The following is a 274,941-nucleotide window of genomic DNA, read 5'->3' on the forward strand; positions in this document are numbered from 1 at the left end:
GGTAAGAAAAACAGTAATCGTTAAATGTTAAGAAAACAAAAAGTATTCAAGCTCGAAAAAACCCATTTTTTTTTTATTTAAAAGTGTATTTTTGCTGCAATAATAATGATTATTAATCCCAAGAGAAATATGACTTATATTTATTTTGCTCTGTACAAAACATCAAAAAGGTATATATCATATTGTATTGTTATATCACTGTTTCACACATTCACACATTGTGCATTTAATGAGTTAATCAGTATGCACAACTGATCATTTGATTTCAATACGCTTTCCATCTTACTCAGTTAAATGGAGAATTGCTTTTAGATTCTTTAAGAAAACCAAGATTTTACCAAAATTTTACCAAAATCAACAGCTTAAAAACTTACGACTTTTCAACTTTATACACAACCATTCCCCACGATAAATTAAAGTCCAGGCTTTATAATATCATTTATAATATCATTGACAGCTGCTTTTTCAATAAAAATGGAACTCGTAAATTTACGCGGGTATGTTAAGGAAGCGTACAAATTATTTCTCGGGAAATTTAGACTTTTTAAGGAAAATTAAGTTTGATAATTTATCAAAGTCGCCGATAAAACGCCAAGAAGTGCACCACCACGACGACATCAGGTTTATAGCAAAATATTCCTTAATAAAAAGTTAAAAGAACAACACTACCCCGGGGTTTCATAAGTTCTTTGAGTAAGTAATAGAGTTTGGAAAACATCTCTTATGCATAAAAAGTACTGCTAGAATCCCACTGTCCTGTCGGGAAAATAATTATTCTATATATTCGTACGAAACTTTACCCGATGTTTTGCATTATATACATATAACCCGAGATATTTCTTCAAACTATGTTTACCTCAGGATTCTAGCAGCACTTTCCAAGAATTATAGAACGCAAGTTTTCGATATGTACAAATCTTATGTTTTGAAGTATCCATCTTAGTGTTGTTCTTTTGCATTATTGTTGTCACGAATGACGGTGCAAAGGCCGAACGGGATACGTAAATAGCTGACTGTATTCAATAGAAGATATATTCGATGAAAATAAATTAGCATATCTGTTTAACAATCTTTAACTTCACAGGAATCACACACGATATTCATGCTATTTGCTTCTAAACCCCCCATTTACTCTTTACATCCAGTCTTGGCCAAATTCTCGTTACACAACATTATCAATTCTCAAGTTACTTGTTGAAATGTTATGACGTCATCGGTGGGGAGAGTTTACTTCAAGTGACAGATACAGCATAATAAAATAAAAAAATATATTTTTGTTAATATTTGCAACTTTCTATTCATTTTTAGGAGTTAAATTATATCTCTAAATAACAATATTAAGAAAACTTGTGTTCTATAATTGACGTCATCTCGCCTACTACATGTATGACGTCATATTGTATCACTGATTTAGTCAAGATTATCTTAGTACTTCCTTAAGGAGGGATTCTTGTCTGGTTTCTGACTAGATGAAATATTCAAAGTATATTTGCTTATATGTTTTATATATTTAGATGTAAGAGAATTAAAAGATCATACTTTTCTTTCCTCATCACAATTGTACAACTGTAAATAGGAATGGTAGACTGAGTTTGAAATCTAGCAGGGACTATATTTTTGGCGGAATGGCGGTGTATGAAAATATCTTCTTTTCTGCCCCTCAAAATAATTATAGAACAATGAATTTTGTTATAATTTTTACACGATCAAAGACTTGGAGAAAATTCTTAAATGTAAGTTGAATTAATGATAAGGGACTAAAGTTTTAAAATATATAAAATAAATATGATTTTCCAAACAAACTACAATTATGTTAGCTTTTAAAAGCTTCTAATCTAAGTTCACATTTAAGCCAAAAATTCGTAAAAAGTGTTTTTTTCTCTCTTAGTAAACGGTCAAAACTTTTTGTTTTTATATCATTTTGTATCTTTATGTGACAACTTTACCATATGTGAAAATAAGAAAAATTTAAATATAGGAAGCATATAAAAGTGACTAAAATATCTTAAAATTCTAAGAAAAGTAGAGAAAATTCGGATTAGCCAATATCCATTTTAGTTTTATTATTTATGTCAATTTGGTAATATCATCTTATAGAACCATAATGGTAATATCACTTTATGCAAGAAGAAAAACATTTTATTTATTGAATTAGAAGTAGGCATCGCATGATTGGCAACAGTATTTTTTATTCTTAATGTCCAGTGAAAAGGTACTGACCTTGACCTGACCTTGCCTCTAATATAAAATGGACAAATTTAATCCCACTGATACCATCACTTAGTGATATTGTTTTCTTGATTCTATAAAAAAATCATTGATTTTTAAATATAAGAAATAAGTGTTCTTATGAGAAGAATCCCTCCTTAACACAACTGCGTACCTACCTTGTCATTGGTCATTTGAAAAATAATTTTGTTAAAAAATATTCTGATTGTACACACAAGTAATCTAAGATTGACATTGAAAAGATACTTGAGATTCTGATTGACAATATCTATGTGGTTTTTGGAGACCAGGTCTTCCAATAATCTATTGGAATTCCCATGGGTACCAATATCGCCCCGTTATTAGCAGACCTTTTTTAGTATTCATTAGAAGCAGAATTTGTCCAAACTCTTACACGTGAAAAGAAGAAAACACTTGCTGTGGCCTTCAACTCGACATTTAGATATATCGACGACGTATTGTCAATTAACAATGATTATTTCCATTCTTATGCCGATACGATATATCCAAGTGAGTTTGAGATAAAAGATACTACAGAGTCTGACACATCTGTTATATATTTGGATATTTTACTTGAAAAAGACGTTAATGGTAATCTAACAACCAAGCTTTTTGATAAACGTGATGACTTTAACTTTTCAATCGTTAACTTCCCTTACTTATGCAGCAATTAACCTTTATCACCTAGACACGGGGTTTATATCTCTCAGTTGATCCGATACGCAAGAGCATGCTCTGTGTATGTACAATTTCTAAAACGAGGTAAATTATTGACAAACAAGTTGTTGAAACAGGAATATCAGCAGTATCGTTTAAAATCATCATTTCGTAAGTTCTATGGTCGATACAATGACCTTGTCAGCAAAAACAATTTATCAATTGAGTCAAATCCTGACTGACGTTTTTCATACTTATTGTTAGGCCATTATTTACACACTGAATTGTGGACGGATTTTTCCGTTATTCCTGATCATCACAAGACGCACACGGCGGATGTTACTGGTCGGCAGGGAATGCTAACTCCTCCATGGCACCTGATCCCACCTCTGATGTTTTGGAGGTCCGTGTTTGCCCTGCACCTATTTTGTAATGTTTAATGGACTTTTGCGCTTGAATACTGTTCGTTATCTCCACATATTTCACAACAACCATCGTAACATCATTCTGCGTCGGAATACCACTAGACCGCACACTGCACGCTATTGTTACTATCTACAGCAGCAAATCTTTAATGTGCTACACGGACATGCAAAATCACCAGATTTATCTCCTACAGACCATGTTTGGAATGAAATGGAATGGCGTCTTTGTAAACAGCAAATATCCTACGTTAGAGACATTATATCGTTCTTGTGCATATGGCGGAACATTACCCAGGAAGTTCTGCATAAGCTGATTTGTTCAATGCATCGTAGGTTTGAAGACTGCATCAGTGCAAAGGGCGATCTTACACGCTATTAAACTTGTTAAACTTTTTTGCAGCCCCTTAATTGCAGTTGTTATTCGTATCAAACGTAATGGACATAATCCGTAATTTGATGATTGAATTGTAAGACAATGTATTATAAGATAAGATATTCTTTATCCCCCCCCCCCCCGTATTAATGGAGAGTTTGTACAATCAAATAATTATCTCGTGTGATAGCACAATACAAAAGAGGAAACAAATTTATAAGTATCCATTTTTCTAGTAGAACATTATAGGTTTTGACAATATATGGCAAAGAGGCCTTCGTTTTTATATATTGTTGATGCAACTATTATCATAATACGCTTCCATTTTGTAAAAGATTTTTTTTTCTAAACATGTTTTTGGGAGGCTAGTCAACGATTCCATTCAGGTAGATTATATCCCCCTCCTCATAATGCACCTCGGCTCCCTTTTAAAAGAAAATTAATCTTACATACGTGCCTGACATTAACTTTGTTACTTCACACTTGAATAGGATTTATAAATTCAAATTAATACAAATGTTTATTGTGATTGAACCGCTTTTCTCTCATTATGTTTGGCTAGGACATCAGCAAATGTAAACAAATAAGACGGCAGGGATTGCTTACTGAGTTTCTATTATTTAATTTTTGAATCATATAATAAGATATTTAATGATGGTTTTAATATGGACATTACGATGATTTTACCTCCTTTGAATTATAATAATTACACCCGGCGCAGCGGATACTGTACTCCTCAGATGTCTAAATAAAAACAACAATAATTGTACGAAGTAATGTAGATACTTAAGATTGCAAATACGAATAGAAGATGTCTTTGTTTTCTGCAATGAAATTTGAGAAAATGTAGTAGATAAGATCTTGAGAACATTCATTATTTTTATTTTTAAAAATAGGATAAAAGTTTCAAATATAAACAACAATAAAATTAAGATCAGTACAATCTTTCAAAAACTTAACAATTCAATCAATAACACAAATGATACTATCACGTGATGCCTCATCAATCATAATGAACAGACCTTAGCAATATGTATATATGATACAGGAGTGTAGAAAACTCAAACAGTTCATTATTCTGGTAGCACTCGTCGACAATGAAATCTGACCACTAAATCGTTGCAGAAAACTGTTGAAATGGAATTAGCGGCGAGTCCTAAGGTGATCAGTGTGTACCTCATTGGACAAACCCTAACTCTTTTACAGACATGCTACTCTCAGTGCTTCGACCCAAAGACTTTAATCATTAGCAATTATGAAAACCCCTCAGTACCTGGTTTTAACCTTTTGAACAATGCTGGAATAAGAATGTGCATGATGGTTTGTAACAAATTTGAGTTGTGTCGCTCAGTGGATTGGATACGCGAAAAAAAGATATGCCGGATAAACACAAGATTTGCCACAAAAAATGTCAGTGGATTAATGACCGAAGGTCGCACCATTCATGTTGACCGAGAAAATTTTCCGAAGGTAAGCAATGTATGGGACATTAAGAAACAAATATTGAAGTAGTCAGATTAGAAGCATTTCGATCAAATAAACAAGTTTTCACTCTAAGCTGAATGACTTTCAGCACCTGGCTGCCGATTGTCCCAAGCATGCCTGTACCGAGGATGCCATTTGTCTTCGGGGCAACTGTATGCCTGTTTTAAAAGGTAACACATAAGATTCTTAACACATTTCTATAGGAGATGATTATAAAACTGCACTTTGGGTAGGATCCAAATCAAAGTTTATTGGAATTCAATTAGCGTAAACGGCTCCACGTCAAACCTAAGACGTTTAACATAGGTAGTGCTATTCCTTCGCCAAGCACCCATCACCAGAAGTGAAAGTCAGGGGTCCTTGGAATAAACCTTAAAATCCAAGGTTCCCTGTCACATAAGGCGTTGGTACGATAGAGTTCCTTCACTGCTTCGGCATTAATCACCATACATAGGTCAAAATTTGTGGCACTTCACCTAAAGCGGGTGCCATCTCTATATGAGTGAAACGTTCTCGAAAGGGACGTTGAACAAATTCAATCAATTAATTTTACGATGTTTTGTTTAATACAAATCTCTTGTGCTAATAAGGGTAACTGGACATTAGTATCTTCCCGATTAGATTTTTTTTGGCATTTAGAAAGAATAGGGGATGTTGTCAAACTATGTAGTAAAAACTTTTTGATTTGAGAGTATCAAAATCGTCTAATAATCATATTTTTGAATGCAGTGACTGATTATTTTACCTGCATGTTTCTATAAGCATGCTTATAACTTAAAGAATTAAGACATTCAAATTTAAAATCAATAAAAATGGAAAATAAAATAATTTGGAAAGAATTTATCCTGTTTCCTTCTTATACGAAACATCTTATATAGGAATAGTTCTTGTGTTGATGAAACACACAAACACAGGCACCTGATGTTAGTTATTTTAACTGTATCTCTACCTAAAATTTACAAAAAATAAAATTCAAAATATGCGTTCTTCAAGAATTTGTAAAATCGAACAGAAATGATTGAAATATATTTACATTCTTCAAAGTAATTGAGATAAATTAATTACATTTGTAAAAATCAATTGTACAGTCATGTAATTTTAATTGCAAATAATTAACAAAATTAATAATATATTTCAAAGTATTTAATTACATATTATTAACCACATACAAAGTAATTGATCCCAACCTTCCCTAACAAAAAATACTATACTTAACTATAGTTTACTATAGGTAACTACAGTATCAAAGTAAAAACTTTGGAACTTTGATTTACACATTGAATTGTCGACGGATTTTTCCGTTATTTCCCGATCATGACACGGCTGGTGTGACCGGTCGGCAGGGGATGCTCACTCCTCCATGGCACCTGATCCCACCTCTGATGTTTGGAGGTCCGTGTTTGCTCTGCTCCTATTTTGTATTGATTAATGGACTTTTGAGCTTGAATACTGTTCGTTATCTCCATATATTTCATTACTATGGTTTAAACTTTGGAAATTTTTATTTACTATAGTGAAAACTTTGGAACTTTGATTTACTATAGTAAAATCTTTGGAACTTTGATTTACTATAGTAAAAACTTTGGAACTTTGATTTACTATACTGAAAACTTTGGAACTTTGATTTACTATAGTAAAAACTTTGGAACTTAGATTTACCATAGTTTAACCCGTAGAATTATGTTTTTGATTCCCATTCTTGACATTCTTTGATATTCTATGGTAAAAATTCATAAAAGCTTCAGAGAACTTTTTTATAAACCCGACCCCTCCACTAACAAATTTAATGTACAAGAAATGAATTTTAATGTAAGGTTGTCTCATTTATTTCAATGTATTTAATTTAATACAGATGTAGTTTTTTTTTATGGAGAAAGGAAAATAATATACTATGAAATAAAATTTGCGTCATTTATAACCAAAATACTGAAAATACATTTGAATTAACTAACTTGTAAATTTAAACTACCATGTACAACAACCCCAAGCCCCTATCCAATCCCACCTCCAACCCCTGACAAAAAATTCAAAATATGCAAAAAATTATTTAAAAAATTTAATGAGTTGATAAACTATTGTAAAAACTTAGAAACTATCAACTATAGTAAAAACTTTGGAACTTTGATTTACTAGAGTAAAAACTTTGGAACTTTGATTTACTACAGTGAAAACTTTGGAACTTTGTTTAAGTATAGTAAAAACTTTGGAACTTTAATTTACTATTGTAAAAACTTTAGAACTTTGATTTAATATAGTGTAAGCTTTGGAACTTTGATTTACAATAGTTAAAACTTTGGAACTTTGATTTACAATAGTGAGAACTTTGGAACTTTGATTTACTATAGTGAAAACTTTGGAACTTTGATTAACTATAGTTTTCAATAGTATTTTTGTTAGGGTTCTTACTAACTGTTATTATTTTTCTGCTACTAGTTTCCTTGTTAAATACTAGTCTTAATGCGATAAAAGTGTCTTTAACGAAACATAACTCTTAAGCCGGTCTGTAAAGAAATATATGGAGATAACAAACAGTATTCAGGCTCAAAATCCCATTAAACAATATAAAATAGGAGCAGAGCAAACATGGACCTCCAAAACATCAGTGGGATCAGATGCCATGGAGGAGAGAGCATTCCCTGCCGACCAATCGCATCCGCCGTGTGCTTCTTGTCATGGTCGGGAAATAACGGGAAAATACGCGACAATTCAGTGTGTAAATAATTGACAATTAGTATGAAAAACGTCAGTCTGCATTTGACTCAATGATAAATTGTATTTGCTGACAAGGTCATTGTATTGATCATAAAACGTACGAAATGATGACTTTAAACTAAACTGCTGATATTCTTGTTTCATCAACTTGTTTGTCAATAATTTACCTCGTTTTAGAAATTGTACTTACGTAGAGCATGCTCTTGCGTATCGAATCAACTGAGAGACTTATACGCCGTATGCAGGTGATGAAGGTATATTGCTGCATAAGTAAGGGAAGTTGACGATTGAAAAGTTAAAGTCATCACGTTTATCATAAAGCTTGGTTGTTAGATTACCATTAACGTCTTTTTCAAGTAAAATATCCAGATATGAAACAGATGTGTCAGCGTTAGGTATCAAAGTTGATTTTCCTTCGTAGGAAAATCTTAGAAAAAAGATTTAGAGATAAGATGATAATTTGCTTGTTTGTTTTAAGGAATGCAAGCTTTTGTTTACATAATACATGTTTTCACATTTACCATTTCACATCATATGTAATCTATCAAATTAATCAAGATAAGTCAGTAAAGAAGATATTAAAAATTTACTTCGTCAGGTATACAGTGAAAATGCATTAAGCTCTAACATTTAAACAAATACTATGAAATACTTTGTTTATACAGGAATTTTGGTTAAACAATGCAGAAATATACATATTGTATTTTTCTGCAATCATTACCGAATGCAATCTTTTTCCTGTACAAACAAAAAAAGGGTTAACATTTTCTGGTTAATATTTATATCGGTATTAATTATTTATATAAATAGATGAAAGTGCCTAACAATGGATATCAGTGTGTCTATCACCTTGATACAAGAACATTGAAAAAAAATTACTAAAGCGTTGAAAAAAAAACTTCCTTCAACAGTTGCTTTGAAATATATTATGCATAAATCATATACTTTAAAATCCGAATATTATTTCTAAACAACAATTGGTTTTCAAAAGATATAAAGGAGCTGAAAAATTAATACCTGAAATTAAACATTCGCTCCATTTTCTCTATAACCCTTAACATGACCAACCACTGCATTCCGTTTAATCCAATCGGTATTATTCCATACACATTTTAACACTGGTTGATGTATATGTATTTGTACCACGTAAAGACTCACCAAGACTTTCCAAAATAATTGATATCTTCATAGATTTTGTCAATGTCAATGAATTTATAACCTAAAATTCTCCAGATAATGTTAATTTTCTTTTTAACCAAAATTGTTAATCATGATAGACTTCCAAGTAATTCTTATTTAACATTTTAATTTACTATGACTGATGGCTAGATATTTTACTCTCCAGACTGCAACTTCTTAACCTTCGGTTTCTGAAAAAGTATTTTAAAGGGTCTAAAAAGAAAATATTTCGGTTAAAAGGGCTTTCGTTTATAAATAAACAAACACTAAATAAAACCTATCAATCTCCATTGAATTATATGTTTGAAAACATGTGAAACGAATAGCAAGTTTAATGAAAATAATTATTCATTTATTTTTTTTTTTTACATTTTTTACATTGAATAGAAAAAATATATAAAGATTGTTCAGATATTGTGAAAAGAAACCCAAGCAAGAAAGGACAAAATGGAGTGTATGTTATTTACCCTGACATTCTGAGAGAAGTCTTCTGTGACATGACGACTGATGGAGGAGGGTGGACGGTGAGTAGTGTTTAAGTTTTTGAAAGATTAACGAATACGCAAAAAAAATCCTTTTATTATCTATTTAAACTTTAACTGTAGAAAATCTAAGACAGGTACAGATGATATAGCTTATCATGAAAACAAGTTTAACAAAACTTTATCATGATGACATTATGGCTGCGTAACGTGAAGCTGTCCCGCATTATAAGAACCTGAAAAAGGGATGACAATCGAAACAATGCCATAAATCTTGACCATAACATTTACCAAACATCAAGGCACGAACACTAACATAACATAACAAAGAACAGAAGAATTTAAATGTGGAATTAACTGTACTCACAAGCAGAGTCAAAACAAAGAAACTACCCACACAACTTTGAATTGGATTTGGTTTCTAAACCCTTTTACACATTGACAATTATAGATTTTCAAATAATTCTATATTATTCAGTTTTGTTTCATACCGCTGCTATATCACCAAATAGTAACACTGATATATATTCTAGCTTGAAACTTTACATAAAATTGAGAAGAATGTAAAATAGTGGTCGGTGTTTATTTTTACATGAAACAATATAATAAAATATCTAGCGTTGTTTACAGGTTATTCAGAAACGACAGGATGGTGACGTCGATTTTTACAGGACATGGATAGAGTATAAAAACGGATTTGGGAATGCCACTAAAAATTATTGGATAGGTATGGTTTTATATATATATATATATATATATATATATATATATATATATATATATATATATATATATATATATATATATATATATATATATATATATATATATATATATATATATATATATAGGGAATGAAGCAATCTACGCCTTAACAAAGGATAAAAACCAAGAACTCCGTGTTGATCTCCACAGACATAATGGAGAACAGGCCTATGCTTTATATACCACATTTTACCTCGGAGACGAAAACAATAAATATACCCTTACAGTATCTGGATATAACGGAACAGCGGGTGAGTAGTGTAATCCCCCAATTTATTGAGCCTTATTTTCCTCCTGCATAATGAACGACAAAATGTACAGTCAAGCACCAGCACATATTGTCGTCAGCGACAATATGTGCAGTCAAGGTCGACACATATTGTCGTCGATATATTGTTTTGACGAATATTTACTTGAGAAAGGAGAGATTGACAAACACACACACACGCACGGAGAGAGACAGTCAGCATTATTCGGAATACTATAGGGAGAAAACATTTTGGTCAGAAAACTGTGTCCAGGATTAATTTAGATCACTGTGATATGTCAAGATACCGTACTTCTTGAGATATCTGATAAATCAGCCTATTCTTTTTTCTTGAAATACATACTTGGAGATTGAATACATGTACTAGTTTTTTGTTCAGTAGTAATGATTTTTTGGAAATTATTTTTGGTTTTATTCCTATATACAATCATGTGCCGATATATTTGGCGTTGGGGTTGACATTTTTAGATCACCTGAACTGGAAGTTCAAGTGAGCTTTTCTGATCACATTTTGTCTGACCGTCCTTCTGTCTGTAAACTTTTCACAATTTCATGTTCTTCTCAAGAACTACTCGGTCAATTTCAACTAAACTTGCCACAAAGAATCAGTGGATAAAGAGGATTCAAGTTTGTTAAAATGAAAGGCCATGCCCTCTTTCAAGGAAGTAGTTAGGAATTAGTGAGAATTAAGTGACATCTTTTAAAAATCTTCTCAAGCACCACTGTGTCAGAAAAGACGAAACTTACATGAAAGCTTCATTATGAAGTGTAGATTCAGTTTTATTCAGATCATGTCCCTCCGGGGAAGGGAGTGGCTTCAATCGGTGATCAAAGATTTTCATTGAATATTTACAAAAAATCTTTCATTTTTTTTCAAAAAGTGCTGAGTTACAAGAGAGGATACATATGTGAAAGCTTCGTTACATAGCGTACGATCAACTTTGGTGTGCTGGCACGAAAAAGACCCCTCACTGCTCAATGACCCTGAGTGCCAAGTATAGGTATAAATTTGAGGCCCTCCAGCGGCAAGTGGAGACGTCTACATACGAACGAACAATTATCGAAATGGACATTATAACAACAAACAAACAAAAACAAAATCAATTTTGTTCATATCATGATCACAGGGATAGGGTGTGGCTACAATGAGCGATCAAAGTTTTACATAGGAAGATATATAGAAAATCCTTAAAAATATTCTTAAAAGCCAGATAGATGTAGCACCGGCGCAGATTTCAAGTATCTTCAAATCAAACCGGGTCTAGGGTTGGGCGATCAAAGTTATACATAGGAATATATGCGAAATTTCTGTAAAAAAAAAATCTTCTAAAAACAGCAGAGCAATTATAGTCATATTTATATGGATTGATTGTAGGTACACATTGTCGCCGGCGACAATATGAACAGGACGATAAGTTGTACCGTCACAATCACTTTGCATGAAATAGCATACGAGACACGTTAGTATGATTCACACACCAATTGCATTCACAAAACTACTAAAAAAAGCAACAACAAAAGAAATCTTTAAGCAGCAATTTCTGTGGGACGACAATATTTGCATGTGTTACTTTTCAGCTGGTGTAAAGACAAATAATGACCCCCATAGAATTATGACCTGGGGTCATTTTTCAACGACAATGATGACCCCCCCCCCTCCAGCCGTAGAAAAAATTATATTTTTGTAGAAAAAGAGCCCTAGGGGTGATATTTTCATATGTGCCTCTTATAAAAAATTGACCCCCGCTGAAAAATGACCCCTTTTCCAATAGAATGATACAAATTTATAGAAGGTGATTGATGCCAAGGTTTGAACCTCAATGTTCAATTCTTCTTTATGCCCTTTTTGACCAACACGGGACGAGCGCGCAATTAAAATGCAATAAAACAGCATTACATTTACATGCATAGTTCTATCTTTCAAGCCTATTTTCTTCTCAGCACAAATTGCAAATCGCAAAATGGCTATTATTGGTTATAACTCTTAACGTAATCTTCCGATATGACGGTCTTCCATTTGTTTCATATCTGGATATCTGACCGGTCATAGACATTCATAGCTAAATAACAGACAAGGGGGTGTTCTGGCTTTTTAATGGTAAACATCCCAAAGTATTTAGCATGCTTTGAGTACGGTCAACTTTTTTTTTTAAAAAGTTAAGAGAAAGATGAATGAGTTTTCGGAAATAAATATGGAAAGTTATGCAATGTAATATATATTTTTTGAATGACATAAGAAGTCGTATAAATGAGGTAGATTGTATTGCAAATGACAATATCTCGTGCGAATGACATACTGTGGATATATTTCCTAATAGAAAAAAAAGGTAAAGATCACGAACAATGATTATTTTGAAGTATCCACAATCAGTACAGATCTGTTAACAGGGCATAAAAAAGGACCCCCCGAAAATTGCAGAAGTGGGTTCAGGTACCTAGAAAGAGTAAGCATCCCCTGTTGACCCGTCACACCGTCGTGAGCCCTATGAAGAAATCAGGTAAACGGGACATTCCGTTGTCGAATTTAGTATAAAAACAAAGGCAAAACAGTTGACTAAATTATAGGTTTGCTTATATTTGTTGACAGGGTCATTGATACGACCATTGAATTTACGAAATGCTGACTTTAAACGAGGTTTTGAAACCCCTGTTACATCAACTTACATGTATCTGCCAGTAGCCTGCCTCGATTCAAAAATTAATCGTTCTCTTGGGTATCGAATAAGTTGGTAGACATAAACTTCATATGCAAATGATAGCGGAATATTACTAAATAAACAAGCATTCTGAGAGTATTGCATAAGCAATACTAGTCCCCTAACGGCAAGTGTAATCTGGTTCCCGTTAAAAATTGAAAACATCATAATTCAGTCAAAAATCAATGAAGTGGAACAATATGGAAACTTGATCTATAACTCATCAAGGTAAAGTTACATGCCAAAAATCAGCTCAATATCTGCAAGCGTTTAGGAAAAAATTGCAGAAAACCCTGAAAAATTGAAAAGGCCGTAATTCCGTCAAAAATTATTGAAGCGGAACGAAATGCAAACTTGATCTGTAGCTCATCAAGATACACCCACATATCAAAAACCAGCTCAATATCTGCAAGCGTTTAGAAAAAAAAGTGCGGAAAACTAAGTGGGACAGACTGACAGACAGACAGAAGGACTAATAAGGAAAGCTGACAATGGAAATAGCTAAAATCATCCCGATTGTCGGACAATTTAGTTGCTAGTTGGTCTTTATCGTCTATAGTCAGTAGAACGTCCAAATATGAAGCAGACGTGGCAAACATAAGAAGAACATAAAATTTCTGCATGTCTGAAATATATACAATAATATAATGTGCATTCAATTTTATTTATAAATAGAGGTCTGTAGGAATTTCAAATATATAGAAGTAATAAAGAAGAATCCCAGTATAATGTACATTAAAGTCTGTTAACATGGTCGTCTGAGAATGGGATACATGCATGTAAGAGGAATATATATTTTTTTAAATCCACTTTAAAACAGTGATACATTTGTCAAATCAATATGGAAACATTTCAATACAGTGTATATTGAAGTAGATTGATGTTTTTAATTCATCATTAATTTACCTTCGAGGTGAAGATAAGTATTCTTTTTTCTACATTGAACTAAAAATAGATTGAAAACAATTCTGAAAAGTTACTTCACCTGCATCCGAATTCAACTCAAGTGAACATAATATTCAGGCACATAGATTAGGAGAAGGGGAGAAATTGTCCCCCTTCCCAATTTTTTCTGAGTGTAAATTTTAGCAATTTCTAGTTTGAAAATGTTCATTGAAAGTCCTGTAACACCCCCTCTTTTTTATACTGTATATAGTTAAAAAATTCTCCTACTTGAGTGGACAAGGTGAACATAACATTCAGGCGCATAGAATCAGGGCTAGGATAGGGAGTCCTCTCCCTTCCATTTTCATGAACGTAAATTTTTATTTTCCTCTTGAAAATGTTCATTGCAAGTCTAGTTGACCTACCCCCCCCCCCCCAACTTTTTGATAAAATAGAATAAAAGGAAATCCCTCTTACATCAATAAACTTTTTGAGGGGTTCATCAAAGATATTTTTAAGGTAACGTCATTTTTGCCTTTTATAATGCCCCATTTCTCCTTCCGATGCTATGCCTGACATTTATTTTTTCTACATTGCACCAAAAATAGATTTCAAATGCAAAATTAATACTGGTTATGCTTATGTTAACTCCGATTCTCTCACTGTGTTTGTCTAGGACTTGAGCAAATGTAAGCAAGAAACTTGACATGTCTGCTTAATCATTCTGTATCAATTTAATCGTTGAATCCTATAATAAATCAATTATATATTGCTGTTTTTCTTTTTTCTGTCAGTACGATGATTTTCCACCAACAATGTTCACTTCGCCCTTTCAGCTCGATAAATCATTCTGAATCATTGCATTGACCTTAAAAACAGCAATAATTGTATAATGTTGCAAAAAACAGAGCAGAGGAATCTCATGGATGGAGAAAATAAATTATATTGAGGGAAGTTGAAGACGATGGTATAATTGTATAATGTAATGAGTTCAACATATCATCAATTTATTCCCACTTTAGCTCAGGTGCGCATTATGGCCAACAGGTCTCTTGATTTTTTTTTTTTTTTTTTTTTTTGGCATCTTAAAATTTCAACTTCAATCCACAAGGGGTCATTATTCTACGGCGGTCATTTTTCTTCACGTGGAGTATGCTGATTTTTTCTACGGGCAAAACGGTCATTTTTCGACGTCGAATAATGACCGGGGGTCAATTTTCGCCGTTGAATAATGACCGGGGGTCTTTATTCGATGGCGAAAAATGACCCCCGGTCATCATTCTATGGGGGTCATTGTTCGTCTTGACACCGGCGACAATATGTACCGATTGACGACAATATGTGCAGTTAGGGAAGTTACATATTGTCGCCGACGACAATATGTAGAAAGCGACAATACAAGTATGTACCGTCACAAGCCTTCTGTTTGCTTGCCAAATGTCCCTGGCTACTGAACCATGAGCTCAAATCTTTTATTTTCAATAACTTTAAGATTCCAATGGACATATGGTACTACGATATGTTTAATCAAAATTTGATTTTAAAAAATCTTCAAATATTGTCTAAAAATCTTGATAAACACCCTGACGTTTTAAAAGCTCGAATTTAAAAGTACGAGCTTGCAATAGTTAACACTTGATTTCATATGTATTTTTCATATAAAATACTCACTGTTAAAATTTAGTTATCGTTCTTTACAACATATTCAATGTCCAATTCTAGTTCACTCTTATATTAGAAAGATTGAAACGTAAAGCAGAGTTACGTATGTGTATTTTCAAAATTTCTCATAGTAACATCTTCTCATCGTTCATAACAAATACCTCGATCCGGCAATCATTGCAAGTTTCCTTTTTCTCATTGATGCCGATCTGAAGACGTTACTAGCCGTGAAGATTGGCGAAATTACGAATAGGTAGTTTACAGAGAATTGTGGAACCAAGTTTCAGATTAACATATTCACGGTACACACATCAATCATATTTTAGCTTTTTTTTTCTTTTCTTGATGCTAAAAATATCATTTATATATTGTCAATATCCTAAAACAGGTCATAGAGTGACTCGTTGCATGGTATAACATTAACTACTTAAGACTTGGACAATGATATGGTGTAAATGTATTACGATAAATCATTTATTAATAATTTGTAGACGTTGATGTTATCTATACTCTGTTACAGGAGACAGTTTGGATTATCACAATGGTATGAAATTCAGCACAAAGGACCAAGACAACGATAACGGGAGTGGTTTTAGTTGTGCTACAGACCGACACGGAGCCTGGTGGTACAACAGCTGTGACCACTCAAACCTTAACGGACAGTACGCCACATCAGCTGTGTCTGGTGACAAATACCCGGTATGGGATCACTGGAAAGGATGGGAAGCATTAAAGCAGACTGTGATGATGATAAGACACAAAAACTAGAGTTAATCTTTCATTAATCTTGAAATATTTATAACGAAATTATGATGAATATTGACTGTTCCTACGTTCTAGCTCGCTGGAGGGCGTAGTTTCATCATTCAGAGGGTATAACCGTGTTATGTAATTAATGTTTCTCGACGAATCAAATTAAAGTTATTTAGATGAAAGTAAGATATCGTTGGTTAGGTGCAGATACCAGATTGGCGTGGTCATAATGACAAGAGCGGGCATAGCTCATAGTTTATTTATGACCAAGGCCATCGGGTATCTGCACAATATCAACAATATTATATGGGGTACGTAACCTTTATCAGTTTAGTTAAATTGATCACAACTAAGTCTTTTGCATGTTGAATTATTTGTTTTATTGAAAATGTGCTAGTTTTCAATGAGGCGTGTTGATTTGCTTTGATTTTTTTCGTACATGTAAAATGTCAAAGTCAAATAATTCAAAATATTATTTGAACTTAACGATTTTTTTTATTAATCTGTTACCTATGCTCCTGTGGCATAGTGCATGGTGACACACAGGGCCTTGTTTTTTTGTTTTTGTTTTTTGTTTTGTTTTTTTTTTTTACAATTATTTAAAGCATTTAATAGTGAAGGAATTTGTACATTTAGAATAGATTAGATGCAATCTAAAATTCAATTATTTAAGAACTTTATTTTTTATTTAATGCATCAAGTTTTCTTAGTTGGTTATAAATAGACCGATATTGAAATCATTTAAGAGATACCAACGATAATACCAATACTAAGGTAATGTCTCATTGGTCTCAAAGAGCGATTTCTAAACTTATTTATCATTTTTTAACGAAAGTCAAAGTCTAAAATGCAAGTTCTCAACTGATATTTTTTTATTATGATTTTTTGGATCAATATGGATATATCTAGTCCGGATGGTTGTTCGAAAAAAAATTAAAACGGGGCTTGGCTTTTTTTTTTCTTTTTTTTTATGAAATGCTCTTTTGTCCAGACTCGATGGGCGGAAAAGAGTAGGTTATATACAGATAACCCATACTTCACAAAGAAATCACGCCTAACTATTATACAAATAGAAGACATTATTCATGTTTATCGTTTATAGGATGATATCTTGGATACCTCTAATTAATGTTTTAAAAAAATCTCAGATTTATAAAGAATATACATTCCTGTTTTGTTAAATGAAAATAGTTAAGATATGTAAAATGTGAAAGATTGTATTCAAAACTAAAAGTAGGGTTGGTTACTTCTCCGTGTATTAAAAAAAGTGGATAGGATTTTAAGAACAGACACAATCTGTGTATATTTAAACTTCCTTCAACTATTTCCTGGAATTTTAAAATACGATCCGAGAACTACTGTTACATGGATATGAAAAGTTGCAAGGCCTGAGAGGTATATCTTTGATTTTCAAACTAGTGCTATAACAAATTATACTTTGTAATGCGTCGACGATAAAACTGAATGGCAATTTCAACAAATGAAAGATCAATTACCTTATATTCATGCTAATTTCCCAGGCTAACATTGTGTCTGACATTAGTAGGCGGGGAATATGGAAATTAACATGGAATTTGTATTTTCAATTCATTTTTGTGTCGCCTGCAGAACAGAGCGACAATTGGATCGCTTTTGTTTAAATTATGGTTTAGATATTTGGCTCATGTATTGCTTGAAAGAATGGCTTTTCTAAAATACCAGGTGGCCTTTGAACTTTACCTTTGACGTTCTTTTCAAAATACATACATTCACAAAATATCATGACTTATATGTTGTTAGAGCATTTCACACCGAAATATATTAAAAACTTGCTTAGAAACTTCTTTTATCTGAAAATTGTTAAAACTACGAATTTTGGATCGCGTTTGATTGACACATATCTTTGCACTTTCACAAAGTAAACTTTATTCATAATACTTCAAAAAGTAAAAAATTGTTGTGTATTTATAAAATATATGAAAACTATCACCCAGAAAGTTAAGAGTAGAAATCCAAGAAAGCAAAACCTACTTATCAGTATTATCAGTCCTTGCCGAGTGATGTGTGCAGAAAAAAACAAATTGAACACACCCGGTAAAACATAAACACTAACAATAACAGAGCTCGTGCCCCGTTAACAAACACAGGTGTCTGACGTTATGTTAGGAAGAATGTCGTTGTCATTGAATTCCTAGAATATTTATGTAAGTTCAAACCATTAAACTGAAGTTTATTTTTTTTTTTTACAAAATGGACATTTAAAATTGTAAACAATGAAAATGTGTCCAGGCTCCTTTAACCAAAAAAAAAAAAAAAAAGGATGATTACCTTTTCATTAATGTAATTTCATTATTCATTTTAACTTGAATTTATATTGATTTTATCTTTTAGGTAATTCTTTTTTAATTGTTGTCTTGCTATCCGTGGATTTTGTTTTCTTTTCAGTATTTAAAATGCTAATCTAATATTAACAAAATATTTTTTTGTTTAATGGCGCTAAAGCAGGCGGCACATGGATACCTTGGAACACTCTAGTTCATCTATTTTTTGCATAATTATTTCACATATAAATGTAAATGTCAAAACAATCAATATTACTATGCCCTTTTTTCTAGACAAAAAATAAATGGCAAAATTTTTATTTTGCAAGGAAATTAATGAAATATTTGGTAAAAATCTGGAGCTTCTGGGCCCTCACCAGCAGGCACGTTCTGTAGGAGAGCCTGGAGGGTAGCCTGCCACCCCCCCCCCCCCACTTATTTCCAAACCTTACCTTTTACTATTGAACATGTTCATTGAAAGGGTGATTGTCACCTCCAACCCCCACAAACTTTTTGTTGTAGCATAGTTAAATCATAATAGTTTGGTAATGTATTAATAAAATTTTGATTTGTGAAAGTTCAAACCTAACCACCATCCCCACCCCCACCATTCCTTGTGTACACTAAGTCCATTCTCACTACGCGTATGAATATCACATTAATGTAGTACAAATAGGAGTTTGTAATCAGTCATTGTTACAAAACCACATTAATGTAGTACAAATGAGAGTTTGTAATCAGTCATTGTTACAATACCACATTAATGTAGTACATATAAGACTTTGTAATCAGTCATTGTTACAATACCACATTAATGTAATACAAATAAGAGTTTGTAATCAGTCACTGTTACAATACCACGTTAATGTAGTACAAATAAGAGTTTGTAATTAGTCATTGTTACAATACCACGTTAATGTAGTACAAATAAGAGTTTGTAATCCGTCATTGTTACAATACCACATTAATGTAGTACAAATAAGAGTTTGTAATCAGTCACTGTTACAATACCACATTAATGTAGTACAAATAAGAGTTTGTAATCAGTCATTGTTACAATACCACATTAATGTAGTACAAATAAGAGTTTGTAATCAGTCATTGTTACAATACCACATTAATGTAGTACAAATAAGAGTTTGTAATCAGTCATTGTTACAATACCACATTAATGTAGTACAAATAAGAGTTTGTAATCAGTCGATCCTACAATACCACATCAATGTAGTACAAAAATACTTTTTAAAGTGTCAGTTCCTAAAACAAAAGTGTTTATATTGTACTGTGTAATTTTTCTCCGATAAAATAATGTAACACAGACTGCAATGTGACAGTTATAAAACACAATGTAGTGCAATTTAGTCTCTGTAATGTGTAAAAGGTCTGTGTGCATTTGGATTAAAAGATCCGAAAATTTTTATTGATATTGGTATTTTTGCAGTAAATGTTAAACAAGAAGATAACGAACAGTGATTATCCTAATAAATACCGTAAACAAAACAAATCATGAACAACACGGACCCCTGGAAACCAAGAGGCGGGATCAGTAAAAAGTAAGCATAAACTTTCTAAGGTCCACTTGTAATAAATTTTAAATGAAGGAAAACCTGTCATTGAAGAACACAGGCAAATTCTACTAATACACAGTAGTGAAACACGTACTGACCGCAGTGTTTTACATCAGGTAAATTTTTTGAAAAGAATTTGACGTTTTAAAACAAATTAGAACGGTTCACTTTAAACAACTGCCATTTTGACGGAACAGAAAACAGACGCACAGAGTAACCATGTTCAAATATCTTTTACACTGTTACGGATCACTGTTTTGAATTGTGAATTTCAGCCTAAAATATCACATGAAATTTTTCCCTTGTCCACTAATGGTTATTTTTTTTCTTTCCTTATTCAAGCAAATTCTTACTCTTTAGGTCTGTGTTTCTGCTCCGACAAAGTGAAACATTGTACATAAAGCATTCTTATATTTCTGTACTAGCCCACGTTACGTATTGGGAGGTAAAAAATGGTATTTGTTTTTTAATTGCAAATTATAGTGTAAAGTTCTTAATTGTTGTGCTTTTTTTTATAATAAAATCATAAATGTTTTTGTTGTCTTTTCTTTGATTTTACCTTGTCACTGACATGTGAGGAAATGATTATTTATTTGTTAATGATCAGTACAAGCTAATTATATTTATATTCATATACATGTTATACCATTTCTGTCACATTAAATTAACGGGGAAAATCAGCTAAGTTATAGGAGGAGTCGACATCTATACATCTCTGTAAATCATGGGATTAGGTGGCACTTAGTTCAGGTTAAATCAGTGGATTAGTGCCACCTTGATTATGATACATCACAGGATTAGTGACATAAATATACTTATTCTTTAGGAATAGTGGACGTCTAAATCTACTAATACCTTAGGATTATAGTGGACACTTAAATCTAGTTATACCTCAGGACTAGTGGAAACCTTAATCTAGTTATACCTAAAGACTAGTGGATATCTAGTTATACCTTAGGATAAGTGGCATCTTAAATCTAGTTTCACCTTAGGACGAGTGGACGCCTAAATCTAGTTATACCTTAGGACTAATGGAAGCCTTAATCTAGTTATTCCATATGACTAGTGGATACTTATGTCTAGTTAAACCTTAGGACAAGTGGACACTTAAATTTACTTATACCTTAGGACTAGTAAACGCATAAACCTAGTTATACCTTAGGCTTAGTGGACGCCTAAATCTTGTTATTCTTTAGGACTAGTGAACGCTTAAAATTAGTTATACCTTAGGACTAGTGCACGCCTTAATTTAGTCATACCTTAGGACTAATAAACGCCTAAATCTAGGTATACCTTATAATTAGGACTAGTGGACACTTAAATTAGTTATACCTGAGGACAAGTGGAAACTTAAATGTACTGCTATATACTTTGGGTTCAGTGGACACCTAAACCTAGTTATATCAGCGTACACTAGTGGGCATCTTGATATGTTTTAGAAAAAGTTAAATATATTATAGTAGAGAAGACCTAGATCTATAAGTGTCCACTAGATCATAGGACTTGACGAGCGGACGCATTCATCCCTTCTAAACCCATAAGATTAATGGATCAAGTTATTAAAATGTGAAGATATTGAACAATGATCAACGTCATAAATCTTCAAACAATCTGAAACGTGAACAAGGCAAACAAGAGACACTTGGAAACATCAGAGAAGAAATCAGGTGTCTAATTGGAGAAAGCATTCCCATCTGGCCGGTCAAGCCAGTCGTGAGCCCTCTGTATTGATCGACTGGTCACTATTGGTCTGAAAATCGGAGAAGTCAGTAATCGATATTGGTATAAAAACAATGGATTAAAACTGTTTGCCAACGTAAAAGTTGGGCATTTGTTCCCGCAGCTTAATTTATCAAAATTGTAAATATCTTCTTCCATTCAGATACAGACTGTCACCGAGCAATGGACAGAAATGACTATTCAAGAGATAAATTTTCTAATCAAACAAAAAGATAGCAAACTCCAACACCACACAAAGCAGCATTTTACAAATCCTATCAATGAACACATTAACTCACCCCCCCCACCCCCCCCCCACCCCCACCCGCCAAAAAGAAAACCAACAAAAATCCCACATGCAGAATGAATGAGTTAATTGTGTTTAGGGCAACTAAATCAGAGCAACAGAAACTTACAGCACTCTACAAAAGTTCTCACACAGATCTGAAGGAAACTTGCTATAGTACTGTACAAGAGTTTTCACAAGGATCTGATACTAAAACATCACATTTATTATGTCAGCATCGGTCATTTTTTGTTTGACAGGAATAAAGTCAGAATGTTTGCATGAAATGTACAGACAGAATTTAAGGCAGAATTTAAATGTGATAATTTTGTCTTCCCCTCATTTGTCTGTAACTACTTATGTTACAATTTGTTTGCTTACTCAAGAAATCATGGACAAAATACGTCACCAAAACAACAGCATGTAATGTACAGACAGAAGCTAAAACGGAATTTAAAAGTAAAACTCACCAACATATCTCCTAATATGGATATTTACAGAAAGTACATCCCACTAAATATTTTTTACAACATTGAACAAAATTTGTATATATTAATATTATTTAAAGGTTTTTTTGGCACCATTATACTAAAACTTAACATTAATAGTTCCATTTATACCAACATAACAAAGGAAATACATTGCAACAAAAATTATATATCAAAGAATTTGTTTAGAATTCATACATTACAAGAGTTTATAACAAAAATAAATGACAATCTTTCACTTGTTACAGCATACTATTTGTTTTGAATACATTGTTGCTAACAATCTTCAAATCCTACATGCTGGCTTCATCTAATTCAGATAGTCAATTCAGAAAAGAACAACTTATATGTGCAGTAGAAAAGTATGAGGTCATGATATAAAAATAGCCATGATAACAGTTACAATGCCAACAGAATACAAGTACAACCATTGTCTCTTTCTCTCAATCCTGACTAATACTTCCACTGTGTCTGATACTAACTTCTGGACTACACATAAATTATATACACTTGATATTTACTTTCTGACACGACTATCACACGGTGACGTGATTTGGGTGTACCACCAGCTCTCACTATACCACTTTCAGACATAGGGGATGAGATTTACAAAACAGTTACTATGGCCTCCTCACAATTGCAGAACGGAATGACTAGCTGGCCTCTGGTTCTGTGAGTTTCCATGTATTATTTAGTTATTGTATTACTGGTGGGTCAGAGTTTATGCTACATGTGTCCTTAACCTTTCATATACTGATTCTGGATAAAGCCATATTTGAGAGCCATTTTCTTTATGTGCATAAATGAGATATGGATTTGAGTAGGAATGTAGAAGTTTATGGTTGACATGGCGATGATGTACACACTTGTTCCCTGCCCTTATCTGGTTCACAAACACTCACACGACTATGTCTATTCCTGAAAAAAAATACCACTATGGTTTTTCACAAGTTAATACTAAATTAATCTTCCTAAAACATAACCCCATTAAACACTTCATTGATAAAATATGAAGACTTAGATGTAATCAGAATGTGATAAGTGATGATAACTGGAAGTTCACAAGACTAAAAAAAAACATCATGTAACAAGATCTAAATCACATTCAACCTTTCCTGTAAGGAAATAAGAGATGATTATCAAATTTTTAATCCACAAAGGAACAGAGTAGAAATAGTACAATTTTTTTAGATCAAGATCAGCTCAAAATTGGAAACATTTCATTGTGTCTCACACTATGATCCTCGAGAAAATAAATTACTTATTAAGCTTGTTACTGACTGTATATAGAAATATATCGGGTTGATCTATCTTATAGACGGCTCGGCTCCACCTCCGTCGTCTATGAAATTGATCAACCCGATATATTTCTGGGGACAGTTAGTAACATACCTAATTAGTAATATTATCCTTCTTAATACCTGAATGATGGAGACAAGATGACGATTCGCATTTATAATGCTCCAAAGGGATCCTGATTGGTTTGTGAAAGTGGGCTGGGCTCTGGCATCATGGGTCCTATCCCAGGTTGCATTCCGTACATCATAGGTTGCTGCATTCCCATGGGTTGTTGCATCTCCATGCCAGGTTGTATTCCCATCCCGAGTTGCATACCCATTGGTCCAATGGTTATCATTCCTGATTGCTGGAAGTTGGCACAAGGGAAAAAATAACAGGTGAAGTGGTTTGTAAACAATTCAAAATAAATGATAGATTGATAAAAAATTAATGTAAAAAGATAAAATAATAGCAGTATCTAAAAAATGGAATACACTAACAGGTCTTCATCTGATTAAGTTCATACCTGCATCACTGGTTGTACACCGTATCCTATGACTGGAGCCATCATCTACAAGAATTAAACCATAACAGCCTTACAGCTATTTGTCGTTATGTCAATGGAGGATCTATAACCTTTATCTCTTAGCAAATCAAACCAATTTTTGAGCATTATTTTAGTTAATCATATCAAAGAATCTTTCTTATAAGCACAGCAGGTCCATTCTGAAATATCACTTATCTGTGTTAAAATGCTTACTACAATAATTCTCTAGTAGTATACAACCATAACATATCATCTACCAAATAAATACAATCAAAAATAAAAATCTACAACAACTTAAGCAGCAAATCAACGGAAGTTTTGAAAGCAAGGCCTTGGGTGGAGAGTAAATCGCAATAAAATCTTACCTAAAACGAAACAGTTGTGACCAGTGGACAATAAAAAGCCTATATGTGGAGTAAATCTGGTATATTCCTACCTGGTGTAAATCTTGTGTAATCTTATCTGGTGTAAGTCTTGTGTATACCTATTTGGTGGAAGTCTGGTGTATTCCTATCAGTTGTAAGTCTGGTGTATTCCTTTCTGGTGTAAGTCTGGTGTACACTAGACAAAATGGTTAACGGATCACCTAAATAAATTAACATTTTTCTTTTCAAAACTTGTTTATGATGTTTTTGATATATAATTATGTTACTTTGATAAAAAATGAGACATTTAAATGCTTTAACTGATAAATAACAACAATGTTTACTGAAGCGTAACCACTTCATAGAAAAAAAAAAATCATATCCATACTTTTTTGGTGGAATAATTTTCTAATTTTTTTCTTTTTGGTTGTGTTCTTTATGTTTATACTAATTAAAAACTCAGATAAAAAGATAACACCGTATGCAGCGTTTGACTCTAGAAGAGCGTGCTAAGGCAGCCAGTATGGTGTCTGCAGGGTGTTCCTTTGAAGAAATTTGTGAAAAATTTAAAAAAAAAAAAATTAGATGATTATGAATCTCTCTGGTGAAAAACTGTTGAATATGAATTAACGATAATAAAAATGTTTACAAAAGATATTGACGGCATTAAGTGAGCACCACACAATAATTTCAAGATTGTTCCACAAAACTGGGGCAACCGGAAGTTGGGTGGATTTGGTAGGGACACCAAGGCACTGGATGACTACTAAGCGATATGGTAGTCAATCAGGGTATATCATTTGATTTTTAAGTGGGATTCTGCTCCAGTCGCAACGTCACGGACCACCATCGGTAATCACCAACTTCATATCTTGGCAAAAAAGGTGCGCGGTGCGCGTCGGGAAATTGGTTTTCGGACAAGAAGGTCCTTTAAGGGTCTTGACATGACACCAAGACATTTGTCAATCCAACTGTTTTGGAAAAGATTGCATATTTTATATACTACTACCAATCAGGAAAATGATCAATTCACAAATAAGAATAATAAGTGGTGCGTTAGCAATTTTGTCTAGTGTATTCCTATCTGGTGATAGTCTGGTGTATTCCTGCCTGATGTAAGTCTGGTGTATTCCTATCTGGTGTAAGTCTGATGTTTTCCTAGCTGGTGTAAGTCTGATGTATTCCTATCTGGTGTAAGTCTGGTGTATTTCTATCTGGTGAAAGTTTGGTGTATTTCTATCTGGTGAAAGTCTGGTGTATTTCTATTTGGTGTAAGTCTGGTGTATATTTATATGGTGTATGGTATAGTATTCCTATCTGGTGTATGTATGGTGTATTCCTATCTGGTGTACGTCTGGTGTATTCCTATCTGTTGTAAGTTTGATGTATTCTTATCTGGCGTAAGTCTGGTGTATTCCCATCTGGTGTAAGTCTGGTGTATTCCTATCTGGTGTTAGTCTGGTGTATTCCTATCTGGTGTAAGTCTGGTGTATTCCTATCTGGTGTAAGTCTGGTGTATTCCTATCTGATGTTAGAATTGTGTATTCCTATCTGGTGTATGTCTGGTGTATTCCTATCTGGTGTTAGTCTGGTGTATTTCTATCTTGTGTAAGTCTGTCGTATTCTTATCTGGTGTATTCCTATCTGGTATAAGTCCTATCTGGAGAAATAAGTCATTTCTCTGAATTGTAAATATGAAGTAATAATGTGTAAATCAATAAGAATTTCAGTGTAATATCATTGTAATATAGGTTGTAAGCTAACTGAGTAATTTGTGATAAAATATATACCTATGTTAACGTTATGAACTATTTATTATGTTTACATGTTTTGTAGGGTTGATATATTTATTTATCTGTCCATATTGTCCATATTGTCCGAATTAAAAGAACTCTTCAAACTACGTTTTCTTCATTGCAGGAAAACCTGGTTAAAAAATTTTGCGCCCAACATGAATTTCTGACAATGGACATTTGAAATTCCCGCCAGTCATGACGTCACCATCACATACCGGTTATTAGGACAACTTTGCACTCGACTAATAGTGTTGTAATATTTTTTTTATTCATTGGACTATAATGGTTTCCATGGACTAACATTGAAAGACTTCCCTGCCACTGTTGTAAGAAAGCAGAGACAAACTTACAAACATTGCAATTGTATATATGTGACATATTTATTGCAGTTTAAGTGTTATATAAACCATGTGGTATTTCAAAACAGCTGGTTTTCAGGAACAGCTGATTGTAGTAGATTGTTTATTTTTTCTTCAATTATTCCAGTCCTGTCTGTGTTTATTCAATCCTTCATTTCTTTCAATGATTGATTTACAATCATATACTGTAGAACAGTATTGAACATTGATGAAAGTGAAAGTAGAGTGTTTTGATAGTTTGGAAGCAAGGGTAGCAGATTTTAAAATTTTGAATTGATATATGTTGAATTCAGTCATTTTGATTCTCACTTCTTGCGGGCTGATTGTTCTACGGAGGTCAGGGAGTGTGTGTGTGTGGGGGGGGGGGTCGGAGGGGGGGGGGCACCCACTGTTTTTAGAATAGTGTTTGTTGTAGAGTATGATAAATCATTCAAACGCCATAACCCCCTCTTCATTCCACACACACACACACATACACGCACACTTTTTGTTGTAGTGGGGTAGAGGTATGCAATGTTTTTGCACTAAACAATCCCAACAATTTCGAGGAAGATTCTAACGCCTCCCAAGTTTAATCAGTTATTATTTCATTTTTATTTTTTCTTTTGGCTTGTCCTTCTTTACGGCTTCCAACTCCCCTTTCATGAAACTGCTATGGGCCTTTCTTGTGTTTATGTCACTCACACTATGATCCTCGAGAGAATATATTACTTATTAGGCTCCGCCTCGACGTCTATAAGATTGATGATCAACCCCATATATTTCTGTAGACAGCCAGTAACAAACCTGATCAGTAATATTATATTGCGCATTGTATATTTCTTGATATGCAATCTTTGTGGACTTGTTTATGTTGGTGAAACTAAGGGATCACTCAATAAAAGAACATCAGGTCATAGATTTCAGATAAATAGCGGGGTCAGCAACTTTTATACAAACATTTAAATTTACCTGATCATTCTATTTTGTCAATGAATTAGAATTCTAGAAAAGATTTACCACCACACAAACAGTCCATCACTGAGTACACCTTTCCGTAGACAACGAGAAGAATTTTGGATTAGAAAGCTAGGGACAGCCTTTCCCAATGGATGTAATGACAATGTCGATAGTGTTGGAAATCTTTCCAGTCCACAGTGTAGCAATGTAAATGTGATGGGACTTTTTAACCATACACAGAGACGTAAGCGTAGTCATGGGCATCGGTTTTACAATAAATCTTTAATACACGATGTCTCTTTTGATTCATTACTACCTTACGTAAATCAACAGTTAGGTCTACATCATATTCGCACCAAACTTTACTCTGTCCCTTTGAAACTTTTAAATAGTCTTCTTGAAAAGGTCAAGGAAAGTCCATTTTTTGATTCCTCGACACCAGAATATAGGCTCGGATCTGTGATAATGGATATTGCAAATCATAGGCTTTTTAAACCCCCGCGTTTTACTGAAGAAAATGCAGCTAAAACAATCCGTTTTTTCCTTAAACTTCAATATGCCAACAAAGGAATTGACGCGGTTAATATAAGTAACATTCTTAGTCACAAATGGGTCCAGTCTTGTATTCCACCATATTTCAAGTTAAAGACTACACCTTGTATTTCCTACAAATATACATCGACTATTGCTTCCAAACTTTCTAATTACAAGAAAACTTTACAGGGCCTGGATATCGAATACCTGAAACATAATCCTCCATCGTGTTCATGTTCTTCTTCGCCCTGTATTACTGGTGACGTTAATATAGTTAATAATGAGGACCTTAGATCACTTATTTTAAAAGTTCCTAAATTTAGGGAACCCCGATCCTTCAACTGGCGTCGGAATTTCATAAATATTATGGATTCTGTAGAGGAATACGCCAGGCGATGGGCCAGACATGAAAAAGATGACCTTGACACTTTGTCAGAATGGATTAAATGTATCAGATGTATGTTAAAATCACGCATTAAAAGATTGAGGGGCAATATGAGAACCATCTATCCTTCTGTATTAATAATCCAGAAGTAAAAAAAGAATTAGATAGATTACATGATCAGTACGTACTGGTCCCTGCTGACAAAGCAGGTAACAACATTGTCTTTGTTTGTAAGGCTCATTATATTAAATGTATTTTAGAGGAACTTGGATTTAATTCTGCAAGTGGTAATCCAACTTATACTCGTAGTTCCCTTTCTAAGGAAGAAATTCTTCCAAATCATATGTCGGTTTTGAATATTTTTAATATTCCAAACAACCAAAATGAATTTGAACTACCATATTTATACTGGATTCCGAAACTTCATAAAAATCCTTACAAACAAAGATATATAGCGGGTTCCAGTAAATGTTCAACCAAGCCTCTTTCTTTACTCCTCACTAAGATATTAACAGTGGTGAAGGAGAAACTTCAAGAGTACTGTGCAACAATATATTCGAGAAGTGGTGTAAATCAGATGTGGATACTTAAAAATTCCAAGGAACTTTTGGAAAATTTGAAATCGCAAGATTTTACCAAAATCAACAGCTTAAAAACTTATGACTTTTCTACTTTATACACAACCATTCCCCACGATAAATTAAAGTCCAGGCTTTTTGATATAATTGACAGCTGCTTTTTCAATAAAAATGGAACTCGTGAATATACTTACCTTGTCATTGGTCATTTGCAAAATTATTTTGTTAAAAAACATTCTGATTGTACACACAAGTACTCTGAAGTTGACATTAAAAAGATGCTTGAGTTTCTGATTGACAATATCTATGTGGTTTTTGGAGACCAGGTCTTCCAACAATCTATTGGAATTCCCATGGGTACCAATTGCGCCCCGTTATTAGCAGACCTTTTTTTGTATTCATATGAAGCAGAATTTGTCCAAAATCTTGTACGTGAAAAGAAGAAAACACTTGCTGTGGCCTTCAACTCGACATTTAGATATATCGACGATGTATTGTCAATTAACAATGGCTATTTTCGTTCTTATTATGTCGATACGATATATCCTGGTGAGCTTGAGATAAAAGATACCACAGAGTCTGACACATCTGTTTCATATTTGGATATTTTACTTGAAAAAGACGTTAATGGTAATCTAACAACCAAGCTTTATGATAAACGTGATGACTTTAACTTTTCAATCGTCAACTTCCCTTACTTATGCAGCAATATACCTTCATCACCTGCATACGGGGTATACATCTCTCAGTTGATTCGATACACAAGAGCATGCTCTACGTATGAACAATTTCTTAAAGGAGGTAAATTATTGACAAACAAGCTGATGAAACAAGAATATCAGCTGTCTCGTTTAAAGTCATCATTTCGTAAGTTCTATGGTCGATACAATGACCTTGTCAGCAAATACAATTTATCACTTAGTCAAATGCTGATGTTTTTCATACTAATTGTTAGGCCATTATTTACACACTGAATTGTCGACGGATTTTTCCGTTATTTCCCGATCATGACAATGAGCACAAGGCGGGTGTGACCGGTCGGCAGGGGATGCTCACTCCTCCATGGCACCTGATCCCACCTCTGATGTTTAGAGGTCCGTGTTTGCTCTGCTCCTATTTTGTATTGTTTAATGGACTTTTGGGCTTGAATACTGTTCGTTATCTCCATATATTTCATTGTAATTATGAATGATAAGAACGGATTGTCAGTTTAATAAAGAGTGGCGAACGAATTATTTCTCATTTGTTGAATTTATACAGGTTGAGTAACAGGGCACTCCCTATAACCTGTAATGCGCTATAAACAGGAAGGTCATGAACCACTGGAGGTATACCTTTGTATATGAAGTGTCCTTTTGAGAAAATAAAAGTGGAAAATTGATAAAATATCCTAAGAATATTAACTAACTTGGGCCGCTCTGATCAAGTACACAAGATTGTAATAAGATTTGTCCTCCTTGGTTTATATCCTTTCACTATCAGAAGCGTACAAAGATCTCGGAACTAAGAAGTGTTCGGAATCAGATTTATGGAGAATCAAGCGGTTCCGAGGCCTGAAACACCAATAGAACGTGTGAAGCCTGTGGATGAAGTGGTGCCGTTTTTTTTCTCTAGATACATTTATGCAACAAGATTGGGATGACATTTAAATGAATATATGGAGATAATGAACGTTATTCAAGCTCAAAAGTCCATTAAACATTACAAAATAGGTGCAGAGCAAACACGGACCTCCAAAAGATCAGAGGTGGGATCAGGTGCCATGGAGGAGTGAGCATCCCCTGCCGACCGGTCACACTCGTCGTGTGCTCCTTGTCATGATCGGGAAATAACGGAAAAATCCATCGACAATTCATTGTGTAAATAATGACCTAACAATTAACATGAAAAACGCCGGTCAGCATTTGACTCAATGATAAACTGTATTTGCTGACTAGGTCATTGTATCGACCATAGAACTTACGAAATGATAACTTTAAACGAGACTACTGATATTCTTTTTCATCAAGGCGCGCCTGATTAGAACCAGGGAGACAACGATTTACATCGCCAAAACAATTCTGGGAAATAATTTCGATACAACAAATATAGTTTTGGTAAGAACTGATTCGGTAGCCGAAAAAAATATTCATTATCAGTAACAATGAATGGGCTAAAAAATGATATAAGAACTGAATTCAAAATCTGACCAATAGATGTGTGTGTGGTCATGCAAAAGAATATGTATGGGTTCGGATCCAAAGGGGTGTATAGCTATGTCACTACATACCCATGTTAGTAAAGAATGAACAGAATGAAACTTTAATAAAACAAAAATTATCATTTATGCATTTATAACATGTTTAATAGTTTATTTAGTTTATTTAACTTTTATAATATTTAATAGAAGTACCTCTACTACATTTGCATACAATTTATCAGAACTGGACAAGTGTAATTTTTTTCATCATTCAATTAGGATGATAAACCAAGCAAATCACAACCATATCGCACATCTACAAAGGCTAAGAAAGAAATTGAAAAACAAATAAATGAAATGTTAAAGCAAAACTTTATTGAAGAGAATACCTCTTCATACATGTCCCTAGTTATATTTTTAGTTAAAAAAAAAAATAATGAATACAGATTTGCAATTGATTATATTATGCAATTGAACAAAAAAAAGCAAAATATTTTGAACTGTTTGGCTTCAGGCTATTAGCAAGTCGCAATAGATGAAAACACAAAACCGCATTCATTACTCAAGATAACTTATGTCTATTTGAAAGAATGCCTTTTCGTCTTGTCAATGCCTCAGCAACTTTTTAAATGCTCATGAATATGGATTTAAAAAGTCTAACTTGGAAACATTATTTGGTTTATATTCATGACATCCCTGTATTGTCAGTTACTTTTTGAAAATCATTTGACACATCTTAATTTTGTTTTACGACAAGCACACATAAAAAAGTTCATTTGCGAAACAAGTGGTCACATATTTGGGTCATATAATATCTACAGAAGGAATAAAGGTCGACCGTTCAAAATTGACGCAGTGAAATCATCCCCGTTACCACAAAATCAGCATGATATTCCCAGCTTTCTGGAATTGGCAAATTTATTATTATAAGAAATTTGTAAAAAGGGTATTCCAAAAATGCTTTACCTTTAAATAGGTTATTAACTAAAGATACTCCTTTTAGATGGACTAAAGATTGTAAATTTGCTTTCGAAACTCTGAAATAAGCTATAAAAACGACACCGGTTTAAGCCTTTGCAGATTTTCAAAACAAAAAAAAATATTTTATCATGTGACGCGTCGGGAATGGCTATCGAATATCTGTTGTCTCAAATGTGAGATGATAATAAAGAACATGTAATTGTATACAGAGGAAGTGTCTGAAATAGATTTGAAAAGCAGTTTTCTTGACCGAACCGAGATGCTCCCCTTGGTGTCAGCAATTTTTGGGTATACTTGTTAAACAATAAATTTCCTGTCTATTCTGATGACAAAGCATTAACATGGTTAAAAATAATAACACACACACACACACACACACACACACACACACACACACACAGAAAAATGTAAATAAGAGAAAAACGAGATGATAAAAATTCGAAAGTACCAAAATTCAAAATACGAGATGAAGTGTTGTTAAAAGTTATGAAACAAACTCCAGAAAGACATCAGAATTTACAGCCTATATGGGAAGGACCTTACTATATAATAAAAGTAAATCCGAAACATTCATTTAGGTTGAGAAGATCAAATGATCATGTGAACTTAAAGCGTTGCGCATGTAAATAGTTTAAAATTGTAGAAAGACCCAAGGGATTTTCGTCAGTCGCCGCAAGTGCAAAATCCCCAAAGACAAAATAATGAAAATAATAATGCTAATAAATAACGATGCCCCCCCCTCCCCCCCCCCAAAAAAAAAAAAAAAAAAAAAAAACTAAAGATGAATAGCACATGGTAAAAACCTTGTTGAAATCAAAATGGATAAATAATAAACGATATTACTTAGTTTAATGTGTAGATTGGTCATAACCTACTTGGGAAACTCGGAATAATATTTCTCCTCTGTTAAAACAACTGTATCATTCGTCAACAAAGCGAAAAAAGAGGCGAATGTAAATTGGATATTTATTAAACAAAGTAATCGTCTGAAGATTTAAAGTAAATGAAAAACAGAGAATACAAAAAGGAAGGAAAAGGTATCGTAAAGGAAGGGTAAGATTTTGACTTGAACTTCTACACAAATCATTCAATTATTTCTTCAATCTGGATCAGACTCTTCTAGATCTCTTTGCTCCTACTTCATTGTAATTACGTAAGCTTCAAGTAAATTCTTCAACTTCCGTTTTGCGAGTGTTATCTTTTTTGCGAGTCTTTAACCCTTTCAAGATAACACAGACTTCACATGGGAGAATTTTTCAAAGAAAATAAAAGCATATAGATTTTGGGTCAAAAGTATGGGTTTATATTAAAGAAGTCTCAGAATGGTCGTGGTCAAATCAAAAATATTGTCAAATGTTTGATTTTTGTATACATTGGTTCCACAAATAAAGTAACCATTAAAGTCCATTTGCCTTTTGTGCAGGGAAAACTTACTTTTACAATAGCAACAACTATAAAGATGTAAAGTCTTAGCACAACTTATAATGAAATATATGGAGATAACGAATAGTATTCAAGCTCCATTTAAACAAAACAAATCAGGAGCAGAGCAAACACGGACCTCTAAACATAAGAGTTGGGATCAGGTGCCATGGAAGAGTGAGCATCCCCTGCCGACCGGTCACACCCGCCGTGTGCTCCTTGTCATGATCGGGAAATTACGGAAAAATCCGTCGACAATTCAGTGTGTAAATAATGGCCTAACAATTAGTATGAAAAACGTTAGTCAGCATTTGAATTAATGAGAGATCGTAGTTGCTGACAAGGTCATTGTATCGACCATAGTAATAAGATAATGTATATTGCACACAAAATTTCAAAGGCACTGCAAAGATAATCAAATGATTTTTCTGTTTTTAATACATATGTCGATATTAGACTGGATAAAAAATGGGAAGAAAAAGAGAAATGGGATATTTTTGGTTGCAATATTTACATGTATTTTTATTTGTTTTTGCATGTGTTTGTTATCAAAAATGTAACACCTAAAAATAACTCTGAAACGCTAGCTTTGGTAATCACTGATTCCAAATAGTGCTGTTATTAGGCCCTTAAATCTCCCGATGTGTTTATCTCACTGGAATGTAATTGAAATGGATAGATGTCCTAAACCGACAGCTAATTGGCAAAACTCGGTGTTTACAAGCAAATTAAAAGTTCATTGTACCTTCAAATAAGTTTCAGGACTACTATTAGCAATGAAAAATTTAATAACTCAAATTTAGGAGTTTTGTGTTCGTACATTAATATATTACCCACTGAACAATGACAACCAAGTTAACATGACAACATCTACACACAGTTACACGTGTATACTTTCTTTTTAAAAAAAACCTCACCACATATTTTGTCCTCTGTAATCATTTCTTCAGTATTTTACTTTACTTTATCAGCTTGTAAATTATAAGCATTTTAAAAGAAATTTTCTCTGCTGACAGAGTAGTTCTTTAAAATTTTCGAATTTTTCTTTTATAAAATTTCTAGCAAAATTCTTTTCTGTTTTCAAAATAAAATATGCTCTTACTATTTTTGATTATTTGAAGTTATATTACGTTTACTGATTATTTGAGATAAAATCAGATTATATTTCTTTGTTTTACTATCATACCTATATATTGATTTATTCGAGCGTCGTACTGAGTTTTTTCTTTATACATGCTATTATTGATTGTTATTTTTTTATTTATTTTTTTCATTTTCTTTTTTTTTTCTAATTTTTTTCTTTATTTATTATTATTATTTTTTTTTATGTTGACAATAATTCTTTTATTTTTGTTTTTCTTAAACATGCTGAGTTTTGAGCTTTTAAAAACAAAAAAAAACTAATGAAGTTTTTTTTTTCGATTTTTCTAATATATTTTTGTAAACCTAATCATCCAGAGTTTCTTTCATTTTCGACATTGTATTCTCGATGTTGTTTGAATATCGACTTTACATGTATATGTACAATTACAGTGGTTTTATATTTTGTAGAAAAAGATCTGTATTTTTTTATTAAGTGTTGCGTTGAATAAAGAGTGAGAACCTTGTGGGACAGTGAAAAGTATTTTAGGTAATAGACAATGAAATTAATTTGTGGTAACTTTTGATTGAGAGTCAAGCGAATAGTTTATTTATCTGTAGTTCAAGTGTTTTTAATTGCAATAGTTTTTTTAAGTGCAATCACTAACTGCGATACGGAACCTCGGTTTATACGGTCTCATCCGAAGGACCCTACGTCCTGCAGTGAGATTCAAACCCGCGACGTAAGGATCAACTCCTTACTGCTCTATTCTGGAGCGTTTGCTCTATTTGTCGTCATTTGAAGCAAAACATATATTGTCTATGATATTCAATACTTAACTATGATCGATGCATGGCTCAAAAATGTGTAAAAGGGATAGAAATAGATTGTTCCTACATTAAAAAGATATTAAGCTAAGGTTCAGTTTGAGGGAAGATTTTTCCGAGACATAGTCACATAGTTAGATAATTTTGTCTATATACATGTATAGGATAAAAGTGAATCCCTTAAATTTGCAGTTGCGACAAAGACTGCAATATGAAGTAAATTTACAAGTGTTATTTATTGTCATAGACTGATCGTGATGTTTATAAGATAAATGGCTTTTCTTGAAGCTGACATGAACTCTTCAATATGCATTATTTTCATCCTTGTAGGACATTTCATTCCTGGCCCTCCTTTTTGGCCGTGTTTCTTTTATTCATCGAATTTCTTTTAGATACCTGTCTTATTTTACCCGCTATATAAACCATTATGCATTTGTTACACTCGAGAGATTTTCTGGCTTGGCTGTCAACATATACACATCTCCGATTGCAAAGCTTTAAGGAACACCATGAACTGACCGAAACCTTGTTTTAAACATAAAAATCCAAGTAAAACCAGGACTAGTCAGAAGAAAAGAAATTGTGAATTCTTTAGATGCAATGTAGACAAATCAAAAGTGGCATGTGCATGGTTTAATGCACATAAATATCAGAACAACAAACAAGAAAAGGCTACCCGAAGTATCTTTTCCAATTACACTGTATGCACTATTAAAGCTTTACGCATGATATACAGTATATGCACATATCATGCAATCATGTACAACAAATTGAGTTGTTTAGATATCCGAGCTGTAAAAACATTACCTGAAATACTGCTATCGTTACAGGGATATGCAGATGTCGAGAGAATTACATTCTATTTTACTTTTATTGAAATATGCATTAAAAAAAGGTAAAATTCAATTTACAACTCAACTGTAAATACATTGTCACTGTATAGCACTTGGACACACGTGGTTTCTGCCGATCTTCACTTTTTGGCTAGGGAAAATTTCAGTGGGGGAAATTTCAGTGGTATTTTGCATGATTGGAGAAAATAAACAAATAAAAAGTTTTACAAAGTGAAATCAGTGCTCTCGGTTCGTGTAATAAATCATATATATATAAGGCTGAATAGTATCAAGTTTACAACATAAATATGCATTATTGTTCCGAATCTTTCATCTTTCAAAGCAAATGTTCTAGCGGTGGCAAACGGAATATGTATAACACTTTCCTTAAATACTTTAAACAAATTTTGAAAAAAGATCAAATATATTCAAATACGCATAATGTTCTGGCTATAACTGGTTAAGATATAAAACTAATAGAACTTGAATGCAAGTAATTCATAAACGATAAAGGATTTTGATATTGTGGTAAATGAATGATTAAAATGTAATTGCACTAGATGAGGTCCCGGGGAAAAAGCAGGGGGACTTGAATTTTACCACTGCTTGCTGAACAATTCCAATAATATATTTTATAGTTTCTACTGACAATTAATTACTGGCTTATAGTAAGAAGAAATACTTTGTTCAAAATCCTGCAGTTTAGTAGCAGGAGTAAATATACGCCCCTCCCATTTTTCTTATTTTTAACTTATCAAATATCATTTTCATTAATTGACGTTTTTTCTTTACATGTTAGAAACTTTTTTATATCTGTTATACTATGTTATTCACATTGTACTACGGGTTCTTATATATTGACTTTTTCTCTTCACATGTTATCAACTTTATTTGGATACCTGTTGTATTATGTTATTACATATCATACTTCGGGTGCTCTGTTTCCATTTCCATCAAGGATAAAACAGCAAAAGGAGCATTCATTAAGGTAGTCAGTACATTTTTGGTAAAAATTAGCTTTTCATCAATTGTGTATATAGGCCTAGTATTAGAAAAGATTGTATGTAGAAAAAAACCCATTGAAATGTATCGATTAAAACACACATTCTTAACAGCTTTAGTAGAATGTGAAAACTTAAAATGCACAACTTTTACTTCATACATTTGAAAAAAAAAAAAAGAACATTGACATTTTCTCTTTAGCAAGTTTATTACTATATACAAATTGTACTTCGGGTTCGTTGCCATGACCCTCTCAGTCGCAAATATGACCATTCATTAAGTAAATTTATTAGCAAAACTTACCAAGAGTCTTCCAATATATAAACATATTCATAGCACATCGTGTTATAGTGGAGGAGCGAGAATCCCCTGCCGACAGGTAACACCCGTCCTGTGCTAATTGTCATGATCAGGAAAAGCGGAAAAAATCCTATACAATTCAGTGTGTAAATAATGGCCTAACAATTAGTATGAAAAACGTAAGTCAGAATTTGAATTAATGATAGTTAAAATTTGCTGACAAGGTCATTGTATCGACCATAGAACTTGCGAAATGACTTTAAACGAGACTGTTGATATCTTTGTTTCATCAACATGTTTGTCAATATCTTGCCACGATTAAAAAACTGTTCTTACATAGAGCATGTTCGTTCACATCGAACCAACTGAGAGACATGAACCCCATATGCAGGTAATAAGGGTATATTGCAATACATACATTTGTAAGTAAGGGAATTTGACGATTAATGTCGTTTATGATAGAAGTATTTGCAATTTTATTTCTGAAATTCATTTACTCTCCAAATGAATTGCAATGCTACACGTTTCATAACTTCTTAGATTTGCAAATGCATCTTTGTTTTACAAATTATCCTTGAGAGAAAGAATGAGTGTAATATAAAAATGCAGAATATTTTGCTTTTACGAATATTCTTTCTTTATTACATTTTCAACAGTAAAATACTGTAATTTTTTATTGAATAAAAGTTATATTCTGTCACAGTATGATATCAAAATGATATCCTTTCACAGTGTGACAAATATCAGAAGTGCGGTAAAACTCTCAATTTTCCTTCCCATAACGAAGAATGTTATAAAAAATACCCATTGGCCTGTCATAAGATGGACGGAGCAAATAAACCAATCTGACAGAGACTAAATTTACTATATTTCCTCCAAATATGTTCTTGGAATCCATGTTTAAAATGTTTTCAATCTCACACCACTTAGTTTTGATGTCTCAACTGCTCAACTAAGACGTAATGTAGCCTAAACATAAACTGTATGACACTGTGTTACAAAAAAGACAGGCAAAACGAAATCAAAACACTGTATTACAAAAAGACAGAGACAAAGCAAAATCAAAGAAAATGTAATAAACAGAAAATTCAATGTTTTGTCGTTGAATATGGAATTTATTTTCACGAGTGGGACAGGATTTTTTGATATTTTCACTCGTGCTTCGTACTGGAAAAAAATATCCTGTCCTACTCGTGAAAAATTTCCATATTCAACTACAAAACATTAAATATCCTCTATTCATGTAACCAGAAACAATCTGTGCTGTAGAAAACAGAAAATTTAGCTTAAATACAGAGCGCTTTTTACTCAGGATGCACAAGTCTTACGAACAGGATATACGCCTGTATCATCAGTATATTGCATTCTAAAATTGTTTGAAATTGGAACTTGGTCATCGATGTATACAGGGACCTATATCAGAGAAGTGTTTTAAAGTCCATTTAAATATTTAAAATCTTTTCATTTTTGTTAAACTGCTGCTTTTATTTTCTAAGGTTTATAACAAGTGAAATGTTTCTAATTGGAATAATTTTCTACAAAACACTCAATACTTTTTCTTTTAATTATTCATGTTTTAAAATCACCCTCTTTGTTAAGTAAGACATTAAAGAAACAAAGGTTCAATAGCGTACTTTGGATTTTATTTTTCAATATTTTCAAGATTCCTTTTAAAAAACCAAGAACTATTCAAATGATTATTACAAACAGTAATCGTGAAAAGAGTTATTACCTAAAAAGTACAGTCATTATTAACATCTTTATAATTAACGACTTTGGAAAAAAAAGAGGGAAAATTTTTTTTTCTAAAAAAAATGGTCCTTATATTAAAGATTAAATAATGCAGGAGTTTTGTCATACATGTAAAATCTCTTTTTTCTGACTGAATAAATCTAATTTTTTTGGAAAAAATCATTTAGTGTATTAATAAAATGATCTTTCTGAAATGTTTAAGCAAAATTATAAACGTAAAGATGTAGAGTTTCGGTTAATTGTAAGAGTAATTACATCTGATTGTGTCATGAAGATAGCAAAAAGTTGACTTTTCAAAATAAAAGATAGATTGTGATATGTGATTTGATTAAGAAAATAACATTAAGAGAATTCAATTTTTTTTAGATCAGCTTTCATTTATTGCCAGCCACCAGAAGCGGTCGGTTATCTGAAATGAAAGAATTTGCCTGTTTTGTTTGTTTCATTTAACGTCCCTTTCGAGAATTATTGAGACGCTACCACTTGCTGGTGGAGCGCAGAAAATGCTAGACATATACTCGGCACTCAGGGCAAATAAGCAGTGAGGGATCTTTTTTGTGCTAGCACCGATTATTTTTTGTCAACATATGTAAAAAGAATTACATTAGGTATCTATGTATGTACGAAGAATGTGCTGCTTTTTTTTTTTTTTTTTTTTTTTTTTTTTGTGATCACATGTATTTAATTCCCCCAAAGTGATGTTCAATCTCTTGTTTTGACGCCTTAAAAACAAAAGGACACTTACATGTTTTTTTTTTAAATGGAAATAAGTATGTTTTTCATAGGCTTAATAATGTCTACAACAAAGTTGTAAAGAGCTAGGATCACTAACACCATAAAATGGCTTTTTTCCTATACGTATTAACTGACGGAGTCCCAATGTTCCATTTTAAATATCAGTATAAAGTAGATATTTATTGCTTTCATTTCCAATAAAAAAAAGTTTCCTTTGAGAGTTCAGGTATTGCAAAATAGGCTTTGTGAAATTGCAATATTCTTGAATTTTGACGAAAATAGATGAATTTGAGCATCTTAAGCTAATAATTATATTATGAGCCGACCCCCGATCCAAAGAAAAAATCATCGTTAAAAATCTTCTGAAACAGTTCTTTCATTATATTTTTAAACATTTTAAATCCGAGGTTAGGGTTTATGCTAAATATTGAAAAACACTTAAATTTTTGGCCATTTTTAAAGAATTTTTCAAGATTTGAGGAAAAAGACTCAATTCATGACGTCACAATACGTGGAATAGAGAGAACATAACGTCATTTTTAATTGACATGAGGTCATCAAGGGTCCAAGTAAAATTTAACATATTTTCAACTCAAACTGAGCAGTTTTGATTTTTCAGAAATTCACAGGGCCAGAAAAGGCCCTAAGTGAACTTTGTTCTTCCTTAACTAAACATTAAAAAAATCATTTATAGTTACAAAAGAAAAAAAATGTCTTTATTTTTTTTATAAACAGTCTTTCCAGATGTCTCTTATATTCCTGATGAAGTTTACTCTCCAGTTCCAGAATCAACTACTTCAAAGAAAGAAACACAAACATAGATAAATCAATCATGTTTAGAAATGAACTGAAACAAGCTAATTCAGAGAATTTGTGTCCTCCGCTTAGGGAAAAAAAGAAGAGCATGCGCAGTTCGGGGGGGGGGGGGGTCGAACCCCCCCACCCCCCCCACCCCCGGATTTGTAGAATTATTAAATGTATACATGTATATTGAAGCAAATAGAAAATGCCAATATGGACAATAAAGATTTGATTGCATATTCTTTAATATGTGTATAGAAGATTCTTTTTATATAGAATATTTATCACACTGTAATAATGATTTTATGAGTTTTTTACAAGCCAGACGTCATAATTTTTTTCATTTCACATGCTGAATACTATCATTTAGTAACCCCCACCCCACCCCAAAAAAAAAATCAAATTGAAAAAAAGAATCGTCCAGGATTTGAACCCGGGACCTCTCACATTGCTAGGAGAGAGTCATACCTCTAGACCACGGAGGTAGTTGATTATACAGCAATTAAAATGCAAACATAAGGTCACATATAATGTTTATATTCACCTTCGATATTGTGAAAAATTTTACACAATACATGGTGTCTAATTTAGCCTTTACTAAACAGTTCTAAAAGATGTTATAAGAATATAAAGTCCGCCGACAACCTGTATTATACATAATATCTCTCTATATGCCCCTGTGCTAAAATAGTGTCAAGCGACTTTTTATACAATAAACAATAATAATAATAAACAAAAAACGGGGTGGGACACTTTGAGAGGGGCGAGAGAGGCCCTAGGGAGTTATGTTATAAAATTTCATTGCAAAAACTAAAAAGCTTCTTGAGATATCGCCCGGAAACAAAAGTGTTACATACAGACGGGATGTATGAATTTACGACCTTGAACTTTGACCTTTTGACCTCAAAATCAATAGGGGTCTTCCATAGGCCACATAGTTATGTAAATGTCATTGCAAAAGCTCAAAGGATTCTCCAGATATCGCGCGGAAACGAAAGTGTTTCAGACAGACAGAAATACAGACGGACGGAGGACAAAAAGCGCGAAAAAAGGAAGTTGTATATCTACAACAAAGTAAAATTCATCATTTCAGTTTGTACTTAAATTTAACTTACTCGTCTGTCCTATTCTCTGGGGTTTTCAGCAAAATTCTGAAAAAAAGATACTTAAAATGATAAAAAAAAAATTACTAATTCAATATGCATGTGGGAGATATTCCTTAATTTTCAAATACATTTCTAAATTTTACCAGAGCAATTAAATATTTATCCGTATTTTCAAGCTAGTATCGAAGTACTTAGCTCCTGGGCTGTAGATACCCCAGGGGACTAACAGTTCACAAGCAGAGGCCTCGACCCTATGAAATTAATCAAGATAAGTTAATTAAGGTAGTCCGATCCTCAGGTTCTAAAAATCAGCTTTTAAGTAATTGAAAATGCTCACAAATTCGTCTCTGATATCACATAATAATGTGAATTTACCATTTCTTCAAAGTTTATCATTATAGTTAATCATATTATATAGGGAAAATAATCAAATCTCAAATATATTTTCAGGAAATGCAAATAAAAACACCAGCTATGCATTTTCTAATTGAAAATTGTTCAACAAATATAATTTAGGATAGAAAATTATAGGTATCCAGGCATTTGGAGAAAATTGCTTCTTTTATTTGCTTGTACAGTATTTTTAGTTCTTCTTTTAACTTCACTTGTCAAAAAATACATAGTGTAAAAAGCTTGTTCTATCATTGCTAGACATCACATATGACATCTAATTTCATATCATGCTAAAAAAGCAGTGGTATCTAATGCTAGAATAAAGAAAATTCGATTTTTTCTCTGAAAATGAATTCATTTTTTTCTTTTATGGGGTGCAAATGTCAACTATTTACAAGACAGTTTCTAAGACTTCACAGAACCTTGAATCATATTAAGATGCATAAAATGAAAATTGTTGCACGAAAAGATCTCAATTTCAAGCTTCATTTTGGGACTTTTTGAATAAAATAATAAATTTAGGAGTTATCCTTCCTGGATGAGGATCGTATATCCTTAAGAAGACGATAAAAATATATTTAGGTGGTTATACAGTTAAAACAAATTAAACTCTCAAACTAAAACAAGGAAATACTTTTTTATACGGGAATTTCGGTTAAGACAATGCACACGGGGGACACAAATTCTCTGAATAGCTTGTTGTATTTATGTAGCCTTCAACTCGACATTTAGATATATCGACGACGTATTGTCAATTAACAATTGTTGTTTCCATTCTTATGTCGATACGATAAATTCCGATGGCTTGAAATAAAAGATACCACAGAGTCTGACACATCTGTTTTATATTTGGATATTTTACTAGACAAAGACGTTAATGGTAATATAACAACCAAGCTTTATGATAAACGTGATGACTAACTTTTCAATCGTCAACTTCCCTTACTTATGCAGTAATATACACTTATCACCTGCATACGGGGTTTACATCTCTCAATTGATTCGATACGCAAAAGCATGCTTTGCGCATGAACAATTTCTAAAACGAGGTAAATTATTGACAAATAAGTTGATGAAACAAGAATATTAGCTGTCTCGTTAAAAGTCATCATTTCGGAAATTCTATAGTCGATACAATGACCTTGTCAGCAAATACAATCAATCATTAAGTCAAAGGCTGTCTTACGTTTTTCATACTAATTGTTAGGCCATTATTTACACACTGAATTGTCAACGGATTTTCCCGTTATTTCCCGATCATGACAAGGAGCACACGGCGGGTGTGACCGGTCGGCAGTGGATGCTCACTCCTCCATGGCACCTGATCCCACCACTGATGTTTTAGAACTTATGAAATTATGACTTTAAACGAGACTGCTTAAAACTGAAATACTATAAAAGAAAATACATCTTTTTTCTTGCTTCCTTTATAGAACATAAAAAAGAAAATATATTTACATATATGTTTCGATTATCTATGATTACTTTTAAACTAGATTTTTTTTTAATTCACTCAATTCATTAAACAAATTTAAATCAATAATATTGTTTTAACCATTGAACAGATCTACCAGAAAACGATCATGTGAGACCTCATTAATCATGAATAGGCAGATCTTAAGGACTGCTATATATAACAGAAGGGAAGACAATAGAAGCATATGATTGTCCTGGTAGAACCCACCGTTTAATTTGACAAATATATCGTTTAAAAAAAAACTGTTTGTAAGTCTTACAATGATCAGTCTCTACCTTTTTGGACAAATTCTAGGTCTATTACAGACTTGCATCTCTCAGTGCTTCGATCCATTCGATCCAAAAACTTTGCTCATTAGCAATTATGAAAATTCCTCATTCCCTGGTTTTAAGCTTTTGACCAGTGCTGACATCGCAACGTGCATAATGATTTGTTTCAAGTTTAAGTTGTGTCGCTCAGTGGATTGGATACAAAAAGAAAATACATGCCGGTTTAACACAAAATTTGGCATCAAGAGTGAAGGTAGTCTAGTGACTAAAGACCAAATCTTTCATGTCGAACGGGAAAATTTCTCATCGGTAAGAAGGAAATCTTGAAACATTTAAATAAGAATGTATTGAATCACATAATTAAGGAATCGTAACTATGAGTTTATTTAATTTCAGCACTTGGCAGGCAAATGTCTGAATCATTCCTGTACTGAGAATGACATCTGTATTGCTGGGAAATGTGTTCCTGTTTTAGAAGGTAAGCTATAACTTCAGTTAGATTTACTGTAGGAAATGTCTTTTAAAAGTAAGCTTACATACCACTTTTATAATGCTTTATAAAGATTATAATCATCCTGGTTATGTCGTTTGTTTGTATGAGATTGAAAAGATGAGTATTTTATTGTCAAAGTTTTGTATGTCGTATAATAAGACTGTACAACTGAACAAGCTTGTTTATTACATTAGATGAAACAATAAACTTGAGGGGAAAACATTGAAAGATACTTTAATCATAAAGCAACAGTAAATCGAAATGGGATTATCGTGTTTTACGAATTGAGCTTATTAATGTACTTCTATAAATGCTTTCCTATAGAAAAACAAATTCTCTTGCAAATTTTAGAAAAACCTCAAGATACACGAATACCAAATTATATTCTTGAAAAAATAGTTTGACTCTGTTGTTCAGGGTGAAGTTTGAATAAGGCTGGCATCTGCGATTATGAATATTGCAAATTAAAAGCTTTTTAAACCGCCACGTTTTACTGAAGAATATGCTGCTAAAACTGTATCAATATCAGAGACATTGGAGTATTTATTCAATGAAATATATGGAGATAAAGAACAGTATTCAAGCTCAAAAGTCCATTCAAACAATACAAATCAGGAGCAGAGCAAACACGGACCTCTAAAACATCAAAGGTGTGATCAGTTGCCATGGAGGAGTGAGTATCCCTTGCCGACCGGTCACATCCGCAGTGTGCTCTTTGTCATGATCGGGAAGTAACGGAAAAATGCATCGATAATTCTGTGTAAAAATAATGGCTTAACAATTAGTATGAAAAACGTCAGTCAGTATTTGATTAGAGACTGCTAACATTCTGTTTTCATAAACTTCTTTGTCAATAACCTACTTCGTTTTAGAAATTGTTCATACGCAGAACATGCTCTTGCGTATCGAATCAACTGAGAGATATAAATCCAGTGTGCAGGTCATAAGGGTATTTTGCTGCATAAGTAAGGGAAGTTGACGATTGAAAAGCTAAAGTCATCACGTTTATCAGATACATAGTGGGTTCCAGTAAATGTTCTACCAAGCCTCTGTCTTTACTCTTCACTAAAATATGAACGGTAGTGAAGGAGACACGTCAGGAGAACTGTGCATCAATATATTGGAGAAGTGGTGTAAATCAGCTGTGCATATCTAAAAATTCCAACTTTCAAATTTTCAACAGCCATTCCCCACGATGAATTAAAGTCCAGGCTTTTTGATATCATTGACGGCTACTTTTTCAATAAAAATGGGACTAGTAAATTTATTTATCTTGTCAGAGGTCATTTACATAATTATTTGGTTAAAAAACCGTATGATTGTATACACAAGTACTTCGAAATTAACATTAAAAAGATTCTTGAGTTTCTCATTCACAATATCTATGTGGTTTTTGGAGACCAGGTCTTCCAACATTCTGTTGGAATTCCTGTGGGTACCAATTGCGCCACGTTATTAGCAGACTTATTTTTGTATTCATATGAAGCAGAACTGGTTCAAAATATCATACAAGAGAAAAGAAACACTTGCTATGGCATTCAATTCGACATTTAGATGTATCGACGACATATTATCAAATAACAATAGCTATTTCCACACGATATAACCTAGTGTGCTTGAGCTTAAAGATACCACAGCGTCCGACACATCCGTTTCATATTTAGATATTTTCCTAGAAAAAGACGTTAATGGTTACCTACCAACAATACTTGATGATAACATGATGACTTCAACTTTTCTGTCTTCCACTTCCCTTATTTATGTAGAAATTTACCCTTATCACCTGCATATTGATTCAAGGTGTCCCAGTTGAGTCGCTACGCAAGAGCATGCTCTACGTACGAACAATTTCTTAAACGAGGCAAGCAATTGACAAACAAGTTGATGAAACAAGGATATCAAGAGTCTTGTTTGAAGTCATCAGTTCGCAAGTTTTTTGGTCGATACAATGACCTTGTCAGCAAATACAACCTATCATCCAATACTGCCACTCTTGACATGACCAACAAACCAATGCGTTTTGTTTATTCAATAATTTTTATTCCATCTAAAGTTAAAGACTAGTTGAAATACATGTACATTTATAATAAAATTCTCATCGAGACGTTTCAAATGGTAATCTTTTTACGCTTTGTTAATATTAAGACATTTATACTGATTATTGATTTTTTTATACTGAATAGAAAAAATTTATAAAGACTGTTCAGATATTGTGAAAAGAGACCCCGGCAAGAAAGGACAAAATGGGGTGTACGTTATTTACCCTGACACCCGGAGAGATGTTTTCTGTGACATGACGACAGATGGAGGAGGGTGGACGGTGAGAAGTGATTTCATTTTTTAATGATTACCGAATATTCAATAAAACGTCCTTTTATTAGGTATTTTAACTTTAACTGTAGGAAATTTAAGACAGTTGCAGGTCCTAAAGGTTATCATGAAAACAAATTTAACAAAACGTTATAATGATGACATTACGAGGGTTGTTCGGAAAGTTCGTGGACTACCGTCATAACTTTTTTACTTAACGTCACATTATATCCAAATTGGGAAGAAATATTTCAAATATAAATTCAAATGATGTGTACTAAACATTTTTAAAATATCGTGGTTTATTTCAAACTTATTTAGACTTAAAAAATGCGAAAATCGGATCACGGAGCAAGTCAAAATTTTGTAATTTACAACCAAGACACTAAATAATGTCTGAAGTCATATCTTCTGTAAAATGACACAAAAACGGAAAAATTCTATAAGTTCAAATTAAGAATTGTTTCATCGTTTTTGGTTCCATATTATGACTTGATACTTTGCTTCGTTGAAAATAAATCAGTTTCAGAAGATAGGTAGTCCTCATGGAAAAAGGCAAACAAGATGACGTCGTAGAACGTCACGGAGCAGAAGTTAACCATACAATTTTGTGTTGTACTCTGGAAAATTCCAGAAAAAAACTCTGAAAATGCCGGAGGAAGCAGGAAATATGTCGAAAGCGAGTCATGCATGTGTGTGTACATGGTACAAGCGGTATTTGAGTGATAGACTACTCTGCTTAGACGATGGTGATCTGTGAGAAAACGGATTATCTGTAAAAATCTTATCAAAAACATTGAAAGGGTAGTAACGTCATGCTACGAGTTTGGCGCTTCACAGATGCTGATCTTGTGAAAGCAAACTTATGCAGTGAAAAAAATATAACATTGACAAACAAAATGATGCTACTGGGACAATTGCTAGCAAAATAGATTTCAAGTGATAGAGAAACTTTTTTAATGAGTGCACTGGTATTGGGCAATACTGTGTGAAATATATAGGGAAAGTATTTTTTGAGAACCTCAGGTCGGTATGTTTTTGATGTTACAGTGTTGTTGAGTTTGCTCCGTGGTTACAAAACGTGTTGATTTTAAAATTAAATAACATGAATTCTATTAAATCACATGGAATGAAAATTCACACTTAAACAAAATAAATATTTTTTACACATGATAATGTGCTCATTTCAAATTTCTTGAAGATCGTATAACGAAGATTGGCATAGTCCACGAACTTTCCGAACAACCCTCATATATCTCTTGCTAACTGTGATGTGTTAACTGTGTGTTAGCACATAACTAAGGAATCGCAATCGAAAGACCACCACTTTTCTTGATAAAAGCATTTGCTAAACATTAAGGAATAAACCCTTACATAACAAAAGGCAGTTGAATTTTAGTCTGTAATTCGGAGGTGTTACTGTACTCGAGGGCAGAGAAAAAAAAACAAAGTAACAACCCACAAGTTTTTGATTCGGAATTGGTTTATAAAGTCTTTAACATGTGTACATAATGCCAATGATAAATGCTTAAACAATTCTATAGTACTCAATTTTGTCCCATAACACCTCTACATCACAAAATAGTATACACTGGCATATATACTCGCTCGAAAATTTACAGATAATTAAGGAAAGTATAACAATGATTCGTGTTTCCTTACTTTAACAAGAAGCAATATAATAAAAATCTAGCATTGTTTACAGGTCATTCAGAAACGACAAGATGGTGACGTTGATTTTTACAGGACATGGATAGACTATAAACATGGATTTGGGGACGCCTCTAAGAACTACTGGATAGGTATGATCTTATGTTTTTATTTTATATAACTTGATTAATTTGAATTTTCGTAATAAAAGGAGACTATACATGTATTCATGTCCAGTTAACCTGACAAGTTCAATATTGTCGACTAAGTTATATACGAATAGTTGAAACGATATCGTATTTACATCTTATTCTCTTTCGACATTATCGCCATGAAAATATATGGACCGTAGATTTGAAATTCTTATTTTCATCTCTGTCAAGATCGCTGACATTGCAATTTTAACAAGCATATCAAACTTTAAAACTGGCCAAGAATTAAAATATAATTAATACTGATTTTTTAAAAAAATTAATTTCATAAGTTTTAAGATTTTTCCCCATATGATGGTTTTTTATAAGTAGCACAACAAATTTTGTGTTTTCCTGGAATATATTATTAAGCCCAGAAAATGACCACTAAAAATTAATTTTATCAGTCAACATATTTTTCAAAGAAATTAATAAAAGCTATTAAAAAAAAATAGATATAACTCATATACTCCAAAATACATGGGGAAAAATTAGGGAAGACTCCTGATAGTATAGAAGAAACGAAAACGAATTAAATTACAACAAAAAATTGAATTAAAATCAAATTTATTGATTTAGAAAAAAATATTTTCAAAATATGTGGCATCAAAGTTTCTTTTTAGAGTTATCTTTCCTGTTACCTAGGACTCAAAAACTTTGGTAAGTTTCCGCATACGTCATCATACTCCAGTTACTCAGTCATTATTGGCAACTGAACTGGAAAGATATAAATGAGCAAAACTAGAAATGTACACTTTTTATCAATATTTATAAACACCGAATGAGATAGGTATAAATGAAGCGCACAAATCAGTGTGCAAAAATATCAACTTTTCACAATACTCTGTTACAGAGCTTGTAAGACTCCCTTACAGGCGGTGCCAGTTAAATCGTCAGTGCACAAACTATATAAAACCGGAAGTAAAAGTATTTTTCTGATAAACGTCACAAGTCACGGGGTGTGAAGACAACACCCCGTGTCAGACAACACGTTCCTCAAAAATATATAATTTTACCCAAGAATTTGCAATTGAAGTATTGCTGATTAAACATGTTTCCTCACAAAACATTGAGGTGCCTTACCAGACATTTGGGCAAGATACCAGAGAGTAATATTTCTGATATTATCCTTATGGGTAATCTTTTGAATCGCCAATGTCACAATATTTGGTGTACCTATTTTTAAAAACATATTGAAAACAATTTAAAAATCACAAAAGAATGACAGGTATGAATAATTTGTGATATAATACCAAGAAAAACAAAACATATTTTGAGGAACGTGTCGTCACACCTCAATATAATGTTATTTCCAAATCTTGGCAAGAAACGCATGTGTCGAATTATATAGCATCATTAAAGAAATAGATAAATAAAAAGGCAGTCATCTGCTTTTTTTCAAATATTATAAAAATATTATAGTTAAAGAAAAAAACGCGAATAGTAAGATGGTAAGCAAAAAATGAATATTTATCATAAGAGTTATTATCAATATAATTTCAAGTTAAAATGAATAATACAATTGACTTTTATGAAAATAATTATCCATTCAAACGAGTTTATTTCAACAATCCCCAAGATTCACAAGCCCAATGTTAAAATTAAAAAAAAAAGAGATGCTACCTATTTATTAAAGTATTGGATAGGCATAATTGATTCTTCCTTGAATTGTGTGCCAACAAATTGATTGCGCGTTCTGAAAATTTGTTTGCACACACCGTTGCAGTTATGAGACTAAATTTTTCAAAAGATAATAATTCAGTGCTTATATTTACATTTTTGAAATCACTATCTTTTACGTAAATGTGATTTATATTTCAAAACCCCTGTATTATTCTAGGCCTTCGGGTAAGTTACAAGTAATGGAAGAGCTATTGCAACAGCTACTACATCAAATTCTTCAATGTTAGCGGGGATTTTGATTTTCCCTTTGAATTTGGATTGGTGAGGTCAAAAGAAAATTCTTCAATTTTGATCTCTCCATCCTTGTTACGGTGTATTGAATGCCGAAGTTGTCCACACATCAGAAAAAAAATACATGTGGAATCCACATATTCGTGTTTCTAAACATGGCGACAAGCTCTTTTATTGTTCATGTTTTTATTTTACCAGGTGTGTTCGTTTTGCTAACTGCACACATCACTGAACACGAGCTGACAACATTGATATGTTGGTTTTCTTTTCTTACATTTCTACTCTGAATTTTCTGGATCAGAGTTTTAATTTTTTTTTATTTATACACAACAAATGTTCCACTTTTTTTTAGAAACATTAAAGAAAACCTTAACTTTTTGAAAGTGCAGGATATGTGGCAATCAAACGCGTCCCGAAATTCGTATTTTTAATAATCTTAAGGTAACTGAGGTTTCTAAACATGCTCTTATTATATATCTTTCTGATATGATCAAGAAACATAAAATTCATGATATTATACAGAAGTTTTTGGGAAATATTAACTTCAAATCTGTCTCCAGGCCCCTTTAAAACATAGTTCTGTGAATATGCTTTGCCAAAAAATCCATGTATTGTCAACATAAAATTAATTTTGTTTTTAGCCTGAAATTGGCATAACTTGACCCATATCTCCAAATTCACATCACTGGATCCAACTTATTATTTCTTTTTTTTTTAATCTACAAGGATACTTCCTACCTTGCTTGGTGTAAAAAAAAAAAAATAAATTATTATTATTATTATTAAATATGATTACTTTTTTGATATCCAAAATATGAAAGAAAAGGTCAAATAAGAAATAACACCATTTATTAATGTACAAACTGTATTCAATAATATATAATTGAACTATTTTCGATAAATAATATATGGAGATAACGAACAGTAATGAAGTTCAAAAGTCAAATAAATCAATTTAAATCGGAAGGAGAGCAAACACATACCTCTAGAAACATCAAAGGTGGGATCAGGTGCCATGGAGGAGTAAGCATCCCTGCCGACCGGTAATATATATATATATATATATATATATATATATATATATATATATATATATATATATATATATATATATATATATATATATATATATATATATATATATATATATATATATATATATTCATGGTAATATTATACAACGCACTCATAAAACGCGTAATATATGAGAACTAGTCTACAATATGAACACTTGCGTGTGGTAGATATTTATGAACTGAAACTTCACTTATCGTTAAAAATTGGACGGCTAAGCAAAATAATATTTACCAGCGTACAGAATTTTCTGGTAACCGTTAAAACTGTAATGGATAATATATTGACGGTGTGATGTATTCCTCAGTAAACAATCGCATTTTGTTACACAGTTACATTCAATGATGTGGAGGATTGTTTTCGAGATATCAAGTTTGTTCACGGTAAATATGTTGGGAATATACGGAAGCGTAAAGGTCTCTACTCTTGTTTTGTTGTAACTTGTACATTGTTTTTATTACATTTTCCACAGTGAAATACTGTGATTTATTTATTGAATAAAAAGGATATTCTCTCACAGTGTGAAAGGATACCAAAATGATATTCTCTCACAGTGTGAAAGGATATCAAAGTAAGTAAAAAATAATTTCTGTCCTGTCATTAGATAGAGATAGTAACTAACCATCTTGATAAAGCTAAATCTGTATATTTCTTCGGAAATCCCAAATATGTTGCTTAAATCTATGCTATGTAATGTTTTCAATCTCACAACTGGTAAGCTATGACGTCTCAACTGCTCAACTATGACGTCAAGCCTATGACACTGTGTTAGGAAAAGACAGAGGCAAAGGGAAAATAAAAAAAAATGTAATAAACAGAAAATTCAATGTTTTGTAGATGAATATGGAATTTATTTCACTCGTGAAAATATCAAAAAATCCTGTCCCACTCGTGAAATAAATTCCATATTCATCTACAAATATTGAATATCCTCTATGTATTTTATTGTCTTATCAACATATAAAGTGTTACAAATCTTTATTTATACACATATTCTGCATTGTATTCAGATGTTTTTACACAATTTTATGTACCTTTTCTTACTTAATTAATTTATTGTTGTAAGTATTATCGACCTAAAAATATTAATTTTAAGATATTGATATTAAAAACAAGATATTTGATGATATCAATATAGTAATATCGATTTGTAAAAATAAATATATGGCTATATCGATATAAATATATGAATATTTCCGAGAAAAAAAAGTAAGAAAAGAAGTTAGAAAATGTTGTTATTGAATTAACTTCGCGGGGGCGGGAATTGTAGGAATCTTCACATCTCTCGGGATTCAGTGAAAGGTCCTGTACCATGTATTTACTATCGTATTTGATTTTAGGCTGATACAGATTCAAATGTGTTTTGAAAAATGGGGATAGAGAGACATCAGCAGTATCGTTATAGGGGGCTGCTGTCCCGGTCACTACTTTTTGAAGATGGGGAGAGGCAAAAGTGTCTTTGTGCTCCTTCTCAGGTTTTTTAAGCCTGAGTAAATAGTATAGATCCGCTAATATATCCCAAAAATAAAGAAGAATCCTTGCAATTGGATAATTAAATCTCTGGGGTTTTTTTTCTTGCTATATATTTTATTTGGCTGACCCCCACCCTTTCCCCTTTTTTACTTTGTGAATAAGCTTATGCAAATTGGCAGCAATGAAGCACAAATTATTTTACACTATTCTAAGTAATAAGAAGTTTGACCTGATGTGCTGATAGTTAAATTTTATCTGATATATTTATTTTCTTTAACAGCTTATATTTCGGAGTTTAGAGGGTGGGGGTTCAAGACTGTGAAGGTTCGCATCTATGTCGTAGATCCTATATTTACCACAGAGTAATAAAATATCAAATATCTAATTACAGAGTACAAAGCTAGTTTTATAATATTGTTACTTTCGATGTACATTATTCATCCACGAATAGCACTAGTACTAAATATATTTATGATTGGAAGATTGCAACGGGGGGGGGGGGGGGGGGGGTTAGCTGTCACTAATTGTTTTAGTCACAGCAATATTTATTCTTATTTCAAAGAAAGATTGATGAATTTTATTACTAAGAAAAATTATAAAACTACTTCAGTCATTTCTTAATAGTTAGAATGATGAAAATTGATATTTGCTTCAATGAGGACAATCTAACTGATCATGCCCCTCTCGGCCAATTTTTCAATACGTTTTTCCCTTTAATCATACAACAAATATTTGGCACTTTATAATAATAAATAATAATAATATCTTTTATTTATGCAGGATAGCACAATTAGTTTAGAAAACTAGTTTACATTGTGGTCCTGAAAACATTCATACAGACAGCAAAATTATGTACAGAAACAAATAAATATTACACATTTAGTCTAATAAAAATAATGTTTACACGTGCAATATAAAACTTGCATGTAATTGAACATAATCAATGAGATGTACATTTTTGTCAGTTTGTAGACTGGAAATAATTTCTGATATATGCTGATTTAAAACTTTGTAATGATGGATAACTCTTTAAAAATTCTGGCAATTCATTCCATATTTGCGAGCCGTATATTTTAAAAGATCTTCTATAATATTCTTTTTTTGCCCTCGGGATATACAATACATCGCTCTGACTTAATCTTGTAGGCCTATTGTTTATTTCATGTACATATTTAAAAACATCTAAATAATCTGGAGTTAATCCATGCAGGACTTTAAAAACAAGGATGATAGTTCTATAAATAAAATAGTCATTTATTGGCATCCATCTGAGCTGTAGAAACATTTCTGAGGTGTATAAAAGGTTTTATTTAAAATCACTCTAGCGGCTCGCTTTACACATGGCACATTGTGTATGTGCCGTAAGGTAATCTGAGAGATGTGAAGTTTCCTTAGAATTCCCGCGCCAGCAAAGTTAGTTGGAGAACAATATTTTCAAACATTTCCTTAGAAATACTAGCATATTTATATCAATTTAACTATTATGCATATATTTGTATTGTTGTATGTCGAGCTTACTATATCGATATCTTTAATTCTCAACCTGAAATCAATATATTTTTTTTAAATCAATATTTTTTAAGTCGCTATAACCTTTAGCAATAAAATCCATCATACAGAAAAGACGCTTTAAATTATGTGAAAATACCCAGAAACAATGCAACATATAATACTTATTTCTTCCAAACTTCTCATCTTACTTTTAAAGATTTTTTGTACCAAAAATTTTTTTATGAGGAAAACAACAAAAGCACATATTCTCTTTTGTTCCCTTGAAACCTGTTTTGCGTGTGTGGAAATGCTGTTTCTTATTGGGAAGAAAAATATTCATGTCTATATGAAGTATTGCAACATTCAGTCCTTCACTGCCACATATGAAAATGGGCAAGACCTTTCGAATGTGAACTTTATCTTGGATATTTACTTTTCACTATATAAATATAGATAGATAGATAGATAGATAGATAGATAGATAGATAGATAGATAGATAGATAGATAGATAGATAGATAGATCTATCTATCTATCTATCTATCTATATATATATATATATATATATATATATATAAAGGGAATGACGTAATCCACGCCTTCACAATGGATAAAAACCAAAAACTCCGTGTAGATATCCAGAGTTGTGACGGAGAACATGCCTATGCTGTGTACACTACATTTTATATCGGAGATGAAAACAATAAATATACACTTACAGTATCTGGATACAACGGAACAGCGGGTGAGTAGTGGGATCCTTCAATGTAGTGAGATGAAGGTATTATATATTGACAGTATATGAAGGATAAATGCTTACAGTGCAGAGAATGCATACGCATTGAAATACATAGACACGGAGAATATTGAAACTTTTCATTTTTACGAATTTAAATTTATTTCCCTCGACACAAATTGGATTCTTTAAAGCTAACTTAAATTCTTCCCAAGTCATAGGGCTCTTCTGAGAATCATTGACTTCTCTTAGATGAGATACCATCACTAGCAGACTTCCAATAGAACGCTTTACCCATTTTTAGGTGATTTGAAACATATCATATGCATAGACACAACAGCAATCCTCTGATTGTTTGCCAAACGCCCCTGGCCACCGAACCATGAGCTCAGATCTATTTCATCATTATGTTTATTTTCAATAAATTTAATATACCAATGGACACAAGGTAATATGATATGTTTGTTCACAATTGAATTTTAAAACATCATCAAATATTATTTTTTTTTAAATCTGAAATAACACCATGACGTTTTAAAATCTCGAATTTACGTAAAATTACGTGTTTGTAATGATTAACACTAGAATTCAAATGTAGTTTTACGCAAAAAATTCACTGTTGCAATCTAGTTATCATTCTTTACGATATATTCAATATCCACTTCCAGTTCGCTATTAGTAATATTGAAACATAAAGCAGATTTCACTAAGTGCAATTTCAAAATTTCTCAGGGATAGTAACATTTTCCTCTCACCATTCATAACAAGTAACTCGATCCGGTAACCATCTGAGGTATCCTTTTCCTCATTGATCCAGATACGAAGACGTTTCTAGTCACTATGAGTTTAGATAATACAAATAAGTGCTTTACCAGATTGTGGGAAAGCAATTCAACTTAACATATACACGGTACACAGATCAATCATATTTTAGATATTTTTTTTTCCTTACTGTGCATGATGCTAAAAATATCATTTATATATCAACAAATCATAAAAGAGATCAGTTGGTGAGGTGACTCATTATATGGTATAAGGTCTACCTCTTAAAGACCTGAATTATGATAATTAAAGTGGCGGTTACCATGGTTACTGTGTATCGATAAATATCTTATAAATAATTAGTGGACATTAATGTTATCTATACTCTGTTACAGGTGACAGTTTAAAGTATCACAATGGTATGAATTTCACCACTCAGGATCAGGACAACGACAAGAGGATTGATGGTAATTGTGCTATAGTACGACAGGGAGCCTGGTGGTACAGGAACTGTGACTACTCAAACCTTAACGGGCAGTACGCCCAGTCTGCCCTGGCTGGTCAATACTACTCAAAATGGTGGCACTTGAAACGTAAAAATGAAGCATTAAAGCAGACTCAGATGATGATCAGGCACCAAGACTACAGTTAATGTATCATCAATCCTGAAATACTTACAAGGAAATTAATAGTCAAGTTTTGTTACAGATAAGAGTTTTAGCATTTCTATATGATTTCGTTCTTACTCAGTATCAATAATTATTCTATGTTTTAATTAAGGTACTTTAAACTCTACACCTATATTATAGAGTAAAATCAATCTTGTTCATTATTTTTATGATTAAAGACTAAAATCAAGCTGAGTAAACATTCTTTTTTGATGTATTTTTCAGGTAATATCCATGCATTGCAAGTATTAAGATTCCTGCTCTGTTTCTTATGACATGCTCACTCCTCCATGGCACCTAATCCAAACTATGATGTTTTGGAGGTCCGTGTTTGCTCTGCTCCTATTTTGTAATGTTTAATGGACTTTTGAGCTTGAATACTGTTCGTTGTCTCCATATATTTCATTCATATACTAAAATTTCGTCTTCTCACTATATGATACCTGCATCATTTCAAAACGTCTGCTGGAAATACGAATGTCATAACCAGAACGGACTGCACAGAAATTTTGTGGTAATTGGTAATTAATATCAGCATTAATGAATATACAGTGGTTGCTGTGTCATAATAAATACTCCCTCAGGTATAATTGAAAAAAGATGAGGTTTTTGTCACTGGTTATAAAACTTATATATATACATAAAATAAAATTAAGAGAACGGCACTGTTCAGATCAAAGGTTCAGACTTTCAAAGGCAAACTAGTTTTCTTTTTTTGTATTTTTTAAAAATAGGTATACATAATACTTTTAAATTCTTATTATCTCAGATGTTATTAGAAATAGCTCTTTTGAAGTTGATAATATTTATTTAAAGTTTGGCGTATCTGGTCACGGTGACATAATTTTACGACAAATTTGGGATTAGCCACCGGGTTGTCTGCCTAACAATAAATAGCATAGGTGGCGACCCCAAGTGGGCTAAAATGTGCAGTGGGTAAAGTTCAGGAATGCACAACGCCACGCAATATGGATACAATGGGCCAATATCCCATTAACAATGATATCAATGTCAAATGAATGGGCCAATAACCCATCAACAATGTTATCATATAGCAAATCAATATAATATGGTTCAATGGGTCAATATGGTAATTTAGTTTACCTACTATACTCTGAAGGGACTTTTATTGGGAAGCTCTAAGATTTGCGAGATTTCTAGACCTTTTATAGCTGGGATTCGAATTTTAATTTTTATTGAGTCTATTTCTAAACCCAGGAACATTAAGCATGTGGTGGGCCCCCGGGATAATATGGAATATCTAAATAGCACGTCCCCTGGGTATACTAATATTAGCCTATATACACTTTTAATGTCTGCTTTAGTCAAGAGGGGCCCCTTTTGTAACTTGCTTATGGTATCCACAACTGTGTCGAAAGGTGTGTAGAACTGTTGTGTCCCTAGGGTCTATGTATGCGTTATTATTTCATACGTGTGGAGGATATAACCCATGAGACAAACCTATGCTTTATCCACGGGTGGATGCTTTATCAATAGCATTTTCGGTTTTGACACAATTCCTTGCTTCAAGATGTAAATTGATCAAAACTTTGATTTGTGAAAATTCTTGCCATATTAAATGAATGTTAATGAGCAAAAATGTTGTTAAAAGGAAGAAAAAGGCTCGTATACTTCGATGAAGTGTCAATTGAAGAGTCAAATTTACTTTCTTTCGACGCGACGTGTAAACATCAACAGTGCGACGTCATCAATATATATGCGTCATCAATTTGGAAAGAAATCATTCATACAGTTTTACAGGGGTTATCTCAAAGTTTTGTCAAAAACGAAAATCGTATGAGATAAATAGAACATTTATAATTGTGTGATTTAATAACTGCTTTATCCAACTCGTTGAAATGGTGTATATTCGTTCAGCAAGCCTCGCGAATATACACCATTTCAACTCGTTGCATAAAATGAATATCAATTTACACAATATAGATATCCTCTATATATTAGATAGCCACTAGATAATTTACATGCCATAATTATGTAGGATGTCACATATATACGAAAGCCCAGAAGGCTCATTCGAGATTCGAGTTTCGAAATACGAGATTCGAAATTCGAGTTTCAAGATTCAAGATCCAAACTAACCAATCAAAAGGCGGTTTAAGATTCAATTACTTCCCTTTGCTAAGTTTTGACCTTCAAGAAATCGTTGAATATATTCAAACCGAAGAGGTCATTTGATTATATTACAATGCAAGAAAGAGTGTTATATATATAAGAACGAAATTAGAAAAAATATTAGGTTTTTGGCTGCAAAATATGCTTAAATTTATATCATAAATTTTTAAATATTATGATAAATTTTTATCAAAAATATCTATATCGTATTATTTACTTTGTTTACAGGTTTAATGTCATAATAAATATAAATATTGTTAATCGGATTCAAAGAGCAAAAGGGGGGGGGGTATGTAGTCGATGAAATTATTAGTGTGCAATTAAACAAGTGACTACCGATTAATAATAAATAGTAAAACAGGCCGGGTTTCAAAGTGGATATAGTTTCCGACAAGATATTAGAAAGTAACCAGTGACTAATACGGGTTTCAAAGTTAAGCGTGCAATAAAACAAATGACTTGTGATTAATAACTATAATTAGTAATACGGGTTTCAAAGTGGATATAGTTTGTGCCAAGGTATTAGAAAGTGACAGTGACCAATATGGGTTTCAAATTGGATATAGTTTGTGACAAGGTATTAGAAAGTGACCAGTGACCAAGTTTGTGAAACCAAGAGACAGTCCCTTAAGTACGGATGGCTGAAATATACATGCTTACATGTAATGATGATTTCTCTTTGTTCAGGCCCGTAGGAAATAATAAAAAAAATCACTGTAAAGCCCCCCCCCCCCCAAAAAAAAAAAAAACAAAACAGAGGGTTATCACGGTTATTAGACGTTATAAGGACACAAGCATAAAGTTGCATGTTTTCTATAGTACATTATATCGGTAAAAAATATAAAGTGAATTTGGGGGGGGGGGGGGGGGGAGAGACACGTGACCAGGGCCCTATGGCTATGTTGTTTATTTTATTACAACGGTAGACAAATGTTCGGTTATCAACTTTCAGTGTCAATCTTGCGATGCATGGGCAAAATAATTATATATTCGATAATTATTTATAAGGAAATCGCTCAGGTCTCGCAAGATACATAACCAATCAATACACAAGTTTCAATTCATGACGTAATGGTCATAGAGGAAAAAAAGATATAAAAGTATTTAATAATGATAAAAAATTAATTATTTTAACAAAACAAAGGACCCTTTATATACCTTTAGGACTTTGAAAAAATCGTATAGCCTAAAGGACTACGTATTAAAATTACTTAGTTCATGAATACCTTTTTAGTGTACACAGGAAATCTTGAAAGACATCGTATATAGTAGTGATAAAGAAAAATCGCGTTCGCTTTCCCAATGGTGTATATTCCATATAGGCAAAAAGGCTGTAGCCTACACATCATTTTCTTGATGAAAAAAAATATTTATTTATGCATGTATTTGATTGAAAAATGGGGGGAAGTTGATCATAAATCTTATTTATTTAACAGTTACTAGAATATTTTTTCATCAAATGCAATAAAAGTATTTTTAGCAATGCACACTTTTATGCCTTTTCAATTTTTACAGTATAAAATTTTTGATTTTTATAGCTGGTTAAATATAAAATTGAAATGTTACCTTGAAGACGATATCAGACCATTAAAAAATGACAGCAACAGGAGTCTATGATTAGGACAGGCAATAGAAATTAGGAAGTATGTTTGAATTAGTAGGAAGTCAAACATAAAACATTTTAAAAATTATATTTAGATTATTCAGCAAAAAAGTTTCCATAATTTCCGAGCTCTGTGTAAGGATTTTAAAATTTCTCAATTTTATTAAGAGTGGTCATAGAGATTTTAATTTCTGTATCATAAAAATATGTTTAAATGATTTATGATTATATACACTGGAAAAATGACAATGACAGATGTCGCAGAAAGTGGTCCTCCGACCCCCCCCCCCCCTCTATTGAGAGGGGGCGACTCCCTCCTTGCCATTCGCAATTCGGCAATGATACGCTTTAGGTGAAATATGTGACTTCACTTTAGCCTACACATTAGCAGAAGGGAATATACACCACTGTTTACCAATAGGAGAAATACATAAAAATTAAGTTTTCAATTACTTATCTTAGTCTAAGACTTTGAATATTTGAATTAATTAAAAATTATATATACAATACAGACTGGAATTTATTTTATTCCATATCAAATAGTAGATCAGTCTAACTGCACAAATGCACCCTTAAATGTAATGAAATGGATCCTTAATTAAATTACTGTGCAGTGTAAATACGATCCTTAGTATTTCTTATCAATAATAATTTTCTCCTTCATAAATGTTCTTATTTAATAATTTATCAACCTACTAATTTCGCGATTCAACGATAGGAACATATAATATTCTATGTATGTATCTATTGTTTTGTTTAATGAGGAAAATAAGATTTTATAAACATTTTTCAAGACATTACCCAAAATTCATTTGTATTTTGCTTTGATACATAAAACATATTTTCTTGCATTATTATTTAAGCAAATGACCCATTTGTTATAAATATATTCGGTGATTTCTTGATAGTGAAAACTTAATAAAGGGGAGTAATCAAATATTGAATCCGCCTTTTAATGGGTTAGTTTGGATCTTGAATCTCGAAACTCGAATTTCGAATCTCGTATTTCGAAACTCGAATCTCGAATGAGCCTTCTGGACTTTCGTACATATAAGTACGACATGTAATGCTATTTTTTAGTGAAAAACAAAGGAAAATTATGATAATCTCTAAAAGTGTACAGACACTATGACATTCAAATGGATCTGTTCTGCATAATGTGACGTAATTTGGAAATGACGTTATAATAATATGACTGAAAAGACTTACTGCAGACATAAAATTTTAATATTTGCATTAGTTTACTTCGCATAAGCTGTCGCGTTTATTTAATGCCTAGTTCACACGGAGAGTTTAATTCGCAGTATTTACACTTGCAAAATTTTTCTTAGATGAACCTATTGAAGAGAAAAAAGTTCAATTCTGTATGAACTTATTAGGGGTTCAGAGGTCATAGCTTGACCGAATCACAGAGCGAGACGATATCTTGTTCACATATTTCTGTCGCAGTGCAACTAGTTTCAGAACTTCTAAGTTAATAGCGAAGAAAAAGATAAAATAATTGAAATATATGGATATTTTTCATCACAGATGTTCAATAGATCTTCTTTTCGTGTGAAGAATGTGCTGAATACCATCATTAGCCTAAAATCGCACTTACCTTTTCAACCCGAAATTCCTTTGATATTATGTTAACTAAAACAGGCGATTCCACCGCTTTTGACTTCAAATATATTAAGAACTCATAAAATAGTAAGATTATTCTCAGTAGTGATCATATTTCTTTCATTATAAACAGAGAATTCCTGAACTGGACCGCTGAACGTCAATGTAAATATTCAAATGTTGGAGCGAGGCGAACTTTCAAGACCAAACAACTTCTAGGTCATTGCGGAGGCCCGTTCTTGTAATACTTGCAGTTTTACTCGAAATATTCGTCTCAAATATAAATATGAGTAATAAACAACAATGTTAAAAAGTTCACTGGGAATTGAACTTGGTTGGTACGTGATAAAATCTACTGCAAAGTCCCTCGGGCTTCACAGCATTTGATCCCTTGACCAACCAAGTTCATTTCCCAGAGAACTTTTTAACATTGTTGTTTTTTTTCTTAAGTAAATTAATGCGAAGTGGAAATAATGCGAATTAAATTAATATGAATTAAATTGCGTTCACACGACAGCTAATGCGAAGTAAACTAATGCGAATGCAGATGTTATTGCTACAAAGGCTTTTCAGTAAGGCTATTATGACGTCATTTTCTAATCACGTCATCTTATACAGAGCATATCTATTTGACATAATGGCATAGTGTCTTCAGGAACACATTTCAGTGATTAGCATAATGTTCCTCTGTTTTCACTAGAATATAGCACTTAGTACTATAGTACTTATAGTAATATAGTACTTATATCTGACCTCTGTTATATAGCATGTGACTTACTTTTGCAATTACACATGCGTCAAAATTTAATTAGAATTAGCTTTGCCTAGCGTTCACAGGGAGCTAATGCGAAGTAATTAAGTGCACAGTAAATTAATTTGTATTAAACGAATTCGTATTAAATTCCCCGTGTGAACGCTGTTAAAATTGAATTCGCAGTAACTTACGCTTAATTCGAATTAAACTCTCCGTCTGAACAGGGCATTACTTTGCATCAATGTACTGCAAATTAAATTCTCCGTGTAAACAGGGCATAAAAATCGGTTTGAAACAATTATCCAAATTCCTGCTCGTCTGTGTAGGCTTGAAGATACTGCGAGAATATCTGAATTAGAAATTTGTGTGCTTCCCTGGGACTTAAGTGTTGATTAGGCTCTAATATCATTTGAAAGCTTGTTAAATTTGCTATTTAATGATCCTTATTTAAACTTCCATTTATATCTTATTAAAAAAAATTATTGATACTTTAATTCAAAATCTAATGAATAAATATTTTATAAATCAACTTTTTTTGTATTTCACCTCTCGCAGTCATCATTTTGCCTCAAGGTAGATTAAAGATTGAACTTAAAAATCATATCTTAGATTTTTGATAAATCTTCTTATTCAAAAGTTACAGCCAATATATTAGCCTAATTTTACATTTGCCTCAATAATTCACGAACTAAGCAAGATATCAAAAGTCTGAGATACGGATTTGTGAACACACATTTGCGAAGCAATTGAGCCAGTTTTCAAAGAAATTGCTGTATAAATGAAGGAGCTGAATCCTTTGAAATGATACCACAAACTGTCTGTTCTTACTTTACAGTAGAGGCCAAAAAACCATTACACAACAAAATCTGCCAAAGCTAGAAATATACGACATCTTAGAGTTTCAGCTTTGGATACCTGTCGCTTATCCATATTTCCTATGCATCTTCACAAGAATGGGAGGTTCTTTTCTGTATTTAGGTGTTTTCAATTAAGTAAAACAAGTTCAATCCTGTATTAGAAAGATTTCCCGGCAAAATGGCAAGAGCTAGGCCCCATCTCCAATTTTATGGTCATTAGTGATCTGTTAGGTCTCCCTCCCTAAATCTAGAGTCCCTGTAGTTAATTACTGATAACCTCTGTGTGGCTAGTGAAGAATTCCCCAACTGTTCACAGTGATTTATTGCATCTTTCAGAGCAGGCAGTCACAGATCAAATCAGAAGTTTCAATAACGGAACATTCACATGTGTTAGTGTTTATGTATCATTATTGTTAAATAATTAGAAAACCAATTCATAATCAGCAAGAATTTTTCATGCATTATGAAGCAGTGATTAACTTCTTTTTCTTAGCCAAATATATCTCAGAATCGACATAAATCTTGAAAAAAAGCCGTTGGTGTATCTTTAAGGTAGGTCGCGGGTTTACTGCGTAAAAAATCTTGCGAAAAAACATGTCTTGAAAATTTGATATAATGTTCCTCAGAATTTGTAGCTTATTATTTGTAATTTTTATCAAATTTGCCTACTTGGATTTCATGCTATATTTCTGTCAACGCGGCATAGTTTTTGGTACTATTTTTACGCTTTCCTATGGAAATATAAAGAAAAATGGCGTTTAAAAACCAATTTTACGGAAAGAGTTTCTTTTAAAAACGTCGAATAACTTTTTTTAAAGACGTAGACGAATTAGTCAAGAATTTCAAAATATCAAAATGAGGTAAAATTTGAAATATTGAGATAAAAAAAAAATCAATATGTCTTCTCGTTAGTTTTTTTTTTTTTTTTTTTTTTTTTTTTGCTATATAATTTCAAAGTTTACGTTTATATTACCAAAATGTTGCGTTTTAATATGGCGTTATTTATGACTATAACGTCATTTTGAAGAATGTTATTGCGTTTACATGGATAGCTTTATATTTGGAGTATACGAGATTAAAAAGTTGACATAGATGTACACTGTAATTTTATTCAGCATTTCACTTATTGCGGAAACACGTTAGGAAGACCTGCAACTTATCTCCACTAGTACTGATACTGCCCACATAGTCAGAATGAACGGTATATTGATATACACATTCTTTTCTTCATTAGAGCTAATATCCAGCGATAACACCATAATTCATGTACTTTTAGGGCTTTCATGTTCATTCAAATTTTATCACTTCATTCGAAAACGATGAAAAAAAACCCATATCCACTACTGAGGAAAGGGGTGAGGGGGAGGGGGAGGGGGGGGGGGTTACTGGCAATGTTCTTTTTACATCAGTTGCATGCCAGTATATCGCCCTCACTCTCAAACATTTGTTATTTTTCTTTATCAAATTTTCATCGGCAAAATGTAAATAACTTGCATTCAGCTTATACACACGCAGCTTTTTTGAATAAAAAAATGTTCTTGATACTTGTATTACGTAATAGTATATGATTATTTTTTTACAGTATCATATAGGATTTATTATATAAATATTGCATGCTAGCTAGGGTAATATTGGAAATTGTCACCCCAAGAAAACCATTGTTGACAGAGGCGAAGCCGAGGTCAACAATCTTTTTCGAGGGGTAACAATTTCCAATGTTACCCTAGCTAGCATGCAATATTTATCATATTATACTGAATGTGATATATAAAATGTTTAACAGTGTATGTATCAAAATGAAACAACTTTACTTTTTTAAAAATGTCTTTCTTTAATCACAAGTCAAATTGAATTCAATTAATATCACAGAACACTGTGTTGAAAGAAAAAAATATCACATCACACCATGTTTTTAATTAAATAAATATCATATAACATATAACATTAACTGAACAAATGAATATCTCAGAACAAATGGATATCACAGTTTGAGTGGAACATAATATTAAGGATCAGTTCAAAGAAGTTCACTATTTACTTTGGGGGCACAAAGTTGAAATGAACCACACAGTTATTGAGAGATTGGTATAGATTAATGACCATTGAACTGACACTAGGGGGTACTGTATTTAAGTTTAAGAAATTTAGTGGCTGTGGAGATTCCATCGATTTCTCCTAGTTTGTAGGAACTTCTGAAAATGTAATGTCATTAAATATAGCATCGAGTTCCTCCATAGTTATATCTTCTAAAGCAACGTTTTCATTCTCTTTCTGATCATCTCGTGATCCTAGAATTCCACTTAAACAGTCTGTCATTTCCCGTTTCTTTGGATCACTGAGTTTTTCAACCATCGATCAGTTTATTGAATTCTCCATCTCTCATAGTCTACGGAATTTTGTTCATATAAATTCCACTATATACTAAGCCAGGAGCGATAACTCTTAAAGTTATGATGAAATTTGAGAAAACGAACAGTAATCAAGCTCAAAGGTTAAACACAGACCTCTGAAAACAGAGGTGTGATCAGGTGCCATGGAGGATTGAGTGTCCGCTATCGACTGGTCACACCCAACGTGTGCTCTTCATCGGTAAAATAATATAGATACATCTGTACACAGTTCAGTGTGAAAATAATGGCCTTATAATTCTTATAAAAGACTTCAGTAATATATTCGACTTAACCAATGAAATATGTGGAGATAACGAACAGTATTCGAGCTCAAAAGTCCATTAAACATTACAAAATAGAAGCAGAGCATACAGGACCTCTAAGACATCAGAGATGGGATCAGGTGCCATGGAGGAGCGAGCATCCCCTGCCGATCGGTCGCACCCGTCGTGTCCTCCTTGTCATGATCAGAAAATAACGGAAAAATCCGTCGACAATTCAGTGTGTAAATAATGGCCTAACAATCAGTATGAAAAAGGGCAGTCAGCATTTGACTTAAAGATTGTATTTGCTGACAAGGTCATTGTATCGACCAAAGAACTTACGAAATGATGACTTTAAACGAGACTTCTGATATTCTTGTTTCATCAACTTGTTTGTCAAAAACTTACATCGTTTTAGAAATTTTTCATACGTACAGCATGTTCTAGCGTATCGAATCAGCTGAGAGATATATAAAGTGAAAAATAAAATGCAGTTTCCATGTTAATGATTCATCCAACCTTCTCATGTAGAAGAGAAAACTCTGCCTCATAGGAGTATAAAACAAGTTGGCTTATAAAATCATGCCATAGTAAATAAAGAAAAATGATGTTTAAGATTTCAAAATATCCAAACTAACAAACTTGTTTATTTCAATAACGAAGGGAATGAGGCAACCCACGCCTTAAGAAGGGATAAAAAGCAAGAACTCCGAATTGATCTCCAGAGACATAATGGAGAACAGGCTTATGCTGTGTATGCCACATTTTACATCGTAGATGAAAACAATAAATATACCCTTACAGTATCTGGTTACAACGGAATAGCAGGTGAGTGAAAAGTTCAAGATATTGTATAATGAAAATATATTAAACATATTAGGTGCATATAGTGCCGAACATAAGTTTTTCAATACAGAGACAGGGGGTATTTTAACATGTCATGTATGAAAATATAAATTCAAAGTTCTTCGGCACATGCCATTTATTTTAAAAACTTATCTAAATCCTTCCCAGGCCTTGAGGCTCATAGGCTAATATAACTGATTTCTGTAGATTTCTGTAGTGCTAAGCGATATCAGTCATAAAATTTTCTTCAATGAGACTCAAGCCATCGCAAGCTAATCTCCATAATTCTTATCTAGTTATCTGGTGGAAGAAACAATACTGATGGGTATCTCATGTTTTGACACAATACAGTCCAAACATTGAGATTTGAACAACCAGCAATCTTTGAAAGCTTGGCAAACGCCTCTTAGCCACTGAACCATCTTCGTATCAATAGTTTGTCTATGATAACTGAAAGGGTATATTCACACCTGAGTCTAGGACAATGGACTAATCGTTAATGTTTAACGATAATTATCTAATTGATTAATTAAAAAGTTGAAGATTTCAATATGATCAATACTGTGTTCCAGGTGACAGTTTGATTTATCATAATGGTATGAGATTTACCACTAAAGATCAAGACAATGACGTCAACAGCGGTGTTAACTGTGCTACGTCATGGCAGGGAGGCTGGTGGTACAAGTCCTGCCACCACGCCAACTTAAACGGAAAAATTCGCCGAGGCAAATGTGTCTGGTTGTCAATATGCGGTATGGTTTCATTGGAAAAGAAACTACGAAGCGCTACAAAAGACTAAGATAATGATGAGATATTAGAACTAGATTAAATGTATAATCTGTCCGGATATATTTGTCAAAATTTATAGTTTTTCCTTGTATACGATTTTTCTTTTCTCACAAAATATCACACATATCAGTTTGTCTCTTCCTTATTTCAGAGTGTAATAAATTTTGACATATTTATAATTAATTTGTCTTCTTTAAATGATGGTACATGTGATATGCCATTCCAAGGAGACAGGTGTACTTAACTTGTCATGACTAAACCTGAAGGGACAGCATACTGAATCCAGATGTCGTATAAATTAGCAGTTTGGTAGCACTGAATTATACTGTGATCTGATCATTGAGCTGTCTGGTACATGTAGTACTGAAGCTATCAAGTTATTTGTGACGTGCTCAAAAGGCCGTCTGGTTTCTCTCTTTATTATAACTGTTATTAATACCCAAGTGCGGTGATGGCGGAAACAGAGAAACACTATGATAAAACAATATGCAATTTATTAGCGCCCGCAATTTTAATATAGTACACAATACTAAGACAATATCGGAGCTGACAGACAGGTCTGTCCTGCTCGTCAGATAACACAAAAAGAGAGCGAGGATAGATACACGTCACAGCAGGTGCAGTCGTATACCACGTGATCGGAGGTAGCAGGGCAATCCGTGCTTAGCACCTCCAGGACCACTACACTCCTCCCCATTTTGATAAAGGGCGTCCCAGCCCGTAATACAATGGGACAAACTATAATGTACACCAGAGTAAAACAGATTAACACCTAGCAGGGCCTACCATACAAATACACATAAACAATACAAGCATACAATATCAATATCAATTACTCATTAATGTTCATAATAAAATTATATAAAATTAACACAGTAAATGTCACAGATACTCATGACACTCCTCCGAACCCCGAGTCGTCTCGGTCCAACGCGTAGTCCCTCGATGATCTCCGACTCCTGTCGTCTACCACGTAGTCCAACTTTGTCATTATCCACTCAACTTGCATACAGGACATCCACAAACTTCAAAACATCCAGAACAGACATGGTATCTAACGTTAATTCCACATCCATGACTCCGTCATGAATGCTCCATCCCAGCCCTGGTAAGCTCTGCCACATCTACCAGAACGTCGACTCTGCGGCCATAACATCATAAATAATACTTCCGGGACCTGGATATCCCAAACAGCAGGTGCGTGTCGTATACCACGTGATCGGAGGTAGCAGGACAATCCATGCCCAGCACCTCCAGGACCACTTCACCAAGTTTATTGTGACGTGCACAAAAGGCAGTCTGGTAGAATCTAGTAATGATACACTGTTAAATGTGTCATTGAAAAGCGATGTAGTACAAATTAAAATCTTAATGTGTCATTGATAAAACAATGTAATACAAATACACTGTTTAATGTGTCATTGATAATACAATGTAATACAGGTTAGACTGTGTAATGTGTCGCTGATGAAACAATGTAATACAGTTTAGACTGTACAATTTGTCACTTATAAAGCAATGTTGTGCAGAGTAGATTGTGTAATGTGTCACTGATAAAACAATGTAATACAGATTATACTGTGCAATGTATCACTGATAAAACAATGTGGTACAGATTAGACTGTGTAATGTGTCACTGATAAAACAATGTAGTACAGATTACACTGTGTAATGGGTCATTGATAAAACAATGTAGTACAGATTAGACTGTGTAATGTGTCACTGATAAAACAATGTAGTACAGATTACACTGTGTAATGTGTCACTGATAAAACAATGTAGTACAGATTACACTGTGTAATGTGTCACTGATAAAACAATGTAGTACAGATTACACTGTGTAATGGGTCATTGATAAAACAATGTAGTACAGATTAGACCGTGTAATGTATCACTGATAAAACAATGTAGTACAGATTACACTGTGTAATGTGTCACTGATAAAACAATGTAGTACAGATTAGACTGCGTAATGTGTCATAGATAAAACAATGTAGTACAGATTAGACTGTGTAATGTGTCACTGATGAAACAATGTAGTACAGATTACACTGTGTAATGTGTCACTGATGAAACAATGTAGTACTGATTACACTGTGTAATGTGTCACTGATAATACAATGTAGTACAGATTAGACTGTGTAATGGGTCATAGATAAAACAATGTAGTACAGATTAGACTGCGTAATGTGTCATAGATAAAACAATGTAGTACAGATTAGACTGTGTAATGTGTCATTGATGAAACAATGTAGTACAGATTACACTGTGTAATGTGTCACTGATAAAACAATGTAGTACAGATTAAACTGCATAATGTGTCACTGATAAAACAATGTAGTACAGATTATACTGTGTAATGGGTCATTGATAAAACAATGTAGTACTGATTACACTGTGTAATGTGTCACTGATAATACAATGTAGTACAGATTAGACTGTGTAATGGGTCATAGATAAAACAATGTAGTACAGATTAGACTGCGTAATGTGTCATAGATAAAACAATGTAGTACAGATTAGACTGTGTAATGTGTCACTGATGAAACAATGTAGTACAGATTACACTGTGTAATGTGTCACTGATGAAACAATGTAGTACTGATTACACTGTGTAATGTGTCACTGATAATACAATGTAGTACAGATTAGACTGTGTAATGGGTCATAGATAAAACAATGTAGTACAGATTAGACTGCGTAATGTGTCATAGATAAAACAATGTAGTACAGATTAGACTGTGTAATGTGTCATTGATGAAACAATGTAGTACAGATTACACTGTGTAATGTGTCACTGATAAAACAATGTAGTACAGATTAAACTGCATAATGTGTCACTGATAAAACAATGTAGTACAGATTATACTGTGTAATGGGTCATTGATAAAACAATGTAGTACAGATTATACTGTGTAATGGGTCATTGATAACACAATGTAGTACAGATTAGACTGCGTAATGTGTCACTGATGAAACAATGTAATACAGATTACACTGTGTAATGTGTCACTGATAAAACAATGTAGTACAGATTATACTGTGTAATGTGTCACTGATAAAACAATGTAGTACAGATTACACTGTGTAATGTGTCACTGATAAAACAATGTAATACAGATTATACTGTGTAATGTGTCACTGATAAAACAATGTAGTACAGATTAGACTGTGTAATGTGTCACTGATGAAACAATGTAATACAGATTACACTGTGTAATGTGTCACTGATAAAACAATGTAGTACAGATTAGACTGTGTAATGTATCACTAATAAAACAATGTAGTACAGATTAGACTGTGTAATGTGTCACTGATGAAACAATGTAGTACAGATTATACTGTGTAATGTGTCACTGATGAAACAATGTAGTACAGATTAGACTGTGTAATGTATCACTGATAAAACAATGTAGTACAGATTAGACTGCGTAATGTGTCATAGATAAAACGATGTAGTACAAATTTGACTGTGTAATGTGTCACTGATGAAACAATGTAGTACAGATTACACTGTGTAATGTGTCACTGATAAAACAATGTAGTACAGATTATACTGTGTAATGTGTCACTGATGAAACAATGTAGTACAGATTACACTGTGTAATGTATCACTGATAAAACAATGTAGTACAGATTACACTGTGTAATGTGTCACTGATAAAACAATGTAGTACAGATTATACTGTGTAATGTGTCACTGATGAAACAATGTAGCACAAATTACACTGTGTAATGTGTCACTGATAAAACAATGTAGTACAGATTACACTGTGTAATGTATCACTGATAAAACAATGTAGTACAGATTACACTGTGTAATGTGTCACTGATAAAACAATGTAGTACAGATTACACTGTGTAATGTGTCACTGATGAAACAATGTAGTACAGATTAGACTGTGTAATGTATCACTGATGAAACAATGTAATACAGATTACACTGTGTAATGTGTCATAGATAAAACAATGTAGTACAGATTAGACTGTGTAATGTGTCACTGATGAAACAATGTAGTACAGATTACACTGTGTAATGTATCACTGATAAAACAATGTAGTACAGATTAGACTGTGTAATGTGTCACTGATAAAACAATGTAGTACAGATTAGACTGTGTAATGTGTCACTGATAAAACAATGTAGTACAGATTAGACTGTGTAATGTGTCACTGATAAAACAATGTAGTACAGATTAGACTGTGTAATGTGTCACTGATAAAACAATGTAGTACAGATTAGACTGTGTAATGTGTCACTGATAAAACAATGTAGTACAGATTACACTGTGTAATGTGTCACTGATGAAACAATGTAGTACAGATTATACTGTGTAATGGGTCATTGATAAAACAATGTAGTACAGATTAGACTGCGTAATGTGTCACTGATGAAACAATGTAATACAGATTACACTGTGTAATGTGTCACTGATGAAACAATGTAGTACAGATTATACTGTGTAATGTGTCACTGATAAAACAATGTAGTACAGATTAGACTGTGTAATGTGTCACTGATAAAACAATGTAGTACAGATTACACTGTGTAATGGGTCATTGATAAAACAATGTAGTACAGATTATACTGTGTAATGTGTCACTGATAAAACAATGTAGTACAGATTAGACTGTGTAATGTGTCACTGATAAAACAATGTACTACAGATTTATACTGTGCGATATGTCACTGACACAATAATTTATTACAGATTGGAGTATATTATGTGTCACTGATTAAATAATGACTGTGTTACAGTCCCTGAAACGTTCTGCTTTCCCACTTGAACGGTGAACGAACGCTGAACGAACGGTGAACGAACGCTGAACGAACGCAGAGCGAACGGTGAGTGAACGATGTGTGAACGCTGAACGCAACTTGATGAACGATGTGTGAACGCTGAACGGTGAGCGAACGCAGAACGCGAACGGAGCGCAAACGCGAACGCAAAGTGAATGGTGAACGAACAGTGAACGCAAGATGAACGATTTATTCGGAATCCCTCTGATCTTTTCCTTGCATTGAAACTATTCTATTGTATTCTAATGTCAGGTGCCAAAAAATAAACAAATTAATGAATAAATAAATAAAAATAATTGCTACAAAATTGTCTTAAGAAATTAAAGACGATACATGCACATAAAGTAAAACTAAGTTTTTTACTTGTATGATGTTTAAATTCAACTTTTTAATCAAACGATTTTTATCGCTGTAAAACATTGTAATTGTTACCGAAGTATAAAAGAGTATAGTATAAATATATAGTATAGTACATGTAGTATAAAAGATAAAATTATTTTAGCTTAAAAATAAATATGTTTATTCTTATTTGATACTAAAAATACAGTACAAATAAGAGAAAACTTCTGACTTATAGAATGAATTATAACGGTTGTGACACCCATTCATATATATTTCCGTGCCAAGGCGATTCCGTGTAAAATAATGAAAAAAAAATTAACAAAGGTCTGTGGACGTACTGCATAAATACATTTTAGATTTTTAATGCAATAATATTTTAATGTGTCATTTCTATTTTTATGATGATTTATTAAGCAAACTTAATAAGCAAACGTCTACATGTACATGTACCTGTAGACATTTCCCCGTGATTATACTCGGACAAGATTATACAAAGAGGCATACATATTCATGTTATTTGTTATAGGTTAAAATTTCAGAACTTGATATTTCAGCAATATGCTGTCATAGTTTTTATCAAACAGACAAATGAGAGAGAGAGAGAGAGAGAGAGAGATTCCGTTTTAACCCCCCCTTTTTTTCAGGCTTCACCAAATGTTTGTACCGATATCAAACAAAAATTCTTCATTTTTTTCTAAATATATCAGGCAATGAAAGAAACTTTTTTTAATCAACAAATCCATTTGTTTGACGGACATACTCGGGTTTTTTTTTTCCTGCTTCAAGTTCACATGAAGTCCACGTGCTTGTCCTGTCAATCAAAATCATTCGACACTGTACAGGTGTGAAATTCTCGTCACAACGAAGACGAAGTGCTAGTATCTCTAACAAATTTTATTTTTTTTGTTAATAATTTCTAGATTTGATTCCAACATTTCTAAATAAATGAATAATTAAAATACAGTGGGCATAAACACTTAAATTTGAAACATACTCTCTGTCAATTTAAAATACCACCGCCGACACGTGCATATTTTGAACTACATTGTACTATTGTTTAATGACTTTTTTAGATGCATTTTTTTTTTTACTGAAATCTTTGTGGTACAAAACACATTAACTCCTTTTTAAATGTTTATAAAACATACTGGAAATACTGACTAAGAAACCGATTTAGGAGGGGAAAAAAGGGGGGCTCTTCAACATATCGAATGGCAAACATATAAAGTTACAGTGAAGGAAGAATTGATTTTCTCTATAACTACAGACTTTATATATTATAGTAGAGAAAATCTGTAGTGTTTTACATTTAAAATAAATATTTTTTTATAACCACAATATCAATTCAATTCGATCCAAAGAAGATATCCGCAATACTATGTATAATTCTCATAACTAGTTCTATCATGTATTTCTGTAGTAATTGGGGAAAAATGTGTTTGAATAGAAATAAATATTTTCGTAATTTTGCTGCAGTTTGTAACTTAATTAATTTGGATATTTATCTCTCCATTAACGATTTTATCGTCTATAACAACAAAATGTTGCAGTGCTTGAAGTATCTATTAATTATATCGCCCTTATTTCAATTAAATTTTTCAGCATCGTTCTACATACATGTAGATACATACTTATAACAACATTTATTTCCCAGAGTAGATTAATAAATAACATTACAGCAAAGTTAGAATAAATAATATTAGAATATTGTGGATATTTTTTCCAATGAGATAACGATTCTTTAAACAAGATATGTTAATTATTAAATTTAAAAAAAGGAAAAAGTAAATACTTACTTACAGATAAGTCTTTCACTTCGGAGTTCCGAATGGCACTGGAGACTGAACGATAAGTGAACGCTGAACGCAAGGTGAACGCAAAGTGAACGAACGGAGAGCGAACGCTGAACGCTATGTGAACGGTGAACGCGAGCGCACGGTGAACGCAGAACGCAAAACTGAGAACGGAGAGCGAACGGTGAACGCACGGTGAACGAACGCTGAACGCACGGTGAACGAACGGTGAGCGAACGGAAAAATGGGAAAGTAGAATGTTTCAGGGACTGTATGTATTACAATATTATTTTCTTTAGCAAACAACAATGTAATTAAAAATTGCATAAAGAACAGGATAAGCGGGTGCTTTACAATCTCAGCCAGGGGAAAACAATTTAGAAAAAGTGTTTCTATTCCCTCACATTTATATATATAGGAAGCAATCTTTGCAATGGAATTCAGTTTATGAAAAGCGAATGGCGTTGACAACCGTGAAAACACCAAAAATATTCCTAATGATCATTCCAATGCCCGAGGAATATAACAGTTACTTGTGTTATGAAGTTATAAAATTTTCCAATGAAGTACTTTTGCTGACTTCTGTTTAATTTTACACAAGGAAGTCAGTTATCGAATAGAAGGAGTACATATAAAAGTAGTGAAGACTTTTATCATTAATTCATTTTATAAAGACCATGGAAAGACATATGAATGGTAATTAAATAGCAGGAACCACTTTAAAAAATCCACAGATATTGCTATTATATACTCCAAAATTGTAGAACAAATTGAAACAAAAAAATGCTCCAATGATAGTTTGAATTTACCAATTTTAACAATTTCAAAATAATTAATATACAAACTTGTGAGAAAAGTATAATGTGTGTTTACAAGATCATGTGAGTGTATAATTCTACAAGCTCTGGTAGCAACGTAACAAACCACAGAATTCTAACAAGCACCGGTGACAACATCGCAGACCACAGAGTTTCTCAATATTTACCACAGGCTGTCGAGTGTCACCATGGAATAATGGTTAATCAGCACAGTTAAAGCTACTATAAGGAGGCAGGGCCTAATTTACACGGGAAATGCTCACTATGACATCACACAAAAATATAAGTTCTTCAAATTACCACAAAATAAAATGATTTGCTATTTTTAAATGTTGGATAGCTTTAAACTACATCAATACTTATTATTATACCTCATTATAATTATTCTACACAACGCGTTATCTGATTGGTTCTAGATTATCACGTGATCGGGCCATAAAACTTCATATTTCACGGTCGTCGGCATGCTTTTCATCATATTTCCCCTCTTCGGATACCTAGAACATTTTCCCGCAATAGTTATCGTTCGTTGAAAGAAAACTCCCGAGAGTAATAGACGTCACAATAGACTGGTTTACGTCACAAAATTGATGATTAGTGATGTGTCAAAGGGTTTCAGTAACTTTACGTTAAAAATAAAGTGAAATTGAGAGCGGTGCCGAATTTGAAAGTTTATGTTTATTTCAAAGTTTTTGCTTGTTTCGGTATAATAAACAATTCATTGCATGAATGTTCGGGAAACATGAAGATTTATTCAGCCAAGAAATATCATATTCCCCCTCGGGCGAAGCCCTCGGGGAATATGATATTTCTTGGCTGAATAAATCTTCATATTTCCCTCACTATCATGCAATAAATGTATAATATTGCATGTATTTTTGTTGTTGGTTAAATCACACACTGACCGCAATGCACTTGTCAATGTGACGTCATATCGTAAAATTTGACGCAGTGTATATGCAGTGAGAGGCGGATCCAGATATATTCTATACAATGACAAATGTATTTTGAAATTAAATAAAATAGTATTTGCAGATATATAAGAGACCATTAACTTGAATGCGATGTTTATTTTATGATTTTATTCATATACTTCCCGTACATTCCCTAGACAACCGATACTGCCGTATATTTGTATTCAGATTCATTGAAGGGTAAAAGAAGGGTCGTAATAAATCGATATATTGCAAGGGAATACCCTCAATGAATTACCGGTATGACAAGCTTTTACACATAAGCTTTAGAAGTATGAAGATATTTGAAAAGTGCTGCGAACCTGATGTAATCTTGCAAATAAATTAATTATATCTATATTTAATGTACTTGACCAGCAAAATATTCAACATACGGTGTATCAAATGTAATTATGGCAATTAGATAGTAGAATCTATATAGGTTCGCAGCACTTTTCACAAACTAGAGAGTGTTGAAAACAATTATAAGTTAAACTTAGATTTTTAACTTGGTTATGCCCTTGCAATATTGGAATTTATAGATGACCTCAATACTTCAGGTATATTTGCTAAAATTACGTGACTACCACATCACGTGACAGGTCTAAATAAGAAATCTAATCGTCCTCAACATGTAGTGTTTAGCCACATTGCATTTGTCCGATAATAGTAAAGTCCTAAAAAGAATCGCCCATCCTTGTAAAGAATGTATTTTCTATCTGAAAAAATTTCGCCGATATTTCCATTTGGCACCTTAACTGTACTGCGTAGTCAAATTTGGCTGCCCATTTACAATGAGTTGACCGTAATTTGGTGAGGTCCAGGTGGTGGACGATACTTTAAGGTCACTCCCTACCAGTTTTGTCCGGCCATCTTCTTCTACTAACCCTTCGGCTGGCCATCATGCTATTGTTTGAAATATAGATGTACTTACATATTTTCACCGATTGTCAGTTTGCTCATATTCTTTGTATCTGACGTAAAATTTTGATGTTGGCTTTTCTCAGAGTTTTAGCCGCACTAGAAGGTGAACATTTCATCTAAAATATTTTAACGAAAGTGGATCACATTAGGCAAAAAATGAGGACGGCTTGTATTTAGAAAGGTAATCTGTACAGTTATGTCAGATTTGATTATCTATTGTTAATCTATAAAGAAAACATGCCAATTACACTACTTGAAACATAGATATACAAAAAAAAAAAAAAACTGTCGTTAACTAAAAGCATAATCAACAATTTATGGATTGAAGTTTTTTTTAAATATGAATCTACAAAACTCTGGAATTCTTTACCCGAATCTTTTAGAAATATTTCTATTTAATCTAAAATAACAGATTTTGTGTTTAGTTAAACTTGTTATAGATGCTGTGTCTTTTTATTGTGAATGTATTTTTTGCTTTAGAAATATTATAGTTCTGCGATATTGAAGTAGTTTTATCACTTCTACATTTTTATGTTGTTACGATAATATTAGGTAATATTATTATGAAGTTAGAAAATAGCTCTGAAGAGCTGTTGTTTTGTTTACCAAACCTGACAAACCCGACTTTAAATTAGGTTATTTTATCTTTCTTTCTTCATTTATGATTTAAGGTGATGAAATGAATACGATTGACTTTTAATATTCTTGGTTATACAAAATCCACCTTTTTAGTTTTCTTCACTTTTTATGGATTTTGAATCAAAAATACTGATTGCGTTCGTGAATCCTTTACTGAGAATATTTAGGTGTAACGGAATTATTAATTAATGTTTGATTGCAAGGATGCATTCGCATAGACACTGATGATAAAAAGTTATGTCAAAGCAATTCAATTCTATTCGCCGCATGGGCTGTGTAAGAAGGAAACTGTATTTAAATTAAATTTCAATTCACCAACTTGTCAAACGTCCATTGAATGCATAGACATTGATGATAAAAGGTTATGTTAAAGCAATTCAATGCTATTCGCCGCATGGACTTTGTAAGAAGGAAACTGTATTCAAATTAAATTCTCAACCGTGCGTATTGATTACCAAGTTATCAAACGCCCATTGAATGCAGAGACATTGAAAACAATAAAATAACAGTCAGAAATATAATATGACTTTTCTATGTTTTGTACAGAACGAAGTAAAGTAAATAAAAGCTATGTTCCTCTTAGGATTAATTAGCATTAATATTAGAACAGGAAGTACTCCTCCAAAGTAACAAAAATCATCCAGAAAAAAAGTAAAAATTGAAATGCACATTTTTTCCTAATAAAAAAGTCGTGTATTCGGTCTAATCATTTGCAGATTGTTTAAAATTTTAAAAAAAAGATATAAAATAGACAATGGATTCATGTAAACAACACGCAGTTGATAGTTATGATAATGGTCAAGTGAAAATGCTGTCATTTCCCTATCTATGTATATTTTATCATTGCTATGACAACATGATCTACGGGGTTGGAGTTAAATCAGCCAGTAAGCAAAAAGGAAAGAATCAATTAGCAATCGTAAACTCGCAAATTTTCCCACCTTGTCACTGATCATCTGCAGATTTACTTTTCAAAAAATATTCCGATTCTAAAAACAAGAACTCTGAATGATATTTAAAAGATGCTTGAATTTCTCATTGACGATATCTAAGTTGTCTTTGGGGACTAGGATTTCCAGAATCTGTTTTAATTTCCATGAGTGATTATCATGCCCCTTTATAAGCAGATCTGTTCTTTTGTATTCTTATGAAGTAGAACTTATTCAAAATATTTTACATGAAATCAAGAAGTCTTGTGCTGTGGCTTTCATTTCAACATTTAGATTTATCAACGAAGTTTTATTTCTAACAATATACAGTTTCATTCCTACGTTAGTTCAATACATCCCATTGAAATATTAAAAAAAAAACAACGGAGTCTGACAGATTGGATGATTTACTAGCGAAAGACATTCATCACGAACTGAAAAAAAAAATTCCATGTTAAACGTGATGAATTCAACCTTCCTATCTTCAACTCATTTAGATACTAACTGATATTAATATTGTCACTTGTGCATGTGTTTCACTCTCAGTTGAGTTGATATGCATAAGGGTATGTTTTACGTTTGAACAATTTCAAAAACGAAACAGGCTTCTAAAAAATGTGTTGATCGGTAATCTTGTATAAACGCAGCATCTTTCAAATTCTACTATCGATACAATAGCATTGTTTGTAAATACTGCCTTTGCTAGAATCAATGTCAACTGACGTTTTTCATAAAAAATAGTTAGGCAGTTCATGTCACTGAAAAATATTAACTGATCTCAGTTTGCCCGATCACGATACAAAGCTTACGGGTGATGTGACCGGTAAACTGTGTATATTTACTCCTCCACGGTACCTAATACCACTTGATGTTTCAGGGGGTCCATGTTTTCTTTGCTCTCAATTTGTAGTGTTTAATTGGACTTTTGAACCTAAATTCTGTTTGTTAACTTTACATTTCATGTCCCCTTTTGTTATTCCCACCTGAAGTTTTGAAAAGTGGAAATGTGCTATATGCACTTTCTTTATCAGATTTATAGTGAATGACCTCGTGAGATTTTCTACATTATTCTTACATCGTAAACGCGAAGAGTTACTGTCACAGGTGTTCTGTAGAATTTTCCCGTATCTTCTTTTGTCTTTATTACCTAGAACAGAACTTGCGAGAATTATAATCTAGTGTTAGGAGAATGTAGATATAACAATTTATAGATTTGAACACACATTTATACTCACATTGGATATTTTCTTACCTTAGACCCTTGATTTTTCTGATTTAATTTAGATAGACGTTCATACTTTTGGACAACATACGTTTTATATTCAAGACATTAAATAATGTTAATAAATAAGCACTTTGGATTGATATATTTCATTGAAAATAAATTGGTAAGATTTCAAAACGTGTATTATACATTTGTTGGTATTGGCAGGAATTCTGACCCATAACATCAGCTCTGCAATATAATACAAATCATAAGAATTTAAATCTTGTTCATCTATGGAGTACAAAATCACGTTATTTTGACCATGTTATAACAGACGTTTAGTTCCGCGGAGCGTTTTATTGTCAATGCAACATGACGCAAGAGTAACGGTACAAGAAAACAGTTTAGATTTTAATTTCTCCAATTAAGCAACTCTTGACAATAATTATCGTTTATATTGCTGTAAGAATTTAAATGAATTCAAATGAATAAAATCTGATAGCAACATTTTGTCAAAGAACACTACATATTATTCAACAGTCATTGTTATCTTAAGTTAGATATACTGTAGCTAAAAATTTGTAAGGTCGACCGCGTGGCACAGTGGTTAGAGCGATTGCTCTAGAGTCGCGGAGTAAAATGTTGATCCTTGCAGTGGGTTCGAATCCCATCGCAGGACGTTGAGGTCGGTCCTTGAAAAGAGAACGAATAAACCGCGGTCCCGTGTTGCAGTAGGTGCTGGCACGAAAATAATCCCTTACTGCTCAAAGGCCGTAAGTGCCGAATACAGGACTAAATTTGAAGCCTTCGACCAGCAAGTTATGGTGTCTCAATATGAGCGAAAAACCCTCAAAGGGACCTTCAATAAACAAACACAGTAATTTGTAAAACATAAAGCTGATGTACACCAACAACATTTAGCCTAGATGTGAGTGATTTAATCGAAATATTTACAAATCGGTGACAATTAAAAATTAAATGGAAATATGAAAAGGAAGAGGGATTTGTAACAAATTTATAGATGTATGCATTTTCCATATTTTATTATACTTTCAATAAATAATCCCTCATAGTTTAAGCGAGGTAAGGCGAATGAAGAGAAAAGAGTTGCAAGACTTCTCTCTTTTTATGTAACCTAATATTCCTATAAGGAGGGTTACACTGAATGGCCTAATGAACTCTATGCACAGGAGAATTAGGGCTGTAACAGATGCAAGAGGGGGCATACAAGGTTATGAGTTTTTCAATTCACTTTCTTGGGGTTACCGTTAAATGGGCTTCCATAACTAATGATTTATCGGGAAAAATTATTCAAATTCTGTCAACTTATTGATTGAAGATGTGTTAATATGCTTTGTAAAAAATATTAAGAAAACTTTTTGAATATCCTCAGAAGTTTACTCTGCGTTTCTTTTTCCGTTGAGTACATTTAAAAACAGCTTATTGATACAAAAGGGTGCATATTAGAGTAAAAAAATAGGAAAAGGCTGTGTCGACCAAAGATTGAAAAAAATGAAGGGGGGGGGGGGGGGAGCCTCCAAGTGCCTGTGGTCTCGATTGTCGAAATCAACAAAGTCTTACAGTACAAGAGATAGCATCTTGTAGATATCATGTTAATGCATATTGAATCACAGAGAGAGTACTAGTATATGCTTATAAATCAATCCTCAAATTCTTTATATGTTCGAAAACATGTGAAAAAGAAATATCATGCATCGCAGTGACGAAGTATTATGGGTTTTTTACATCTTAAAAGGATCCAAAGATTGCTTAGAAAATTTAAGAACAAAGTCAAGTAAAAAAAAAAAAATTGGAGTGTACGTTATTTACACCGAAACTCCTGAAGAGAAGGTTTTTTTTTTGCTTTTTTTTGTGAGAGCACTTTTAATTAATATATTTCATTGAAATTCTGTTCCAGGAAGGTTTTTTGTCAAATAATATTAAAGCCGTTCCTAACTGGAGTAGAGTTACAAGGAAACAATATTGAGATATAATTCCTCAAAATATCGCGCATATTGATAAAAACTAATCCACTGCACGAGTTATACATTAGAGACATTGGAGTTATGAAATACGTGATGTCTCTTTTCATTGTTATTCACAGCAAATTAAATAGTGATTGAAAATGATGCTTCTCTTGGGAATAATCATTAATTTTCTTGTAATGAACTACAGTCAGTCCAAATGAGTTCCAATGATTTTTTTTTTACAAAAGTAATTCGTATATATATCAAGTGATGAAGCAAAATCATCTCTATACATGTATTTTGAAATAAGTGTTATGATATAAACACATTAGGAGCATTATATGTCTTACAACAAAGAAGTAACAAAATCAAGATTGCAGATATATACTAGCGGAAAAAAGAAACTGTGTATACTTGAAAATTACATAAATATATAAAACGTATACTTTGATTGTTCTTTATACTAAAATCATAGTTTAATATACTGAGCGCGTGTTTGAGTACTCCAATTGTTAAATATCACGTTAAATTTGGCTTGATGCTCACAACACGCTTTTCTTAACTTTCGAGTCTAAGCGACACTTGGTTAGTAATTGATTAGAATTTCTTGCATTCATTGAAAGTATTCAATTATTCAATGTTTTGAACCAGAAATATATTATTGTTTGAATAAAATTTTGATTGAGGGATGCCTCTCATTAGATCCTCACTAGATTCTCCCTCTTGTAATATTTATTGTGGCCCCAACCTACTCTCGGGGGTCATGATATGAAGAAATTAGAATCTACAATACCTTAGGTCACATGAGCTTCAGCTTAAATGGTCCAGTTGTTTTTCAGAAGAACCTTTTTGATTTTTTGGGTGAGATTTTGGATTCCCTATTGTGGCCCCAAACTACCCCAGAGCCATGATTTCAACAATGTAGAATCTATACTTCAAAAGGATGCTTTGTCACAAGTTTCAGTTTTTCTGGTCCAGTCTTTAGAAAATGAAATGTGAAGATAACGAACAGAATTCAATCTCTAAAGTCCAATGAAACAGTACAAATTTGGAGCAGAGCAAACACGGACCTCTAAGACATCAGAGGTCTGGGGATCAGGTGCCATGGAGGGAGTGAGCATCCCCTGCCGACCGGTCACACCCGCCATGTGCTTCTTGTTATGATCGGGGAATAACGGAAAAATCTAAAGACAGTTCAGTGTGTAAATAATGGCCTAACAATTAGTATGAAAAACGTCAGTCAACATTTGACTCAATGATAGGTTGTATGTGCTGACAAGGTCATTGTATCGACCGTAAAACTTGCTAAAAGATTGCTTGAAACGAGACTTTGATATACTTGTTTCATCAATTTGTTTGTCCATAGCTTGCCTCGTTTTAGAAATTGTACATACGTAGAGCATGCTCTTGCGTATCGAATCAACTGAGAAACTTAAACTCCATATTCAGGTGATAAAAGTATATTTCTAGATAAGTAAGAGAAGTTGAAGATTGAGAAATTGAAGTCATCACGTTTATCATAAAGCTTTGTTCTTAGGTTACCATTAACGTCTTTTTCTAGCAAAAATATTTAAATTTGAAGCATATGTGTCAGACCCTATAGTATCTTTTTTATTTCAAGCTCACTGGGATATATCGTGTCGACATATGAATGAAAGAAACTATTGTTAATTGATAATACGTCGTCGATATATCGAAATCTCGAGTAGGTCACAGCACGTGTTTTTTTCTTCTCATGTAGAGTTTTTGAATAAATTTTACTTCATATGAATACAAAAATAGGTCTGTTAATAACGGGACGCACTTTGTACTCATGTGAATTCCGAGAGATTGTTGGAAGACCTGATCTCCAAAAACTACATAGATATTTGTCAATTAGAAACTCAAGCATCTTTTTAATATCAACTTCAGAGTACTTGTGTGTACAATCAGAGTGCTTTTTAACAAAATAATTTTGTAAATGACCAATGACAAAGTAAATATATTTACGAGTTAAATTTTTATTGAAAAAACAGCTGTCCATGATGTCAAAAAGCCTGGACTTCAATTTATCGTGGGGAATGGTTGTAGAAAGTGTTGAAAAGTCGTACGTTTTGTTGCTTTTGATTTTAGTAAAATTTTGTGAAAATTTTTAAAGATATCTTTTTATATATTTCAATGTAAAACATGATTTGATCAATTAACAATCTTTAATACGCAAAGATGTTTTCACATAGGTTTAAGTTTTCTGGCCAAGTGGTTCTTGAGAAGATTTTTGCAGATTTTACTATATATTTTAATGTAAAGCATTGATTCCCTATTGTGGCCCCACCCTTACCCCCTACCCCAGGGCCATGATTTGAACAATATAGAATCTACACTACCCAAGAAAGCTTTTAGATAAGTTTCAGCTTTTCTGGTCCAGTGTTTCTTGAGAAAGAGATTTTTAATGAGACCACTTTTTTTCTTTTTTAATTATCTCCCCTTGTAAGGGGACTTGGCACTTCAATTTAATAATTTAAACTCTCCTTTACCCAAGTATGCCAAAGGGTGTACCGTCTTCGATAAAAATTACCACAGTTGTTCTTGAGAAGAAGTTGAAAATTTAAAAAGTAAAAAGTCAGACGGACGGAAGACGGACAACAAGTGTTCAGAAAAGCTCACTTGAGCTTTCAGCTCAGGTGAGATAAAAATCATAATAAATTGTTTGTGAAATCCATGTTGTAAAGTTTAGTCTTAGAGGTAAAATGAATTTACTTAGCATTACAAAAGCATTAAACCTTTCCAGTACACATCTACTTTGGTCAATTACAGATATAACATCAGTCTAGTTCAATACATCAGTCAGATATATAAACATATATAGAGGTCCAATCTTCAACTTTTTTTACATATTCGTATCATATTTAATGGCGATACGGTCTTGAGAGTATTCATTATTATTACTATTTGAAATGAGACAGAAGTTTCAAATATAAACAACTATAAGATTTAAAATCGACAATAATACTCTGCACACGTAACGATTCATTTAATAACAAATGATCTATCACGTGACGCCTCATCAATCATAAATTAACAGACCTGGGCAATAAGTATATATGTTAAAGGAGTGTAGAAAACTCAAACAGTTTCTGTATTCTCGTAACACCCATCGACAATGAAATCTGACCGCTAAGTCGTTGCAAAAAAAAAACAAAAAACAAAAAAAAAACTTGAAATGGAATTAGCGGCAGGTCCTAAGGTGATCAGTGTTTACCTCATTGGACAAACCCTAACTCTTTTACAGACATGCTACTCTCAGTGCTTTGACCCCAAAATTTTAATCATTAGCGATTACGAAAATTCCTCAGTACCTGGTTTTAACCTTTTGACCAGTGGTGAAATGGGAAGGTGCATGATGGTTTGTAACAAGTTTGAGTTGTGCCGTTCAGTGGACTGGATACGCGAAAAAAAGTTATGCCGGCTAAACACTAGATTTACGATCAAAAATATCAGTGGAGTAATGACCGAAGGTCGCACCATTCATGTTGACCGAGAAAGTTTTCCGAAGGTAAGCAATGTATCGGACATTAAGAAACAAATATTGAAGTATTTCGATTACACGTAGAGGCATTTCGATCAAATAAACGAGTTATCACTCCAAGTTGATTGACTTTCAGCACCTGGCGGCCGATTGTCCAAAGCATGCCTGTACCGAGGATGCAATCTGTCTTCGGGGTAACTGTGTGCCTGTTTTAAAAGGTAACACATAAGATGCTTAACACATTTCTATAGGTGATTATTATAAAACTGCAAAGGTAAGATATAAGATGTTTATTATAAAACTGCACTTTAGGTAGGATTCAAATCAAATTGATTGGGGGTTCGATTCGCGTTAACCGGAGACATTTAACATAGGTAGTCTATTCCTTCGCCAAGCGTCAGTCACTAGAAGTGAAATGAAATATGTAGAGATAACGAACAGTATTCGAGCTCAAAAGTCCATTAAACAATACAAATTTTAGAGCAAAGTGAAAGTGAGTGTAATTCAGGGGTCCTTAGATTAAACCTTAAAATCCGAGGTTCGCTCTCACGGGAGGTGTTAGTACGATGGAGATCCTTCGCTGCTTCGGCCGTAATAACCATGCATTGGTCAATATTTGTGGCACTTCGCCTAATGCGGGTGTCATCCTTATAATAGTGAAATGTTCTCGAAATGAACGTTCAACATTCAATCAATTAATTTTACGATGTTTTGTTTATGTTAATAAAGATAACTGGACATTAGTATCTTCCTGATTAGATTTTGTTGGCATTCAGAAAGAATGGGGGTGGGGGGAAGAGGTGTTGTCAAACTATGTAGTAAAAAGATTTTCAATTTGAGAGTATCGAAATTGTCTAATAATCATATTTTTGAAAGTAATGACTGCTTATTTTAGCTGCATGTTTCTATCAACATGCTTATAACTAAAACAATTAAAACATTCAAATAAAAAAAAAATCAATAAAAATGGAAAAATAATTGGAAAGAATTTATCCTGTTTCCTTCTTTTACGAAACATCTTAAATAAAGATAGGTCTTGTGTTGATAAAACACACAAACACAGGCACCTGATGTTATTTATTTTAGCTATATCCCTAGCCTACCTAAAATTTACAAAAAGTAAAAATTTAAAATATTTGTTCTTCAAGAATTTGTAAAATCAAACTGAAATAACTGAAATATATTGAATTACATTCTTCAATGGAAAGAATTTATCCTGTTTCCTTCTTTTACGAAACATCTTAAATAAAGATAGGTCTTGTGTTGATAAAACACACAAACACAGGCACCTGATGTTATTTATTTTAGCTATATCCCTAGCCTACCTAAAATTTACAAAAAGTAAAAATTTAAAATATTTGTTCTTCAAGAATTTGTAAAATCAAACTGAAATAACTGAAATATATTGAATTACATTCTTCAATGGAAAGAATTTATCCTGTTTCCTTCTTTTACGAAACATCTTAAATAAAGATAGGTCTTGTGTTGATAAAACACACAAACACAGGCACCTGATGTTATTTATTTTAGCTATATCCCTAGCCTACCTAAAATTTACAAAAAGTAAAAATTTAAAATATTTGTTCTTCAAGAATTTGTAAAATCAAACTGAAATAACTGAAATATATTGAATTACATTCTTCAAAGTAATTGAGATGAATAATTCACATTTGTAAAAATCAATTGTACATTTTAATTAAAGTAATTGAAAAAAATTATTAATGTATGAAATATGAAGATAAGGAACAGTATTCAATCTCGAATGTCCAAAAAAGCGATACAAATTTGGAGATTAGAAGACAGTAAAAATTTAAGTAGTTGGTTATATATATACAGGGAAAAATCATTGAGCTCTCAAATTTAAACAATGAAATACTTTGTTTATACAGGAATTTTACGACAATGCAGAAAAAGGACATTTACATTTACATTCGACACTTGCTTTGAAATATGTTATGCATATTACATTTACTTTAAAAACCGAATATTATTACTAAACAACAATCAGTTTTTGAAAGATATAAAGGAGCTGGAAAATAAATATCTAATATTAAACGTTAGTTACTCTGTAACCCTTGACATGACGAACCACTGCATTCTGTTTAATTCTATCAGTTTTATTTCATACAAAGGACAAGGTGCGTTTGGTGCAAAATTCGGCCCCGTGTCAAAATTAAATAATATTCCTCAGAACTCTTTGAGAGAGTATATATTTTCCTGAAATTATCAATGTATGCATGTACAAAGCTTTATTCATGTTTTATGTAAAAGTAAAGGTAGCATAGTTTACGTTAGCGTTGCGATATTTTGACGTTGCGTTATGCGACGTCATGAACAAGAATTGAACGTCATGTTTTAAAAATAAATCCAGCTTATATGTATATTTTATTATGTAAATTTGTTAAATCTCATTTTCATAAACGTACAATTCAATGTATCGGTAAACATATGATAGCATACCATGCTTACTAAATTATTTTTCATTATTAAAGACAAATCTTTATAGCATTTGGTATGGTTGGCTTTTAAAATTTTTGAATCATAAGGAAAACAAAGGGGTGTACATGTACAGTACATTCTAAGCAGAGTTCTCACTTTTCGCACTGGCACAAGCAAAGTTATTGGCTTTGTTTGTTAACTTGACGAAACGTTATTGCCAAGCTTTGTAAAAAAAAAGACGTATAGGACCGTTAAACTTTTTCTTTGATTTTGATTTTGATTGCAGATGTTCAAGAAAATGATTTTGTGTGTAATACTACGTATGTATGGGTCGCAAGATCCAGTCTCTCTGCATTATATTTTCAAAAAAAAAAGTTTACTTCTCCGCAAGTACTTGACATTGCTTTTCTGTGGCTTGATTTACATAAGTTTACCTGTGTCTACCTATTATAATATTTTATTTGCGCTGTCCAGATCTAGAGGCAGAGCCCATCCATGCATGCGAACCTTCGTTTTATTCTTTTCCTTCGGCAGTTTCGGAAACATTCCACAGCGAAGTTATCAGCTATTAATTTATCATTTTTTTTTTCAATAATGCAGCTTGTTCCGACACGTGAATATATAAGGATCTACGGGTTATTGAACAGAGGGCATGTTTTAAGGATGTTTTATACGCGTGTTAACCAACACATCTTCACAATGTCAAGGTTTTGTGATATCGTTTCTCTTCACAATCTTTTTAAATAGGAACAATTTCACAATACCTTGACATTGTGAAGATGTTAAGGTCAATGCATAGATGATCTACAATCTATTGGGTCTTTTTAACGATGTTCCAGGGACTTTAATTTACATTAATTCATCCCCGTGGTAGACAAGGAGCAAAAGGTACCAACTGCTTAATTCAATTCAATTCAATTTACTTATTGACAACACCATCATACATTGGCATATAGTCATGAATACAATAAACAAAAACATACATAAAATCAATAAAATTATTCCAGTAAGCATATCAGTTATGTTGAAGTTTTTTCTTTTCTAATACTAAAGCATTTTTTCAGAAAGTTACATACTCTTCTAGCAATTTTAATACTAACTGGTTAATAGAGAATTGCGCGGAAAAGAAAAAAATAGTATAGTACTTCACGGTAAAGAGGGATTTTTCGCGGAAAAGAAATGTCGACTCGCGGAAAAATGTAACAGCGCAATTGAGGAATTTCCCTGTAATTTTTCCCAGAAAAGGGAGTGAGGTGTTCCATACCAACCCCCCCCCCCTCAAAAAAAAAGGATCGAACCAAAGGAGAAAACCTTATTTAAATAAAAAAAAATAACCCAAACTTGAAAAACCTATTTTGAAAGGAGGATGTCACTTTACCTTCCTCCATATCTTACAAACTTTACACAGTTTTCTTTGCCCTTACCCCTTCAATTTTTTGGTATTTTACTATATGAATTTTATACAAGTGGTGGGTGTTGGGATGGGGTCCGGATACCCCCCCCCCCCCCATGCGGATCCCTTACTGCTTCCTCTAAGTAATCGATATCTTTGTGACGACAACCTATGCAAGCGTATTTTAAGGAAGTTCTTAATACCAAGGATAAACATTTTTTAGACTTTGAGAACATTTTATCATACACGTATAAAGGTGTACATTATGAGCTAATCTAGTTCATTTCAAGGATAAAGTGCTTGCCTTATTTCCCCAGGAAAATTGTTCAAAGACAATCAAGTGTTAGTGAACAGAAATCACTGTTGTTTACTTACATTGATAATATTGTATTCAATTACTTTATCTAGGTCTAATATAATGTTAAGAATACCTCAATTTAATATTGTGAACTTAAGTTATCCCTGAAAGTAGATGACCCTTTGTTCACAACAAACAGAAAGCAATTTTATTTCATTTTGTCATTTGGGGGAAAGAAAGCAGACAGTACAGTTGATACTTTTTACATGTTTTATTGGGGGGGGGGTCTATTAAATAAGAGCTTTGATTACATGAAATATTATAGTTCCTGAATCACACATATAGTAGAAATTAAGCAAAATAGTTCTACATTCATTCTGTTGATAATTAATTCAGTGTTTATTTTCAAGATGACAAAAATTAAAAAAGGAAAAAAGGAAAAGGTTGACGTGGGAAAAGTATCATTATGTTCATCGTGGTAGTGAAATTTCAAGTAAAAATTTACTATTTACCCATGTTGGGGGTAGGTTAAGATTTTTTCGACATGAAACATTTTTCCAATTCGAATCAGCTCTGAACATACGTGCCTGAACGTTACATGTAGATAAATTGAGACTACTAACTTATAAACAGGTTAAGCAAACAAAATGCACACAAGAAAAAAAAATCTAACCGGGGGGGGGGGGGGGGCACGTCTGTGCTGGATCATGTACGTACTAGATTGTTGATATCCTGGAAGTTATTATTTCAATAACCAGTGAAAACGACATTTTTTACAAAATCCAGCACCGTGGAATCCATTTCACAATAAATCCTTATATTTATCCTTGCTTATACATTGTATATGCATTTAATAATCAGTTTCTATGTTCTATGACACCCTGTATATAGTTTATTTACAATTTGAGTTGAAACAATTAACAAATTGTTGTCATTGTTGTTGGCGTTGGTGTTGGCGTTGTTGTCGTAAACTTTTCACATTTTCATCTTCTTCTCCAGAATTACTGGGACAATTTCAACCAAACTTGCCACAAAGTATCCTTGGATGAAGGGGATTCAAGTTTGTTCAAATGAAGGGCCACACCCTCTTTGAAGGGGAGATAATAAAGAATTAGTGAAAAATTAATAGCATCTTTTAAAAATCTTCTTCTCAAGAACTACAGGGCCAGGAAAGATGAAACTCATGTGGAAGCATCCTCAGGTAGTGTAGATTCAAGTTTGTTCAAATCATATTCCCCGGGGGTAGGGCGGGGCCACAATACACATAGAAATATATAGAAAAAATCTTTAAAAATCTTCTTCTCAAGAACAGCAAAGCCCTGATGAGTCATATTTATACGGAAGCATCCTCAGGTAGTGTAGATTCAAGTTTGTTCAAATCATGACCCCCGGGGGTAGGGCGGGTCCACAATGGAGGATCAAAGTTTTACATAGAAATATATAGGAAAAATCTTTAAAATCTTCTTCTCAAGAACAGCAAAGCCCTGATGAGTCATATTTATATGGAAGCATCCTCAGGTAGAGTAGATTCAATTTTGTTCAAATCATGACCCTCGGGGGTTGGGCGGGGCCACAATAGAGGATCAAAGTTTTACATAGAAATATATAGGAAAAATCTTTAAAAATCTTCTCAAGAACAGCAAAGCCCTGATGAGTCATATTTATATGGAAGCATCCTCAGGTAGTGTAGATTCAAGTTTGTTCAAATCATGACCCCCGGGGGTAGGGTGGGGCCACAATGGGGGATCAAGTTTTTACAAAGGAATATTTGGGAAAATTGTTTAAAAATCTTCTCAAGTACAACAAAGCCATTTGTTATATTGACATGGAAGCATCTTCAGGTAGTTTAAAATTCACCCCCCCCCCCTTCCTGGTAATCTTTTCAATACTGAACTGATTTGTGCTTTCACAACCATATCAAATGTGCTCAGGTGAGCGATGTGGCCCATGGGCCTCTTGTTTTTTACATTATGTAAATATTACATCCAACTTTTATGTAATTGCTATTAAGTGTACATAAAATGCTATATATTACCCCTTTTTTGACCATCTCGAGAAATGATGTGAAAAAATACTTTTATGTGATGTATAATGACTTTACGGATAATTTTTATGGAACTCTTCAAAAGAGGTAGCTGAAGTCATCGATAAAATATATATGACAATCTAGATTATATTCGGAATTGATCTACATAGCACATATTTTATACTGAGAGGCGCATTGTTAAATCTATTGTGATATTTTGCCAGGTTTGTATTCTATCTTGGAAACTTAGCCTCTAATTTTCACTATAATAGCTCAAAAAAGTCATGTCCATGTACATTTTCCCAACAGGCCAAATAGATTGGCGAAACCATTGTGACGTCAATTTTCAAAAATGACGTATAAATTGTTTTATAATGTTCAGCTTGACATGATTTTGGACACAGGCACTTGGTTATAAATAAACTAAATGTAAAATAATAATTATGACAATTGTAAATACTGAAATTTTTTCTGAACTGCTACTTTTTTCAACCACCTAACGTCCAGATATCGTCTAACTCGGACAACTGTCGCTTAGTTAGTGGGCGCGGAAGTAAGATGCTAGATTTATAACGTTATTTAAGAAATAATGTATCATTTTTAAACATCTATCGAGATATAAATACGGGTTGGTCACGAGATCAAATTCCATAAAGCCCGAAGGGCTTTATGGTAAATTTGATCTCGTACCAACCCGTATTTATATCCGATAGATGTTTAAAAATGATACATTATTACTTATATTTACATTTATGACTTATTCATATTTTATATTTTCCTGATTATAATGTTTAACGCGTGAAATGTTTTATTTTTCAAACTCAACGGCACGTATTTGATCCATTGTTTGCGCGTCGACCCTTTATGACGTCACTGAGAAATTACGTTGAACGTTTATGACGCGAGGAACCCGTGTTTATACGGATATAGATACGCGTTGGTTTCAATAGTGTTATATAAGGGAAAACATTTGCAAATGTAAATATACTAATATAAGGCCCAATGTACATTTGTATCTGAATTCAAGCAACGTGTAAAGAATTAGTACAGAGCAGATCTTCATAACACTGATGTGATATTTTATCCTTTATATTAAAGGATTTTTAGCGATATGTGGCGAGGTATATTCTCAATAATATTTAGATCTAGCAAAACACCGTCGAATGCATGTGTATTGCATGCTGTAAAATGAACACATTTTTTAAAAATAAACATGGTCCGCACAATATCATCATCGTAATTTTTTGCATATAAAATGCTTTCAAATCGATGTTTCATTTGTGAAAATTTCAAAGTGGTGATATAATGCGGACCTATCGAAAAATGCTTTGAAGTCTCTGATTATTAACGATTTTTCCGGAAATACGCATTCCTTGCAAGATCTGACCAAGAAGAAACAGTACACAGGGGACACATTCTCAAAGTTTGGATTTATTTTTTTTAACAAGCATATATATCCTACCTTTATTTTCAATGTAAAGTTTTGATTCAGCGTAAACTTTAATTTTTAGAAATTCTCAGGGCCAAATATTATATCAAATGAACCTTGTCCTTTTACCACTGGTTGATGTATAAATATGTGTAAAACGTAAAGACTCATCAAGACTTTCCAAAATATTTGTTATCTTCACAGGTTTTGTTATTTTCAATGAATTTATAACTTTACATCCTCCAAATAATGTTATTTTTTTTAACCAAAATTCTTAATCATGATAGACTTCCAATTGATTCTTATTTGACATAATTTTTAGTTCACCATGACTAATGACTAGATATTTTACTCTCCAGATTTAGCTGCTATACCTCCAGTTTTTGTAAAAATATTTTAAAAGGTCTAAAAAGAAAATATAAACAAATACTCAATAAACCTATAAATTTCCATTGAATTATATGTTTGAAAACAGGTAAAACAAATAGCAAGTTTTATGAAAATAATTATTGAATTTATTTTTACTTTTTTACATTGAATAGAAAAAATATATAAAGACTGTTCAGATATTGTTAAAAGGGACCCAAGCAAGAAAGGACAAGATGGAGTGTACCTTATTTACGCTGACAAACGGAGAGAAGTCTTCTGTGACATGACGACAGATGAAGGAGGATGGACGGTGAGTAGTGTTTTAGTTTTTGAAAGAATAACGAATACTCGATAAAAAGTCCTTTTATTATCAATTTTAACTTTAACTGTAGAAAATCTCAGACAGTTAGAGATGTAAAAGCTTATCATGAAAACAAATTTAACAAACCTTTATCATGATGACATTATGCCTACGTGACGTGAAACCTGCCCTGCAACATTAGACACTGAATAAGGAATGAAAATTGAAACACTACCATTATACTTGATTATAGCATAAATCAAACATTGAGGAACGAACCCTAACATAACAAAGGGCAGTAGAATTTTAATCTGCAACTCAGGGATTTAACTGTACTCACGGACAGAGAAAAAACAAAGAAACTATCCACAAAATTTTGATTTTTGATTTTGGTTTCATTGTCACAGATGATCAAACAATTCTATATTATTTAGTTTTCTTCTATAACACAACGATATATCACCAAATAGTACACACTGGCAAATACTATAGCTTGAAACTCTGCAAATAATTATGGAGAATAAAACATAGTGTTCCTTATTTATTTTTACAAGCAATATTATTCAATTTTCGCTGGTTTTGAGGTCAATACGATGATTAAGACACCTGAGCAGTACAATATTCACCGAGCCCGAAGGGTGGGGTAAATATTGTACTTCTAAGGTGGCTAAATCACCATATTGAGCAAAAAAACAGCAATATTTTTGTATTATACGATTCAATGATTAAATGACACACAGTCATTACGCAATCCATGCTATCTTACTTGTCCACATCTACTGAAGTACTAGCCGAACATACTGAGAGAAACGGTGTTAAAAAACAACCAGTTGTATTATATTGGAATTTTGAATTCCCGGCAAAAGGAAAAAAAATTCTCCAAACTTAAAAATTTATTTAGTGGGATGTAAAAGTCCATGAATAAGGGGAGAAGGGCTTTCACTGAAATTTTTTATCCTTAAAATTTGAATTAATTTTTCATTTTTCAGAAGGTGGGGAGAGGGGCAGGCCTCCTGCAACCCCCCCCCCCTCCCCTCCTCACCCAAGAATATATATTCCTTAATGTTATGTTCATATGAGTGGAAGTCAGGTGTAGGTGAAATAACTTTCCAAAACTATTCGCATCAATTTGGAATTTTGTCTGATGTAAAATAAATAATTCCTTATATTGACCTGGATGGTCACGTGCAGGTCAACATAACATAGTATTTTTCTAACATCGTTGGATCTCAGCCAATCAGAGAGATGGAAATTATGCAATCCTATAATAAAATAAAATATTTAGCATTGTTTACAGGTCATTCAAAAACGACAAGATGGTGACGTCGATTTTTACAGGACATGGATAGAGTATAAAGACGGATTTGGGAATGCCACTAAAAATTATTGGATAGGTATGGTTATATATATATATATATATATATATATATATATATATATATATATATATATATATATATATATATATATATATATATATATATATATATATATATATATATATATATATATTATGAGCACTGACAGTAAAAAATTAAGTAACTGTCTAAGTTTTGAAGTAAAGACAGCACATTGTCTAGGTTTATCAGTAAAAAAAGGGGAATGTCAGTACGATTCTGCCTTAGTAGTGATAAGACTTGTTGATTTGATTTGATTTGATTTTTTTCTTATATTTAAAATGTCAAAATCAAATAATTATACTTTTTATATTGAATTTATGTCTTATTTTCCTGTATCCTTTTATCTATTCTCTTCGTGTATGGTTTCACATAGGACCATCTTTTTCATGAAATATATGGAGATAACGAACAGTATTCAAGCTCAAAAGTCCATTAAACAATACAAAATAGGAGCAGAGCAAACACGGAACTCAAAACATCAAAGGTGGGATCAGGTGCCATGGAGGAGTGAGCATCCCCTGGCGACCGGTCACACCCGCCCTGTGCTTCTTGTCATGATCGGGAAATAACGGAAAAATCCGTCGACAATTTAGTGTGTAAATAATGGCCTAACAATTAGTATGAAAAACGTCAGTCAGCATTTGACTTCATGATAAATTGTATTTGTCCTAAGAAAGACGATGCATGCACATTAAGTTTTTAATCACACGAATTTTATCGCATTAAAACATTACAATTGTTGCCGAACGCTGAAGTATGAAAGATATTTTGTTTAGTTGGAAAATAAAAATGCTTTTTTCTTATTTGATAACAAATCAGAGAAAACTTATGACTTATAGAATGAATTAAAGCGATTGTAACATCCATTCATATATATATATATCCGTGTCAAGGCGATTTCGTGTAAAGTAATGAAAAAAAAAATAATTACAAAGGTCAGTGGACGTTTTGCATTTATTCGCTCGTATTTTAAATATTTAATACAATAATACATTATGTGTCATTTCTATTTTTCATGATGATTTATTGAGCAGACTTCTACATGTATCTCTAGATGGTCGTGATTATACTCGGACGAGACGGTACAAAGATACATATTCATATTATAGACAAATGAGAGAGAGAGAGAGAGTAATATTCAGTTTTAGCCCCCCCCCCCCTCCTTTCAGGCTTCACTAAATGTTTGTATCTATATCAAACAAAAAGTCTAAATAATTTTCTAAACATATCAGACAGTGAAAGTAACTTTTTTAATTATCAACAAATCATATCCATTTGTTTGACAGTCGTACTCGTTTTTATTTTCCTGCTTCAAGTTCTCACGAAGTCCATGTGCTTGTCCTGTCAATCAAAATCATTCGACACTGTGCAGGTGTGAAAGTTTCGTCACATCGAAGACGAAGTGCGAGTATTTCCAACAAGATATAACATTTATTTTTATCATTTCTAGATTTGATTCCAATATTTGAATAATAAATTAATAAAATACATTGGGCATTAATACTTGAATATGAAACATACTCCCTGCCAAATTCAAATACCACCGCCGACATGAGTACATTTTGAACTACTATTATTTTTTTACTTTTTTAAATGCATGTTTGTTTTGAGACTGAAATTTTTGTTCTAAAAAAGACTGTAACTTTTTTTTAAAAAAATGTTAATTAAAATATTCTGGAAATACGGTACTGACAAGGTAACCGATTTAGGGGGGAAAGGGGGGTATAAATCATATCGAATGGCAAACATATAAAGTTACGGTGAATAAAGATTTTTTTCTCTATGACTATAGACTTTATATATTATAGTAGAGAAAATTCTGTAGTGCATTGCATTCTAAATAAATATATCCTTTTACCACACTATAAATTTAATTCGTTCCAAAGATATTAAATAAACAGGATATCCGCACTACTATGTATAACTCTCAGAACTAGTTCTATCATATTTTCTGAAGTAATTGAAAAACAAAACGTATTAGAAATAAATACTTTCGTAATTTTCCTGTGTAATTATTTGACTTGGATAATTATATCTCCATTAACGATTTGTCGTCTTTAACAAAATAACAAAATGTTGCAGTGCTTGAAGTATTTGCACATTGCCCTTAGTTAAATTTAATATTTCAGCATCGTTCTACATAGGTACAGAATGAGCTTGTAACAACATTTATTTTCCGGAGTAATTTAATAAATAACCTAACAGCTAAGTTAGAATAATAAAAATATATATCGTAAATATTTTTCCTCATGAAAAAATTATTCTTCAAACACGATATGTTAGTTATTAAATTAAAAAACCTGTAAGTCCTTACCTACAAAAAGATAAGTCCTTTCACTTCGGAGTTCCGAATGACAAGGAAAACTGAACGATAGGTGAACGCTGAACGCAAGGTGAACGGAAAGTGAACGGAAAGAAAAGCGAACGCTGAACGCTTTGTGAACGGTGAACGCAAAACTGTGAACGGAGAGCGAACGGTGAACGCTCGGTGAACGAACGGTGAACGCAGGTGAACGAACGGTGAACGAACAGTGAGCGAACGGAAAAATGGGAAAGTAGAACGTTTCAGGGACTGTATATATATATATATATATATATATATATATATATATATATATATATATATATATATATATATATATATATATATATATATATATATATATATATGTACGAGGGTTGTCCGTAAAGTTCATGGACAAGCTAAAATTTAAATAAAAGTTGCGTCATAGATATTTATTATTAGCATATTTATAATCCTTTACTGTATGTGAATTACAAAATGAAAAATTTTATTCAATTTTAAGTGTATAATTACAATTATGTCTTCATTATTAGACGGTGGAGCAGAGAACAGTGACATAATTTTGTGTAGACATCGCAAAAACACCAACAGAGACCCATAAATTCCTTAAACAGTCGGGAAATCATAGTAAAGTAATCTATTCTTTAGTGTTTAAGTAGCACAGAAGATTTTCGGACGGAAGGGACAGTTTACTGGATGACATGCGTGAAGGAAGACCTTCTTTCCGAGATTGTAGTGCTGTAAAAAATGAAGTTCGTAACGTGACTTTCCGTACATACAGTCGTTTTACGAGGACAGAGGTTTGATGATTTGCAGGATCTGAGACAGGAAGTGTTAAATACTATTTCATTTATGAAACCAAAACAGTTTGTGCACATTTTTTGATGACTGGTTAAAGCGACATAAGAAATATGTTGAGTTAAACGGTGACTACGTTGAGAAAACTTGAATGTATTTTGCTTTTGACGTCGAGTAACGTCAAGGATTTTCGTTTTAGTGCTCCGGGTATGAGTGTGTATCTTATTTTGCATCTAATAAAATATAACTATTTATGCTTTATTTGTGATTAAAATTTGCAAATTAATAAACTGAAACATGAATTAATGAAAATAATAGTTTCATATACTTTATCAATGTCTGTCAGTAATTATCAATGTTGTCCACGAACTTTACGGACAACCCTCGTATATATATATATATATATATATATATATATATATATATATATATATATATATATATATATATATATATATATATATATATATATATATATATATCTCGTCATGCATCCTGTTTTCGGCCGTATTTTATTTTAAACATATTTTTCTCAGTCTGCTTCCTGTGCAAATACCGCGCGCTAAGGCATAAGTTTCGGTTGCTAAACATGGAGAAATACACAAGTACAAATATAGTTAAGATACCCAAATTAATTATTTTAATGGTTTGTTTTTTGCGTGATTTTAGACTGATATCAGAAATTCTAACCTTTATTACTTATGTACTTTTTACTTGTTGATTAATCATAGCTTAATTACAATGACTTTTTAATGATGTTCTTCCGAAAGAAATTTAAGATCTCTGTCACAAAGACGTGTGAATATTACACTGAATAGTTGGGGCAAAATGATATGAGCATTTTTATACAACTAACGGGAGATTACAATCAACGAATAAAATTGTCTGTAACCAAAATATGCAACTTGTTTCATATTTTTTTGTGAAAGGCAAACGATCGTATTTTCATTGTGTGGAATATCCTACAAATTTTAAAACCAAGTTCTGACTGGGTGTCCACACTTTTTTTAGGTTGTATAAATAAGACGCTCTTATTTTTGCAAATAATACCGCACTCTCCTGTGGTATATAAATAAAGTGAGCACAAAACTGCAATTTGGTTTATATTATTTTATGAGCAATCACATAAATAGTCTTTATGAGCCCTTTTATCATACTTTAAAGTTTGCAATATATATATATATATATATATATATATATATATATATATATATATATATATATATATATATATATATATATATATATATATATATATATATATATATATATATATATATATATATACATGTATATATATATATATATATATATATATATATATATATATATATATATATATATATATATATATATATATATATATATATATATATATATATATATATATATATATATATATATATATATATATATAGGGAATGAAGCAATCTACGCCTTAACAAAGGATAAAAACCAAGAACTCCGTGTTGATCTCCACAGACATAATGGAGAACAGGCCTATGCTTTATATACCACATTTTACATCGGAGACGAAAACAATAAATATACCCTTACAGTATCTGGATATAACGGAACAGCTGGTGAGTAGTGTAATCCCCCAATTTATTGAGCCTTATTTTCCTCCTGCATAATGAACGACAAAATGTACAGTCAAGCACCAGCACATATTGTCGTCAGCGACAATATGTGCAGTCAAGGTCGACACATATTGTCGTCGATATATTGTTTTGACGAATATTTACTTGAGAAAGGAGAGATTGACAAACACACACACACGCACGGAGAGAGACAGTCAGCATTATTCGCAATACTATAGGGAGAAAACATTTTGGTCAGAAAACTGTGTCCAGGATTAATTTAGATCACTGTGATATGTCAAGATACCGTACTTCTTGAGATATCTGATAAATCAGCCTATTCTTTTTTCTTGAAATACATACTTGGAGATTGAATACATGTACTAGTTTTTTGTTCAGTAGTAATGATTTTTTGGAAATTATTTTTGGTTTTATTCCTATATACAATCATGTGCCGATATATTTGGCGTTGGGGTTGACATTTTTAGATCACCTGAACTGGAAGTTCAAGTGAGCTTTTCTGATCACATTTTGTCTGACCGTCCTTCTGTCTGTAAACTTTTCACAATTTCATGTTCTTCTCAAGAACTACTCGGTCAATTTCAACTAAACTTGCCACAAAGAATCAGTGGATAAAGAGGATTCAAGTTTGTTAAAATGAAAGGCCATGCCCTCTTTCAAGGGAAGTAGTTAGGAATTAGTGAGAATTTAGTGACATCTTTTAAAAATCTTCTCAAGCACCACTGTGTCAGAAAAGACGAAACTTACATGAAAGCTTCATTATGAAGTGTAGATTCAGTTTTATTCAGATCATGTCCCTCCGGGGAAGGGAGTGGCTTCAATCGGTGATCAAAGATTTTCATTGAATATTTACAAAAAATCTTTCATTTTTTTTCAAGAAGTGCTGAGTTACAAGAGAGGATACATATGTGAAAGCTTCGTTACATAGCGTACGATCAACTTTGGTGTGCTGGCACGAAAAAGACCCCTCACTGCTCAATGACCCTGAGTGCCAAGTATAGGTATAAATTTGAGGCCCTCCAGCGGCAAGTGGAGACGTCTACATACGAACGAACAATTATCGAAATGGACATTATAACAACAAACAAACAAAAACAAAATCAATTTTGTTCATATCATGATCACAGGGATAGGGTGTGGCTACAATGAGCGATCAAAGTTTTACATAGGAAGATATATAGAAAATCCTTAAAAATATTCTTAAAAACCAGATAGATGTAGCACCGGCGCAGATTTCAAGTATCTTCAAATCAAACCGGTCCTAGGGTTGGGCCACAATGGGCGATCAAAGTTATACATAGGAATATATGCGAAATTTCTGTAAAAAAAAAATCTTCTAAAAAACAGCAGAGCAAGTATAGTCATATTTATATGGATTGATTGTAGGTACACATTGTCGCCGGCGACAATATGAACAGTGATATTTTCATATGTGCCTCCTATAAAAAATTGACCCCCGCTGAAAAATGACCCCTTTTCCAATAGAATGATACAAATTTATAGAAGGTGATTGATGCCAAGGTTTGAACCTCAATGTTCAATTCTTCTTTATGCCCTTTTTGACCAACACGGGACGAGCGCGCAATTAAAATGTAATAAAACAGCATTACATTTACATGCATAGTTCTATCTTTCAAGCCTATTTTCTTCTCAGCACAAATTGCAAATCGCAAAATGGCTATTATTGGTTATAACTCTTAACGTAATCTTCCGATATGACGGTCTTCCATTTGTTTCATATCTGGATATCTGACCGGTCATAGACATTCATAGCTAAATAACAGACAAGGGGGTGTTCTGGCTTTTTAATGGTAAACATCCCAAAGTATTTAGCATGCTTTGAGTACGGTCAACTTTTTTTTTTTAAAAAGTAAAGAGAAAGATGAATGAGTTTTCGGAAATAAATATGGAAAGTTATGCAATGTAATATATATTTTTTGAATGACATAAGAAGTCGTATAAATGAGGTAGATTGTATTGCAAATGACAATATCTCGTGCGAATGGCATACTGTGGATATATTTCCTAATAGAAAAAAAAAGGTAAAGATCACGAACAATGATTATTTTGAAGTATCCACAAACAGTACAGATCTGTTAACAGGGCATAAAAAAGGACCCCCCGAAAATTGCAGAAGTGGGTTCAGGTATCTAGAAAGAGTAAGCATCCCCTGTTGACCCATCACACCGTCGTGAGCCCTATGAAGAAATCAGGTAAACGGGACATTCCGTTGTCGAATTTAGTATAAAAACAAAGGCAAAACAGTTGACTAAATTATAGGTTTGCTTATATTTGTTGACAGGGTCATTGATACGACCATTGAATTTACGAAATGCTGACTTTAAACGAGGTTTTGAAACCCCTGTTACATCAACTTACATGTATCTGCCAGTAGCCTGCCTCGATTTAAAAATTAATCGTTCTCTTGGGTATCGAATAAGTTGGTAGACATAAATTTCATATGCAAATGATAGCGGAATATTACTAAATAAACAAGCATTCTGAGAGTATTGCATAAGCAATACTAGTCCCCTACCGGCAAGTGTAATCTGGTTCCCGTTAAAAATTGAAAACATCATAATTCAGTCAAAAATCAATGAAGTGGAACAATATGGAAACTTGATCTATAACTCATCAAGGTAAAGTTACATGCCAAAAATCAGCTCAATATCTGCAAGCGTTTAGGAAAAAATTGCAGAAAACCCTGAAAATTGAAAAGGCCGTAATTCCGTAAAAAATTATTGAAGCGGAACGAAATGCAAACTTGATCTGTAGCTCATCAAGGTACACCCACATATCAAAAACCAGCTCAATATCTGCAAGCGTTTAGAAAAAAAGTGCGGAAAACTAAGTGGGACAGACTGACAGACAGACAGAGGGACTAATAAGGAAAGCTGACGATGGAAATAGCTAAAATCATCCCGATTGTCGGACAATTTAGTTGTTAGTTGGTCTTTATCGTCTATAGTCAGTAGAACGTCCAAATATGAAGCAGACGTGGCAAACATAAGAAGAACATGAAATTTCTGCATGTCTGAAATATATACAATAATATAATGTGCATTCAATTTTATTTATAAATAGAGGTCTGTAGGAATTTCAAATATATAGAAGTAATAAAGAAGAATCCCAGTATAATGTACATTAAAGTCTGTTAACATGGTCGTCTGAGAATGGGATACATGCATGTAAGAGGAATATATATATTTTTAAATCCACTTTAAAACAGTGATACATTTGTCAAATCAATATGGAAACATTTCAATACAGTGTATATTGAAGTAGATTGATGTTTTTAATTCATCATTAATTTACCTTCGAGGTGAAGATAAGTATTCTTTTTTCTACATTGAACTAAAAATAGATTGAAAACAATTCTGAAAAGTTACTTCACCTGCATCCGAATTCAACTCAAGTGAACATAATATTCAGGCACATAGATTAGGAGAAGGGGAGAAATTGTCCCCCAATTTTTTCTGAGTGTAAATTTTAGCAATTTCTAGTTTGAAAATGTTCATTGAAAGTCCTGTAACACCCCCTCTTTTTTATACTGTATATAGTTAAAAAATTCTCCTACTTGAGTGGACAAGGTGAACATAACATTCAGGCGCATAGAATCAGGGTTAACTCCGATTCTCTCACTGTGTTTGTCTAGGACTTGAGCAAATGTAAGCAAGAAACTTGACATGTCTGCTTAATCATTCTGTATCAATTTAATCGTTGAATCCTATAATAAATCAATTATATATTGCTGTTTTTCTTTTTTCTGTCAGTACGATGATTTTCCACCAACAATGTTCACTTCGCCCTTTCGGCTCGATAAATCATTCTGAATCATTGCATTGACTTTAAAAACAGCAATAATTGTATAATGTTGCAAAAAACAGAGCAGAGGAATCTCATGGATGGAGAAAATAAATTATATTGAGGGAAGTTGAAGACGAGGGTATAATTGTATAATGTAATGAGTTCAACATATCATCAATTTATTCCCACTTTAGCTCAGGTGCGCATTATGGCCAACAGGTCTCTTGATTTTTTTTTTTTTTTTTTTTTTTTTTTTTTTGGCATCTTAAAATTTCAACTTCAATCCACAAGGGGTCATTATTCTACGGGGGTCATTTTTCTTCACGTGGGGTATGCTGATTTTTTCTACGGGCAAAACGGTCATTTTTCGACGTCGAATAATGACCGGGGGTCAATTTTCGCCGTTGAATAATGACCGGGGGTCTTTATTCGATGGCGAAAAATGACCCCCGGTCATCATTCTATGGGGGTCATTGTTCGTCTTGACACCGGCGACAATATGTACCGATTGACGACAATATGTGCAGTTAGGGAAGTTACATATTGTCGCCGACGACAATATGTAGAAAGCGACAATACAAGTATGTACCGTCACAAGCCTTCTGTTTGCTTGCCAAATGTCCCTGGCTACTGAACCAAGAGCTCAAATCTTTTTATCTTTTATTTTCAATAACTTTAAGATTCCATTGGACATATGGTACTACGATATGTTTAATCAAAATTTGATTTTAAAAAATCTTCAAATGTTGTCTAAAAATCTTGATAAACACCCTGACGTTTTAAAAGCTCGAATTTAAAAGTACGAGCTTGCAATAGTTAACACTTGATTTCATATGTATTTTTCATATAAAATACTCACTGTTAAAATTTAGTTATCGTTCTTTACAACATATTCAATGTCCAATTCTAATTCACTCTTATATTAGAAAGATTGAAACGTAAAGCAGAGTTACGTATGTGTATTTTCAAAATTTCTCATAGTAACATCTTCTCACCGTTCATAACAAATACCTCGATCCGGCAATCATTGCAAGTTTCCTTTTTCTCATTGATGCCGATTTGAAGACGTTACTAGCCGTGAAGATTGACGAAATTACGAATAGGTAGTTTACAGAGAATTGTGGAACCAAGTTTCAGATTAACATATTCACGGTACACACATCAATCATATTTTAGCTTTTTTTTTTTCTTTTCTTGATGCTAAAAATATCATTTATATATTGTCAATATCCTAAAACAGGTCATAGAGTGACTCGTTGCATGGTATAACATTAACTACTTAAGACTTGGACAATGATATGGTGTTAATGTATTACGATAAATCATTTATTAATAATTTGTAGACGTTGATGTTATCTATACTCTGTTACAGGAGACAGTTTGGATTATCACAATGGTATGAAATTCAGCACAAAGGACCAAGACAACGATAACGGGAGTGGTTTTAGTTGTGCTACAGACCGACACGGAGCCTGGTGGTACAACAGCTGTGACCACTCAAACCTTAACGGACAGTACGCCACATCAGCTGTGTCTGGTGACAAATACCCGGTATGGGATCACTGGAAAGGATGGGAAGCATTAAAGCAGACTGTGATGATGATAAGACACAAAAACTAGAGTTAATGTATCATTAATCTTGAAATATTTATAACGAAATTATGATGAATATTGACTGTTCCTACGTTCTAGCTCGCTGGAGGGCGTAGTTTCATCATTCAGAGGGTATAACCGTGTTATGTAATTAATGTTTCTCGACGAATCAAATTAAAGTTATTTAGATGAAAGTAAGATATCGTTGATTAGGTGCAGATACCAGATTGGCGTGGTCATAATGACAAGAGCGGGCATAGCTCATAGTTTATTTATGACCAAGGCCATCGGGTATCTGCACAGTATCAACAATATTATATGGGGTACGTAACCTTTATCAGTTTAGTTAAATTGATCACAACTAAGTCTTTTGCATGTTGAATTATTTGTTTTATTGAAAATGTGCTAGTTTTCAATGAGGCGTGTTGATTTGCTTTGATTTTTTTCGTACATGTAAAATGTCAAAGTCAAATAATTCAAAATATTATTTGAACTTAACGATTTTTTTATTAATCTGTTACCTATGCTCCTGTGGCATAGTGCATGGTGACACACAGGGCCTTGTTTTTTTTTTTTTTTTTTTTTTTTTTTTTTACAATTATTTAAAGCATTTAATAGTGAAGGAATTTGTACATTTAGAATAGATTAGATGCAATCTAAAATTCAATTTATTTAAGAACTTTATTTTTTTATTTAATGCATCAAGTTTTCTTAGTTGGTTATAAATAGACCGATATTGAAATCATTTAAGAGATACCAACGATAATACCAATACTAAGGTAATGTCTCATTGGTCTCAAAGAGCGATTTCTGAACTTATTTATCATTTTTTAACGAAAGTCAAAGTCTAAAATGCAAGTTCTCAACTGATATTTTTTTATTATGATTTTTTGGATCAATATGGATATATCTAGTCCGGATGGTTGTTCGAAAAAAAAATTAAAATGGGGCTTGGCTTTTTTTTTTCTTTTTTTTTTTATGAAATGCTCTTTTGTCCAGACTCGATGGGCGGAAAAGAGTAAGTTATATACAGATAACCCATACTTCACAAAGAAATCACGCCTAACTATGGTACAAATAGAAGACATTATTCATGTTTATCGTTTATAGGATGATATCTAGGATACCTCTAATTAATGTTTTAAAAAAATCTCAGATTTATAAAGAATATACATTCCTGTTTTGTTAAATGAAAATAGTTAAGATATGTAAAATGTGAAAGATTGTATTCAAAACTAAAAGTAGGGTTGGTTACTTCTCCGTGTATTAAAAAAAGTGGATAGGATTATAAGAACAGACACAATCTGTGTATATTTAAACTTCCTTCAACTATTTCCTGGAATTTTAAAATACGATCCGAGAACTACTGTTACATGGATATGAAAAGTTGCAAGGCCTGAGAGGTATATCTTTGATTTTCAATCTAGTGCTATAACAAATTATACTTTGTAATGCGTCGACGATAAAACTGAATGGCAATTTCAACAAATGAAAGATCAATTACCTTATATTCATGCTAATTTCCCAGGCTAACATTGTGTCTGACATTAGTAGGCGGGGAATATGGAAATTAACATGGAATTTGTATTTTCAATTCATTTTTGTGTCGCCTGCAGAACAGAGCGACAATTGGATCGCTTTTGTTTAAATTATGGTTTAGATATTTGGCTCATGTATTGCTTGAAAGAATGGCTTTTCTAAAATACCAGGTGGCCTTTGAACTTTACCTTTGACGTTCTTTTCAAAATACATACATTCACAAAATATCATGACTTATATGTTGTTAGAGCATTTCACACAGAAATATATTAAAAACTTGCTTAGAAACTTCTTTTATCTGAAAATTGTTAAAACTGCGAATTTTGGATAGCGTTTGATTGACACATATCTTTGCACTTTCACAAAGTAAACTTTATTCATAATACTTCAAAAAGTAAAAAATTGTTGTGTATTTATAAAATATATGAAAACTATCACCCAGAAAGTTAAGAGTAGAAATCCAAGAAAGCAAAACCTACTTATCAGTATTATCAGTCCTTGCCGAGTGATGTGTGCAGAAAAAAACAAATTGAACACACCCGGTAAAACATAAACACTAACAATAACAGAGCTCGTGCCCCGTTAACAAACACAGGTGTCTGACGTTATGTTAGGAAGAATGTCGTTGTCATTGAATTCCTAGAATATTTATCTAAGTTCAAACCATTAAACTGAAGTTTATTTATTTTTTTTTTTTTACAAAATGGACATTTAAAATTGTAAACAATGATAAAGGGTCCAGGCTCCTTTAACCAAAAAAAAAAAAAAAAAAAAAAAAAAAAGGATGCTTACCTTTTCATTAATGTAATTTCATTATTCATTTTAACTTGAATTTATATTGATTTTATCTTTTAGGTAATTCTTTTTTAATTGTTGTCTTGCTATCCGTGGATTTTGTTTTCTTTTCAGTATTTAAAATGCTAATCTAATATTAACAAAATATTTTTTTGTTTAATGGCGCTAAAGCAGGCGGCACATGGATACCTTGGAACACTCTAGTTTATCTATTTTTGCATAATTATTTCACATATAAATGTAAATGTTAAAACAATCAATATTACTATGCCCTTTTTTCTAGACAAAAAATAAATGGCAAAATTTTTATTTTGCAAGGAAATTAACGAAATATTTGGTAAAAATCTGGAGCTTCTGGGCCCTCACCAGCAGGCACGTTCTGTACGAGAGCCTGGAGGGTAGCCTGCCACCCCCCCCCCCCCCCACTTATTTCCAAACCTTACCTTTTACTATTGAACATGTTCATTGAAAGGGTGATTGTCACCTCCAACCCCCACAAACTTTTTGTTGTAGCATAGTTAAATCATAATAATTTGGTAATGTATTAATAAAATTTTGATTTGTGAAAGTTCAAACCTAACCACCATCCCCACCCCCACCATTCTTTGTGAACACTAAGTCCATTCTCACTACGCGTATGAATACCACATTAATGTAGTACAAATAGGAGTTTGTATTCAGTCATTGTTACAAAACCACATTAATGTAGTACAAATGAGAGTTTGTAATCAGTCATTGTTACAATACCACATTAATGTAGTACATATAAGACTTTGTAATCAGTCATTGTTACAATACCACTTTAATGTAATACAAATAAGAGTTTGTAATCAGTCACTGTTACAATACCACGTTAATGTAGTACAAATAAGAGTTTGTAATTAGTCATTGTTACAATACCACGTTAATGTAGTACAAATAAGAGTTTGTAATCCGTCATTGTTACAATACCACATTAATGTAGTACAAATAAGAGTTTGTAATCAGTCACTGTTACAATACCACATCAATGTAGTACAAATAAGAGTTTGTAATCAGTCATTGTTACAATACCACATTAATGTAGTACAAATAAGAGTTTGTAATCAGTCATTGTTACAATACCACATTAATGTAGTACAAATAAGAGTTTGTAATCAGTCATTGTTACAATACCACATTAATGTAGTACAAATAAGAGTTTGTAATCAGTCGATCCTACAATACCACATCAATGTAGTACAAAAATACTTTTTAAAGTGTCCGTTCCTAAAACAAAAGTGTTTATATTGTACTGTGTAATTTTTCTCCGATAAAATAATGTAACACAGACTGCAATGTGACAGTTATAAAACACAATGTAGTGCAATTTAGTCTCTGTAATGTGTAAAAGGTCTGTGTGCATTTGGATTAAAAGATCCGAAAATTTTTATTGATATTGGCATTTTTGCAGTAAATGTTAAACAAGAAGATAACGAACAGTGATTATCCTAATAAATACCGTAAACAAAACAAATCATGAATAACACGGATCCCTGGAAACCAAGAGGCGGGATCAGTAAAAAGTAAGCATAAACTTTCTAAGGTCCACTTGTAATAAATTTTAAATGAAGGAAAACCTGTCATTGAAGAACACAGGCAAATTCTACTAATACACAGTAGTGAAACACGTACTGACCGCAGTGTTTTACATCAGGTAAATTTTTTGAAAAGAAGTTGACGTTTTAAAACAAATTAGAACGGTTCACTTTAAACAACTGCCATTTTGACGGAACAGAAAACAGACGCACAGAGTAACCATGTTCAAATATCTTTTACACTGTTACGGATCACTGTTTTGAATTGTGAATTTCAGCCTAAAATATCACATGAAATTTTTCCCTTGTCCACTAATGGTTATTTTTTTTTCTTTCCTTATTCGAGCAAATTCTTACTCTTTAGGTCTGTGTTTCTGCTCCGACAAAGTGAAACATTGTACATAAAGCATTCTTATATTTCTGTACTAGCCCACGTTACGTATTGGGAGGTAAAAAATGGTATTTGGTTTTTAATTGCAAATTATAGTGTAAAGTTCTTAATTGTTGTGCTTTTTCTTTTTATAATAAAATCATAAATGTTTTTGTTGTCTTTTCTTTGATTTTACCTTGTCACTGACATGTGAGGAAATGATTATTTATTTGTTAATGATCAGTCAAGCTAATTCTATTTATATTCATATACATGTTATACCATTTCTGTCACATTAAATTAACGGGGAAAATCAGCTAAGTTATAGGAGGAGTCGACATCTATACATCTCTGTAAATCATGGGATTAGGTGGCACTTAGTTCAGGTTAAATCAGTGGATTAGTGCCACCTTGATTATGATACATCACAGGATTAGTGACATAAATATACTTATTCTTTAGGAATAGTGGACGTCTAAATCTACTAATACCTTAGGATTATAGTGGACACTTAAATCTAGTTATACCTCAGGACTAGTGGAAACCTTAATCTAGTTATACCTAAAGACTAGTGGATATCTAGTTATACCTTAGGATAAGTGGCAGCTTAAATCTAGTTTCACCTTCGGACGAGTGGACGCCTAAATCTAGTTATACCTTAGGACTAATGGAAGCCTTAATCTAGTTATTCCATATGACTAGTGGATACTTATGTCTAGTTAAACCTTAGGACAAGTGGACACTTAAATTTACTTATACCTTAGGACTAGTAAACGCATAAACCTAGTTATACCTTAGGCTTAGTGGACGCCTAAATCTTGTTATTCTTTAGGACTAGTGAACGCTTAAAATTAGTTATACCTTAGGACTAGTGCACGCCTTAATTTAGTCATACCTTAGGACTAATAAACGCCTAAATCTAGGTATACCTTATAATTAGGACTAGTGGACACTTAAATTAGTTATACCTGAGGACAAGTGGAAACTTAAATGTACTGCTATATACTTTGGGTTCAGTGGACACCTAAACCTAGTTATATCAGCGTACACTAGTGGGCATCTTGATATGTTTTAGAAAAAGTTAAATATATTATAGTAGAGAAGACCTAGATCTATAAGTGTCCACTAGATCATAGGACTTGACGAGCGGACGCATTTATCCCTTCTAAACCCATAAGATTAATGGATCAAGTTATTAAAATGTGAAGATATTGAACAATGATCAACGTCATAAATCTTCAAACAATCTGAAACGTGAACAAGGCAAACAAGAGACACTTGGAAACATCAGAGAAGAAATCAGGTGTCTAATTGGAGAAAGCATTCCCATCTGGCCGGTCAAGCCAGTCGTGAGCCCTCTGTATTGATCGACTGGTCACTATTGGTCTGAAAATCGGAGAAGTCAGTAGTCGATATTGGTATAAAAACAATGGATTAAAACTGTTTGCCAACGTAAAAGTTGGGCATTTGTTCCCGCAGCTTAATTTATCAAAATTGTAAATATCTTCTTCCATTCAGATACAGACTGTCACCGAGCAATGGACAGAAATGACCATTCAAGAGATAAATTTTCTAAACAAACAAAAAGATAGCAAACTCCAACACCACACAAAGCAGCATTTTACAAATCCTATCAATGAACACATTAACTCACCCCCCCACCCCCCACCCCCCCCACCCCCACCCGCCAAAAAGAAAACCAACAAAAATCCCACATGCAGAATGAATGAGTTAATTGTGTTTAGGGCAACTGAATCAGAGCAACAGAAACTTACAGCACTCTACAAAAGTTCTCACACAGATCTGAAGGAAACTTGCTATAGTACTGTACAAGAGTTTTCACAAGGATCTGATCCTAAAACATCACATTTATTATGGCAGCATCGGTCATTTTTTGTTTGACAGGAATAAAGTCAGAATGTTTGCATGAAATGTACAGACAGAATTTAAGGCAGAATTTAAATGTGATAATTTTGTCTTCCCCTCATTTGTCTGTAACTACTTATGTTACAATTTGTTTGCTTACTCAAGAAATCATGTACAAAATACAAAACAACTGCATGTAATGTACAGACAGAAGCTAAAACGGAATTTAAACGTAAAACTCACCAACATATCTCCTAATATGGATATTTACAGAAAGTACATCCCACTAAATATTTTTTACAACATTGAACAAAATTTGTATATATTAATATTATTTAAAGGTTTTTTTTGGCACCATTATACTAAAACTTAACATTAATAGTTCCATTTATACCAACATAACAAAGGAAATACATTGCAACAAAAATTATATAACAAAGAATTTGTTTAGAATTCATACATTACAAGAGTTTATAACAAAAATAAATGACAATCTTTCACTTGTTACAGCATACTATTTGTTTTGAATACATTGTTGCAAACAATCTTCAAATCCTACATGCTGGCTTCATCTAATTCAGATAGTCAATTCAGAAAAGAACAACTTATATGTGCAGTAGAAAAGTATGAGGTCATGATATAAAAATAGCCATGATAACAGTTACAATGCCAACAGAATACAAGTACAACCATTGTCTCTTTCTCTCAATCCTGACTAATACTTCCACTGTGTCTGATACTAACTTCTGGACTACACATAAATTATATACACTTGATATTTACTTTCTGACACGACTATCACACGGTGACGTGATTTGGGTGTACCACCAGCTCTCACTATACCACTTTCAGACATAGGGGATGAGATTTACAAAACAGTTACTATGGCCTCCTCACAATTGCAGAACGGAATGACTAGCTGGTCTCTGGTTCTGTGAGTTTCCATGTATTATTTAGTTATTGTATTACTGGTGGGTCAGAGTTTATGCTACATGTGTCCTTAACCTTTCATATACTGATTCTGGATAAAGCCATATTTGAGAGCCATTTTCTTCATGTGCATAAATGAGATATGGATTTGAGTAGGAATGTAGAAGTTCATGGTTGACATGGCGATGATGTACACACTTGTTCCCTGCCCTTATCTGGTTCACAAACACTCACACGACTATGTCCATTCCTGAAAAAAAAATACCACCATGGTTTTTCACAAGTTAATACTAAATTAATCTTCCTAAAACATAACCCCATTAAACACTTCATTGATAAAATTAGACTTAGATGTAATCAGAATGTGATAAGTGATGATAACTGGAAGTTCACAAGACTAAAAAAAAACATCATGTAACAAGATCTAAATCACATTCAACCTTTCCTGTAAGGAAATAAGAGATGATTATCAAATTTTTAATCCACAAAGGAACAGAGTAGAAATAGTACAAATTTTTTAGATCAAGATCAGCTCAAAATTGGTAACATTTCATTGTGTCTCACACTATGATCCTCGAGAAAATAAATTACTTATTAAGCTTGTTACTGACTGTATATAGAAATATATCGGGTTGATCTATCTTATAGACGGCTCGGCTCCACCTCCGCCGTCTATGAAATTGATCAACCCGATATATTTCTGGGGACAGTTAGTAACATACCTAATTAGTAATATTATCCTTCTTAATACCTGAATGATGGAGACAAGATGACGATTCGCATAATGCTCCAAAGGGATCCTGATTGGTTTGTGAAAGTGGGCTGGGCTCTGGCATCATGGGTCCTATCCCAGGTTGCATTCCGTACATCATACGTTGCTGCATTCCCATGGGTTGTTGCATCTCCATGCCAGGTTGTATTCCCATCCCGAGTTGCATACCCATTGATCCAATGGTTATCATTCCTGATTGCTGGAAGTTGGCACAAGGGAAAAAATAACAGGTGATTGATTGATTGATTGTATATTGTTTTACGTCCCATTCGAGAATTTTTCACTCATATAGAGACATCACCATATACCGGTGAAGGGCTTCAAATTTTGACCTTTACTCGGCACTCAGGGCCATTGAGCAGTGAGGGATCTTTATCGTGCCAACGCCTGCCGTGACACGGGGCCTCGGTTTTTAAGGTCTCATCCGAAAGACCCGCAACTTTCACTCCAAAGTGCCGAGCGCATGGCGAAGGAACAGTTGCTACCTATTTTTTATCGACTTAGGTCTGTCGCGGCCGAGATTCGAACTCACGACCTCCCGATCACGGAGCGAGCGCTCTACCGACTGAGCTACCGTGAACGGTAATAACAGGTGAAGTGGTTTGTAAACAATTCAAAATAAATGATAGATTGATAAAAAATTAATGTAAAAAGATAAAATAATAGCAGTATCTAAAAAATGGAATACACTAACAGGTCTTCATCTGATTAAGTTCATACCTGCATCACTGGTTGTACACCGTATCCTATGACTGGAGCCATCATCTTCAAGAATTAAACCATAACAGCCTACAGCTATTTGTCGTTATGTCAATGGAGGATCTATAACCTTTATCTCTTAGCAAATCAAACCAATTTTTGAGCATTATTTTAGTTAATCATATCAAAGAATCTTTCTTATAAGCACAGCAGGTCCATTCTGAAATATCACTTATCTGTGTTAAAATGCTTACTACAATAATTCTCTAGTAGTATACAACCATAACACATCATCTACCAAATAAATACAATCAGAAATAAAAATCTACAACAACTTAAGCAGCAAATCAACGGAAGTTTTGAAAGCAAGGCCTTGGGTGGAGAGTAAATCGCAATAAAATCTTACCTAAAACGAAACAGTTGTGACCAGTGGACAATAAAAAGCCTATATGTGGAGTAAATCTGGTGTATTCCTACCTGGTGTAAATCTTGTGTAATCTTATCTGGTGTAAGTCTTGCGTATACCTATTTGGTGGAAGTCTGGTGTATTCCTATCAGTTGTAAGTCTGGTGTATTCCTTTCTGGTGTAAGTCTGGTGTACACTAGACAAAATGGTTAACGGACCACCTAAATAAATTAACATTTTTCTTTTCAAAACTTGTTTATGATGTTTTTGATATATAATTATGTTACTTTGATAAAAAATGAGACATTTAAATGCTTTAACTGATAAATAACAACAATGTTTACTGAAGCGTAACCACATCATAGAAAAAAATAAATCATATCCATACTTTTTTGGTGGAATAATTTTCTAATTTTTTTTTCTTTTTGGTTGTGTTCTTTATGTTTATACTAATTAAAAACTCAGATAAAAAGATAACACCGTATGCAGCGTTTGACTCTAGAAGAGCGTGCTAAGGCAGCCAGTATGGTGTCTGCAGGGGGTTCCTTTGAAGAAATTTGTGAAAAATTTAAAAAAAAAAATTAGATGATTATGAATTTCTCTGGTGAAAAACTGTTGAATATGAATTAACGATAATAAAAATGTTTACAATAGATATTGACGGCATTAAGTGAGCACCACACAATAATTTCAAGATTGTTCCACAAAACTGGGGCAACCGGAAGTTGGGTGGATTTGGTAGGGACACCAAGGCACTGGATGACTACTAAGCGATATGGTAGTCAATCAGGGTATATCATTTGATTTTTAAGTGGGATTCTGCTCCAGTCGCAACGTCACGGACCACCATCGGTAATCACCAACTTCATATCTTGGCAAAAAAGGTGCGCGGTGCGCGTCGGGAAATTGGTTTTCGGACAAGAAGGTCCTTTAAGGGTCTTGACATGACACCAAGACATTTGTCAATCCAACTGTTTTTGAAAAGATGGCATATTTTATATACTACTACCAATCAGGAAAATGATCAATTCACAAATAAGAATAATAAGTGGTGCGTTAGCAATTTTGTCTAGTGTATTCCTATCTGGTGATAGTCTGGTGTATTCCTGCCTGATGTAAGTCTGGTGTATTCCTATCTGGTGTAAGTCTGATGTTTTCCTAGCTGGTGTAAGTCTGATGTATTCCTATCTGGTGTAAGTCTGGTGTATTTCTATCTGGTGAAAGTCTGGTGTATTTCTATCTGGTGAAAGTCTGGTGTATTTCTATTTGGTGTAAGTCTGCTGTATATTTATATGGTGTATGGTATAGTCTTATCTGGTATAAGTCTTTTATATTCCTATTTGGTACAAGTCTGGTGTATTCGATTCTGTTGTAAGTCTGGTGTATTCCTGTCTGGTATAAGTCTGGTTTATTCCTATCTGATGTATGTCTGGTGTTTCCCATCTAGTAAAAGTCTTGTGTATTCTTATCTGTTGTAATTCTGATGTATTTCTATCTGTTGTGAGTCTGATGTATTTCTATCTTGTGTAAGTCTGTCGTATTCCTATCTGGTGTATGTATGGTGTATTCCTATCTGGTGTACGTCTGGTGTATTCCTATCTGTTGTAGGTTTGATGTATTCTTATCTGGCGTAAGTCTGGTGTATTCCCATCTGGTGTAAGTCTGGTGTATTCCTATCTGGTGTTAGTCTGGTGTATTCCTATCTGGTGTAAGTCTGGTGTATTCCTATCTGGTGTAAGTCTGGTGTATTCCTATCTGATGTTAGTCTTGTGTATTCCTATCTGGTGTATGTCTGGTGTATTCCTATCTGGTGTTAGTCTGGTGTATTTCTATCTTGTGTAAGTCTGTCGTATTCTTATCTGGTGTATTCCTATCTGGTATAAGTCCTATCTGGAGAAATAAGTCATTTCTCTGAATTGTAAATATGAAGTAATAATGTGTAAATCAATAAGAATTTCAGTGTAATATCATTGTAATATAGGTTGTAAGCTAACTGAGTAATTTGTGATAAAATATATACCTATGTTAACGTTATGAACTATTTATTATGTTTACATGTTTTGTAGGGTTGATATATTTATTTATCTGTCCATATTGTCCATATTGTCCGAATTAAAAGAACTCTTCAAACTACGTTTTCTTCATTGCAGGAAAACCTGGTTAAAAATTTTGCGCCCAACATGAATTTCTGACAATGGACATTTGAAATTCCCGCCAGTCATGACGTCACCATCACATACCGGTTATTAGGACAACTTTGCACATTGACTAATAGTGTTGTAATATTTTTTTTATTCATTGGACTATAATGGTTTCCATGGACTAACATTGAAAGACTTCGCTGCCACTGTTGTAAGAAAGCAGAGACAAACTTACAAACATTGCAATTGTATATATGTGACATATTTATTGCAGTTTAAGTGTTATATAAACCATGTGGTATTTCAAAACAGCTGGTTTTCAGGAAGAGCTGATTGTAGTAGATTGTTTATTTTTTCTTCAATTATTCCAGTCCTGTCTGTGTTTATTCAATCCTTCATTTCTTTCAATGATTGATTTACAATCATATACTGTAGAACAGTATTGAACATTGATGAAAGTGAAAGTAGAGTGTTTTGATAGTTTGGAAGCAAGGGTAACAGATTTTAAAATTTTGAATTGATATATGTTGAATTCAGTCATTTTGATTCTCACTTCTTGCGGGCTGATTGTTCTACGGAGGTCAGGGAGTGTGTGTGTGTGGGGGGGGGGGGGGGGTCGGAGGGGGGGCACCCACTGTTTTTAGAATAGTGTTTGTTGTAGAGTATGATAAATCATTCAAACGCCATAACCCCCTCTTCATTCCACACACACACACACATACACGCACACTTTTTGTTGTAGTGGGGTAGAGGTATGCAATGTTTTTGCACTAAACAATCCCAACAATTTCGAGGAAGATTCTAACGCCTCCCAAGTTTAATCAGTTATTATTTCATTTTTATTTTTTCTTTTGGCTTGTCCTTCTTTACGGCTTCCAACTCCCCTTTCATGAAACTGCTATGGGCCTTTCTTGTGTTTATGTCACTCACACTATGATCCTCGAGAGAATATATTACTTATTAGGCTCCGCCTCGACGTCTATAAGATTGATGATCCACCCCATATATTTCTGTAGACAGCCAGTAACAAACCTGATCAGTAATATTATATTGCGCATTGTATATTTTTTGATATGTAATCTTTGTGGACTTGTTTATGTTGGTGAAACTAAGGGATCACTCAATAAAAGAACATCAGGTCATAGATTTCAGATAAATAACGGGGGTCAGCAACTTTTATACAAACATTTAAATTTACCTGATCATTCTATTTTGTCAATGAAAGTTAGAATTCTAGAAAAGATTTACCACCACACAAACAGTCCATCACTGAGTACACCTTTCCGTAGACAACGAGAAGAATTTTGGATTAGAAACCTAGGGACAGCCTTTCCCAATGGATGTAATGACAATGTCGATAGTGTTGGAAATCTTTCCAGTCCACAGTGTAGCAATGTAAATGTGATGGGACTTTTTAACCATACACAGAGACGTAAGCGTAGTCATGGGCATCGGTTTTACAATAAACCTTTAATACACGATGTCTCTTTTGATTCATTACTACCTTACGTAAATCAACAGTTAGGTCTACATCATATTCGCACCAAACTTTACTCTGTCCCTTTGAAACTTTTAAATAGTCTTCTTGAAAAGGTCAAGGAAAGTCCATTTTTTGATTCCTCGACACCAGAATATAGGCTCGGATCTGTGATTATGGATATTGCAAATCATAGGCTTTTTAAACCCCCGCGTTTTACTGAAGAAAATGCAGCTAAAACAATCCGTTTTTTCCTTAAACTTCAATATGCCAACAAAGGAATTGACGCGGTTAATATAAGTAACAATCTTAGTCACAAATGGGTCCAGTCTTGTATTCCACTATATTTCAAGTTAAAGACTACACCTTGTATTTTCTACAAATATACATCGACTATTGCTTCCAAACTTTCTAATTACAAGAAAACTTTACAGGGCCTGGATATCGAATACCTGAAACATAATCCTCCATCGTGTTCATGTTCTTCATCGCCCTGTATTACTGGTGACGTTAATATAGTTAATAATGAGGACCTTAGATCACTTATTTTAAAAGGTCCTAAACTTAGGGAACCCCGATCCTTCAACTGGCGTCGGAATTTCATAAATATTATGGATTCTGTAGAGGAATACGCCAGGCGATGGGCCAGACATGAAAAAGATGACCTTGACACTTTGTCAGAATGGATTAAATGTATCAGATGTATGTTAAAATCACGCATTAAAAGATTGAGGGGCAATATGAGAACCATCTATCCTTCTGTATTCAATAATCCAGAAGTAAAAAAAGAATTAGATAGATTACATGATCAGTACGTACTGGTCCCTGCTGACAAAGCAGGTAACAACATTGTCTTTGTTTGTAAGGCTCATTATATTAAATGTATTTTAGAGGAACTTGGATTTAATTCTGCAAGTGGTAATCCAACTTATACTCGTAGTTCCCTTTCTAAGGAAGAAATTCTTCCAAATCATATGTCAGTTTTGAATATTTTTAATATTCCAAACAACCAAAATGAATTTGAACTACCATATTTATATTGGATTCCGAAACTTCATAAAAATCCTTACAAACAAAGATATATAGCGGGTTCCAGTAAATGTTCAACCAAGCCTCTTTCTTTACTCCTCACTAAGATATTAACAGTGGTGAAGGAGAAACTTCAAGAGTACTGTGCAACAATATATTCGAGAAGTGGTGTAAATCAGATGTGGATACTTAAAAATTCCAAGGAACTTTTGGAAAATATGAAATCGCAAGATTTTACCAAAATCAACAGCTTAAAAACTTATGACTTTTCAACTTTATACACAACCATTCCCCACGATAAATTAAAGTCCAGGCTTTTTGATATAATTGACAGCTGCTTTTTCAATAAAAATGGAACTCGTAAATATACTTACCTTGTCATTGGTCATTTGCAAAATTATTTTGTTAAAAAACATTCTGATTGTACACACAAGTACTCTGAAGTTGACATTAAAAAGATGCTTGAGTTTCTGATTGACAATATCTATGTGGTTTTTGGAGACCAGATCTTCCAACAATCTATTGGAATTCCCATGGGTACCAATTGCGCCTCGTTGTTAGCAGACCTTTTTTTGTATTCATATGAAGCAGAATTTGTCCAAAATCTTGTACGTGAAAAGAAGAAAACACTTGCTGTGGCCTTCAACTCGACATTTAGATATATCAACGATGTATTGTCAATTAACAATGGCTATTTTCGTTCTTATGTCGATACGATATATCCTGGTGAGCTTGAGATAAAAGATACCACAGAGTCTGACACATCTGTTTCATATTTGGATATTTTACTTGAAAAAGACGTTAATGGTAATCTAACAACCAAGCTTTATGATAAACGTGATGACTTTAACTTTTCAATCGTCAACTTCCCTTACTTATGCAGCAATATACCTTCATCACCTGCATACGGGGTTTATATCTCTCAGTTGATTCGATACACAAGAGCATGCTCTACGTATGAACAATTTCTTAAACGAGGTAAATTATTGACAAACAAGCTGATGAAACAAGAATATCAGCTGTCTCGTTTAAAGTCATCATTTCGTAAGTTCTATGGTCGATACAATGACCTTGTCAGCAAATACAATTTATCACTGAGTCAAATGCTGACGTTTTTCATACTAATTGTTAGGCCATTATTTACACACTGAATTGTCGACGGATTTTTCCGTTATTTCCCGATCATGACAAGGAGCACACGGCGGGGGTCGGCAGGGGATGCTCACTCCTCCATGGCACCTGATCCCACCTCTGATGTTTGGAGGTCCGTGTTTGCTCTGCTCCTATTTTGTATTGTTTAATGGACTTTTGGGCTTGAATACTGTTCGTTATCTCCATATATTTCATTGTAATTATGAATAATAAGAACAGGTTGTCAGTTTAATAAAGAGTGGCGAATTATTTCTCATTTGTTGAATTTATACAGGTTGAGTAATAGGGCACTCCCTATAACCTGTGATGCGCTATGGACAGGAAGGTCATGAACCACTGGAGGTATACATTTGTATATGAAGTGTCCTTTTGAGAAAATAAAAGTGGAAAATTGATAAAATATCCTAAGAATATTAACTAACTTGGGCCGCTCTGATCAAGTACACAAGATTGTAATAAGATTTGTCCTCCTTGGTTTATATCCTTTCACTATCAGAAGCGTACAAAGATCTCGGAACTAAGAAGTGTTCGGAATCAGATTTATGGAGAATCAAGCGGTTCCGAGGCCTGAAACACCAATAGAACGTGTGAAGCCTGTGGATGAAGTGGTGCCGTTTTTTTTCTCTAGATACATTTATGCAACAAGATTGGGATGACATTTAAATGAATATATGGAGATAAGGAACGTTATTCAAGCTCAAAAGTCCATTAAACATTACAAAATAGGTGCAGAGCAAACACGGACCTCCAAAAGATCAGAGGTGGGATCAGGTGCCATGGAGGAGTGAGCATCCCCTGCCGACCGGTCACACTCGCCGTGTGCTCCTTGTCATGATCGGGAAATAACGGAAAAATCCATCGACAATTCATTGTGTAAATAATGACCTAACAATTAACATGAAAAACGCCGGTCAGCATTTTACTCAATGATAAACTGTATTTGCTGACTAGGTCATTGTATCGACCATAGAACTTACGAAATGATAACTTTAAACGAGACTACTGATATTCTTTTTCATCAAGGCGCGCCTGATTAGAACCAGGGAGACAACGATTTACATCGCCAAAACAATTCTGGGAAATAATTTCGATACAACAAATATAGTTTTGGTAAGAACTGATTCGGTAGCCGAAAAAAATATTCATTATCAGTAACAATGAATGGGCTAAAAAATGATATAAGAACTGAATTCAAAATCTGACCAATAGATGTGTGTGTGGTCATGCAAAAGAATATGTATGGGTTTGGATCCAAAGGGGTGTATAGCTATGTCACTACATACCCATGTTAGTAAAGAATGAACAGAATGAAACTTTAATAAAACAAAAATTATCATTTATGCATTTATAACATGTTTAATAGTTTATTTAGTTTATTTAACTTTTATAATATTTAATAGAAGTACCTCTACTACATTTGCATACAATTTATCAGAACTGGACAAGTGTAATTTTTTTCATCATTCAATTAGGATGATAAACCAAGCAAATCACAACCATATCGCACATCTACAAAGGCTAAGAAAGAAATTGAAAAACAAATAAATGAAATGTTAAAGCAAAACTTTATTGAAGAGAATACCTCTTCATACATGTCCCTAGTTACATTTTTAGTTAAAAAAAAAATAATGAATACAGATTTGCAATTGATTTTATTATGGAATTGAACAAAAAAAAGCAAAATATTTTGAACTGTTTGGCTTCAGGCTATTAGCAAGTCGCAATAGATGAAAACACAAAACCGCGTTCATTACTCAAGATAACTTATGTCTATTTGAAAGAATGCCTTTTCGTCTTGTCAATGCCTCAGCAACTTTTTAAATGCTCATGAATATGGATTTAAAAAGTCTAACTTGGAAACATTATTTGGTTTATATTCATGACATCCCTGTATTGTCAGTTACTTTTTGAAAATCATTTGACACATCTTAATTTTGTTTTACGACAAGCACACATAAAAAAGTTCATTTGCGAAACAAGTGGTCACATATTTGGGTCATATAATATCTACAGAAGGAATAAAGGTCGACCGTTCAAAATTGACGCAGTGAAATCATTCCCGATACCACAAAATCAGCATGATATTCCCAGTTTTCTGGAATTGGCAAATTTATTATTATAAGAAATTTGTAAAAAGGGTATTCCAAAAATGCTTTACCTTTAAATAGGTTATTAACTAAAGATACTCCTTTTAGATGGACTAAAGATTGTAAATTTGCTTTCGAAACTCTGAAATAAGCTATAAAAACGACACCGGTTTAAGCCTTTGCAGATTTTCAAAACAAAAAAAAAATATTTTATCATGTGACGCGTCGGGAATGGCTATCGAATATGTGTTGTCTCAAATGTGAGATGATAATAAAGAACATGTAATTGTATACAGAGGAAGTGTCTGAAATAGATTTGAAAAGCAGTTTTCTTGACCGAACCGAGATGCTTCCCTTGGTGTCAGCAATTTTTGGGTATACTTGTTAAACAATAAATTTCCTGTCTATTCTGATGACAAAGCATTAACATGGTTAAAAATAATAACACACACACACACACATACACACACACACACACACACACACACACACACACAGAAAAATGTAAATAAGAGAAAAACGAGATGAATAAAATTCGAAAGTACCAAAATTCAAAATACGAGATGAAGTGTTGTTAAAAGTTATGAAACAAACTCCAGAAAGACATCAGAATTTACAGCCTATATGGGAAGGACCTTACTATATAATAAAAGTAAATCCGAAACATTCATTTAGGTTGAGAAGATCAAATGATCATGTGAACTTAAAGCGTTGCGCATGTAAATAGTTTAAAATTGTAGAAAGACCCAAGGGATTTTCGTCAGTCGCCGCAAGTGCAAAATCCCCAAAGACAAAATAATGAAAATAATAATGCTAATAAATAACAATGCCCCCCTCCCCCCCCCCCCCCCCCAAAAAAAAAAAAACTAAAGATGAATAGCACATGGTAAAAACCTTGTTGAAATCAAAATGGATAAATAATAAACGATATTACTTAGTTTAATGTGTAGATTGGTCATAACCTACTTGGGAAACTCGGAATAATATTTCTCCTCTGTTAAAACAACTGTATCATTCGTCAACAAAGCGAAAAAAGAGGCGAATGTAAATTGAATATTTATTAAACAAAGTAATCGTCTGAAGATTTAAAGTAAATGAAAAACAGAGAATACAAAAAGGAAGGAAAAGGTATCGTAAAGGAAGGGTAAGATTTTGACTTGAACTTCTACACAAATCATTCAATTACTTCTTCAATCTGGATCAGACTCTTCTAGATCTCTTTGCTCCTACTTCATTGTAATTACGTAAGCTTCAAGTAAATTCTTCAACTTCCGTTTCGCAAGTGTTATCTTTTTTGCGAGTCTTTAACCCTTTCAAGATAACACAGACTTCACATGGGAGAATTTTTCAAAGAAAATAAAAGCATATAGATTTTGGGTCAAAAGTATGGGTTTATATTAAAGAAGTCTCAGAATGGTCGTGGTCAAATCAAAAATATTGTCAAATGTTTGATTTTTGTATACATTGGTTCCACAAATAAAGTTACCATTAAAGTCCATTTGCCTTTTGTGCAGGGAAAACTTACTTTTACAATAGCAACAACTATAAAGGTGTAAAGTCTTAGCACAACTTATAATGATATATATGGAGATAACGAATAGTATTCAAGCTCCATTTAAACAAAACAAATCAGGAGCAGAGCAAACACGGACCTCTAAACATACGAGTTGGGATCAGGTTCTATGGAGGAGTGAGCATCCCCTGCCGACCGGTCACACCCGCCGTGTGCTCCTTGTCATGATCGGGAAATTACGGAAAAATCCGTCGACAATTCAGTGTGTAAATAATGGCCTAACAATTAGTATGAAAAACGTTAGTCAGCATTTGAATTAATGAGAGATCGTAGTTGCTGACAAGGTCATTGTATCGACCATAGTAATAAGATAATGTATATTGCACACAAAATTTCAAAGGCACTGCAAAAATAATCAAATGATTTTTCTGTTTTTAATACATATGTCGATATTAGACTGGATAAAAAAATGGGAAGAAAAAGAGAAATGGGATATTTTTTGGTTGCAATATTTACATGTATTTTTATTTGTTTTTGCATGTGTTTGTTATCAAAAATGTAACACCTAAAAATAACTCTGAAACGCTAGCTTTGGTAATCACTGATTCCAAATAGTGTTGTTATTAGGCCCTTAAATCTCCCGATGTGTTTATCTCACTGGAATGTAATTGAAATGGATAGATGTCCTAAACCGACAGCTAATTGGCAAAACTCGGTGTTTACAAGCAAATTAAAAGTTCATTGTACCTTCAAATAAGTTTCAGGACTACTATTAGCAATGAAAAATTTAATAACTCAAATTTAGGAATTTTGTGTTCGTACATTAATATATTACCCACTGAACAATGACAACCAAGTTAACATGACAACATCTACACACAGTTACACGTGTATACTTTCTTTTTAAAAAAACCTCACCACATATTTTGTCCTCTGTAGTCATTTCTTCAGTATTTTACTTTACTTTATCAGCTTGTAAATTATAAGCATTTTAAAAGAAATTTTCTCTGCTGACAGAGTAGTTCTTTAAAATTTTCGAATTTTTCTTTTATAAAATTTCTAGCAAAATTCTTTTCTGTTTTCAAAATAAAATATGCTCTTACTATTTTTAAAAAACTGTTGACTTTTCAAAATAAAAGATAGATTGTGATATGTGGTGTTATTTTCTTAATCAAACCACATATCACAATCTATCTTTTATTTTGAAAAGTCAACTTTTTGCTATCTTCATGACACAATCAGATGTAATTACTCTTACAATTAACCGAAACTCTACATCTTTACGTTTATAATTTTGCTTAAACATTTCAGAAAGATCATTTTATTAATACACTAAATGATTTTTTCCAAAAAAATTAGATTTATTCAGTCAGAAAAAAGAGATTTTACATGTATGACAAAACTCCTGCATTATTTTTTTTAGATCAGCTTTCATTTATTGCAAGCCACCAGAAGCGGTCGGTTATCTGAAATGAAAGAATTTGTCTGTTTTGTTTGTTTCATTTAACGTCTATTCGAGAATTATTGAGACGCTACCACTTGCTGGTGGAGCGCAGAAAATGCTAGACATATACTCGGCACTCAGGGCAAATAAGCAGTGAGGGATCTTTTTTGTGCTAGCACCAATTATTTTTTGTCAACATATGTAAAAAGAATTACATTAGGTATCTATGTATGTACGAAGAATGTGCTTTTTTTTTTTTTTTTTTTTTTTTTTTTTTTTTTTTTTTTTGTGATCACATGTATTTAATTCCCCCAAAGTGATGTTCAATCTCTTGTTTTGACGCCTTAAAAACAAAAGGACACTTACATGTTTTTTGTTTTTTTTTTAAATGGAAATAAGTATGTTTTTCATAGGCTTAATAATGTCTACAACAAAGTTGTAAAGAGCTAGGATCACTAACACCATAAAATGGCTTTTTTCCTATACGTATTAACTGACGGAGTCCCAATGTTCCATTTTAAATATCAGTATAAAGTAGATATTTATTGCTTTCATTTCCAATAAAAAAAAGTTTCCTTTGAGAGTTCAGGTATTGCAAAATAGGCTTTGTGAAATTGCAATATTCTTGAATTTTGACGAAAATAGATGAATTTGAGCATCTTAAGCTAATAATTAAATTATGAGCCGACCCCCGATCCAAAGAAAAATTCATCGTTAAAAATCTTCTGAAACAGTTCTTTCATTATATATTTAAACATTTTAAATCCGAGGTTAGGGTTTATGCTAAATATTGAAAAACACTTAAATTTTTGGCCATTTTTAAAGAATTTTTCAAGATTTGAGGAAAAAGACTCAATTCATGACGTCACAATACGTGGAATAGAGAGAACATAACGTCATTTTTAATTGACATGAGGTCATCAAGGGTCCAAGTAAAATTTAACATATTTTCAACTCAAACTGAGCAGTTTTGATTTTTCAGAAATTCACAGGGCCAGAAAAGGCCCTAAGTGAACTTTGTTCTTCCTTAACTAAACATTAAAAAATTCATTTATAGTTACAAAAGAAAAAAAATGTCTTTATTTTTTTTTATAAACAGTCTTTCCAGATGTCTCTTATATTCCTGATGAAGTTTACTCTCCAATTCCAGAATCAACTACTTCAAAGAAAGAAACACAAACATAGATAAATCAATCATGTTTAGAAATGAACTGAAACAAGCTAATTCAGAGAATTTGTGTCCTCCGCTTAGGGAAAAAAAAGAAGAGCATGCGCAGTTCGGGGGGGGGGGTCGACCCCCCCCCCACTCCCCCCCCCCCACCCACCCCGGATTTGTAGAATTATTAAATGTATACATGTATACATGTATATTGAAGCAAATAGAAAATGCCAATATGGACAATAAAGATTTGATTGCATATTCTTTAATATGTGTATAGAAGATTCTTTTTATATAGAATATTTATCACACTGTAATAATGATTTTATGAGTTTTTACAAGCCAGACGTCATAACTTTTTTCATTTCACATGCTGAATACTATCATTTAGTAACCCCCACCCCACCCCAAAAAAAAAATCAAATTGAAAAAAAGAATCGTCCAGGATTTGAACCCGGGACCTCTCACATTGCTAGGAGAGAGTCATACCTCTAGACCACGGAGGTAGTTGATTATACAGCAATTAAAATCCAAACATAAGGTCACATATAATGTTTATATTCACCTTCGATATTGTCAAAATTTTACACAATACATGGTGTCTAATTTAGCCTTTACTAAACAGTTCTAAAAGATGTTATAAGAATATAAAGTCCGCCGACAACCTGTATTATACATAATATCTCTCTATATGCCCCTGTGCTAAAATAGTGTCAAGCGACTTTTTATACAATAAACAATAATAATAATGAACAAAAAACGGGGTGGGACACTTTGAGAGGGGCGAGAGAGGCCCTAGGGAGTTATGTTATAAAATTTCATTGCAAAAACTAAAAAGCTTCTTGAGATATCGCCCGGAAACAAAAGTGTTACACACAGACGGGATGTATGAATTTACGACCTTGAACTTTGACCTTTTGACCTCAAAATTAATAGGGGTCTTCCATAGGCCACATAGTTATGTAAATGTCATTGCAAAAGCTCAAAGGATTCTCCAGATATCGCGCGGAAACGAAAGTGTTTCAGACAGACAGAAATACAGACGGACGGAGGACAAAAAGCTCGAAAATAGGAAGTGGTATATCTACAACAAAGTAAAATTCATCATTTCAGTTTGTACTTAAATTTAACTTACTCGTCTGTCCTATTCTCTGGGGTTTTCAGCAAAATTCTGAAAAAAAGATACTTAAAATGATAAAAAAAAATTACTAATTCAATATGCATGTAGGAGATATTCCTTAATTTTCAAATACATTTCTAAATTTTACCAGAGCAATTAAATATTTATCCGTATTTTCAAGCTAGTATCGAAGTACTTAGCTCCTGGGCTGTAGATACCCCAGGGGACTAACAGTTCACAAGCAGAGGCCTCGACCCTATGAAATTAATCAAGATAAGTTAATTAAGGTAGTCCGATCCTCAGGTTCTAAAAATCAGCTTTTAAGTAATTGAAAATGCTCACAAATTCGTCTCTGATATCACATAATAACGTGAATTTACCATTTCTTCAAAGTTTATCATTATAGTTAATCATATTATATAGGGAAAATAATCAAATCTCAAATATATTTTCAGGAAATGCAAATAAAAACACCAGCTATGCATTTTCTAATTGAAAATTGTTCAACAAATATAATTTAGGATAGAAAATTATAGGTATCCAGGCATTTGGAGAAAATTGCTTCTTTTATATGCTTGTACAGTATTTTTAGTTCTTCTTTTAACTTCACTTGTCAAAAAATACATAGTGTAAAAAGCTTGTTCTATCATTGCTAGACATCACATATGACATCTAATTTCATATCATGCTAAAAAAGCAGTGGTATCTAATGCTAGAATAAAGAAAATTCGATTTTTTCTCTGAAAATGAATTCATTTTTTTTTGTTTTATGGGGTGCAAATGTCAACTATTTACAAGACAGTTTCTAAGACTTCACAGAACCTTGAATCATATTAAGATGCATAAAATGAAAATTGTTGCACGAAAAGATCTCAATTTCAAGCTTCATTTTGGGACTTTTTGAATAAAATAATAAATTTAGGAGTTATCCTTCCTGGATGAGGATCGTATATCCTTAAGAAGACGATAAAAATATACTTAGGTGGTTATACAGTTAAAACAAATTAAACTCTCAAACTAAAACAAGGAAATACTTTTTTATACGGGAATTTCGGTTAAGACAATGCACACGGGGGACACAAATTCTCTGAATAGCTTGTTGTATTTATGTAGCCTTCAACTCGACATTTAGATATATCGACGATGTATTGTCAATTAACAATTGTTGTTTCCATTCTTATGTCGATACGATAAATTCCGATGGCTTGAAATAAAAGATACCACAGATTCTGACATATCTGTTTTATATTTGGATATTTTACTAGACAAAGACGTTAATGGTAATATAACAACCAAGCTTTATGATAAACGTAATGACTAACTTTTCAATCGTCAACTTCCCTTACTTATGCAGTAATATACACTTATCACCTGCATACGGGGTTTACATCTCTCAATTGATTCGATACGCAAAAGCATGCTTTGCGTATGAACAATTTCTAAAACGAGGTAAATTATTGACAAATAAGTTGATGAAACAAGAATATTAGCTGTCTCGTTTAAAGTCATCATTTAGGAAATTCTATAGTCGATACAATGACCTTGTCAGCAAATACAATCAATCATTAAGTCAAAGGCTGTCTTACGTTTTTCATACTAATTGTTAGGCCATTATTTACACACTGAATTGTCAACGGATTTTCCCGTTATTTCCCGATCATGACAAGGAGCACACGGCGGGTGTGACCGGTCGGCAGTGGATGCTCACTCGTCCATGGCACCTGATCCCACCGCTGATGTTTTAGAACTTATGAAATTATGACTTTAAACGAGACTGCTTAAAACTGAAATGCTATAAAAGAAAATACATCTTTTTTCTTGCTTCCTTTATAGAACATAAAAAAGAAAATATATTTACATATATGTTTCGATTATCTATGATTACTTTTAAACTAGATTTTTTTTTAATTCACTCAATTCATTAAACAAATTTAAATCAATAATATTGTTTTAACCATTGAACAGATCTACCAGAAAACGATCATGTGAGACCTCATTAATCATGAATAGGCAGATCTTAAGGACTGCTATATATAACAGAAGGGAAGACAATAGAAGCATATGATTGTCCTGGTAGAACCCACCGTTTAATTTGACAAATATATCGTTTAAAAAAAACTGTTTGTAGGTCTTACAATGATCAGTCTCTACCTTTTTGGACAAATTCTAGGTCTATTACAGACTTGCATCTCTCAGTGCTTCGATCCATTCGATCCAAAAACTTTGCTCATTAGCAATTATGAAAATTCCTCATTCCCTGGTTTTAAGCTTTTGACCAATGCTGACATCGCAACGTGCATAATGATTTGTTTCAAGTTTAAGTTGTGTCGCTCAGTGGATTGGATACAAAAAGAAAATACATGCCGGTTTAACACAAAATTTGGCATCAAGAGTGAAGGTAGTCTAGTGACTAAAGACCAAATCTTTCATGTCGAACGGGAAAATTTCTCATCGGTAAGAAGGAAATCTTGAAACATTTAAATAAGAATGTATTGAATCACATAATTAAGGAATCGTAACTCTGAGTTTATTTAATTTCAGCACTTGGCAGGCAAATGGCTTAATCATTCCTGTACTGAGAATGACATCTGTATTGCTGGGAAATGTGTTCCTGTTTTAGAAGGTAAGCTATAACTTCAGTTAGATTTACTGTAGGAAATGTCTTTTAAATTTAGTAAGCTTACATACCACTTTTATAATGCTTTATAAAGATTATAATCATCCTGGTTATGTCGTTTGTTTGTATGAGATTGAAAAGATGAGTATTTTATTGTCAAAGTTTTGTATGTCGTATAATAAGACTGTACAACTGAACAAGCTTGTTTATTACATTTGATGAAACAATAAACTTGAGGGAAAAACATTGAAAGATACTTTAATCATAAAGCAACAGTAAATCGAAATGGGATTATCGTGTTTTACGAATTGAGCTTATTAATGTACTTCTATAAATACTTTCCTATAGAAAAACAAATTCTTTTGCAACTTTTAGAAAAACCTCAAGATACACGAATACCAAATTATATTCTGGAAAAAAATAGTTTGACTCTGTTGTTCAGGGTGAAGTTTGAATAAGGCTGGCATCTGCGATTATGAATATTGCAAATTAAAAGCTTTTTAAACCGCCACGTTTTACTGAAGAATATGCTGCTAAAACTGAAGAATATGCTGCTAAAACTGTATCAATATCAGAGAAAGTCTATATCAGGACATTGGAGTATGTATTCAATGAAATATATGGAAATAAAGAACAGTATTCAAGCTCAAAAGTCCATTCAAACAATACAAATCAGGAACAGAGCAAACACGGACCTCTAAAACATCAAAAGTGTGATCAGTTGCCATGGAGGAGTGAGTATCCCTTGCCGACCGGTCACATCCGCAGTGTGCTCTTTGTCATGATCGGGAAGTAACGGAAAAATGCATCGATAATTCTGTGTAAAAATAATGGCTTAACAATAAGTATGAAAAACGTCAGTCAGTATTTGATTAGAGACTGCTAATATTCTGTTTTCATCAACTTCTTTGTTAATAACCTACTTCGTTTTAGAAATTGTTCATACGCAGAACATGCTTTTGTGTATCGAATCAACTGAGAGATATAAATCCAGTGTGCAGGTCATAAGGGTATTTTGCTGCATAAGTAAGGGAAGTTGACGATTGAAAAGCTAAAGTCATCACGTTTATCAGATACATAGTGGGTTCCAGTAAATGTTCTACCAAGCCTCTGTCTTTACTCTTCACTAAAATATGAACGGTAGTGAAGGAGACACGTCAGGAGTACTGTGCATCAATATATTGGAGAAGTGGTGTAAATCAGCTGTGCATATCTAAAAATTCCAACTTTCAAATTTTCAACAGCCATTCCCCACGATGAATTAAAGTCCAGGCTTTTTGACATCATTGAGGGCTACTTTTTTAATAAAAATGGAATTTGTAAATTTATTTATCTTGTCAGAGGTCATTTACTAAGTTATTTGGTTAAAAAACCGTATGATTGTATACACAAGTACTTCGAAATTAACATTAAAAAGATTCTTGAGTTTCTCATTGACAATATCTATGTGGTTTTTGGAGACCAGGTCTTCCAACATTCTGTTGGAATTCCTGTGGGGGGTACCAATTGCGCCACGTTATTAGCAGACTTATTTTTGTATATGTATATATTTTCATATGAAGCAGAACTGGTTCAAAATCTCATACATGAGAAAAGAAACACTTGCTATGGCATTCAATTCGACATTTAGATGTATCGACGACATATTATCAAATAACAATAGCTATTTCCACACGATATAACCCAGTATGCTTGAGCTTTATCATGATGACATTATATCTCTTGCTAACTGTGATGTGTTAACTGTGTGTTAGCACATAACTAAGGAATCGCAATCGAAAGACCACCACTTTTCTTGATAATAGCATTTGCTAAACATTAAGGAATAAACCCTTACATAACAAAAGGCAGTTGAATTTTAGTCTGTAATTCGGAGGTGTTACTGTACTCGTGGGCAGAGAAAAAAAAACAAAGTAACAACAAACAAGTTTTTGATTCGGAATTGGTTTATAAAGTCTTTAACATGTGTACATAATGACAATGATAAATGCTTAAACAATTCTATTTTACACAATTTTGTCCCATAACACCCCTATATCACCAAATAGTACACAGTGGCATATATATTCTCGCTCGAAAATTTACAGATAATTATGGAGACTATAACAGAGATTCTTGTTTCTTTACTTTAACAAGAAGCAATATAATAAAATATCTAGCATTGTTTACAGGTCATTCAGAAACGACAAGATGGTGACGTTGATTTTTACAGGACATGGATAGACTATAAACATGGATTTGGGGACGCCTCTAAGAACTACTGGATAGGTATGATCTTATATTTTTATTTTATATAACTTGATTAATTTGAATTTTCCTAATAAAAGGAGACTATATATGTATTCATGTCCAGTTAAGCTGACAAGTTCAATATTGTCGACTAAGTTATGTACGAATAGTTGAAACGATATCGTGTTTACATCTTATTCTCTTTCGACATTATCGTCATGAAAATATATGGACCGTAGATTTGAAATCTTATTTTCATCTCTGTCAAGATCGCCGACATTGCAATTTCTGCAATGTTTAGGTTCCTCCACACACCCCCAGCTTATATTCTCATATTACTGAGCATGACTTTTAACAAGCATATCAAACTTTAAAAACTGGCCAAGAATTAAAACATAATTAATACTGATTTTTAAAAAATTTAATTTCATAAGTTTTAAGATTTTTCAAAATATGATAGTTTTTGATACGTAGCACAACAAATTTTGTGTTTTCCTGGAATATATTGTTAAGCCCAGAAAACAACCACTAGAAATTAATTTTATCAGTCAACATATTTTTTAAAGAAATTAATAAAAGTTATTTAAAAAAATAGATATAACTCATTTACTCCAAAATACATGGGGAAAAATTAGGGAAGACTCCTGATAGTATAGAAGAAACGAAAATGAATTAAATTACAACAAAAAAAATAATTAAAATCAAATTTATTGATTTAGAAAAATTATTTTCAAAATATGTGGCATCAAAGTTCCTTTTTAGAGTTATCTTTCCTGTTAACCAGGACTCAAAAACTAAGTCTCCGCATACGTCATCATACTCAGTCATTATTGGCAACTGAACTGGAAAGATATAAATGAGCAAAACTAGAAATGTACACTATTTATCAATATTTATAAACACCGAATGAGATAGGTATTATTGAAGCGCACAAATCAGTGTGCAAAAATATCAACTTTTCAAAAATAGTCTGTTACAGACCTTGTTGACGATATCTCAGTGGATTGATTAGCCTGAAAGTATAAATATACTTATCTACTTTGCGTAGATATACCTGTTATTTCCGAATTATTATGCTACAAAAACTCAAACGTGTGCTGTTTTTTTATTGGAAAAAATCGACACATTTTTCTTTCGGTCACGCTGTGAGATCTCATGCCTTGTGTTCATTATTTATAATCAGGGTGTCGCTTTCAGTTGACTGTATACTTTTCCTTTGACGAGACCTTTATATCTAAAGCGTTTATAAGACTCTCTTACAGTCGGTGCCAGTCAAATCGTCATTGCACAAACTATATAAAACCGGAAGTAAAAATATTTTTCTGATATACGTCACAAGTCACGGGGTGTGGAGGACCCTTAAGGTCAGACAACACGTTCCTCAAAAATATATAATTTTACCCAAGAATTTGCCATTGAAGTATTGTTGCTTAAACATGTTTCCTCACAAAAAATTGAGGTGCCTTGCCAGACATTTGGGCAAGATACCAGAGAGTAATATTTCTAATATCCTTATGGGTAATCTTTTGAATCTCCAATGTCACAATTTTTGCTGAACCTATTTTTAAAAACATATTGAAAACAATTTAGAAATCACAAGAGAATGAGAGGTATGAATAATTTGTGATATAATATCAAGAAAATCAAAAAAATATTTTGATGAACGTGTCGTCACACCTTAATATAATGTTATTTCCAAATCTTGGCAAGAAACGCATGTGTCGAATGATATAGCATCATTAAAGAAATAGATAAATAAAAAGGCAGTCATCTGCTTTTTTCAAATATTATAAAAATATTATAGTTAAAGAAAAAAAAACGCAAATAGTAAGATTGTAAGCAAAAAATGAATATTTATCATAAGAGTTATTATCAATATAATTTCAAGTTACAATGAATAATACAATTGACTTTTATGAAAATAATTATCCATTCAAACGAGTTTATTTCAACAATCCCCAAGATTCACAAGCCCAATGTTAAATTTAAAAAAAAAAGAGATGCTACCTATTTATTTAAGTATTGGATAGGCATAATTGATTCTTCCTTGAATTGTGTGCCAACAAATTGATTGCGCGTTCTGAAAATTTGTTTGCACACACCGTTGCAGTTATGAGACTAATTTTTTCAAAACATAATAATTCAGTGCTTATATTTACATTTTTGAAATCACTATCTTTTGCGTAAATGTGATTTATATTTCAAAACCCCTGTATTATCCTAGGCCTTCGGGTAAGTTACAAATAATGGAAGAGCTATTGCAACAGCTACTACATCAAATTCTTCAATGTTAGCGAGGATTTTGATTTTCCCTTTGAAATTGGATTTGTACGGTGTACACGTTGGTGACGTCAAAAGAAAATTCTTCAATTTTGATCTCTCCATCCGTGTTATGGTGTATTGAATGCCGAAGTTGTCCACACATCAGCAAAATACATGTGGAATCCACATATTCGTGTTTCTAAACAGGGCGACAAGCTCTTTTATTGTTCATGTTTTCATTTTACCAGGTGTGTTCGTTTTGCTAACTGCACACATCACTGAATACGAGCTGACAACATTGATATGTTGGTTTTGTTTTCACATTTCTACTCTGAATTTTCGGGATTAGAGTTTTAATGTTTTTATTTATACACAACAAATGTTCCACTTTTTTTTAGAAATATTAAGGAAAACCTTAACTGATTGAAAATGCAGGATAAGTGGCAATCAAACGCGTCCCGAAATTCGTATTTTTAATAATCTTAAGATTTCTGAAGTTTCTAAACACGCTCTTATAATATATCTTTCTGATGTGATCAAGAAACATGAAATTCATGATATTATTCAGAAGTTTTTGGGAAATATTAACATCAAATCTGTCTCCAGGCCCCTTTAAAACATAGTTCTTTGAATATGCTTTGCCAAAAATATTCATGTATTGTGAACATAAAATTAATTCTGTTTTTAGCCTGAAATTGGCATAACTTGACCCATATCTCGAAATTCACATCACTGGATCCAACTTATTATTTCTTTTCTTTTTTTAAGCTACAAGGATACTTCCTACCTTGCTTGGTGTAAAAAAAAAATCATATTATTATTATTATTATTACATATGATTAAATTTTTAATATCCAAAATATGAAAGAAAAGGTCAAATAAGAATTAACACCATTTATTAATGTACAAACTTTATTAAATAATATATAATTGAACTATTTTCGATAAATAATATATGGAGATAACAAACAGTAATGAAGTTCAAAAGTCAAATAAATCAATTTAAATCGGGAGGAGAGCAAACACATACCTCTAGAAATATCAGAGGTGGTATCAGGTGCCATGGAGGAGTAAGCATCCCCTGCCGACCGGTAGTATGTATATTTTACATGGTAATATTATACAACGCACTCATAAAACGCGTAGTATATGAGAACTAGTCTACAATATGAACACTTGCGTGTAGTAGATATTTATGAATTGAAACTCGACGTTATCGCTAAAAATCGGACGGCTAAGCAAAATAATATTTACCAGCGTACAGAATTTTCTTTTAACCGTTAAAACTGTAATGGATGATATATTTGCGGTGTGATGTATTCCTCAGTAAACAATCGCATTTTGTTACACAGTTACATTCAATGATGTGGAGGGTTGCTTTCGAGATATCAAGTTTGTTCACGGTAAATATGTTGGGAATATACGGAAGCGTAAAGGTCTCTACTCTTGTTTTGTTGTAACTTGTATATTGTTTTTATTACATTTTCCACGGTGAAATACTGTGATTTATTTATTGAATAAAAGGGATATTCTCTCACAGTGTGAAAGGATACCAAAATGATATTCTCTCAGTGTGAAAGGATGTCAAAGTAAGTAAAAAATAATTTCTGGCCTGTCATAAGATAGAGATAGTAACTAACCATCTTGATAAAGCTAAATCTGGATATTTCTTCCCAAATATGTTGCTAAAATCCATGCTATGTAATGTTTTCAATCTCACAACTAGTAAGCTATGACGTCTCAACCGCTCAACTATGACGTCAAGCCTATGACACTGTGTAAAGAAAAGACAGGGGCAAAGGGAAATTTAAAAAAATGTAATAAACAGAAAATTCAATGTTTTATAGATGAATATGGAATTTATTTCACTCGTGAAAATATAAAAAAAAATCTTGTCCCACTCGTAAAATCAATTCCATATTCATCTACAAAACATTGAATATCCTCTATGTATTTTATTGCCTTATCAACATATAAAGTGTTACAAATCTTTATTTATACACATATTCTGCATTGTATTCAGATGTTTTTACAAAATTTTATGTATCTTTTCTTACTTAATTGATTTTATTGCTGTAAGTATTATCGACCTAAAAAATATTAATTTGATGATACTGATATTAAAAAATATATTAATTTTAAGATATTGATCAAAGCAAGATATTTAATCATATCACTATAGTAATATCGATTTGTAAAAATAAATATATGGCTATATCGATATAAATGTATGAATATTTCCGAGAAAAAAAAGTAAGAAAAGAAGTTAGAAAATATTGTTATTGAATTAACTTCGCGGGGGCAGGAATTGTAGGAATCTTCACATCTCTCGGGATTCAGTGAAAGGTCCTGTACCATGTATTTACTATCGTATTTGATTGTAGGCTGATACAGATTCAAATTTGTTTTGAAAAATGGGGATAGAGAGACATCAGCAGTATCGTTATAGGGGGCTGCTGTCCCGGTCACTACTTTTGAAGAGGGGGAGAGGCAAAAGTGTCTTTGTGCTCCTTCTCAGGTTTTTAAGCCTGAGTAAATAGTATAGATCCGCTAATATATCCCAAAAATAAAGAAGAATCCTTGCAATTGGATAATTAAATCTCTGGGTTTTTTTTCTTGCTATATATTTTATTTGGCTGACCCCCACCCTTTCCCCTTTTTTTACTTTGTGAATAAGATTATGCAAATTGGCAGCAATGAAGCACAAATTATTTTACACTATTCTAAGTAATAAGAAGTTTGACCTGATGTGGTGATAGTTAAATTTTATCTGATATATTTATTTTCTTTAACAGCTTATATTTCTGAGTTTAGAGGGTGGGGGTTCAAGACTGTGAAGGTTCGCATCTATGTGGTAGAAACAAATAAATATTACACATGTAGTCTAATAAAAATAATATTTACACGTGCAATGTAAAACTTGCATATAATTGAACATAATCAATGAGGTTTACATTTTTGTCAGTTTGTAGACTGGAAAAAATTCTGATATATGCTGATTTAAAACTTTGTAATGATGGATAACTCTTTAAAAATTCTGGCAATTCATTCCATATTTGCGAGCCGTATATTTTAAAAGATCTTCTATAATATTCTTTTTTTTTTTTTTTTTTTTTTTTTTTGCCCTCGGGATATACAATACATTGCTCTGACTTAATCTTGTAGGCCTATTGTTTATTTCATGTACATATTTAAAAGCATCTAAATAATCTGGAGTTAATCCATGCAGGACTTTAAAAACAAGGATGAAAGTTCTATAAATAAAATAGTCATTTATTGGCATCCATCTGAGTTGTAGAAATATTTCTGATGTAGGTGTATAAAAGGTTTTATTTAAAATCACTCTAGCGGCTCGCTTTACACATGGCACATTGTGCATGTGCCGTAAGGTAATCTGAGAGATGTGAATTTTCCATAGAATTCCCGCGCACGCAAAGTTAGTTGGAAAACAATATTTTCAAACTTTTCCTTAGAAATACTAGCATATTTATATCAATTTAACTACTATGCATATATTTGTATTGTTGTATGTCGAGCTAACTATATCGATATCTTTAATTCTCATCCTGAAATCAATATTTTTTTTAAAATCAATATTTTTTAAGTCGCTATAACCTTTAGCAATAAAATCCATCATACAGAAAAGACGCTTTAAATTATGTGAAAATACCCAGAAACAATGCAACATATAATACTTATTTCTTCCAAACTTCTCATCTTACTTTTAAAGATTTTTTTTACCAAAAATTTTTTATGAGGAAAACAACAAAAGCACATATTCTCTTTTGTTCCCTTGAAACCTGTTTTGCGTGTGTGGAAACGCTGTTTCTTATTGGGAAGAAAAATATTCATGTCTATATGAAGTATTGCAACATTCAGTCCTTCACTGCCACATATGAAAATGGGCAAGACCTTTCGAATGTGAACTTTATCTTGGATATTTACTTATGACGGAGAACATGCCTATGCTGTGTACAGTACATTTTATATCGGAGATGAAAAAAATAAATATACACTTACAGTATCTGGATACAACGGAACAGCTGCCAGTGTAGTGGGATCAAGGTTTTCATATTGACAATATATGAAGGATAAATGCTTACAGTGCAGAGAATGCATACGCATTGAAATACATAGATACGGAGAATATTGAAACTTTTCATTTTTACGAATTTAAATTTATTTCCCTCAACACTAATTGGATTCTTTAAAGCTAACTTAAATTCTTCCCAAGCCATAGGGCTCTTCTGAGAATCATTGACTTCTCTTGGATGAGATACCATCACAAGCAAACTTCCAATAGAACCCTTTACCCATTTTTAGGTGATTTGAAACATATCTTATGTATAGACACAACAGCAATCTTCTGATTGTTTGCCAAACGCCCCTGGCCACTGAACCATGAGCTCAGATCTATTTCATCATTATGTTTATTTTCAATAAATTTAATATACCAATGGACACAAGGTAATATTATATGTTTGTTCACAATTGAAATTTAAAACATCATCAATTTTTTTTTTTTTTTTTAAATCTGAAATGACACCATGACGTTTTAAAATCTCGAATTTACGTAAAATTACGTGTTTGTAATAATTAACACTAGAATTCAAATGTATTTTTACGCAAAAAATTCACTGTTGCAATCTAGTTATCATTCTTTACAATATATTCAATATCCACTTCCAGTTCGCTATTAGAAAAATTGAAACATAAAGCAGATTTCACTAAGTGCAATTTCAAAATTTCTCAGGGATAGTAACATTTTCCTCTCACCATTCATAACAAGTAACTCGATCCGGTAACCATCTGAGGTATCCTCTTCCTCATTGATCCCGATACGAAGACGTTTCTAGTCACTATGAGTTTAGATAATACAAATAAGTGCTTTACCAGATTGTGGGAAAGCAATTCAACTTAACATATACACGGTACACAGATCAATCATATTTTAGATATTTTTTCTTGCTGTGCATGATGCTAAAAATATCATTTATATATTAACAAATACTAAAAAAGATCAGTGGGTGAGGTGACTCATTATATGGTATAAGGCTTACCTCTTAAAGACCTGAATTATGATAATTAAAGTGGCGGTTACTATGGTTACTGTGTAACGATAAATATCTTATAAATAATTAGTGGACATTAATGTTATCTATACTCTGTTACAGGTGACAGTTTAAAGTATCACAGTGGTATGAATTTCACCACTCAGGATCAGGACAACGACAAGAGGATTGATGGTAATTGTGCTATAGTACGACACGGAGCCTGGTGGTACAGGGACTGTGACTACTCAAACCTTAACGGGCAGTACGCCCAGTCTGCCCTGTCTGGTCAATACTACTCGAAATGGTGGCACTTGAAACGTAAAAATGAAGCATTAAAACAGACTCAGATGATGATCAGGCACAAAGACTACAGTTAATGTATCATCAATCCTGAAATATTTACAAGGAAATTAATAGTCAAGTTTTGTTACAGACAAGAGTTTTAGCATCTCTATATGGTTTCCTTCTTACTCAATATCATTGATCATTCTATGCTTTAAGTAAGGTAATAAAGACTCTACATCTATCTTTCAGAGTAAAATCATCTTGACATGTTCATTATTGTTCTGACAAAACATTAAAATCCAGTTAAGTAAGCATTCTTTTTTGATGTATTATTCAGGCAATATCCTTGTATTGCAGGTATTAAGATTCATGCTCTGTTTCTTATGACATATACTGAAATTTTGTATTCTCACTATATGATACCTGCATCATTTCAAAACGTCTGCTGAAAATACGAATATCATGAATCAACGAGAACGGACAGCAAACAAATTTTGTAGTACTTGGTAATTAATATCAGCATTAATGAATATACAGTGGTTGCTGTGACATGATAAATACCCGCTCAGGTATAACTGAAAAAGACGAGTTTTTTGTCACTGGTTATCAATACAAAACTTATACATATACATAAAATGAAATTAAGAGAACAGCACTGTTCAGATAAAAGAGTTCAGACTTTCAGACTTTGAAAGGCAAACAAGTTTTCTTTATTGTATTTTTTTTAAATAGATATATATGATACTTTTAAATTCTTATTATTTCAGATGTTATTAGAAATAGCTCTTTTAAAGTTGATAATATTTATTTAAAGTTTGGCATATCTGGTCGCGGTGACATAATTTATGACAAAAAATTTGGGATTAGCCACCGGGTCGTCTCCATAACAAGTTCATGAATGCACAACGCCACGCAATATGGATACAATGGGCCAATATCCCATTAATAATGTTATCAATGTCAAATGAATGGGCAATGACCCATCAACAATGTTATCAATAGCAAATCAATATAATATAGTTCAATGGGCCAGTATGGTTATTAAGTTTACCTACTATACTCTGAAGGGCCCTTTATTGGGAAGCTCTAAGATTTGCGAGATTTCTAGACCTTTTGTAGCTGGGATTCGAATTTGCATTTTTATTGTATCTATTTCTAAACCCAAGAACACAAAGCATGTGGTGGGCCCACGGGATGATACAGAATATCTAAATGGCAATATTTTTGTCTATGTAGAAGCCTCCACTGAAATAAAATCCTAGTAACCCATCGTCCCCTGGGTATACTAATATTAGCCTATATACACTTTTAATGTCTGCTTTAGTCAAGAGGGGCGTATGGTATCCACAACTGTGAACTTGGTTGGTACGTGATCAAATCTACTGAGAAGCCCTTCGGGCTTCACAGGATTTGATCCCCTGACCAACCAAGTTCATTTCCCAGAGAACTTTTTTACATTGTTGTTTATTTCTTAAGTAAATTAATGCGAAGTGAAATAATGCGAATCAAATTAATATGAATTAAATTGCGTTCACACGACAGCTAATCGAAGTAAACTAATGCGAATTCAGATGTTATTGCAACAAAGGTTTTTCAATAAGGCTATTATGACGCCATTTTCTAATCACGTCATCTTATGCAGAGCAGATCTATTTGACATAATGGCATAGTGACTTCAGGAACATATTTCAGTGATTAGCATAATGTTTCTCTATTTTCACTAAAATATAGCATAAGTACCTATATCTGACCACTGTTATATAGCATGTGACTTAATTTTGCCATTACGCATGCGTGAAAATTTAATTAGAATTAGCTTTGCTTAGCGTTCACACGGAGCTAATGCGAAGAAATTAAGTGCACAGTAAATTAATTTGTATTAAACTAATTCGTATTAAATTCCCCGTGTGAACGTGGTTAAAATTGAATTCGCAGTAACTTACGCTAAATTCGAATTAAACTCTCCGTGTGAACAGGGCATTACTTCGCATCAATGTACTGCAAATTGCATTTTCCGTGTAAACAGGGCATAATAATCGGTTTGAAACCATTATCCAAATCCCTGAATGACTGCTCGTCTGGGTAGTCTTGAAGATACTGCGAGAATATCTGAATTTGTCTGCTTCCCAGGGACTAGTGTTGATTAGGCTCTAATATCATTTGAAAACTTGTTAAATTTGCTATTTAATGATCTTAAATAGCAAATTTAAGATCATTTATAATAAATAAACTTTCATTTATATCTTATTAAAATTTAATGAATAAATATTTTATAAATCAACTTTTTCGTATTTCACCTCTCATAGTCATCATTTTGTCTGAAGGTAGATTATAGACTGAACTTAAAAACCATATCTTACATTTTTGATAAATCTTCTGATTCAAAAGTTACAGCCAATTTATAAGCCTAATTTTACATTTGCCTCAATAATTCCCGAACTAAGCAAGATATCAAAACTCTGAGATACGGTTTTGTGAACACACATTTGAAAAGCAATCTAGCCAGTTTTAAAAAAAAATGGTCTATAGATAAAGGAGCTGAATCCTTTGAAATGATACCACCAACTGTCTGTTCTTACTTTACAGTAGAGGCCAAAAAAACCATTACACAACAAAATCTGCCAAAGCTAGAAATATACGACACCTTGGAGATTCAGCTTTGGATACCTGTCGCTTATCCATATTTCCTATGCATATTCACGTGAATGGGAGGTTCTTTTCTGTATTTAGGTGTTTTTAATTAAGTAAAACAGGTTCAATCCTGATTCAGAGAGATATCCCGGCAAAATGGCAAGAGCAAAGCCCCATCTCCAATTGTATGGTCATAAGTGATCTGTTAGATCTCCCTCCCTTAATCTAGAGTCCCTGTAGTTAATTACTGATAACCCCTGCGTGGCTAGTGAAGAATTCCCCAAGTGGCCACTGTGATTTATTGCATCTTTCAGAGCAGGCAGTCACAGATCAAATAAGAAGTTTCAATAACGGAACATTCACATGTGTTAGTGTTTATGTATCATTATTGTTAAATAATTAGAAAACCAATTCATAATCAGCAAGAATTTTTCATGCATTATAAAGCAGTGATTAACTTCTTTTTCTTAGCCAAATATCTCAGAATTGACATAAATCTTGAAAAAAAAGCCGTTGGTGTATCCTAAAGGTTGGTCGCGGGCTTACTGCGTAAAAAATCTTGCGAAAAAACATGTCTTGAAAATTTGATATAATGTTCCTCAGAATTTGTAGCTTATTATTTGTAATTTTTATCAAATTTGCCTACTTGGATTTCATGCTATATTTCTGTAAACGCGGCATAGTTTTTGGTACTAATTTTACGCTTTCCTATGGAAATATAAAGAAAAATGGCGTTTAAAAACCAATTTTACGGAAAGAGTTTCTTTTAAAAACGTCGAATAACTTTTTTTAAAGACGTTGACGAATTAGTCAAGAATTTCAAAATATCAAAATGAGGTAAAATTTGAAATATTGAGATAAAAAAAATCAATGTCTTCTCCTTAGTTTTTTTTTTTTTTTTTTTTTTTTTTTTTTTTTTTTTTTTTTTTTTTTTGCTATATAATTTCAAAGTTTACGTTTATATTACCAAAATGTTGCGTTTTAATATGGCGTTATTTATGGCTATAACGTCATTTTGAAGAATGTAATTGCGTTTACATGGATAGCTTTATATTTGGAGTATACAAGATTAAAAAGTTGACATAGATGTACACTGTAATTTTATTCAGCATTTCATTAATTGCCAAAACATGTTAGGAAGACCTGCAACTTATCCTCACTAGTATTGATACTGCCCACATAGTCAGAATGAAAGGGTATATTGATATACACATTCTTCGTCCATTAGAATTAATATCCAGCGATAACACCATATTTCATGTACTTTTAGGACTTTCATGTTCATTCAAATTTTATCACTTCATTCGAAAACGGTGTAGAAAAAAACCCATCTCCACTACTGAGGAAAGGGGGGGGGGGGGGTGTTACCGCAATGTTCTTTATACATCAGTTGCATGCCAGTATATCGCCCTAACTCTCAAACAATTGTTTTTTTTTCTTTATCAAATTTTCATGGGCAAAATGTAAATAACTTGCATTCAGCTTATACACAGGCAGCTTTTTTGAATAAAAAAATGTTCTTGATACTTGTATTACGTAATAGTATATGATTATTTTTTTATAGTATCATATAGGATATATTATATAAATATTGCATGCTAGCTAGGGTAACAATGGAAATTGTCACCCCAAGAAAACCATTGTTGACCGAGGCGAAGCCGAGGTCAACAATGGTTTTCGAGGGGTGACAATTTCCAATGTTACCCTAGCTAGCATGCAATATTTATTATATTATACTGAATGTTATATATAAAATGTTTCACAGTGTATGTATCAAAATGAAACAACTTTAATTTTTTTAAAAATGTCTTTCTTTAATCACAAGTCAAATTGAATTCAATTAATTTCACAGAACACTGTGTTGAAAGAAAAAAAAATATCACATCACACCATGTTTTTAATTAAATGAACATCATATAACATATAACATTAACTGAAAAAATGGATATCTCAGAACAAATGGATATCACAGTTTGAGTGGAACATAATATTAAGGATCAGTTCAAAGAAGTTCGCTATTTACTTTGGGGGCTCAAAGTTGAAATGAACCACACAGTTATTGAGAGATTGGTATACATTAATGCCCATTGAACTGACATTGGGGGGTACTGAATTTAAGTTTAAGAAATTTAGTGGCTGTGGAGATTCCACCGATATCTCCTGGTTTGTAGGAACTTCTGAAAATGTAATGTCATTAAATATAGCATCGAGTTCCTCCATAGTTATATCTTCTAAAGCAACGTTTTCATTCTCTTTCTGATCATCTCGTGATCCTAGAATTCCACTTAAACAGTCTGTCATTTCCTGTTTCTTTGGATCACTGAGTCGACAAGCATAACTTCTAATTGAAGCTTCGCTTTTATAACCTGATGCTCTCATGATATGCCGTGCTTCTCAAAATATCTCATTATATACTGATTATGAGCTGTTTTTACATGATAATACTGCCAATGTATTCACTGCGTATGTTCATGCTTTACTGACAGATCGTGTATGACGTCACCGACATGTTGGACGCGCATTGTAGGGAAACAGAGGAGTGGAACACCATATTCCATTATTTGTTAATGTTTACAAGAATGTTAAAACTTTTTATTATTTTCATATAAGATGTTTGCTCTGCTCCTATTTTGTATTGTTTAATGGACTTTTGAGCTTGAATACTTATTTTTAGCGCTATTTCTGCATACTATCTCCTCCAGTCATCGTTGTGTATAAACTCGACATATTTGGACAGGCTGGCCTGAAGGATTTCTGCACGTCTTTGTGTTTCAGACAATTTTAGTGAAGTATTTTTTTTCCACTAGATACAAAAGATGCTACCTTATTCTCATTTTGCTATTGAGAAACATTTTTCAACCATCGATCAGTTTATTGATTCTCCATCTCTCATAGTCTACGGAATTTTGTTCATATAAATTCCACTATATACTAAGCCGGGAGCGATAACTCTTAAAGTTATGATGAAATTTGAGAAAACGAACAGTAATCAAGCTCAAAGGTTAAACACAGACCTCTGAAAACAGAGGTGTGATCAGGTGCCATGGAGGATTGAGTGTCCGCTGTCGACTGGTCACACCCAACGTGTGCTCTTCATCGGTAAAATAATATAGATACATCTGTACACAGTTCAGTGTGAAAATAATGGCCTTATAATTCTTATAAAAGACTTCAGTAATATATTCGACTTAACCAATTAAATATGTGGAGATAACGAAGAGTATTCGAGCTCAAAAGTCCATTAAACATTACAAAATAGAAGCAGAGCATACAACACCTCTAAGACATCAGAGATGGGATCAGGTGCCATGGAGAAGCGAGCATCCCCTGCCGATCGGTCGCACCCGTCGTGTGCTCCTTGTCATGATCAGAAAATAACGGAAAAATCCGTCGACAATTCAGTGTGTAAAAAATGGCCTAACAATCAGTATGAAAAAGGGCAGTCAGCATTTGACTTAAAGATTGTATCTGCTGACAAGGTCATTGTATCGACCAAAGAACTTACGAAATGATGACTTTAAACGAGACTTCTGATATTCTTGTTTCATCAACTTGTTTGTCAAAAACTTACATCGTTTTAGAAATTTTTGATACGTACAGCATGTTCTAGCGTATCGAATCAACTGAGAGATATATAAAGTGAAAAATAAAATGCAGTTTCCATGTTAATGATTCATCCAACCTTCTCATGTAGAAGAGTAAACTCTGCCTCATAGGAATATAAAACAAGTTAGCTTATAAAATTATGCCATGGTAAATAAAGAAAAATGATGTTTAAGATTTTAAATTTACAGACTAGCAAACTTGTATATTTCAATAACGAAGGGAATGAGGCCATCCACGCCTTAAGAAGGGATAAAAACCAAGAACTCCGAATTGATCTCCAGAGACATAATGGAGAACAGGCTTATGCTGTGTATGCCACATTTTACATCGTAGATGAAAACAATAAATATACCCTTACAGTATCTGGTTACAACGGAACAGCGGGTGAGTGAAAGGTTCAAGATATTGTATAATGAAAATATATTAAGCATATTAAGTGCATATAGTGCCGAACATAAGTTTTTCAATACTCAGAGACAGGGGGTATTTTATCATGTCATGTATGAAAATATAAATTCAAAGTTCTTCGGCACATGCCATTTATTTTAAAAACGTATCTAAATCCTTCCCAGGCCTTGAGGCTCTTAGGCTAATATAACCGATTTCTGTAGATTTCTGTAGTGCTAAGCGATGACAGTCATAAAATTTTCTTCAATGAGACTCAAGCCATCGCAAGCTACTCTCCAGCGTAATTCTTATCCAGTTATCTGGTGGAAGAAACAATACTGATGGGTATCTCATGCATTGACACAATACAGTCCAAACATTGAGATTTGAACAACCAGCAATCTTTGATAACTTGGCAAAATCCTCTTAGCCACTGAACCATCTTTGTATCAATAGTCTATGATAACTGAAAGGGTATATTCACACCTGAGTCTAGGACAAGGGACTAATCGTTAATGTTTAACGATAATTATCTAATTGATTAATTAAAAAGATGTAGATTTCAATGTGATCAATACTGTGTTCCAGGTGACAGTTTGATTTATCATAATGGTATGAGATTTATCACTTAAGATCAGGACAATGACGTCGGTGTCAACTGTGCTACGTCATGGCAGGGAGGCTGGTGGTACAAGTCCTGCCACCACGCCAACTTAAACGGAAAAATACGCTGAGGCAAATGTGTCTGGTGGTCAATTTGCTGTATGGTTTCATTGGAAAAGAAACTACGAAGCGCTACAAAAGAATAAGATAATGATGAGACATTAGAACTAGATTAAATGTATAATCTGTCCGGATATATTTATCAAAATTTAACATTATAGTTCTTCACAAACATGTTTTTCCTTGTATACGATTTTTCTTTTCTCACAAAATATCACACATATCAGTTTGTCTGTTCCTTATTTCAGAGTGTAATAAATTTTGACATATTTATAATTAACTTGTCTTCTTTAAATGATGGTACATGTGATATACCATTCCAAGGACACTGGTGTACTTACATTGTCATGACTAAACCTGAAGGGACAGCATACTGAATCCATATGTGGCAGAGTCATATTTATTTAAAATATTTTTTTTTTATCTTTATTGAATAACTTACTGAGCCATAATTTACTTTATGCCATATTTGGTAGTAGTCTCCATTCATGAATTCTACTCACAAAATCTCATTGGCCAGTAAATTTGTACCCCTTGTTTAACCGGTTTTTCTGCTATATATACTGAGGCATGGGCCCATCCCTGTCAGTGCGGGAAATTTAATTTACCTATTACCAGCTGCCCGTTGTCACCACTTGAAAGGTAATTTTCTTAATCTATTAAATTTTTGTATTTTATTTATTAAGTCCAAGTTATAAGCTCAAGTATTTTTCATATTTTTGAAAGAAAGGTATTTTAAACTATGAAAATGACGTTTTGGGCTTAGTACACTTAAATTTTCTTATTTTTGAAGTGAATAGGAAATAAAAGTATTTTGTCTCAGAGTCTGTGTGTATTATGATATTGTATATATGCTTTTTGGTATTTGTAGATCTGCCATTGTTTTTTTCTTTTCCTAATAAATTTATAAACTGAACCTGCGTTTTCCATCTCCGCTTGGTTACACATATGTCGTATAAATTAGCAGTGTGGTAGCACTGAAGTTTCCTAGTATACTGTGATCTGATCATTGAGCTGTCTGGTACATGTAGTACTGAAGCTATCAAGTTATTTGTGACGTGCTCAAAAGGCCGTCTGGTTTCTCTCTATATTATAACTATTATTAATACCCAAGTGCAGTGATGGCGGAAACAGAGAAACACTATGATAAGACAATACGCAATTTATTAGTGCCCGTAATTTTAATATAGTACACAATACTAAGACAATATCGGAGCTGATAGACACGTCTGTCCTGCTCGTCAGATAACACAAAAAGAGAGCGAGAATAGGTACACGTCACAGCAGGAGCTTGTCGTATACCACGTGATCGGAGGTAGCAGGGAAATCCGTGCCTATAACCTCCAGGACCACTACACTCCTCCCCATTTTGATAAAGGGCGGTCCAGCTCGTAATACAATGGGACAAATTATAATGTACATCAGAGTAAAACACCTAGTAGGGCCTACCATACAAATACACATAAACAATACAAGCATACAATATCAATAGCAATTACTCATTAATGTTCATAATAAAATAATATAAAATTAACACAGTAAATGTCACAAATATTCATGACACTCCTCCGAACCCCGAGTCATCTCGGTCCAACACGTAGTCCCTCGATGATCTCCGACTCCTGTCGTCTACCAAGTCCAACTTTGTCATTTTCCACTCAGCTTGTATACAGGACATCCACAAACTTCAAAACATTGCAATGTATCACTGATAAAACAATGTAGTTCAGATTAGACTGTGTAATGTGTCACTGTTAAAACAATGTAGTACGGATTAGACTGCGGAATGTGTCACTGATAAAACAATGTAGTACAGATTGGACTGCGTAATGTGTCACTGCTAAAAAATAATGTAGTACAGATTAGACTGCGTAATGTGTCATTGAACATACAATGCAGTGCAAATTATACCGTGTAATGTGTCACTGATAAAACAATGTAGTTCAGATTACACTGTGTAATGTGTCACTGATAAAACAATGCAGTACAGATTACATTGTGTAATGTGTCACTGATAAAACACTGTAGTACATTGTGTCACTGATAAAAGAATGCAGTACAGATTACACTATGTAATGTGTCACTGAAAATACAATGCAGTACAAATTATACCGTGTAATGTGTCACTGTTAAAACAATGTACTACAGATCTATACTGTGCGATAAGTCACTGATAAAACAATTCATTACAAATTGGAGTGTATTATGTGTCACTGATTAAATAATGACTGTATTATGTGTTACAATATTATTTTCTTTAGCAAACAATAATGTAATTAAAAATTGCTTAAAGAACATGATAAGCGGGTGCTTTACAATCTCAGCCAAGGGAAAACAATTTAGAAAAAGTGTTTCTTTTCCCTCAGATTAATATTTATAGGAAGCAATCTTTGCAATGGAATTCAGTTTATGAAAAGCGAATGGCTTTGACAACCGTGAAAACACCAAAAATATTCCTAATGATCATTCCAATGCCCGAGGAATATAACAGTTACTTGTGCTATGAAGTTATAAAATTTTCCAATGAAGTACTTTTGCTGACTTCTGTTTAATTTTACACAAGGAAGTAAGTTATTGAATAGAAGGAGTACATATATAAGTAATGAAGACTTTTATCATTAATTCATATTATAAAGACCATGGAAAGACATATGAATGGTAATTAAATAGCAGGAATCACTTTAAAAAATCCACAGATATTGCTATTATATAATCCAAGATTGTAGAGCAAATTGAAACAAACAAACATGCTTCCATGAGAATTTAAATTTACCAATTATAACAATTTCAAACTAATTTATATACAAACTTGTGACAAAAGTATAATGTGTGTTTACAAGATCATGTAAGTGTATTATTCTACAAGCTCTGGTAACAACATAACAAACCACAGAATTCTAACAAGCACCGGTGACAACATCGCAGACCACAGAGTTTCTCAATATTTACCACAGGCTGCCGAGTGTCACCATGGAATACTGGTTACGCAGCACAGTTAAAGCTACAATAAGGAGGCGGGGCCTAATTCACACGGGAAATGCTCACTATGACATCATTCAAAAATATAAGTTCTTCAAATTACCACAAAATAAAATGATTTGCTATTTTTAACTGTTGGATAGCTTTAAACTACATCAATACTAAATATTGCACGTATTTTTCTCGTTGGTTAAATCACACACAGAAATATATAAACAATTCACTGATCGCAATGCATTTGTCAATGTGACGTCATATCGTAAAATTTGACGCAGTGTGTATGCAGTGAGAGGCGGATCAAGATATATTTTATACAATGACAAATGTATTTTGTAATTAGATAAACTATTTGCAGATATATCAGAGGCCTTAACTTGAATGCGATGTTTATTTTATGATTTTATTCATATACTTCCCGTACATTCCCTAGACAAGCGATACTGCAGTATATTTGTATTCAGATTCATTGAAGGGTAATAGAAGGGTCGTAATAAATCGATATATTGCAAGGGAATACCCTCAATGAATTACCGGTATGACAAGCTTTTACACATAAGCTTTAGAAGTATGAAGATATTTGAAAAGTGCTGCGAACCTGATGTAATCTTGCAAATAAATTAATTATATCTATATTTAATGTACTTGACCAGCAAAATATTCAACATACGGTGTATCAAATGTAATTATGGCAATTAGATAGTAGAATCTATATAGGTTCGCAGCACTTTTCACAAACTAGAGAGTGTTGAAAACAATTATAAGTTAAACTTAGATTTTTAACTTGGTTATGCCCTTGCAATATTGGAATTTATAGATGACCTCAATACTTCAGGTATATTTGCTAAAATTACGTGACTACCACATCATGTGACAGGTCTAAATAAGAAATCTAATCGTCCTCAACATGTAGTGTTTAGCCACATTGCATTTGTCCGATAATAGTAAAGTCCTAAAAAGAATCGCCCATCCTTGTAAAGAATGTATTTTCTATCTGAAAAAATTTCGCCGATATTTCCATTTGGCACCTTAACTGTACTGCGTAGTCAAATTTGGCTGCCCATTTACAATGAGTTGACCGTAATTTGGTGAGGTCCAGGTGGTGGACGATACTTTAAGGTCACTCCCTACCAGTTTTGTCCGGCCATCTTCTTCTACTAACCCTTCGGCTGGCCATCATGCTATTGTTTGAAATATAGATGTACTTACATATTTTCACCGATTGTCAGTTTGCTCATATTCTTTGTATCTGACGTAAAATTTTGATGTTGGCTTTTCTCAGAGTTTTAGCCGCAATAGAAGGTGAACATTTCATCTAAAATATTTTAACGAAAGTGGATCACATTAGGGAAAAAATGAGGACGGCTTGTATTTAGAAAGGTAATCTGTACAGTTATGTCAGATTTGATTATCTATTGTTAATCTATAAAGAAAACATGCCAATTACACTACTTGAAACATAGATATACATAAAACTGTCGTTAACTAAAAGCAAAATCAACAATTTATGGATTGAAGTTTTTTTTTTTAAATATGAATCTGCAAAACTCTGGAATTCTTTACCCGAATCTTTTAGAAATATTTCTATTTAATCTAAAATAACAGATTTTGTGTTTAGTTAAACTTGTTATAGATGCTGTGTCTTTTTATTGTGAATGTATTTTTTGCTTTAGGAATATTATAGTTCTGCGATATTGAAGTAGTTTTATCACTTCTACATTTTTATGTTGTTACGATAATATTAGGTAATATTATTATGAAGTTAGAAAATAGCTCTGAAGAGCTGTTGTTTTGTTTACCAAACCTGACAAACCCGACTTTAAATTAGGTTATTTTATCTTTCTTTCTTCATTTATGATTTAAGGTGATGAAATGAATAAGATTGACTTTTAATATTCTTGGTTATACAAAATCCACCTTTTTAGTTTTCTTCACTTTTTATGGATTTTGAATCAAAAATACTGATTGCGTTCGTGAATCCTTTACTGAGAATATTTAGGTGTAACGGAATTATTAATTAATGTTTGATTGCAAGGATACATTCGCATAGACAATGATGATAAAAAGTTATGTGTCAAAGCAATTCAATTCTATTCGCCGCATGGTCTGTGTTAGAATGAAACTGTGTTTAAATTAAATTTCAATTTACCAACTTGTCAAACGTCCATTGAATGCATAGACATTGATGATAAAAGGTTATGTTAAAGCAATTCAATGCTATTCGCCGCATGGACTTTGTAAGAAGGAAACTGTATTTAAATTAAATTCTCAACCGTGCGTATTGATTACCCAGTTTATCAAACGCCCATTGAATGCAGAGACATTGAAAACAATAAAATAACAGTCAGAAATATAATATGACTTTTCTATGTTTTGTACAGAACGATTGATTGATTGATTGTATATCGTTTTACGTCCCATTCGAGAATTTTTCACTCATATAGAGACGTCACCATATACCGGTGAAGGGCTTCAAATTTTGACCTTTACTCGGCACTCAGGGCCATTGAGCAGTGAGGGATCTTTATCGTGCCAACGCCTGCCGTGACACGGGGCCTCGGTTTTTAAGGTCTCATCCGAAGGACCCGCAACTTTCACTTCAAAGTGCCGAGCGCGTGGCGAAGGAACAGTTGCTACCTATTTTTTATCGACTTAGGTCTGTCGCGGCCGAGATTCGAACTCACGACCTCCCGATCACGGAGCGAGCGCTCTACCGACTGAGCTACCGTGAACGGTATGTACAGAACGAAGTAAAGTGAATAAAAGCTATGTTCCTCTTAGGATTAATTAGCATTAATATTAGAACAGGAAGTACTCCTCCAAATTAACAAAAATCATCCAGAAAAAAAGTAAAAATTGAAATGCACATTTTTTCCTAATAAAAAAAGTCGTGTATTCGTTCTAATCATTTGCAGATTGTTTAAATTTTAAAAAAAAGATATAAAATGGACAATGGATTTATGTAAACAACACGCAGTTGATAGTTATGATAATGGTCAAGTGAAAATGCAGTCATTTCCCTATCTATGTATATTTTATCATTGCTATGACAACATGATCTACGGTGATGGAGTTAAATCAGCCAGTAAGCAAAAAGGAAAGAATCAATAAGCAATCGTAAACTCGCAAATTTTTCCCACCTTTTCACTGATCATCCGCAGATTTACTTTTTAAAAAATATTCCGATTCTAAACACAAGAACTCTGAATGATATTTAAAAGATGCTTGAATTTCTCATTGACGATATCTAAGTTGTCTTTGGGGACTAGGATTTCCAGAATCTGTTTTAATTTCCATGAGTGATTATTATGCCCCGTTATAAGCAGATCTGTTCTTTTGTATTCTTATGAAGTAGAACTTATTCAAAATATTTTACATGAAACCAAGAAGTCTTGCGCTGTGGCTTTCATTTCAACATTTAGATTTATCAACGAAGTTTTATTTCTAACAATATACAGTTTCATTCCTACGTTAGTTCAATACATCCCATTGAAATATAAAAAAAAAAACGGAGTCTGACAGATTGGATGATTTACTAGCGAAAGACATTCATCGCAAACTGAAAAAAAAATTCCATGATAAACGTGATGAATTCAACCTTCCTATCTTCAACTCATTTAGATACTAACTAATATTAATATTGTCACTTGTGCATGTGTTTCACTCCCAGTTGAGTTGATATGCATAAGGGTATGTTTTACGTTTGAACAATTTCAAAAACGAAACAGGCTACTGAAAAATACGTTGATCGGTAATCTTGTATAAACTCAGCATCTTTCAAATTCTACTATCGATACAATAGCATTGTTTGAAATATTGCCTTTGCTAGAATCAATGTCAACTGACGTTTTTCATAAAAAATAGTTAGGCAGTTCATTTCACTGAAAAATATTAACTGATCTCAGTTTACCCGATCACGATACAAAGCTTACGGGTGATGTGACCGGTAAACTGTGTATATTTATTCCTCCATGGTACCTAATACCACTTGATGTTTCAGGGGTCCATGTTTTCTTTGCTCTCAATTTGTAGTGTTTAATTGGACTTTTGAACCTAAATTCTGTTTGTTAACTTTACATTTCATGTCCCCTTTTGTTATTCCCACCTGAAGTTTTGAAAAGTGGAAATGTACTATATGCACTTTCTTTATCAGATTTATAGTGAATGACCTCGTGAGATTTTCTACATTATTCTTATATCGTACACGCGAAGAGTTATTGTCACAGGTGTTCTGTAGAATTCTCCCGTATCTTCTTTTGTCTTTATTACCTAGAACAGAACTTGCTAGAATTATAATATAGTGTTAGGAGAATGTAGATATAACTATTTATATATTTGAACACACATTTATACTCACATTGGATATTTTCTTACCTTTGACCCTGGATTTTTCTGATTTGATTTAGATAGACGTTCATATTTTTGGACAACATACGTTTTATATTCAAGACAATAATTACTGTTAATAAATAAGCACTTTGGATTGATATTTTTCATTGAAAATAAATTGGTAAGACTCCATAACGTGTAGTATACTTTTGTTGGTATTTGCAGGGATTCTGACCCATAACATCAGCTCTGCAATATACAATGCAGTAGCGTAATAAGAAAACAGTTAAGATTTTAATTTTTCAAATTAAGCAACTCTTGGCAATAATTATCATTTATATTGCTGTAAGAATTTAAATGAATTCAAATGAATAAAATCTGATAGCAACATTTTGTCAAAGAACACTACATATTATTCAACAGTCATTGTAATCTTAAGTTACATATACTGTAACTAAAAAAATTGTAAGGTCGACCGCGTGGCACAATGGTTAGAGCGAATGCTCTAGAATCGCGGAGTAAAATGTTGATCATTACAGTGGGTTCGAATCCCATCGAGGGATGTTGAGGTCGGTCCTTGGAATGAGAACGAATAAACCGAAGTCCCATGTTGCAGTATTTGCTGGCACAAAAATAATCCCTTACTGCTCAAAGGCCGTAAGTGCCGAATACAGGACTAAATTTGCAGCCTTCGACCGGCAAGTTGTGCTGTCTCAATATGAGCGAAAAACTCTCAAAGGGACCTTCAATAAACAAAGAAACTAATTTGTAAAACATAAAGCTGATGTACACCAACAACATTTAGCCTAGATGCGAGTGATTTAATCGAAATATTTACAAATCGGTGACACTTAAAAATTAAATAAAAATATGAAAAGGAAGAGGAATTTGTAACAAATTTATAGATGTATGCACATTCCATGTTTTATTATATTTTCAATAAATAATCCCTCATAGTTTAAGAGAGTTAAGACGAATGAAGAGAAAAGAGTTGCAAGCCTTCTCTGTTTTTATGTATCAGATGAAAACGATATATACTGAAAGGAAAAAGAAACGCAGGGTAGCATAATATGAGATGATTATATAACTACATGACCGAAAATTATGAAAACTGGTCAAAGGGGACTTCTTATCACTGTGCACTGAAATCGGTGTCAAAAATTATTCAAACGTGAAAATGCGAAAACCACGTGCAGAATATTGATGACGGGTTCGTCAACACATTTTATCATACCAATTTATACTCTAGAGAGATACACATCGGTTTTCTGTATTTGAAGTAAATTTTGTTGTTTTGTAGTCATGGTGCGATTGACTGAAGTTCAGAGGGGTCAGGCCATTGCACTACTAATGCAAGGTCAAAGGCAACAACAGGTTGCCCTGCAGTTTGGGGTAAATGTTATCACCATAGAGAGTCAGTCTTTGAAGAGAAACTGGGAAGGTTGCCGATCGAGCGCGACAAGGACGTTTGCGCGTAACGATACCACGTCAGGATAAAGTTATTCGTCTTGCCCACTTGCGAAATCGCCACATAACTGCAGCTGAAACCGCTAGAAATATGGTTGGCAATCATAACCACCAAATTCACCCTAAAACTGTAAGAAACCGGTTGCGCGAGTTTGGTTTAAAAGCTCGTAGACCTTGCGTTGGTGTTCCAATTACTCTCGTACGTCGAGCGCGTCGTATGTCCTGGGTGGCCGCCCATGGTCCTGGGCAATTTTCTATGAGGCAATGGAGACGGGAGTTTGTCAAGACTTTCTTTCAAACAATAATATTCAACACTTGATTGGCCTCCATACAGTCCAGACTTGTCCCCAATCTAACAATTGTGGGACGAACTGGGCAGGAGGGTAAGGAGGCGTCGCAATTCTCCTGCTAATCTCGACCAACTAAAGATTGCCTTATGGGACGAGTGGGATAATATTCCTATAAGGATGATAAATGGCCTAGTGAACTCCATGCACAGGTGAATTAGGGCTGTGACAGATGCTCGAGGGGAGCATACAAGGTTTTGAGTTTTTCAATTTCACTTTCTGGGGGTTACCGTTAAATGGGCTTCCATAACTAATGATTTATCGGGAAAAATTATTGAAATTCTGTCAACTTATTGATTAAAGATGTGTTAATGTGCTTTATAAAGAATATTAAGAAAACTTTTTGAATAACCTCAGAATTTTACTATGTGTTTCTTTTTCCGTTGAGTATATTTAGAAACAGCTTATTGATACAAAAGGGTTATATTATTGATATCAAGTAGTGCATATTAGAGTAAAAAATAGGAAAAGGCTGTCCACCAAAGATTGAAAAAATGAAGGGGGGGGGGGGCAGCCCCCAAGTGCCTGTGGTTTCGAGTGTCGAAATCAACAATGTCTTACAGTACAAGTGATAGCATCTTGTAAATATCATGTTAATGCATATTGAATCACACAGAGAGTATATGCTTATAAATCAATCCTCAAATTCTTTATATGTTCGAAAACATGAGAAGAAGAAAAATTATGCATCGCATTGACGAAGTATTAGGGTTTTTTTACATCTAAAAAGGATCTAAAGATTGCTTAGAAAATATAAGAACAAAGTCAAGTATCAAAAACAAATTGGAGTGTACGTTTTTTACACCGAAACTCCTAAAGAGAAGGGTTTTTTTTTTTATGAGAGCAGTTTTAATTGATATATTTCATTGAAATTCTGTTCCAGGAAGTTTTTTTTTCTCTGTCGAATAAAATTAAATCCGTTCCTAATTTGAGAAGAGTGCCAAGGAAACAGTATTGAGATCTAATTCCTCAGAGTATCGTGCATATTGATAAAAACTAATCCACTGCACGAGTTACATTCGAGACAGAGTTATGAAATACGTGATGTCTCTTTTCAGCGTTTATTCGCAGCAAGTAAAATAATGATTGAAAATGATGCTTCTCTTGGGAATAATCATTATTTTTGTTGTAATGAACTACATTCAGCCCAAATGAGTTCCAAAGATTTTTTTTTTTTAACAAAAGTTATTAGCATTTTTTTCAAAGAACACGATTCCCCACAATAAATTAAAGTCCAGGCTTTTTGATGTCATTGACAGCTGCTTTTTCAATAAAAATGGAACTCGTAAATATACTTACCTTGTCATTGGTCATTTGCAAAATTATTTTGTTAAAAAACATTCTGATTGTACACACAAGTACTCTGAAGTTGACATTAAAAAGATGCTTGAGTTTCTGATTGACAATATCTATGTGGTTTTTGGAGACCAGGTCTTCCAACAATCTATTGGAATTCCCATGGGTACCAATTGCGCCCCATTATTAGCAGACCTTTTTGTATTCATATGAAGCAGAATTTGTCCAAAATCTTGTACGTGAAAAGATGAAAACACTTGCTGTGGCCTTCAACTCGACATTTAGATATATCGACGACGTATTGTCAATTAACAATGGCTATTTTCATTCTTATGTCGATACGATATATCCTGGTGAACTTGAGATAAAAGATACCACAGAGTCTGACACATCTGTTTCATATTTGGATATTTTACTTGAAAAAGACGTTAATGGTAATCTAACAACCAAGCTTTATGATAAACGTGATGACTTTAACTTTTTAATCGTCAACTTTCCTTACTTATGCAGCAATATACCTTCATCACCTGCATACGGGGTATATATATCTCTCAGTTGATTCGATACGCAAGAGCATGCTCTACGTATGTACAATTTCTAAAACGAGGTAAATTATTGACAAATAAGTTGATGAAACAAGAATATCAGCTGTCTCGTTTAAAGTCATCATTTCGTAAGTTCTATGGTCGATACAATGATCTTGTCAGCAAATACAATTTATCATTGAGTCAAATTCTGACTGACGTTTTTCATACTAATTGTTAGGCCATTATTTACACACTGAATTGTCGACGGATTTTTCCGTTATTTCCCGATCATGACAAGGAGCACATAGCGGGTGTGACCGGTCGGCAGGGGACGCTCACTCCTCCATGGCACCTGATCCCACCTCCGATGTTTGGAGGTCCGTGTTTGCTCTGCTCCTATTTCGTATTGTATAATGGACTTTTGAGCTTGAATACTGTTCGTTATCTCCATATATTTCATTTGTATAATTGAACGGCATCAGTTTTTTCCTTAGTTACACAAACTTTAACTATTGACTTTTAAAACATATTGCAAGGATATTGATCAATTGTTAAAAACAAGCAGTGTCGATTACTCCGATACATGTCAAGTGATGAAGCAAAAACTTCAATATAGATGAATTTTGAAATAAGTGTTATGATATAAACGCATTAGGAGCATTTTTTGTCTTACAACAAAAAAGGAACAAAATCAAGATTGCAAATAATACACTAGCGGAAAAAAGAAACTGAGTATACTTGAAAATTAAATAAATATATAAAAAAGTAATCTTTGATTGCTCTTTATTTTTAAAATCATAGTTTAATATACTAAGCGCGTGTTTGAGTACTCAATTTGTTAAAAATCACGTTAAGTTTGGCTTGATGGTCACAACACGCTTTTTTCATGACTTTCGAGCCTAAGCGACACTTGGTTAGTAATTGATTAGAATTTCTTGCATTCATTGAAAGTATTCAATTTTTCAATGTATTGAAACAGAAACACATTATTGTTTGAACAAAATTTTGATTGAGGGTTGACTCGCATTCATTTGATTGAAAATGATCCCTTGTGTGCTATTGAGATAGTTGAAACTGGGATATATCAAAGCAATGTTGCAAGGCAGTTTGGAGTTCATTTTAACTCTGCTTTCGGATACAATATCACCAAACAGGCACCCTTTGGTACCGCAAACGATCAGGACACTTGCAAGTAACGTCAAGTCGTCAAGATACGTAAACACGGACGTCAAATTTGTGTAATCGATTTCAAAAGGCTTCTTTAACAGCTAGGAGCATCCCTGGACATCGATGGTCAAGTCCTCGTACCCTAAGGAACAGATTGTGAGCGGCCATTATCCGTTCTCAACGTCCTGCTATCCGTCCTGTTCGGCTGTGGCGTCACTTTGTTGCGAGGTAATTATAAGCGTGGTATAGGAGGCAACGTTGTTTCAATAACAGAGATTAAGCAGAAATTCTCGGGATTAATGTCTTGCCAAAGAACGACGCCTGTGTTATTCAGCGCCATAAATTCGGAGAATTAATGCACTTTCACTATATAATCAAATACAGCTCCTCCCCTACTACCAGAACCTCTGACCCTGGGGCCACAAATTTCACAATTGTAGGAGAGGCACCCTTGCTCCTCATAAGTATGCCTGTAGTTTATCTGCTAAATATACAGGGGGAGGGGAGAGAATTTTTAAAAAAAAAAATATGCATTTTCACTATATAATCAATAGAAACCCGCCTTAACACGAAAACCCCTGACTCACACTACTGGCCTAAATAATTACTGATAGTGCCACTTTTTACTGATAATCTCTGATATTTACTGATATTATACTGTTGGTACTGAGAATTTCTGATATTTGCTGATATTTTTACTGTTGTTACTGATAATTGCTGTTGGTTCTGATAATTACTGATATTTACTGTCGTTTTTACTGTGGGTTCTGATAATTACTGATATTTACTGAGAGTTACTGTTGGTACTGAGAATTGCTGATAATTACTGAGATTATTTTCTAAGTTCATGAGATGCAAAGAGAAACGGGGGTGGGCGGATTAAATAAATTAAACAAACTATTTTAATAATTTATTTTTATAACTTATTTTTAGCTGTAGGTATTTAGAATTTGTAACTTGAGTGACAGCAGGGGAAGTATATATTTTTCTCATAATATTTTGTTTTAGTAATCATATATTTGAATTTAATTTCTCTTACTGTAAGAAGATTGAAACCCCCCACCCCCATCCTCCACCACCACCCCCCCCCCCCCCACACACACACACACACACATTTCATCCTGTTTCTTAGTTCTTAAGGACTTACTTGTATTATTTCAATCTATGAAGTAGGCCTAAAAAGGAGGTATTATATCAGTTTCAATAAAACCAATTTAAAAAACTGGATTCATATGTAATATATACATATGGTGCGGTGATGTTGGACATGGAGATCGTACTTCGGTTGGGAATATATAAACAGCGGTTTTCTGTCAGAGTAGGTGCTGGCACAAAAAAGATTTCTCAGTGATAAAATAGTGCAGATCTAGAGTCATGAGAAAGATCCCTCTCTGTTCATTGTTTATAAGTGCAGAGTACAGATCGAAATTTGCATGAGAAAGATTTCTAATATGTAGGTAAAAATGCCGCCGAGTACATGTCAGAAGTTAAACACGGAAGATCCTGCCACCGATTTATAGACATAAAATGTACATGTAAGTGCAGCATACAGGTCGAAATTTGCAGCTTTTAACAGGCAAATGATGGCGTCACAAAATGAGTGAAAAGTTATCTAAAGAACACATGTAAAAAAAAAAAGCGTTCATTTTCAATGCGATACAATGTAACATTATAGTTATTTGTTTCAGAAAATTATTGATCCGCCGCACACAAGTACATGTATTATAAGAGACTTGATCAAAGTAAGTCAAGATCGATACACCACCAGTCCATTCACACATTGTAATGGTTTGAACATTTTCGACAGCATACAGATTTTCATCGGATACATGTACAAGTTGTTCAAAACCTTTACTTGTTAAGACACATACAGTATAATAACGTTTCTCGAATACAGTGATCATGATTCCATTTTTGTCGTCAAAAATATTTTTAAAAGATAGAGATGTTCCATGGACTGTCAGTAAAAACAACCAATTGGAAAAAAATATGTTCGATACTCATAAAACCTCAGCGTAGTTATTTCATAATTATCCTTAGAGAAATAAACATATTAGTTCATGTAAAATTTTGACAGAGCATGTCGAGAGACATATATTGTCCTTAAAATATATAAAATTAATTTTAATGCTAATATTTTATATGTTTTATTTGCTGGTTTCTGATAAACCTTAAAACAACAGTAAAAATTCTTAAAACGGGCTAAACACAGGAAGAAACTTAACCAGAAGTTTGTAGCAAATGAGTTTTGAAAGGGGGGAGCACGGGCGATCTATAATCATCCTGAAAATATATAGGAATAGCACTTCCTTAACCAATGATGCATCTTATTTGGGGCTGAGTCTCTTGAGTGGAAAAATATTTCTGTGGTTTTTGCAGAAGGGTAGATATTTACATGTGTAAATGAGGGCATACTGTACATATAAAATGCACACGGAAGTATAGTTGATTTGTAAACTTAAGAAAAACAACAGATCTGAAATATTTTTATAAAAAGTTTAGCGTGTTGTTGGAGTTAATTGAAACAAGCCAAGGTCATTTGATAGAGAATCAGCATGTTTTATATCATTCTGGACTATTTCTAACTTAATTGACAATCTATCCCTCATTAACAGTTACTGTAGCTTATTTTCTCGTTGCACTTAGCTCATTAAATTCTCAGAATATTAAAATAAGATTTTGTTTACATGAAAAAGTTCAAAATCCTGTTCGATTTACCACAAAAATATTTTTATTCATCCCAAATGTTACAAGTATATTTTGTCTGATTACTGTTGAACACAGTGACTGGATCCTAGAACATTTATGGGTATTGCAAACAAACGAAAGCGCTGTGATGTACACTGTACGGTAGCGAGAAAATAACACAATAGGTGTCCCTGCTGTTTATATACATGTATGACACGGGGAGTGAGAGAGAAGGGCACTCGGCAGCCGGGACTCGCCGGATATCACAAACAGTCAGTTACGCAACGACAAAGTGACAGATGAATTAAAAAATTCGTTCATTTGAGTAAAAAGGACAGAAGGAAAACAATTACATGAAAAATAAAGAAATAAAGTGTATCCAAATATGATGTTATCAACATGATGCTTGTACATGTAAACTGGAACGTTTAAATTAAAATTCAGGGGGGGGGGGGGGGATTACTTCTATTGTTATATTTCCGGCGAAGCTTGATGAGTAAACCTCATAGTTAAGAATGCCTCTTTTCAGAAGAAATAAAGTTAATACATATACATAGATAGATAAATGAATGAAAAAAATGTTTATCCTTGTAGAAGTCTACTTCGGAGTATAGGTGAAATATTTTTTTTTATCTAAACAAGGGGGATGTCTTAAAAAACAATCTCAAGCTTCATATTTCTGTGGTTTTAATCCTTTTTATTTTCCTCAAGGTTGGGTACATGTTATTGTGCATTCTACATTTTAAGGCAGAAAGGGGTGGGGGATATAATAAGCAGATTCTTAAAATGAATATTTATTATCACAGGGTTACGGGAATATGTGTATATATATATATATATATATATATATATATATATATATATATATATATATATATATATATATATATATATATATATATATATATATATATATATATATATGTTTTAAAATACTTATTAATATAATTTAACTATACATGTAGGAAATGTTTTATTATTAAGATATTTACTTAATATCAAGGGTATAGACTCAATAAAGACGTACATGTACATGTAGCTTAAGAAAAATGCCTGGACCAGCACACATCTGTTTCATATAATGGACTAATTGAAAGGAAATTTAGAATTCTACGGTGTATTTTAAAAAAAACAATTTACATCATACACCGTTGTGATTAGTGAAAATAAATACTTATAATTTGTATTTATTACTTATCTAAGACTTGTAAGTAGTCTTGAATATCTTCAAACTGAAAAAAAAAATAGATTGGGATATTGTCTTTTTCTCTAAGTTTACTTCTGCAAGCATATTTCTTTCAATTGTAAGCATTAACATCCTCTGTTCCTTGTTTGAATTTGAATTAAAAAAAATGTTTAACACGTCCGTGTGAAGCGGGAAAGAGGGAGTGACGTCCAAATAATTTACTGCAATACTTCATCAACGATCATTTACAGTAATGCGCGTGTCTTCTACAAACGTCCTGTTCTTTTTTGGTGTTTTCTCTTTCTTTTTTCTCTTTGTATTTAATGGTTTTATTTTTTTAGTACTAAGTAATGCATTTATTTAATTAAACTTTTTTTGGCTTATCAAGAAATTCTGAAACTGCTTTCAACAGAACTTTTTTAAGTGTAACAACTACTGTATTGAAAAATAATAGGGGCAAGCTTTAAAGGATTATTTTTAAATCATAACTATTATTGAAACAGCTAGAGTTTAAAAAAGTCTTTGAAAAAGTTTTATCTACCAGTTATTTTTCTTTTTTCAGAAATCATTTTTTTTTTAAATGAGAACGATTCTTAAGGATTCTAAACAGATTTTATTTCCTCAGTCTTCCTTTCAACCAATTTCCCTCCCTTTCCAGTCAGTGTTAGGCTTGTTTTACATCTTCTGGGTTCAGAGAAATAATCTCAGTAATTATCAGCAATTCTAAGTACCAACAGTAACTCTCAGCAAATATCAGTAATTATCAGAACCCACAGTAAAAACGACAGTAAATATCAGTAATTATCAGAACCAACAGCAATTATCAGTAACAACAGTATAATATCAGTAAATATCAGAAATTATCAGTAAAAAGTGGCACTATCAGTAATTATTTAGGCCAGTAGTGTAAGAGTGCTATAGGAGGCAACGTTGTTTCAATAACAGAGATTAAGCAGAAATTCTCGGGATTAATGTCTTGCCAAAGAACGACGACTGTGTTATTCAGCGCCATAAATTCGGAGAATTAATGCACTTTCACTATATAATCAAATACAGCTCCTCCCCTACTACCAGAACCTCTGACCCTGGGGCCACAAATTTCACAATAGTGGGAGAGGCACCCTTGCTCCTCATAAGTATGCCTGTAGTTTATCTGCTAAATATACAGGGGGGAGGGGAGAGGATTTTTAAAAAAAAAAAATATGCATTTTCACTATATAATCAATAGAAACCCGCCCTAACACGAGAACCCCTGACTCAGGGGCCACGGAACTGTCAATGTTTGGAGAGGTACCCTTGCACATCGTATTTATGCACCACGTTTGTTTACTAAATATGAAGGATCAGAAAAGAAGATTTTCAAAGAATCATTTCAGTATATAATCAAATACAGCCCCTCGCCCACCACCAGAACCCCTAACCCTGGAGCCACAAATTTCACCACATTATCTGCTAAATATACAAGAGAAAGGGAGAAGGTTTTTAAAGAATTTATGAATTTTCACTATATGATCTAAGAACCCCACCCTAACTACAGAACCCCTGAAACTAGGGTCATGAATTTCACAATTTTATTAGAGGGCTAAGTGCCTATTACAAATATGAAAACAGTTCAAATGCTTGATGTCCTGGAGTAAAGAAGAATTTTTTTTAAATATTGCACTCATTTTGATGGTTTTAGCCCTTAACGTCAGGTCCCAGGGGTCGGGGACCATGAAATTCAAATTTTTTCCCCTTCCTTCATATATGTTATATGCCAAAATTGGTTGAAATTGGTTCAGGGGCGGTTCTAGAGCAGAAACTGAAAATGTTCGAATGTTAATGGACGACGCACATCGCACAACGCACGACGAGACAAAAAACAGATAACAGTAGGTAACCTGGATGACTCAGATGTCCTAAAAATCATAATGAATTGTTTGTGAAAGCCACGTTGTAAAGTTTGGACTTAGAGGTAAAATAAATTTACTTAACATTACAAAAGCATTAATCTACATATCTGCATTAGTCAATTACATATATAACATCAGTCTACTTCAATTCATCAGTCAGATTTATAAATAATTGTGAGGCCCATTCCTCCACCTTATTTTTACATTTTCGTATCATATTTAATATCGGTACTTAAGATTACAAACATGAGTGGAAGCTCTCTTTGTTTTCTGTAAGGAAAATAGAGAAGAAATTGTAATTAATACAGATCTTGAGAATATTAATTATTATTATTTTTTAAAAATAAGACAAAAGTTTCAAATATAAACAAATATAAAAATTACCGGTACAATCAACAATAACCTTTTGCGTATGCAACAATTCATTCAATAACACAAATGATACATACTATCACGTGACGCCTCATTAATCATAAATTAACAGACCTTGGCAATAAATATATATGTTATAGAAGAGTAGAAATCTCAAACAGTTGATTATTCTGGTAGAACCCATCGGCAATGAAATCTGACCGCTAAATCGTTGCAGAAAACTGTTGAAATGGAATTAACAGCGGGTCCTAGGGTTATCAGTGTGTACCTCGTTTACCCTAACTCTTTTACAGACATGTTACTCTCAGTGCTTCGACCCAAAAACTTTAATCATTAGCAACTATGAAAACTCCTCAGTACCTGGTTTTAACCTTTTGACCAATGCTGAAATGGGAATGTGCATGATGGTTTGTAACAAGTTTGAGTTGTGTCGCTCAGTGGATTGGATACGCGAAGAAAAGATATGCCGGCTAAACACAAGATTCACCATCAAAAATGTCAGTGGATCAATGACCGAAGGTCGCACCATTCATGTTGACCGAGAAAGTTTTCCGAAGGTAAGCAATGTATCGGACGTTAAAAAACAAATATTGAAGTATTTAGATTAGAAGCATTTCGATCAAATAAACGAGTTATCACTCTAAGTTGAATGACTTTCAGCACCTGGCGGCCGATTGCCCAAAGCATGCCTGTACCGAGGATACCATTTGTCTTCGGGGTAACTGTGTGCCTGTTTTAAAAGGTAACACATTTCTATAGGTAATGATTATAAAACTGCACTTTGGGTAGCATTCAAATCAAAATTTATTGGAGTTCGATTCGCGCAAACGGCGCCGATTCAAACCTAAGACGTTTAACATAGGTAGTGCTATTCCTTTACAAAGCGCCCGGTACCAGAAGTGAAAGTTAGGGGTCGTTGGATTAAACCTTAAAATCCGAGCTTCCCTGTGACAGAAGGCGTTGGTACGATAGAGTTCCTTCACTGCTTCGGCAGTAATCAACGTGCATATGTCAAAATTTGTGGCACTTCATCTAAAGCGGGTGTCATCTCTATATGAGTGAAATGTTCTCGAAAGGGACGTTAAACAACATTCATTTAATCAATATTGAAACATTTTTAATACAAATCTCTCTGTGTTAATAACAAGTATTAGACATCAATTTCTTCCTGATTATCATTTGTTGGCATTTAGAAAGAATGGGGGATATAGTCAAACTTTGTAGTAAAAAGCTTTTCGATTTGAGAGTATCGAAATTGTCTAATAATCATTTTTTAAGGCAATGACTTATTATTTTACCTGCATGTTTCTATTAACATGCTTATTACTTAAACAATTAAGACATTCAAATTTAAAAACAAATAAAAATGGAAAATAAAATAATATTGGAAAAAAATTATCCTGTTTTCTTCTTTTACGAAAACATCTTATATAAGAATAGGTCTTGTGCTGATGAAAGACACAAACACAGGCACCTGGTGTTATTAATTATAACTATACCCTACCTAAAATTTACGAAAATCAAAATTTTAAAATTTCAAATATTTGTTCCCGATCATGACAAGGAGCACACGGCGGGTGTGACCGGTCGGCAGGGGATGCTCTCTCCTCCATGGCACCTGATCCCACCTCTGATGTTTTAGAGGTCCGTGTTTGCTCTGCTTCTAATTTGTATTGTTTGAATGGACTTTTGAGCTTGAATACGGTTCGTTATCTTCATATATTTCATTCTTCAAGAATTTGTAAAATCAAACTCAAATAATTGAAATGTATTTTAAGTACATTCTTCAAAGCAACTGAGATTAATTTATTACATTTGTAAAATTATTAATGTGTTTGAAAATATCTGCTCAAATTTTCAAAGTAATTGACCATAACCTTGTTCCTAACTGTTATTATTTGTCTGCCACTAGTATTTTCTTTGGTAATTTCTAATCTTAATGCGATAAAAGTGTCTTTAACGAAACATAACTCTTAAGCCAGTCTGTAATTAACATTAATTTTCCTTCGTAGGGAAATCTTAGAACTAACCCTGATTTTGAGCTAAGATGATAATGTGATTGCTTATGTCAATGAATGCAAGCTTTTGTTTACATAATTCATATTTTGACGTTTCCCACTCCGGGACATCGAGCAGTGAGGGATCTTTTTCGTGCCAGCACCTACTGCGACACGGGACCTCGGTTTATACGGTCTCATCCAAAGGACCGGTCTCCATGTCCAGTGGGATTCGAACGCGCGACGCAAGGATCAACTCCTTTTTCCGTGACTCTAGGGCAGACGCTCTAACCACTTTGCCACGCGGGCGACTCAAGATAAGGTAGTTAAGAAGACAATTTACAATTTAAAAATTTACTTAGTTGGTTATACAGTGAAAAAGCGGTAAGCTCTCTCAAATCTAAACAATGAAATACTTTGTTTAAACAGGAATTTTGGTTACGACAATGCAGAAAAAATACATAATCAGCGTTAGCGATTGTGTATTTTTCTGCAATGATTACTGAATGCAATCGTTTTTCTTTATAAACAAAGAAGGGTTTCATTTTCTGGTTTATATTTATATCAGTATAAATTATTCATATAAAATGGATGAAAGCGCCTAACAATGGATATCAGTTTGTTTATCACCTTGGGTAAAAGAAATTTACCTTCGACACTTGCTTTGTACTATTTTATACATATCACATGTACATAAAATCCGAATATTACTACTAAACGACAATCGGTTTTCAAAAGATAAAAAGGAGCTGAAAAATAAATATCTAAGATTAAACATTAGTTATATTTACTCTGTAACCCTTGACATGACCAACCACTGTATTCCGTTTAATCCAATCCGTGTTATTCCATACACACTTTAACACTGAATGATGTATGTGTATAACATAAAGACTCAGCATGACTTTCCAAAATAATTGTTATCTTCATAGGTTTTGTCAATGTCAATGAATTTATAACCTTATATTCTCCAAATAATGTTAATTTTCTTTTATAAAAATTGTTAATCATGATAGACTTCCAATTAATTCTTATTTAACAATTTATTTTACCATGACTTATGACTAGATATATTACTCTCCAGATTGTAACTACTAAACCTTCAGTGTCTGTAAAAAGATTTTTAAAGGTCCGAAAAGATTACATTCAGGTTTAAAGAGCATTCGGTTATAAATAAACAAAGGCTCCATAAATCTATCAATCTCTAATGATTTAAATGTTTGAAAACAAATAGCAAGTTTAATGCAATTTATTATTTATTTCATTCACTTTTTTACACTGAATAGAAAAGATATATAAAGACTGTTCAGATATTGTGAAAAGAGACCCAAGCAAGAAAGAAAAAGATGGAGTTTATGTTATTTACGCTGATACCCGGAGAGAGGTCTTCTGTGACATGACGACTGATAAAGGAGGGTGGACGGTGAGTAGTGTTTTTGTTTTTGAACGATTACCGAATACTCAATAAAATTTCATTTTATTAGGTATTTCAACTTTAATTTTAGAAAATGTCAGACAATGTTAGATGTAAGAGCTTATAATGAAAACAAATTAAACAAAACATTATCATGATGTCTATTGCTGAGTGTGACGTGAAACCTGTCCCGCAACATCAGCACCTGAATAACGAATCGCAATCGAACACCACCATTATATTTGATTATAGCATTAACCAAACATTGAGGGACGAACCCTTACATAACAAAGGGCAGTCGAATTTTAGTCTGCAATTCGGAGATTTTACTGTACTCACCAGCAGAGAATAAACAAAGAAACCACCCACAAGGTTTTGTTTTGGAATTGATTTCTAAGCCATTTGGCACAAAACAATTACAGATGTTCAAGCAATTCTATATTACTCAGTTTTCTCCCATAGCACCTTTGTATCACAGAATAGTACATACTGGCATATATTCTTGCTTGAAACTTTACCGATAAGTAAGGAGAATGTAACATAGTGGTCGGTGTTTATTTTTACAAGAAGCAATAAAATATCTACCATTGCTTACAGGTCATTCAGAAACGACAGGATGGTGACGTCGATTTTTACAGGACATGGAGAGAGTATAAAGACGGATTTGGGAATGCGACTAAAAACTATTGGATAGGTATGATCTTATATTTTTATTTTATATATTCATGTCCAGTTAACATTACAATTTCAATATTGTCGACAATGTAATGTAGGCAAAGTAGATACGGTATCGTGTTTACATTGTATTTTCTGTCGACAATGTCGACAAAGAAATATCTAAAATGCAGGTTTGAAATTTTATTTTCATCTCTGTTGAAATCGCTGAGATTGCAATGTCTTCAATGTTAATGTGATATTATTTTTACATCATTTGTATTGTTATATATCCTCATATCGGTTTCTTAACATAAATAGATTTTTTTCTCTTCCCAAATTATGCAAATAATATCGATTGGTATACAGTTTAATTTCAAATATTACAACTATTTTGCAAAGAAAGAATGTAAACATAGAAAATAAGATGGAACAACGCAATGTTGTCACAACGTATACTTGATGTCAACCAACAATGATATGTCGACAATGTGAATGATTTAAACTGGATAAGGGATCGTAAATTTCGTACAATGTCAACTCGATGTAAACATAGTACGAGTTACAATATTCGTACGATGTCATTTCGATTTAAACAGGATACGAGGTACAATGTTCGGACTATACAGGCTTACTGTCGTCAATTTGAGCGATGTCAATGAATAAGAGAAGACAATTTTGTCAAAATGCCGAATCAAATCAATATCTCCTATATTGAGATTCCAATAATGTGAAGGATGTAATCAGGTTAATAGTCATAATGTTACACTTTTTCGACTCGATTTCATCGAACATTGAACATGATATGAATGTTGTTACTAGTACGAGAACTCGATGCTGACAAGAAGTCGATTCCATGTTGCTTTATTACGACGATGTAAACAAGTTAGTGGCACCATGTATATGTTGTTAAGTTTAAAGAAGTTATTCACGGATATGTCCAAAATATTAATAAAAAATCGAACATTAGACATACCTTGCAGAATAAATAGAGGGACCTACATCACGCAACAAAATAAAACATAACTCTTAAAATCCTCTCAGGAACATGGTTTTCTGAAAAACTTGGGGACTCTTTTTAAAATCGGTGTTTTACTCTATTAAAATAACAAACTGACGTAGAAATTTCAACGATACCTAGGTTAAAAAAAATCAAGTCTTCAAATACCCCTTTTCCGAATATTTGTTTATAGAAATTCAGGACCTACTGACTCATACCCAGAAGAGGACATAAAACTCAAAAATTTGGAAACTGTAGTAAAAGCACATGGTATTGGTAACATAAAATGAAACGGTAGATAAATATCAATTTTCAATTAACGGTACGTCACTCGTCAGCTTTTGAGAAAAGTTTGGTCAGAACAGCTATTTTCAAAAATATCAAATTTATTTTTATAAGTATGAATCAAGGAATGCCCATTTTACAACTAAATTAACCAAATTAAATTAACAATTAAAAAGCTCTCTCAAAATGGGTTAAAAAAATATAACATTTATAGGGAACCTTTTGTTGTGATGGAAGGGTATTAAGAAGAAAATTATCAATATGTACAAATTTCACTTATTTTATATGTTGGAAATTGGTCAAACATATTTTTACCTTAAAAAATTCTCATGTTATCATATGCTAGGAATATTCAATAAAGTTTCAAGTGATATTTTTAGAACAAATTTTACCCATTACATTACTTATGCAGCAATATACCATCACCTGCATACGGAGTTTATATCTCTCAGTTGATTCGATACGCAAGAGCATGCTCTACGTATGTACAATTTCTAAAACGAGGTAAATTATTGACAAACAAGTTCATGAAACAAGAATATCAGCAGTCTCGTTTAAAGTCATCATTTAGTAAGTTCTATGGTCGATACAATGACCTTGTTAGCAAATACAATTTATCTTTGAGTCAAATTCTGACTGACGTTTTTCATACTAATTGTTAGGCCATTATTTACACACTGAATTGTCGACGGATTTTTCCGTTATTTCCTGATCATGACAAGGAGCAAACAGCGGGTGTGACCTGTCGGCAGGGGATGCTCACTCCTCCATGGCACCTGATCCCACCTCTGATGTTTTGGAGGTCCGTGTTTGCTCTGCTCCTATTTTGTATTGTTCAATGGACTTTTGAGCTTGAAAATTGTTCGTTATCTTCATATATTTCATTGAATTGTTTACAACATAATACTTGATATCGAAATTACTTTACGGAACTCTTTCGCGGAGGAGGTAGGAAACGTCCATTAGTTGGGGGCAATGTGATGTTGCATACGGTACGAGATCGATCACTGTAGATTTGTAAAGTACATATAAGAAAGAAATCCTGGTCAAATCTATTGCTTAATGTTCGAAGCACTACGCTGATAAAATTTAGCAGATGCTAGTTCCTTTGTGTTACATTTTTGTAGACATTTTCCGCTAAGCCGACTCTTCTTATAATAAATTGAACCATTTTATTTCTGGGAATTGTTACATTTAAAGTTTAAACATTCTGAAAAAGATGAATTACTTTTGGCCTACTCATTGATCGAATTATTTGATTGTCACTAGTGTGAACAATATGTTATGCCTCGAAAATGACATGAGATTTAGAGCTTCTTTGCCTATGTCGCGAAAGAGCGACAGTAAGTTAGATAACTACATGTACGTGGTAATACCAATACTGAGTATTTTGATACACATTTACATGAACCCAAACACAATATCTATTATGATTTGATGAATACTTTTGAAATATATATGAATTAATAGGTTTAGCTAAGTTTGTAAAACTGTTCTTACATTATTCTATGCCTGAACTTCCTACAATGTAAACATTAAACGAATATATTTTTTTTGACAACCGTCAGTGCTGTCCATATCAAAGATCTTTTTGTAGTTCATTATGTTAACTGTTCACATGTTGATTTGTTCAATTGCTAACTTTGATGGTACTAACATACACCACGTGGGGGGTTTAGTGAAATAAAAAGTTTCAAGTTTCACTCTAAAGAGACGCGCGCGGAGAAAGCGTTTAGTGTATTAAATATGGACTTGTTTATCTTGGAAATACTTTTTTCCCTCTCTCTCTCTCTCTCTCTCTCTCTCTCTCTCTCTCTCTATATATATATATATATATATATATATATATATATATATATATATATATATATATATATATATAAAGCACTAAAAATCACCAACGACACGAACAGTAATAATTGTCCAATTTTCGGGACGACCTGTCCCTTCCTCAGGACAAAGAAAAAAATTAAGAAGTCATAAAGAAAAAGGAAATAGAGAAACAAAAACAATTAGCACTACTACTAAGCTATTAAACACTAAATATTTACAGTGCTACATGTTTAATTTGAAGTTGATAAACAGTTGTGAACAAAGAAATCCGGAGCGCTATGAATTGCGTCCGGTCTATCGGGTGTATTCAGGTGAAGTACATATATATATATACATATATATATATATATATATATATATATATATATATATATATATATATATATACATATATATATATATATATATATATATATATATATATATATATATATATATATATATGTGTGTGTGTGTGTGGGTGTGTGTGTGTGTGTGTGAGGGTGTGTGTGTGTGTGTGTGTGTGTGTGTGTGTGTGAGGGTGTGTGTGTATGTGTGTGTGTGAGGGAGGGTGTGTTTGTAAGACCCCGATACTCACTACACGCACTAGGTAACACACCAGCAAGTCACTACATTTTGAAGAGTCACCACTTACACTCATGTAGTGAGTTTTCTAAAGTGTTGAAAACGGAATTTCGCACCGTATATTACCCAGAAAATACAAAATTGTTCATAGTGTGAGTTTCCGGTCTGAACGTGATTTTTTCCACACACATTTTCATGCTGCATCATGGCGTTTACACACTTTCCCCTAATGGATTTTTTGCGCATGCGCACGAGTAACTTCCGTGAAAATGGACATCAACAGTAAAAGTAAGTTATTAACAACATATTTTGACAATTTTTACATAGTACAAAATCCGAATTAACTGTTTTTGACATGTTTTATTATTATTTAGTCGCTTAAAGACCAGAGTACTGATAAAAAAAATTATAACATGATTTTAACAGATTATTTTGTTAGAAATGACATTCAGTTAAGGATGTGAATAAAGTTGCACTTCTTTTAAGGATATTTTCTCTATTAATTGAAATAATTAACTTTAAAATAACGTACCGTGTTTAATGTAATTATTATTTTAAACTTTAAAATCAGTTTTATATGTTACATAACATTTATTAATATTGACTGAATTTCCTCGCAATTCCGACATTTTAAAGTAGTTTGTCAAAGGCAATGCGATTGCAAACAGATAAATTAATAAATTATAGGCCCTAAGTTTGTCTTTTGTGCACTTAACATTAGGATATTGAAAAAAGTCATTGTGAGTTACTGGTTGTAAAAGTAGAATGAGGGATAATCCGAATTTCCTGATCAAGAATGATAAAAGTGGACTTACCTTTTCTTAAAAAAAATGTTTAGTAAATAAACATATGTAAATATTTTACTTAAAACAAGTGAATTTGTTTTAGTGTTCTTTTATCTGTTTGTTTGGGGTTTTTTTTAGTGTTTTTTATCTGTTTTAAACAATTCATTTTAAATAATGTTGCCTTATCTAATGAGATTATTTCATCATCTCTAATGAAATTATTTCATCATATAATCTCACATTTTATATACCAATAATTTGACTTTACCAGAACTTCCCGAAAGTTAAGTTTATTTGAAAGAAAGAGTTTGATGAAATATATGGAGATAACGAACAGTATTCAAGCTCTGATACAATTGCAAAATATTCAAGAGAAAAAATAAAATTCTTTCATATTTGCTTAATATTAAAGAACAAGTAATTAAAATAATTGTTTGCTTGTTTACCATCCCTTTGAAAATTTTTCTCTCATACTGAGATGCCACCACTTGCCGGTGGAGGGGCAAAAATTTAGACCTGTGCACCAATAAGCAATTATGGATCTTTTTCATGCCAGCGCATACTATGAAACAGAAGCTCGGTATATACTGTCATCCAAAGGACCTGTCCCCATGTCCTGCAATGAGATTCAAATCCGCAATGTAAGCTGCGACTCCAGAGCAAATGCTATAACCACTGCGCATACTATTAGTAATTAAAAAAGATAAATGTGAGTTAAATGGAAAGAATTTTCAAGCTTTCTTTATGCAAAAGGATGGGAGCAAAATAAATCAACATTTTTAGACTAACATTTTGGTTGGCTTTCAGTTTTCAGATTATTTCTGCTGCTATATAGTTGAATCTGATTCGCCGAGAAACATTTGTTAAAAAACACTATTACCCACCGAATGATGAAGTCATGCCCTCCGGCATAGCAACAGTCAACAATGCTTCATGACGGGTGATATTCCAAAAATAGTGACTGCGCAGAATTTATGCATGCAAGGTTCACTTTTATATGTATTCGCAAAAACATTCAGCATAATATAATAAATACTGCATGAAGTTGAGTGTAACATTGAAAATTTTCACCCCAAGAAAACCATTGTCAACCGAGGCTCGATATCCTGAATCCTTGGATATCTTGAAGTTCTTTCTCAGTAATATAAAGTTTGAGATTGTATTATATAAATACTGCATGTAGTTGAGTGTAACCATGGCAACATTGAAAATTTTCAGCCTTAGAAAACCATTGTCAACCGATGCACAGCCGAGGTTCACAATGGTTTTCTTGGGGTGAAAATTTTCAATGTTACCCTCAATTGCACTACATGAAGTATTTTTCATATCATACTGAATGTTTTATACAAATACACAGTACAGTGAGTCGCCCGCGTGGCGCAGTGGTTAGAGCGCCTGCTCTAGATTCGCGAAGTAAGGAGTTGATCCTTACGTCGCGGATTTGAATCCCACTGTGGGACGTGGAGACCGGTCCTTTGGATGAGACCGTATAAATCGAGGTCCCGTGTCGCAGTAGGTGCTGGCACAAAAAAGATCCCTCACTGCTCAATGGCCGTAAGTGAAGAGTATAGGACAAAATTTGCAGCTCTCCACCGGCAAGTGGTGGCGTCTCCATATGAGTGAAAAATTCTTGAGAGGGACATTAAACAACATACAAACAAACAAACAATCACATTACAGTGAACCTTGCGCGCATAAATTCTGCAGAGTCAATATTTTTTTGGAATATCACCTGTAGTCAAGCAATGTCGACTGTTGCTATCCTGGAGGGTGTGGCTTCATTATTCAGTGGGTAATAGTGTTTTTAACAAATGTTTCTTGATGAATCAGATTCAACTAATTTACATGAAAGTATGATATTAAAAATTATGACTCAGTCGGCCTTTAATCTATCTAAGAGTACTACAATAAGTAAATGTTTGGGTTTTTTAATACATATAATACAATACAGAACAATGTGTTTGGATATAGCAAAGAGACAATCTCATTTATGCAATATGTTGTAAAAATGACAATTTAAAAAAAATATCTTGGAAGGGGGGGGGGGGGGGGGGTCCTGAATCTGCCACTTTTAATGTACCCGAAAGTGGTCAATAAGTCACAACTTACTTAGGGAAGTCATTGATTACTAGTCTGATAATTAGCATGGGTTAGGAATTAACAAGACATATAGTGTAGATTGAAATAGTAATACCTGCTTAACTGGGTTAGCAGAATAACAATGAAACTCCAAAAATTTTAAATACAGTCAAACCTTGATATCTAAGGATTCAAGATATCCAGGGCAAAATACCCAAAGAATAAGGGTTTGGGACTTCAAAATCCCTTTCAACATATCCATGATATTCAATATATCAGTGTCATGGATACTGAAGTTCAACTTAAGTAATTATTGCTTGAAAACTTGATATGTTTATATGCATATACACTATGCATATATGCATATGCACTATATGTTTGCACTATGTATATACACAAACTAATTCTCATTAATTAGGAAACAGCAATATGTTGTTATACAGATATCATGATTTATCGAGTTTGGTGATGCATTGAATTCGCACATTTTAGGGTAAATACAATGTACAGAGCTACAGTTTATTAGACTTTTTAATAAGATTTCTTGTCGCCTGCATGACGCAGTGGTTAGGGTGTCTGCTCTAGAGTCGCGGAGTAAGGAGTTGATCCTTACGTCGCAGGTTCGAATCCCACTGCGGGTCGTGGAGACCGGTCCTTTGGATGAGACTGTATAAACCAAGGTCCCTTGTCACAGTAAGTGCTGGCTCGAAAAATATCCCTCACTGGCCCTGAGTGCCGAGTATAGGTCAACATTTGTAGCCCTACACCAGCAAGTGGTAGCATCTCTATATGAATGAAAAATTTTCAAGAGGGACATTAAACAACAAACAATCAATCGATCAACAAGATTTATTAACTGGAATGAAATCTATAAGACATCAGGCCTACGGAAAAAAACATGCTTGTGTACATGTACCATTACTTGCTAATAAAAAATAGGGTTGATAGGTAAAATTTTGTTTTTATTTTGTTTAATTTTTTTTATAAAGGCATAAACATTGCAATTCATTTTTTTTAATAACAATTTGAAATTTTCGCAGAAAGATTGGAAATGACAAGGGTTAAAAACATGAAGAATGCTGAAAAAAAGATTTTAGGGAGTGCCAACTCACTTCGACATACATGTATCCCTTTATTTGAGATATCAGTGTTCTAGATAACAACCTTCATTAAAAGAAATTAAAATCTATAACAGGACATGAATGCCTTACTCAGGATAAGTTTTGATGAAACAAGCATCAGGCTTCTATGGTTCAAAATCAGAGTAAAGGAGGAATGATGAGGTCAAGGTCAAAGGAAACTTTATAAAGGTTTGAAGTATTATGACACAGTTGAATAACTCTCACCAATTTTGTGTTATTGTACGTTTGATAGAAATATAATGAATACTTTTTTTAAAAAAAAAGAGCTGTAACTAAAATAAATAGTAAGATTAATGATTAACAAAAGGAACAGGTCATAATTTGGACACAGTTGAAATGTTATCACCAATATGTGTCAGTGCAAGTGCATAGATAAAAATAAATTAAAAGATTTTTTTAAGACTAAGCTACATGCAAAATAAGGAATAGCGAGGTCAAGGTCAAAGGGAAGATCAAGATAAAAAAAATTGACATAGTTTATCTCAGATATGTGTATAGATAAAAATATCTTGAATAATTTCTTTGAAATTGAGCTAAATGCAGATTGAAATAGTTGGGTCAATATCATAGGGGTCACAATAAAAAATTCAGGACACATTTGAATACTTCTTACCAACATGTGATAGTACACTGTATGTGTATTTGGATAAAAAAAAAGTTCCTTTAAAACTGTACAAAATGCAAAATGAAAAAGCTAAGTCAAGGTAAAAAAAAATGGACACATTTGAATAGTTCTCACAATATATCATTGTGTGAATTTAGATAAAGATATCTTGAATACTAAGTATTTCCTTTGAAAATCAGCTGAATGTTAAATTCAAGTGTAGTAAAGTCAATATCATAGGGATAGTCAGACTTTCAGAGGATTGTTGGAAACATGCATTAAATTATAATTATTTCTGATTTAATTGTAATATTATTTTGTTTAGTTTTGAGGATAGGGGAATCATATTCAACATTTTCTATTATATTGTCAATTTCTATCAGAGCCTTCCTATTTGTGGATTTTTTTAATGCACTGTACAGCAAATACCTGACCATCCTTAGATTTATTTGCAACTTTTATGAGCCTATATAGCAGGCAACACATGTTTTTTCTTGGAACACTCTAGATAAACATACGTATGTACAAGTAAATATTTTTTGGAAAGAATTTTCAGCATAATGTCATGAACCACAGAAAGCATACAAAATAATGCAACATCCGCTTAATAAGTATATTTGGCTTCGTATTCTTAATTACTAGGATAATTTGAATTGCAATATCAATTACATTCAAGTTTCCACAAATTTATAGTCCATGAATAAGAGACTAGGCAATATTATTCACCAGAGTGGGACCAGTGCATAAACATAGATTTATAAAGTCTTAAATAAATTGGTCTCATACCTTCCACTGCAGTGAATGAATATATTTCCCGTCCTCATTTTGTATGAAAATTAAATCAAAGTAAATAAAAGATCATAAATACCCCTGTACATATATACAATATAATATGACCTTTAAATTTCTCCTTCATCAGCCATGTTGAGGCTGTGATATAGTTGGCTACTACTTGAAGGGTACAGACTCCATTCAGTTGCAAAATATTTGGTGATTTCCTTTTCTAAATGAAATAATTTTGGGAATTTTAAACGTGCATGATTTTGGATATCATGCAACCTGAAAATGTTTGAAAGTTGTATAAAATCTTACTTGACCATGACATTTTTTATTTCTAAGGAAATATGACATGCATTGGATTGTTTTTCTTGTAATTCTAGCAGGGATATATCCACTGCAATTCAATCAAGGATGTAAAGAGATTTTCCTCTGGTAAATTGTATTCTATACATCCTCAGAGGCTGAAGCAGCAAGCTAACTTGTAATACAAGATTTGTTTGTATAGCAAGCCAGCTGGTGTAATTTAGTATACATGTACTATGTACAGCTTGAGCTAAAGGTAAAATATTGTGATGTCACAAGGCATAGTTAAAAAGCACTGGGGCCTTCTGCACACATGTATGGAATACAACACAGAGTAAATCCCCTTCACCCTTGATTCAGCCTCAAGGTGTATGGAATACAATCCAGGGTAAATCCCCGTACACTCTTGACTAAAAGTATATTATATGCTTCTAACATACTGTCTAAATCTTAAATGTAGCATACTTTCTAAATCTAAATTGATTAATTAATTTCCTGATAATTTGATTATATTGATTAATTTGACAGTTTTGCACTGAAGGCCAGGTCTAAATTGTCCAAAAACTAGGAGGAACCTGTGATTTGAGGGTTTATTTCATGGATTTAAATAACTACATGTATTCATGAGTCTTTTCTCAATTCATAATAAAATCAGGGACCTTTATTAGGAGGGGGTTCGGGGGGGGGGGGGGGGGGGGGGGGGCGCCAACTCCCCTGTTATAACCAAAATTATTCGTATAAAGATTAAGAAATTTTTATTTTGTTGTTGCTAAATATTGCATTTATAATTTGTGTCCCAGGCCCTTAATCTTTAGACACCCTTCTGGATCCGCCTTTACTGAGTTATATAGATTATGTATGTAGGGTCTTTTGTTGTTAAAATGACTTGTCCCACCCTAAAATGGCCAAAATAAGTACCTTTGCCATCATACTTTGCAACTGTCCCACTCTAAAAGTCATAAATATTGCCTGCATGATATTACAAGATTTTCACTTTTCAGAAATGTGCTGGTTACCGGAAGTTCACAAGAACCAGTTAAGCGAAGGCAACACCCTACAACATGAACATGAACTGATCACTGAGACTGCATTGCGTATGAAAGACAGTTTTGTAAGTATTTGTAAGCTTTAAAGTATAAAAATCTTCTCTTGTTACTTTTGAAGATGGAAATTTAGAAGATGCTTGAAATTCATCGTATGTACTGTGAACTTTGGAAAGTTGTCACTTAGTTGAGAAAATTCGAACTAGGTCAGTTGTATGTGTCAATTTTTCGGAACGATAATCTTTATAGTGCCCGTTTTATTCATTTTTTATACACGTACAATGAACACAGATGGGCCTGCATTACAGTCTATCCTTGTTTGGGATTGGGAAACACAGAAAAGTTACAGTGTCTGTTTAAGGGTTTTTGGTCAACTCGTAACCAGCCTCGTATGATCGTATCTAGGTCAGATCTCCTCCTACAAGTAAGAGCCTCGGTTAAACGTCCCTACGCTCCTTATATACCTCGGAGCGCCAAGTCAAAAGTATATCGCCGTGAACCTCTAGCATGTTGAGTAGATCAGATCAAACCCAATAGGTCAACTCATATTAATGAAACGACAAAATTCAACTCGTAACCAGGAGAATTGTTACAAGCTGACTCCCCTATATAAATTGATGACAACTCATAACTTAACAATATTAACAATTTATTACCTCTTCTGAGGTCAACATGGTGAAATACGGACCCAAGACTTGGTCTACGAGGTGAACTGACCTGACCATAGATAGAATGTTCTATCATTAAAATGATAAATGTCCTATGGACCCTGTTTAACGATAGAATGCATTCCGTGTATTGTCCATGTAGCAAAGAAAATAGGGAGATAACTCTAACTTTGTGCATTTACTATGAAATGTCCCGAGAGTTCTGAATGTCAACATCTTGTGTAAATTTGAAACGAGTAAAAAATGTTGGTGAAAAAGTGTTGAATTCTTCCATTATATGGATTAAATTTTTAGATGAAAGGTATTTACAGTCTCAAAAGGTTTTTTATGATTAATTTGACTGTTATTTTCAATGCAACTTCATTAATTTTCTCCAAAATCATTTCGGAGTGATTCTGCAATTTTCTGCTATATTATTGGTATATGGGAGGGATTCTAACTGTAGTGAGGGCCTGTCCCAAGACACAGTTAGATTATTCTAATTAACCTGACCAAGGCCACGTAGTGGCCGAGGTCATGTCTGGTTAGCAAGTCGGTCATGTCAAGGGTCCTTCTTTTCACCATATGGAACTCATATGGGGTATCAATTGTTTTACAATACCGATAAGAAAATTATATATTATACACTTGAGTGCATGATATTGCATTACATTACCAATGTTTTTTGAATGGGATCTTGATTCGCTAGTGAAGTTGTTTATGCTGACTTCTGCAAGTCATGTTAGTTTTTGCATCATGATTTACTGATTAAAACAATTTTTGATTGACAGTAACATGCATTAAATTGTTATGCCCTGTTCACACGGAGAGTTTAATTCGCAGTAAATTAATGCGAAGTAAATAATGTGAATTAAAATAATGCAAATTAAATTGTGTTCACACTACAGCTAATGCGAAGTAAACTAATGGGAATTAAAATTTTATTTCTACAGTAAGGCTATTCAGTAAGGCTATTATGATGTCATTTTCAAATCACGTCGCCTTATGCGCAGCAAACCCATATTACATTCTGTCATAGTCTCTATGCACATTTCAGTGATTAACATAATTTTTCTTTGTTTTCCACTAAAAAATAGCATAAGTATCCATATCTGTCCACAGACATGTGGCATGTGACTTAATTGTGCCATTACGCATGCGTCAAAATTTAATTCGAATTAGCTTCGCTTAGCGTTCACACGGAGCTAATGCACTTTTTTAACGTATAATCATTATTCTATGCATTAAGTCAGGGATCTATATACTAACGGGATAGACATCTCCTTCAGTACTATGTTTACTCGCCCAAAACACTACAAGTTTTTCAAACTATGTTTATTCTCAGTAAAAAATTTGTTTTCCGATAAATGTAATCTGTTCTTTTTGTTTATTGGAATGGATATTTAATAAATTTTAAAGTATACGTTGTAAAATAATCTAAATGTAAAGCAAATTACCACCAAATTTTGCAATTCTCGGCCGATCAGGGGCATGTGTTGATTTAACATGTTTAAGTGATTCAAATTACGAGATAATTATGGGATATTCCAAATTATTGACTCAACGAAATTGAGCCTATGATATTTTCTGAAAGAAGAACAGAGGCCAGTATATATATATAATTATAATAGTAACTTGATCCGAAGAGCCGTATCATGTCAAGTTGACATGCACGGATCATCAGATCAAATGAGTTTGATCTGATGATCCGCGCCTGTCAACGAGACGTAATACGGGTCTCAGGATCAAGTTACTGTTATAATGATAAATTTATTATATACCCCTTTACAACTAGCAAAATATAATAAAAGGAAACTTTGAGGATCAATTACATAACTTTTATCCGTTAAGCAAACCATTTTATCAAGGAACTTTTTGATCCGTGAGAATAAAAACAGCATTTATCTGTGTCAACTCAAAACCATATATGTTTGTATGTTAACATGTTAAGATTTGAATTGCCTTGGGTACGACTTGACTATGGCCATATGACATTGGGTGGCAGGGGATAGTTTCATACTATAGTACACACTGTCAAATTTAAAAACTGAGATATCCCCTGATTGATGTGATATTTTATGTAGAAAAATGAATAGAATAATTATGGGATACATGTACATGTGCAGTGTAGCAGAGCTTGCTGAGAAAAATGATGTGCATCATGTAGGTGTCACTCTGATGCTTAGCATATATAGAGTTGTAAATGCGAAACTAAGACATTTGGTCAGTCGCAGAGGAAATTCAGCTGAAAAGCAGTGGTGTGCATCTCAGAGGGAAGGTGAATGGCCCCAGATCAATTGGTGAATTTTCATTAGGGCATGCATTGTTCTACAGAATACTGGGTGTTTTATCCTGCTCGCTCGGGAATGGGATGGGCTGTATAGGTGCGACAGCAGCCCAAATCTTGGAAAAACAAGCCAAAGTCTTTGGAGACCTCCAAGTGCATTTTCGGTACATGTGCACTTTAATATGTAGGTTACATGTTATACGTTGACACATTTTTTGAGCTATAGATATATGAAGTGCAATTAATTAGCACCCAAGAAACTGCCCCAAACTATCTGTTTTTATTGACCTCATGCATATGCCTACCCCCTCGGCACATGTTTGGCATTGAAAAGAAAAATTATCCCCTGCCACCTTGATAACAGATATGTGGAAATAAATTTTCTGTTTTTAGAACTTCATGGAGATTTGTCATCTATTACAGCAAGTATTTAGAATAAAATATATTTAAACCAAAATCATTTTTTAATGCCAACTTTTAGAGATCAAAGAGCGTGCCTAGATAATTAATTAGAATTTGTTAGTATGGTATTTCATTGTACATTTAAGGCCATTCCAAGTTTTTTCAATGTTTAGCGTCCGCGTGTGCCTTGGTTTTTTTGACATCCCTTAACAAAAAAAAAAAAAAAACCAAACAAACAAAATCAGGAGTCCTGAAATTGTTTATTCTGGTCGATTCACTGAATTCTGTCAATTTCTCTAAGTATTTGTCTACAATATGCCATATTTGGAATATTTTAAGCATTTAATACCTTGATTTTGCTGAAGAATAAATATTTCTACGAGAAAAATAGATTAATGGAATCATATTCTTTGAATGACATCATTTTTATGGCTATAATGACTTATGTTTTACTTTTTGGTTTGTGTGTTTTTTGCGAATAGGTAGGGAAGTATTTGAAAGATGGGTGGATGCTAAACATAGAAAAAACTTGGAATGGCCTAAGGTAATATTTTCCATATGCATCAATTTCATAAATCTGTGGTGCAGCCATGCAAAATGACTTGATATTTTGGAGTTAGGAACCACATCAGAGGAAAAGTTTGTTGCTTAGCCAGTGGATGTCAATATGTTGATTGGTGGCTCTGATTTTATTAGGTCACCTGAGTCACTCAGGTGACCTATTGCTACATGTACCTGTTTTCATCTGTCGTCGTGCGGGTGTGCGTCTTGCGTAAACATTTTACATTTTCAACTTCTTCTCAAGAACCACCGGGCCAATTTCAACCAAACTTGCAACAAAGTATCCTTGGGTAAAGGTAATTCAAGTTTGTTCAAATGAAGCGCCACACCGTCTTCCAAGGGGAGATAACTAAGAATTAGTGAAAAATTAATGGCATCTTTTAAAAATCTTCTTCTCAAGAACCACTGGACCAGGTAAGATGAAACTTATGTGGAAACATCCTCAGGTAGTGTAGACTCAAGTTTGTTAAAATCATAACTCCCAGGGGTAGGGTGGGGCCACAATGGACGATCAAAGTTTTACATTATAGGAATACATAGGAAAAATCTTTAAAAATCTTCTTCTCCAGAACCACTGGGCCAAGAAAGATAAAACTTATGTGGAAACATCCCCAGGTAGTGTAGATTCAAGTTTGTTCAAATCATGACCCCTGTGCAGGGGTGTGCAACTACAAAAATTAGTTACTAGCCTGGGCTAGTGGAAGTAACAAAGTTACTAGCTCGAGGTTGAAATCATCACTAGCCCATTAACTACCGAAAACAATACATGTATAAGTATAACAAAAAGGTAAAAAAAAAAAAAAAAATTTAAGTTGAAATAAATAAAACAAATAATGGTTTCCACTATGTTATTGTCAGGTACTTCTCCCTATTTTTATCGAATATAATTGTGACAGTCACTGAAATGACTGGCGATAGCAACACACAATACATATATGTTGAAAAGAATTAAAGATTATGATTTTACAACAAAGTTAATTCGTACATCAATTCAGTCGATGTAAATATACATATACTTTCGTTTCAGATTTACTAGCCCGACAGGCTAATGCAGTATAGATTTATGATAGCCCAACCTCTAAAATTGGTAGCCCTGAGCGCTGGGCAATGGTAATTGCACACCCCTGCCGGGGGCAGGGCGGGTCACAATGGGAGATCAAAGTTTTACATGGGAATACATTGGAAAAATCTTCTCCAGAACCACTGGCCCAAGAAAGATGAAACTGATGTAGAAACATCTTCAGGTAGTGTAGATTCAAAGTGGGGCCATAATGAACAATGAAATTTTTACATTGGAATACGTAGGAAAAATCTTGAAAAAATTATTTTCTCAAGAACAGCAAAGCCATGATTGGTTATATTTACATGGAAGCATCCTCAGGTAATATAGAGTGGGGCCACAATTTATGATCAAAGATTTACATATGAATACATAGGAAAAATCTTTAACAATCTTCTTCTCAAGAATAGCAAAGCCATGATTTGTCTTATTTATATGGAAGCATCCTTGGGTAATGTAAATTCAAATTTGTTCAAATCATGACCCCCTGGGGTAGGGAGGGGACACAACAGGTGATCGAATTTTAGTTAGGAATATATATGAAAGATCATTTAAAAATTTTCTTCTCAAGAACAACAAAGCCATGATTAGTCATTTTAATACAGAAACATCTTCAGGTGCTGTAGATCACTAAATTTTCGGGACACATCATTTTCGCGAGATAGTCACTGACTCCTTATTAGCGAGACAGAATATTCACGAAATGTGTTTGCTGTATATAATCTTTAGGAATACTAAGATAAGTGAGAATGAAATTTTCACGAGCACACTGTCTCACATAATTACGCAAAAATAAAGTTCTTGTGAATAAAAAGTGTTTTACAGTAGTGTAGATTCAAGATTATTCAAATTATGACCCTCGGGGGTAGGGTGGGGGCATATTAGAAAATAAAACTTATAGGAAAAAAATCTAAATTGGGGACAGATTAGAACTTAATTTATGAGTTGTTACTGAATATTAGACTAATTATTTCGAAGATCATGATCATCCTATTTTTCTTGCTTTTGGGCAACAAATTAAGGTTATATCTATTCAGTTTATTTTATACTCTATGGATCCTCTATGGATTATTGTTTTATACTCACGTGACCGTTAAGGCCCTTGGGCCTCTTGTTATATGATACATCATGGATATCATTTAATTTCGATGACGAATACCAAGAGTGCAGACTGCAATGAACTTACAAACTAGAAAATCAGGCTTTCTTGCATTTTGTGGGGTCAGCCAAATGGCACAGTGCACATTTTACACTAATACAGTGGCTATACAAGCTATAATTTGGGTCCATTAAAAATGAATTTGTAATTTTTTTTATTTGTTTACCGAATAAAATTATGAAAATGTTGTAAATCACACTTGAAATTGAACATGTGATTTAGATGGCAAATCATAATTATTGATATTCGTTTGTGTCGGCATCCCGGTTAAAGTTTTAGGAGCAAGTCCATTCCCAAGTAACTATAAGCCGTACCTGGACCCAACTTACATGGATGATGCATCTAGGGATGGACAATACTAGACTTGCTTCAGATACTGGATCTGACCTAAATTTTTCTAGATGAGTGACCAGGTTAAAGTTTTTGGAGCAAGTCCATGCATTTCCAAGTAACTAAGCCCTACCTGAACCAAAGTTGCATGGATGATGCACCTAGGGATGGACACTACCAGACTTGCTTTGGATGCTGGATCTAACCTTTATTTTCCAGATGAGTAATTATTAGCCTTACCAGAACCAAACTAGCATGGAATGATGTATCTAAAGATGGACACAAGAAGACTTGCTTTTGATGCTGAATCTGACCTACATTTTTCAGATATGTGACCAGAGTAATGTCTTTGGAGTAGCTCTATCACTATATGACATGTTATGACTAAACTTGCATGGATGACGAAACTAGGGATGGACACTACCAGACATGCTATGGATGCTGGAACTGACCTACATTTTCTTTATGAGTAAACAGTTTAAGTTTAAAGTTTTTGGAGCAGGTCTATTCCCATGCAACTATAAGTCCTACTTTAACCAAACTTGCATTGATAATTGATCTCGCACAAAATTGGTACAAGATTTACCTTACTTATAGATACACATGTACCATTCATTGAGCTTTGTAATCTTTGATTACCTATGTTTATATGTTTAAAAAAAAAACTCAATAAACAGTTAACTTTTTTGTAAAAAGTATCACTAGTCAACCAAGAAACTTGTTTTCCCTTAGATCCAACACAAGTTTTGGTGGTCATTTGATTACAGGCAAAGAATTGATTAAAATTTAAAAAAAATCTTCCAATATTTGGTCGATAAAATATTTCAGGAGTGATCATTTCAATGACAAAACAAAAGGTTAACAATGGTTTTCAAAAGGGTGTCAATTTCATTTGTTACCCTCCAAAACAGGCACCATTTATATAGTATGTTATGAATTAAAGCTTATGTATTCCCTGATCACATCTATTTTCAGAGAAGACGAATGTCACCTTCGTCAGAAGCAGATTTTTACTGCCAGGCTGGCTTTGACCAAAACGGTTTTGAGATCAAATTTATATCAGACTATAAAAGTAAGTTTATATTATTAATTTACTCTCAACATCTGTGGTTTTGTTTTGTAAAGTGGATGGATGTAGAAAGAATGATAATATTGCTTGAATTTCATATTTTTTTCATTACATGTTTATAATTTTATATGCTCTTAATTTATAGTTTTGTGCAAAAAAGTTAAAATCCAGATTGATCTGTATTTAAATTTAAGTTTGTATATTTTTTCGAAAAAATATTTTTTGTATAATTTTTAACATAAATGATGTTTAAACAAATTGGAAATACTGGGGCTGATTTTAGAGCAATCCCCTAGTTACAATATGATGTCACACAAAGACACATTTAGCAGAAGACTTATACCTGGAAAATAAGATCTCAGAATCTGAATTGATAAATTTTTTTGTAATATTTTGTGTCTATAAGTAAGTCTTTTATTGAACCTATTTGACCAAAGTGAGCATCGTGGCCCATGGGCCTCTTGTTTGAAGACAGTTTTAATTTTTAAAAGGTGATGTTGAATCTAAATGCTTTGATGTTTTAGACATCCAAATGGCTAGCTCAGATGTGGAAGTGGAATCGGACCCTTTTAGTTGGGAATTCAATGGAAATTCATTTGACAGTGATGATGATGATGAGATTAATTCAGGTAATATATATAAGGCCAAAAAAAATAATAGTCTTGTTTCCTGCTACCAGCCTGAAAAAAAATAGGGTAGGTAGGTAGGAAAATTATTTTATTTTATATTTTTATTTTATTTTTTTTCCGACATCATTTTTTGGATATGAACTAATACAAGATAAAATTAAACATGTCACAGGTCAATATTATACAATTAATTACCCCTTATGCGGTCAACATGGTAAAATAAGGACCCGAGACCTAGCCCACGAGGTGACCTGACCTGACCGAGGCCGCGTAGCGACCGAGGTCAGGTCAGGTCAGCGAGTGGGCCAGGTCGAGGGTCCTTATTTTACCATGTTGAACTCATAAGGGGTAATCAATTGTTTTATTATACCGATATAAGTTAAGGCAATTTTTGTAAGCTTAATTACTAAAATAATAAATTACATGTATAAGACCTACGAACTGTTATCAGTGTTCCATCGGGATGGGGATTCGCTAGTTAAGTTGTTTACTTTTCGGCTGCTAGTCATGTAAGTTTTTGCACCGCCGATTTATTAAAACACTCTGTGATTGTCAGTAACATTGCATTTTTATAAATTCACAGATACCATTCCCGACTACAATGACAATCTGGTGCAGACTTTTACTGTACAAGAGAGCCGAGTCTGCGTTCGTTGAATTTGACATTGTATTGTAACGAAAGTTAATTTCAATGAAAACGATAAATGTTATGACGCATCTAAAGGCCAATCGTGTTCCGTAACCTAAAAATACTATACATATTTTTATAACGGCAATTTTTGTAATGTACAACTGTATGCATATTTTTTTTTAATTTGAATGAAATTTGGATCAACAGGTCATTTTTAGCGGTCATTAATTTTATTGACCAGTCATTATACCCCACGTGCAATGATTCCTAGGTCATTATTGCTGTAAACGGTACTTTTTGGAGTCATTATTGAGTTTAAAAGCCTTCTAACAAGCCAATCAAATTTGAGTATTCTTAATAGAGGTATAAAAATGTCTTTTAAAATTAATTCATGTCTTTTTATAAATGCAAAACTCAAGTGGTATTTTATGAAAGTCCACATTTAAAACAAGAATTTCATGAAATGCTTGTTTTGTGTTAACACGAAAACCGATTATGGTGACAGAACGATGAAATTCCAGAAATTCCTGATTTTTTTCCTTCCAAAACCTAAAAAAAACTTTAGGGTCGGGTGCAAAAAAATAGGGTAGGTCTGGTAGCAGGAAACAAGACTATTATTTTTTTTGGCCTAAATATAATTATACAAGTTGCACTACCCAGTCTGCTGTTAAGCTAATTTCATGATATCATAATGTCATAAAGAGGGATTTAATATTTATCATGTTTATTCACATGTTTTTGGACACAAACTATTTTTTGAGGCGCATCCCTAACAGCGATGTGGCCTCATTGCAGTCGACCCCCATTTCTTTCTTTTCAATTACTGCGGCGACAAAGGACTCCACAATATTGATTCTAAATACGCCATTGAAAATAGAGCAAATGTATATTGACAAGTTGGTGATATTCATTGTCTATTTTAAATACCAAATAACATAAAATCTCACATATATATGTTGTTTATACTTTGAAAGCAACAAAGATAACAAAAAAGAAACAATTACAAAACAAAACAAAAATAGAGAAAGAGAGAAAACAACAACAAACAAACATGTGCTACGCGGAGTAAGATCTATTTACATCACAACAGCTCTTGCCATAAATTATTAGGCCTTGTAATACGACATTGCTTGTACGAATATCTGAGAAAAATATACAATAATTTTATTTTATAAAACATCACTAACAGTAGGAACAAGATGGTTGTTTTTATAGAAATAGAAGGGATATCATTATTTTTTCACTTGATGAAACGAATAGTAAGATGTTCAACTGAATAAATTTTTGCAACAAGGGCCACCTTTCGCAGTCAAGACGAACTCTAAAAACGGCGTGAACTCCGAAAACGAAGTCTTTGGCTCCATCATGCATTGCGGCAAAATGGCGTCCGATGTAAACAAATGATGGATTGTCGTTCGCTTTCTTCAAATATACGGCTGCATAATGGCTGTATTTAGTGCATTGTGACTTTACTTTAATTTTTGTTGAATGGATAATTATATTTATGAAATTATTTTGTGGATATTGACTTATTTATTGCTTCAAACTCTTGCATAGTAGTAAATTGGATTATACGACATCGAATTCAATACTGCCGGTAAGAATTATTTTCTTATTTGATTTATTGTCTCCTTGATTTAAATTTTATGTTGTTCCTACGATATCTAAGTGCTTTTACTTGTTTTTGAAGACACCCAGCTTGTATGTATTTTAATTAGAAAATGCGCATTTTTCACTACGGAGCAGAGATATTCACAGGTTTATATTTAGAAGACATGTTGTGACCTTAATTTCTAGAAGAGTGGTTTTTAAAGATTTCATTTTGATAGCTAATAGTTTTAAAAATGTTTTCATAATAATATCTGTTCGTATGTGATAAAAAAAAAATCGGTAAATAACCATGGTAAGAACTTACGCGTTCAATTCAGTTGTCGTACACAAATAAAAATACCGGAATGCTAATATATGTTTAAAATTCAGTCAAGTTTTTAATAGTTACAATATGTATTGTCCCATTTTGCATATATATCCCTTTTATTATGCATATTTACTTCTCAAACATATCATTTTCTCTGTAATTGACCTGACTTCAAACGTCAACTTTGAAAGTAAATATCTCCTTTTTTGCAAATAAAATAAAAAATCTGACAAATACGATCTCTTCCGAAGTCTTTTATTTAGCATTTCTGAGTACTGGCATAATTGCCATACTTTCCAAAACTTTGCACAGACAGTTTTTGTAGACCCATCATTTTTGCCGAAAAATCGCTATTTTTTGTGCGTGTGCGCATGTGCGGACTCTATTTTCGGAGTCTTTTTCAGTCTCAATTTCTTATTTCCGGAAAAGCAAAGCTGTTTTTGGAGTTTGTCTAGACTGTTTTGGGAAAAAAATTCCACGAGGAAGGGTGACACGAAACGGTGAAATGATCAGTTTTTGGTAAAATGTCAGTTGAGTATGATAAAATATTTGATAAAAAATTGCAATGACAGTGGATTTCAATTTATAGGTTTACTAATACCGTATAAACATAGACTTTTTGAGTTGATTTTATCGAAAATATCGGAGGAAACGTGTTTCATAGTATACCGTATACCACTCCCGATTGTTTTTTTTTTTTCAGTCCGAATTATATGAACATTTCATGTATCCCACTATGGTTTACGTATTATGTCATTTTGATTGATAAAACTAGTCTAAGACAAAGTATTGATATTTAAAAAAAAATGCTCATAATGAAAGAAACGGAAAAAATTCAGATATGAAATTATATAGAATTATTCAATAATCATTCATTTCTAAATTCTCGTTCATTATTTCATCTTTCTACTATGTTTATAATGAAAGAATAAAAAAAAATAAAAGTATAATTAAAATCAATTATAGATTAATTTAAATATCAATGAATTATAATTGATATATCAGACTATCTTTAAAAAAATGTTTGTTTGCCCTCTTCCGACCGACTAAAAAAATGCCACGACTCAAAATCTTTTTTTAACCTCAAAGAAATGATATTTTTAATTTTTATTTTTATTCCTGATTTTTTTTCGTTCCCTCAAGATGTATGTCGAATTTTTCTGAGTAAAAAAATTTGAGTTTTCTACCTTCAGTGCGATGCGTCTCTCAGGCCTTCAGGCCTTTGATTTTATGTAATGCCACCATCAGTATCAATACTTCATAAAGATAGGCTTCACCCAGTCTGACTATTAAGCTAGATTTATAATAAGGTTACGAACAAGGATATATTTTCATCAAGGAGCAGTGGTCTAGCTTCCATTTGTTGCAGTGTCTCCTAAATTGTGCACATCATTGAAGAACCATTTATAAAATTTTCAAATCAATCAGCCAGAACATTGTTATAGCAAACATGCTTAAAATGAATTTATATGCTTACATTGAAGTGATTTCCTTCCCCATAGATTTAAAAGTGTTGTAAATGGAAAGTTTATGTTTATAAAGAATTAAATATTTTGGTCCCCGGCTCTTTGCTATTGTAAGCATGTTTTACTGTATTACTCCATGTTATTTGAATAATTAATTTATCTTTATTTTGTGTGATGCCATTTTAACCATTTCTACTAGTGTTGTCAACGAGTACCTGGTTAACCGGTTAATCGGCAAACAATGCGAGTATCAGATAGTAAAACTGCTACTCAGTTACTCAGATATATAGACAAAAGTAGAAAAGAAATGTTATTTTGTTCAGAAATGAATGTACACCTCTACCATTTTATTTACCGTTATTTAACGTTAGACTTGATCTAGCATTTCACAAACATGACCGATTTGTTTTGATAACACTTAGTTTTCACAGTTTATCTAATCGATGGCTTTGATTGCCAAGCAGTATACAATGTAGAAAACCTGGGTTAATTATAATTACCTCACTTATACTGTGCTAGTCCGCAGTACAGGATTAATTTTAAACAAGATGCCTCCACAGCCATCAAAAGCATAGATTCCGAAATGTTTTAAAAGAATTTAAATCCGAAAGGTGTAAAATATGTAAAATGAAATTAACATACACAGAAATGAAACTAAAGTAAGTTTATATTTAGGACATCCGCAAAAATTGCCAACTTAATATTACAGGATATTCAAGAACAAATTCATTTAGAAGCTTTAATTTGTCTTTGTGTAATTAAAAATAAATAAATGAAACGCATCTACAGTGCATTTGCGTTTGATATTGGCCAGTATGTAAATGTTAAACATGGAAATTGTAATGACGTTACATATATTACAGTTATTATTGAATACATACCATGAGCAAGGATGTTTAAAGGTCTAAAAAAAAATCCATCCGTGTAACCGTTTACTTGATCGGAAAAGTAAGCGAGTAACCGGTTACTAAAAATTGTCCGATTTGACAACACTTATAAGTATCAACACATAATTATAAGATTGGATGCTGCTCGGTTCGGATGGCCAGAGTCATTTTCATGACATAATTGAAGACATATTACTGGCATTTTGTTTTTCTCACATTACTTGAATTCTTGGTTGCCTACAACAAAAATATTTAAATTGATATTTGTAACAGAGATTTAATTTGCAAATTTAAAAATAATGTTACAGTAGTTAAGAACTGGAATTAGTATAAAAGTAAGAAGAACTGGTATACATTGCTAACACAATGAAGCATCGGCAAAGTATTGAAATTATGAAGAATAAGAATCAGAGTGAAATGTATTGAGCATGGATATGAAAAGAAGTGACATACTGTTATGAATGAGATTGAGTGGCCTCTTGCTTTTACTTAAGGATTTTCCAAAACACTGATTGATTTGTATTTGAGAATAAATTGTAGGATTCTTATGAGATGCAAATCCAATTTAAAAGCTTCATCAAATTAAAGACAGACTGAATTATATGTCAAAAGAATGTGAAATGGCATTTCATTTTGAAATAAAAACATGATTTCAACTCAGAAAAACCAATGGGGTACAAAGTAAACAAACTGGAGTGACATACCTAGATTCTCTCTAATGGTTAATACATGTATGTTTAATTTGGGATGATTATTTTGATTCCATATTTCTTCTATGATATGCATTATAGATAAGTCTACTAAACATGTTTTATAGAGTTCACTACCCCAGGAGGTTAAATATTATGATTAGATATTATATCGTGTTTTTTGTTTTGTTTGTTTGGCAGGGGGGGGGGGGGGGGGTTGCTGTTTACCAATCTCCTATGCAGAGTAGTCGTTCGTTCCTCTCTCAGACCTCTGCAATGTTTCGCGTCAAGATTTTTGACATAACGTAAAAAACATAATATTTCAAGGACTATTTCTTTATTATTACTTTCATTCTGAATGAAATATATTCATGTTACAGACATACATTTTTAGGGAAAAAAATATAAATTTTGCTATTTTCTATTCAGGGATATACTTTCATTGTTTATAATACTAGTTGAGCCATATATAATTTATCCATAGTAGGAACAAGTTGATGATAAATTTACTGCAAAGGAAATGTAGTTTGTTTTAAAATTGCCAAATCACTCATTGTGTTCATAGTTAAGTGCTAGGTATTGCAAATTAAAAATCCTATTACAATACCTTGGATACATTGCAATATTAAATTTTGTATTGAAATATATTACAATATAACATTATTTCTATTTTTTTTATTTTTTTTTCTTTTTTCATCAAAGACAAAACATGTAGTATATTTTTTTCCTTCATTCCATAGCAACATTGATGTGAAGCCAGCAATTTTTTTCATGCTACGTACAGTATTTAATAATCTCTGCATTAGTCACATACCTCAGTATTTGTGTCGACGTTTTGAGTTTCTATCTTTAACTTTAAAATTTATCACGCAGATGTAGTGAATTTCCGTGTCAGAGGACAATAATTGCACATGTAGTGATTTTCCTTCCCAGAGTATATTATTTACACACACATGTAGTGAGTTTCCTTGCCAGAGTACATTATTTACACATATGTAGTGAGTTTCCTTGCCAGAGTATATTATTTACACAGATGTAGTGAGTTTCCTTGTCTGTTTAAAATTATCACACACATGTAGTGAGTTTCCTTGCCAGAGTACATTATTTACACAGATGTAGTGAGTTTCCTTGCCAAAGTACATTATTTGCACACATGTAGTGAGTTTCCTTGCCAGGGTAAATTATTTACACTCATGTAGTGAGTTTCCTTGCCAGAGTACATTATTTACACATATGTAGTGAGTTTCCTTGCCAGAGTATATTATTTACACACACGTAGTGAGTTTCCTTGTCTGTTTAAAATTATCATACACATGTAGTGAGTTTCCTTGCCAGAGTACATTATTTGCACACATGTAGTTAGTTTCCTTGCCAGAGTACATTATTTACCCACATGTAGTTAGTTTCCCTGTCTGTATACATTTATCACACAGATGTTTTGAGTTTCCTTGCATTGGTTTATTTTCATTTTCGATCAATGTTTGGAATCAGCTTCTAGTGTTTCAATGTTATCGAATATAATCAGACACCAGATTTCTACTTTACAAAGCATAATTTTGAAATTTTAAATTCAAAAGTAATGAGAATCTTTTATCAAGTATATTTTTAGAATCTACACACCTAGTTTAATTAAAAATCAAAACAAAAAATAGGGGTTAATGTGCTTCTCTTGGCGCTATTGAGCATTTAGTTTGACTTTTTTTGCACTGTAAATACGTCTTACACATAAATCAATTTTTAAAGTTTTTCCTCCAATATTTTTTTCAAATAAATTATGGGAACAAACACAGTCTTATTTCACCTTGAATATATAGGTGTATTAAAATTTGTGACAACAAAAAATTTTCAAATTACTTCGCAAGTTCAATTATTTGACCTTTTTGCACTCAGAAAATATTTTTCTGGCATTAAAAAATTTATCAAGCAATAAAATATCTTGAAAGTAATGACATTTTACTGAATTTAAGAAGAATGGTTAAAAGTATTTTATATATTCAGAAAAGAAAATTAAAAGTGGGGGTCTGTGATGTTAATTTTTAGTTATTACCGAAATAGTGCTAATTTTAAGCTTAATTTAGATTACGGCTATTTTTTCTGGATTTTCACAATATATTTGCTATACTTATCAAATATAATGATAGAATTCATGATATTTTATTTGATATATAATTTAGGACCAGCATAAAACAATTCATGGCTCAGAATAACTCTGTGTGTAGGCTGCATGGAAAAATAGGAATCCAAACTTAGCATACTTTAAATACTTTGAAAGAGAAAGAAATTATCATTTTCTTCTAAAAAAAAACCTTCCGCCACAAAATATACTGTATGTGTCCATAAAATAGTGTATTCAAAATTTAGCGAAATCACTGGGTTTTGAGGTGTTGGCGACATCATGAATTAGCGCTATAAATGTCTGTACCATATATTGTATTTATAAATGATTTCTTAGTGGTATTCATGAATTAGGGCATTGTTGTCTGCGCCAAGGGCCCCCTAAAATATGAAGCCTGCTTTTTTAAGTACACATACAGTAGTTCCTCACTTAATGCTTTTGGTATGGAATTTAATCATGGAGTTTTAACTGAATATATTTTAATTGGTATTGTAGAATCCAAATTTATTGTAAGAACTAAAACATTATGCAAAAGTGGAAATATAGGTTAAGACAAAAATCTACTCAAAAGCTCAGGAGCATTTTACTTCTTCTGGAGAACCACTTAGCAATTTTAATTTGTTTAAATGAATGGTGACCAACTTTTCAAGGAGAAGTAGCTATGAAACAGTGAAAATTTGATTCATATAAAAATCTCCTTTTTATAAACCATTGAAACTTATGTGGAAGTGTCCTGACATGGTATAGATTCAAGTTTGCATGTTCAAATCTGACTTAATGGGGTAGGTGGAACCAGTATGGAATCAATATTTTTTTTTACATCAACATATAAAAAAAATGTCATAATAAGATGCGGTCATAACATGGTAGTTTGTTCAATTGTCTTTTTGTATAAAAATAAATAAATGAAGTGCATCTACAGTGGGGTAGGATAGGGCTACAATGAAGGATTGAAGTTTTTCATTGGAATGTATGTCACAACAGGACATTGATTAGTGATATTAATGTCCTAGCTGTTATCCTCAGAAAGTGCTGTACAATTTTTTTCCCAATCATGGTTCCTAGAGGTACCTGTAGAGTGGCACAACAATAGTGGATTTAAGTTTTTTGTGGGAATATAAAGGAAAAATATGTTTAAAATAAAAAAGAAATGGAATTTTTTTTAAATACAATGTATTTTGTGATAAAGAACAAACAGCAGCATTTTTTTTCTTCCATAACTGGTACCATTGAACAGAGCCATTCCACCAAAAATGTTAATTATTCCTAGTTTGAGAGCATTATATTTTTCATCAAATTTTGAATTCGTCTATTTTTATGAGGAAAAAATTGTAAAATGCTAAGTACAAGATCTTTGGGATTGGTATTTTGACTACTTTGTATGGACATTCTTTAAATAGTGCACTGTGCACAAATTTGGTTGAGAATGCACATTTAGTTAAGTATTTTAGTATATCCCTATTCGTTCAAGCTATATATACTGTCCTGTCTGTCCACTTTATTTTGCAAGTCATCTAAATATTTAAGTGGTAGCCAAAGAAATTCATTTTCAGGTGATTGATTAGTTTTTGTAGATGTGTATGAATTTTGATCTCTCCCCTGAAGCTAAGCTGAAGTGAAGTGATAATTCTGTTGAACATGAATTGTTAGATATCAAATGAATTCCAAACTTTAAGACTTCGTTTCAATATGAAGGGATATGTTAAGATTCGAGCATTGATTGGTAAAAGAATGTCTTTGTGCTTGCATGATGAACTGGGTTGAAAAATTTTGAAAATATTAAATGTTTCCCTCAGCTTGTTGTGATCCTCCTGGACATCCAAGTGTTTTCGACATTGATGAAGATTTTGTCAATCTCTCTCTTGGACCAAACCAAGAAATGATGGTTTTAAGAAGATTATAGGATATGTCATAGAATACGAAGACCCCACCACTGGAGGCAGGCTAATGACTACCCAGTAGATGAGTGTGTTTATGAGGGTGAGTAACTGATTACTTGTTGACACATGTATCTTTCTTATGAACTAGTAAGTGGATTTACATGTCCTTTTGTTGCATGTAATTAGTATATTATGGCTGAAAACTGTGAAAAGATGTTTTACAAAAGTGATTCTTGAAATTTGTTTTGTTTACAAAACTTGAATTTGAGAGTTTTTTCATCAGTGAAGGGATTAAAAAATGACAAGGAATACAACTTCCACATACAGGCCAAGAATCTTGAAGGTTTTTAAATTAGTGAGTCTAGTGATGTGATTGGTCCCATAACTCCCAAGCCCAAATACAGTAAGTATATTTGAAAAAAATTATAACATTTTAAAAAACAATTACCATATTGCACTTTATTTTCAATTATTTTTTCTTTCACGTTTTTAAACTTTTATTTTAGCCAATGTTTTGCCACCTGGTGTACCAGAGGCTGTCAACAATTCTATAACTTATCTGAAATGGGAACCACCTAAACATAATGGTGGCTGTAAAATTACAGGTACTAATTTAAAAGTAGAATAAAAAAAGGGAAATGTTGATCTCTGTTCAAAACCACATAAACACTGTAGCAGTTGATAATATTGATTATCTTTGTAGACCTCCTTGTAGAAGAGAGGTTTAAGGGAACAGAGAAATGAGTACCCCTGCACTGACCCCTCTTTACTGTCACCGATCTTCCTCAGGACTCAGAGTGGGAGTTTAGAGTTACAGCTGTTAACTTTGCTGGAAACTGTGAGCCCAGTCTGTGCTCACCAGCATACAAAATCCAGGAGAAGATTGGTATGTTGTCAAGTTAATAAATGTATCGTACACTATTATGGTACTATAAAAAAGATTTGGAGGTCAAATTAAACCATAATGTGTATTTTCTTCTCAAAGCCCATAATACTCTCACTTTACTGGTCAGGAGCTGAAATTTATGTGAAAGCTTCCTGATGTAATAAAGATTTTAAATTGTTCAAAAAATGGCCTTTGAGGTAGATGGGGCCACAATAGGGGATCAAAGATTTAACTTGAAATATATACATACATTTATGTACTGGTTAAAATCTTTACAAATCCTCTTAAGAACAACTGGACCACAAAAAGTATTTTTAAACCTTCTTGTAGCTTCCTTTTTGTTCAAATCATGGCCAAAGGGAGGAAGGAAGCGGGGGGGGGGGGGGGGGGGGGGGGATAGTGGATTCAGAGACCCTTTAGAGTTAGGATAGGGTCATAATATGAGTTCACAATTTTGCATGAGAAAATTAAGGAGAAAAACTCTTTATAAGCATTAAGAAAAGCTTCTTTTACATGGGAAATGTTGTAGCCCATGGGACTCTTCTTTGCATGCATAGTAAAGGCAAAAAGAAAAAAATAGATAACCCCTATTGTAATCATAAATTTGAATCTTACTTTTTAAGAAAAGTGTTATTTTCCAATTTAATATCTAATTTGAATGTTTTGACAGAGTCTTTTGCAATTGAGCAGGATGAGGAATCACACCAATCATTTGTAAATGAAAGCAGCAGTCATGATGTTGTCAATGAGAATGGTAATCTATATTTATGATGTTGTTTGGATGTTACAAATTAAAAGTTAACCCCATAAAAATGAACAGCCTTAAAATGATAATTTCTTTTTTTAGAATTTTAAATAGGACATGATACAGGGCCACTTTTAAGTGATAAAGCAGACGAGTATGATGATGGTAATGATGATGAATCATACCATCCTTCAAGCGATGAAGAAAGCTGTGATGAAGATACCATTAATGATCTTGGTAATAAAGCTGAAAACAGAACTTTCTTAAGCTCAAGTAAGCTTTTCTGATCAAAGTTTGTCCATTGTCCATCTCCAGCGTCACTGTTGTTTCAAATTTTCAGCTCCTTCTCAAGAACCACTGCGTCAATTTCAACCAAACTTGCCACAAAGTATTCTTCGGTGGGGGATTCAAGTTTGTTCACATGAAAGGCATCACCCTATTTTAAGGGGATATAATCAAAAATAAGTGCAAATTTGATGGCATCTTTAAAAAAATCTTCTCCAGAAACAATGGGCAGAGTTGTTTACTTGTACAGCTTTTTAGTGTTTTCCATGAATCTTCGAGTAAAAAAGTGCTCTACAGATTCACGTTGAAAATATACAGATTTTCCTTAAAGACGGAAAAAATCAGAGTCGTTCCCGAAATTTGCCAATCAGTTTGATAAAGAAGCTTGTTGATTGAAGTGGTCTTATCAAAAATGATCTAAAAACAATATAATTACGGCAAATGTAAAATATGTAATCAACAGTAGACAGCATATGGTGACTTGCGTAGTTAGTGCTTAGTATTTGTATAACAAGGGGTTCTTCATATAAAAATGTCTAATAAGCTGAGTTGCATTTTTACTGACTAACTGCTCAAAATACTGACAACTTCTAGAATACTGACATCAGTTAGAAAAGTTAAACAGGTCTGAGTGGGCCAGAAAAATTATTCTCCAGAACAGCAAAGCCATGACGAGTCATATTAATACAGAAGCATACTCAGGTAAGGTAGCTTGAAGTTTTATCAACTAATGACCCCTTGCAGAAGGGTGGGGACACAATGGGGCATAAGACTTTTACATGGAATTATATAGAAAATGTCTTTAAAGGCCTTCTTCTCAAGAACAGCAAAGCCATGATTTGTTATATTAAAACAGGAGTATTTTTCAGGTAGTGTACATTCAAATTTATTCAAATCGTAACATCAAGGGGTAGGGTGGGAGAAGTAGTTTCAGGTTTGTTCAAATCATCACCCACAGGGCATAGGGTGGCACCAATTGTATAATTACTCAAACTTTCCAATACTGAACTGATTTCTGCTTTTCTCTTGCAAAAGGGCTCAGGTGTCATGGACCATGGGCCTCTTGTATAAGGTGTTATGTATTACATTGTACAATATGTAGATTGTTTAAAGTGAATTAATATTCTGGCAGAATTTCTGTCTTGAATTTTAAGTATGACTGTTTCTTTATTACAGTTAAGGATTAATTCCATAAGTTGTTTTTTTTCTCCAGACATGATCACAGTCTGATAAATTGAAAAAATTCATTTTAAATAAATTACTTTCCTTTGCATCACATTAACATGATGTTCATTAGCCAGCATTATAAATTATAAATATCTCCATAAGGAGCTTACATAGAGTGTTTCAATCATGCCTAACAGATTGAAGTATGGAAAAACAACTTTCATACCTCTTCATTAGGTTTGAATGGGTAAGATGAGGCCATAATAGGCAATCAAAGCTTTACATAGGGATATATAGGGGGGGAAATGTGCAGGGCCATTGTGACTTGGGTGAGCCATGTGGCCCATTGGCCTCTTCTATGAAAATAAAGATGAATCCCTTTTGTCAATACATGTACATATATAATAATTTCAGATATGCCCAGTAAGCCTCTCAAATCTGAAATGCAGCAGAAACAAGCTGCACTTGCAAGTGACAGCGAAAAAGACAGTGAATTTGAAGATGATCATGATGATGTCGGCAAAGTTTTACCACAGTCAGAGAAGCGAAAGACCAGGTTTTTAGAGACCAAAAACATCGTCTGGGGACTATGATAATAAAAAACATTCATGTCTCTTTTGTGAGAAGTTTTGCCAGCAGGCAGTTGATGGTATGCATATCATATAAGCCCATAGCTCTTTAAGTACAAAAAATTGTGAGATTCATTTTTGCATATAGGTTCAGGATGGAGCTGAATATTGAAAAAATATATCCTATAAATTTTTTTTCATGGACATGTAGCAGACAGCTGTTTGCATAATTTAAGCAAGTAATTATTTTTTAACCAAAAGAAACTGGGGGGATAAGCCGAGCCATATGCCTACATAACGATTGATAAAAAATCAATAAATTCATTTTACAAAAATTACACTTTTTGATGAATTAATGTAATGCTTATTACCATTTGCATACAAATTTGACAAAACCTGAATACTCTAACAGCGAAAATGATTCTGATTAACACAACAAAATAGCATCACGCTCAATTTTCGCAAAAACTGGCATAAATTGGATGATATAACTATATTTTTTAAATAGAGTGGGTCATCGTACCATTTTTTTGAGAACGATTAATGAAAGGCAATGGAAAGATGTTGCTTTTTACACTTGCAAAAATTTGGTATGAAGACCCACTCTACATAAAAAATTAAGTTAACTTACTTAAATTTTCACCGTGGTCTTAACAAATTCTAAGTCCAAATACGCTTGCTAAATATAGAGAACTGTATGCGATTTAAATGGGTATGTATATGTGACACCGTGGTCTAGTGGTTAGCGAGGAGCTCTTTAAAGGGAAGTTTATTGAGGAAAGTGTTCGAGTCATTCTCTGATTTTTTTTTTTTTTTTGGGGGGGGGGGGGTAATTTTATTTTACTTTATAAAAAATGTCTATAGGAATAACATTTTTTTCACTGGAAATAAAATATATGTATGTAGTAATGAACTCATTTACAGTAAATTATTTAAAATGCCGGATAAAAATTATAATAGATATTTGAATACTTTTATTTCCGTTTTTATTTATTTTTACTACAAGCGCTTCTAGATCACCACTATATCATTATATACAATGTTAACATTTTATAATATCTCCACAATAAGTGTTAACACTCAATATCCAGATTAATTAAAAGAAGTCCCTGTCCATGTTAGACACTTGTGACAGTAAATGAAAGTCAACTGTTTAGCTTGTTTAGAATATAAATAATCATTTTTGAAAACTACCGTAAACATTTAGATGCTTAAGTAAATTCGAGCAATTGAGAGATTTTTTCCAATAAATGTTCTTGCATAGCCGAAAAATGGGCAAGGGCACGTGGCTCGTCTTATCCCCCCAGATTCTTTGTGAAATTTATCGCTCATGACCCATTGTTCATGCAAAGTTTACCTATTTATATTGACACTGCAACAGGCCCATAGAACCCCCCCCCCCCCACTTTTTCTGAGTATAGTATTTTGCTATAGTAAAGTATCCTTTATATCCTGGTTCCCCCCCCCCTTTTTGTTGCAATAAGGTCGGTTCAGTAAATAATGTTTTTTTTTTTGCTTGTCAGATATTTTTTGAAGTCCCCCCTACTTTTGAAACCCTTGCTATGGGCTGTAAATTGAAGTTTTAAAAAATCCTTTACTGGTGAACATCTAGCAGGCAAACTAGCAGGCATAAAATTAAATATGAAGATTATGAATAGTAATCAAACTCAAAAGTCCATTAGAATAATCCATATTCGTAGGAGCAAACATGGACCTCTAAAATTAATCTTAATTAATGCTTAGCCCTCTAATTGAAGGCTTCTTCATGTTTCAGGCCCATGAAAAGGCAGAGTTAGTCATAAATTAGAATATTTTTTACAGTATTAGCCAGTATACCTTATCCTCTTTACTTTTGAACTTCTAGGAGTTCAGCTGCATCAATATGATAATAAAGATAGAATTCTTGTGAAAATTTACGATTTTTGTTGCATGGGTCTAGATTTCTAGATCCAGGCGGTTTTGAAATGACCACAGCCTGAGAAATTCATAATACTCAGGTAATAGTCAAAGCCTAGGGCCTTTTGTTGCATTTTAAACACAGGAAGTTATTAACTGCATGATATTTATATTTCTTGCTTGGTTGTCAGCTTTAAGCTTAAAGAGTTGTTTTTTTTTATTTCGAAACTTGTATGTTGTTTAATGCACTAAGAAAATGCCACTATATTTTGCACAAATACTGACTGATTGTCCTTGGTTGTTCTGTGAAAATAAACTTATTTTGGATACCTTAAAAATTAACAGCAAGAATTATCTATTAACACTTGGCTTATACATGTGTATCTTATTTCATGTCAGCATTCTTTTTATGTACTTTTTTGTATAGTTGATGCAATTAAATTGTTTCATGCAAACAAACCGTCTTTTTTGTTTGATCTTTCAAAATGTTGTAAAACATTTGAGCAAAGGGATAAGAAAACTAAAGGGTGCTGTATGAACTGCATTTCGTAAAAAATCATGGTTTTAGAGACCAACATATTTGAGCAATGGGATTTTTAAATGCTGAATTGGAAAATGAAATGATGAATATGAAATGATAGAATGTTATGCATAAAAAAAACAATGAAGTGGACTTTCCCCACCAAAGTAATTTCAGTTTTTTGAAGTCATTAAATTGCAAGAATAAATAAGAGGGATCATTATTTTTCCCCTTATTTCAGGTCCGTAGAACGCGGAGGCTACCCCCCCCCCCTTTTCTGAATATACTATATTACTATTGTAAATTTTCCTTTGAATGCTGGTTGTGGTGTCATCCACATAAAAAAGAACGAGATGTTATTACATGAACAGTAGTTAAGTAATTTGTAATCCTATAAAATTCTTGTTTTAAGAAAAAAATAAACTCTTTAAGATCATAAAAAACTTAATGATTGCATTTTAAATTGGGGAACGATTTTCAATTTCTACTTGTCTTACTCAATGCAACAGAAAAAAACCCCAAAACGAATATTCTTGACGAAGCAAGTCTTGAATCAACGCACACTCGGCAATTCATTGCCGTCAGCGACGTAAAAGCAGAGGGGAGGGGTAGCTTGGCCCCTCCTTTTTTCAAACTTAAAAGTTTTATTTTTAATTTACTGTGAAAGTGTTCATTAACCCCCCCCCCCCCCCCATACACACACTGTTTTGTTATGTATTTAAATGCGGTCATTTTATTGTAAAGTAATTTTTTGGAGGGTTCACAAAAGTTCAACCCACCAATAGGATTTTCGACTTTTTGAAGTTAACCTATTTCTCTTGCTTGCCAAAGATTTTCGGGTATTAAGTTGAATTTTCTGCCCCCCCCCCCCCCCCGACTTTCAAAAACGATGTTACGTGCCTGGCCGTTAATACTTTTAAATCTTTGTCATGACTGTTAATTTATTCTTCTCATTTCATTTGCTTTATTTAATCTATATACAGATGTTGAAAGCCAATTTTTTATCTTTTAACTTTATCGGATATCCTTTGACAATTTTTTTTTCTATAGCATACAGATTTCATGCAGACATTGTCATGTATTTTCGACAATTTTTTGGAAAAATTGGTGTTTTTACGGGAAACGCATTCAAAATTTACTGAATGTAGTGATTTTCTTGTATAATATCTTACAAGAGTGTTTATGTACTGAGTTTCCTGTGTGTGTCCTGGTAAAGCCATGTAGTGACTTGTCAACTTCCGGTGTGTGATTGAGCAAAATCACGTGACCAAATGTAGTGACTTTTAGGTGAAAAATCATATTTTCATTATTTGAATTTTCATCTTTCTGAACCTCATTTGCATATACAAAGACCCATAGAATCACAGTTATGGTCTGTTTATCTTGTTAGCATTGCTGGAACATAGTGTAGTGACTTTCAGGTGTAAAACCTCGTGTAGTGAGAATTGCGGTTGTACACGTAAGTGTGTGTGTGTGTGTGTGTGTATAAGGTAACAAAGATACATGTGTAAAAATGAAAAATGATGGAATGATTAGTCATATTAAAACAGAAGAATCCTCAGGTAGTGTAAATGCAAGTTTGTTCAAGTTATCACCCAAGGGTAGGGTGGGGTCACAACAGGGGATCAACGTATTTTATAGGAATATATAGAATTTTATAAAAAAAAAAAAAAAAAAAAAAAAAAAAAAAAAAAAAACTCTTTCTCTTTAGAACAGCAAAGTTATGATGAGTCGATCATATTAGTACAGAGGTAGTATAGATCAAGTTTCTTCAAATCATAACCCCTTGGGTAGGGCGGGCCACAGTATGGCAAAAAACTTTTTACAAAGGAATAATAATTTAAAAAAAAATACTTTTAATAATCTTCTCGAGACTATAATATGGAACATCCTGGGGTAGTGTAGATTCAAGTTTATTCAAATCATCACTCCCAGAAAGTAGGGTGGATCCACTTAAATATTAGAATTTTTCAATACTGAACCGAATTCCGCTTTTTTCTAGCAGTGGTCAAAGTGCTCAGTTGACCGATGTGGGTCAAGGGCCTCTTGTTAAAATAGTGCTAGGGTAAAGCGTCACTGATAAAACAATGCAGTACATACTAGACTTTGAAATATGTCACTGATAAAACAATGCAGTACATACTAGACTTTGAAATATGTCACTGATAAAACAATGCAGTGCAGATTAAACTGTTTGATTGTCCCTGATAAAACAATGTAATCCAGATGAATTAGACATGAATGTAATGTGTATTTAACTGAATGTAAATTTCAACAAGTGAAAATTCAAGTGCCGAATATGCATATCAATTTCCCGAGCTGTCATTGTGTCTGACGTTAGTGGGAGGGACTATGGTCGTTGGGTATGCCAGGACATTAACGACAGTTATAAACGTGGGATAATTTATACAGAATAGAGAGTGATTCATTTAATGTAGTGCAAAAAGACTTTGTAATCAGTCACTGTATCAATGCCACATTTATGTAGTACATAATAGACTTTGAAATGTGTCAGTGCTTTATACAATGTAATATGGATTATTCTGTGGTATTTTTCTCTGACAAAATGAATTATTACAAACTGTAATGTGTCAGTTATAAAACACAATGCAGTGCAATCTAGGTTTGGTGTAAAAGATCTATGTTCATTTTTTTGAAAAAATAAAAATCCAAATAGTTTTTATTAGAATTGCATTTTTTACAGTAATTGTTAAAACATGAAGATAACGAACAGTGGTCAGCCTCATAAATACCGTAAACAAAACAAAAAAGATGGTGAACAGGACCCTTGAAAAAAAACAGAAGTGGCATCATAAAAAAGTAAGAAATTAACTGTGTTTCTGCAGTTGATTTGTAATCAATCTGAAATGAAGGAAATATCTTTCATTAAGGAACGCACGCAAGACCTAGTAAAACACAGAAATGAAAACCTGACTACAAGGTTTTATATCTGATAAATACTTTAGAAACAAACTATCTAAAACAGTTTATTTGAAACAACTTGGTCATTTGACGTAACAATAAACAGCCGCACAAAGAAATTCAAATATTTTTTTTAACTGTAACGGATAGCTGTTGTGAATTGTGAATTCCAGCCTACAATATTACAGAAAATTCTCCCTTGTCCACCCATTACTTAATTTTTCTTTCCTTATTCAACCAAATTCTTACTCTGTAGATCTCTGGGTTTTTTGTTTTGTTTTTTTTTTTGTTTTGTTTTGTTTTTTTTTTTTTTGTTTTGTTTTTTTTTTTTTTGTTTTTTTTTTTTTTTTGTTTTTTTTTTTTTTTTTTTTTGTTTTTTGTTTTTTTTGTTTTGTTTTGTTTTGTTTTTTTTTTTTTTTTTTTTTTTTTTTTTTTTTTTGTTTTTTTGGTCTTTTTTGCTCGTCAAAGTGAAACATTGAAAATGAAACACTCTGATGTTTGAATTCTAGCCCATGTTACGTATTATGGGGTAAAAAATAGCATTTGTTTCTTAATTGCAAACTATAGTGTAAAGTTCTTAATTGTTGTGCTTTTTTATAATAAAATCATTAATATGTTGTTTGTTGTCTTTTCTTTGCTTTTACCTTGTCACTGACATGTGAGGAAAGGCTTATTTATTTAACAATTATCGTTAAGAACTGACCTCATTTATATTCATATAATACCATTCCGTTTACATTAAATCAATTCGGAAAATCAGCTTAGTTATGAGGCGTCAAAATCTATAGCTATCTTTAAATCATGGGATTAGGGGGCACTTAGATCAAGTTAAATCAGTGGATTAGTGGACACCTTGATCATGATACATCACAGGACGACTGACATAAATATACTTATTTATTAAGAACAGCGGAGGCCTAAATCTACTAATACCTTAAGAATAGTGGACACCTAAACGTAGTTATACCTTTGGACTAGTGGAAACCTTAATCAAGTTATACCTTAAGACTAGTGCATACCTATATCTAGTTATGCCTCAGGACACTGAAATCTAGTTACACCTTTGGACGAGTGGACGCCTAAATCTAGTTACACCTTTGGACGAGTGGACACTTAAATCTAGTTATACCTTCAGACTAGTTACACCTGAGGGCTATTGGATGCCTAGATCTAGTTATACCTAAGGACTTATGGATGCCTTAATCTAGTTATGCCCTACGACTAGTGGATACCTATATCTAGTCATACCTTTGAACAAACGGGCGCTTAAATGTAGTTATACCTTAGGTCTCGTAAATGCCTATACCTAGCTATACATCAGGTTTAGTGGACGCCTAAATCTTGCAATTCTTAGAACTAGTGGAAGCCTATATCTAGTTATACCATAGGCTTAGTAGACGCCTAAATTTAGTTATACCTTAGGACTAGTGATGCCAAAATCTAGTTGTACATTAGGACTAGAGAATGCCAAAATCTAATTATACCTTATAATAAGGACAAGTGGAAATTTAAATGTACTGCTATATACCTTGGGACTAGTGGACACCTAAATTTTGTTATATTAGAGTATACTAGTGGGCATCTTAATATGTTTTAGAAAAAGTTAAATATATTCTAGTAGAGGAGACCTAGATCTATATATATTAGTGGGCATCTTGATATGTTGCAGAAATATATACTGGCAGAGGAGACCATCTCTAAGTGTCCACTAGATCATAGGACTTGACGAGTGGACGAATTTATCCCTTCTAAACCCATAAGATTAATGGATCAAGTTTGAAATGTAAAGATAACGAACAATGATCAATCTCATAAATCTGCAAACAACATGAAACGTGAACAAGGCAAATAACAGACACTTGGAAACATCAGAGAAGGGATCAGGTGTCTAAAAAGAGTAAGCACTCCCGGTTGGCTGGTGAATCCCGTCGTGAGCCCTCTGTATTGATCGACAGGTCACTATTGGTCTAAAAATTGGGGGAATCAGTAGTCGAAACAGGTATAAAAACAATGTATCAAAATTGTTGCCTATGTGTAGAGTTGGACTTGGGCATTTGTTCCCTCAGCTTAATTTATCAAAATTGTGAATCTTTTTGCCCTGCCGAGATACAGACTGTCTCTTAGCAATGGAGAGAAATGATGATTCAGGAAATAAATTTCCTCAATAAACCGAAAGCAAACTCCAACACCACAAAAAACAACATTTTTCAAATCCTTTCAGTGAACAAATTTACCCCCCCCCCCCTTCCATAAAAAAGAGAATCAACGAAAATACCAGATGCAGAATGAGTTTATTGTGTCTAGAGCAACTACATCTGATCAACAGAAACTTACAGCTCTCTACAAAAGTTCTCACACAGATCTGAACGAAACTTGCTATAGTTCTGTACAAAAGTTCTCAAACAGATCTGATCCTAAAATATCACATTTATTATGGCAGCATCGGTCATTTTTTGTTTGTCGGGAATAAAGTCAGGAAAGTTTGCATAATATCTACAGAAGTTATGGCGGAATTTAAATGTGATAATTTTGCCTTCACGTCATTTGACTGTAACTACATACGTTACAATTTGTTTGCTTGCTCAAAAAATCATGGACAAAATACGTCACCAAAAGTACTGGAATAAATCGACATTCTTTTTGCTTTAAATTGGATTAGTTTTATATTCTAATAAGACATACAAAACGAAGGTATATTTTATCAATATTTTAATTGATAGTAAGTCCTCAATATCTTCTGTTTTTGAATTTATCTTGGATTTTGACATGGAAATCCAAGTTAAACATAAAAAGTATAATAGTAATTTTTAACCAAATCCACAATGGATTCAGCGGTCAGCGGTTCTGTGATCTAGAACATTACAATTAACCGAGTGAGGGTAAGATTTGTGACAGTTTGGAATGTGTTTTGGTTGACATTCTTTGATTTGTGTCTGTGGTGAGATTAATTAACAATCACATATAATTCAAGTTCTGCATAATAAAGGAACTAGGACCACTAAGGAGCTACCTTAGGACTTGTAGGAGTCCAAGCTACATTTGAGGGATCAGAAAACGGCCATGGTCATCTAAAACTGACCATGACCTCTATGAGAGTGACCAATACGTTTTGAGACCAATATAAACTTCACCAACATATCTCCTATATTGATATCTACATAAAGTACATTCCACTAAATAAATTTACAATATTGAACACTATGTGTATATATTAATATTATTTAAATGTATTTTGGGCAGCAGTATACTAGAAACTTAACATTAATAGTTCCACTGATACCAATATAGCACAGGATACACACTGCAACAAAAATTATAACAATGAATTTGTTAAGCATTCATACATTACAACAGTTTATAACAGAAATGAATGGCCATCTATCACTTGTTACATCATACCATTTGTTTTAAATACATTGTTGTAAACTTTAAACCTCACAAGCTTGCTTCATCTAGATCTGTAATCAATTCAAAAACAAAGAACCTAAACATGAAGTAGACAAGTATGAGGTCATGACATAAAAATAGCCATGGTAACAGTTACCATGCTAACAGAATACAAGCACAATCATACTCCCTTTCTCTCAATCCTGACTAACACTTCCACTGTGCGTGATATTGACTTCTGGACTACACATAAATTACATACACTTGATTTTTACTTTCTGACATGACTTTCACACGGTGACGTGATTTTGGGTGTCCCATCTGCTCTCACTACCACTCACAAACATAGGCCCGGTCCTTCAGATGAGACCGTATAAACCGAGGTCCCGTGTCGCAGTAGGCGCTGGCACAATAAAGATCCCTCACTGGTCAATGGCCCTAAGTGCCGAGTATAGGACAAAATTTGCAGCTCTCCACCGTCAAGTGGTGGCGTGTCCATATGAGAGAAAAATTCTCGAGAGGGACGTTAAACAACATACAAACAAACAAAACAAACAAACAAATGGGATGAGATTTACAAAACAGTTACTATGCATATGGCCTCCTCACAATTGCACAACTGAATGACTAGCTAGCCTCTGGTTCTATGAGTTTCTATGTAATATTTAGATATTGTATTACTGATGGATCAGAGGTTATGCTACACATGTCCTTGACTTTTCGTTTACTGATTTTGAATAAAGGCATATTTGAGAGCCATTTTCTTCATGTGCATTGATCAGATATGGATTTGTGTAGGAATGTAGAAGTTCACGGTTGCCATGGCAGTGATGTACACATTTGTTCCCTGCCCTTATCTGGTTAATAAACACTCACACAACTATGTCTGTTCCTGAATAAAATACCACTATGGAATTTTTTCACAGGATAATACTAATTTAATCTTCAAAAATTATAACCCCATTGAACACTTCCTTGGTAAAATGCAAAGGCTTAGATGTAATCAGAAAGTGATACTTGTTGATAAGTGGAAGTTCACAAGACTTCACAAACCATCGAATAACAATGTATAAATTCTAAATCACATTTAGCGATTCTTATATGGATATAACTGATGATTATCATATTTTTAGTAGAAATAGTACATACAAATTTTAAAATCAAGTTCAGCTCCAAAATTGGTAACATTTCATTGAGCTGCTTTTGAAAGTAGGAAATGCTGTGTTATGGAAAAATTCTCAGCATAACTTATTTACCTGTGGAAAAATGATACCTATTATTAAATAACCATAGCCCCCCACCCCCACCCCCACCCCACCCCACCCCATTTTTTTAATAGTCAATTTGCAGAGACAATAGAAACTGGTCATCCTCAATTCTCTTTCTTAATACCTGAATGATCGATACAAGATGACGATTCTCATAATGCTCCAAAAGGATCCTGATTGGTTTGTGCAGGTAGGCGGGGCTGTGACATCATGTGTCCCATCCCAGGTTACATTCCGTACATCATAGGCTGCTGCATTTCCATTGGTTGTTGCATCCCAATGTCAGGTTGCATTCCTACTCCTGGTTGCATATCCATTGGTCTAATGCCCATCATTCCTGGTTGCTGGAAGTAAGCACAAGGGAAACAAAACAGGTGAAGTGATTTGTTCACAATTCAACATGAATGATAGATTGGTGACAAATCAATGTAAAAAGATAAAATAATAGCAATCATTGAGAAATGGAATACACAAAAGGGTCTTTATCTGAATAAGTTTATATCTGCATCATTGGCTGTAAACCGTATCCCATGACTGGTGCCATCATCTACAAAAATTGAGACCATAAGGCCAAAAAAAAAAATTAACTTTTTTTGAAGCAGGTGTCATCTCTTCTTTTCATCTCAGTCAACAAAATGATGAAATCAACTGATTCTTACTTTTTTGTAGTATATTAATTATAATATGTGTACAACTTAAAATACTGTTTTTCCAAACATTTTTATAAATATTTTTATAAATTCATAAAGTATCATTTTAATAAGAAATAAATGTGTTGTAAATACGTTCTACAAACATGTGTGAAAAGGGGCGTAACTCAATTTTCTTTTTCCAACTTGAAAAAAAAAAAGAAAAAAAATTAATTATTTCACTTTTCAATATGTCAATAAAATTGATCAATACAGAAGTGTTTGACCAGATGTTGCGGTGCCTGAGAAAGTATAGATTAATTTTTTTTGGCCCAACAGCTTTACAGCTATTTGTCATTCTTTCAATGTAGGTTCTATAATCTCTTAGCATAATAATACAAATTTTGGAGAAGAATTTTTAGTTAATCTTCACAACTTCTTATAAGTACACAAGGAACATTCTTATCTGTGTTGAAAACTATCAACAATTTGCCGATTTTTGAGTTATCGTTTATAGGTATGGCATAAAGGCTGCTTCAACTTGTATTGTTATGTATAGAAGAGGGTTTGTTGTATTGTTGTGTACACAATAGGGTTGGTCGAAACAAGGAAAAGGTTTTCACTCTACCTGGAATAATGGGATCAAAATGAATGGGAAACCAACTATATTCAAGTCTCTCTGACAGTTGTTATGGAGAAGAACAATAACATGTTCTGTGTGTGTTTGTGCATTATTTTGCTTCTTCTATATAGATATATATTTCAACAATTAAATTCAAAAATGAATTATCTTATTTTTTTAAACTAAGGGTGAAGATGAACGACAAAATTTAACAGTTTAATCAAGTAAAAATTAAGAAAGGGGTAGATTTCAATTTATATTTTTATTAGAAAAATTCACTTAAAAATTATTGTACAGCCTCGGCAAATACGTGATAATATTAGTTATCAAGGTCCAATCAAGGGTGTACGGGGATTTACCCCGGGTTGTATTCCATACACCGTTCGGCCGAAATTAGTTATCCAGGTCCAATCAAGGGTGTACGGGGATTTAATTACCCCGGGTTGTATTCCATGCAGCCTTCGGCCGTAGGTCGAAGGGTGTATGAAATATATAGAGATAACGAACAGTAATCGAGCTCAAAAGTCCATTAAACAATACAAAATAGGAGCAGAGCAAACACGGACCTCCAAACATCAGAGGTGGGATCAGGTGCCATGGAGGAGTGAGCATCCCCTGCCGACCGGTCACACCCGCCGTGTGCTGTGCTCCTTGTCATGATCGGAAAATAACGGAAAAATCCGTCGACAATTCAGTGTGTAAATAATGGCCTAACAATTAGTATGAAAAAAGTCAGTCAGCATTTGACTCAATGATAAATTGTATTATACTTCAGAATTAGCTACCTCGGACCTGCTTTAAACAAGTTTCGCGAAGCAGTTTATAAAAAAAAGCATAAACTGCCCCAAGTTATGTTATATCGTATAACATAGGTTAAAATTAGCTTCATTCCTTATAATTTAATTTCAGTGTAGACAATAAGACAATATTTCCTCCAAAAATGGCTTCAAAGTGAGCATATTTTAAAAGTAACGTCAAGGGGAGTAATACGTTTTTGACGTAACTCATTGTGACGTTGGCAACTTATGTTATACGATATAAACTAAATCTTTTATCCAATCAAATAACGTGTTACAACTAAAATTAAATTATTTTTATTTAGCAAAACTAATCCATTTACATTATATTTCATAATTGAAATGGCTTTGCTACCTGTTAGATTTTGTTAATAAAGAAAATGTTGATCATAGTGTAAAAAATAGATATTTTCCGAGAAATATTTAGGGGCCACTAACATGAAAAGTAGGTCATTAACCCAGTTATTTGAAAGTGATTCATAACACTATGCCATATAGGTCTATAATGTACAATAGGTGTTTTTTCATTCTAAATTTACCAACAAAGTAATAGACTGATGTTGTGGACATTGGATACAATCCTAGTCATTAAAACGTTCAGTTTTTCATTCCACCGTATTTCAAGTTGAAGTCTTCATCCTCCCTTTTCTACATATATTCCCAAACTGTGTTTCCAAACTTTTGAATGTGATTGGACCTTTTAACAATACACAGAGACTTAGGCGTACCCAGGGATATCGATTTTAATAAATCTATTATACACGATGTCTCCTTTGATTCACTTCTAACTTATGTATGAGGGGTGATCAAAAAGTTCGCGAACTATCTCTATATTTACAAAACCACAATTCAGATCAGAATAAAATATGGCACACATATAGTCATACACATATTCTATAAATAACAGATGTTATATAATGTTAAGCTCCGTGTTTGTGACGTCACATGTGAAAAAGATGTCAATATGTAGGCGACTTGTGACAAAAAAAAAACGGTTGACTCAGTCATACTTGAGCAACGAACGGCTGTAAAGTTTAACGTATATCTCGGAAATTACTATGCAGTAGAATATGATAATTTCTACAATTTTATGAAGACAAAAGACTTACCAGAATTTCAATCATTAACTGGAGTGATTGTTTTAGAAATATGACTCAGAAAAATCTCTTAGCTTCTGTGAACAGACCGCTACGGAGCATATCACGTGACTGCCTGGATCATATGTTTCGCGCATGGGCAGAACAATGGCACATGTGCATTAATATCGGAGAGGACTATACATTAAAGAATAATGAACACCGAATCCTCAATATTTCTTTTAAGGAAGAAATTCAATTAGATCGCGAACTTTTTGATCACTCCTCACGTTCGCACCAAGTTTGTCACTTTTAAAACCGTTTAATGGTCTATTTGATATTGTCAAGGAAAGTCCTCATTTGGATTCTTCGACACTAGAATACAGGCTTACTTCTGTGATTATGGACAGTTACAATTTTTACACAAATGGTTTACCATAATTTTAGCATACTTTTTAGCAGTACTGCGTTTATACATATGTGCACTTATATACTTATCTACTTTTTACACTTAACTTATGCAACACAACACTCACGTAATACTCAAATACACTCAAGATACACTTATGAAAGTTACACAAAGGGTACAAATTTTATTTATTCCTTTATTCATTTTGATAATTTCAAGGTACCGGATAACTTTATTCAGATAGCATGTTTTTATTGTGTTTTATATTCTGTGAATGTTGTAATTGTTCATTGTGTTAATAGTGTTTGTATAGTTTTGCTACGAGAAAACCACCGAAAGTTTACTACTAATAAAACTATTTATAGAAACGCGTTATAGGTTGTAGGTCATTAGGTTATAAGGCTATGAGTATTGCATTATATATCTTAAAAATATCAACATTAAATAAATCAATAGACAAATGTTACTGTTATGGGTTCATAACAGTATATTTTACTGTATTTCGACCTCTAAGTCTGAACAAGATATAAATTGCTTTAAAAAATATTACACAATAAAGAGATGGTTTGTATATTATTTGCATTTACATAGTTTGAACACTAGATTGTGTCCGCAAGCTCAATTTAATTAATATGTATCTGTAAAACAATACATATAAACTTAAGATAGAATATAAAAAAAGAATATAACCATATTTCTGTTGATATGAAGAGTAAATTAAATATTATAATACGATATTTTAATGAAATATATGGAGATAACGAACAGTATTCAAGCTCAAAAGTCCATTAAACAATACAAAATAGGAGCAGAGCAAACACGGACCTCTACACATCATAGTTGGGATCAGGTGCCATGGAGGAGTGAGCATCCCCTGCCGATTGGTCACATCCGCCGTGTGCTCCTTGTCATGATCGGGAAATAACAGGAAAATCCGTCGACAATTCAATATGTAAATAATGGCCTAACAATTAGTATGAAAAAAGTCAGTCAGCATTTGACTCAATGATAAATTGTATTTGCTGACAAGGTCATTGTATCGACCATTAGAACTTACGAAATGATGAGTTTAAACGAAACTTCTGATATTCTTGTTTCATCAACTTGTTTGTCAATAATTTACCTGATTTAAATGATTTTTGCAATTTTTAAGGGTTTCCGCAATTTTTTTTCTAAACACTTGCAGATATTGAGCTGATTTTTGGTATGTGTCTTTACCTTGATGAGTTATAAATCAAGTTTGCATTTCATTCCGCTTCATTGATTTTTGACGGAATTATGGCATTTTCAATTTTTAGCGGAAACCAGATTACACCTGCCGGTAAGGGACTAGTATTACTATTGCAATACTCTCATAATGCTTGTTATTTAAACTTGTCCTTTACATTTATAACTGATTAACATAATTATTTCCCATTTACAATTGCTAAATTAAAATTTTCTTTTTCGATCCTTGCAGAACTACAAATATTTACTTTATATCTTAGAAAACAGTTTGGCATATTAAAATTCTGTTTCTTCACAAAAGATCAGGATAATGACAAATTGAACCAGCGAGCCTGGTGGTACAGGAAATGTACATGAATAAAGAGTATAAAACTACTCAAGCATGAATTGTGAGTAAAAAGAAACTACTCAAGCATGAATGGACAGTATGAAATTATTCAAACATGAATGGAGACTATATCTCCTGTACAGGTAGGAATGTTCGATACCCATTGTGGTTTTTTTTTTCTGGAAAATAGATCTTAAGCATAACATCTGAGTCTGAAAATTGTCATCTGTAATGATCATGAGGATACTTTTTGACATATTTTTTATTCTAACATTCCAGATCGGCTCAAACTTTTCAGAAAATATTGTGATGCGAGCATCTTATTTCATGTTTCCAACATACAAGAGTTTGCTTTAACGATTCCTGGAATAGTTTTTTTTTTTATTACAGCTGGATTTGAGAAGAGTTTGGATTTAACTCAACATATGGAGATCCACCTTTTTTCATAGTTCCACTTTCTAAGGATGAAATTCTTCAAAATCATACTTCAGTCTTTAATACTTCAATTCAGTCAATGAAAGTGAATTATTTCCTTCACTTCATTAAAGTCATTGGATTAAATCCACTGTTTGACGTGTAGACATTCTCTCCGGATGATACTGCGTAAACCAATGCCCCGTGTCGTAGTGGGTGCTGGCGTGAAAAAAATCTTTCACTGCTCAAAGGCCGTTAGTGCCGAATACAGCAAGTGGTGGGGTCTCAATATGAATGAATTATTCTCGAAGGACCGTTAAAAATCACAAGGAGACAAACAAAAGCAAACAATTAATATATCACGTCACCGTCTCTCAGTACCTTCAGTCCTATGATAAATAGATGATCCAGCATGTAAAACATAACTAATTTTGTTAGAACAGTTTGCAATATATATTTTTTTTAATTTTTCAATTTCTTTTGATCAAAGATAAACTTCATAAAAATCTTCGTGATCCTTTTAAGCCCGTTATGACCAGTTTAGAAAAAGAATTATTTTTATTGCGTTTAAACACAATAACTATCTTATTTTGTCAGATTTGATATAAATATGTCCATTCTTTGCGGGAATATTAATTTAAGTCCTGACTTGCAAGCAAATAAAATCCATTTTTCAAAAATGCATATTTTACAAGGTCTAGTATGTTTTATGTCGTATGTCGGACAAGTCTTAGCTGACAGTAACAACCTGGGAATCTATTTTGGACGGAAGTACGACGTCCGGAGGAAAAATATCCAGTGTTTAACGGGACATCCTTTACCAGGAAAGCCTAGCGAGGTTTTCTATGGTTCAGATAATTCAAAACTTAGTGATTGATGTCATAGATAACAAAAAACGTTCTCAAATGACGACAAAAAAACTTCAAATCTTGACAAAGGAATTAAAAGATTTAATATGATTTGGAGACAAGAGACAATGAAATAGAAACAGAGGTTATAAAACTTAAAAAAGTGTTAAACGCATTGAATGGGACAGCAAGAAGTGATCAAAATATGACAATGTAAAAAGTTCGAGATTTAAAAGAAAAGGAATTAGCTTTAATAAGAAATCAAACTTTAGTCCTCCAGAAAAACAGCAGAGAATTATTGGTGGAAAACAGAAAAATTAAACAGCAACTGGAGATTCAAAGTAAGGTCTTACAAGATGATATTCAGCAATTAAAAAACAAAGAATTGGATGTCAGAAATAAATATAGAGAATTGACTACAGAAAATGTTTTTTAAAACAATTAAATGACGTCAGGAATACTCTGAGAGATATTAGCTATAGGGGTTCCGTGTATAAGGGGTGATTTCAGAAGATGGAAAACTCCTTTAAGAATTATTCAATATCTATCAATGAGACCCTGGATAATTTAATTGAGGATCATAAAGTTCTAAACCTTCAGATTTTGAACGTCTCCTTTTTACTGTCTGCAGGCAAGTTATAATTTTAATATGTGTACTATTTAACATTGTCAATCTTTAATATGGCACACCGAATCCTTAAACTGAAATGAACAATGCATAGTTTGGTAGTCGATAATTAGTCAGTATGACTTTTTATAGTATATTTTACAGAGCGTAAAATAAAGTTAACAATCTGATAATCATGAAATGTCTTGTGAATCTTTATTGATTATTAAATTTTGTGAACTAGAGGTCTACTATAAAGTTGCTAAACTAAATAACATTGTAATAATCTGTCTTTGAATTCACTTCTTGAATAGTTCGTATTGATATAAGAATGTACTCATTTATTAGAAATTACCTAACTTCTTGTTCCTTGAGACGAATCTCAGACTTGCTGATGGCACGACGTTTTAGGAAAATCCCAGCTGAGATAGAAATCTAAGATTTGAGCCGGCTCCGGCTCCGAGGCCTGATTTTCTTGATTTTATAAATGAATATAGCAAACAAGGTTTGTCACAGAAAAACATAAACATTTACATTTTTTGTTTTACTAACGTTATAATGTTAAAAATTGGTTCACATTATAATCAACATCTTTAATGCTTCTTATACATTTTATTAAAATATCTCTCTAAATAACATTTTTCTCTCTGTCAAATTGATCTCACATAATGGCTGTTGGCACAAAGCCGACAACGACAAACACACAGTTCCTAGTGTTTTTAATAGTGCGACGTACCTATTTACCACATTCAGGAGTCATCGAAAGATCGCAGGATCAGATCTTTGAATAGACTATTTCCCCACTCTGTTCATGATTCCTTCGAGAAGTTCGTCTCCACGTATGACGCCCTTCTTTTTACTTTTTCGTTTATCATTCTTTTTAGTGAACCAAATTCTTCTTTCATTGCTTATCCAGTCAAGACTAAGTCATCCTTGAACTTCCTTAACTGGTATAAACCAGTGTCTCAGATAGGTTTATGTCATTCGATCGTTTCCATTTATTTGTTTCTCTTTTTCCCGTAGGGACAGAGTCATACCGACGTCGCCATTTTTGGCTATATCTAACGGAAGTGTTTGTGCATACCAGGGTATATCGTCTTGAAATTGCCATTTTTAATGTCAAACTAATGATTTTCTAAACATGAGTATTACAAATTATAAAGATTTGTTAATGTACCTTAATCACATTATATTTAAGGAATGAAATTAATAGCTACCCAAGTTATACTGGTATAACCTGGGTTGGGGCAATTCACGCTTTATAAACCGCGAAGCGGTTTATAAAAAAGTGTAAACTGAAAATTCATTTCTTATAATTTAATTTTCCATCATTAAGTGTAAAAAATAAGACAATTTCTCCTTCAAAAATGCCTTCAGATTGTACGTTCTTTAAATGTAACGTCAAGCGGATTGATACGTTTTTGACGCAAGTCATTGTGACGTAGGCAACCCAGGTTATACGCTATATTCTAATTTTTACAATGCTATTTTAAAATAATGAAATAGTTGTGGTGCACCAACAACCTATTTCTGGATTTTCTTTAGATGTTACTTCCAGTTAAAAAACAGAACAAAACCTTAATAACATAAGTTCAAATAATACAAAATATAATTTCCCAAAATGTAGCAAAAAATAAAAATTTTGTCAGGTATTTTTTGAGATATTTAGAAAGCTCGCGTTTTTCTGGGACAACCTTAGGATTCTCCCTTACAGAAACAATAACAGATAAAGCTGGCATAATCGATATTCCTAATTTAGATGAATCTTATACATAGAGTAAGTACAAATTGTCACCTCGGATATCCATTGACATAGTTGTATATATTAGAAATTCAATTTCCAAAACCTGCAATATTACGTGTATTAATAATTGATATTCCTAATTTAGGTGAATCTTATAGATAGACTAAGTACAAATTGTCACTTCGGATATCCATTGACATAGTTGTATATATTAGAAATTCAATTTCCAAAATCTGCAATATTACGTGTATTAATAATGATTGTGGCAATGTACTTTGAGTCCGAAAAGAATGTAAAAACATCTGTTATTGGCAACTATATACTACGATCAAACTCTCAATTTTCATCTGTTGAAATTTTTGTGGATATTACTATGGAATCATCATTGCTCGTGGAAAACTAATGTTCATGAATTTTGTGGGTCACCCTTGCCCACATTTACATGCCAAAGAATATTTATTTTATAAATCAGGGTTCTCCATGGGCCGTTTAACGTGGCGGCCCCGCCACACTTAAATTCCTTATCGCTATAGTTAAAAAAAAATAGCGCCATAGTTCCGCCACAGCTAAAATATTAGCGCCATAGTAATATTGTCGTCGTCAGTAAGAAAAAATATAATTTTTTTAACCAAAGGAACCTCAAATTTATGTACCGTTTTCCATTTTCTAATGCTTAACTATATTCAATTTACTCTAATTAGGGTCCATTGTTTGGCTTGCGGAAGCATCTTCTAGACCTCGCTGGGCAATTGAATAAAAAGAGACAAGCCATTTTTTTTTCCAAACTTCACGATAATTGCAAATGAAAATTTTAATATCAATTAATTCATGCTTTAATAGTTCTACGGATAACCACGTCTTTAAATTTGCATCGGCACTGGAGTCAAACATCGTACGTGTATCGTATTCATGTATTTTTGTAATGATGAAAAAGTACGATAGGTCCACCAAAATATTATTTTATGCCTCTAAACTGCTGAAGTATTTTTTTAATTCACAAGTTTTAAGATATTTCAGTATTAATGGCAAATATATAATTTATATATATAGATGTTAGCGTAATTATGTGGCTTCCCAGAATTTCACCTGTCCTTTAATGAACACTATATAATTTAACTTTTGTAAACAAAATTAGTTCTTTTTTTTTTTTAAATAGGGTTTGATGCTTAAAACTTATTGTTACTGATACTTTTATTTTCAGATTCTATAAGCTATTTTTTTTTAATCATAAGCACGTGTTGGGGGGGGGGGGGGTCACAGTATGCATATATTTTGGAAACATCCTAATTTTTGTTTTAAACTAACTAATCGATATCGATGATTTGCTTTTATTAATAAATTTAATAATCAATTTTCCAAATAATTAATACCATTTGGTGTGTTTTAAACATTGGTTCATTGCGTTGTGTTTTTTAATTTATTTCATGGTTTTCCCTCGCGAATTCGATCGCAAATGACCGCGAAAATTAGAACTTCGCTTAAGTCTTGCGCTACAGTTAAATCTGAAATGCTGGAGAACCCTGGTCAATATTTTGATTCATTGAATATATCATATGAACAAGTTATACACGAAATTACGTCCCAATGAATAAATGAAATTTTGCTTGCCCACGAACATAGACCCCATAACATCAAAACAATTCCAAAGTATTCAGATCAAAGTTTTTAATTTATCTATCTAAAAAAAAACCTATTTGTTTACCTGCCTTCTTTAATCATAAACAACTGCTTCTTTGGTAAAAATGGAACTTGGATATTTTCGAGTCTTGTGATTGGTCATCAACAAAATTTCTTTGCTAAAAATCACTCTGTTTCTACATACAAGTACTCTGATGTTACTTTTAATAGGATGCTGGAGTTCCTCATTGTTAACATTTATGCAGTCTCTGGAGAGTGTATATACACTAAACCTAGAAAACATTTTATGAAAACAACATGCTACAGAGTAACATGAAAAAGATATTGTTGGTTCTGTTTTTGAGTTCCAAATTTAGACCAAAAACTTTCTATCATTTTTAATGACTTTTAAAATGAAACTATCCCTTCAAGTTTATCAATTTCATTAGTAAAAATAAAAATCAATGCATTGTTTAAATCTTTAGACAACCCACCCAGTGAAACCATCAGACCTGAACCCTAGTATATACATAACAGAGGAGTAGAAAAATAGTCGGATATCCTGGTACACATCGACAGCAGAAAAGATGTTCGCTAAATGTTTAAAATGAAATTATTCGAACGACCTATGATGATCAGTCTGTATATCATTGGACAAGTCCTAACTCTGTTACAGACATGCTTCTCTCAGTGCTTCAACCCGAAAACTTTTATCATAAACAATTATTCAAATTATTCGGCGCCTAGGTTTAACCTTTTGAACAATTCTGACTTGGTAATGTGCATAGTAGTTTGTAACAGGTTTAAGTTGTGTCTCTCTCTGGATTGGATACCCGAAAAAAAGACATGCCGTCTAAACACAAGATTCACCATCAAAAATGGCATTGGTTTAATGACCGAAGGCCGCATCATTCATGTCAAACGGGAAAAAATTCCAGAAGTGAGTATAGGTGTCGTGTTGCACGTAAATATCGAAATATTGAAAGGTTTAGGTTTACATAATGAATTCAAATTTATATTAAACGATTCATAACTTTGAGTTGTATTATCTGCAGCACTTGGCGGGTGATTGTTTAAACCATACCTGTACCGAGGATTCTGTTTGCATACAGGGAAACTGTGTACCTGTTTTGAAAGGTAAAATATGACTCCACATTTTTTTTGGAAACGACTGTTATATTTGGCAGGGTTTTTTTCTTTTTCTGTTGTTTATCAAAATCTGTCTCGTTTCTATTCTGTTTTATTTCGTTCTAAAAAGATCATTTTCTTCTTGTATTTGCTTGTTTGAGAAAGTTTGGTTAACTTCCACGCCGGTTTAAGTTATTTTTTTTATTATTATTATTTTATTGTCATTTGCTCTCCACGACACTTTCAGAAAAAAATATTTGTTTCAAGAAACTGTATGCAGATCGTTTACATCATTCTGTTTTTTTTTTTTTTTTTTTTTTTTCATTCCGGGAAAAAGAAATAATTTCTTAATGTTAATTAAATTAATATGTAGATAGTAAGCTCCAGAGATCTGAAAGCTTCTGGCAATCATAAATCTGAAAATGGCGAAATCAGACAAGTCACAGAGGTACAGATACAGATCCTGAAACGTGCTACTACTCATAAAAGCGTGCATTTTTCTTTTTGTGAAAAAGCGTGTAGCGTTTTATGCAAATTATGAAGCGTTGCGAGAAACGTGCGACTTTTGTGCCGGAATAGTTTGAGAAAAGTGCCTCTTCTTTTCAAGTGTGCAAAACGTGAAAGACTCATTTAGAAATTAAGTATAGCTCAGACAAGGGCAAGACTGTATTGTTTGTAACTAGCATAGCTTGAATACATGAAAAAGGTGTTAAGAGTGAAAATTACTGGAATCCCCGGAAACAACTATCAAACATAAGTAACGAAGTAGAATCAATTTATATTTGTTTTTCAATACGTAAAGAAGGACAGAACAAAAATGAAACATAGAGTGATTCCTTAACCTTCTTTATTATGAGCGCACTGGTAAAAGTGTGCGATAATATTTGAATATATACCATGACTTCGTATAAATATAAAAATATAAACAATACACACCATTTTACGAACATTATGGGTGTATATTCTCTGACTATGCAAGCTGCAAGGCCCAGTCTGACGTAAAACTAATTTCATCAAGCGTCAAAAATATAGATTTTGTCTTTTTACGCATCCATAGCTCTTGAACATTTTCTTTATCATGCTACACTGCCAAGTGTGTGCAATAATATTAATGTATATGAACACTTTATTTCAAAGTTTATCGAATTTTAAACCTGGGCCGTGCGCACTATCTACGACCTTTAAAGATCGCGATTTCTACAAAAATGTTAAGTTCAAAAAACCAAAACCAGATCATTCTGACTTAAATTTTCATCACAAAAATTGCCTAAAGTAAGTATATCTAGGACCATTCATTTTAACTAAAACATTACTGTCCACAAACTTTATAGACAACGCTCGTATTCTAGAATAGTATTAAATAGCGGACATATTATTAGCATGAAATATATGGAAATAACGAACAGTATTCAAGCTCAAAAGTCCGTCCATTATACAATACAAAATAGGAGCAGAGCAAACACGGACCTCCAAACATCAGAGGTTGGATCAGGTGCCATGGAGGAGTGAGCATCGCCTGCCGACAGGTCACACCCACCCTGTGCTCCTTGTCTTGATCGAGAAATAAAGGAAAAATCCGTCGACAATTCAGTGTGTAAATAATGGACTAACAATTAGTAGGAAAAACATCAGTCAGCATTTGACTCAATGAAATATTGTATTTGCTGACAAGGTCATTGTATCGACCATAGAACTTACGAAGTGATGACTTTAAACGAGACAGCCGATATTCTTGTTTCATCTACTTGTTTGTCAATAATTTACCTCGTTTTAGAAATTTTACATACGTAGAGCATGCTCTTGCGTATCGAATCAACTGAGAGATATATACCCCGTATGCAGGTGATGAAGGTATATTGCTGCATAAGTAAGGGAAGTTGACGGTTCTTAGCCGATTTCATTTCTTTGAACAATAAAAGCAAATAAAATTCATAAATTAACAAAGAAACAACTAATTGATTACAATTTTTAATGAATCACACAGATATAGGTTAAATTTTAATAGACCGAATCAAATTTAACCTGTATAGTGTACTTGGACTTGTATGCACTTAATAAAAGACTCACACAGACGAGGACGGGATTAGGATGAGATGCGAAGCACTGAGTCTTAGTACAGTATCTGACACAATAAACTGAGTTTTGTTTTTTAACAATTTCGTAAACGAAACAACAAATGTACTGATTTTATATATTCGACCATTGACATAAGACGATGCTGGCAATGGTGGCCAAGCTATATAGATAGGGCGTTAGGGGTCAAAAAAAGAAGTTTTTTAGAACGCCAAAAATCTTGCGAAATAACAGATTAGACAGCTAAAATGCCGAATCGTACGAAATAACATACAATCAACTACAATAACAGGTAGCAAATGGATATAAACTATAATTTTAAACTAAAAAAAACACTATAGGCACAACATGTACAGTGCTGCTATCCTATAAGTTGACAATCCTATCCTATCCTATCGTGAATCCTGCATCCACAATCCTATCCTGTGATTTCAGTCTAATCCTATCCTATCCTATCCTGCTACTTTCAGTTTTTTAATATTTAGGAGTTAACTTGACAAAACGAAAAAAAAAATAATAAAATGACCATCATATAAAAGTCAGTTATAATTATGGATTTTATTTAATATGTTTTAATGATAAAAAATAATCGAGATCGACATCCATTAATTCCGGACACCCCGCACGAATTAATTTTCGAGTACCAAGTTAAAATGTAAACAAAGGGAATGTAATAAAACATAGGCAAGTACTGATCTAGCGGACGTGTCAAGAAAGTAAGCTTTCAAAATAATTATAGAAAAAAAATATATAATCTGAATTTGTTTTGATTTAATTTCACATACTAACGATGATTGAGAGACGTCATGGTATTTGCGATTTCTTTTCGAATTTATACACTTTGATAAATAAATGGGGTTAAAGTTAGAGAGGGGAAATTGTGGAAAAAAAGGGGGGGGGACAACAACTAAGACTTCAGATACTTTTCTAATGTTATGATTATGAATAAGTAGACTAAACGAACAATATTTAAGCTCTTTAATTATGAGAATCAGACTATTAATGTCTATACCTTCATGCGGGGAAGGTACAACACTGTATAATAACCGTACCCGTTGAAAATACAATTTCTCTACACATACTGAATATAAAAAAGGAGGATATGTTGGATGTTTTAACAGTTATATGTTTCATGTAAAATTTATGCAAAACTCTATTTTTCCCTAAAATGTAAACTGAGCACCATGAAAAATAATACATTTATATATACCTAACTTAGATTTTATTCATACTCATGTAAATCCAGAAAGAAGATACATGTATGACAAGACCATAAACCGAGAACAGATATTTAGAATATCTTGACATTTATTTATTAAACATGTAAAAAAAAATTATTTAAATGTATTCTTGTTTGAGATGTTCAGTTCCTTGTTGTTTGAACTGAACATCTCACAGAAACTTCATCTCAACTCAGATAATGATATGTATGTATTATACTGATACCCATGCATAAGCACATGTTAATAATTATACCTACTTTTTAAATGTAAAATCCTTTTTTCCTCACAAAATATTTTGATGAGGGCAGGCAAACCCAAGTATCATTCTCTGCAATGAAGAATAATGAATGGTTAATTTATAATTCATAACCCAGAATAGGTCATACATACAATGTACATGTAAGTGCTGAGTTGGCTTATAATACAATTTAAACAGTAGCATAAGAAATGATTCTGTCTTTATTTTATTATAATTGCACTCAAATAAAAACAAAACATTTTTTTAAACCACAGTAGGGAAATAATATAGTAAAAACAAACTGAAAAAGGCATAACACATCTTATTGCTTAGAACACATTGAATCACGACAGAGTACATGCATTTGTAAATTTTTAACCCCCTCCCCTTCCTACACTACCTTTTTTTTCCACACCCGATTTTTGTCTATATTATAGTAGAATAAAATTTTAATAGCTCAAGTCATTATAACATTGTTCAAGCGGGAAAATATATAAAAATGCACACATGTACAGTGTGTAGTATACTTACATGTTCCTGCTCCAAACAACTGCGATATCGATCTGTTCAAGTCCGCCGTTGGCAGTTTGTGTCGAATTATCCAGACAAACAGAGCACATATAACACAGTTACATGTTATTGAACTTTAAAACAACTAGGAATTGGTTTAATCATCCAAACGTGCTGAAGAAAATAAGATCTCTTGATGTCCAAACTCTTCGTTGTTTACATGCGAAGATTCTTCCGGTGATCGTTCACGGTTAAATCGTACGCAATGTCACTCGAAGTTAATTATTAATTTGTGTTAAAATAAACAAAATATGTTTATTTTCTATCGTAATTTTATAAATATTTCTTTTGTAAACGTTTTAAAACATATTCCGTTTTTGTAATTAATTCTGAAATATGAATCAACCTTTACTCGAATCTGATTGGCTGTAGGATACAGGATAGGATAGGATAGGATAGGATTGGATTAACTACTATATGTTTCTATCGTGAATCCTCAATCCTGAATCCTATCCAAACCCATCCCATGTCAACTTGTGGGATAGCAGCACTGTAATGGTACATTAAGAGTAGCAAACAGATATCCACAGCAGACCAGATAAAAAAACCGAAATGTAAAAGGGTTGGCCAAATAACAAATGACAGCAGGGAATGCTCACTCCTTCATGGCACCTGATCCTACCTCTGATATTTTAGAGATATGTGTTTGTTCTACTCCGGATTTGTATTGTTTTAATAGATTTTGAGCTGGAATATTGTTCGTTATCTCCATATTTCACTACAAACATTGACATCAGAATAGAAAGCGAGCTGACAACTAGGAGTTTTGACTTCAAAGCAATTTGCAAACACTCATGCATATACCAATCTTGACTTTACATTTATTTAGGTATCAAAGAGGCACTCACAACTGTTGAAATCAAACTAAATACAGCAAATTTCCCATACAAGAGCTAGCATTATATTAAACAATCACAGCGAATCATAGAATTGGCATATTTTATTATCATATAAATCAACAATAAATTGAGTATATGTTTGAAAATATATAAAGGGGAAATGGTATTCTAAGCAGCGGCATAGTATTTAACTTCTTTTTAAAAATATTTAATAGGTTTCAAGGATTGTTCAGAAATTTTAAGAACAGATTCAACAAGAAAAGGACAAGATGGAGTGTATGTTATATACATCGACAACACATGGAGAGAGGTTTTCTGTGACATGACGACTGATGGAGGAGGGTGGACAGTGAGTAGTATTTTGTTTTGTTGTTGTTGTTTTTTTTTTTTTATTATTTCAAATGATGTTCCCATAGAATATCCTTTTATTAGTTAGTCATTTCGCACTGGAAAATTCTAAGGCAGTTGCAGATTGTAAAGGTAAATAAATTAAATAATAAGGTTTTTTTTTTTTTTTTTTTTTTTTTTTTTTTTTTTTTTTTTTTTTTTTTGTTGATATTGAAATGCAATTTTTTTAACTAACATAAGCGCCTGAGCGGTAGGAAAGGGGATACAAAAAAATCTTACGAACAGTATTTAAACTCGAAAGTCCAATGAAACGATACAAATTTTGCTGCAGAGCAAACACGGACCTCAAAATGTAGAGGTGGGATAAGGTGCCATGGAGGAGTGAGCATCCTTTACCGACCCGTCACACCCGCCATGTGCTTCTGTCATGATTAAAAAAAACGGAAAACTCCGTAGACAGTACAGTGTGTAAATAGCGGCCTAACAATAAGTATGAAAAACGTCAGTCAGCTTTTGACTCAGTGATATGTTGTATATGCCAAAAAGGTCATTGTATCGACCATAAAAATTGCGAAATGATGACTTCAAACTGAACAGAAAAATAATCACGAGTCCTTAAGTATAGGCTTGTACTAGTATATCATCTACCTAACATTAAAGGTTATTCTCACACGATGACATGCAAATCAATTGATTCAAAGTCGGGGATATAAAATTCTCTACGGACAGAAAAAATAAAACATAGAAACTACACAAAGGATTTTTAAACTTTCAATTAAACATGTTTAAAACAAAACACTACGACAATCAGACTTATCTCCGTACTATAAAAAAGCAGCCAGCGGCAGATATAATAGTCTGGAACTTACCAGAAAATCAAGGACAATCTCTAGTAAACATTCTTTCTATATACATGAATCTCTGAAGAGTTTCTATAAAATAAATGAAATGAACTTTTTTTCAGGTCATTCAGAAACGAGAGGATGATGTGGATTTTTACAGGACTTGGGATGAGTATCAGCATGGATTTGGAAATACATCTAAAAGCTACTGGCTAGGTTTGTCTGTGTATTTCTTACATTATCAGTGACGTAGCGCCCTTTACGTAACAACGCTAATGAATACACAGATTTTCAACCACAAATGATTTCGAAAGTTTAATCATGGATAGAAGTAAAAATTATATTAAATTTGAAAAGAAAAAAATACTTAGCCTTTCCAGATTTATTTTATTCGTACATATTATCCATAAAATTTGTGAGCTTTTTAATGGATTTTTGACACAGTTTTCTACTCATTTTACCTAATTTATTTATTTATTTATGTTTTAATTTCAGGGACAATTTTTTTTACATACTTAGATTCAAAGCAATTATATAAACAATTCATTCCCCTGGTATTTGAGATAAAAATTTACTGCGATGCACGAGTTCTTTATTTAAAAAATAACAATCAATAATTGAAAATGTAACAGCATTTTAAATGTATATTCGATGTTTGTTGTTGGATATCGCACTCCTGAAATTATAAATATTAAAAAAAAAAAAAAAAAAAAAAAAAAAACTCTTGGGAAATATCTTCCATATCACAAATTGATTTTTCTGTTTAAAATTTTTAATTTATTTTTTCAATTCTCTACTAGCTGCCTCTCTATTAATATTCAATACAATATTGCGATGAAGATACATTTAAAGTGCCTTTGCTGCCACATAGTACTTTGTAATTCTAATCTTAAAAATAACATCTGTGAAAATATCAGTTTTATTCAAGGGATAATACAAGTATGATCTGTACTATTTCACTGTTGAAAATTAAATGCTTTCATACTAACGGCTATTGAAGAAACAGATTTTGTGAATTCTGTCAAAACTCAGCTTTTTTTTTCATATATAGTAAAATTACGATAATAAAAAATTAAAAACAATATTACAGGAGCTTCCGGGGGCTTCGCCCCCTGGGCCCCCAACCAGGACCCTGCATGCCCTGGACCCGACCCCATGCCTTTTTTTGAATACAGTAAGTTTTTGCTAGTTTCGCTAGTTTAACGAATGTTGATCGATAAAAAAAACAAAAACAAAACAAAACCTTCGAACCATATAACCTATGGCACAATTCTAGCCAAAGAAATACGTGTATAGAATGAACTAAAAGACATAAACCACATATGCAGGTGATATTGCTACATTAGTAAGGGAATTTTAAGATAGAAAAATTAACATCATCACTTTTATCATCAAGTCTTCTTGTTAAGTTACGATGAAATATTTGGAGATAACGAACAGTATTCGACCTAAAAAGTCCAATATACATTACAAAATAGGAGCAGAGCAAACACGGACCTCTAAGACATCAGAGGTGGGATCAGGTGCCATGGAGGAATGAGCATTCCCTGCTGATCAGTCACACCCGCCGTGTGCTCCTTATCATGATTGGGAAATAACGGAAAAATCCGTCCATACGTCAGTGTGTAAATAATAGCCTAACAATTAGTAGGAAAAAAGTCAGTCAACATTTGACTTAATAAAATATTGTATTTGCTCATAGTATCAACCATAGAACTCACGAAATGATGACTTTAAACGAGACAGCCGATATTCTTGTTTTATCAACTTGTTTGTCAATAACTTACCTCGTTTTAGAAATTGTTCATACGTAGAGCATGCTCTTCCGTATCGAATCAACTGAGAGATATAGACCCCGTATGCAGGTGATGAAGGTATATTGCTGCATAAGTAAGGGAAGTTAATGATTGAAAAGTTAAAGTCATCATAAAGCTTTGTTGTTGGTTTACCATTAACCCTGACGTCTTTTTCTAGTAAAATATCGAAATATGAAACAGATGTGTCAGACTCTGTGGTATCTTTTATCTCAAGCTCAACGGGATATATCGTATCGACATAAGAATGGAAATGACCATTGTTAATTGACAATACGTCGTCCATATATCTAAATGTCGTGTTGAAGGCCACAACAAGTGTTTTCTTCTTTTCGGGTAAAAGAATTTGAACAAATTCTGTTTCATATGAATACAAAAAAAGGTCTGCTAATAACGGGGCCCAATTGGAACCCATGGAAATTCCAAAAGATTGTTGGAAGACCTGGTCTCCAAAAACCACATAGATATTGTCAATAAGAAACTCAAGCATCGTTTTAATGTCAACTTCAGAGTACTTGCGTGTATTATTTTTTTTTAACAAAGTAACTTTGCAAACGACCTATGACAAGTGGGTATATATACGAGTTCCATTTTTATTGAAAAAGCAGCTGTCATGGATGTCAAAAAGTCTGGACTTTAATTTATCGTGGGGAATAGTTGTATTTAAAGTTGAAAAGTCGTAAGTTTTTATGTTGTTACTTTTGGTAAATTTGTGATTTCAAATGTTCCAAAAGTTCCTTGGAATATTTTATTATCCACCTTTGATTTACTCCACTTCTCAAATATATTGTTGCACAGTACTCTTGAAGTTTCTCCTTCACTACTGTTTATTTCTTAGTGAGGGGTAAAGAAAGAGGCTTGGTAGAACATTTACTGGAACCCGCTATGTATCTTTGTTTGTAAGGATTTTTATGAAGTTTCGGAATCCAATATGGATATGGTAATTCAAATTCATTTTGGTTGTTAGGAATATCAAAAATATTCAAAATTGACATATGATTTTGAAGAATTTCCTCCTTAGAAAGGGAGCTATGGGTATAAGTTAGATTTCAACTTGTAGAATTAAATCCCAGTTCCTCTAAATTACAATTTATATAATGAGCCTAACAAACAAAGACAATGTTGTTACCTGTTTTGTCAGCAGGGACCAGTACGTACTCAACGTGTAATCTATTTAATTCTTTTTTCACTTTTGAATTATTGAATACAGAAGGATAGATGGTTTTCATACTGCCCCTCAATCGTTTAATGCGAGATTTTAACATACATCTGATACATTTAATCCATTCTGACAAAGTGTCAAGATCTTTTTCATGTCTGACCCAATGTCTGGCGTAATCCTCTGCAAAATCCATAATGTTAGTGAAATTGCGACGCCAGTCAAAGGATCGGGGTTCCCTATATTTAGGACCTTTTAGTGATCTAAGTTCCTCATTATTAACTATAATTACGTCACCAGATATAATGTGTCCAGCAAGACTATAGTTATAGGTGAAAAAAAAACATGAACACGAAGGGGGATTATGTGTCAGATATTCGATATCCAGGCCCTGTAAAGTTTTCTTGTAATTAAAAAGTTTGGAAGCAACATGTACGTCTTTTTTAGTAAAATATCCAAATAGCTAATTAGCTCGATCCGTTGCATTAAAATTGTAAGAATTATACTTAGTAAATCTTTACTAAGTAGGCATCAGAATCCAATTACAATGTTACACTTAAATAAGAATTTCAATTACTTAACCGTCACGGTAGCTCAGTCGGTAGAGAACTCGCTCCGTGATCGGAAGGTCGTGTCTTCGAATCCTGGCCGTGACTGGCCTAAGTCGATAAAAATTAGGTAGCAACTGTTCCTTCGCCAAGCGCTCGGCACTTTAAAATGAAAGTTGCGGGTCCTTCGGATGAGACCTTAAAAACGGGAAAAAAAAGAATAAAGTATAATAGTAAAAAACGGGCAAATCAAACTCGCTTTCATCGACTGGAATATTAAAACAATTTAAAAATCTGAAAATTGATTTTGAAAAAGCTCTTTTGAAAGGGAATTGTGGCTTTAAATTGCATTACCAGACATAGAAATAGAACCAATTTCTTCTAAAATGCAGTTGCAATAATGAGCCTTACAAATTTTGTTACAGGCTTTGTTAGTTTGAATCTATGAACTAACTTTCTATATACATGCACTTGAAGTTTTTTTTTATTAGTATTATTTTCATCACTTCCGGTCTATTAAAATAGATAGTAAGGATAGACAGTAAGCATCATGTACCTTATTTCTTTCATAAAGAATTCTTCCCATTTAAAATTAGGGAAAAAAAATTATCCCTGGCCCATTCCTAAGGACACAAATATTGAATGAATACGAACTGGAGCATTTACTTAGTTGATAGCATATTGATATGAATAATTCGAATTTTCAAAAAAAAAAATTCTTAGGTACACTGGTATTTCTTGTGAATATTTATTTTTAATTCAGAATTAGCCTATATTCTGGGGCCATGGTTTTTATAGAACACTGGTAAACTAACTGTAAATGATAAGATCCAAAATCAACTAAATTGTATGACAAACGGAATATTTTATTTTACAAATGCATATGTTGATTATGTTCCCCACCTTATTCGATACTCAATATCATGCTCTGAGTATGATCAATGTCTTAAACCGAGGCAGGTTACTGACTTATAAATTGATGTTACAGGGATTTCAACAACCTCGTTTAACGTCAGCGTTTCGTAAATTCTATGGTTGTTGTAGTGACTCTTTTTAGCAAATATAACCTATCTGGAGTCGTATTCTGACTAAGATATTTAATACCAGTATTACGCCTGTTTTTTATTCTAAATCTGAATTCGAGATATTCCCTCTACCTGATCAAAACATAGGGCTCGCGGTTGTGACCGGTTGAAAGGGGATGCTGACTTCTCCAAGGCAATTGATTTTACTTAAGAATTTCAGAGTTTCCGTGTTTCATACCTTCTTCACAGTTTTGAATTGTGTGTAGATTGTTTTTAGATCAATCACCGTTCGTTATTTTCACGTTTACTATTTTAATATGCAATATTTGAATCTCGGCACTATTTCTCGATGTTTAAATAATTTAATTATTTACATTCTGGGCATCCTGTTATTGAAAATTAAAAATCTTACGTCAAATACGAGCTGTGTACCAGTTAAGTTTACCTTATAAAATCTTGAGGTAAGCAAAATTGTTTGGATCATCCTTCGATATTATATTTCGATAATACTCTTTTACACTATAATATGATAAAACAATACATTTGTTTTTCTTTATTTCTTATTATAGGAAATGACGCAATCTATGAATTGACAAAGAACAAGGACCAGGAACTCAGAGTTGAGTTACAAAGTTTTGATGGCGCTGAAGCACACGCACTGTACTCCTCTTTTTATGTTGGCAACGAAAGCAGTAAATATACATTGACATTGTCCGGCTATTCAGGCACCGCGGGTAGGTCTATTTAAAATATTCTCAATCAGATTATTACATGATGTAAAAGTCATCACAAGTGATTGAAGAATCAATTGCAAGTAAACAAAAGAAGAATCGGTCTATATATACAATGATTTAATGATAACAAATACTTGACAGAGTTTAGTCTCAAACAACAGTATTAACTACAAAACAACCACTCAGTGATAGAGTGAGGTATAAATTTATGGTTTTTAGGTCAAAATTGTAGGTCTTTCTTTTTTCACTTTAAAATTTAATGAAATATTTATCATGTTTTCAATGAAGAAGAAACATTATTAGAGGCTTAGGCCTTTTGCATAAACATTACAAATCATATTTCAGAATGTATTGATTCAATACTTTTTCTAGAATGTGATGTGTCATTAAATATATTAAGTAAAGTAATGCATTTGAATAAATCACTGTTTGTTATCTTCATATTTCTATTAAAAGCTGCAACGAAAATCTGTAAAATGGAAAAAAAATTCTAATAACTTGATTCACCTCTTAACATAAGGTGGGTTTTATTTTTTAACTATGATGGCAGCATTGCGATCAGTCACTTGTTAAAACGTCAAAATTAAATGAACAGGTTTGTTTTGATTTAGTAAATTGTTTTTTAAATGTAAATTATTCTATACTTTTCTATTTTAAATAATTGCTTTTTTGCGTGATATCACACATTCCTGTATAAATTAGTCCCGCCTTCTTTATATACGCAGTTTTGACAATGCTCCGTATTACAGATATCTCTATCACTAATACATTGCGTGTGGATGATTTTTAGTAAAAACCCCAACAATGACAGCTTTAAGTGTATATTAACATTCCACATGTATTTTGCTTATAAAGTGTAAGGAAAGCTAAGGCATTCAACACACCATAACACAGACAGGGGGTCAAAAGGTTAAAGTATGCGTTTTATTTTTACGTCACAAACGTTGAGCGCTGTGGAAATGCAACGTCATAAGCAAAATCAAAATTCACGCTCACATTGAACAGAAGGCTGTTGCAACGGTTCTTCCATTAACTGTAACTTACCCGAAGGATAATACAGGAATTTTGAAATATAAATCACATTTGCAATTAAGAAAAATAGTTAAAAAAAATGTAAATATAAGAATTGAATCATTATTTTTTGAAAGCTATAGTCTCATAACTGCAACGGTGTGTGCAAACAAATTTTCATAACGCGCTAACGCGCGTTACTCAATTTGTTTGCACACATCGTTGCAGTTATGAGACTATATCTTTCAAAAAATAATGATTCAATGCTTAATTATACTTGTGTTTTAATCCTTTTTTTTATTTCAATAAGCATCAAAATTTGATAATACCAATATTCTGTCGCAGGTAACAGTTTGGGTTATCACAATGGAATGAAATTTACCACTAAAGATCAGGACAATGACAACAAGATAAGTGTTAACTGTGCTGTAGGATTTCACGGAGCCTGGTGGTACAATGCCTGTACAAGTTCAAACTTAAACGGGAAGTATGCACAGTCTACTGTGACTAGTTATCAATGTCCGTATTGGTTTAGCTGGACCAATGGATATATAGCACTAAAAAGGACTGTGATGATGATACGACACAGAAACTAAATTTATTATTTCATCCTGACATGGTGATATTAAGTTTATCATTATACACGCACTTTCTAAAGAAAGTTCGAATACATAGTTATACTGGTCCGTCCGTCCGTTTATTTTACTTTCTTCTTTCTAAAACTCCTCTTTTAATTTTATGAGTTACAATGTACTTACTCTGTAGATGTGCAATTAGTTTTAATTGCACCCTTGTGGCCAAATGGAGACTATCAACGAGGTTTGCTACAAAAACCTGGTTTCCAAAACTTCTCTTACATTTACGAAAGTACCGTAATCATCCATAGGAAGGTGATTGCTGTCCAGTTGATGTGCAATTAAGTTTCAGAATTTTCTTCTTTTTTTCCGAGAACTCCTGCTACATTGTATGCAACAACCAAATTATCTTTTTGAAGGTGATTGGTGGGGCATGTAGATATGCAAGGAAGGAATTTTCAGTTTTACAATGGGGGTCAAATGATGTAACAAGAGACCCATGCTCACCTGAGCATATTGGCTAGAAGAAATCAGTTCAGTATTGAACAAGGAGGGGGGGACTTAAATTTACACTACCCCAGGATGATTCTATATCAATATTACTTATCATGGCTTTGCTGTTCTTAAAAAAGTAATTTTAAAGATTGTTTTCCTATTTATTCCTATGTAAAACTCTGATCGCTCATTGTGGCCCCAGCCTACCCAACCTAAATTTGAAACTAAAATACCTGAGGATGCTTCTATAATAATATGACTAATCATGGATTTGCTGTTCTTCAGCAGATTTTTTAAAGATGATTCCTATATATTCTTATGTAAAACTTGCCCCCCCCCCCCCAACCCATGGGGTCATAACTTGAACAAACTAGATTCTACAATATCTAAGGTTGCTTCTGTATAAATATGACTAATAATGGCTTGGTTGTTCTTGAGAAGAAGATTGTAAAGATATTTCCTATGTAACGTGTATGATCAGATTCTTACATGGGATATATAGATTTTCTTTTTACTTTGTCTGAGTTAATGATTGGAATGATTATTAAGACAGCTCTGTCTGGGGGTATACATGTATCACGCAGTACTTAAATTTTAAATTTTTCGGTGTTTGTATCTTTTATACTTTTATTTTGCTCTTACCCTTAAGGTTTTCCATCCTCTATCCTTAAATGTCGATCATATACATCATACTCTGATATTGATTTAATGCGTTTTACAGTAGAGGGGGATTTACCAAGAGAATGTTTCAAAAATGTAATTAACTAAGCAGTAATCAATTTAAAAAGATTGCATTGAAGTTTATGGGGACAAGCGATTTTTTAAAAATCCAAATTAAAATAATTAGAATATCAATAAATATATGGTGGAAAGATGCATTAAAACACATTAGAAATAGAATGACAATCGAAAACGATTTCTTTTTTACCAGATAAGTCTTTTAGAATTTTTTTTCATTAATTAAAAACAGAGGGAGATAACTCTTACAAAAATTCAAGGTCATATATTAGGACATATCCCACCCTTACATGCTTATAGTAATAAACTGGAATTATGTCTAAATATACTGACTATTCAACCCCTACTCATCCGTTATGTATTCAATTTCATTGAATCTGTTGCTATTAGGGATGGAATACCTTAACTTCTTTATTGCTGATTCAGCATCCAACTTCTTCAGCTAGCATCTGAATGCCTTACTTTCCAAAATCTTTGTCTTATATACCATTTGGCTAGTCCATTCCAAGGATTTTCAGGCCATTCCACTATCTGAAGTCTTCAATGCGTTTTACTCAAATCAAACATTTCACCTTTATATTCCTATGTAAAACTTTGACCTACTGTTGTTGTACCGCCCTACCCCCAGGGGTCATGGTTTGAACAAACTTGAATCTACACTACCTGAGGATACTTCTGTATTAATAAGTCTAATAATGGCTTAGCTGTTCTTGAGAAAAAGATTTTTAAAGGCATTTCCTAAATATTTCTATGGTAAACTTTGACCCCTGTTGTGGCCCTGCCCTACCCCCAGTGGTCATAATTGGAACAAACTTGAATCTACACTACCCGAGGATACTTCTATTATAATATGACTAATCATGGATTTGCTGTTCTTGAGAAGAAGATTTTTAAAGACATTTCCTATATGTTCCTATGTAAAACTTCCACCCCCTCTTGTGGCCTTACCCTACATGTACCCCCAGGGGTTATGATATGAACGAACTTGAATCAAGAGTATGTAATGAAGGTTTCACATAAGTTTCATCTTTTCATGCCCAGTGGTTCTTGAGAAGATTTTTAAAGGAAAACCAAATTTTCACGAATTCTTAATTATCTCCCCGTGAAAGAGGACGTGGCACTTCTTGTGAACAAACTTAAATCCCCTTCACCCAAGGATGCTTTGTGTTAAGTTTGGTTGTAATTAGCCCAGTGGTTCTTGAAAAGAAGTCGAAAATTTGAAAAGTTTAAAGACGACAGACGGACGCCGGACATTCCTTGATTAGAAGGCTCACTTGAGCTTTCGGCTCAGGTGAGCTAAAAATTCGTCATTTTCAACAACAACCCGGTCCCCAAAACCCCTTTTAGTCTTTTAGTAGTAGTATACAAATCACTTTTGGGAAGGGTACTGGTAGCATCTTGTAGATAATGTCTCAGAATTATCATATCCACTTCTACGGCAAATGGGCAAAAACTATGTTTATTCAACAAAAACTTGGTTCCCAGAACTTAGCATACATTTACATAGTAGCCAGTTCACCTTTTGGAAGGTGATTGTTAGTGACCTGTAAAATATGGAGATAACGAACAGGAATCAAGCTCAAAAGTCCATTGGAACAGTACAAATTGAAAGAAGAGAAAACAAAGACCTCTAAAAATATCAGAGGTGAGATCAGGTGCCATGGAAGATTGAGCATCCCTTTTTGATCGGTCACAGCCGCCGTGTGCACCTTGTCATGATCGGGAAAAGGGAAAAATCTGAGGACAATTCAGTTTGAAAATAACAGCCTAACAATTTGTATGAAGTACGCCAGTCAACATTCGACTTAAGGATAAATTGTTTTTGCTGACAAGGTCATAATATCGCCCAAAGAATTTACGAAATGTTGACTTTAATCAAGACTGTTCATACTTTTTTTTATCAACTTGTTTGTCAATAGCTTGTCTCGTTGCCGAAATTGTTCGTACGTAAAGCATGTTCTCGCGCATTGAATCAACTGGGAGACATAAACTCCATATGCATGTGATAAGGGTATATTGCTACATAAATAAGGGACGTTGACGATAAAAATAATAAAGTGATCTCGTTTGTCATAATGTTTTGTCGATTGAATTCAATTTGTTTATCTATAATGTTACATAAATCACATAAATCAATATTTATGTATTTGCATCTGCAATTTACTTAATTTTCAATAATTATGTCCCCAAAACGAAGTTTGGGAACATATTCTTTTTACTTTTTTTCCTTTTGTTGTTGTTGTTTCTTCTAAGGTACTTTTTTTTGTCTGCGAGTGTTTTCATAAACCACTCTTTCTATTGATATGAATTTTTAAGGGCTTATAAGTATGTTGTGTAGATGTGCGGAACGACATTCATTTTGCCCAGACATGCATGCATTTGCGGGCGCCTAATGCCTTATATAATCGAATTTATGAATTACTTTGAAACTCAGTGAATAATTTAATATTAGTAGTCAAGACAAGATGACATAGTTGAATTAGCAAAAACGCACAAGTATGCACGTGTGCTTCGTTCTGGTTGGCTGAAATCAAATCTAAATAACTTAATGTTTCTGAACAAAATATTATGAAATTGAAAATTTAAGTACATATTTAAAAATTCTAGAAAATGGCACATACGAAGTTTCCTGAAGACACGCACATGCACATGTGTTGCAATTTCATTATTACTAACTATTAATGACAATATTTTTTTTTAGTATACTCTACAAAACAGGACCAAATTTAGAATACAGATAAGTATAATGATTTCCTACATAACGATCTTATTAAACCTGTTTGCAAAGGCATGCATACACGTATGCTGAATTCTGATTGGTTAATTCTTTAATAACGGTAACTCTGTCATCAATTTAACACAGAAGTATATATTATGAGACTATCTGAGTAGGTATATGTGAATATCTAGGAAACACGTATGTGCAGTTACAAAATATGATTCACTAAAGCTGTAAATGGTTATAACTTTCTGTAGTTTAAAACGAAAGAAGACAAAATTCAAAGTTTATGAAAAAAGGACAAATCAGGGGAAAAAACAAAGGTTCATTGAAGCAAACGCTCTGAATTCTGATTGATTTTTAATATTTCGATTGCTGTAACATTTAAAGTTTTCAATGAAATTCTTCGAATTTTAAAAGGTAACTATATAAAATGAGATAATATTAAATGATATACAGTTGAACTTCGGTATCTCGAACACGGATATCTCGAATACCATGAATATGTTGAAGTGATCTGGAAGTCCCAAACAATTTTTCTATAAGTATTTTACCCTCAATATCTCGATCTTTCGGATATCTCGAAATGTTTTCTCGGTCCAATCGAGTTCGAGATAACGAGGTGTGACTGTATGTATATGACATATTTTCAAAATATGCGCATTTATATGAACAGAAATATAATTGACTAATACCCATATCTGCTTTGAGATCTGAAAAATGTACTTTGGTAAATATGTATAGTTTTATCATACTAAGTTGGCTAATTTATTAAAGAATGCAGGGAATGGGGCTTTACAAGGGAGTGAGGGAGCCGTTTGGGAAACATTTGTAACGATTAACGTTACAATAAGTACTAGTTGAATATTTTTTAAAATGCGTTATTATTAACTCATGCAGTCACAGTATTTAGCATATGCGAGATTTGTAGGATATAAAACTAAAAAGAGTTTGTTGTTGTAAATTTCTTTGCATTTTTTTTTAATTTATTTTCACCAATTCAAATAAATAATTAGATACCAATGAAAAAAAATGAAGATAACCGACAGCGATCGATCTAAAAAATAAAATCAACATACCAAACAAATTTGTGATAAAATCAAATCATGAACAGTCACAGGTTAAATATATATTAATAGTAACTCACAGTTAACAGTTGTGTACATTTTTTTTACTTTCATGGCAAATTTGTAATGCCTAAAATATTTATTTCAGTAGTTTTTCATAGGGTTATATTCATGCTGCATGTATATATTTATTTGAGTTTGTGTTTGATATTTTCCGGAATTTGCTAGTTTATACATCGCAATTTTGGATTATTTTTAAAGTCTTGATTTCCGGTGTAGAAATCGTGCAACATGGATCGTGATTACTTGTAAGTTTCGATCAATTTTCTACTTTATCACTCAACATAGGGCGGATCTATGTGCATAATTTCAATTTTAATCTAGTGTATAGTATAAAAATATGGTATGGATAAATATTTGTTGTAATTACATTTCAGACATATTCCGTTAATAGAAATAACAAACATGGTAACTACAACAAACTGAAAAAAAAAACCGAACTGGAAAGGAATTGAGTATATAGGTTTCCTCCCAACCGAAACTACTTTTCTAAAATTTTAACAATTCTTTTTTTAAAGTTAGGTTTTTGGTAAACTTTGCATATTTTTGAAATGACAGTAGGCGTGTTTGATCTCAACTACTTTTTTGTATTGTATATAGATTTGAACTTTTTTATCAACTCTTTTGCACCCTTTCACCCCCTTTTTCCTTTCTTTAATTTTATCTCTGTATATAAAGCTTTCACAGTGAATATTCATTAAAATGTACAATATGTCATATACAATTTTAATGTGATTTTGAAAAGCAACATATATTTACTACACAGAAATTATATTTAATATGAAGTATCAGGCAGTAGAAATGAAAGTATGTATTGAATGTTAACTAATATATTGTATAGTCTGTATATGTGAAAGCACAAATAAAATCTATGAATTAAAAAAAAAAAATTGTGAACAGGGCATAAACACGGACCCTCGGAAAATCCAGAGGTGGAATCAGTTGTCTAGGGGGAGTAAGCATCCCCTGTTGACCGGTCAAACCCTCCGTGAGCCCATTGTACTTATCAAGTAGACGGTACATTCCGTATTCCCGCCTACATTTTACACCCATTTTATTCAATACAAATGGCAATTTGGACATTAAAACTTGTTTGAATGCAAAGAATTCATTAGTAATTGATAAATAATTTTAAAACCAGTGTTAGATGGTTAACTGTTCTTATTTACAATTCTTTTCACAAGGGGGGGTTGAAATTTTTATCCATTGAAATCAGGCTTTAAAACATAGCCAAAGTTTCAAATACTCATGAAAATGGATAAATGACCCTCAAATCTTTCTGTATGTTTAACTTATGTAAAATTCAACATATAAGATTGGAGATGTAAATGTTTTTATTTGTAATCTCAGTTGAAATTTGCCATAAAATGACAATTTTTGCAGTTTCTTGTCTGTAAACATATGCCCCCACCCCCAATGAAACAACAAAAGCTTTGGTATGTATTTGTGAAATAATAATTCATAATACCTGTAAAAAGGTTTTTTTTGTTTCACGGGAGGGGAGGGGTTGAAGATGTTTTAAGAATATTTCCCGTTTTCCGTTTATTTCTATAGTGAAAAACAGTTTTACCAAAATTTAGAGGTATCTCTCTTTTTTCCAAATAAGTTACGTTTTCTGAAAATTCACGTAAATATCTATGTAAATATGAAAAATCATTAAAATCTGTTAACTTGTGAAAATTGACTTGGAGGTAGTCGGCATAACAATACTATCGTTCGCAGTTCTTAAGTATAAAAACAAAGGCCTAACAATTGGTATGAATCAAGTCAGCCAAAATAGGACCCAATGATAGGTAATGATAGGTAATATTTGCCAACAAGGTCATTATAACAACCATAGAATTTACGAAATGCTGACTTTAAGCGAATTTGTTGAAATCCTTGTTACATCAAAGTATCTGTCAGTAGCCTGTCTCGGTTTGAAATTTGATCGTACTCAGAGCATTCTCTTGAGTAGCAAATAAGATAGAAGACATAAACACCATTAGCAGGGATAGTAGAATATTACTACATAAATAAGGGAAGCTGACGATGGAAAAGTGAAGTCATCTGGTTTTTATACAATTTAGTTGTTAGTTGGCCCTTATCGTCTATAGTCAGTAAAACATCCAGGTGTGGCAGACTCTGTGGTGTTTTTCATTTCAAGTTCACTGGGATATATCGAGTCGACATATGAATTAAAATAACTTTTGTTAATTGATAAAACTTCGTCGATATATCTGAACGTCGAAATGAAGGCCACAGCAAGTGCTTGAATAATTTTTGCTCCATAGGATTAAGAAAACAGGTCACCTAAAAAAGGAGCACAATTAGTGCCAACCGCAATCCCAACAGTTTGTTGGAAAACTTGGTCTCCGAAGGCTACATAAATGTTGTAAATGAGGAACTCCAGCATCTTTTTAAAATCAACTGCAGAGTACTTGTGTGTACAATCAGAGTAACTTTTTACGAAGTAATTTTGCAGATGACCAATCACAACTTGTGAAACTCTCCGTGGTTCTGTTTTTATTGAAGAAGCAGTTGTCTTTGATATCAAAAAGCCTAGTTTTTAATTTATCGTGGGAAATGGCTGCAGATTCCCTTCTACAGCAATGTAGATTTTTGAGCACACACATCTGATTTACAGCGATTGAGGGGCAAAATGAAAACCAACTATCCTTCTGTATTCAATAATTCAAAAGTGAAAAAAGAATTAAATAGATTACACGTTCAGTATCTACTGGTCCCTGCTGACAAAGCAGGTAACAACATTGTCTTTGTAAGGCTCATTATTCAAATTGTATTTTAGAGAAACTTGGATTTAATTCTACAAGTGGTAATCCAACTTCTACCCATATCTCCCTTTCTAAGGAAGAAATTCTTCAAAATCATATGTCAGTTTTGAATATTTTTAATATTCCAAACAACCAACAGGAATTTGAATTACCATATCTATATTGGATTCCGAAACTTCAATAAAAAAAACCTTACAAACAAAGATACACAGCGGGTTCCAGTAAATGTTCTACCAAGCCTCTTTCTTTCTTTTCTCCTCACTAAAAGATTAACAGTAGTGAAGGAGAAACTTCAAGAGTACTGTGCAACAATATATTCGAGAAGTTGTGTAAATCAGATGTGGATGCTTAAAAATTCCAAGGAACTTTTGGAAAATTTGAAATCAAAAAATTTTACCAAAATTAACAAGATAAAAACTTACGACTTTTCAACTTTATATACAACCATTCCCCACGATAAATTTAAGTCCAGGCTTTTTGATATCATTGATAGCTGCTTTTTCAATAAAAATGGAACTCGTAAATTTACATAACTTGTTATTAGTCATTTGCAAAATTATTTTGTTAAAAAATTCTGATTGTACACATAAGTACTCTGAAGTTGATATTAAAAAGATGCTTGAGTTTCTAATTGACAATATCTATGTGGTTTTTGGAGACCAGGTCTTCCAACAATCTATTGGAATTCCCATAGGTACCAATTGCGCCCCGTTATTAGCAGACCTATTTTTTGTATCCATATGAAGCAGAATTTGTTCAAAATCTTATACTTGAAAAGAAGAAAACACTTGCTGTGGCCTTCAACTCGACTTTTAGATATATCGACGATGTATTGTCAATTAACAATGTTAATTTCCATTCTTATGTCCATACGATATATCCTGGTGAGCTTGAAATAAAAGATACCACAAAGTCTGACACATCTGTTTCATATTTGGATATTTTACTAGAAAAAGACGTTAATGGTAATCTAACAACCAAGCTTTATGATAAACGTGATGACTTTAACTTTTCAATCGTCAACTCCCCTTACTTATGCAGCAATACACCTTCATAACCTGCATACGGGGATTATATCTCTCAGTTGATTCGATACGCAAGAGCATGCTCTGCGTATAAACAATTTCTAAGACGAGGTAAGTTATTGACAAACAAGTTGATGAAACAAGAATATCAGCTGTCTCGTTTAAAGTCATCATTTCGTAAGTTCTATGGTCGATACAATGACCTTGTCAGCAAATACAATCTATCATTAAGTCAAATGCTGACTGACGTTTTTCATACTAATTGTTAGGCCATTTTTTACACACTGAATAGTCGACGGATTTTTCCGTTATTTCCCGATCACGACAAGGATTACACGGCGGGTGTGACCGGTCGGCAGGAGATGCTCACTCCTCCATGGCACCTGATCCCACCTCTGATGTTTTAGAGGTCCGTGTTTTCTCTGCTCCAAAATTGGTATTGTTTAATGGACCTTTGAGCTTGAATACTGTTCGTTATCTCGATACATTTCATTAGATCTCTTCTAGAATACTGTGTACAGGGTTATTTTCGCCTCGTGCTATTTTCGCCTTTGTACACTTCTTAACAATTTACCTCGTTTTAAATTCGCTGAACACAGCTTAACTCAACATATAAAGCTGTGTTCTTTAAATTCTCCCCGTTTTAAATAAAATAGGGCGAAAATTTCCATGTATACAGTATTAGGAATTAATAAAAATGAGTTGATCAGTATTTTATATATATATAAAACATCTGTATCAATGGTGATGGTAGATTTTACTTTACTCTTGCTTATTCATAATCTCGCTACCATTAAAAAATCAGCCTTTGCGTGTTTGAAGAGGGAACACAGAAAATGTTTGTTTCTTTCTAAATAATTTGAAGCAGGAACTACAGTAAATCTTGAACTGAAAGCATCATTTCCTTTTCAAATACAATTTAATTAATTAACTAGATGCTGTCATAAGACAGTAATACCCGGACTAAGGTGTTTGTCTCTAAATGCACTCTCATGGGCGGATACAGGATTTGTGATAAGGGGGGGCATGGATAACTTTGTTCAGGCAGGGGGTCTGGGGGCCGCCTGGTGGGGGCCCAGGGGGCGAAGCCCCCGGAAGCTCCTGGGTTTTCGTGTATTTTAAGAGTAAAACCAGGCACAAAAATAGCGGTATTGGTTTGTTATATACCAAAGTATGGCATTATTGATATTAGTCATATCATACTTTGAAATTTTTAAGGGGGGGGGGGGGGGCGTGCGCCCCCCACGCCCCCCTTAAATCCGCCAGTGACTCTCCTTCATAATTGCGTTCTCAAGAACGACTGGCCCAGAAAAGTTTAAAATTATTTGAAAACTACATTAGTTAGTGTACATTCAACTTTGTCCAAAGCATGACCTTCAGGGGTAGGGTAGGGAAACAATAGGGGATCAAAGTTTTGTAAATATGGGAATATACAGTAAAACAGTAAAACACTTTTATAATTAAGTGCCTCGGATGGACGGTTTTGTTTCGTTATAAGTGTAATTGCTCATATCCATTAATTTTACAATATATTTTAAAGGCATGGGGAATGAAATTTGCTTCACTGTAAGCATCAATTTATTATAAGCGTGTTGGCTTTAAGCACACTTTACTGTATAAGAAAAAAATCTTCAAAAAATCTTTTTCTCAAGAACCACTGGGCAAGAAAAGTTGAATCTTATGTGAAAGTTTCATTTTATAATGTAGAAATCAAATATATGGAAATAACGAACAGTATTCAAAATCAAAAGTCCATAAAACAGTACAAATTTTGGAGCAGAGCAAACACGGACCTCTAATACATCAGAGGTGGGATTAGGTGCCATGGAGGAGTGAGCATCCCCTGCCGACCGGTCACACCCGATTGTGCTCCTTGTCACGATCGGGAAATAACGTAAAAACCCGTCGACAATTCAGTGTGTAAATAATGGCCTAACAATTAGTATGCGAAACGTCAGTCAGCATTTGACTTAATGATAAATTGTATTTACTGACAAGAAACAAATTTGTTCTTCTTTCAAAATTCTACTCCTCCTACAGTTTTGATGCTACAGGTAGACTATCCTAGTTTACATATTGTTTTTGTCAGTTTTCTTCTTCAATCAAATTTTGTCCTAGCCGTAACTCGACAACCATTTGACATTAAGACTTCAAACTTGGAGCGACCAAATGTTTTTGACCTTGTCCTTTTGATAAGGTCAAGGTCAATCTTTACATCAAAATATAGTCCAGGCTATAACCTGAGAACCCTTTGACATTAGGATTTCAAACTTGTAACATAGAAAGAAGACATTTACACAAGATGCACTGCTCCAAAATTTTGAGCTTGACTCCTTTCTTCATTCAAGGTCAAATTGAGAATAAACACCTTCAAACCATAACTTAAGAACCTTTTGACATTAAAACTTCAATCTTGGAACATGGAGCGGTGGTATTGAGAAAGGGTGCCTGCCAACAAAATTTTTTACCTTGACCCATTGATAAAGTCAAGGTCAATCTTTTACATGAAAATATAATTCAGGGCATAATCTGAGAACCCTTTGACATTATGAATTCAAATTTGGAACTTGGATAGAAGACACTGACACAAGATTTGCTGCATCAGTTTTTTTTTTACTTTGACCCTTTCTTCATTTAAACACTCAATTTTATTAACGCCCCCAAAATCTTCGTTATTCAAGATCAATAATATACCGCCTGTCAATCATAGAAAAAACACTAGCTACTGATTTGATTGACAGTTTAGCTACCTGTGCTACTTGATAATCTGAGTTTGCTTGTTTTGAAAACGATCACCTGGTCACGCGTCCATTGCTTTCATGTACCGCGTGAATAGTCGCTTTGTATACACTCTGGTAAAAAAACAAATCGCTGTAATATTGGTTGGTAATTATATTTCAAAAAATAATTGAGAGTAGATAATTAAATCTTGACTTCATGAATTATTTTTTTAAATCTCCACTGCTTTGGTACTTGTAATCAATATGACATCCAAGATAACTAGCGGCTATGCGAGCCCTTTTCTCCCTCAATGACTGAGACTGGGATCCGGAGACGGAAGAAGTTCCTGTTGCAGCACAGACTGATAACTCTTCTGAGCCCCTTATTCAATCTGTGCCTCAAAATCATGGTCAGAATTTCCTCTAACGTCTATATTCGTAATGAAAATGGTGAAGATAACGAACAGTGATCGATCTTTATAAAAAAAAAAGTCTATCAACAATACAAATCTGAGAACAGGGCATAAAAACACGGACCCCCGGAAATTGCAGGGGTGAATATTTTTGACTTAATTGTTGGCCAGAGAAATAAATAATATTCCGATGGCATATATCAACACGATAAAAATTAATGCAATCTTTTTATTTCAATATTTACACTTATTTGATATTGATTTGAATTCTTTTACCAACGATTAAAAATACTGATATGACTGCTTTGCAGTTTTCACTCGTGATTTTTTAAAGATATTTTCTTTTATTAATTATTTTATCCTTAAACCAAAAGATAACGATTAAAACGTTAAGTTGGTCAATTTTATATTTAAGTATATAGTTTCACTCAAAAAGTGCTAGAAACGTGTAATGTTGACCCTTATTATCAAAGAAAGACTTCCTGTGTAATGCAATGTGTGTATGTAATTTTGACATCTTGAGTATTGGGGCTCTCCAGGTAAATAACATCAGTACTACCAAGACCACTCCCCCTCCTCAGGTAACCGTACGGTGAAAAATTGGGTCTTTAAGGTCAAATTAAGAAAAAAAGACAACCAGACCCACAGGTACTTGTGGACAGGAACCCCCCCCCCCCCCAATATTCAATCCCGGGGCTTGTTGGACATTTTCTCCACAAATTATATTTATTACACTTATTGATCATGCGTACCACAGGAAAAAATCGTGAAAACCCCAAAATAATCGTTCCACACAAAAATACCCCACTATACATTATAAGAGAGAAAGGTATGCCACTATTGTTTGTTTACGTTGTACAACCACTGGTTTTTCTGGGTTTAAAAATACCTATTATGATAACACCCGAGAGAGATTATTACGTCAGGCCAAAATTCTCTCGGACGTTATCGTAATAAGAGACACATTCTTGGTGTACTTCCGTACTTTCCTTGAATCGGACTTTCAGAGCTTTTTCCGTGAATCGGGCTGTATGTATGTGCGTATATATATATATATATATATATATATATATATATATATATATATATATATATATATATATATATATATATATATATATTTCTGATTTCGGAAGAAAGTTTGTGTCCTTAATCATAAAATGCAACCATCACACCATGTCAACTAAAGTAAAGAAAATTGTTAATCATAGGAAAAAGACTGGGATAAAGGGATTCCGTCTGATCTATTGATCGATTAGCTGCATGAGAAACTGTTTAAGAGTTTTTTGGATCCAGTCCATAAAAACACCGTTCAGCAGGAGGTCCTTTGAAACTCTTAAAGAAAAAAATATTGATTAGTGAAAAATATTCAATCCATAATAGAAGTATGGATGACAATGATGTCAGGAACAGTGTTTTATAGCACGATTCTTGGAGATTTATTTTTTATATTTTTCCTTGCACCCTATCTCTTTCTGTAGGATTGATATAAAATCACATTTTCCCCAAAATCAATAGTATCAAAATGTATCATTTTTTCATTTTATACTACTATTCCTAGAATTAATGATCGTTCTAAATTCAGGATAAATTGGTCTCACCTATACTAAAGGAAATAATAAGGGAAAGGAGAGACTGAGATCAAAAGTAGGCTCATCTTAGTTTTATGGCCTCGGAGCCTGACTCTTTCAAATTTTAAACAACTTCCTCTTCAATAAAAATGCAACTCTGAAATATTCATATCTTGGATCGTTCCAATCAATTAACCATACCTTGCAGCAAGAACAACTTATTGCTAATTAGAAAATCCTACAAACAGAGCAATAAAAGCCACCTACTTTCTCGAGTTGACGTTTAATTGTAAGAATAATTTTGTCAACACACTTGTAAATATTTATATTTACTTTATCGTTTATAAATAGACATCTCTTGATATACATTTACTACAGCTTTTCTGTGTGTAATATGAACGGAGGAGTAACTAATAATAAAATATAAAGAAAACCAACAGTAATCACGCTCCAACGACTAACAATACAAACCTCTACAAACAGAGGTGGGATACAATAAAAACCTCTACAAACAGAGGTGGGATACAATATAAACCTCTACAAACAGAGGTGGGATACAATACAAACCTCTACAAACAGAGATGGGATACAATACAAACCTCTACAAACAGAGATGGGATACAATATAAACCTCTACAAACAGAGGTGGGATACAATACAAACCTCTACAAACAGAGATGGGATACAATATAAACCTCTACAAACAGAGGTGGGATACAATACAAACCTCTACAAACAGAGATGGGATACAATATAAACCTCTACAAACAGAGGTGGGATACAATACAAACCTCTACAAACAGAGGTGGGATACAATACAAACCTCTACAAACAGAGATGGGATACAATACAAACCTCTACAAACAGAGGTGGGATACAATACAAACCTCTACAAACAGAGGTGGGATACAATACAAACCTCTACAAACAGAGGTGGGATACAATACAAACCTCTACAAACAGAGGTGGGATACAATATAAACCTCTACAAACAGAGGTGGGATACAATACAAACCTCTACAAACAGAGGTGGGATACAATACAAACCTCTACAAACAGAGGTGGGATACAATACAAACCTCTACAAACAGAGATGGGATACAATACAAACCTCTACAAACAGAGGTGGGATACAATACAAACCTCTACAAACAGAGGTGGGATACAATACAAACCTCTACAAACAGAGGTGGGATACAATACAAACCTCTACAAACAGAGATGGGATACAATACAAACCTCTACAAACAGAGGTGGGATACAATACAAACCTCTACAAACAGAGGTGGGATACAATACAAACCTCTACAAACAGAGGTGGGATACAATACAAACCTCTACAAACAGAGGTGGGATACAATACAAACCTCTACAAACAGAGGTGGGATACAATACAAACCTCTACAAACAGAGGTGGGATACAATACAAACCTCTACAAACAGAGGTGGGATACAATACAAACCTCTACAAACAGAGGTGGGATACAATACAAACCTCTACAAACAGAGGTGGGATACAATACAAACCTCTACAAACAGAGGTGGGATACAATACAAACCTCTACAAACAGAGGTGGGATACAATACAAACCTCTACAAACAGAGGTGGGATACAATACAAACCTCTACAAACAGAGGTGGGATACAATATAAACCTCTACAAACAGAGGTGGGATACAATACAAACCTCTACAAACAGAGGTGGGATACAATATAAACCTCTACAAACAGAGGTGGGATACAATACAAACCTCTACAAACAGAGGTGGGATACAATACAAACCTCTACAAACAGAGGTGGGATACAATACAAACCTCTACAAACAGAGATGGGATACAATATAAACCTCTACAAACAGAGGTGGGATACAATACAAACCTCTACAAACAGAGGTGGGATACAATACAAACCTCTACAAACAGAGGTGGGATACAATACAAACCTCTACAAACAGAGATGGGATACAATATAAACCTCTACAAACAGAGGTGGGATACAATACAAACCTCTACAAACAGAGGTGGGATACAATACAAACCTCTACAAACAGAGGTGGGATACAATACAAACCTCTACAAACAGAGATGGGATACAATATAAACCTCTACAAACAGAGGTGGGATACAATACAAACCTCTACAAACAGAGGTGGGATACAATACAAACCTCTACAAACAGAGGTGGGATACAATACAAACCTCTACAAACAGAGATGGGATACAATATAAACCTCTACAAACAGAGGTGGGATACAATACAAACCTCTACAAACAGAGGTGGGATACAATACAAACCTCTACAAACAGAGGTGGGATACAATACAAACCTCTACAAACAGAGGTGGGATACAATACAAACCTCTACAAACAGAGATGGGATACAATATAAACCTCTACAAACAGAGGTGGGATACAATACAAACCTCTACAAACAGAGGTGGGATACAATACAAACCTCTACAAACAGAGGTGGGATACAATACAAACCTCTACAAACAGAGGTGGGATACAATACAAACCTCTACAAACAGAGGTGGGATACAATACAAACCTCTACAAACAGAGGTGGGATACAATACAAACCTCTACAAACAGAGGTGGGATACAATACAAACCTCTACAAACAGAGATGGGATACAATATAAACCTCTACAAACAGAGGTGGGATACAATACAAACCTCTACAAACAGAGGTGGGATACAATACAAACCTCTACAAACAGAGGTGGGATACAATACAAACCTCTACAAACAGAGGTGGGATACAATACAAACCTCTACAAACAGAGGTGGGATACAATACAAACCTCTACAAACAGAGGTGGGATACAATACAAACCTCTACAAACAGAGGTGGGATACAATACAAACCTCTACAAACAGAGGTGGGATACAATACAAACCTCTACAAACAGAGGTGGGATACAATACAAACCTCTACAAACAGAGGTGGGATACAATACAAACCTCTACAAACAGAGGTGGGATACAATACAAACCTCTACAAACAGAGGTGGGATACAATACAAACCTCTACAAACAGAGGTGGGATACAATACAAACCTCTACAAACAGAGGTGGGATACAATACAAACCTCTACAAACAGAGGTGGGATACAATACAAACCTCTACAAACAGAGGTGGGATACAATACAAACCTCTACAAACAGAGGTGGGATACAATACAAACCTCTACAAACAGAGGTGGGATACAATACAAACCTCTACAAACAGAGGTGGGATACAATACAAACCTCTACAAACAGAGGTGGGATACAATACAAACCTCTACAAACAGAGGTGGGATACAATACAAACCTCTACAAACAGAGGTGGGATACAATACAAACCTCTACAAACAGAGGTGGGATACAATACAAACCTCTACAAACAGAGGTGGGATACAATACAAACCTCTACAACCAGAGGTGGGATACAATACAAACCTCTACAACCAGAGGTGGGATACAATACAAACCTCTACAACCAGAGGTGGGATACAATACAAACCTCTACAACCAGAGGTGGGATACAATACAAACCTCTACAACCAGAGGTGGGATACAATACAAACCTCTACAAACAGAGGTGGGATACAATACAAACCTCTACAAACAGAGGTGGGATCAACTGCCATGTACATATAATTATACAAACCTCTTAAAACAGAGGTGGGATCCACTGCCATGTACATATAATTATACAAACCTCTACAAACAGAGGTGGGATCCACTGCCATGTACATATAATTATACAAACCTCTAAAAACAGAGGTGGGATCAACTGCCATGTACATATAATTATACAAACCTCTAAAACAGAGGTGGGATCCACTGCCATGTACATATAATTATACAAACCTCTACAAACAGAGGTGGGATCCACTGCCACGTACATATAATTATACAAACCTCTACAAACAGAGGTGGGATCCATTGCCATGTACATATAATTATACAAACCTCTAAAAACAGAGCTGGGATCAACTGCCATGTACATATAATTATACAAACCTCTACAAACAGAGGTGGGATCCACTGCCATGTACATATAATTATACAAACCTCTACAAACAGAGGTGGGATCCACTGCCATGAACATATAATTATACAAACCTCTAAAAACAGAGGTGGGATCCACTGCCATGAACATATAATTATACAAACCTCTAAAAACAGAGGTGGGATCCATTGCCATGTACATATAATTATACAAACCTCTACAAACAGAACAGTGGGATCCACTGCCATGTGGGAGTGAGCACATGCCTTCGACCGGTCACACACGCAGTGTTCTCCTTGTCCTGACCGGGAAAACGGAAAACGTAAAAATCCGTAAAAATTCAGTGTGTAAATAATGGTATAACAATTTGTATGAAAAACTTCAGTCAGCATTCGACATAAACAGATATTGTTTATGCTGGCATGGTCATTGTATCGACCATAGAACTTGCTAAATGATGACTTTAAACGAGACTACGAAAAATCCGAAAACAATTTAGTGTGACAAGAATGGTCTAATGATTTGAACTCAAAATAATGAGATGAGCAAACTCGACCCAAATAAAACACTTAAAATGTGATGTCTTCCAGTCGATTAGATACGCAAATGCATGATTCTTAATCATACAGGATTACTGATAAACTCATGTTCATGATTAAAGGATATCAACAATCTCAATTTACACAAAATTTCGGAAATGATATGGTCCAGTCAATCACCTTGTTTGAAATACAATCTATCGATTGGTCAAATGTTGACTAGTGTCTTTCAAACAAATTGTTAGGTCATTAACTTTCATACTGACACTGCTTCCAAATACAAAGGTCAAATGTGAGCTAAAGTTGTTGGGCCATTTCTTTCATAATTGTAGGAATAACCCAATTTACCCGATCATGATGGCTGGTCGACAGGGAATGCTTTCTCCTTCATGGCACCTGATCTCACCTTGATTACCTGAAGGGTCCGCGTTTGCTCTGCTTTCAATTGTTTTTTTTTTTTTAACTTTTAAACAAGATTACTGTTAGTTATCCTCATGGAAGCAAGAAATACAGTTCAACTACTAGCTGTAAACCTGAGTAAAAAGGGAAACCAATTTTAGTTCTTCAAAGAACAGAAGAAATGAATAACAGTTGTGCCATAGTTCTGATCAATTACACACAGAATTTACACCGAAAACAATAAAAAAAAAGTCAATCATTACTATATATATTCCTTCTGCAACAAGCAGTCAATAATTCTGATAATGGTCAACTTATAATGCAGCAATATATATCCCTATACACGTAATTTTTTATCTAAGCAAACAAAACAAAATCAGAATAGCATTTAATGAGAAAGGTAAGAAGATAACGAACTTTGACAGATCTCAAAAAAATTTACTGACAATACAAATTGGACCCCTGCAAAATCCAGAGTAAATTCCAGAGGTGGAATTGAAATTGTCCGCATATTTGGTAGTATTATTCTCAAAATAAAATAGCATATAGGGGGTGCAAACTGTAATCATTTAACTTGATTCCAAGAGTAATCATCAACCGTAAACTTTATGTTAATTTTGACAGGATGCTACATCAAAACTATTGCATCTGATTTAGGTTAGATTTTCTGGAACAAAAACTGCCAGAACTGTGTTTTAATTACTTGTTGTTAACAGACCCCTCCTTAAATCATACGTTTTATACATTCTATACCTTTAGATCTCTTGTCTTTAGCAATAACATTACACTCCATACTGATCTTGCCAGAAACATTCTTATTTAGCTTAGCTCTAAGTAGAAATAAAAAAGATTTTTCGTTTTCAAAACTTTTATCACTGAGAATTTTTTTATTCATATATTTCATTTTAATTAAGTTCAAGGTGTTTTAATGGTTATTTCGGGTATTACAGGCTCTTGTGCTCAGCAAAAGAATTCTTTAAATATTGACGATCTTTTTTTTTTAACTCTGCTTTATAGGTACATGGAAGCAAGGAAGACAATTTAAATTCTAACCCTGAAAACTGAGTAAAAATGGAAACCGACCTCTCTAAAAAAAAAAAAAAAAAAAAAAACTCAAATAAATAAATAGTGGCGCCATCATTCCGATCACTTACACACAGAATTTGCAGCGAAAACAGTAATCATGTCGGTTATTACTACATAGAGAATATTTGTAGAAGATTTAGAGTTAATTTTATTCTTAACATTTTTAAGAGAATGTTCAACACCTTTTTTATTTTAAAAATCTGACATTCTCATATCACAAACACAGCTTAACGATGATTTTTTTAAAGACATCCTATGCATACAGTATTTTACAATTGCTATGCGGTATTTATTGCATAAAAAAGTTTTAACTATATATTTGAATATTGCAATAACCAATCATTCCTCAGGAATTTCCTTAGGAAAACTGGTTCATTCTGCAAAAAGCAGGCAATAATTATGACAATGGTCATCCGATAATGCAGCAGTGCACATAATTTTACATACATGTAGTCAGCATATTATGAAAAACACTTCTAATACATCTCATCATTGTTATGCAAAATAGCATCAGCAACATTTTCAGAACGTTAACAGAGTTGAAGGAAAAATTATCAATTAGGCATACAGCAAATATAAAAAAAATTGCTTTTGTTCAAAGCATACTTATTTTACTTTTGCAGAATATGTTTGAATTTGCTTTTAATTGAGTATATTTACTATCAGTGACCTCACTTGATTTCCTAGTATAATCATCAACCGTAGAACTGATAGTGTTTTGATCGGGTGCTGCTTGAAAACTATTCCATTTCATTTTGTTAAAGTTTTCAATTACAAAAATTTCTAGAATTCTGTTTAGTTTTTTTGGTTATTGTATGGAAATTTTTATTCATGCATGAATACCGCTAAGAAATCATTTATAAATACAATATATAACAGAAATATGTATAGCGCTAATTTATGATTTCGCCAAAACTCCATGCCCATTGATTACGCCAAATTTTGAATACGCCAATTTATGTACACGCACAGTAAATGACTCGTGCTTTAAATCATGCGTATTATTCTATTTTTTGGAATCTCGTATATATATATATATATATATATATATATATATATATATATATATATATATATATATATATATATAGAATATTCAATGTTTTGTTCTTGGATATGAAATTTATTTCACTAGTGGGACAGGATTTTTTTTATATTTTCACGAGTGCGAAGTACGAGTGAAAATAAAAACAAAATCCTGTCTCACGAGTGAAATAAATTCCACATCCAAGAACAAAACATTGAATCCTCAGTTTATTACATTTTCTTGATTTCCCTTTTCATCTCTCTTTTTTGTAAACTCAATGTCATACGATGTGACGTCATAGTTGAGCGGTTGAGACGTCATAGCTTAGCAATTGTGAAATTGAAAGCATTGCAACATGGATTGTAGCTTCATATTTGGGAAAAATGGCGATTTTAGTCTCTTTCAAGATGGTTTAGTTACTTTCTCTATCTTATAACAGGTCAGATGTTATTTTTTATTTACTTTGATAACCTATCACACTGTCAAAGAATATCACTTTGGTGTCCTTTCACACTGCGACAGAATATCACTTTGGTGTCCTTTCACACTGCGACAGAATATGACTTTGGTGTCCTTTCACGCTGCGACAGAATATCACTTTGGTTTCCTTTCACACTGCGACAGAATGTCACTTTGGTGTCCTTTCACACTGCGACAGAATATCACTTTGGTGTCCTTTCACACTGCGACAGAATATAACTTTGGTGTCCTTTCACACTGCGACAGAATATCACTTTTATTCAATAAACAAATCACAGCATTTCACTGTTGAGAATGTAATAAATGATTTTTCTTATATATATATATAGACAGGTGGTTTTATACATAAAGAAAAAATCTATTCAGCACAAAATATCTTAGCTCTGTGTCATAAATGGAATGAATTACAATGTTTCCGACCTCTATAGATGTATCTTTAAAATTTAATAAGAGAATTAGGAATGATTTGTATGCGAACTTGCTAGCAAATAGTAAGTGTTGAACTAAATACAACAATATACATGTATAATCACTTTGAAAAAATATACCGTTTAATTACAGAAAACTTTTCTCTGTAATATAGTATATAGGTGTCTTTGTCACTGCCGTAAAATAACTAGGATTAAAAAAGTAATTTCTCAAAACATCGACCATGATTTTTTTCCAGTGTAAATTTAAAGCAATGCAGTTATAATGCAATGCAGTAGATGTCTGTAAAAAAAAATCGTTCTCTTTTCGGTATTTAACCAAGAAAATTAATAATCATTTTCCATCTTTTTTTAATGTGGCAGGAACAAAAATCCAAATTAACTAAACTGAACTCTGTAAATATTCAAACAGATATATTAACGTCAAAGATTGAATTAATAGTGCATCTGGTGCATCAAAATTTGTACCGTATATGATTTACATTATGACCCCTGGGTCGAGGCCTCTGCTGGTGGACTGTTAGTCTCTACAGCCCAGTAACCTAGTACTTCGGTACTAGCTTGAAAATACGGATATATATTTATTTTCTGTGGTAAAATTTTCAAAATCTATTTCAAAATTAAGGATTATCTCCCTCGTGCATAGCTCTGATCCTTCGACGTATTTGGCTCTAGTCTTTGGCACCTTTTTCAGCTCTTCCAAGTCTTTTTTTTTTATTATTATTTAAATATTTTGGATTTCCAACGTTTCGCCTTGAGCGTCACTGAAGAGATATAATTTGTCGAAATGCGCATCTGGTGCATCAAAATTGGTGCAGTATATGATTTACATAGTGACTTCATGGGTCTTAACTACACTTCTTTTGACGAAAAATTCAAATTGAAAATATCACCAATGTACAAAAGAGGTGGTCATTTTTTTTAAAATTTCAAGTGAATGTATATATGTTTCATATTTATTATAAAAAGGCATCGACTTAACATTTAGCGGCGATGAAAAAAATAAGCAAATAAAGATGACACGCCTTTTCATTATTTTTGTAAAACATCATTTAGACAATTTTTAGTAGTAGGCTATGCAGGCTTCCTCCTTTGCTAAAAGAAGAGAAAAAAATAATTCATGTTAAAAAATTACAGCATTTTTACATTATAAAGCATGTATTTATACATCACAACCTAGAGACACACCAGGAAAAGATCTTGAGTACATAGACTGCAAACCAAACAGAGAAAGTTTATCACGTCATGTACGTGTAGTGCATGTTTTCATTTGCTCTGTCCCTCATGTGGAATCAACTGTGTCGATCAAACTTTTAAAAATCGATACCTTTTAGTCACCGATGTTACCATCAACATAGTCCTCATCAATCATTAACAGACAGATCCTAACCAAAAACATACATAAAGGATGTGTAATCCAAAACTGTTGTAGATCTTAATGTTTATGACCAAGAAAACCTCTTTCATGGAAAAATCTGATCCTCTTAAGACCCTAACCCTAACCCTATCTGTACTTCATTGGACAAATCCTACCTCTTTTACGAATATGCTACTCTCAGTGCTTTGACCCAAAAACCGTAGTCGTTAGCAATTACGAAAATTTATATGTGCCTGGTTTCAACCTATTGTCCAACGCTGACAAGGTGCATGACAGTTTGTCACAAATTTAGATTGTGTCAATCGGTGGACTGGACACGAGAAAAGAAGACTTGCCGGCTAAATACGAGATTTGAAGAATGACCATATTCGGAAGACTGAAGGCCTCATTCATGTCGACCGGGAAAAATTTCCAAAGGTAAGAATGAGTGTGGAACATTGAGATAGACATCTTCAACATTTTAATCTAATGAGGTTACATACCAAAGCCTCTTTCTCTACTCCTCTCGACAAAATATTAACTGCGGTGACTGAGAAACTCCAGGAGTACTGTACAACAATATATTATCGAAAAAAAAAGACATCACACTCAGTCTGATACATCTGTTTCATATTTGGGTGTTTCATTGGAGGAAGACATTGATGGCAAACTGACAACCTAACTTTATTATAAACGTTATAGCTACATTTTTCTATCACCAGCTTCTCTTTTTATGTAGCAATATACCATTACCACCTGCATATGGAGCTTATCTCTCCCAATTAATTCGATTTGCAAGAGCATTTTCTACATACGAACAGTTTCTTAAAACGAGGCAGGCTATTGACAAATAAGTTGAGAATATCAACAATCTTTTTTTCATGTCACCATTATGCAATTCTATAGTGGATACAATGACCTTGTTTGCAAATAAAAACCTATCGCTGAGCCGAATGTTGAATGACGTTTTCATACAAAATATCAGACTATTATTTTTAAACCGAATTTTCTACAGACTTTTTCATTTGACGGATCATGACAAGGAACACACGGCGGGTTTTGCTGGTGTGCTTACTCATCAATGGCAACTGATTCCACCTCTGTATACAGAAGTCCGTGATGGCTCTGCTCACAATCTGTATTATATAAATGAACTTTTGAGAATGATCACTGGTATTTATCTTCACATTTCATGAATTACATCTTTGAGTTTATTTCCTTCAAGGACACGGCGGGATGTTAAGTCAGTGTTGCCGTTTTTATACAAGTTGTCAGTCAATTATTTTCACATTGAATTGTCTACGGATTTTTCAAGTTTACTTAGGATGGCAAGAAACACACAGCGCATATTACAGGTCTGCAGGGAATGCTTCCTCCTCCAAGGCCCCTGTTCCCACCTCTGTTTTCAGGGATCCCTGATGGTTCTGTTCATAATTTGTTTTGTTTAAAGGAACTTTTGAGAATGATCTCTGTTCGTTATCTTTACCACAGTATCTAACCCACATACTAAAACACAGTATCTAACCCACATACTAAAAACACAGTATCTAACCCACATACTAAAAACACAGTATCTAACCCACATACTAAAAACACAGTATCTAACCCACCTACTAAAAACACAGTATCTAACCCACCTACTAAAAACACAGTATCTAACCCACATACTAAAACACAGTATCTAACCCACATACTAAAACACAGTATCTAACCCACATACTAAAAACACAGTATCTAACCCACATACTAAAACACAGTATCTAACCCACATACTAAAAACACAGTATCTAACCCACATACTAAAACACAGTATCTACCCCACATACTAAAAACACAGTATCTAACCCACATACTAAAAACACAGTATCTAACCCACATACTAAAACACAGTATCTAACCCACATACTAAAAACACAGTATCTAACCCACATACTAAAACACAGTATCTACCCCACATACTAAAAACACAGTATCTAACCCACATACTAAAAACACAGCATCTAACCCACATACTAAAAACACAGTATCTATCCCACATACTAAAAACACAGTATCTAACCCACATACTAAAAACACAGTATCTAACCCACATACTAAAACACAGTATCTAACCCACATACTAAAAACACAGTATCTAACCCACCTACTAAAAACACAGTATCTAACCCACATACTAAAAACACAGTATCTAACCCACATACTAAAAGAAAAGTATCTTACCCACATACTAAAAAAAAACAGTATCTAACCCACATACTAAAAACACAGTATCTAACCCACATACTAAAAACACAGTATCTACCCCACATACTAAAAACACAGTATCTAATCCACATACTAAAAACACAGTATCTAACCCACATACTAAAAACACAGTATCTAACCCACATACTAAAAACACAGTATCTAATCCACATACTAAAAACACAGTATCTAACCCACATACTAAAAACACAGTATCTAACCCACATACTAAAAACACAGTATCTAACCCACATACTAAAAACACAGTATCTAACCCACATACTAAAAACACAGTATCTAACCCACATACTAAAAACACAGTATCTAACCCACATACTAAAAACACAGTATCTAACCCACATACTAAAAACACAGTATCTAACCCACCTACTAAAAACACAGTATCTAACCCACATACTAAAAACACAGTATCTAACCCACCTACTAAAAACACAGTATCTAACCCACATACTAAAAACACAGTATCTAACCCACATACTAAAAACACAGTATCTAACCCACATACTAAAAACACAGTATCTAACCCACATACTAAAAACACAGTATCTAACCCACATACTAAAAACACAGTGTCTAACCCACATACTAAAAACACAGTATCTAACCCACATACTAAAAACACAGTATCTAACCCACATACTAAAAAAAACGGAAGTTGTTGCGTTTATTGGTTGACACATGATGCAGTCATGGGGTTAGGAAAATAATTTAAGCCGCAATTATTCGAAGACATGTTAAGTATATAAATATGTTGTGTATTAAAACGCATAGATATATGACGAAAGGTTCCCTAGAAAACCCAATTTTATCAATACGCAGCTTTGCTTTTTAACACAATGCAAAACGCAGTGCAGTGTAGTTGTACAAAGACTTAAAAAGATATATTATGGCCTTGAAGTTCATCCCATATACAGTAATAATTATATCAAATAATGGGAAATATAAGCATTGGGGTATTCAAACGTAATTTGTTCCTAGTTACGATTGGTTTATCCTTAATTTTACTGCTTTTTTTTTACTTATTATTATATTTAGAGTTTCCTGTTATTTATGAATATATTTTGAAGTTTGCAGTTTCCTGCAATTTCCCTTTTTGTGTGGATCTTTGAAACACAACCCCTGGAAACGGGAAGTTCCTGTTTTGTTTTGTTTTTTAAAAAACTACTATATACAACATCTCATAGTATCTCATAATGTAGAGATACATATTAGATTTCGAATTTTTCTATCGCCAATTTCCCTTATTTATAAAGCAATATACCATGCTTTATGTCTCCCTGTTGATTCGAGAATCGAAGAGCATGTTCTACGTTCAAAGATTTTCTAGACTGAAGCAGGATACTGACAAATATGTTGATGATATGATTTAAAGACATTATTCTGCAAGTTCTATGGTGAATACGATGAAGTTGTAAATAAAATATGATTTTGGGTTGGATGCTGAAATGTTGAAATGCCATTGTTAAACTGAATTGTTTACTTATTTCTCTATTTACCCAATTACTAGTATAATAAGGGGCTCTTGATTGGTGTGGCGATCAATAGGGGATGTTTACTCGTGCCGTGCACCTGATTTCACCTCAGCTGTGCTCTAAATTGTTTTTGTTCAATTGTACTTTTGAGCATGACTTCTGTTCGTTATCTTCATAATTCATACAAACGTTTTTGTACAAGTTTTTTTTTTAATTTTCAGTTTATAATTCTGCATTCTTCTTTTTTTCCATTGATTATAAAATTGTACGAATTATCATTTAAAAATCTGTGTATTTTACTTCTCAAAACCTATAAAAATTTGTGATAATTGAGATTTGCTCCTTTGTTCCTATCACAGTGTATCAACATTTACAGATTTGTATTATTTGAAGAGTTTTTGAGAAATACTAAATTCTAATACTCCGTCTAGCTGATAAATACACAGGACGGGTGTCTAGCTGATAAATACACAGGACGGGTGTCTACCTGATAAATACACAGGACGGTTGTCTACCTGATAAATACACAGGACGGGTGTGACCGGTCGACTGCTTTACTTACCCTCCTCCCCTGGAATTTCTGGCCGTGTTTTATGCCCTGTTCACAGATTTGTACTTTTTTCAATCGATCACTGCTCGTTATATTCAACTTTACATTCTGTATTCTTGGTATGAGGATACTTGTGTTGAATCCTATCATGTTACAGATTCCTATCATGTCACAGAATCCTATCATGTCAAAGAATCCTATCATGTCATGGAAACATATCATGTCATGGCATCATATCATGGAATCATATTATGGAGACTGGTGTCGCCGTCACGACTCAATCTGAACGAGCTATATATCACGTCTGCTGTGACAGTTGATCAATACCCATTTTGGTATCTCTGACATACGCTGAGTCAACTTAATCAGTACCTGTGACTACAAAACTGTGATCTGGATCATTCTCAAAAACAATAAAAACTATAAACTGGCTCAATCTCAAAAACGACAAAAAACTGTGATCTATCTCAATCTCAGAAACGACAAAAGCTGTGATCTAGCTCAATCTCAAAAACAAGAAAAACTGTGATCTAGCTCAATCTCAAAGACGACAAAAACTGTAATCTAGCTCAATCTCAAAAACAAGAAAAACTGTGATCTAGCTCAATCTCAAAGACGACAAAAACTGTAATCTAGCTCAATCTCAAAAACAAGAAAAACTGTAATCTAGTTCAATCTCAAAAACAAAAAAAATTGTATTCTAGCTCATCTCAAAAACGACAAAAAGTGTGATCTAGCTCAATCTCAAACACAACAAATACTGTGATCTGGTTCAATCTCAGAAACGACAAAAAACTGTGATTTGGCTCAGTTTTAAAAACAACAGAAAATGTGATCTTGCTCAATCTCAAAAACAAATACGTTATTCCGTGCAAAATGATGAAACCACCGTGGTAAAAGTTATACTTTGTAATGTGTCATTGGTGTCATAATGAAATTCAAATTACACTTTGTAATATTTACATTCAACATGTATTTTGCTTATAAAGTGTGAGGAAAGCTACGGCATTCAAAACACCATAACACAGACAGGGGGTCAAAAGGTTAAAGTATGCGTTTTATTTTGACGTCACAAACGTTGAACGCCGCGGAAATGCAACGTCATAAGCGAAAATAAAAATTCACGCTCACATTGATCAGAAGCTGTTGCGACGGCGTTCGGTACCTAATTATTCATGAGTACACAAAATAACGAAATGATACTGGCAGACGCGTCGCCCAGTATAAAAAGGTGTCGCTCTTTTGAGTCTATAAGGGACACAGATTCAAGGAGTTCATTCGTTGCCCCTCGGATAATCCTCAGGGATATTAAACATATGTCATATGTACAGTCTTCAGATTCCCAGTTTTGGTATAAAACCAATAGTTCATACAAAATATTTAAAAAATGCAAGGTTTCTATTAGAGATATATTTGAAGATTCCTTTTCCGACCCCATGTCTTCTATTTCAAAATGTTCTGCGAAAAACTGTAAAATCTGTGACATTTTGATAACTAACACTTCTTTCACCCGTAATCGTACTGGACAGAGCTTCTATACCAAAACTTGGGAAAATCTGAACTGCAAATCTACTAATGTTGTCTACGGAATAGAATGTAATCTTTGTGGACTTGTTTATGTTGGTGAAACCAAGGGTTCACTTCGTAAAAGAATATCGGGTCACAGATTTCAAATCAACAACGGGAGGCAACAGCTCTCTACAAGCACTTTAATTTACCTGATCATTCAATTTTGTCAATGAAAGTTAGAATCCTAGAAAAAATTACCACCATACAAACAGTCCATCACTGAGTACACCTTTCCGTAGACGAGAAGAATTTTGGATTAGAAAACTAAGCCTTTCCCTATGGATGTAATGACAATGTCCATAGTGTTGGAAATCTTCCCAGTCCACAGTGTAACAATGTAAATGTGATGGGACTTTTTAACCATACACAGAGACGTAAGCGTAGTCATGGGTATCGGTCTTACAATAAACCTTTAATACACGATGTCTCTTTTGATTCATTACTACCTTACGTAAATCAACAGTTAGGTCTACATCATCTTCGCACCAAACTTTACTCTGTCCCTTTGAAACTTTTACATAGTCTTGAAAAGTCAAGGAAAGTCCATTTTCTGATTCCTCGACATCAGAATATATGCTCGGATCTGTGATTATGGATATTGCAAATCATAGGCTTTTTAAACCCCCACGGTTTACTAAAGAAGAAGCAGATAAAACAGTCCGTTTTTTCCTTAAGAGCCCTCTATACACTGCACACTAGAGAGTTCTGATTTTGTGGTATTTTTATGCAAATAGAGTGATCTGCCTTTGATCAAGGATAAAATAAATTGAAATGTACAATTTATTACTTAATTTGTGATCAAATCAAGCATTCATAACACTTTAATAGGCCAAGATGAATCGATAGAACACTTCATTTGCAGATATTTTGCCCACTTAAGTAAACAACAGTGATTTATGTTCATCAGTACTTCATTGTCTTTGAACATTTTTCCTGGAGTTAAATGCAAGGCATCCTATGTTGAAAATGTGATAGATAAGCTCAATACTTACACCTTTACACACTATAATTTTTCTCAATGTCGAAAAAATATTTTCCTCTAGTGTATAGAGGGTCCTTAAAGGCAGAGATTTTTTACCGGGTGGTAAATTCCAGGTGAGGGAGGGGCTTATTTTGTACAGGTGTGAATGCCTTGAGGGCTAGCAGTCTACCTGTGGTCGTCTGTCTCCTAATCCCTAGACACAGGAAGTGATTTAATACACAGTACCCAAGAAGTCAATCTTTACCTGTGTTGGGATTTTTAGAAGATGTTGAATTAGAAATAAAAAGCTGTAAATAAAGTTGAATCTCAATAATTTTTATTCATTTGTAATTGAATGTGTGTCAAAGCATCCCCAACCATTAAAAAATTATTATTCAAAGTATTTGTTGAGCTTTGACAAGAAATATATATTATCATAAAGAATATCATAATTATTTCAAATACTAAAGGTGTTGTATATATATCATCAAGCTAAAAATTTCATAGTAATCATGGTAATACATCTTCTCTATTGTTTATACCATGTGTGGTAAATATCAAAGGATCAAAAGTTAATTTGGGGTCACCACGAGTGCCAAACAAGGTGTACAGGGTATACACAGGGACTGGTGAGTAAATGTCAATCAAGTTCTAGCACCCAGTGATGTACCTTAATGCACTTGATTGACAGGGGTACACAGACCAGGTATTTTTGAAGGCGGTGCTTAAAATTTATGCCTTTAAACTTCAATATGCCAACAAAGGAATTGACGCGGTTAATATAAGTAATATTCTTAATCACAAAAGGGTCCAGTCTTGTATTCCACCATATTTCAAGTTAAAGACTACACCTTGTATTACAAGTACTACAAATATACATCGACTATTGCTTCTAAAATTTTTAATTACAAGGAAACTTAACAGTGTCTGGATATCGAATATCTGAAACATATTCCTGCATCGTGTTCATGTTCTTCTTCACCCTATAACTATAGTCCTGCTGGACACGTTATTACTCGTGACGTACATATAGTTAATAATGAGGACCTTAAACCACTAATTTTAAATGGTCCTAAATATAGGGAACCCCGATCCTTCAACTGGCGTCGGAATTTCATAAATGGATTCTGTAGAGGATTACGCCAGGCGATGGGCCAGACATGAAAAAGAAGACCTTGACACTTTGTCAGAATGGATTAAAGTATCAGATGTATTTTAAAATCGCGCATTAAAAGATTGAGGGGCAATATGAGAACTATCTATCCTTCTGTATTCAATAATCCAGAAGTGAAAAAAGAATTAGATAGATTACATGATTAGTACGTACTGGTCCCTGCTGACAAAGCAGGTAACAACATTGCCTTGCTTGTAAGGCTCATTATATTAAATGTATTTGAAAGGAACTTGGATTTAATTCTACAAGTGGTAATCCAACTTATACTCATAGTTCCCTTTCTAAGGAAGAAATTCTTCAAAATCATATGTCAGTTTTGAATATTTTTAATATTCCAAACAACCAAAATGAATTTGAATTACCATATCTATATTGGATTCCGAAACTTTATAAAAATCCTTACAAACAAAGATACATAGCGGGTTCCAGTAAATGTTCAACCAAGCCTCTTTCTTTACCCCTCACTACGATATTAACAGTAGTGAAGGAGAAACGTCAGGAGTACTGTGCAACAATATATTCGAGAAGTGTGTAAATCAGAAGTGGATACTTAAAAATTCCAAGGAGCTTAAAAACTTAAAAACTTACGACTTTTCAACTTTATACACAACCATTCCCCACGATAAATTAAAATCCGGCTTTTTGATATCACTGAATGCTGCTTTTTCAATAAAAATGGAACTCGTAAATTTACTTACCTTGTCATTGGTCATTGCAAAATTATTTTGTTAAAAAACATTCTGATTGTACACACAAGTACTCTGAAGTTGACATTAAAAAGATGCTTGAGTTTCTGATTGACAATATCTATGTGGTTTTTGGAGACTAGGTCTTTCAACAATCTATTGGAATTCCCATGGGTACCAATTGTACCCGATTGTGAAACAAATATTCCTTTTTATGGGTTTTATGAATTGTTTTTTCACAAACTCATACGAAAGATTTTGTTGTTTCACGGAGGAACATATGTTTAAAGACAAAAAACTGCAAAAAAAAAATGGTAATTTTATTACCAATTTCAATTGAGATTACAAACAAAACAGGGCCTTCGATTTTTTATTATCTTGAATTTTCCAAAAATTAAACATACGAAAAGTTTTAAGGCTCATTTGTCTATTTCCATACGTTTATGAATATATGGCGATGTTTTAAAGCCTAATTTCAATGAATAAACATTTCAACCCCCCTTATGAAAAGAGTCGTAAATAAGAGCAATTCAGTTTTTGACACAGGTTTTAAAATTATTAATCAAATAATAATGAACTCTTTTTTGCATTCAATCAAGTTTTAATGACCAAACTGCCATTTATATTGAATTAAATGGTTGTAAAATGTAGGCGGGAATCCAGAGTAAGTGTACGTGTTTCTTTGAAGTTAAGATAGAAATTAAATGTGTTTCTAAAAACAATTTGCATTAAAGTTCTTAAAAAAAAATTCTTTCATTGAAGTTCATTATAAGATCTAGTAAAACTCAGAATGAAATACGGACCACTAGATTTTATATAAGGTTATCGTTAAACAAACTGATGTTCAATGAACAAACTAGGGCAGTTCATTTTAAACAATTTGGCCAATTTGACGGGAAAATAAACAGACCAGTAGAGGAATCATGAACTAGAAAATTAATAATTAATATTTCATGGAAATTTTCCACTTTCTGAGTTGCCCGGCCATGTTTTTCCTTATTCGTCTCAATCTTTCTCTCATTGTTTCTTTCTCATTGAGAACCTTAAAATATATATTAATTGCGTTGTACATGTATTTTTGGTATACCTTGTCATTGGTCATCTTCAAAATGATTTTGTTAAAAAAAACCATTCTGATTGTACTTTTTCTAATTTGCGAGGAATCTTAAAGAAAAAATATTTGGAAATGTAAATATTACACTCCAAACTGTGCTGAAGCGTCTATGTTAGAGCTTTTTCATTAAAAAAAAATACTGTAACTTTCCATTTGCATATCTATTTCGATCTGCATACATGTAGATCAGACGTAGTCTCGGATTCAGAGGAGCTGACGTAAAAGCTCCACATCCACTACTTCCTAGCACCTGTACATCTTCTGACTTCTTTAAACTTTTGCATTTTTATAATGATAATTATTTCTCTTATAAGTAGTTCTTTTTTATCAAACGTCAAGTCAGGGTATAAAATTATTCACCATTTCAACTGAGGAAGAAGAAAGGGCCTGGATGATCAGTCATCCTATAAATTCACTAACTCTTGAATCTGGCGATATGTACGATCCACTGAATTCAGAAATAACATCTGGACAAAGTTCAAATAATTTTAAAACTACAACTCAAAACAAGACCTTTACAGAAAATGGCAGTAAATATTATTAAAAAGAAGCATGTTAGAGGTTAAAAAAGATAAGCGGATAAACTGAAAATAAGTGCCGAAAAGAAACGTCATAACGACGTCGGTAACATTCTTGTCTTGCGATGATAAACAAAACTTAAAGCTGACATGAACTCTTAAATATGTGATATTTTCATCCTTGTACGACTTATTTCATTCCCGTACTCCCTTTCCGCCATATTTCTTTCAGATTCGCTCACTTATTTTACCGGCTATATAAACCCTGATGCCTTTTTTACACGTGAGTGATTTTCTAGCTTGGCTGTTGACATGTACACATCTCCGATAGCAAAGTTTCGGAAAACGCCATGAACTGACCGAAAACATGTAGGCCTATACACATCTCGATAAAGCAGTTTTGGAACATGCAATAAATCTAACAATCCTACCAAATCTAGGATTTCTTTTTTATGAAAACTGGACAGGAGTATATAAAATTTGAATAATTTAGATGCAATGCATAAAAATCAAAACGGCAAATGCAACTTTGGTGTACATATATATTTGAACAATAAAGAAGAAAAAGGCTACCACATGCAATTTTTTCCAAATAACACTGTACTGTTGAACTTTATGCATGCTACACAGTATAAGCACATACTATGCAACTTACGCATTCAAGTTGTACATGCTTGCATGCCGAGAAAACGGGTCGAACGCTCTAAACTCATCTGCCTGAAATACTGCTATCGCTACAGGGATGTGCACATGTTGAAAGAATTACTTCCTATTTTCCTTTTATTGAAATACGCATCACAGAAGAAATGACCCCATTTGTAACTCAACGGCAAACACATTGTCACTAGCACTTGACCATACGTGGTCCCTGCCGATCAGCATTTTTGGTCAGGGAAAATATCGAAGGTGGAAATGACACTTGTGGTATTTGCCTGATTAGACAATATAGTCACGCAAATAAATTGTTTCAGAAATCGAACTAACTGTTGTCGGTACATGTAGTAAATATGTTCATGAATGTGGCTTCACTACTTCCAATTTATTACATAAACATACATTCTTGTTACGGATCTTACATCTTTTAAAGGGGGGGGGGGTGAATATGTAGAATACATTTTTTCAATATGTCGGGAAAAGGTCGGATTTTCCTTGATCGACTATATTTAAATACGTGCAATGAACTGGCCTCAACTATTTTAGATATAAAACTAATATATCTTAAATTTACACACACTGAACAATTTGTTTCTGTAGACAGATTATTTTCAAATCAGAGCCCTTTTAGGCGTTACAAATTACAAGCACGATTGACACAATTACCAACAAGCACACACAGACTTACTCAACTTCATATATACAAAAACATGTAATGTAGATTATTTTAAATACACATAAGCACAGACATAATTATGTATATATAAAATAATCTGCATTACATGTTTGAAGTTGAGTAAGTATTACACTATTAGTATATATGAAAGTAATATTGATAATTGAAATAGTTCTACTGTGTATACCCAAATGTAAAGTGGGGTGATTCAACAATCCTCGCATTGCCAAAGATATCACGAGGCGATGCAAAAGTACTAATCATTACATTACATGAGTGTTTTTTAACAATTACACATATTTACAAGTTCTAGATGTTTAAAAAAAATCGTAATATGACTGAATGATTAAAATATAGTTGCGTGCATGTGTATTATTTCCTTAAATATTATATAATTAATAGTCAAAGTTTATAGGAAAGGAAAACGTGCCCCTGAGAGAGCCCCCCCCCCCCAAGTTTTTTTTTTAAATTTTGATATTGGTTTTTTTTCTTTTTTTTCTTGTCTAAAAATTTCTGGTAGGAACCCTCTGTGCTCTTCAGAGCTTCTAATAGGTATAAAGAAACAAAAAACTGACTTCGTTTCCACTGGAAAGTACGTGAGAAGGGTCCACATGTTTCCATTCCCGTGAAATATAGTTTTCACAATTGTTTAGTTCCCCTTTCGTTTGGGTGTGTAGGTTTTTTCTTCTTTTCTTTCTTTCTTTTTTTTTTTTTTTTTTTTTTTTTTTTTTTGCCTTGTCAAAAAAGGAGACATTTTTTTCAGCAGGTTTGATCCACTCTGCCTCAGAAAAATTCCTTGATCTACCCTTATAAAGACTATAGCATTTCCCAAGATTTTTACTACATCGGATTTTTTTTATGCATTATTGCTCTTACATGTAGGCTATAGATGCTTACACGTGAGAGAGAGAGAGAGAGAGAGAGAGAGAGAGAGAGACTACTTGTATTGAAAATGCAAAAAACATTTATCCATAATCTTGCGGTTAAGGTTTCGGGTAGACTTTACTTTACCGGTCCCCAGATCCGCAAGATCCGCACGCTCATTGCACTATGACGTAAGATTTACGTAACTCAACTGATTAGGGTTAGTTTTGCACATTTTTCGACTGGTTAGGGTTAGCCTTGCACCCACCTGAAAGATTAGGGTTAGTCCTTGCATAAGTTTTCGACTGATTAGGGTTAGTCTCGCATATATCCGAGAGATTAGGGTTAGTCCTCGCACATGGGTTAGTCTAGCATGGTCTAGCATCCGCCTGGGAGATTTGGGTTAGTCCTCGCATACCACCCGAGAGATTAGGGTTAGTGTCTTGTTCTTTTAGATTAATTAAGAAATTCAGTTGCATCTGTATTTTTTGCAAGATCTTAATTCAGCTTCAACGACATCTCGTTGGTTTGTTTACATGAAAAAAATGGCTAAATACGAAAGAAACGGCACTAAGCATGCGCCGCACGCGCTTCGTTCACAATTATTTTTTGTCTTCTTTTCACTGAATAAACAACATTTATTACTTTTTTTCAGAAAACGAGGTTAAAAACTTCGTTTAAAAACGAAGTTTTAAACTAAACTTTTAACCGTAGAATTCGAATTTGGAGCCAAAAAGGCTTAAAACCTCATATTTTTTATTTTTTTCGATCGCTCACGCGATCTCATATATATTGAAGTCGCCTACGGCGACACTATATTTTAGCGCGTTTTTCTGGGGACCGGTAAAGTAAAGTCGTTCCAAGTTTTCAAGTAATCCTTAAACTATCTTTTAAGATTTTCTCAAAATACAAGAAATCAATTAGGTACCAAATTTTAGACTGCCTGCGGAAACTCTCCAATCTGGAAAGGCTTCCTATACATCCATATAAAACAGGCACGTAGCACCGTTTCTCAAAATGTGTGAAAGCGAGGGAGAATGGGGGGGGGGGGAGTAAAATGATTGACAGCAAAAGAAAAACTTAAAACTTGGGCACTTAAAGATTGGGGTAAGTGAAGAAAAAAACAGGCACTTAAAAAAATCCGTAGTCAGGGGAGGGACAGATTCCATTCATACTATCATTTTCGGCAGAAAAATATTTGAATACAATGTACACTGATGTTGGATAAGAGGAGGGGGGGGGGAGTCAGTCTTGAAATAAAAAAAATCTTTACAAAATCAATCGTAAAAGACAGGCCTGTAGAACGCGTGGGTGGGGGATGCCCCCTTCCATTTTTTTCCAAGCATAATGTTTTACTGTTTAGTATGAAATACACACTCAAAGGCTGACCCCTCCACTTTTTGTTGCACTATAGTAAAATCGTCGAAAAAGTTGCCCCCCCCCCCCCCATCATCTCCACAAAATAGGATTTTGGAGATTTTTTATATTGATTTTTGTTAATTTATTTTTATTATTATTGTTCTCATAATTTTATTATATATAAATTTTTTTCCTTGTCAAAGATTTTTCAGGTAAAGTTTCAATTATTTCCTAGATGCTAAAAGACACACATGCCTGAAAGACACTCTGAGAAAAGGGATCCCCCCCCCCCCCCCCGCTCCACGTGTGTGTGTATATTTGTTTATTTGTGTTCTGGTTAAATGCTTTTTGTGTCGTGTTCTAAATCATTTTCTTACACCAAATTACTCAGTTTATTTTTTAGATAATCAGCAATCAGACTTTTTTAGTGATTTCTTATTTTTTACCCAGTCGCGCAAATACTAATTCCCTTTTTCACTTTTGATATTTTCCCTGACCAAAATCTGATCGGCACGGACTAAGTGTATTTGAGTGCTAGGCAATATGATGAAGTGACAACGTGTTTACTGTTGAGTATTTACGGACTTATTACTTTTTTGTGATGCATATTTCAATAAATGGAATACAGGGTGTAATTCACTCGGCATGTGCACATCTTCGAACGGGTATAGTGGTCTATTTCCAGGTATGAATAAGTTTACTGCGTTCGACGTGTTCTCTCGATATGCTTCAATTGTATTTGAATGCATATGGATATGCACAGCAAATACGCTGGTTGTTTGTTCCATTCTTACGATAAATTATTGCAATTTTTTTTGTACGAGTTTTACTGTGTATAATTTCAAGTTTATTATGCATATATTGGTATGCTTTTAAAAAAACACGCGCAACTATGTTTTTTCTTCCAAACTTGCATTTATATTATTTAAAACGATAATTATTCATAATTATCGTTATGACTGTTTTTATCTGCTGTGGTTTTGAAATGTTTTCATCAATTCATGTGTTCCCAAATACTTTACTATCGGAGATGTGCACGCGTCGATAGCCAAACCAAAAATTCACTCAAGTGTAACGAGGGTACTGGGGTATATATCGTTACAGAAGAAATATGGAGGAATAGTTGGTATGAAACAAGTCGTACATTGATGCAAATGTTGCGTTTTTAAGAATTCATGTCAGCTTTAACGTTGGTTTTATCTTCATATTTCAAAAAAAAAAAAAAACATTTCATATAACTGAGGGAAACTTTGGACGCAAAAATCAAAA

General features: G+C 33.1%; 3 protein-coding genes and 2 long non-coding RNA genes across 5 annotated transcripts; all 5 read left to right on the top strand.

Moving 5' to 3' along the window:
- Positions 1 to 4,821: 4,821 nt before the first annotated feature.
- On the top strand, positions 4,822 to 16,586 carry LOC133185661 (fibrinogen-like protein A). The gene is made up of 6 exons (XM_061320969.1): positions 4,822 to 5,154; positions 5,258 to 5,339; positions 9,448 to 9,584; positions 10,173 to 10,269; positions 10,394 to 10,558; positions 16,339 to 16,586. The coding sequence occupies exons 1-6, from the start codon at positions 4,822 to 4,824 to the stop codon at positions 16,584 to 16,586; spliced, it is 1,062 nt and encodes a 353-aa protein (XP_061176953.1).
- Positions 16,587 to 45,027: 28,441 nt separating this feature from the next.
- LOC133185662 (fibroleukin-like) lies at positions 45,028 to 68,882 on the top strand. Its single transcript, XM_061320970.1, has 8 exons — positions 45,028 to 45,180; positions 45,268 to 45,349; positions 47,548 to 47,684; positions 49,380 to 49,476; positions 56,047 to 56,211; positions 57,360 to 57,557; positions 67,901 to 68,065; positions 68,656 to 68,882. Exons 1-8 carry the CDS (start codon positions 45,028 to 45,030, stop codon positions 68,880 to 68,882), a joined length of 1,224 nt encoding a protein of 407 aa, XP_061176954.1.
- Positions 68,883 to 86,729: 17,847 nt separating this feature from the next.
- LOC133185663 (fibrinogen C domain-containing protein 1-B-like) lies at positions 86,730 to 236,930 on the top strand. The gene is made up of 6 exons (XM_061320971.1): positions 86,730 to 86,777; positions 86,887 to 86,968; positions 169,889 to 170,025; positions 170,614 to 170,710; positions 235,159 to 235,323; positions 236,680 to 236,930. Exons 1-6 carry the CDS (start codon positions 86,730 to 86,732, stop codon positions 236,928 to 236,930), a joined length of 780 nt encoding a protein of 259 aa, XP_061176955.1.
- Positions 188,577 to 199,119, top strand: LOC133185202 (uncharacterized). The gene is made up of 4 exons (XR_009720885.1): positions 188,577 to 188,606; positions 189,128 to 189,232; positions 198,736 to 198,919; positions 199,103 to 199,119. It is a non-coding gene; the product is annotated as an uncharacterized LOC133185202 (long non-coding RNA).
- LOC133185200 (uncharacterized) lies at positions 199,132 to 200,667 on the top strand. The gene is made up of 5 exons (XR_009720883.1): positions 199,132 to 199,222; positions 199,326 to 199,424; positions 199,523 to 199,705; positions 200,376 to 200,459; positions 200,553 to 200,667. It is a non-coding gene; the product is annotated as an uncharacterized LOC133185200 (long non-coding RNA).
- Positions 236,931 to 274,941: the final 38,011 nt, after the last annotated feature.

The sequence above is a fragment of the Saccostrea echinata genome, unplaced genomic scaffold, assembly GCF_033153115.1.
Source record: "Saccostrea echinata isolate AGI-Se365-2 ecotype Australia unplaced genomic scaffold, CSIRO_AGI_Sech_v1 ptg000012l, whole genome shotgun sequence".
Lineage (NCBI taxonomy): Eukaryota > Metazoa > Mollusca > Bivalvia > Ostreida > Ostreidae > Saccostrea > Saccostrea echinata.

Coding starts and splice junctions, on each gene's coding strand:
- LOC133185661 (XM_061320969.1), top strand. CDS start 4,822: ATGGAATTAGCGGCGAGTCCTAAGGTGATCAGTGTGTACCTCATTGGA. Junction 10,270..10,393: donor CACTAAAAATTATTGGATAG/GTATGGTTTTAT, acceptor ATATATATATAG/GGAATGAAGCAATCTACGCC. Junction 10,559..16,338: donor TGGATATAACGGAACAGCGG/GTGAGTAGTGTA, acceptor ACTCTGTTACAG/GAGACAGTTTGGATTATCAC.
- LOC133185662 (XM_061320970.1), top strand. CDS start 45,028: ATGATTTGTTTCAAGTTTAAGTTGTGTCGCTCAGTGGATTGGATACAA. Junction 45,350..47,547: donor ATGTGTTCCTGTTTTAGAAG/GTAAGCTATAAC, acceptor TATACTGAATAG/AAAAAATTTATAAAGACTGT. Junction 57,558..67,900: donor AAAATGGTGGCACTTGAAAC/GTAAAAATGAAG, acceptor TCAATAACGAAG/GGAATGAGGCAACCCACGCC.
- LOC133185663 (XM_061320971.1), top strand. CDS start 86,730: ATGACCGAAGGTCGCACCATTCATGTTGACCGAGAAAGTTTTCCGAAG. Junction 86,778..86,886: donor ACCGAGAAAGTTTTCCGAAG/GTAAGCAATGTA, acceptor ATTGACTTTCAG/CACCTGGCGGCCGATTGTCC. Junction 235,324..236,679: donor CGGCTATTCAGGCACCGCGG/GTAGGTCTATTT, acceptor ATTCTGTCGCAG/GTAACAGTTTGGGTTATCAC.